This window comes from Myodes glareolus, chromosome 16, assembly GCF_982192425.1.
Source record: "Myodes glareolus chromosome 16, mMyoGla1.1, whole genome shotgun sequence".
NCBI classification, from domain to species: Eukaryota; Metazoa; Chordata; class Mammalia; order Rodentia; family Cricetidae; genus Myodes; species Myodes glareolus.
Window position 1 is genome coordinate 3,603,267 of NC_142041.1, and position 208,176 is coordinate 3,811,442.

General features: G+C 40.8%; 2 protein-coding genes across 5 annotated transcripts; one reads left to right on the forward strand and one right to left on the reverse strand.

The window, feature by feature from the left end:
- Positions 1-26,985: 26,985 nt before the first annotated feature.
- Necab1 (N-terminal EF-hand calcium binding protein 1) lies at positions 26,986-178,587 on the forward strand. The gene is made up of 13 exons (XM_085676983.2): positions 26,986-27,202; positions 34,730-34,754; positions 66,989-67,097; positions 100,369-100,394; positions 105,105-105,202; positions 142,803-142,939; positions 152,519-152,640; positions 155,728-155,804; positions 159,338-159,391; positions 166,268-166,380; positions 170,990-171,067; positions 172,539-172,630; positions 175,897-178,587. Exons 1-13 carry the CDS (start codon positions 27,104-27,106, stop codon positions 175,923-175,925), a joined length of 1,059 nt encoding a protein of 352 aa, XP_085533109.2. The 5' UTR covers positions 26,986-27,103; the 3' UTR covers positions 175,926-178,587.
- C16H8orf88 (chromosome 16 C8orf88 homolog) lies at positions 177,809-199,785 on the reverse strand. Of its 4 annotated transcripts, XM_048420397.3 has the most exons (6): positions 198,896-198,999; positions 192,692-192,790; positions 188,523-188,596; positions 184,936-185,011; positions 182,036-182,142; positions 177,809-178,209 (listed from the first exon to the last, which is right to left on the reverse strand). In XM_048420397.3, exons 2-6 carry the CDS (start codon positions 192,768-192,770, stop codon positions 178,186-178,188), a joined length of 360 nt encoding a protein of 119 aa, XP_048276354.1. In that variant the 5' UTR covers positions 192,771-192,790; positions 198,896-198,999; the 3' UTR covers positions 177,809-178,185. The 4 variants fall into 4 exon arrangements, 1 of the variants encoding a protein (XP_048276354.1); XR_015735073.1 differs by lacking the exons at positions 182,036-182,142; positions 188,523-188,596 and having other exon boundaries at positions 198,896-199,785; XR_015735074.1 differs by lacking the exons at positions 184,936-185,011; positions 188,523-188,596 and having other exon boundaries at positions 178,185-178,209; positions 198,896-199,785.
- Positions 199,786-208,176: the final 8,391 nt, after the last annotated feature.

Sequence of the window (208,176 nt, forward strand, 5' to 3'; positions counted from 1 at the left end):
GTTCATTTACTTCTATTATTATACAACGGGGCTATTGATATCCAACTTCAAGGATTTATTTTCTTAGTTTAAATTCCTTAAGGGTAGAATTTATCCTGAATCTAAGACTAAATAACTTACCACACATTTTTGTGTACAACTTTCTTGCGGTGTCTCCACCAGAAGCCAGCTTCTCTCTGTGTAGATAAATGAAGGATTAGGAGTTGTCTCTGCATGATTCGGTGAGCGGAGGAGGCAGAGTAGCAGAATGCACTTCAAATACAGAAATCCTGGAAGAGCATCGGAAGTCACAAAGCAATGGGACGGTGGAAACGTGGTGGTGTTATCGGGGTGTAAATGAGAAATGTCCACAGTAAGCTTGGGTTCAACACTCTTGTTCCCCAGTGGGTCGAGCTGTCTGGAGAGGTTTGGGTGGTCCAGTCTAGCCAGAGGAAGTACATCGGTGGGAGAAGGCTCAGAGATTTAAATGGCCTCAGCCCACTCCCATTCCCTCTCCCACTTCATGCTTGCTTTTGAAGATGTAAATTCCTAGCTTGTGTGCTTGCTGCCCGCCATGCCGTGCCACACTCATCCTCCTGGAACAGTAAGCCTCCATGAACCGTTCCCTGGCCATGGTGCTTACAACACCGACACAGAAGTAATACTGAAGCAGGCACTACAAAGGAGGTTGTGACTGTAAGGAACTTGACCATGTTGGTTGCTTTGAAGGAATGTAGGAGACAAAGTTTGGTAGAAAATCAGTGACTGAATGCCATGTGCAGGGCTCAGTTGTTGGGGGCCAGCCTCACCAAAGATACCTCTCGCCACGGGAGGGGCTTGGGGATGAGAAATATGGTAGAGAATATGAAGATGTGAATGAAAATAATAAAACAGAGAAACATATAGGATAGCATCGGGAGGGAATTTCTCAGTGAGCACTGAAAATTCCACCTGCGTTTAATTTCCAACTGTGTAAAATACCCCTGACCCACACCTGTTGACAATGACCTTGAGAGAGCAGCACTCTCTATCGTATGCCTAGGTGGGACCTTTGTCTGAGGCAGAAGCACAGCAACCTTGAAGGAACTAGAAACAAGTTCCAACTCTCTGACCTTTGGCCCTTTGGGGCCTCCACACTTGCTGTCCTTGTAGAGACCTGGAGAAAAGTAATGCTGAGGGTTGGGGGTGGGGGGAACAGACTGTAGAAGGCCACCAAACAAGGTTTCAGAGGAAAGCAAGAACTTCAACAGCAACTGAGTTATAGACCATTCCTGCTATTTTAATGAAGAATCTGACTGTTTACTACCCGTTTCCTGAAATGAGATTTGAAAGTAATGGACTAATTTCTTTGCTGGAGGAAATTTGGCAGTTGAGAGATATTTGGTGTGGACTTTGGGTCCTCTGTAAAAGCACTGTGTGTTTTGAACTGCTTATCCATCTCTCCAGGCCCCAGATTTTTGTTTATTTGCTTGTGTGTTGAGACGAGCTCTCACTATGTAGCCCTGGATTTCATTGCGAAAACTTCATTATAAAAACCTCATTATGACCACCTACTCAGAGGTCTGTTTGTCTCTGCTTCCCAGAGGGATGGGATTAAAGTCCCTGGAATTTTATATTCATATTCTTAGACTTCTTCTTCCTTGAAACTTGCTCTTCATATTTGTATACCAAACCTTTCATATTTTTCACCTAAACTTCCACAGCTGCAGTATGTAGCCATCAAGTGACTAGCAGGAATATTAGCAGTCAGAGCTCTTGTCTTTTCTCAGGGCATCACGTCTTCCAGACTAACAGGGAGGTACTTTCTGAGCTTCCATGCGTGCCACATGCACAGGGTTATCACCAAAGAAGCAGGGGAATCCGGGTGTGGTATCTCATGAAACGGGATCCATTGTGGTGAGCACATGCAGGGTCAGGAGACGGAAGATCGTGGGGTGCAACAGCTCCTGAACTGGGGAGGGATGAGTCTGAAGAAGTGAAAATGCTAAGAACAAGCCACCATGAACGACCTGCCTGCCTTGCAAGGCCAAGATGATGTCTGGGCCTGAGCTATAACCATGAGCCAAGTCTTGATCTGAGGCCGTGAAGCAGTCAAAGGGGCCTGAGAGGAAATCTGTGGTCCCTGTCACCACTGAGGGATAAGTAGAGGTCTGTGGTGCCACCCATCACCTGGAGCCATATTGGCACCAAGGATCTCACCGCCCAGGGGCCATGCTGCTCTGAGTAACTTGCACTGACTGCCACCTGGGCCATGATGATATTAATATCTTGTTTCTTTTTGGGGGCTTGTCTTGATTTTGAGGTCCCACTGTTGCTTTCCTAGCTCTTTTCTGACTACCATATTTTTGTACTCCAATTTTTTTCTTCTTGTTTGAATTTTAGTTTTGTTTTTTTTTGCTTTATTATAAGTTCCCTTAACTCCCAGTGTCTGTTTTAAATGAGAATTAAAGCACTGACTAATACTGTGAGAATTTTCCAAACATGCTGCATTTTGTGAAATTATTGTATTTTTAACATCTACATGTTATAAAGTTGTATATAGCACTGTTATCGTTTATGCTTAAATAGCCTGTGTCTAAACTATCACAGGCTGCATGTTGGGGATATATGTTGTATTGCCTGCTGTTTCTTCCTGGGTTTTATAGCATTATTTTGTCTATCTGTGTACCTAATGTTTTAAATTCCATGCCAGTTGCTGCATTTGAAAAATTATTGTGGCAATTTGAGGTCTAAAACAAAGTTATCTTTTTCCAAAATAAAATTTACATTTGTGTCTGCCAGATTGCTGAGGCAAAAGCACCATCAGCTAATCTTAATCCAATCAAGCATTGAGGGGATTTAAGAAGGATCCTCAGGCCTGCTAAGGCCTAGATTTTTCTATTCACCCAGATTTTCAAGTCCAGCCATTGGGGGCTTCAGTGTAAAGCCTGGGGTAGGAGACACCTCTCCTTGGACGACTCTGTATACCAGTGTTTATCATCTTAAGCTTAGGTTGTTGCTGGGAGCTCAATTTTACTTCCTCGGCCCCTGAACCATTGCTGATTAACTAATGTTCCTAGAAGGGAAAAAATTCAGTTTGTTCCTTTGGACTTTTGTCGACAGGAACTTTGTCTAGGGAATTCTTTTGCTTCATAGTTCTCTGCTTGAATCTTTGAAACCAATAGTTTACAAAGATTTCCTAGGTGTTCTTAGCTGTAAAGTTAGCACAAATAACCTAACTGACAAAGCAGAGTATGTATTTTCATAATTTAAAATTGGCTTATATATCTCCCTAGGTTATATTTCTAATTAATTTTATATCTACCTAGACTTATAGAGTTTGGTTTAATTTTTTTTAGTTTGGAAATATGATGCATTTGTAAAAGTCATACATAGATGGTGTCCTGATGAGTTTTCTGTTTTGTTTTGTTTTTGTTTTTTTGTCAATTTGACACAACTGGAGTTACCTAGGAAGAGAAATCTCAACTGAGAAAACGCCACCATTGTACTGCCCTGTAGGCAAAGCGGTGGTGGTATTTTCTTGATTAATGAATGATGTGAGAGTGACCAGCTGCAATGGGCAGTGCCACACTTAGGGTGCATAAACAAGGTAGCTGAACATGAACAGACCTGAATGCAGCATCCCTGGGGTCTCCGCTTCAGTTCCTGCCTCCGCATTTCTGCCTGAGTTCCTTCAGCAATGAACTGTTTAGTGGAAATTAAGATGAAATATTCCACACAGTGGTGATGGTACACGCCATTAGTCTCAGCTCTTGGGAGTCAGGGGAAGGAGGACCTCAATGAGTTCAAAGTCAACCTGGTCTAGTAAAGATGAAATAAATCTTTACCTTCCAAGTCGTTTTTGGTCATGGTGTTTTATGACAGCGATAGAAAACAAAGATAAAGACTCAACAATTATTACATGTTGACTATTCAATACAATTATTAATAAGATAAAGAATTTTAAGAAAAATGTCCTTTTAAAGATTTTATTGATATTCTCAACAATGATTTTTGTTGTCCAGTGGAATACAGAACTCTTAATTTCCATAGTAGACACACAGAAACTGAGGGCTACTAGTGTTGCATACAAAGAAGTTATACAACATTTATCTCAAGAAATTTAGTGATTCCAAGTATTGTATAAATCTTTTTAAAAGACAGCAAATAAGAATATTCAGAAATTAATTAACTGATCAAAATTTAAAGTAAGCAATAGTATGAATAATTTAAAGGAATGAAAAAAATGATTATATTATTCAAAAACATGTCCCCACAAGAACTAAGATAAGATAGTTTGCATACTATAACATCAACCATTTTGAGGTATTTGAGAAGTAAATATTAATTAATAAATTCATATATGTTTTAAAAGCTTGTCATATAGGAAAGATAAATTGATTAGAATATCTGATAAAAGACAAAAAATGATGAGATTCACATATGAAATCCTTGATGTAAATTTTTGACAACTTTCTAGAGGCAGTCATGTATTAGACATGGAATTTCTTTAATGTCGAAGCAAAGAGCGAAGTAAAATCAGTTTTAAAATTCACAGTACCATAAACAATGATTTTTTTCATTCAGCAACAAACCAATGGTTTAGGAAATGCTCAAGTGGGAAAAAGTACCTGGTATGGGGCCCTATTCAGAAGTCACTTACACAGATGTAAGATACACGTGGTACAGAAAGTAGCTACTAAAATGGACCCTGCAAACAAGTGCATTGCTGCTTTGAGGTCTGTGTCAGGCAGCACGTGAAGCTAAGGATTTCTGGTCTAGTGAGACATGCACAAGTAATCTTACAGTAGTGTGACATCCTAACAGAATTCCACAGACAGAATCATGTGACAGTAAGAGGCCCAGCTCTTCTCCCTAGAAAATGTAAAAATTAAGCAGTCTTAGCATTTGAGTGACCTTTTCCAAACTGTCAGAAGGACTGAACACAAAAGAAAGGAAGTCTACCAAAAACGAGATGAGGAAACATAGATTGGAAAGGCATAGGGGATGAGACTCCAGAGAATGATCAAGACGAAACGATGTCCCACTTAGGTGTCAGCATAAGCTATTGGGAGCTGTTTGATGACTGACAGGAAGCTGGTGATAAAATTACTTGGAATTTAGGAAGATTACTGTAGGAAGTTGAATTATAAATCGTTAACCCCCAAAGTAGATTAACCATTGAAGAGGGCATTATAAAAGCACAGGAAACAAACGATGGGTATCTGTGTTAAAGTATTTGAAGAAAAAAAAAGATTAAATTTAGAAAGATTTAGGAATCCTTTGTAAAGACTTAATGATTAATTAGGTACCAAATGTGATGCATCCAAAAGTTATGAAAAACTGTCAAGAAGGATTCACTAGTCATACTGGAGGTTATGGGAACCCGTTTCCTCAACATTTGAGTGTATTTTATTAGCTGTGAATAATGTGTATGAAGACAGGACTGCCCAGTGGGTGTATAAAGGCCAGGATGCAACAAGGTGATGCATGAATTAAACAAAAAAAAAAAGGAAATAAAAGGAGGGCATGACCTCTCTTAGGGAGTTGCGGTTTTTATCGCAGATGTAAGGGAAAGCCCAGGCAGAGGCAGAGACACCCGGAAAAGTCCAGAGTGAACATGACTGGCAAACTGAGCCAGGCCATGTGAGGAGAGGCAAGAAGAGAGAGGGGATAGATAGTCAGGAGCCAAAAGCAGCATCCAAAAGGCAAAGAGGCCAAAAAGGACCAGGGTGGCCGAAATGACTGGGTTATATAGGGAGAAGAGAAGCTGGGAGAATGACAGCCCAGCCCCTGGGGTGGAGACTTCAGGGTAGGGAGGAGGGTGTGCCAGATAGGATGACTCCAACAGGCACTGAGGGATGCTTGGAGAACTTGGTGGTCAAAGTCCACTTTGATATGTTAATGGACACCTCAGGTAACCACTTGTCCCAGGTTTGAGGTCTAACAATCTGAACCAAAGAAGTTGGAACCATTGCCACGGAGTTTCACTAGTGACCAGATGAACTTGGGCTGGAAGACAGTGTAGAAGGCTAAAAATGGACTATGGTTAGTCAATATAAAACAGTCAGCTAGTGGAAGAGATATTGAAGACAAAGGCTAGGGAAATAAATTTGGTTTTTTAATAAAAAAATATGTGAATTTTTTTAATTGAAAAATGTTCCACAAAGTTAAAATATTTTCTTGATTTTTTTGATTATTTGCCAAAGGCTCCAAAAACTACAGATAGTCAAGATAAGTGTAATATATTTGACTTGTTTTGTTTCTTAAAAAAAAAAAAAAGAAATCTAGTGACCACGTATTTATCTGAGGCCAATTACGAAATAATTCTAGCCCTTTTGTAGCATGGGATAATATGCCATATTATAGTACATTTGTGAAGAAATGTATAATTAGCAGAAAATGTCAACATGGAATGCTAAGTAGAGTGCACAGAATAAACCACAGCATGTTGTGTGAATGCAAATGCTAGAACTTCCTCCCCTGCCACGTACTCCTAAGCTTTATTATGTGAGTGGAGTAATCATGAGTATGAGCAGCAACGATACTAAAGAAGCATCCAGCATTGATAGAGCTGAAGCAGAGAGAAGAGGCGGCGTCATAAGACTCAGCAAGTAAACAAGCCACCTAGTCCGCAAAAGCTGAAATAAGTTTACAAGACCCCTCCCTAAGGTAGTACAAGCAGTAGGTAAGCATTAGGAAGTCTTTCCAATCAGCCAGGCTTCAGGGAGGAGCCTCTCCAGCAGGCTGATCTGCCTGAATATTCTGCAGAAGTTTCAAGACTGGAGAGCTTCATGTTTCATGAGTAGTGACCCATCCTGGGATAATATTTTCCATTATGTACCTGCATTTGAGTTGCCCACAATCTTGTCGGAAACTACAACCCTTTAAGCAAGGCCAATTCATCGACTGACTCTTCAGGTTGTAATTCCTTGGAACATTGACTTTAATCTGTCATTGGTTCTGTGTCTGGGATGAATAAACATTTGTTCAGATTTTCCCAGGAAAGGTCTCAGACATCATTATCGTGATTGAATTTGCACACACACATTACATACACTCACACACACACAGCACACACACACAGGTCTTATTTCTTTTCCTAATTAGTTACAAGCAATATCAAAACCTCAGTTCAATTAAGTACTTTATTTCCCTATTCAGCAAATCATTAATTAACATCAATGCTGTACTTGAAATATAGATTTTTAAGGTAGTTCAAAGTTTAGTATTTAGTTTATGAAAATAAGATACAATTGGAAAATTATATTTTTAAAGAAAAACGATAGAAAGATAAATGAATAATGGGTTTACACCATTTTCCAACCAATAGTCCCAGGACTCCGAAGCACAACATAACTATTTATAGAGCTTTATGGGTTTACTTATCAACGAGTATCATTATTTTCTCTGGAATACCAGGAGAACAGCTACTATCTTGTGAATCTTTTGAATTTTTTCAATGCTGATGGAGTTCATATTTGGAACAATCAACCTAGAGCTATGCACTGTTAACAAGGTAAAAACGCAAGTTGATTGGAGCTGATGGGTGTATGTAGTACCCTGAGGGATGGTCAGTACAGAGCTGAAGCAGGGAGGGTCCACCAGACATTAGAAACGGGAGGAAGCAGCTTTGAAGCTTAGGAGCAAAATGGAAAAGAGTGAGGAAGAAAACATCTAGCAGAAGAGGAGGGGATAAAATAGGCCATAATGAATTCATACTGATTCAATTAGGCATCAAAGAATGAGGTAAATAACACATTTTAAAATTTTTTATTTACTCTGTGCCCTCTCCTCGAACATCGCTAGGACATCCACAGCTGGAGAAGCCTACTTTTCCAATATCCCGAATTAAACGTTCACAACTGGAGTGCCAGAAAAACTAAAGGACACTGACTTTCTCCACCAGGAAGAACAATATTTATTAAGTGCTAACAATGTGCCTGGAACTACTTTAAAGATGATGAATCAGGAGAACGGGGTCCTACGCAGAAGAGTAAGAATCTTGCTGGTAGTGAATGGAAGCAAGCGAGCGCGGGCAATCTTTCTTCTGAGCCCATGTGATCCACGGACCTGTGTTTCGTGCCACCTTCTACCTGGTACAGATGAGAATCTCTCCCAGATCACCTTTCCCATAAACATGAAGGTTAAGTGTGATCATCCTTACATACTTTCTTATATAAAGTTCTCTATAGCTTTTTTTCTCAGAGGAGGCAGAATAGAGATCACAAATTAAACCTTTTCTGATCGTTGAGTGCTCTCATCATGACTGGAGGTCCTGGCTCTTATCTTCTCTGCCAGAGCTGAAACAGAATATTGGTGACTGTGTTATCAATGGGCATTATAGGTGTACAGTATTTTTATTAAATTTTGAGCATGTTATTTTGATAAGGATATATTTCTCTGATGTTTGAAAGAGAAAGGAATGGTATGCTTATGCAGCATTACTTTTTAAGCATACATGTATGGAACACAGTGGTGATAAGAAAAAATATTTGGAACATAATTTTTCAGGGCGACAGTGTTATATTTGTTAAATACTGCCTGTGTTTTAATCTTCCCCTATGAAGAACGTTTGGATTTTGTTTAAAAAGAGGATTTCTAATTTTTTGTAACAAAAGAAGAGCAACAAGACATTCGTAGTATAGAGGAGCCTAGGGATAAAATGTAGGGGCCCTTTGCCTTGGCTGCTGCTATGGCTTGCCCATGATCTGAGTATATCCTCCGAGTGCTCATGCATGGGGGCATCACAGCTTGCTCCCAGGCCTCGTAGTAGGGTAAAATGTGAGATAGCAATATTGATTTCTCCCATCTGCGTTTCCTTTCGTCCATGTAATCTCTTCATCACACTCTAAGATGCTGTTTTCCAAGAAAGAACGCGCCTAAGCTGCTTTTTAGGACTTGAAGTCTCCAGAACAATGAACTAATTAAATCTCGTCTATCTAAGCACTCCATCTTGATATTAGATATGACAACTAAAATGGGTTTAGACTGTTGTTTCACTCAAATCTACGTAACCTCTGTTTCTCTTCACTCTTTATGTGTATTACGTCACCCAGTCAAACTGTTAGTTGAGGGCATTGCCTGTTACATGCACTGAGGTAGCTTCTGGATCCTCACCAAAATTTGGAGTCTGCTTTGATACTAAGGAGAGCTGATGGTGTTTAAGCTGGTGATAAAATATTAATCTATTGAAAAATACATTTTGAAATTAGTGTCGGATCACCACTATGTCATCGGCTAGTCACAGGTGTAAACTACTTCATCATTTCTGGGAGTCAGGATCTGGGTACCAAGGGAGATGAATGACTGAGCAAGTTTCTAGGTTTTGAGGAGCAGAAATGAAGCGATGAGGAGCTGCCTGTGTGTGAATAAGCTTTGATTTTTTTAAAAAAGAACTTTCACCAGGAAACAGCACCCTTTATTTTGATGATCAGAAAATCTAACCTTCAGTATTGTGCCTTCTTAAACTCTCGCACAGTCTGGCCACTTCCAAAGCACTGTGCTGCCTTCCCATGTGCGCTGGATAAGACGCTGTTGCTGGGCTAATTCTCATCCTGCGTGTCACAGTGTGTGTAGAGAAGTCATATGTTTTGTTTAAAATATTGCAGAATATGGACTTTAAATTATCAAAGGACTCCAAACAGCTATTTTATTTTCTTTTTTAGAAAGAATATAAGCTTATCTTATCCTCAACTGAAATATTTCCTCATACCCTTCGCGCGTGGCCCGTGATACATGACAATGTAAGATTTTAGAAGTTCAAAAAAGGAGAGGAGAGAGTTTGGCGGTAGCTAATAAAGGCGGAAGTCCTACTTTTCATTGAGTAGAGATAATAAAGGTGAATGAGAAGATAAATTGGCTAGGGAAGACCACAGAGTGAGTTAGCCACTGATCTGGCGTTCAAATTGAGACTTCGATTCCCAGTCCTTTGCCTTTCTAAGTCAGTATTTAAAACTACATTAATATTATCTGTTAGATTTATGTCTTGTTCATTAAAGGATTTTCTCCACCATTCCATTTTGGAAGATTTGCCAGTGCCCTATCTTATTGAGTTATAGTTGTTTTTACATGACCATAAACTGTGTGTTTCCAGTTTATGTTTCACACTGCATTTGATATGCAAAGAAGCCCTGGGGTCCCAGAAAGAGAGATGAAGCTGGCTGAAATAGCTGCAAGCACACACAGGCGATGCTCGGCAGCTGCAGCTAGGTGAATTATATTTAGACCAGAAGATGGCATAAGAGTTATAGTAATGGGAGATGATTCACAATGGCCGTGAACTTCCTTAAATGATTACATTGTACACCGGGAGCTTCATTCTTAGACATAATTCTCTTTTAGTCCAAGAAAATTAAGAATGTATTGAAGAATATTAGTAAGATTTTTTTATTCATTTAAAACTGCACAATGATAGCCAAAAATGTAATAGCCTCGTACAAAGCAAAATGTTAAGCTATCCAAATTTTGAGGGATATGCACAACTGAATAAATATAATGGTGCATATAGCTCTATACTTTATCTAGTAGGATAACTATGAACTACGATATGCCAACTGCTACATGGGTGTTTCGAGTTAAAAGGGTTTCATATACCCACTAAGTGGCAGAGAAGAGCTCCATTGTAATATGTGGCATAATTTACTTCATCACTCCCTTCCTGATAGATAAGTAAACTGTGTCCAATGTTTTACTGGGCTACAGAGTTCATATATATATATGTTCACCTGCATTTGTTCATATTCCTTATCTAAATTTTCTAGGATTTATTCTAGAAACAGAGCGGTTTAAAAATTGGAGTTTTGAAATACATTTGATTTATTAGCAAATGTCCCTCCATGAAGACTTTAGTTTCTTTCATTAGTACACAAAGGCCCCACCCTCTCAACCTCTGTATAACCTTACATTTTATATTTTACCCTGGATATTAGCCCATTTTTTAATTAGTGTAATAAAAACTAACTCTGGAAGGGAAAGTGGATTCATTAGCTCATAATCTGGGAGATTCAAATGCAATGGCTCAGTGTCATCTTGACTCTGATGAGGGCCTCTTGGCTGATGGCCAGAGCGCCGATGAGGAGCCACAGCACACCACCCAGCAGGAAGCAGGAGAGTCAGGAGTCGGTTTCACGTCCATGACAACTTGCTCTTGACTGAATTAACGACTGTTTTGAACTTTGGGGCAGCACTTTTAGTGAGCTGAGGACCAACAAGCAGCCTCCTCCAGCACCCTGATAACAATTTCTAAAATATAATCTGCTAAGACATTCACTACACAATTCTTACCTTTATGGGTAGACACAAAATTGACAAAGAAAATTCTTATTAAAGGTCATTAGAAGTTTGTTTAGAACAGCTGATGAGGGTTTGTGTGAAATAAAACAGCAAATATGTGTTAGTATTCTGACCACATGTAATAAATTCATCAGTGATAACAGCTCATCATTCATACTTTCTAAGTGATTATCCTAAACCAGACTTGTTCCAAAGGCATAATAAAAATTAACTTAATTCAAGTTTCTACTTTAAAACTCTTCATTTTAAAGTGATCGTGCAAAGTGGTGACCTTCCTTATTACATTTGCATACATGTATGTCTACTACATTTTGCTCCTAGTCACAAGACTAGAGCAGTTTTCTAAAAATTCTCACATAATTTTGCCTACTTATGCTTACTGATTTATTGATCTCTCTGAGAATGTACCTCTACAGAAAGAAATTTTTCATGCATTATAGTTTGGGTGTAAAGTGTATCTTCCCACAAACACGAATGTTTTAACATTTAGTCCCAACCTTGTGTTGCTGCCTTGGGAAGTCTTCAGGATAAGGGGTCTAGCTGGAAAAGGAGGCTCACCGGAGAATGGGGTTACAGTTCAGCCCCTGTACAAGAGGAATCTCTCTTGTGCATTGATCTCTTTGTATTCCTGTAGCCACGGAGACACCTGCTACCCTGCCTTCCTGCCACAATGGATTGAGTGTCCTCAAACTGTAAAAGCCAATATTATTGCTTTTCGTCAGGAATTTTGTCATGGCGATGAGAAATGCAGTTAATACATCATGTATTTAAGTTTTGCTTTTGTGCTATCAGGGTCAGCCATCTTTAAGACCACGCTTACACTTGGCTTAGTATCCAGTCCTATGTGATCTTTTCATGGTTCAAGGCATATATGCCATGGAATCCCTACTTGGTCAGTTTTATATCTGGAAAAGCCGACTTTATGACTTGAATAAATGCTTGGAGATTTCTTAGAATTCTTACATGACATATTAGTCAGCAAAGATCAAGTTCAAGGCAACCCTGAACTAGGTAGGGGACCTTGTCTCAAAGAGAAAAGCTCTGAAAATGGAGCTCATGGTAGAACAATTGTGTAATGCACTCCTGACTCTAGATTTTATTCCTACTACTGTGAGAAGGGGAGAAAGCACCTTAAATCCTGAATTTACTAGTACCTTTATGTTGGACTTTTGGACTGGAACTATGAAAAAATTAATTTCTCTTTCTTGTGATATTATACAGCAGATCATGGCAGTCTTTGCAGACTAAGTCAATGTCAGAAAAAACAGATTTTGTGTTCGATGGGCCAGGTTCCATTTCTTTAGAGTAGTGTTCCATATCTGCAGTTGAAATTCCTTATTCACAGAATCAAGATCTGTGGGGCCAGCTTTCCTGTCTAATGAGGGAGAGTTCACTTAATGCCTCCAGGGTCAGATTCCATGACTCAAAAACCAGTTTCCTATGAATGGAAACCCCTTTCCAAACCTGAGGGTAGCTGAAGGCCAGGTTGTCTTGTTTTATAAAATAAAGTCTACTCTCCAGAAGCAAGAAGAGCAACTACACCTATGCTTGAGGTGAGACAAATGATTTATCTCCAAGTACATTGCTGAAATTTGCAGATCAGTTCGAGTCACCGCATTGTGATGACATTGTGATCAAAATGACGTGAGAGCAGATGAAAAGTTCTGAGACTTGTTAGGAGTTTTGTGCAGGTCAGGAAGGCATGCTTCCAGTGAATAAAATAGAGTGGAATAGTTGGAGACAAATATAAACTATTTTAGTCTCAAGTTTCTGATCATTCTTGTTCCACTCAGGTATGTAAACAAGTACTGAGTGCCAGCAGGAAGGAAGGTGCTTTGCGAAGCCTACTTGTGCAGTATATGATTTGATTTCATGAGCTGTGTCCTGTTATTTGGTAAATGAGATTTTTGCAAAGATTCCTAGCAGGTATATAAACAAGGATATTAACTTCTACATTCAATATGTTTTAGAAGATAATAGACTATGTCTGAGTTGTTGAATGGGCCCCAAGTGAGACGTTTGTGCAAATTGTCTGTCTGTATAACCAGACTCAAATCACCTCAATGATCTAACATCCTCCACAAGCCGACATTTTGAACTGCAAAGTAATCTTAGTGCACAAAATAGTAATGACATATCTAAGTAGTTCTTATATAAATAAAAAACAAGTTCTATTTAACTTCAGAGGTATGACTTTATAGCACGAACACATTGTGATACGTATAATTAGATAGAGCAAAGAATTTCATCCCTGAAGCTTTTTGAGAAATTAGCTAATTAATCTTCACCATATCCGTTAGAGAGAGATAAGGGTATCCTTTCTGCAGAGAACCTCTGTCAAGGGATTCTAAATGTTTTATGAATATTATATATGGTGATAAGCAGGCTCCAGGCACTTCAGATACTAGCTGACGTTGGGGATATTAAAATTCACTCATGCATTGTGCAAATGTTCATTTAGTGTCATTACTGAAAATCTATAATCATGGAGCTGATGCCCCAGGAGAGGAGATGGCCTCTTCCTGATTGAGGCAGTGGAGTGGATAAGTCTTTAGGAAAGACTCCTAATCCTTCTTGACTCCTTTATCCAAACATGCAATTTATCTTATGAGGCTGTTTCTCCAAGTGCAAGGAGACACTCGGCTGCCTTGAAGTTGTGTAGCCCTCGGTGTTTGCAGTCCTGTGGTCTTCAGAACTTCTGACGCTGCCCATTGTACAGCTCCCGTTCACCTCAGTCCTGTTCCAGTCTCAGCAAAGAACGAAGCCTCTCACCTAGACTCTGAAAAGTTTTCGGGTACCAGAGTACTAATGATTTGTTGAAAACTATGCTTGTGCCTTATCTTTACTGACATTCCCTAGGCACAGAGTCCGCAAGGGAACCTTTGTGTCAATGACTTACAAAGGGAATGCTCTGGTGATTTCAGTCTATGGTCATCTGGTTCTGGTGCTAGGCAGAAGAGCAAGGCAGAGGCAGAACAAAGTGACTTAATTCATGGTAATCACTAAGCAAAAACAGACACAGGAAGGGTCTGGGAACAAGACATATGCCCAATGGACACGCATCAGTGGTGTACTTCCTCCAAATAAGCCCCACCTCCAATTTTCTTTCTTATTTTTAGATGTTCTACCTTAGGTTTTTACTACTAACTTTTGATTTATTTTAGAATTTAAAGAGTATGATAATATTATTTCACATTTAGTAATTTAGCCAACAGTAATATTAAAACCTGAATTTTAGTACCTCTATTTTGATCTCACCACAAACTAAATCAACAACAGCAAGAAGCTAAGACTGGGGAAGACCTCCTAGATCATAAGTTCATGGTCCCCAGTTAATGCTGACTGTTTCCTGTCGATTAATGAAAGGAAGGAAGCTGTAAAGTCAGACTAAATCTGAAAACCTTCCAGTCACATATAAAGATAAAAAAAATTACCTCACATCTAGACAAAATTTGTATTTTACGTTTAAAAATTGTATTTCTGAAATCCTGACCCTAAATCTTTTTATTCACCTCCAATTTTCTATCACCAAACCATAATCCCATAAAATTATGAGTCTATTGGTAGATTATCCATTGGTAGCATTAAAGCTATCATGATCTCATCACTCCTCAGCGATTAAATTTACTATCTAGGAACCAAAATTGCAGCATACTAGGTTTTATTGGAGAGCTTTATATACCACCTATAGCATAGATGTTACCTATTATGTGTCCACATATGTCAATTGTTGGACTTGCCTTCTTTCCAGTGAGAGACCATGTCCACAACAAGGCATCTACCAATGTAGGTTTCTGCCATTGGCAGAGTTTATCAGCAGCCAGCTTGATTCCTCCAAGTCCTACGTCCCAAGTGTTTGAGCAGTAGAGTGTTACCTTTGGCGTCTGGGTGAAAACCAAGGGCAGTAACAACAGCCTATATTATTTTTGAAGTCTTTGATTTCCGTGACCAACAACTCAAAACAATATTCTCTGTGTCTAACAGTGGGATTTGTTAGATACTGTATGGTTTGGAGCGTGGGGGTGGCACATAATTACCCAAGTGATGTGTTTTGAATCTAAGAGGAAAGTGGTCAGGAATTCCATATAGCCTTTCCTGTCCTAGTAACACTTCTTCCCCAGGCAAAGAAGAAAATATGTGAAGATTCTTTCAGCCACGAAATACGCCTCTGCTTAGTTTATTGTCCAGAATTGGAAAGATGAGCAGTGTGTGAGTCTGTAAAGCCACTGGCTCAACCGTATGACTGCAAGACAGTTCTCTGGTTATTTTCTGACCACCATTCATTGCTTGTTCAGGGTCAGTGGAGGGAACCTGGGTATGTGTAGAGTCTCCCTGTGGCAAAACTCTTTCTTATTTTGTTTTGTTTTGTTTTGTTTAACAAGACAAGGTTTCTCTGTGTAACAGTCCTAGGAACTAGCTCTTGTAGACCAGGCTGGCCTCAAATTCAGAGATCTGCCTGCCTCTGCCTCCCGAGTGCTGGGATTAAAGGCGTGTGCCACCACCGTCCAGCTTGAGCTCTCTCCTTTATGACGTAAGTATCTGCTGGTCTCCTTGGGGGAAGGATTGGAAACTATTTTCTATGGTGCCGCGCATTGCGTGCCCCCCTCCCCGCCCCCGTCTGCGCTCTGTGCTACAATTCAGTTTGCAAGCTTAAGGCAAGGGGCTGGAGGTTGAGAAACACACAGAGAGACAGACAGACACACAGACCTCCAATCACCGGTACAAAGCACTTCTTTAAAAGCACCGTGGAGGCTTAAATACCCAGCAGCCAATGGCCAACAGGTGAAAATCCCATCCTCTGATCCTCTACGGAAGGCACAGCTTTTAGTAACTCCAATTAGAAGGCTCTAGCAGGGAAGAGCAGCTGAAGGCCAGGACTCCAATTGGTCCTAACATAGCATATGGTATAGATGAAATCTTTATTCTAGAGGATTTATCCTCTCTTTTAATTAATGGGTGTGAGAATCGTATCAGGTGTGGTAACTGGGCTTGTTTTCCATTTGTGGTTCTCTCTCTGTGTGTGCACGTGTGTGTGTGTGTGTGTGTGTGTGTCCTGTTGGTTACACAGACGACATACTCTTACTCTGAATCTTCTGCAGTCTGATTGATCTGGTAGCCTTTAGTGCTTTATCATCTCACCCCCTCAGGAAGCAGCATTCAAGCCACGCATTGGCTTTCAGTGTGGCAGAGCTCTATTACGTGCTGTGTAACATCCTGATTTCCTTGGGCAGGTTATTAAACTCGGACTCACATCCATCTACACACAGTACTGGAAGCAGGAGATTGGCTCTGGGACATCAGGTCCCTTTGACCAGGCTGAGTTACACATCCCCAGCTGCAGTGAGAGTTGGTGCTGGCTTTCTTTCCTCTCAGAGGATTACCAGAGTCACAGGAAAGCACGGGACTGTATTTCCTGTCCTCTGGCCCCATAATCAATGACTGGCTGATACTGCAGCAGATTTTATGAGTCAATCTCTGTAGAGCTGCCTGAGAAGGCCACACAGGAGGGATGTGGGTGCACTGAACAGAAGTTTTAGGTGTGGAAGAAAACTGTCTGGAAGAAAACTGACAAACTGAATGCAGGAGAATTTGTCAGTTCTTCCAATAGGCACATGCCATGCCCTGGCAATGGTCCTTAGGGTCAGACTATTTATTTTGTTTCTGAGATGATGTAGACACCTAGGAAGAGCAACAACCTCCACTGACTCCATAGACAGAATCACGTGGCTGGGGTCATATGGCTGAGATCAAGCCTTTTACACATTGCACAGATTGGGAGGTCTTTCCAAAGACTAGGTCTAGCAGAGAAACTCCAACACAGGGAGCATGTCCTGGAGGGAATCTCTGGGGGAGGGAACGACCCTGGCCTCTTCTTCCTCTCACTGTGCTTCTCGGCTGTCAGGAGGCGATCCTTCCACTCACAGACCGGCCACAGTGCGCTGTGCAGCCAGAGGGAACCGAATCTCTGACCCTGTGAGTCAGCAGGTTCTCTCTATGTTTGCTCACAGTAACAGAAGAGTAACCCCAAATGGCATCTGCATCTGTCTTCAAAACCTCTGTCCTTTTATTTCTTTAATTCTGATGCTTTGGGGTCTACTTTTATTGTATAACTATCTTTATCCACAAATAAGTATCATTTTAAACATGATTTATTCCTGTCATAGAAAATGATAAGTTTGAAGATTTCAAACTGCAAATATAGTTGTTGAGGTTTTGTGTAGGCACATAAAATTTTCTTTAGGATTACTGACAATATTTAATGATATGAATTTTTTTGAGATATTGACAAGGCATAGGAATTTTAAGAATCATACACAGAAAGTTGCAAAATGGGTTCCTAGGTCTGGCAAGGCTTTCTGGGAGGACTGATGTGTGAGCCGGAGCCGCGATGATGATGATGATGATGCAAACCCTGAGTGGATACGGAGAGGGAGGGAGCGTTAGACACGCGGGTGAACGGATGCAGGGAGAAGAGCCAGAGAGGGAGAGGGCAGGGATGATGTGAGGGGTCCCTACTAACTGACCTGGAACATAGACAAAGGTCTGGCTCTGTAGGTAATGGTGGGCACGTCTACAGATGTGCCTCAGCCTGTCGGGCATGCCTACAGATGTGACTCAGCTGGTCGGGCATGCCTACAGATGTGCCTCAGCTGGTCGGGCATGCCTACAGATGTGATTCAGCTGGTCGGGCATGTCTACAGATGTGCCTCAGCTGGTCGGGCATGCCTACAGATGTGACTCAGCTGGTCGGGCATGCCTACAGATGTGCCTCAGCTGGTCAGGCATGCCTACTCATGTACCTCAGCTTGTGTACATACCTACAGACGTGTTTCAGCTTGTTGCTTCAGAGTAGTTCTTTTTCCCTCTCTCAGTCTCTCTCTATATATACATAGACATATATTTAATGTATATCTTATATATGATTGTATATGATATATATATATATTCTTTTGATATGGGATGTACCTACCGAAGCACAGCACACCCAGAAAGGAAAATTATCTTTTCTTATATATGATGAATACATTGCATTATTATTTAAACATCCCTACTCATGTGAAATAAGTTTCTAATATTTCAGATAATGAATAGTATACAGTCATTACATCTTTTATAAATAAGAAAATGTTTAGCTGTTGGTAGTGCACACCCTTCATCCCAGCACTCAGGAGGCAGAGGCAGGCAGATCTCTGTGAGTTTGAAGCCAGCCTGGTCTACAAATCAAGTTTCAGGACAGCCAGGGCTGTTGCACAGAGAAACCCTGTCTCAAAACAAACAAACTGCTGGGAACCTTGTGTGATTATAGAAGACGGCCAGTGTAGGCTCCGTATCCCTGATTACTAGAAGAGATTCTAGGGAGTTTTCCTGCATTAGTTTTCCACATTGACTCCCAAATGCCCCCCAATTTCAGTCTTTTCCTCCACCATCACCCCTGCCTGATCCCTCCTGTTCTGATCCCAACCTACCCAAATATTGTCGTCCTTCCTAATTTGTTCAAAGGAGGAAGCCAGGACTAATCTTACACTTTTTCCTTACCCTTCCTCTGCCCCATTTTTACCCTCACCCAATCAGTTCCAAGCATTTTCTTTGGAATCCACTTTCTTCTTTCTACCCAATATTTGGGCCCCTCCTTATTCCTCCTGTGTGCCCCTCTAGCTTCCTCTGAGTATGTCAGGGAACTCTATGGTCCACTCCAGCCAGCTTAGTGTGGACTCTGTCCTGGGAACCAGGGCCCGACGCCACTCACAGTCTCTGAGTGGCAACACAAATAAATCTCCTTCAACAGGAAAACTATGCTATTTCCAGATGTTCTCAACTCAAAATGTGTAAGAAATGTTCACAAGCAGATGTGTAGCAGACAGATGAAAATAAAAATCTATAGTCCTCAGCCTACGGACCTGTAGAAATTGTAGCATTAGATAATGCCACATATGGATAATATTAGCATAGGGAAGAGAGTGACGGTGAGAGGTGAACCAGGGTCACCATTCAGAGAACAGCATTTAGAAGGCAAGAATAACTAGATAATTCCATGCAGAACGCTGAGAAAAAACAGAATTGTATATTTTTTTTTTAAAAAAAGGCAGGCTCAGGGTTCAAGAACCAGGGAGCAACCAGTAGTGTCTAGAACAACAAACAACCTTGTCACACTAGCAGTGACCATCACTGATTCCTCATCCCAATACGCAAACACTGCACTGCTAATTTTGTGTGAAGATTCATTGTCCTTTAAAGGTCGTTGGGGCTGGCAATGACGATCTTTGTTGAGCACATTCCTCTTGTCTGAACCTTTTACACATAATACCTCATTATCATTTTTACAAACAAGGAAGCTTGCCCACTCTATTGCTACCTCCTCACCCCTGTAACAGAACACCTCACAGCATAACATAGGGAAAGGTTTGTTTTGACTTCAGAAGTTTCTCCATGTGGCAGTTCTGTGGCACGTCAGAGCAACTCAGTTCATGCGGGAGCAAGTGGATGGCAGCAGATGCCCACATGGTGGTGAAAACCAGGGGAGCGGGATAGAATCAGGGACCAGTTTAACAGTCAAAGTCTGCTTCTGGTGACCTACTTCTGCCAGCCAGACCTCCTTCCTAAAGGTTCCAAGACCACCAGAATAGCCGCACCAGCTGGGAGATGACCATTCAGAGCAACAAGACTTGACGGGGGCATTTCAGGCTCAAACTGCAATAACCATAGATGAGCAGAATGAAGACAGAGTCAATGCTTAGGGTCCCATGATTTTACTAAAGTAGAAGCCCATACCATATAAACCAATAAAATGAGAGCTTAATTTGTGCACAAAGTGACAGAAAAAGAAAAATTGTATCCCCAGGACAAAATGACTTATAACAAAGTAGCCATCAGTGGTTAATGGTTTAAAAGCCGCAGCACTTGTAGCTCCCTAGTCCTACCTACTCCTGCTGCTTGCAGCCGCATGGATGTCTGCACACACGATGGGAGGAAGTGCCTTCTCTGATCTTCTCTCTCCCCTCCCACAGCCCTCCAGCAGTACTCCTGTATAGTGCATTGCAACTGTCTACTCCAAGGTGTCTCCCTAACTTGTGGGCTTTGATAAGGATCATTTTTCACCATTCTTTCCTCCATAGCTGTCAGCTGTCTGGAAGGAAATGGGCATCAGTGTGTATTCAGAAAGTACTCATTTCCCAAAGCTTTTTTTTTTCAATTTGTAGTTTAAACTGTGGCTCACTTGAGCAGGAAAAATTGAAACAGAGTTCATTATTCAGAGTTTAAAAGCAAAAATACTAAATGACCAATTAAATATCCCCAAAGCATGTATGAAAAATATCACAATGAAACTTCTAATTATATTCATCCATTTTGTGTACACGTACATGTTCACATAAGGGTGTGCATGTGTCTATATGTGTGTAAAGATCAGAGGTTAATTTTATGCGTCTTCCTTATTCACTCTCTGCCTTGGTTTTATTTGAGGTGAGTTCTCTCACTGAACCTGGAGTCCATGCATTTGGCTAAGCTGGTTAGCAGTCAGTGAACTCCAGGGATCTCCTATCTCTGTTCCTCCTTGAAGCTGGAATCACAGACATGCTGCTGTGTGCAGCTTCATTATGTGAATTCTGGGGATCTGAGCAAGGTCCTCCTGCTTGTGTGACGGGCACCTTACTGAGTCATTTCTATAGCTCAGAAATATTTCGTTTTGCAGAATTAATGTGCTACAGTAAAAAGGTTGCAAAAAGAATACCTGAGGGGTTCGAGAGAGGACTCAGAGTTGAAGAGCATAGACTGTTTTTTGCAGAGGAGTAAAATATGATTTCCAACATCCATGTCAAGAGACTCAAAATCAAATGTAACTCCAGATCCAGGGAGTCAGCACTTTCCATGGTCTCCACAGGCATTGTGCTCATGTGTACCCTACATACATGTACATGCAACTGAATTATTTTTTTACATTTTTTATTGATTTTTATTGAGCTCTACATTTTTCTCTGCTCCCCTCCCTGCCTCTCCCCCCCCTTCAATCCTCCCACAAGGTCCCCTGCTCCCAATTTACTCAGGAGATCTTGTCTTTTTATACTTTCTACTTCCCATGTAGATTAGATCTATGTAAGTCTCTCTTAGTGTCCGCATTGTTGCCTAAGTTCTCTGGGATTGTGGTTTGTAGGCTGGTTTTCTTTATGTTTAAAACCCACCTATGAGTGAGTACATGTGATAATTGTCTTTCTGTGTCTGGGTTACCTCACTCAAAATGATGTTTTCTAGCTCCATCCCCTGCAAAATTTAAGCTGTCGTTATTTTTTAAAAAACTGAGGGACAAAAGTCAAATGAAAAGAAAGTTTCGGAAAGAGCTTAGGTTTGTCAGGAAGGCTGTAGGAAGGACTGCTTAGAGAACGGGCTGCTGGCTTCACCATTCCTACTCTCTCTTTATAACTTACACAAACAACTTCTTTGGGTTATATTTTAGGTTAGAATATAAAGCACTGGGCTTCGCCATGCATTTTCTTGCATATGTGTCATTATCCTTTGTTGTAATTTGTACTCCTCTCCCTTGCAGTCCTCCAGGCACTCTGCCTTTCTGTTAGAGATCCTCCTCCCATGTACGTGGTCCTCCTTCCCTGTACATGATCCTCCTCCCCTGTATGTAGTGCTCCTCGCCCATATGTGGTCCTCCCCCTAAATGTGGTGCTCCTCCCCAGTACGTGGTCCTCCCCCTGTATGCGGTCCTCCCCCTGTATGCTGTATGTGGTCCTCTCCCTGTACATGATCCTCCTCCCCTGTATGTGATGTTTCCCCCTGTATGTGGTGCTCCTCCCCTGTATGTGGTGCTCCTCCCCAGCACGTGATCCTCCCCCCTGTACATGATCCTCCTCCCCTGTACGTGATGCTTCCCCCTGTATGTGGTGCTCCTCCCCTGTACATGGTGCTCCTCCCCAGCACGTGATCCTCCCCCCTGTACGTGTTCCTCCTCCCCTGTACATGGTGCTCCTCCCCGGTACTTGGTGCTCCTCCCCTGTACGTGGTCCTCCTCCCTTGTATGTGGTCCTCTTTTCTCCATCCATGCCGCATATAGTCCATTACTCTCTGTTTTCCTCTTCCCATCTCCCTTAAGATAGAACTCTGCCTTCCTTCTCATATTTCTGACAATATTCACATTCATGTGTGTGCACATACACACACACCATATACACTCACACACCACACATACCACATACACAGCACACACATACACACACTCACACACCACACATACCACACACACAACACCCATACACACACTCACACACCACACACAATCACACACCACACACACACTCACACACACCACACATACAAACATCATACATACCACATACACTCACACACCGCACACACACAAATCCAGACTTGTAGAGAGAAAGAATGTAGCATTAGCATTTCAGAGTCTGCTTTATTTTGCTCCACAAATGATCTCCAGTTACATCCATTCTGCTGCAAATATCATGATTCAATTTTTCTTCACAGCTGAATTAAATTCCATTGCGTTTTTGTATGCACCATATTTTCTTTATCCTATTATCAATTGATGAAAATCCTGTTTCTTAGTTATTTGAATAGTGCATCAATAAGCTTGAGTGTGCAAGTATCTCCCTGGCCTGTTGGCTCAGAGTTTTTCAGATACGTACTAAAGATACGTACTGGGTTCACATTTCAAATGCAAGGATGACCAAAAAAAGGTTCAGCACGTTCAAGTCAATAAATATAGCATATACACAGGCTCAGGGACAGACATGACATGGTCATCTCAATAGGTGTAGAAAAGATCTTTATCAGAGTAGAAAAACCCTTCAAGATAAAAGCTCTGAAGAAACTAGGAATATATGGCTGTATATGAGAAGCTATAGACCACATTATCTGAATTGTCTAAAACACTGAGAACATTTTCCCTAACATTAGGAACAAACTAGAGTGCTTGAAGTCTTAGATAGAGCATTAACACAGAGGAAGAAAATAAAGGGATATAAGTAGGAAAGGAAGAAGTCAATTTATCTCTATTTGTAGATGACGTGTTCATATATTCATAAGATCCTGATTCTTTTGCCAGAAAACTCTTAGGTCTTATAAATAACTTAAGTAGCAGGATACTAAATCAGTACAGTAAGATCTGTGGGTTTTCTAAATACCAGTAATTCAATTTCCAGGAAAGAAGTCAGGGGAAAATATCATTCATAAAATTCCTTCTTTAAATTGATTGTTGATAGAGTTCTTCCAGCATTATGGCCCCTCCACACACGCTACTGTGTACCCATTGCAATCAACAATTATCTCTCGCTATATTATATAAGGATTTAAGCACCCTGTCAGCCAAGCCTACGTTTCAATCTCTGCTCTAGATTATATCAGTGGAATCGCCTTCCATTATGCAGAAGATGTGAGCCCTGCCTGTTTTTGGAACACACACCCTGGGCTTAGGTCTCCAGATAAAACGTGGGTTTGGATCTGAGGTTGCCAAAGCAACAGAATGTCCATTAACCAGACTGGAAGGATCCTGAGTCATTGCTCTGAAGGATCGCATTTAACGTATAAATAAAATAGATCCCTGGCATTCTAAAATGGTTTAGATAATAGTTCCTTGGTAAGGCAGAGATGGATTGAAATTCAATACGCTTGCGTGTGGCCATCAGCTATTGAGATGCTCCAAATACCTTCATGTCAGTCTTGCAGCAAGTCTGAGCGCCAGCATCTAAAATTACATTTCTTTCCCTTTGCTTTCTCTCTTCCTGGCCTTTGCTGCAGGTGAGTTGGAAGGAAGAAGCATCTCCTCCCTCCCTTCAGCTGTCTGAAACTCGACACTATGCATAGCGGTACAGAGCCTGTGTTGCAGGAATACGATGTGGGAAGCACTTTTTAAAATGCTCGCTGTCTAGATAAAAAGAAAACTAAAAATGTGTTTGGTTACTACTTTGTAAAGCCTATTGAATTTGGCTGTGAATGAGACCCTATAATTGTCATCCGTTTCTAGTGGAGCCTTCCTTGAACATTACACCTGGCATGAAAATAAGTCATTGATAGCATAACATAATTCATGTGGAAATCATTAAAAGAAACATTGACCAGAAGCTTGTTTGATAATTTACATGTCTTATTTTAAAATTATGTGTGTGCAAATGTGTGTGTGGTTTATGTTCAGGCACGTGTGCTGTGTACTCCCTGTAGATGTCAGAGGCCAATTGTGGAATCCATTCTTTCCTCCACCTTTACATGGGTTTGGGGATTAAACTCAGCCAGGATTTCATGCAGTCCTTTACTGGATGAACCACATCACCAGCCCTACATTTCCTATACTTTTTATTTATTTTTATTCTATGTGTATGAGTGTTCTGTCTGAACGCATACATGGGCATCATGTAGGGGACTGGAGTTATGTACAGTTGTGAGTCATCTTGTGGATGCTGGAAACTGAACCCAGGTCCTCTCCAGAGCAGTCAGGGCTCTTAGCCACTCAGTCATCACTCCAGCCTGCCTATGTTCCTTCTTGCTAGCCCCTTAGAAGAAATACGGAGAGCCGCTTGTACATAAAATGCCATGTCTCGTTAGTAAAGGAACCAGGGATGCTTTTACTCAAGTAATACAAATAGTTCTCTAGTTTCCAACAATAGTGTTAGATTACTTTCCTGTTTTTCATTTATAATCGAAAGAAATTCTTTATCACCCGTACTTGTTCCCATGGGATCAGCATAAGCCTATTATACTCACAGGGCTGAATATGAGGGCAGAGAGACCCACAGGAGAGAGCCCAGACTCAGGCTCTACTTAATGCCAAAAGAATATATATTCCTCAGTTAATATGGAGTACAAATAGGACAATTTTTTTGTAAACTCAGTAATATTCATTTTCAGCACCTCGCTTGCTGCTGTGTGATTTCAAAGACCAGGATTTCTTTGAAGGGTTGGCTAAACTTTCTAATGATTTTCAATTTCTTTTTGCTATGCAACTGTCAAAGGAAAGAATCTATTCCAGTTGTTCAGATAAGGAAATTCTCAGTTCATAAGGTATAAATACAGAAAGATGCAAGATTAACAGTCCACAAAGCACAGCTCCGATCAATACCTCCCCTAATCAAGTCTTATGCTTCTGGCTTTAGACTTAATGAAGTTCAGTGCTCAATCCTTGGATGTCACAGGTCTGAGTTCACTGCATCTGCCTGGTTTCTACAGCTCTTCTGTCTTTAGGTGTTTATTAATTTGGAACTCATCAGGATTACATGAGAGGCTTTAAAGCTCTCTCTCTCTCTCTCTCGAGCTCTTTGAGATTGCATGAGAGGCTTTAAATCTCTCTCTGTCTTTGTCTCTCTTTTTCTCTACACACACACACACACACACACACACACACATAACCACATGCTAGCTGAACTTGAGTCTGAACATGAAGTATAGGCCTTAATATACATTTTAATTTTGTGTGTGTGGGGGGGGGGTACTTTATTATTTGTGCTACCTGCTCCAGACCAATGTCCAAAACTTATTTGCACAATGTAGTAAATAGTCTATTGTGCTTCTAAGTTTTGTGGGGAACAGCACTTACTGTCTTGGAATTCTTCTGGATATCCATGATATCTGTGATTTGAGCTGAGACTCTAGGGGTATCTCAAGGAACTGGGGGCTGGAGTCATCTGGTGGAGTTCTTCCTGACCATTTTGATATTAATAATTAGACTTGGTTGATGTCAGGTCCCTGCTCAACTGGACCTCACTCAGACGCCTATTTGCTCATTCCCCTATTTGCTCATTCCTTTCGGTATAACTTGGACTTTCTTAGAGAATGGTAGCCCAAGACCACCAAGCTTCTTCTGTAGAAGTTTCTAACTCCAGAACAAATAAACTCCGTTGGAAAGGCGCCGCTTTCTGCACTGTTCCTAAGGAAGCACAATCTTTGAGGTCCAGGAATAAAGAGAACCTGAAAGAAAAATGACAATTCACTCGTGATGGCATTTTGAAGTTGACATATACTCTGATTCCAGTGTGCAGCCAGAGCTGAGACCAGCCAGACTCATTCTTTGCAAACACTAGAAGCAGAGCGGGATTGGAGTGGGGCTATCTCCCTACATTTTGTCTGTGACGTGCCTGGCTTGCCTCCCCCCCCCCCCACCCCGCACATCTGATAGTGCCACCGTGTGTAAGTCTCAGAACTATGAGCTAAGTACCACCAAGAGGATCATTTTACCGCTTAGGAAAACTGACATTTAAAGGCTTAGCCACTCGCTAGGTCACAAGATAACAAAGTAACTAAGCAGTCTTGGGCAGATCGCCAAACCCCGTGCTTTAATTTCAAACTCTACTATTCATCCCTTCCTATGAGGAATTCAGGAACTGGGGTGGCAGGTGGGGATTGGGGGATGTTCAAGCAGAATTCTGCTTCCACCACTAAAGATTCCTTCTTTCTACTTGTACCACCCCCCGCCCCAGCTTCTTGCCTCGCCCCATGCCCGTACAGGACAAAGCCTTGTCTGGTCTGTCCTGTAAGGTGTCTTCTGGTGGCCAGGGTCCCAGAGGTTTACCTTTGGCATGAGGCTAAGGGCGTGCCAGGGCCAGGAAATGCTCCCAGGCAAGGGGAGCTGCATCGTTGCTAAGTGCAGGGATGAGTCGGATCCCCAGTGAGGCGCAGTCAGCCGTGGGAAGGGGGCGGCGAGAGCCAGTGTGCTGAAGCCGAGGGGCGGGAGAGGGAGGAGAGTCCACGCTGAGCGGAGGGCGGCGCGCTGAGCGAACACCCACTCGCATCCGAGCGCGGGGAGGCAGCAGCAGAGACAGCAGAGCCAGGTCGGAGCCGCTTCATCCCGCCCAGTCGGTCTCCGCCCGTAGGTCTCCGCCCGTCCACTTCGGAGCTCCAGAGGATGGAGGATTCCAGGGAGACCTCGCCGTCCTCCAACAACTCCTCCGAAGAGCTCAGCTCTGCCCTGCAGCTGTCCAAGGGCATGTCCATCTTCCTAGACGTAAGTATAGATGAAGCAGTTAGGTGGGCGCCTTGGGCATCATCAGTGGGAGAGAGGAAGGGTCTGGCGCAGCGGCTGGCTGCTGGTGTTAGGAGCTCAGACCTCCACCCAAACTATCTCCTGTCCTTTGTCCCCCAGGGGAACCTAGTCAAATGGCAGAGAAAAGACTGCCGCCCAACTTGCAAAAAGAGCTGTCCCAGGTTTGCGGTTTTGATTACAAGCATTCAGGAGACCAAAAAGTTCGAGGTCCCAGCAGCCTGGGCTTCTGCCAGGGATGGAGTGAGAACAGGAATCTCCATTGGTCGGTATCGGACTTGATTCCTGGCTCATCCTCCTTTGCTTATAGGTACCCCGTTTGTGCTAGGGAGTGCTGATGGAAGCATTAGAAATTGGGTTGTACTCACCCCGCCTCTCCCAGCTGCCTCCAAAAACAAACATATTTGTTTTTCATTTTACAACAGTAGCCAAGGTCTCTTTTATGTGATGATTGTTTTCCTTCTGGTGCCCCTCCCTTCCCCATCATTCTCCTCCCCTGAGGCTAAATTTTAATGGTTCTCAATCCTTCTCTTCTGGCTTTGGACTGTTTCCCCTTTGGTCCCACTCCTTGCTTGGGACTTGACTCCCTTCTTCCGCGTCTCTAACATGACCGTTCTTTTCTTTCTGTGCTGTTTTTCTACCCCTGCGCTGTGATTTCTCTCTCTATGACAGTTTTAGATTTCATTTGCTCCTGAATTCTGCTCCGATGTGTCCTCTGCTGGTTCAGTTCTCTGTGTTTCTCACCCTGCTGCCTTGTTAACTTCCCTGGCTCTCCTGTCCCCGGGTCACAAGCCTTCTGGGCTCTGGCTCTCCCCCAAGGCAGCTAGCTCACTTGTCAGATTCACTCAGTTCCAGCAGGTAGTGGTGTCAGGCTCAGTGGGGGCAGATCTAGCTGGAAAAGGGGCATAGCACGCAGCCCAGGAGCCCTGTTGGTCCCTGCCCGTCCCCTCTCCAAACCATCATTTCTTATTACAGTCCAAGCAAGTAGGAGATGGGCCAGAAGCCAAATGCATTTGATTGTGAAAAAATGAAAATATGAGGAAATCAAATACTAGTATCATAACGGGCAGGCAGAGATTTTGATGATAATGGGGGGGGGCAGGGAAGCAAGGAGTCTCACTTTATCTTGGATGATTTAGACATACATAACAATAATTAAATCTTGTGTAAGACACTTGATTGAAGGTTCAGTCCCAGTTCCTGGAAACCTCCCTTCATCACCATGCAGTTCAAACCCAAGATTTGGGGTATGGGGGCCAGCCATTTTCTTCCCTCGAAAACACAAATCTCTGATTTCCACTTTTGGCAGCACGAAATTGTTATAGCTTATTTTTCTTGTTGGGGAGGGAAGGAAAACGGTCTTTACACAGGTTCAGTCAGTGCTTTCATTAGATAGTATTTCTTCATGCCCTGCTATTCAGGACATAGCCCTTGAGGAACTAAGCAGGGTGAGTGTGTAAAGACAAGACATGGGAAGCCAATCACTGTCACCCCCCACTCCACCCCTCATTAACCTCCATACCTGGAGGAAGTCAGGGCCTTTGCTCATCCAGAGTGGTTAGGAAGGAAACTTATGTAAGGCATTCTGAGGTCAAGCGGGACCTCCACCAGTTTGGGCCTGACTTCTGCTCCGCCTCCGAGGATACTGAGTGCTACCTTGTGATTTTTATCCTATGCATCTAACAAGTCCTGGTGACACTCTGCTCTGGTGAGGGACATATCGAAACTGTGTAAGGAGAGAGGCAGGCAGACAGACCAGACCATTCTCAGCTGAAGTTAACTTCAGTTCTCTAAAATAAAAATCTAAATCTCATTTATTATATATGCACGGTTGCTCCCAAGTTCTACAAACAGTGTAAGGGCTCTGTCCTGAAGAAATTTTCATCTTTGGACAGATCACCTCTGGCTTCTTAAGTCCATTTCTAGAATTGAAGAAAAAAAACAAAATAAAAGCCCCACCTGATTCCACAGGAGACATGTGAACAAGCTTGTTTTTCAGTGAAATGTAGTCTCAAAAAAAAAAAAAAAAGTTTAACTGCAGTTGAATTTTTTTCTTGGATAGAAAATATGTTGTTTACACATTTCTGAGTTATTCTGTGAGAAAATCTAACACTCTGGTGAATGGTGTGACATGAAAAAGGATTGGTTATTTAGGGATCTCTGAATTATTCATCTCTGGATCGTGTTGCTTTTAGCAAAAACAAAATGTGAAACATAAATACATCACTTGATTTGATTAGATTTAGTGTATTCCAGTAGCATTGCTAGGCATGGTTGCTGTCTGCATTCTATTACGATCACAAGGGAAATGTGGGGACGCTACCTGTGCTAGGGCGGCAAAGGCAGGAAGCCGTCAAGGGGCTTTTGCACCTCGCAGACTAATTTCCAAAATTGGGGAGAACCGAATCCTAGCCTTTACACTCAAGTGTCAGTGAAACAGTCTCTAGACTTCTTCGAGAAGTTACTTACACGTCATCTGAGGATCCTGCTGATGGCATGGTTAGACTCGGCGAGCTGGTTAGATCCGAGAGATAAATGGTTCACGTGAATATGAAAATCAGATTTCGTAAGTCATTGCCTTTCATTTAATTTTCTTATCTCATACACAGAAGTAGCCATGAGTCTGACACTTTCTACTTAAGATTGTTGTCATTACGGGTATGGTCTAGAAAACAAAGGGTAAAGAGGACACATGGAACACACCTTTGAAGTACTGTGAGATGTCAAGGTTTCTTGTTAAATTCATAAACAGCTATAGCTAAATGCACAAACTAATACATGAACTGCATAAGTATAATCCACATTGTTTCCCCCATTGTGGCAGAATTACAGATCATTGTATCATAACTACTTGGGAATACCTACTGAAGGTGAAACTTAGAAGTGCCGGCACCCAGACAGGCTGGCTCACTATGGCTGGGCACACTGACACAGTGCACACCTGCCAGTCACGGGACAGGACCAGAACTGATTCCAGTATACAAAAACACAGGAGAATCAGAAGGATGACAATCACTTTTCTACTGCTGTACTGTACGTCCCCAAGTTTCCTCATTCCAGATAACGGAGAACAAAGTCCCATTTAAGATGTGAGTCCCTGAAGCAGGGAGGTGCTCTTTTGGTTAATCTACTCCACTTCTGTGCAGTGGGAGAACCGCCAGTGCTGCTCCTGACACAGGAGAAATTCCAAGAGAAACGAGCTGCATCTCCACTTCTCAAACGGCGTTGTCCTCTTCAAATAGATGGATTCCCCTTGACTCTTCTTCTGTCCAGAGCAGGGCGTCTGACCCAGGGATGAGTGTACTAGGCAAGTGTTCTACCTCTGAAGCACAACTCCAGCCTTTCCTTACTTTCAATTGAGAAGTAAGAGGGCCTTCTCCATTTTCCTGTCAAAGTGGGATTGAAGCTAGAAGGTCAGAAAAGAATTACAGCTTTACAGTTTGACACCCATTTCCCCCCCCCCCCATCCTGGTGTATAAATTCATGCAAGGGACATGGCCTGGAAGGTCAGAACTTGGTGAGAAATGAGTAACAGCTTCCCCTTCTAAACATTGTTTTATCTGATGCCTGGCAGGTACTCGTTTGTGTGAGAGGTGAGATGGGGGGGGTGGTCAGAGCAGTCAAGGCTTTCTGATGATGCTAGGACTGAAATCTCCTAGACCCACGCATCTCCTGTCTTGCCAAGTGACCCCTGCACACCGGATGACTTGAACGAGATTATCCATTTTGGAAAATGCCGAAAATGAAAGGCTAGACAATACCGGCTTTTGCCATATTTTTTCCACTCAGCCGTGGCAAAGCTGAGAAGACTGGAATAGGATGTACTAATTTCATTTTAGACCTGTTTTCCCACGTCAACTTCCCTGCAGCCTGAGGGCAACCAGTGGCGTAGTACCGAGCACCGACTGAGTGCCCAGGCCTGTGCATAGCTACTCACCCTTAGCTCCCACCTTCTATGCATCCGTCTGTGCTCTGTATGAGCTCTGTTCTCCTGCTGAGCATCCCAGTTGCTTGCAAGATAACATTTATGTTTAAAGTCTGCCCCCAATAACTTAAAGTGAGAAATAGGGAATTCCATGTAGAGGTGCCAAAGAGTATCTTCGAAGGTTAAATAAAAAGAAGACTCTGTATAACAATCCTTAAATAGCAAAGTTTAGTATCCCTTGTAATTAAGCCTGTATTCATCCCTTGTATTCAAGCCTGAGCATATTTAAATTTCTTTACCATGTCTTTAGTGTGGGCAGCTGTTAAGAGTGGCCGACTGAACTCTGTTCTCATCAGCAGAGCATTTTTTTACTTATTACTTTGTGAGCTCTGAGGCAAAATTTGCAGAAGAGGCGGTTCTATCCATACTTAATTACAAGAATTTAATAACATGAGCTACTGTCTTAATTTCATCTCGCCTAAGTGCTACCTCTGGTTGTTATTTATGCAATGAAATGATGGAATTCCCAAGTCCAACTCCTTGGCATACGGTGATTCTATTTCCATCATTTCCCATTCTTGAGGACTCAATAAGATTCAGAAGTCAAATCAATCTAAGATAAGAGACAGAACGTGCTTCCTGCTTCCCTGGCTTGGCTGTAGCTTTTCAATTTTGGAAGACAGGAAGAAGCTGATCACTAAAGTCTCCACCAGCAACTACTCCAAGCAGTAAAAAGAACGTGCGTCGGTCTTACTTCTTCCCATGAAGTCATCTTCTTTTGGTCGTGAAGTGTATTAAATGGAGGAGCAGTTTATGCCTGACGGGTAGAATGGCATCTGACCATCTGTTGCTAGGAGAGTTTCATGGGAGAGACTCGTGAGAAGTAACATTGGCATTTTATAGTAGAGACCATCTTAGTGAAGATGAGGTTTAGCCACACCTCACTTCTGTGAGGTGGGAAGAATGAAGGGCGGATGCTTTTCCTATGACAGGATGAAGGAAAGTTTAAATGTGGGAATACAGCAGTCGTAAACGGGAGCTTGTGTTTTTAAACTGTTCGCTAAGAAGAGCCCATCTAAAAGTAAGGGTAGCTCTGGTCATTTAACAATCATTTAAGCTTACTCGGGAAAAACAAGATCCTCTAGGGCTCTTTGCATATAATTAAACCTTGCATTTGCAATGCCGTAGATGGTCACTTTCTGCAGCAGTGTGTGAAATAAATTATGTCTTCCAGTTAGTTTTCTGCAGGTCCCTACATCACATGGGGCTCATTCAACTGCTCCTAACAGAGGGAAACAACACCTGTTTAGGGTTTGAATGTATAATAGTGTGTTGATCTCTCACAATAAACAGCTGGGATTGTCTCCTTTGGGTCTAGCCAGGGGCACAGAGAGTGCCATTGGTTTTTCTGAACCTCACAACACAACTTTCTGGAATGTTGATTCATTTCAAGTTACAAATTATATTCATTTCAAAAGGGGGCCATAGCAACTCCCACAGATGGGGTGGCTCGCACGTAAGAACTCCTAAGACCTCAGAGTTGTGAGGCCCAGTAGGGTGTAAAGAAGGTGCAGGAGGGAGTGGCTCCTCCCAAGGCTGCAGAGTATAGATCTTCTGTGCCACTCTGTTGGCTTTTGGTAGTAGCTGTGGTCCATCATTCAGAATCCAGGACCTCGCTGTCGCGAGCCCTCTTCTGCATCTGTTTCTGAATCTCTGTCTCTTTATAAGGTCATCCAACAGGGCCCATACCTCATGAAGGACCCAATTCCAAATAAGGTCACATTCACAAGCACTAAGAAGCTAGAACTTCAACACCTGTTTTCAGAAAAAGACAGTTCAACCCACAGCATATTTGATGACTCAGAGTTCAAGGGCAGCACCTTGCCTATATCTTTCCAGGTTTAAATCCAAAAGCAATTAAAGAATGTTTTTCTCCTAACTGCCCATGCATGGACTATTGTTTAGCCCTAAGGTGTTCCACACCCATCAAATGGCATTGGCAGAGAGATATTCAGGCCTGCACACTCTACCCATCCCTTAAACATAGAAACCAAGAGTAGAGGAAAGACTAGTTTCTCAGGGAATAATTAGAAATCTTTACCATTGAGTATTGGATACAGTTGGCCAAACAATTGCAGTGCATCAAAACACTTTAGAGAGGGTATAAGATAACACTATCACTATATCCAAGTAAGACACAGTATAGATATGTGGGGCTCCTATTTGACAACCATTTGTTACTTTTCTGTTTTTATTTCCCATTTTATTGAGATAACAATTAACTGATATTAAAGTGTATACATTTAAAATATAAATGTATTGAGCTTTAACAAATGAAATCTGTGAGTCCCTGTGAGTCCCTGCAAGCATCACGGTTGGCAGAAAAATGTTCTGCAGAGAGGCAAGAATGAAAACTCGGTTCAGTGTGACTTAGCCAAGCTGGTTTGAACTTCCTGAGTTCGTCAGGGCAGTTTATTTTAGACATATTTCAGTGCAGTACAATTTTGGATAAACGTTCCCTGGTAACAATATTCCAATTCCACGTACACAATAAAGCTTAAGATGTGACTACGTGAAGACTCTTTTGCAAAGCACTTGTGACCTCTACCTTGAAGACCTATAGCCTAAGGGCTTAGGATCTGGTGTGGTCTCTGACATACGTAGCATTAGAGGTGAGCAACCTGTGAAGAACAGGTGATATCTCCCCTAACTATGGATTCGCTTGACTGAGAAACAACGCTAAATATACAGATCTAGGGAGGGAGAGCCTGGGATAAACAATCTGGGGATTTGGGTGAGGTCTGGCTCTACAGAGAGCAAAGGTCACCAGGTTATTAACGATATCCACTCCCAACCTTCTGGGTAGAAAACAGGTTGATCTTTCCTTCGTTGAGGAAACAACCTGATTAACATTCCTGGTTCCTCTAGTGCCTGTCTGTGAGGACTCATGCTCTCTACAATGAAACAGTCACATTGGAGATAATTTAATATTTGTCTCCTCAATGGTTTTCTTACATACTTTTATAATCCATAGCTCTCGGTCTTGACTACTGTTAGACAGCTTTTGATCTACTTTATGTCGCTAAGTAATATCATTCATTTAAAAACTGGACTTATACTCAGGCATTTTTGTGTGTGTGTCTCGGTTTTCTATTCAACGCAATTTCTTTGAGATTCATCCAAATTTTTACATGCAAGGTATTTTTTGATAGCGGATTCTTTTTAAATTGTCTACTCGCTCCTTCTTTGTACTGATCATACATTTTGGTTCATCAGTTTACCTACGGATGGACATTTGAGCTGCTTCCAGGTAGGAGAATATTTAAAAATGAAGATCTCAGTTGGAAAACATTCATTTAACATGAGAGTTTCATTTGCTTAATGATAGATTAATTGTATGTGAATACAGCATTCATTGCAATATTTAGGAACCAAAGATGTCCTTTCTTCCCCCTGCCAGTCCTGAACCTAAGGCCTCACATACGCTAGACAAGTACTTTACCACTGAGTTAGAGCCCCAGTTCAGGGGGAAAAAGATGATAAATGTTTTCTTCTTTTCTTTCCAGATACTGAGGAGAGCAGACAAAAATGGTAAGACCAAAATTCTACAATTTCTATTTATTAATTCATTATGTTTTAGACTATTTTGTAAAGAAGAACAAAGATGTGGAAAGTTCTTGAAATTGACCTATAAAATATAATTCATCAATTGCTATCATTTTCACCAAGTTATGCCTCCAGATACTCATGAGAAGAGGCAGGTGAATTCAAATTTGACAGCAAGATGGAATTTATGCTTTTGAAGTAAGGAGTCCTGTCATATATGGGCTGTGATTTTTTTTTCCTCTGTAATGCTTGGGGGAAAAAATAGAGCAATAATAGCTTCAATTGACTGAGTGTACTGAGCTGTGCATTTTGTCTGTTGTGTCTTAAGAGTTCTAAGCTAGAAGGTGCCTTGAACATAAATCTGTTTGGTCCCAGCATCTAGGCACACTAATCTCACAGTGGCCTAAGGCGTTCCAAGGGCACTGTGGGACGGCTGCCTGGAAACAGTAGGGCTTACTCCTGTACCTGAGGCATGGGAAACTCACATCCACAGAGACAGAAAAGGAAAAGATGGCAAGCGGAGTATAAAAGTCTGCCCTGAAAATCTAGAGGCGGCTCTGCTAAGTCCAACTATGAGCTCATAGGTAGATTTTACTCCTTGATTTCACTAGAAGTCTCCTTCCACAGAAGCAGAGCTTGTTAAGTTTGTCCTAGGAAAGTGCTTCACTGGAGTTACATTACTGGTAAGAGTGGCTTGATGGTTTTAGGGTACAAAAGCTTCCTTCGCTTTCTGGGAATCTCATTTCTTATCTCCAAGAAAAGACATGACCATTACTAAGAGATCTAGATATCTCTTGAGTATCCAGACCCAGAAGAGCTTTTCTGACACTGTACACCTTAGTCCCCAGCACCTATTGGTCCATCCAGGGACCTCTGGGAAAGCACCCCGAGTCTGAGACCATAAATCCCTTTCTTCAGGCAATGTTGCAGAGACCATTATATTGCCAGTTCAGGGCATCTTTATTCACTTGTGTGGTCTCATTACTCTTGAACATGGAAGTAAAGAGGCTTTCATATCTGACCTTTAATTCTCTGCTTAGTACCTAGCCCCAGGGGTGCCAGGGTCGCGTAGTATACTCGTCTATGCAGCTGCTGTGTTTTCCAGCACCGGCCTGCCTGGCCCCTCTCACTTGAAGCCCCTTCTTCAAAAAAGGATTTGCCTTTGTTTTCTTGGATTTCCAGATTCTGGTAAGGCCTGATAATTTTACCTTTGTATCCATCTTTCCACTACCTATCAAAACTATCATACTCCACAATCATGGTAAAACCCAGTTACCACAACCCATATTCATGACATAAACCATCCAACAAATCAGTTCCCATGAATGAATTTAGAGGCTGATAGTGACCCCATATTTTATGGTACACAGAGAAGTCACCTTTTCCCCCATCCCTTATTCCCACCAGCCCCTCTCCCTAACGTGATTCCTTTCTGTTCCCTCCTCCTTTCTCATGTATGTTTTACCACGTGATCAAACCTCCTTTTTCCTGCTCTTGCCTCTCTCAGTCTTTGTCTACATTTATCCTGCAGTCCTCTGAAGTATACAGTTTCCTGAGTGTTTCTCTTTTCTCTCACCTCCGTGGCACAGGCCTGAATAATCATGGTTATTACGGCTTTCCACTCTTGGGATCTTGAGAATGTCCACATCTTGCATATCGTTTTGCACAAAAGGCCTCCTATCTAAGTCTTCTCTATGCTGCAGGGACCCACCCTCTCTCTGAGTTCCTAAGTCTTCCCTACACTGCAGGACCCCACCCTCTCCCTGAGTTCCTAGCTTTTCACTATGCTACAGGGCCTCACCCTCTCTCTGAGTTCCTAACTTTTCACTATGCTGCAGGGACCCCACCCTTTCTCTGAGTTCTTCACTCTTCTGCATATATAGATCATTGTAGTGGAGGGCTAAAGTTGATCTAGATTCCAGTTTGCTTAGCCAAACTTGCTTCTCTAGGTCAAAACTCTGTCTTCTGTATCAACACTATGCCTAGCATGCACCTTTACACTAGTTGGTATTTGTTTAATAGGTTACTGGTGAAGATACTCTGCCAGGATACACTGCTTTGATCCGTTCACTCCTCTCTGCCTTCTCTCTACCTTGTTCTTCACGCTGACTCTTGGTATAAAATTGGGGCATGCTTGAAGTCTAACAGTTCTGGGCCTAAATCACAGTTATCCTGCCTTGTGACCCCATGTATGCTAGGCATCATTGTCAACAGCACATGAGAAAACGTAAAACCTCTGGGGTGGTGCCTCATACCCAGTAGCAACTCAGTTTCCAAGCTGTGTGCTCTTTTATTTCGCAATGCTTGGGCAGTATGAAGCCACTGGTGACATTGCAGTAGTGTCTCCTGTAGCAGGACTTGGTGGGGCGGAAACAAGGCTCTTTACCAGACATGCTGATTTGAAAAAGGAAAGTAAAGGGGTGGGGTGATCTGGTGTAAATAAGAAGATAAAAAAAAATAGCCATCTTTTTGTATCATACGATCTCTGTGTCATAAGATCTCTCGTTGGAAATCAGCAGCTATTCTGTGTATTTACTCTCTTGGTAACAGACTCTCATGTGATGGAGACCCTTGTGGACAGCTTAATTGGTGCTGAGATAATGAAAGGAATGAGAAGCAATAAGCAGAATGAGTCAGCTGCCAGAGGACAGAATTAGCATTTGGACGCCTTCTGACATAAAAGAGAAGCTGCTGGGTAGATGGGAGAAAGGACTTGATTAGGGATTAGCGGCAATGGTGGTGTCTCGGAGAGAGAGTTTTTGGTCTGGTTGTTGTTTTTAAATCACAGGCTAGGACCCTAAGCAGAGGGATAGACTTGAAAGTAGTGTTGCTTAGGGAAGACACCAGGGCTTTGATCTCCAAAGCCCAAAATTAAGCTCGGAAATGCGGAACTCTGGAGGAGCTTCCTCGCCCACGGCTGGAGTGAAAATGGAAAAAATAGTACACGGACATTTTTCAATCTTGTAAAAAATATTTTACATGTAATTTTTACTTAAGGATATTTAATCGACAAAATAGTTGATCGTGTGTATTCATGGTATATAACATGATGTTGGGCTGTATGCATTCATTGTGCAATAGTTATTGCAAATTGATTAACACATTCGTCACACAGCAGGTCCCCAGAACTTGCTGGTTTTATGACGGGAAGTGTGTATCCTTCTAAGAACGTCGCCCCATTTCTCCTACACCCAGCAGCTGGCAACTGCCACTCTACTCTCTGTTTTTATGGGTTTGACATTTTTCAGATTCTACATATAACTAAGATCATACGGTGTTTACTGCTCTGTATCTGGGCCAAGAGATTTTCTTTAGCTTAGTAAAAGGCAAAGCGAAAAGGCGCGTAGTGGTGAGGGGTGACATCCAGTTCCTCTTTTGTGGACAGGCACTTGCTCAGATCCACGAATGTGCCAGTCAGCTAATAGGGTAGATGAATAGCGTTTGTGACCCCATGTGATGTTTGCCTCTGACTGAACAGCTCTGTCATTCTCTGTCTTTTAGTTATTCCAGTCTGTGAGGGCAGAGATGTCTGAGGTCCGAGAGTCTGAGCAAAATGCCTGCCGTGACATAGGTGCTCAATAAACTTATAAATAGTTGTGAGAAGAGTGTCATCAACAATTTGATCTTGAAGCTTAAAGAAATGGAACCAGATGGATTTATTTAATCAAGATTCACCCTGCTTGTAGCCATTTTTACCAGTCATTAATAGTGACTAAAATGTATGGTTGACTATTATGGCCTAGGACCAGCCCTGTGTTTTTCATATGCATTGTCTTGAATCAGTCTGGGAGTCCACACATAGGCTGTTTAAAGCCATAGGAAAGCTAGAATTTGGAAAAAAAGAGATTCAGTGCCTTGCCTTCTGCTCTAGCCTCAAAATATTGAACAAGCCATTCACGGTCTCTGTGTTTCCTCGTCTGTGAAATGGGTTGATAACATCATTCTCTCACCAAGATGCCTTGAGAATTAAACTAGATTATACTTTTGAAGCATTTTACTTTTATTATTACGTATTATGTATACACTGTAATGGATTGCATTATATTTCATAGTGAATTTCGTATTCACACACACACAACCTCGCCTCCCTCATTCGCCCTTTCCCTACCTCTTCCCAGTTTCCCCCTCTTCTTCTTTTGCGCCTTTTTCTTTACCTTTGGTGACATAATGAGTTTCATTAGTATTGCTCACAAGAGCATTCATAAAGAAAATGCTTTTCCTCCATCAATTATTAACTGCCTACACATTCTCAAGGAAACATGAAGCCCCACCCTTCCCAGTTCCACAGCAAGATATTGGCAGGTCCAATCTTGTGCGGACCTGTGGGTATCGCCACTCAGCTGTGAGGTCAGGAGTAGAGTAGACATGCAACTCTCAAAAGTCAGAGTTCAATGTTGCCCCCCCCATCTTCTAATTCTTCTCATTCTTTGTTCTTTCCTCTTCCTCACTAATGTTCCGAGCCTTGGGGAGGAGCAAAGTGGAGGAGGAGCGTAATATAGATGTCTCACTTAGGAGTGGGCCTCAGAAGTCATTTATTCTCCATACTTTGACCTCTTCAGAGTCACTGCTGACAAAAAACAAAGATGCTTCCTTGACCAAAGTTGATGTCAGAACTCTTCTATGTGTCCGACATTGCTATTTTAGAAGGCAATTTGATAGACATACCACGTCCAGTAAGCAAACCAGCAGCAGTAGCTCCCCTACTGTGGTCTGTGACTCCTTGTCCCAGCCATGGGCTACCTATATATCTGTAGTGCCATGTGTGAAACCCCTCATGTAAAGCTGGCATCAAATCCAATCAGAAAGTGATAGGTGACCTCCATGATAGACTTGCCACTGTTTGACCAGTCAGCTCATTTTGCCTGCCTCGGTACTGTTGCAAGCAAGGTCCATAGCTTAGTAAGGATGCTGCTATTATTGATGACAATTCTCCCCCAGCAGTGCAGCATTAATTTCAGTCTAGGTAATAATAGCTCATATTTGTAGCCCTTGTTTCATTTTTTAATGGACCAAATGAACCTAGAAGGGGTGGGTAACTGTCTTTGAGTTGCATCTTATGCTAATAGCAGAACTAGCATAGTAAATCAAGACTTTTCTTACTCTAAATTGACTTCTCCTGGTCTCTATACATATGTGTTTGTATATATTGTAGTGTGCCAATACATGACTCTTAGTTGTAGTTGTAAAACCACTCTACAAAGGTCTGGTGTTCTGTTTTTGCAATACATGATTGTTACATTTATTTACTGTGTTAAATGTGTTATTGGAAAGCTGAAAAAGGTATAAATGTATGGCTAGCAAATCTCCAGAAAACAGCATCAGCTAAGAAAATCCTGGGCAACAATTCACATACTATTTGTATATTTTGATGACTACATTGAGTTGTAGTCAGTAAATATGGAATTAATTGTACGAGAATTGATAAAAAAAATACAGCCTTTCAAGTTTACCCTCCAAAGCTTGGTTCATTTGATTCTCTCATAAAAATAAGCTAGGTGTTCTGTAGGTAGGGCATCTTTACAGAGAGGCGAGGTGTTCACATATCGCCCCCAGAACCTTTGAGAGGTCTATGTCTTCAGAAAGGTGTGAGCTTCCCAGACAGTTATCCTTCAACCCTAAGGAGCCTGCGAACCCTTCCTACTTGTAATCAAGGATGTGGCCCCAATTAAATGGAAAGATTGAGTTGTGTGCCCAGAAATTGATATTATTGGTACAAGGTTGATATCTATTTCATAATTTCTCACTTGTTTCTTAAAATGGATATGAAACAGAGTAAGACAATTTGAAGAAGGACTCTCAAGGACCATGATTTTTCTTAGGTTTGATGGAAAGTCAGCTAGACACCTGCCACCCTGGAAGTCAAAGCCACATCTATTAGCAATGAGTCATTTAGTCTGTGCCTGAAGAAGGACCCTTTTAGGAGCGGCTCACCACCCAGAGAGGATAAGAAGAACTCTAGTGCAGATTCTGACTCTAATGACTTATTTTTAACAAAACAAGGGAAAATACATTTTCTATTTGGTTAGTACTTTTTTCTGATATGTAAAGCAGTTTCACACTCACAAATGTGTTACTTTTCTTGCAGAAGTAGAAAATCATGGAAGTTCTGATTTTTACATAGCAGGGCTTAATGGTTATCACTGAAGGAAATTTAGATTTAAACTTCTGACACAATAATTGGCCACTAAATGCTCAGAAGTCACGCCTGGCTATGACATCAGACCCTGGAGTACACCGGGCATAGCATTTACCCCCAAACCTGAACCCAACTTATATGCACATGAAATTCACATTTAGCTATTGGATCTGTTCATTCTAGAGTTCAGAGGAAGGCGGCATGGAGTTAAGCTCATGACCTGCAGTCAAATGAACTGAATTCTGATCTTTGTTCCACTGTCTTATGTGACCTGGATAGCTTGCTTAGCTTCTTTATCCATAAAATGAAGCGAAGGTTGTGACTGTGCTACATGCCCGTGAAAGACTGAGGTAACGCATGGAAGCTTGTCAGGATGGTGGCTGACCCTCGGGAAGTCCTTAGTAAATATTGTCAAATTTTAGTCTTCATCCTAAACCCTATTCTTAGTCTTGAGCCTGTCCCTCTCAACACCTTACCCACCTCTCCATCTGATGGGGGCCGTTACCAGCACAGCACCCAGAGGTCTGTCCAAGATGACCTTATAACAACCCTAATTTAAGTTCTGCATGCTTGGCACTGGTGCTTCACACATAAAAAAGCAGTCTTTCAGATTTTGCGTTACTGGTGCCGCTCCATGTTGAAAACAAAAGAAATTGAATTGACCTTTATTTGTAGCTTTTGAAATAATAAAGGGATATGGTATGTGTCATATGTCTAAGACTTTTCATTAAAAATTTATGCCATGCAAATTTTATTTTATTTTGCTTTTTGCTTTTTGAGACAAGGTTTCTCTGTGTAACAGCCCTGGCAGTCCTGGAACTTGCTCTGTAGACCAGGATGCCCTCGAACTAGCTAAGATCTTCCTGCCTCTGCCTCCTAAGTGCTGGGATTAAAGGCTTGCATCACCACCAGGTTGCCATGCAATTTCTTAAATGATATAAAAATGTCCTGTGATAAATATACTTCTTTAAATATGATGATAACATTGCACAATATGGTTCTACACAGCCTAAAAGCAGGTCTTTTAAAAACAGTTATTGAGCTGATGAGAACTATGTGTAGCTAGGGTCGGAGTGGAGGTTTTTTTATATAAAAGTTTATTAATTTATAAAAGTTTCCATTTCCGCCCCTCCTCTCAACACCCTCCCACTCCCCCCACTCCCTCTCCTTCTCCCTCTCCATCCCTAAGAGCAGTCAGGGTTTCCTGCCCGGTGGGAAGTTCAAGTTCCTCCCCCCTCCCTCCACGTCCAGGAAGGTGAGCATCCAAACAGACTGGATCCCAAAAATCCAGTATATGCAGAGGAAACCAGTCCCAGTGTCATTGTCAATGGCTTTTCAGAAAGACCCCATGCCAGCCACATTCAGAGAATCCGGCCACATTCAGAGAATCTGGTTGGATCACGTGCTTGTTCAGTCCCAGTCCAATTGGCCTTGGCAAACTCTCATTAGATCAGTCCCCTTGTATCAGTGAGTGAACGCACTCCTCACAGTCCTGCCTTTCTTGTTCATGTTCTCCCTCCTTCTGCTCCTCATTTAGACCTTGGGGGCTCAGTCCAGTGCTCCAATGTGGGTCTCTGTCTCAATCTCCATCCATCAACTGGTGAAGGTTCCCTCTGGTCTTGCCTTCTTTGCTCACGTTCTCTTTCCTTCTGCTTCTCGTTTGGACCAAGGGAGTTAAGTCCAGTGTTCCAATGTGGGTCTCTGTCTCTCTCTCCATCCATCGCCAGATGAAGGTTCTATGGTGATATACAAAATATTCATCAGTATGGTTATGGGCCAAGGCCGGTTCAGGCACCCTCTCCTCTGTCCAGAGAACAATCTGGGGATCTCTCCTTGGACCTGGGATCCCCTTTATAATCAAGTCTCTTGTAAACCCTAAAATGACTCCCTTAGTTGAGATATATACTTCCCTGATCCCATATCCATCCTTCCTCCCTCCCCCCATCCCAAACCCCTGAGCTTTCCCCATTCCTCCCCTACTCCCTTCTCTCTAACCCTCTCCCCTTCCAACAACCCCCCCCCCCATGCACCCGAAGTTGCCTGACACTCTTGTCTACTTCCAATCTCCAGGAGGATAACTACATGATTTTCTTCAGGTTCACTTCTTATTTAGCTTCTCTAGGATCACGAATAATAGGCTCAAAGACCTTTAATTATGGCTAGAATCCACATATGAGTGAATACATACCATATTCCTCTTTTTGGGTCTGGGTTACCTCACTCAATAAAGCAGTTTCTATTTCCATCCATTTGCATGCAAAATTCAAGATGTCATTATTTTTTACCGCTGGGTAAAACTCTAATGTTTATATGTTCCACACCTTTTTTAACCATTCTTCTATTGAGGGGCACCTAGGTTGTTTCCAGGTTCTGGCTATTACAAATAGTGCTGCTATGAACATAGTTGAACAAATGCTTTTGTGGTATGATAGAGCATCTCTTGGGTATATTCCCAAGAGTGGAATTGCTGGGTCTTGAGGGAGGTTGACTCCCAGTTTCCTGAGAAACAGCCACACTGATTTCCACAGTGGCTGCACAAGTTTGCATTCCCACCAACAATGGATGAGAGTTCCCCTCTCTCCACATCCTCTCCAGCATAGGCTATCATTGATGTTTTTGACTTTAGCTAATGTGACCGGTATAAAATGATATCTCATAGTTGTTTTGATTTGCATTTCCCTGATCGCTAAGGAGGTTGAGCATGACCTTAAGTGTCTTTTAGCCATTCGAAGTTCTTCTGTTGAGAATTCTCTGTTCAGATCAGCACCCCATTTTTTATTTGGGTTAATTAGAGTTTTACTGTCTAGTTTCTTGAGTTCTTTGTATATTTTGGAGATCAGGCCTTTGTCTGATGAGGGGTTGGTGAAGATCTTCTCCCAGTCAGAAGGTAGCCCTTTTGTCTTACTGACGGTGTCCTTTGCTTTACAGAAGCTTCTCAGTTTCAGCAGGTCCCATTTATTCATTGATTCTCTTATTGTCTGTGCTACTGGGGTTCTACCTAGGAAGTGGTCTCCTGTGCCTATGTCTTGTAGACTACTTCCCACTTTCTCTTCTATCTGGTTCAAAGTGGTCAGATTAATGTTGAGGTCTTTAATCCATTTGGACTTGAGTTTTGTGCATGGTGATAGATATGGATCTACTTTCATTCTTTCACAGGTTGACCTCCAGTTATGCCAGCACCATTTGTTAAAGATGCTTTCCTTCTTCCATTGCACACCTTTACCTCCCTTGTCGAAGATCAAGTGTTCATAGGTTTGTGGGTTAATATCTGCGTCTTTTATTTGATTCCATAGGTTGACTTCTCTGTTCTTATGCCAGTACCAAGCTGTTTTCAACACTGTAGCTGTGTAATAAAGTTTGAAGTCAGGGATGGTTATACCTCCAGAAGTTCTTTTATTATATAAGATTGTTTTGGCTATCCTGGGTTTTTTGTTTTTCCTTATAAAATTGATTATTATTCTCTCAAGGTCTGAGAAGAAGTTTGATGGGATTTTGATGGGGATTGCATTGAATCTATAGATTGCTTTTGGTAGATTTGCCATTTTTACTATGTTGATCCTCCCAATCCAAGAGCATGGGCGATCTTTCCATTTTCTAGTATCCTCCTGAATTTCTTTCTTCAAAGACTTAAAGTTCTTGTCAAATAGGTCTTTCACTTCCTTGGTCAGAGTTATCCCAAGATATTTTATGCTATTTGTGGCTATCGTGAAAGGTGAAATTTCTCTGATTTCCCTCCCTGCTTCTTTATCCTTTGTGTATAGGAGGGCCACTGATTTTTTGGAGTTGATCTTGTATCCTGCCACATTACTAAAGGTGTTTATCAGCTGTAGGAGTTCTTTGGTAGAGTTTTTGTGGTTGCTCATGTACACTATCATATCGTCTGCAAATAACGCGAGTTTAACTTCTTCCTTTTCAATTCGAATCCCCTTGATCCCCTTATGTTGTCGTATTGTTATTGCTAGAACTTCAAGCACTATATTGAAGAGGTATGGGGAGAGTGGACAGTCTTGTCGTGTTCCTGATTTCAATGGAATGGCTTTGAGTTTCTCTCCATTCAGTTTGATGTTAGCTGTCGGTTTGCTGTAAATAGCTTTTATTATATTTAGGTATGATCCTTGTATCCCCAATCTCTTCAACACCTTTATCATAAAGGGATGTTGAATTTTGTCAAATGCTTTTTCAGCATCTAATGAAATGATTGTATGGTTTTTTTTCTTTCAGTTTATTTATATGATGGATTACATTGATAGATTTGCATATGTTGAACCAGCCCTGCATCTCTGGGATGAAGCCTACTTGATCATGATGGATAATTTTTATAATGTGTTTTTGGATTTGGTTTGCCAAGATTTTGTTGAGAATTTTTGCGTCAATGTTCATGAGTGAGATTGGCCTGTAATTCTCTTTCTTGGTTGTGTCTATGTGTGGTTTTGGTATCAGGGTAACTGTAGCTTCATAAAAAGAGTTTGGCAATGACTCTTCTGTTTCTATATTGTGAAATACCTTAAGGATATAGGTATCAGCTCTTCTTGGAAGTTCTTGTAGAATGCTGCATTGAAACCATCTGGCCCTGGGCTTTTTTTGGTCGGGAGGTTTTTGATAACAACTTCTAATTCTTTGCGACTAACAGGTCTATTTAGATTGTTCACCTGGTCTTGATTTAACTTTGGTAAATGGTATTTATCTAAAAACCAATCCATTTCTTGTACATTTTCCAACTTTGTGGCATATACGCTTTCATAGTAAGATCTAATGATTCTCTGAATTTCCTCTGTGTCTGTTGTTATGTCCCCCTTTTCATTTCTGATCTTATTAATTTGAGTGTTCTCTCTCTGCCGTTTGATTAATTTGGCTAGGGGTTTGTCAATCTTGTTGATTTTCTCCAAGAACCAACTTTTTGTTTTGTTGATTCTTTGGATTGTTTTCTGTGCTTCTATTTTGTTGATTTCAGCCCTCAGTTTGATTATTTCCAGTCTTCTACTCCTCCTGGGTGAGTCTGCTTTTTTTCCCCAGAGCTTTCAGGTGTGCTGTTAAGTCTCCAATGTGTGTTTTCTCCATTTTCTTTAATTGGGCACTTAGTGCTATGAACTTTCCTCTTAGCACTGCTTTCATTGTGTTCCATAGGTTTGAGTATGTTGTGTCTTTATTTTCATTAAATTCAAGGAAGATTTTAATTTCTTTCTTTATTTCTTCCTTGACCCAGGGATGATTCAGTAGTTGACTGTTTAACTTCCACGCGTTTGTAGGCTTTCTGGTGTTCGAATTGTTATTGAATTCTAACTTTATTCCATGGTGATCCGACAAGACACAGGTGGTTACTAATATTTTTTTGTATCTATGGAAGTTTGCTTTGTTACTGAGTATGTGGTCAATTTTTGAGAAGGTTCCATGAGCTGCTGAGAAGAAGGTATATTCTTTCCTTTTTGGGTGGAATGGTCTATAGATATCTGTTAAGTCCATTTGATTCATTACCTCTAGTAATTCTCTTATTTCTCTGTTGAGTTTCTGTCTGATTGACCTGTCCATTGGTGAGAGAGGTGTGTTGAAGTGTCCTACTATTAGTGTGTGTGGTTTGATGACTACCTTGAGTTCTAAGAGTTTTTCTTTTACATAAGTGGGTGCTTTTATATTAGGGGCATAGAAATTCAGGATTGAGAGTTCCTCATGATGAATTGTTCCTGTTATGAGTATGAAATGTCCATCTCCATCTCTTCTGATTGATTTCAGTTTGAAGTCAAATTTGTTAGATATTAGAATGGCCACACCCACTTGTTTCTTAGGTCCATTTGCTTGGAAAACCTTTTCCCAACCCTTTACTCTGAGTAGATGTCTATCTTTGTGGTTGAGGTGTGTTTCTTGTAAACAACAGAATGTTGGATCCTGTTTTCATATCCAATCTCTTAGTCTGTGCCTTTTTATAGGTGAGTTGAGTCCATTAATATTAAGTGATATTAATGACCAGTGGTTGTTGATTCCGGTTATTATTTGTGCGTGTGTGTGTGTGTGTGTGTGTGTGTAGTAGAGTTTGTGTGTTTCTCTTCTTTCAGTTGTGGTTGTGAAGGGTCGCTACATGTCTGGGTTATTGTAGGCAGTGTTGGCAATGTTGGATTCCTTGGGTTGCGATTTTCCTTCTATTACTTTTTGTAAGGCTGGATTTGTGGCTATGAATTGTTTAAATTTATTTTTATCCTGGAATATTTTGTTTTCTCCGTTGAAGGTGAACGATAGCTTGGCTGGGTGTAGTAGTCTGGGTTTGCATCCATGGTCTCTTAGTTTCTGCAGTACCTCTATCCAGGACCTTCTGGCTTTCATGGTTTCCATAGAGAAGTCCGGTGTAAGCCTGATAGGTTTACCTTTATAAGTTACTTGACCTTTTTCCTTCGCAGCTCTTAATATTCTTTCTTTAATCTGTGTGTTTTGTGTTTTGATTATTATATGGCGAGGGGATTTTTTTTTTGATCCAGTCTATTCGGTGTTCTGTATGCTTCTTGAACCTTCATAGGAATATCGTTCTTTAGGTTGGGAAAGTTTTCTTCTATAATTTTGTTGAATATATTTTCTGGGCCTTTGATCTGCAATTCTTCTCCTTCTTCAATCCCTATTATTCTTAGATTTGGTTTTTTTATTGTGTCCCAGATTTCTTGAATGTTTTGTGAAGAGAATTTGTTGGATTTGCCATTTTCTTTGATCAGAGCGTTTATTTTCTCTATGGTATCTTCAGAATCTTAGATTCATTCTTCGATCTCTTGTATTCTATTGGTTATGCTTGCTTCTGTAGTCTCCGTTCATTTACCTAGGTTTTCCATATCCAGCCGGCTCTCGGTTTGTCTTTTCTTCATTGCCTCCATTTCAGTTTTCAATTCTTGAACTGTTTCCTTTACCTGTTTGATTGTTTTTTCTTGGTTCCCCAGGGTATCATTCACGGATTTACTTATTTATTCAAACTTTTTGTTATACTTCTCATCCATTTCTTTACTCATTTCTTCAATCTTTTTGTTGTACTTCTCATCCAATTCTTTAAGGGAGTTATTCATATCTTGTTTAAGGGACTCTATTGCTTTCATAATGGCACTTTTTTCACTTCTTCTGGATTAAGGTGTTCAAGTCCTTCTATTGTAGGGTCGTTGGGATCTGGTGTTTTCATGTTGTTTTTCAGATTGTTGGAGGAGGTCTGGCCTTGGCGTCTGCCCATCTCTTCCTTCAAATGCTCTCTATTGGATCTTCTGGTACCGGGTCAGGTTCCCTTGTTGGGCAGGGACTTCACTGACAGAAGGGCCTACCTTTCCTCAGGCAGGCTATTGAAACACAGGCACTCCCTCCTTCCAGGTTGCGCCTACAGCCCAGGCCCAGTGTGCAAGGCAGCTGAGCTGGGGAAATTTTATGGCCCCCCTCCAATGGCTGTCTGCTAGAAGTCGGTGCCCCTTGCTGGTCAGGAATGTCGCTGAGCTGACACAGGGCCCACCTGTCCTCAGGCAGGCTTTTAAAACACAGGAACTGCCTCCTGCAGGGATACGCCTACAGCCCAGGCCCAGCGCACAAGGCAGCTGAGCTGGGGAAATTTTATGGCCCCAGGGGGAAGGGAGAAATATAGGAAGGTGTACCTGGATGGAAGTTGGGATGGCAGGCGGGAGAGCTTAGCAGGGTGGATCCACCACTGCAGGGTGACTTGGGAGTCTAGGGAGTCGGGGAAAGTCTGAACTCTTCCTCACTGGGCTCCTTCCGTGGGCCAGAAGCAAACTCACCCTTCTGATGGCTGTCTGCTAAAAGTCGGTGCCCCTTGCTGGTCAGGAATGTCCTGGAGTGGAGGTTTTAAATGCTAGTCTTAGGTCTCCATCTCTTCTTCCTGTTTACAGGCATTCATTCATTTATTCATTCATTCATTCATCTGCTACTGTGCATTGATCTTGTGTGCCTCCCTATAAAGGCATAAAATTCAAGTCAATCTCTCCCTTTCTCTCTCTCTCTCTCTCTCTCTCTCTCTCTCTCTCTCACTCTCTCTCTCTCTCTCTCACACACACACACACACACACACATTCGCATGCACGCAAAAAGAGAGAGACAGAGACAGAGACAGTGAGAAATACCAGGGAACAGAGCAGAAGTTAGTTAAAATAAAGGATTTTTGTTTTGTTCTATTTCATTTTGTTTTTTTGTTTTGCCAGTAAAGACAGAATTTATTAAGACTGAGGAGACACACACATACAGCAGGTAAACCGAAAGAAAGGAAAGAAAAGACTTTCTGCAGAGCAGATGCCTGTCAGGAAACACTTGGGGAGCTGTGCTCAACTTCTCCTTGGGGTCGGGAGCTTTTAAAGTCTCTTAAAAAGTCGGGGTGGTTCTTCCCTAATTTGGGGTTGGCTACTTTTGGAGAAAGAAAGGATGACTGCCAACTGTTATGTAAACATGCGAATTGAAACAGGATCCAGACTTAAACTTGCTGAGCCATTCCTCAGGCAGGAGCCACATAAACGCTTTCCTCAGCTCGATGTTGGTCCTGGTGTCTTACGACAGCAATGGTAACCCTAAGACAGCAGAGGAATTTATAAATAAGAGTCAGTTTGTCAATTCTTTTGACACCTACAAACTTACCCATACGCTTGCCTCATGGGACTGTTGAAGTTGAAATCACATGAAGATGTCACAAGTAAGAAATGCAAACTTAAAATAATATGCTCTACCCAACGATCTCACATTCTTCTATCTATGGTATCGTTTATCCCATATACTTACCACATTGTCCAGCTAATCTATGGGTGTGTGCCCTTGGTCTGTATGAAGTTATATAATTATATAAATGTTTTTGATATATATATACATATTATATATGTGCATATAAAGTTATATAAATATAAATATTTGTATCTAAGGTTATATATAAAGTTATATGTGTATATAAATTGTATAAATCTGTATATAAAGTCATTTATATGTGTATATATATATACATAAATATTCTCTTTTCGAGCAGGGCCTTTACATCTCATTATGTCTAGCACCATGTGTAACCCCTAGTCTGTGGTAGGTATGACATAAACATTACTCAATAGCTGTGATGCTATGAAGGCAAACAAGGCTAGCTTTATCTGGGATGCTGAGGAAAAGTGCAAGTCATGATTTTGAGGGTTTAGGGGACAAAGTAATTCCAGAGAAGTGAAGAAGCCAGAGCTGAGTCATCAAAGCGGAGAATAAGGAAGAAAGGTTCTCAAGTTGAAAAGTATATATTGAACTGTAGCTGGTACCTAGATATGGATATAACCAGGCTAGCTTAAAGATAGACAAATATATTTTATTTATTATAAGGGGAAAACTCATGCCACAGGCGTGGAAAATCCAGGCTCTGCTTGACCAGGGGGGAAACTACACAAAGAGCGCACCACATGGTGCACAGGATTTTAGCTCCCAGTCCCAGAAAGCCACGCCTAAACTAGGTTCCACCTCTTAAAGATTATTGGGAAACAAGGCTTTCCCCATCATTGAACAGTTCCCACACTGATTTCTGGAACTTAACATCTGATCCTAGCCCCCTGCCCTGCATCTCAGAAGCCTCTCCTTGCTGAGGACGGGGCCACCAATGAGCAACGACTCCAGTCGAAAGCTTCCATCACCTCCGTGTTCCCTGTCTTCTAATAACTATGCATGCAATTCAATAGCAGGCCTTCAGTTCCACTATCAAATGCCTGTTAGTTCTCAGTGTACCTGTCCCACGGGAGCCTCTGATCTTCTGCTTAGCACACTGTGAAACCCACCAGAGTAAAGGCCTCAGTAGATCCGTGGTAAAAGAGCAGTGTCGACGACAAAGTGAACTTGACATTTTTAAATTATAATTAGCAAAAGATTATGAATAATTAGTTGAAGAGTTAGTGAGGAAGATGAAGGAGTTCATCAGCACGGACTTGTGCTTGGCAGCTGGAACAGGAAGCACATCTCTGTTCTCTGACTTAGGTACCCAGATAGGTGATGCGAAAGCCTAGCAAAAAGCAAACAAAAAATAACCTAGCAACAGCCTCATAGTAAGAGCTTCATTCTTTGCAGTGTTTGTATCACTTTTATTTATGTAAGCTGCTACAAACGTCAGTGATGTTTCCGTGTTTCTTATGACATTCTACCTCACACATGAATGGTTTTATAAACCTCTGAAATATGATAATCTGCAAAGTACCGAGTTTTATATAATCTTGAAGATATTAGTTTATGCATGGAATAAAATTGTCATGTTGACTGAGGTTTCTGTCTCACCCAGTCCCACAGTCATTCAGTCCCAAAGAAACACACAGAGGTCTATATTAATTATAAACTGATTGGCCTCTTAGTTCAGGCTTTCTCATTAACTAATTATTACATCTTATATTAGTCCATAATTCTTGTCTGTGTTAGCCACGTGGCTCGGGGACCTTTATCAGCAAGGCATTCTCATCTGTGTCTTCTGTGTCTGGGTGACGACTGTAGACTGAGTCTTTCCTCTTCCCAGAATTCTCCTGCCTGGTCGTCCCACCTGTACTTCCTGCGTGGCTGCTGGCCAGTCAGCATTTTATTAAAACAATACAAGTGACAAATCTTTACAGGGTACAAGACCATTGTCCCACAGCATTGTTGTACTAATAGGACTAACTAGCTTAGTAAAACATTTCTTCCTACCACATGCTAGACAGTCTTCCTGAGATTCCAGCGAGAGGATGGCATCATTGTTCCAGTCTTACCCTTGAGTAAAGTAAGACAAAACTCAAGAACACAGAGGTTGTAAACAGAGCGTGTATCTAGAGTCCCTTCTAACTAAGGGGCTTAGCACCTAACTAGGGCACCTTATTTGGTACAGCTCTGCAGAGTGTTGCTCTGTTCAGAGTGGAAATATTGATCTTCTGTAATAAAAATATAACACTGAGTTACTAAAGCAATTTGAGAACAAAAGACAGAAAATGCGGAATTATCCTATGATCATGTTTGAAGATGCACGGTATAATGGAGATCTGGAACCACAGGGGTCAGATGCTAACCTTGGGTTTTCTGGTTTTTCATTTTCTTATACACCAGATATTTTGATCCATCCTTTGTGTGTCAGAGCACATCCTAGTGTTTGAGGATACAAAGAGAAAAAAATATATAAATTTTAGGACTCATTTATTAGGCTGTGATGTTGTTGGAGAATTAATCTCTCTGAGCTTATTTCCCTGCTTTTAAGTAAGGGTAGAAAATTTGCGGTTATTGGGAAGAATAAGAAAGATAAATCCCCATGAATGGTACTTAATATTTTGAATAATCAAAGTATGTCAGCTTCCTTCATTAATTCCCTGTAGTTAGGTCCTAAAGATATGATTCTTCAGCTATAGATTAACCATAAAAGGTGGATTGCACCAATACAGAACTTCTATTAGACTTCATATTCATAGGGCACACTCTGTATTTGTGCAGTGCAATGGATTCCTCTTTAATTTTTTGCATAAATTTGAGAAAATGGAGCTAATCAATAATAAATCTTTAGTGATGTGAGAAGGGCTGACTGAGGGTTGATGTGCCCTGTGGGAACTCAGTGTCTCATCGGTGAGTGAGTCATAAGCCTGCAGAAGACTGAAGAACTTTGTCTTCAATGATGCAAAGATATCCAGAACCAAGTGAGTAATAAGCCTGTGGCTGTAGAAAACCTCAGAGAAGAAAGGTCCCCAGGCACAGAGTGGCCTAAGAAGGCTTATGTAGTAATTGTTCTGCGTTAATTCTCTGAGGAAGGGTAGAGGTTAGGAAAACAAGAGTGGATATTCAGTTAGGACCAATTCAGTTTAAAAAAATAGTTTAACTAAAGTTGGGAAATTGCCAATTTTTAACATGGAAGCACCCAGGGGCTGGTATACTTCAGGGTCAGCCATATCCACGTGTTCAGAAACTATTCAGTATTTTTATCTCTGCTTCACAGTTGTGGTTTTCCTCTTGCTGGTCTTCTGGTAGGCAGGCTTTCTTACAAGCGGTGGCAAGCTAGCTCCTGAACCGTGTGCCACCAGCTCAGTAGGATGAGAAGGAGAGGACTTTCCCCCAGGATGATCTTGTAAAAATCTGGAAATTTTCTCTGATTGACCAACTAGTCACAAGTCCACATGTGCCACCACCACCACCTTGGGGGGAGAGACGAAGAGAGATGAAGAGAGAGAGAGAGAGAGACAGAGACAGAGACAGAGACAGACAGAGAGAGACAGAGACAGAGACAGACAGAGAGAGATAGACAGAGGGACAGAGAGAGATAGACAGAGAGACAGAGAGAGAGGGAGAGAGAGACAGATACCAACAGAGAGAGACAGAGACAGAGAGACAGAGACAGAGAGAGAGAGAATGGAGTGAGATGTATAAAGCTACATTCTAGTGAGAGAGAGACTATTGATCTCCCAGGAGAATGACTTCTATTGAACCCAAACGAACAGCTTTACTTCTCTTGGAGAAAAAGCAGAGACGATCAACTAGGGATGCTGGTGAGGAGGAGGAGAAAGGAAAGCAAGCCAACTGGGAGTTGAACTCTCCTCTCTTATGGCTATATTAAATTTATTTTTCACTTGTGAAATCTGTCGATAAATGGAGTATGCTTTATGCTGTTAATTTTGAATCTATGTCCTGTACGAATGATTAACTCTTCCTCTAACAAAGCTTTATTTGTCATTATCTGAAAGCCTCAGTGACTGGGGGTGTATTTGGTTTCTTTAACTTCCAATCCCACATAAAATGTTATTGTTAGTTCTCAACAGAAACGACATTAAAAGTCTTCTTAATTTTTTCAGTAATATGCACTCATTCTCTCAGTTTTTTAAAAATATTCCCAGCACAATCCCAGCATAATGAACATATTCTTATATAACAGATCCATTTCCTGGTAAGTGTCTAAATATTTGGTAGCTTTCCTAATTTGCTTTCTGTTACTATGATAAACACCAAAAGCAACTTGGGAAGGAAAGAGTTGATTTTATCTCACACTTCCAGTTATAGTCTGTCTTTGAGGAAAGTCAGAACCATGGAGGAAGAACCATGGAGGAATTCTGCTGACGAGCTCACTTCCTTTCTTGGTCTCTGCTACTTTCTCATACAGCCCAGGCCTACATGCTTAGGGTCGGTGTCACCCACAGTGTACTAGTCCTTCCTACTTCGGTCATCCATCAAGACATTTCCCACAGACACACCCACAGGCTAATCTGATGGAAGCAACTTCTCGGCTGAGGTTCCCTCAGCTCAGAGGACACACAAGTGGTCAATAAAAACCAGCCAGTGTATTGGCCATTCAGGGAAGAAGCAGGGTCTGTCTACAGAGGTATGCAGGCCCTCAGAAGATCTGACTCGGCGGCTTTAAAGACTAGCCTCCAGGAAGGTATCCCAGATATGTCCTGTCCGCATGTCAGCCATTTTACCTCCTTATGTTTCCTGGGTTCTTTTTCCTCTTCCTGAAAAGAAAACATTAGAAACAAACTAAAGAAGTCAGAAAGAAGTGCAGCCTTTAGTTAAAAATAATGTATTAACCCTGGCTCATTAATTGCAACAAATATAGTAATGTAAGATATTAATAGCATGAGAAGTTGGGTGTTGGGTACATGGAAATTTTCTACATAGTATTGGTACCTTGAAATATAATATATAAATATAATAGCATTAACTGGCTATGATATAAAGAATCTTGTGGAGGGGAGTAGGGTCCGCATGTGTTGGGCCTCATGTTTACAGTGTTAGCCATATTTATTTTTGATATGGCATTTCTCCCTGGCCTGGAACTCAACAATTAGGCTAGGCTGGGTGATTGTTAAGATCCAAGAAACTATGTCTTCCTCTGCCTCCCCATTGGTGGAATTATAAGCATAAGTCACCATGCCCAGATTTTTTTACATGGGTTCTGAGAATTGAACTTGGATGTGTGAAAGATGTCCTGTTCCACTTAACTTTAAGTGACTAGAGTCACTTGAGAAGGGAGTATTAATTAGGGGATTGCCTTGATCTGGTCAGCCTGTGGGTATGTGTGTGAATATTATCTGGGTTGCTAATTGCTTTACGAGAGCCCAGCTCACTGTGGACTGCACTATTCCCTGGGAAGATGGTCCTAGGCTGCATAGGAATGGTAGCTAGGTGTGAGCAAGGGAGTGAGTCAAAGAACCATCTGGTAAGCAATATATTTCCATGGTTTCTGCTTCAGCAATAGGAAAGAAGCTGAGACACAAGACACACACATCTGAGACCATCAGAAAACACAGATATTTACATTGTGATTCGTAACAGTAGCAAAATTACAATAATGAAGCAGCAACAAAATTAACTTTATGGTTGGGGTCACCGCAACATGAGGAACTGTCTTAAAGGGTCACAGCATTAGGAAGGTTGAAAATCATTGAGCTAGAGTTCCTTGGAAGAGGAACCTTGACTGAGAAAACGCCTCCCTCTCATTACCTAAGAGCTTGTCTGTTGGGCATTTTCTTGATTAGTGATTGATATGGGAGTCTCAGATCAGATGCTCCCCAGATTTAGAGAGAAGCAGACTGAGCGAACTGTGAGGAGCAAGTCGATAAGAAGTATTCCTTCCATAGCCTCTGCTTCACTTCCTGTCTCTGTGTTCTCGCCTGGAGTTCCTGACTTGGCTTCTGCTGATGATGGAACTGTAAGATTTTTCCCTCCCTAAATTGCAAAAGCAATTGTATTTTATTACAACAATAGAGAACCTACTAAAATAAATCTCCATCTACTGCATAAAGAGGCCTCCCTGATGAGGATGGGGAGACGCGCTAATCTATGGGCATAACAATAGGTTATTAGGGGTCAGGTTCAACTTAGCCCATTTTGGAAAGTACTAGTGATTGGTCGGTTCTGCCCTATAGTGTTTGGCTAGTTTAACCACAGATTCTTGGTCCCAATTATGATGTCAGGTATGGGTTTCATCTTGTGGAGCAGGTCTTAAATCCAGTCAGAAAGTGGATTATTTACACATGCACAGAATGTGTTTTGACTAACTCCACCCCATGTCCCCCACTATTCCCTCCTTTGTCCCACGTACTACTTTTGTTCTCTCTCTCTCTCTCTCTCTCTCTCTCTCTCTCTCTCTCTCTCTCTCTCTCTCTTCTCTTCTCTTGTCTTATATTTTAAAATGATGTATCTACCTTGAAATAACACTGAATAGGGGTGTCTTAACCAACATGCCCAATTCTTCATGATGTTCTTTATCAAACTGATACAATTCATTTTACTTACCAATCTGCTGTGATCATGGACATGCTTTTGGTATTATTGCTTCATATGGTCATCCCTCAGAGTCATTCAGTTTCCGTAGCTTCTTTCTCTGATGCTGTCTTACATGACTCTAAATTCATTACCAATTTTTCTTTCCTTCTTCCTAAAGAACATTTTCTAACATGTCTCTAATGGAAGCTACAATGGCAGCAAATTATTTTGTTTGGCTTGCCTATGGAGATCTTGATTTCACTTTCACTGCTGAAGCATAGTGCCCTGGATATAGAATCCTATGTTGTGATGCTTTCCTGACACACTTTGAGTATTTCCATCCATACCCTTTTACAGCTTGCCTGGTTTCCACTCTGCCCATTACTCTGTACTCTCACCCATGGTCCTCAGTCAGTGTTTACCTTGCTGTGCTCTCCATAATAAACTTCCTCCTTGTCCTTGGCATGTCTGTTATGTTTAAATATGAATTCCATATTAGTCGGATGCTCTCTGATCTTCTCAGAGTCCCCTCAAAGCAGAACCAGTCCTTTTGGTGAGACTTGGCAATCCTCCCAAGATGTTCTCTTGGTACTACATATTCGACTATTGTTGTTGACGGGTGATCATGTTGTGTTGGTTTGGTTTTGATAAACTACAATATTTAAAGCTTTCAAAAATGTTCAAGAAACACATGGATGAAGGTCCATAAAAACTTAGAGAATTGCTTTCCATCATCAGAAAAACTAGACTTAAATTTCCATGGAGGAGATCCAAGACTGAGTTTAGGCTCTGTTTGTTGCTGTTTGTGGCTGTGATCTGGGGAGACACTGGACAACTATTTGAACAGCTACTTTGTTTCTTTCCTTCTTTCTTCGTCCTCTTCTCCCCAACTCTCTCTTTCTTCTTATCTTTGGGAAAAAATACCAGATTTTGTTATTTAGGAAAGTAAATTAAAATATCATTAAATAATCATTTGCAAGTGCTTCCATCTCTGGCGGGTAGGGAGAGAGTAATCAAGTGGAATGCCAACCCCTGCCACCTTTTGTTTTTATACAGTAACTACTTTATTTTCACATTTTTGAAACATCTCACCACTGAAAATTTATTCGTCTTACCCTTATATATAATTGTAAAATTCTGCACAGAATTCATGCTATAAGTAATTTTCCTCCTCAAAACTTGATAACACTATTACATTGTCTTCTTGATTCGGATAATGCTTTTGAATTGATTTACATTCTGGACCTAATGTTTATTATCTTACCTCCACACCCCAAAATGTTTTAGAATTTTCCATAAGTACTTTTTGAGAAAAAACGGGAAATAAGAACTAAGAAATTGCAAGAATGGTCTGTTTGCTGTTCAATGTCAAATTCTCCTTTTCCATTACTGAGAGCTTGTGTGTGCTAGGTCCTGTATGAAGAATTCTTTCCTGACCTTACAGTTAATTGTCATAATTGTCCAACATTTATGAAATTTACAATTTGAAAATTCCCCTTTCTGAAGTCTGTTCTGGGCTCTTTGAATTTCCACTGCTATCATTCTCCCTGGGGTGACAGATTCAATTCTGGAACCCCAATTATTTTGTGTTGGTAACTCCTAAACACACATCTCAAGCCTCTATCTCTGTAAAAGGAGACTGTTCGTTTATTTCCCCACTGTCCAAACTGAAATAATCACACAGAAACTATATTAATTATTATACTACTTGGCCAAAGGTTTAGGTGTCTTGCTAGCTAGCTTTTACATCTTAAATTAACCCACTTATATTAATCCATGTATCCCCATGAGGTTGTGGCTTACACATATAACAAAGCAGATGTCAAGTAGGAATTGCAGTTACAATATTTATTCTGTATCTGAAAAAGTTAAAGAAAATATTTGATCATCTGTTTTATCTTTGTGAGTCTAAAGTTTTATATCTAATTTATCTTTTATCATAACTATGGAAAACTATAACTATCTGTCTTCAACTCCAAAGACCTCAGAAGGATATAATATTACCTAAGTAAACAGGGAGTGCATTGTAAGCAACTTCCAAAACTCTGGAATTGATAGAGACATCTCACTGTCTGGACAGTCACCTAAAGTTCTTTTGTACCATTGGGGTATCCATCTTCAGTCTATAGGTCCATAATATCTGCCAGACTTTTTTATGAAGCAGGAAATTTGAAAGACTGTTTTCCCTACACTGGCAGTTTGCCAGTCCCTTTCTTCTGTGTCCTGCACAATGTCTGGTAGACTCTTTCATGAAGCAGGAACCCTGAATGGCAGTCTTACCTTCTTTGGGCAAGTTTAGCAGTCATTTTTCTGTGGGTCTTGCATGTCCAATTCATACAGCATACCATCAAGCAGTCCAGGCAAGAGCAGTTTCTTGCCCAAATGACTAGCCTTGTCACATTGAAAGCAAATTGCATTTGCTTGTTTCTTCAATGCCTATCAACCTCTCTAAAGGAACTGGTACTGCCAGAACCAGACATATCTCACCATCAAGAAAAAAGTCTAAGCTTTTCTATTTTGATTTTTGTTTTTGTTTGTTTTTGTTTTTGACACAGGGTTTCTCTGTAGCTTTGGAGCCTATCCTGGAACTAGCTCTTGTAGAGCAGGCTGGCCTTGAACTCACGGAGATCTGCTTGCTTCTGCCTTCTGAGTGCTGGGATTAAAGGTATATGCTATCACTGCCCAGCTAAATCTAAGTTCTTAAAACCCTTTAAATGGTGTATTCTGTAGGTCTTTGAAAGGTTTCAAGAATACCTATTCATTTGATCTATTTCTGTCCATCTAGAAAACCTAACTAACATGACTGTTGTTTAACTATTATTAATAACTATTAATCTGTAATTTTTAAATGAGCTGTAAACAAGAGTAGAAATATACATATAACCAAATTGACCTTAAATTTCTATCAATAGATCAAGATCCATACCAATGGATGTATTCATTTCTATACCTTTTAAATGAAAACATTTATAAACAATTATTTTGGGAATTTGGGTATTGTTTTCTCCAAACTACTTACTGCTAGTTTGGGGCATAGTATTTTCAGGGTTCATGGAAATCTTTTGGGGATCTTGCTCCATCAAGCCACATTAGCCTGAAAGGAATGCACAGGTTCTCTTCTTCTGTGGAAGCAAAAGCAGGGCCTGTTTTGCAAAGTAACATATCCTTAGACTCAGGCTTTAAAGTCAAAATACCTTTACAATATGTATGTTTGTTTAGCTTAGCAGCACTCAGAATCAAATGTCTCTTTAGTCAAAAAATTCAAAGAAAACACAATAATATACATAATCCAGACTCTCTGTATATATTTAATTTTTCTGTGACTTTTTTTACTCTATTACTTTTTTAGTATTTATTATCTTTACTCCTTTAATCTATGTCTGTCTCTACTCTTTTATATTACTTTTACTGTCTCTTTAAAGACTTTGTTTTATTTTTAACTGTACTCCTTTTCTTCTCTCTCTTAAACCTATGCACATTCTTAAAACACAATATGACCTATTCAGAGGTTTATTTCTGTTTGAATCTGTCTTTACTGCGTATCTATAATCATTTTCTGGCCAGAACCCACCCCCCTTTTTAAAATGTTAAGCAGGCATGGATATAACCAACTTCATGGCTCTGCTTCTTTGCTCTACCCAGTCCCATATGATAGAGGTATATTTAGCAACTCTGTAAACCATGCTCACAAACCAGCTCCAGAGACACAGTGGGTCTATGCCACCATTAAGCAATTAGTAGCATGCTGCTCACAAACCCCATTTACGTGCAGGTCCTCCTGAAAGAGTTAGAGCTATTTGTGCTGACAGCATGAAACAGAAAAGCTGGCTCTTAAAGAAGCCATTCAGTTTTTGCTGCCAAGGCTGAGTCAGGAAACCTTCTCTTAAGGAGGATGCTCTTAAATCTAGGAAACAGAACCAATCTGAGAAAAAGGTGATATCAAAAAAAACCATGCTTAACTCAGTTCTTTTGTGTCTGGAATTCCTTCCCAAGCTCTAGCAGGTTTTTTTAATCGGTGTAGTTGGCCCCATGCTGGGTGCCATTATGTAAACAGAGACTGCTTGTTTGTTTTCCAGCCACCAGACCCAAATAATCACACAGAAACTGTACTAATTACAACACTTGGCCAATGACCTGGGTGTCTTCCTAGCTAGCTCTTACATCTTCAGTTAACTCATTTCTATTAATTTGTGTATTACCATGAGGCTCTAGCTTACTGGGTAAGGTTCTGAGCATCTTTCTCCTTCGGCAGCTACATGGCATCTCCCTGATTCTGAGCTCTCTCTCTCTCTCTCTCTCTCTCTCTCTCTCTCTCTCTCTGTTCTTATGTCCCACCTGGCTTTACTCTGCTAAGCCATTGGCCCAAACAGCTTTATTCATCAACCAGTAAAAACAACACATATACAGAAAGACATCCCACATCATAGAATCATATGAGCCTTTCACTGACTAGATGCCTCTACTCTGTCCATGGGTATCTCTAATTTCAAGGCAGAAGGTAGCTTTTGGCTTTGCCTACTCTTTTTGTCAATTTTCTACCTTTATCTCTTTTTCAATGACTGGCATTGTGACATTCATCTCTTTCTCTGTTCTAGAAATTACATATCACCAGGTGCACCTTTAGCTTTATTCTCTTTACTGCAAGTTTTCCCAGATATGGAAGTGACTCTCTACTGCTCTCTGGCACGCTCAAAAGCATTTGCCATGATTTTTATAACATCTCATATGTTAAAATATGCGTTTTTTTATTGTGCTATACTTGCATGTGTATCTGTGTGAGAGTATCAGATCTCCTGGAACTAGAGTTACAGACAGTTGTGAGCCCCCCGTATGGGTGCTGGGATTGAACTCAGGTCCTCTGGAAGATAAGCCAGTGCTTTTTAAGTACTGAGCCATCTCCCCAGTCCCAACATCTCCTATTTTCCCCTCTCTATATCTAATTCTGCTTTTTCTTCCTTTCAGCTAGATCCTCTCTGACTGAGAATTCTGGTTTATCTTAGCAGGTCCTAGTCCGTATCCTCTCTGGCTTGCTAGCTATGCTGCTTGTATTTCCTCTGCTTAGAAGACTCTTTCTCTGTAGAGACCTTTCACTATCCTTTAGCTTCCATTTGTGTCTAACGGAAGTGTCATTTGAAAATATTCCTTGGCCCTTCATCAGAGTAGTTTCCTTTCTAAATGCCCTCACATCCCTCTCCCTCCCTGGGATTGTCCCTGTCACACAGTGACTGCTAGTTCCTTCTTATACCCCCTGTCATAGGATCCATAGGGCTTGTTCTTAGCACAAAACACTGTGTTTAGCACACAGTAGAATCTTGATAAATAGTGAGTCAGTGCATGGATGAATGCGCTCTACTAGTAAATAGCAATTCAAGCTTAGAACTCAAGATTTCCTTTAGGACTGTTCTCTCTCAGTACAGCAATTTATCCAGGCAATGGTGCTATTAACTGTTGGATTAAAAGCTGTGGGCAAAAGTAAATGTGCCCGATGTTAAACCTTGGAAATCCAGGTGAGATATCAGGTTAACTTTAACATTCCCTTCAGTTTTCTCTGTATTTTTAAAAAAAAAATCTGCAAAATAAAGACCGAACAGTGACTATTTAAATACCATAACGTTTTCTTTAAAACAAATAAAACCATGTACTTGGGGTATTTCTTTCATAATAGAAATGAAGAGATATAAGAATATTTATTTTTTTCCCAAAGAAATCATAGACACAAAAATTTTTAGATCAAACAAAATATTTTAAATAGGAAGAAAATAGAGAACGGGGAATTCACAGTGTATACATTTTATTCTTTTTAAAATATTTATTTGCTTCTTTAGATGTGAGAATGTATTATCTACTTAATGACACAAAACTATGTTTAAATGTAATAATGTATAAAAGTAGTAACATTCTTTTAAAAAGTCCATGTTCTTAGACGCAACACTCTACTGTCTTCCACTCGAAGTGTTGTTCGAATTTGAAGTATGAGGCCAAAGTAACTATAGACAAAGGCAGAAAATCCTCCCTCTACATAAGGGTTTAACAGAGAGTGGGCTAAGGAGGTGAGGGGTAAAAGAGTTAACCAAAATCAAGGGTGGGAAAGAAAGACCATGTGCCCAGTGTATGAAGGAAGATGTCCGGTATGTGTAAGTAAAGCTGCTTCTTGAAACAAGAATCCCAGTGCCAGATTGGGGCGGGGGTACCTCCATTGGAGTTGTTGGTCAGGATAGCCCCCAGAGCCCTGAGAATACAAGTTTGTGCTTTTTTTTTTGCCTGGCCAAACACTAAAACTAGATGATAATATCTTATTGTTGGAGATAACACATATCATGATTGCAAGGAATTGAGGAAATTATGTAGAATTGAGTTGCTGGCTAGCTTTCAAAATATCAGAAAGTGCTATACAGGCTTCTAGGGGAGACAAGGCATCAATAGTCTTACTCAGGAATGAACTCTGTAAACTACAACACAATCCTGTCAGGCAAAATGTGCTTACATGTGTAGTGTGGACAACCATCATAGGGGTAACCAGCTACTCTTGACTTAGATACAAGCCTTGCTCTACAGAAGGGTCCTATGCCTGGTACTATAAGCCAGTATTGCATACTTCTACTCCCATAGATCAGCTCGTTGCTTGTCTATCATCAGAGGAGGTTCTTACAGGTGATGGGCGTTACCATGGAGACCCACAACTGGACAATGTGCACAGAGTGAGAGACTCTGGAGATCTCAGTTCTAACGGACATGGCTCCATCAACCATTCGGAAGCTGTGGGGAAGAGGAGGCAAAGACTGTAACTGTCAGAGCTGATGGGTGGCTCCAGTGAGTCAGAGTATTCCAGAACAAGGCTGCACGTCTGAGCTCACAGCATCGTGGTAGCATACACAAGAATGGCACGGACACAAGTCAGACGGGGGAAAATGAGTTTTCTCCAATGGAGTGTCACTGACATGGTCCCCAACAGTTGGTCAAAACACACACACACATACACACACACACACCACCATCATCATCATCATCATCAACAACAACAACAACAACACCGAACAAACAACAAAAACCTCTACATTTTTGAGAACTTTTTGTTTTGTTTGGCATTTTTGTTTGTTTTAAATTTTCACTTTTTGGGGGGTTATTGAGAGAGCGAGCACAAAGTCATGCGGGTAGGTAGGGGTAGGGAGGATCTGAGAGGAGTTGGGGGAGGAGAAAGTATGATCAAAATAGATTGTATGAAACATGTTAATAAATAAGGAAATCCCATGTCTTAGAAATTCATAGACCACATGAGGGAAAGTACTACTGATGGTTTGAAGCCGCAAAACAATTCCACACCAGTTAAGAATTAGGGATAATAAAAAGGGTTATTTATTTGAGGGGAAAATCTTACAGATCACTGTCCCAAACAACAGTCCTTTCATCACAAACAGGAAACAGACAATCTAGTCGCTGGAAAGGGAGCCGGAAGCAAGAGAGAGGGTGCCCAGTTCCCGCTGCTTTTTAAAGTATAAGAGACCATGCCTTAATGGGCTGGTATCTTAAAGGCTATTGACTGAAGGAGCGGAAGGAGCCTCCGCAGCACTGGTTAATTAAATAGACAAAAAGGCAATGCGTTGTCTAAATATTTGTTTATACTCCTAGATTAAGGCTACTCACAAGTCTAATAAGAGAAGCTTTTATTTGCAGGGAATGACAGTGAATGCTTAGACTCATGACTGCCCAAGATGCTGAGAATAGAAAGCAGGTTTGGCCCTAAACGTTTCATTTATCCTAATTCCTGCAAGATTCCTGGAACCGGGCAGAAGAGGGGATGAAAAGAACGTAAGAGCTGAAAAATAGAGGGAGGGCAGCAAAATCCCATCCTCTATATACAGTGCTCACAGTGTGGTGCTAACTTCCAGCAGTTGAGATGACCTGCTCCGGGCTTGTACAAGGCAATTCTCAGCTGTCAGTCATGTACTGGGGAGGGGCTTCCGGAGCCCGTACTCCTTACTGCTGAATTGTGGGCCCCCGATAGCCACTGTCTTCTGTACTCGCCAGACTCCATTGGATAGTTCCAATCCCAAAATTACACAGATGGCCCTGGCAAAACCCAGAGGGACACGAACAAAATGAGAAGCCATAAATGCGGGAAAAAAAAGTACCCAGGAAGAGGGAGTTTGGTAGGGAAGAGTGAAGACAGGAGACGGTAGGAATGAGAACAATCAGAATTCATTATGTGCACGTGTGAAGATACCAAAGAACAAACTCAATTAAAAATTAAAATAAATGAAGCCGAGACGGTCAAAATGTTCAGAACAAACTGAGATGAAGAACATCATTCTAAAAGCAAAGTTGAGAAGCCTGTGTATCCTGGTGGTAAAGGTGAAGCCTTGTCACTGGAGGAAAGTGGCCTCTGAAGGTGTGCCTATTTCGTGAGCCAAGCCAATTGAAGCCAAGTTCTTACTGTTTTGTTCCACTTCAAAAGAAGATTTCAGAAGGAATACTGAAGTTGAAATAAAATATATTAATAAAAATATAATTGCCTTATTAATATTGAATCACACAAGGGGATTTTCACCCTTTCTATTAAGCTTTTGTTTAACATTTTAGTACTAGTCTAGACCTACTCAGAAGGAATTCTTTGCAATTGCTGTTTTACAGTGTGGCAGCCTGTCATGGAGACTTTCAAGAATCCTGCATGTGATAAAAACAGCTTTCAACACATACTTTCCACTCTTCAAGAAAGGACTGCAATTTTATGCTTACATTCTCTTATTCTATATGTTTTTTTTTTGCCAACAGGAGATTTTTTTGTTTTTTTTTTTTTGTTTCTTTCTTTCTTTTTTTAATAAGGGCACTTGCTAGCCAAAGCTTTTATTTCATAGAACGTGCATTACTGCTTGAATCTTTCCCCCTAATTCTAAAGCAGCATACCTCAGAGGCCGACCTCACCCATGGGAAGCACAGGAAACCCCAGTTCTAATTGAACTGATTCACCTAACTCAACCTGTCTGAGAACAATTAAAGGGTCACCATAGGAAATATCCCACAGTTTACAAGATCATATTTCTGCACAGCACAACAACAACAGAGAAAATGACATGTTCATTCTAGTTTTTTCTTCTTAACTAATTAGTTTGTTTGTTTATTGGCAGGGTCTTACTTTGTAGCACTGGGAATCTAGGTTTCCTTTGTCAAAATAAAAGGATGCACATCCAGGAATACAATAGGCTGTATGGAACTAAATTTCCATAACTCGCTTAGAAACAAGCATGGATTGGACAATAGGGAAGCCAGTGCACTGATCTCACTTCACTGGGCTACTCTGGGGCTGCATGGGGCTGACTGGCCCAGGAGGTCACTTGGCTCAAGGATGCTTTGTAAGCTTGATCCAGACCTAGATTCTCATCAGTGGGATGACCACATCTGCTCTGCTAAATATTAGCAAGAGTGACGCAGAAGCTTGGTATGTTGTGTCTGTTAAATGAAAAAGAAAAATGCAATTAAAATATCTGAAGTATCTGTGTCTCACAAACCAGGATCTTAAAAATATCCCAGCCGATAAGTCTTTACTGGAGAATTAAGTAATTCTGGCTGCTGTTTCCTTTAGAGTAATACCTCCTGGGTGTGATGCAAGAAGAGCTGTCCAGGCGGATACAGACCATCCATCTTGCTGACCAACACTGAGTTCTTAGGGAGATTCTGTTGCTTGAACAGCACCCAGGAACCAGCATTTAAATAGTACTTCAGGCAGTCGGGGCCATCTGTTAGGAAAGTGCTCCAAATAAGCTTGATGGTCTGGTCCTGTGAAATCATACTTTTTATTTAATGATAGGACTCTATTTTGTTCATTGCAGTATTGTTGGTTCGTCTCGGTGAGGAGTTTTGTGATTCTGGGCAACTTCTTTCTCTGGTCTGAGTTCTTGTTATAAATGCAAAGGCATATTCCATTGTTTAGAGTCGTTTGGCAGCCTCTCTGAAAAATCTGAGAAATGACTGCACAGAAAGGATGCTCCCCCTCCCTTGGGTATCCTTTATCCCTTCAGTTGCTTCTGTGCCCTGCACAGATATTTTGCATGTTGGTAATGTGGGTTTTTCCATCTATGCTTGTGCAGAGGTTTTATTCAAAGTCCAGTGTAAATGGTACTAACCCTGCCCCCTCATTCTTAGAAGTGAAAGGTACCCATTACCTGAATTCCCGTATATTTAAAGTGTGTCTGTCTCTTATTGAGTTTACTATTTCCAGCTGTGCAGAAATACTTATGTTTATGTCTGTACATTTTATCTTCCTTTAGACTTTGAGACTTTGATTGTGTTTTGCTGTTGTGTCCCAAATAAGAAATATGTGCTTGGCTTTAAAAGCACTCTCTAGTTTAATGAGCAGAGCAATGAACAGAGTTTGTTAAATTGTAGTAACTCATATCCTTTGCAAATATTCAATCAAAAACATACTTGTTAAGCATCTAGTATTTAACCTGTGGTCTGCTAGATTCTGTGTAGGCTTGGTGTCATGAAAGTGAAACGTCTGCTTGGCCCTTCATGCTGTTGTATGATGTCATTATTTATGGTTAGGTAAATGTCTCCTTAAAGGTTAAATATTTGTGATGACAATAAACAAACAAAGAAGACTCAAAAATCAGAAAGACATACATCAGTGCATTCATTGGTGAGCTTTGTCCAGTGAAGAGATGTTCAATTTTTTTCTTTTTAATACTTAGAGCTATTTTTTCTTTCATCATGTTTCCTTCCTTCCCCCTTCTTTCCTTCCTTCCTTCCTTTCTGGGTGAGCATATATGTCTGTGTGTATATATGTATGTGTGCATGTATGTATGTGTATTATTGTGCCATACATAGATAAACAAGAATGGACACTTGGGCTAAGTTTGAAATCCTCGAGTAGACCAGCACATGAGGTTGAAGTGATTTGCTTCTTTTCTGTGTGTTCTTATTTCAGATGATGGAAAACTGTCCTTTGAGGAATTTAAAGCATATTTTGCAGACGGAGTTCTCAGTGGAGAAGAACTGCATGAGCTCTTCCACACCATCGACACGCACAACACCAAGTAAGGAATATTTCCTATCAGCGGACTCCGTGAGTGGGGTGGAGAGGGTGTGAGTCACTCAGAGACATGTCAAGAGTACATTCTGTAGTGTTCAGTTCTGAGATAGCCTTTCCTTAAAATGCAGATGCTCTAAAAACCCTTCAGAACCTTTCAAATAATTCTTCTGTATTAATTTTAGATTGCATCCTCTTTATAAAATATAAAACAAAGAGGACATGATAAATATAGTCCATCATTAATAGATAAGTAAAATCCATCTCTCCATCTTTGTATAATCTAAACTTCCTTTGTCTGAAAATTGTCTTCTGGGCATTACATTGGTATGCTAAGAAGAAATTACTGCAGTTTTAACCTGAAATTACTGTTACTTGAGAGCTATAGGTAATGTCGGGCACAGGAGAGCTCTGGAGAATTGATTCTTGGGGGGTCATGTGGACCCTTCTTTTGGAGTAAGAAGATTCTGTTTGTGCCCCGCCCCCCCGCCAGGCTGAAATCATAAGATAATGAGGACTTTAGGAATATAGCAGCAGAAATGTACTGCTTGTTTAAGATTACTGAACCAAATCATATTATTTTTCACAGTAACAATTAAACAAGTCTAATAGGAAAGAACATGGACTCACATGTGCCTGAAGACCCACCACAATGCCTACTGCCTGAACAACCATGCTTTGCTGTAGGCAAAGCCCTGACTTGGTCCCAGGCAGTAAGCCAGTCTGCTGAGACAATGCTCCGGAACTCTTTGCTATGAACAGACATTTTCTTGAGGCAAACAATCTAAAATTTAAAAAATTAAATTCACTTTATTCAAGTGGTTGAGTATTTTTAAAACAATAAGTATCTAGAATCCAAGGCGATTTTAATTTCAATTGGCTATGCCTTAAGCCTTTTGTTGTCAGAAATAAGATTAGGCTTAGTAGCTGACAATTTCAGTATACTATTGAAACTTCTGTGATTGATGTATTTGCAGGACACTTGAGAATCCCAAAGAAGGAACAGGTCAGTGTGGCTCAGAAACTGAGATAAGAAAAGAAAGTAGAAACCGCTTAGGTATAGAAGTACAGGAAACCAGGGAGAACATTCCAGTCAAGAAATGGGAAATACATAATGGGCTTGGTGATTTTTTTTTGGTCAGGGGAAGGAAAGGCACAAGAGTTGATGGAGTGGGCCTGGGAGGACTGGGAAGCTGTTGAGTTTCAAATGAAATTCCCAAATAATCAATAAAAATACAAAAAAAAAACCCCAAGTAATTCCATTGTGTGAAATTCCTAAATAACAAATAATAATAATATGTTAGAAATAAAATAGATGTTCAAGAATTAAAAAAAAATCAAAAGAAAGGGCACAAAGAAAGTTCTGGGCGCATGGGATGAGGAAGAGTTACTTCTGATTCCCAAAGTGTCACCTAGAGATCTAAATGGGAAGGAACAGAGTAAAGAATGAGTTGGGTGAGAAATAATGTATGTCCTGAGTTTTTAAAAGCACTTCAACTTTATGCAAGTCAAAGGCGACCTAGTCAAGAACTCTAGCAACATCTTATAGGTCACTGTGGTTCCAGTGAGGGACTAGCTAAAATGCCAAGATGGAAGAAGACAATAGCTCTTAGATAAATGTTAGATGGCTACTGAGGAAACAGAACGTTCGTGCATGGAAGGAAGCCATTGGGAGAAAGGGATGCAGAGGAGGCAGAGACTCGGCTTGTGTCTTGGGTATCCGTATCCTGTTGGAAGTTGGTGCACTCACACTCCATCAGGCATGCTGTTGATTTCCTCCCTTAATAGGTCAAGTTTTAAAAGTATCTGGATTTGGAACATTTATTGAGATTTCTGTCTTTAGAATTTGGTGTTATGTATATTTTTCAATGCATATTTACTCAAGTTAAGGAGAAAGTTTTCACTTGGTTTTGTTTGTTCGATTTTGCCTTTTTTTATTTATATTTTTAATAGTTTGTGTTACTTTGCATGCTTATAAGATGACTGAGTACCAAAAACTGAGATGTGTAATAGTTTATACAAAGCCTAAAGAAGTGTACATTTCTATTGCTTGTTCTTATATGCATTAGTAACAACTGTGTTTTCTAGCATAATTTAATCAATTTAAAACTTAAAATATTAGTTGGGGACCTCTGAATTATATTCATGAAATTCATCCTTAGAACGGGTTGTCAGTGCCAAGCTTTGATCTCTTACAAAGATCAATTCAGTCTTCAACATAGAAATCCCAGTGCTTCATTTTAAGCTAAAAAAAAAAAAAACAAACAAACAACTTTCATCTTTCTTGATCCACGTTTGTGCTCTATATGCCAATTATTTCTCTTTTTCTACTAACTTTCTCAGGACATATGCTATCCTCCCAAATACTGATGCTCCCCAACCACCAAACTGCTCTAATGTAACCATGAGCACAGCCTGGCCCCCCAGAAGCCAATTAACTTTGGTGAGGTGGAACCGCACCAGTTAACTCTCTTTCCACTTTTCGCAACTCCCTGGTCCTTGTCCCTCTCAATGTCTGGTGGTTGAATATTTTTTATTATTTTTTTTTATTTATTAAAAATTTCCACCTCCTCCCCTCCTCCCATTTTCTTCCCCCTCCCCCCATCCCCTCTTCCCCCTCCTTCTCCAGTTCTAAGAGAAGTCAGGGTGCCCTGCCCTGTGGGTCATCCAAGGCCCTCCCCACTCCATCCAGGTCTAGGAAGGTGTGCATCCAAACAGACTAGGCTCCCACAAAGCCAGTACATGCAGTAGAATCAAAACCCAGTGCCTTTATCATTGGCTTCTCAGTCTGCCCTTATTGTCAGCCACATTTTGCTTGGCCATAAAACCAGTCTTTTAGAAGAGTTTAATTATGGCTTGTATCTACAATGCAGTAAATTAGTGCACATTAAGTGTGCAAGCTAGGCACATTACTTCTTACAAAAAGGATGCCTGAGTTGAGATAACTTTTTCATTCATTTCCAAGTCAGCCTATGAACACTGTATTCACATTCACCGTCCACGATACAGCAGGAACTTGAGCTCAGTGCTTAGAAAAATCTCTTCCTAAGGTGAATCCCATGCAGCGTCTGTTGTTTGATGCTGTGCTACGCTTTGAGTATATGGTAAATGGTTTCTCAAAAGTTGCATTCCCCACACATCTAACCCCGACATTTTGCTCAACGCAGAGTTTTTTTTTTTCAACACAGAGTTTTTAAAAATGAAAAGAATCCTTAGTGGAAGGAGAAAAACGCGAAGGCTTCATCTGTTCAACTCTCTATCACCTGTTGAAATTAATAGTTTAAATTGATAGGGGTTTTATTCATTAGGCATGAGCACTCAGAAAATTCTTGTGGATTATCGTTACATAGAGTGATTCATGGAATATGTAACAATATGATACTTGAATTAGATGGTCTGATGAAGACAAGATTGTGAAATTAAAGATATTGCTAACAAAGAATGGCATTATTAAAGACTAACTTCTTAAATTTAGTAACTGTGAACAAGCTAATATTTCAAATTAAATTGAAAATTTCTCGTTCATTTCATTAACACTTTATAGTTTCAATATCTGTATTAATTGTCTTCTTTCTAGCGAAATATTCCTAATCTTCCCTTTTTCTAAAGAGAAAAAAAATTAATCTCCCAACAATTTAAGTTAGCTTTCTTTATTACAATCCTCCCAGACATAGAGTATGTCTCCTAGACACACATTTGTCTTCCCAACAAAGAAAATAAAATTTATTCAGAAAAGAATACTCACAATGCTATGAATATATAAGTTTGGGGAAAATAATACTAGCAAAAACTAAATTTATAGCTAGATGCTCATAAATGAGAGCCACCACCCTGGGAAAAAACAAGAATAGAGGTAAAATTGTTAGGTCAGGGAGAAACTTTCATAGCACACAGAAGGTACTCTCTCTCCCTAGAAAGTCAGCATTGCTACATTTTGCAACCAGATAGATAAAAATGAGAAAATTTAGAAAAATCCTTATGGTATTAGTCATAGCAGAAGCAGGGGAGAATCTCCCTAGAGACCTAAAGCAATTTTGCCAGTGAGCTGCACTTAGGAGCTCCAGATTGTCAGGGAAGACCAAATGGTAGACCAGATGGAAGTTTTGCTCATGATGCAGAAAGTGAACATAAAGAAAAGTATCCCAAGACTCTCAGAGAGGGGCTCATGACTAGAGACTCATACGTTCAAATAGAAGATTCTTTGTTCCAGACTAAAATAGTTTTTTGGATGCTGAGCACTGATATTTCAACCCTGTGCTTGTTAACTCACTGACGCTCACCAAAGTGACAGAAATATCACTGACTACTAAACCAAGTTAGCTCTGGAATTGAAAATATTTTTTCTTATACTAAACTGACTCTCTCTCTCTCTCTCTCTCTCTCTCTCTCTGTCTGTCTGTGTGTGTGTGTGTGTGTGTGTGTGTGTGTGTCTAATTTCCACTTAGTCTGCTCATTTGAGTTATCCAGAATGTGAATATTTTATTTCATGTCTCTTCAACATTTCAAAACAGTTTTATGCACCAATGATGAGATTAAAATCCCATAATAATTAGAGAGTAATTATATCAAAGGGTTTGTTTCAGATGACAAAGAAATGCTTTATCTGAAGTAGAAAAAGTTATTTAGCCTACATATATGCATGACCGTTAATTCCTAAAGTATGATGAGTTGGTTGATAATGCTACTATCTTTCTTAATTCATCACACTGCTTAAGGAGAGACATAAACACTGGGGCTCTCTGAGAGGGTGTGCAGTATAGTTGTGCATGGCATTGTGATTAGAAAGGTCATTGCCATTCTAACCATGAGTGAGACAGATCTCCTTGGTGGTGTAGCCTAGCCTTCTTCAACTGGCACTGAGGATGTGGGAAGTAAAGCCATAAACTGAGTACCCGGAAAAGTAGAGTAGTCCTCAATCCCCGATATTAATTACAAGTATGGGGTGGCTAAAAGTGCATAAGCAAGAAACCAGAGAGTGAGAAGTGATAGAGCTTAGGAACAAATGACCATAAAAGTTCATAATAGAGTGGTCAGCCTGGGTAAGCCAGGGTTGAGTTTTAATAGTTAAGGTGCGGAGCCCTGGCAGAAAGGTACTTGCAACCCAAACTGGCCAACAGAAGTCAGCATCAAACACAGTCTGTTTCTACGCATGACAAAAGTTTACCTGTAGAAATTGGGTAAAGGGTTGGTTGGTCGTTTGTTCAACCCCAAAGCTTCCAGTTTTGAGACAGCCACATATGGAAACTGCTTCTTAAGAGACATGGTATTTAGAATGCTTTAGATGAAGGATGGAATCAAAGGATTCCCAATGCTGCAGAGCCTGAGAAAATCAGTTTTTGAGCAGATATTCCTCATTCTCTCCCTTGCTCAACTTGGTAAAAGGTCACAATAAGGAAAATGATACTATAAAAAGAAGGACTTCTTTGTGAGTGGCAGAAGCCTGTGTTAAAGACAACTTAAAGAAATTATAACCTTGATCACGTGTTAAATGAACCCAGAGGAGACTTGTAAGTGTGTGAGCACAGCAGGTGCTGGAAGGCTGGTGCTCAGACTCTTCCCTGTTTTTGTTTACCTGTTCCTTAAGCTCTATCAGATCTTATCTCAGAGGGACTGAGAGGTCAGGATGGCTGGAAGACAGCCCGGAACGCTATCAGAGAGACTGCTGTTCTTTACCAGCACTAAAGCAGATGCCTGGCTTCGAATCATTATCCTACCTTGGTATTATGAGCACATGAGAACAACTTATCCCTATTCCAGGGGAAAGAGAATGTGAACTGAAACCAGGATGCTGCATCTGAACAGAGAAGTATAGATTCTGGGCAGACATAACTTGAATTTCTCACAGTTTAAAGAATTTCTTACTTGGCCTCAAAAATCTTTATTATCTCATAATTTAGGGAAATATAGCCATCCCCTTTTGAAAAACAAAAGAGGCCCAGGGAAGCTAAAATTCTAATAATTTAGAATTATTAGATCAGCAGAAAAACCTGAAGTTACTTATAGTGGGAAATCCTGAAATCAGGAAAATCTCTGTGCTCTAACGGACACCCTGGTCTTGCTAAGGTATCATGGTCCTCCACTTCCCAGTAGCCCCTTTATCCTTGCCTTGCCCATCCATTTGTCTGACCAGTTCCATCCTCTCTAGAATCTTCTAGAACCATGCTTGTGACACCACTCCTTTGAGCCTTGGGGTCCATCCTGTCCATTGTGTATTTAGAAAGATTGCCAACATTTGGATGAAGCAACATCTGGTATTTATTCACTTACTCCTTCATAATCCCACCTCCTATAGATATTGAAATGTTGAATTTCACACCAGTTTAACTCCTTGAGAATTTAGAGACTAGAAAGACTTGTGTCAGCTGGGCAGTGGTGACGTACACCTTTAATCCCAGCACTCAGGAGCCAGAGCAGGAAGACTTCTGTGAGTTTGAGGCCAGCCTGGTCTACAGAGAGAGTGCCAGGACAGACACCAAAGCTACACAGAGGAATCCTGTCTCAAAAAAAGAAAGAAAGGAAGGGAGGGAGGGAGGGAGGGAGAGAGAGAGAGAGAAAGAAAAAAAGAAAGAAAGACAGACTCATGTGCATGGCTGAAAGAAATACTTCCTCATCACATCCTTTGTCCTTTGCAGGTATAGTTTTGCCCACAGAAGCTGAAAAGCCCTGACTCACTTTAATTTGCTAGCAAATCTCCAGTTATTTGTACTATTTGTCCTAGAGCTAACCCAGGACCACAGATTTTTTTTATTATTCATCTATTTTTAAGATGTGTTTTCACTTCAGTAATTAGATAAGCCTAATTACTATCTTGGAACATCATTTTCTCTAGCAAAGAAATGAGGAAAAATAAATGTATGCATTTTTGAGTATTGGTTTAATTGAGTAAAAGGTAGCCCTTTTACTCAAAAAAGTAAAAGGTAGAAAAGCTCTGTTCTTTCTTATGAAGGAATTTTGTCAACAGCATCTTGAATTCTTCCTAAATCAAGTCGCTCCACAACCTCTAGTATGGATGGGGACAGAGGTATCCTCAACCCACATGGAAGAGTAGGAAATTAATAAGCCAAATTCAACTTTACAATCAAAACGATTATCATACCTTGGGAGATACAGAGATAATTGTACAACAGAGATAATTCTAAGAAAATTTTGTGGGGAAATGATTTATCCTTAGTTATAATTTAAGAAATAAATTGGCTCTAATTTTCTCTGATAAAGATAGCAGTGAAGCAAAAATTTTGCATCACATATTTCCAAAAGCATTAGTTTCTAAGGGAAATGTGCAATTAATAACTGAATAGGGAGACTCGGTGATTAGACAGCTACAGTCTGGGCATTTATTTGTATGACTTTGTAAGAATGCATTACAGCCTGCAGTTCATCACTGTCAGTCAATCGGTGTACCCAAGTTGCTCGCATAGCTTGTACAGAGGCAGAGGATTTCCCAAGGTCTAGTTAAAAACAACATTTAAACGTCTTTCATTGTCGTGCCATCTCAAGAAAGTTTCATATTTTTAGCTGTTTTATACACCAAAAATCAAAATATTTCAAGGCCCTTCTTAAAAGCCACTTTCAAGTGTCTTATTGTGAGGAAAAGATGGCTAGCTCCCCAGCCATAGAATATATTTGGATGTACAGTATAGAGGTAATTATTTTAATTGCTGCCTTTATCTCCTCTCTTTTTAAGTCTATTGTGTTGGGTTCTTAAAGTGGGAGTTGCTACATTGTGGAAAAGTTATTCTTTTTTTTCTGTGGACATTAATTCCACTCTTCTCCCATTCTCCTCCTTCATACCTGGAAGCCAGCTTCTACTTTTAGCCCTCTCACCGCCCGCCTTCGCTCATTTTACTTTAGTTTCTCACTGTTCTTTGGAAGGCTCCAAGCTTCACTGTCTTCTTAAATCATGTATATTACAGGCTGCAGTTTCAAACGTTTTCAGTATTTTGATGCTACCTTTTGGCTGCAGTCCATCTGTCCCCATGAAGAACGTGAACTTTCCCCTTAGCCTTAAGTGAACTCGCTCACTGAAAGCACGAGAAGCCATGGGCATTGATAATGGTGTAGTGCAGTCAATTACTACTCAAAATAAAATTTCATCGGGTAAATTATTTATGCATAAGTATTATCTTCTTTCTAACTTTACTATTATTGACAAAATGAATGAAATAAATCAGTAAAAGTAGAACAGCCATCTCTCTAAAGCACATGGTACTCACCTCTCAGACTGTTTCTTCCCGCACACCCAACGCACCAGCAAAATCTGCTCTTAGAAAATTACCACCACAACCATCTCAGTACAAAGTTTCTATCTTTAAAACCACATTATTCTTAAAATATTGTTATTAAGGCGGGACTTATTTCAAAAGCCTGAAATCATTATTTTTGACGTGAAGGGTTTTCAAAAACAACTTCTCTGAAAACAGTTCCCCAGCCATCTGTCTCCTGCGTCCAAATCTCCGAGAAGATCCTGAGGCAGTGAGGGTCTGGAGAGGTGGCTTGGTCCGGAGTCCTCTTCAGTGGGATGAGGAGGTTTATAAAATATACCCTCGGGAGCTTGTTACTCCTTCCAACCCACTGGCATATTGATCTTGAACATCAAAGCCTCAAGAAATAGGATAATAAAATTTCTGTCATTTATTAATTACTCAGCCAAAAATATTCTTTTAGATCACTCAGAAAGATTAAGCCTCCCATGAATAAGAGAATAAAAATAGCATGGTTGTTGTAAAATGAACTGAACTAATACAGAAAATCCCAGGTCAGAGCATAGAACACCTGGATCCCTGTCACTTTGACATAATCACAGGAGTGTCTGCTTAAAATGGCTTCTAATTATATATTCTAGTTTTATCGTGGAAAACTGTTTTCTTTTGTCTTTCTTTTCTTCTACTATTTGCCCTTATTCTACCTTGTAGCCAATCTTTACCACCTAAAATATGGCTTTATGTGTATTGCTCAACAATGTATGTTATGTGTTTATTACATATGCCTGTTTCTAAGTTTCATTATTAGATTGCATTTTCTGCATTTTCATGGGAACATAAACTTTTCTATGTAGTAACTATATCAATTGTAATTGTAGATCTATTGTACTCATTGTTTAAAGCTCTCCTCCCCAAGTCTGAACTTCATGCAGGCAGACATCGTGATTATTTTGTTTTTCATTGATTTTTTTTCCTACCATTATATCCAGCACATATTGTGAGCTTAATAAATATTTGAGATGAGATGCCGTACTCTTTGCTTAGATACCCTTGCTTCTCTGTGTGGTAAAGTTGCCAGTCATAAAAGTTTATCAAACTCACTATGCAGCACTACTGCAATGTGTAAAAGACTCACAAATTTGGCAGCCTCGGGCTTGAATCCTTTCATAGTCTAGTGTTGGAACATTGAGATTATTCTCTGCATTGGAACTTCATTTCTTTGCAAAAAGAAGGAAACCAATATAATAACCCATTTTTACAAAACTAATCAACAGTATATAAATAACTTCCCCAAACAAGAACAAAACAAAGATGATTAAGATGTATTCATTAACCTTTCCAACTTCTCTGGATCATCTTTCTTTTAAGTTTTATAATTATAATCTATGCCTTCTTAAAGCACCATCTAATTATATAATGTCATTTTAGATAGTTGCTTTATTATCTTGTTAATCTTGTCTCCAGATCTAATTATAATTTCTGATACAAGAACCACTATTTACTTGAAATCACTGTACTAAACTTTAAATAGTTAACTGATTGGTTGACACACAGACATAGTATATTGATTAGGTGCAAGTTATTTTTGCAGAGGTGTATTTATAACAACATAAGACCCTATAGGTTGTATAGAAGAAGTAAGCCATTGACATTTTATTTATCATGTAAATTCTTTAATTCGCTCTTTTATTGTAACCCAGTAGATGCTTCATTTGGCTTAAGACTGAATGAAAATTAGTATCAAAGGATATTTCTCTTAAAATAGTACTTTATTCTTGTGAATCAAAACCTGTAAAATGAAATTTAAAGTATAAATGTGAATTAATTCCCAATTTTAACAGACACAGATAGGTACAAATGAGTAATTTATTTTTCCCAATATTAATAATTCTTCATTTATATGTAAAATGGTTTCTATTGCTTAGGAAGAAGTGCTAACTACATAGAATATTATGCTCTTCTCTGGCCTTAAAAGGTTTCTCAGTAAGAAGAAGAAAGACTAAATAACAAGAGCATTTAACACTTATCCCAAAATCTAATAGGATGGAGGCTGAGCCCCAGCCTCGAGTAAACATTAGTGTTCTTGTCTCATTCAGTAACGGCTTTAGGGGTTTCATTTTGTTTTTATGATTTTCAAGGATTCTATTTTTAAACAACTTCAGATTAAACATAGTGATTCACCATGATTAGAAACCTACCTCAATTGGACCATAGGGCTGAGAATTTGCACAACTAATTTTCTCTATCTTTCCATCCTGGTTGCATGGGGTTGAAAAACATAAAGACTCACTTGAAACCACAATGACGAATTTATTTTTGCTGAGTTTTTTTTCTTTTCACTGTGAAAATTCAGACAGTCAAATTTGATAACAATTATTCTGGCTGAGTTTGCAGATCCCATGAAATCAGTCATTTATTCCCTACATATCCGGTTATTTATCCACTAAGTGCTCATTCATCACCTGCAACAGATATAACATGTGCCGTGTATTATATATGATTAGTTACTTCCTATTTAAGGGAAGCTGACATATTCATGGATGGGAAACTGTTTTCCAAATAACTTATAGAAACAAACTTTTGTTCCAATAAATGTGATGTCTTCTACTCCCCATGACTGAGAAGTGAGGCAAGACCCTCGTCCCTTGATATTCCCATCCGTATTTGACTGTAACCCACAATCTTCACAGTGTTTAATTTTGATGATAAAATATAATTTAGCATAGCTATGAATTACTTTATTATAAATAATTGCTAGGTTCAAATAACCTTTCCTTTAAAAAAAAAACTTTATGTCTGGAAGTTATTTACAGGCAGCTAACTGTTAAGGAATATTTCTAGGCAGCCAGAGATGCTTGTATAATGCATTGATCTCAGGGAGGTCTGCTATGTTACTATGTCCAAAGGTAATTTCTTTAAGGAAAGACTAGGGACAGGGAAATAGAATCCCATTACTTGAAAAATTATCAAACCCTTTTCTATGTACTAGGAAATAAACAAAGAGAATTAATATTTATTATCATTTTATATTTTTTAAAGCTATAAATAATAATCTTAACTGTATCTGGTATATCTAATTATCTTTTGTAACACATCTAACCATTTCCAATTTCATGGCAAGAAATTTTGTGTGTCCTGGATTTGTTTAAATGAGAGAAACTGAAAAGCAGTATCCAAAATCAAATTTATTGCTTGTTATCTTATCTGATTACTATGGCTTCCTACCTGTATTCTGCATTCTCCATATTGGATTTTAGGCCAATATATTGTAAGTTTCGCTGTTTTCTATTGTCTATTAATTGTATCTATACCTTGGATGGTTAATGAAAACACATAGAAATAATGTATTTAAAAATATATCTCCAATGAGATATATTCCGATGAAAAAAACCTAGGGTATGCTGCCCCACCTTCCCTGAAGAAACACGAGCCCACTTGTCATCCCCCATATTTGCAGGGATGTAGGACCATCTACTGGAGCATGGATAGATTCTCAGGAGAAAATTGACCCTCCCTCTCCTGTCAGTCATCAATTGTCTGTAGCTCATCAGAGAGCTTTGGGACTTTGAACTCTTTTCTCTCCTCTAGCATTTTGTCTGGCTTGATCTTTCCCTGGTCTTGTGCATGCTGGCACAGTCCCTGAGAACTCCTATGTGCAGACTCCACGCTGTGTCTCGGAAACACTGTGCCACTACAGTCTTTATCTTCCGTGGTGGTTTCTGGGCCTCAGGAGGAGCTGTTACTCAGATATCAGGTTATGCTTTTAAGTTATTTTTGCGGGATTCATCTTCATTGAATTGTAATTTTTTTTCCTGTGAAGTAAAAAGAGCTATCTTAGTTTTAAAGCTGTGACAGGAATATCCTTTCCACAGGAACAGACCACACAGGAAATGTTTGCCCAGTTTATTATTTAACATCATTAAGACAAACAAAATAAACAAAAATCTTAACCTAAGCAACATTGATCCTTGAAATCTAAGATAAAATATAATAAATATTGCAGTTTTCATTTGAAGGGAGCTGAAAAAAGAATGGTTAAATTGTTGTATGAGACACAATCATGAAATCAGTTCTGTCTTGCCCATCCAAACATCTTTCAGCAAGGAGTTACTGAGTGTTTATTAAGTGCTAGATATTTTGTTTGGTCCTGGGGTGTAGCTGTGAACTAGAATTTTATCCTTTAGTAGAGAAAGTAGGCACACAGCGTGATTTCTCCAAGCATGGAGAAGGGGAAGTGGGCACAAAGTACCATTGCCAACCTAGAAACTATTGGTGATCAGTTTTAGTTTATCAACCACACTTCAGGGAAAGCCCCGTGACAAGGAACACTTGACCAACACAAAGTGGACTCCATGGTTTCTTTTTTTTTTTTGCATTGCTTGTTTTGGTTTGATTTAGTATTTTTGTTTTATTAGCTTTTGTTTGTTTGAGAAAGAGAGAGGGAGGGAGAACTTGAAGTTGGGTGGATAGAAAGGTAGGGGTGTGTGGGAGGAGTTGGAGATGGCAAAGAATATGACCAGAATACATTGTATGAAAATATTTTTATTAAAACAAAGCAAAAATAGTTTCTTATAACAGGGAACAGCAGTGTTTTGGAGGGAGTTGGCACAGTGACCTGATCTAAAGAGGTCCTCGAAATCTCAGCCTGATGGTTGAGTTTTCATAGTATATTAAGAATGCAGTGGGAAAGGAAAAGAGTAGGGGAGGGGAGGAAAGTGGAGAAGAGGAAGAGAGAAGAGGAGAGGCCAATCAGATAGAAGGGCATGTGTGAAAACCGTTAGGTGAGAGAACGAAGTGTGTTGGAGTCAGATATACAGCCTGCCTGAAGCCTCAAACTGAAACCAAGAGGAGATGTTTGCCAGGCAAGCCTTGGCTGTGGAAGAGCTTAGGAACCAGCAGGGCACTGGGAGTTCTACCCTTGGTCCAGTGCAGAGACAGGCGAGAGTCTCAAACCTGATACAGGCTGGAGTGAAGAGCAGACACACAAACTGAAGAGAATTGACGACAGGTGCCAAGTCCAGGGGTAGCGTGCCAATAACGAGGCTCCTGCAGCTGTTCCGGACCAAACACCGTCCATAGCACCCTCCTGTAGGATCTGTACCCCTTGTCTTCCTGAGTCAGTTTAAACACTTCTGATGTAGAAAGATCTTGATAATTACCCCGAGAAGTAGAAAACTACTAATGGTCAACATTTATGAACTGTCGACTATGTTCAGGTCTGAGCATATATTAGTCGTTAATTTGTTTAATCTTGAAAGCCAGGTATGGTGTGATTCATTCACACCTTTCATCTCAGCACAAGCGAGGCAGATGCAGGCAGATCTCTGTGAGTTCAAGGCCATTCTGCTCTACACATGGACCTTCAGGCCAGCCAGAGAAAGGTGGCGAAAACCTGTACCAAAATAAATAAATAAATAAATAAATAAATAAATAAATAAATAAAATTTAATTCATTCTTGAAAGCACACTCCAGGTAGATTCCACTTCGCACACGAGGAAACTGAGTCACAATGACGTGGAGAACTGTCCCAAAGTCTCATCACAGTCTGCCCCACTGCTCAGCGATCTTGCCTTTGTACACTGCTGTGTTGTCTGGAAGAGCAATCTTGGTTCTGTTTCTGGCCAAGAAAACTTTGCGATGCTTGACTGTCTGTGAATATTAAGTGGAGCTGATAACATGTGCTGGAAGGGAAACTGTGAAAGCTCAGGAACAATGTGAAGCAGTTTGTTCTACCAGTCGAGAAGGTGCCGCATAAACAGATGAAGTCTGTTTAACTAGAGTCAGTAGTACTCGTGAATACAGAGCCACGTGGTACAAGGATTAATTAATTGCTTGGTGCCGTCTCTTGAGGTCGGCCGGGGAAAGTGTGGTGGCTGTGAAGTCAAGCCCTTGACTCAGTTCTGCACGCTAGCTCCCCGTTTAGGAATATGCATGATACTTGGGAGTTCTCAACTATGCCCAACCAATAGAAATCTTTTGTTTCAATAAAAAGAGACCAACAGCCTAACTTAGGCAGAGAGTCCTGTAGGATTAATCTCTTCTTTTCTAAAGACCTTTACGAATGAGAGGCTGTTGACAGAAACTGACTCCACCACCACCCCGCATTATGTCATCTAGATGCACAACACCTTGTAAAATGGGCTTTCTTCGAGGACATAGATTTGCACAGTAGAGAGGGAGGTGTCGGAGAACACTAAAACTATCTTATAGAACTCATCTGATAGGGGAGCTAAGAGCTGGCTTTCCTGTTTGAGATTCCCTGTCTACTAGTATTTGGTTGGGCAACAGAGACAGCAGCCTGAGACTTATTTCCAAGGTCATCAAGGAAGGAAAGTAGCTGAGCAAGTTGACTTTCAGGCCTGGGAGAAAAGATCCTTCCTGTTTGGTAGTGGGGAGAGGGAAGGTCTGAATCCAGGTGGTGGAGACCTGCTGTCCTGGGCAGAAAGCTGTCGAACTGTGCAGCCAGCAGTGCCTGTGGCTTTCTTAGAGCTACACTGGGCATTCTACAAGCTGATTCCAACCCATTAGGAGGTTCATTTATCTCCAACTTCAAAGGATAACTTTGTCCTGGGGCTTGAAGTTGTATCTAAGACAAAATCTATACATGTAACAAATAAATGTGATAATGATTCTTTCTGAACATTTTCTTGCTTCTCATCCCTAAGAGGCAAGTATAGGAGAGAAGGTGGCTTGGTTTAGCTACACCTTAACATCATGGAAAATAGAGGAAAGCTCTCAGCAGGCCTCAAGAGACTGTGTGGGAGGGCTTATTGGTGGCTGCTCCCTGTTTGTTTTCTGGGGGCTGGAACGGCTTGTCTTTTAGAGCTTTTTGCTCATCAATTAAGTTCTAGGCTTTCTCTTCTCTGTGGACTGTCGCTATTTTTTAACCGTACCCAGAGGCTTTTCTGACACATACATAACACCAAACCGTGCAAAGACAAGGCTGCCATTTAGACGGCCAGAGGACTTTTCATTGTCTTTCTTGATAGAACTCAGGACATTATCCATTGGTTTTTCTTTTTTTTTTATGAAGTTTTTCCTGAGTGAGTTTTATTAAAGTTGGTATAGATGGCAGAAACAGAAAAGTAACCTTGGCTGTGGGGAACAGGGGTCAGCACTCGCCAAAAGTGTGCCCTAATGTTCAATATCTCTCCAGTAGCATTTCTTTGATGGGTGGGATTATTAATCCCTTTCCTTTTGATATGCAAGAGGGGTCTCTTCATACTTTCTCCATCTGTCCTCTTTAAGTCCCAAAACTACTGTGATGAGCAAGACCACAAACAAGAGATTTTCAATATCGCTTAGCATGTAGCATAGAAATGTGTTGGATGAGTTCTCACAGGCTCTGCTATATGTGTTAGAAAACAGGCTGTTTCATGCATCCACACTATGTTTGGGCGTGGCGAGATGGCCCGGGCACAGGGACAGTGTCCACACTGAACTCTGGAATTGGTTTCATTTCACTTCAGCAAGTGTCTGTTTAACCCTGACATTAGCTTTGAGCTAGGAAGGATCAGATGTTCATCGCAGCATCAGAGAAGTAGACCAGGGCACTGACAGAGGTCACTAAGGAAAGAGCCCTGCTTGGGAAGGGGATTTCCGCTCTGGCTCTTCTCCGCCATATTAAATAAACCGAGTTTGAAGGGGTTAGGTGATTTCTGACGATCATGACTGACGGAGCGTTGGCGAGAAACTATGTCTTCTGACTCTGCCGTCGGCTCTCCTCAACACTGTATTGCCTTACAGCAGAGTATAGAGCAGGCTACAGCGCTCGGGTGTAAATGGAACATTTTCCTTCTACAATTTATCTTGTTTTCTGTCTTGAGCTTTCATTCTACTAGAGAGTGCAAATTTATTACCAGTCAGTTCAGGATCACTCTCATTCTCCCTTGGGGGTTTTGTATAAATCTGGGGTATATAAATCATACTTTTCAACTACTTCCTATATACAGTGTAGTTGTGTGTGTGTCCTCAAGAAGGCATTGGTTCATGTTCCATAGATTGCATTATTCTGTACAATTAGACCACACATTCTTGTAATTGAAAAGGTTGGTTGTTAGACCAGAAGACACAGCACTACATATCTAAGTCAAAGCCATAGAACCTGAAAGGAGGGTTTGACACTTAGTTTTATTTCCTGTTTTCTGTGGCAGAAAACCCTGAAAAGCCACTGGGGAAGAGAAATGGTTTATTTCAGATCACAGTTCCAGATGATAGTCTATTGTGTCAGGAAGTCACCATAGCAGAACCTTGGAAGAACTGGTCACATGATGTGGCTGTCAAGAGCAGAGAGTAGGGAATTAACAAATTCATGCATTCTACAGTCAGGATTCTCTGCCCAGGAAATAATGCCACCCAGGGGGTCCTCCCTCTCCAGTCAATGCAATCCAGAGAATCCCCAGCAGACAAACAAATCCACAGGTCCCTCTGGTCTAGACAATCATTCACTGTGGCTCTTCATAGGTGATTCTAGATTGCTTCTAGTTGGCAATGAAAGCTAACCATCACATGCCAAGAAGACATTGGTCACTAAGTAATCACACCATAGCTATATTCAGAGAACTGGATTTTCAAAAAATTGCTTTGTATAATATGATTACATAATTTCTGTCTTCTCTTCATTCCCTCCAAGCCTCAAAATATACCCCACCAGCTCTCTTTCAAATCCAGGACCTCTCTTTTTATTAATGGTTCTTACAAACATTAAAAAACTTTTTTTCTTGAAATTTTTGTCTTTGTACAAAATTAACAGTTCCTTAATCTGGTGAAAAGTTTCGTAAGTGAGCGATGGGATTTCTCTGAACAGCTGGATGCTTCTGTTTCCTGAGTATCATCTGTTTTCTTCATTTTTGACGTGGGTTTTTCTTTAAGTAGTTTTTGCAAGCAAGCAAAGCAACACTTGCATTTCTTTGAGTTGCTGCGATACCACAGGGCTTTCCAGAATGGATTGCCACCTGGTACATCCTAAATTCTGTGAAGCAGAGAGCAAGCTGGGCTAAGTGAATAAAAGTGGCATATCCTTAATTACCACAGAATGGAGCCTAATTGCTTTCCTGCCAGCTTTACCGTACCACAGACCAGAGAGATTGCGTTTGATTTTCAAGTGGGTTACATAAGCCAACTTTTCAGCACTGGGATGACTGACTGTTCCAACATTGCCAGCCTGCATTCTGATGGAGATCTTTCGGGCTCGTGGGCTCCCAGTGTAGCCGTCTGTGTTTTGGCCGCTGCATGCAGTGTCTTCCCTGGCCTGATGTTCCAACACAGCTGCTCTTAATACTGCAGTGGCAGGAGCCACCGTTCCCCAGGGACTGCCCTTAAACTCAATCCTTCAGGAGGAGACAAAAGGCACCAGACTTGGCAATGTCATCAAAACGGAAAGTGAAGCACTTATGTCATAATAGTTTCAATCTGTGAACTTAACTTGATCTCTGGTTTTATTAAAATTCAATAGTTCTACCGGCCTAAAAAACTGCCTCAGTAGGGATTTGAAATTCACTCTTTGTCAAGAAAAGGAGTTTAGTTTTAAATGATTTGGAACTAGGACTGCACTGTGGGAAAGAAACAAGCTATCGGGGTTTTGTTTTGTTTTGTTAGTTTTTGCAGTTATTACTCATTTTTCCCTCATTATGGAGTGTTTTCTCTATGCCAGACTGTAGAGTAAATGACAGACCAAGAGTCTGAAGGTATAGCACTATTTAAATTATTTCTCTAATTTAGCATTGAAATAATAGAAGATTTTAAAATACATGTATTTTTATCTTGAAAAATCTCCAGAATTATTTCTAGCAGGACTACTAAGGAAATCACTATGGTTGATGATTATATTGAGTTATCTTTTCTGTTTCAGTACTGCATCAATTTGCTTTTGTTCCTGGACTCTCCAAGTTAGAAAGGGAAGGCCGATGAAACAGCATTAACTTAATGTGCCAAAATTATCAGAGAAAAGAATAGCTAAATATTACCTGTCAGAATGGTTGCTGATTAACTTGTGAAAACACTTAAACTTCTAGTTTTCCTAATGAAACAAAGGGAAGAAAATAAAGATAGAGATGTGCTAAATGAAATTAGGTAGAGTCTCTCTCTCTCTCTCTCTCTCTCTCTCTCTCTCTTTCTCTCTTTCGTGTGTGTGCATATGTGTGTGTACGTGTTCACTGGAAAAGACAATGGCTTGATTTTAATGTATTATTCTCTTAAATACCCAGTAATTCAATAGGATCAGTGAAGCTGCTCTACATGAAGGGAAAAAATTGCCTTCTTGGTAGGAATTCCCCTTAATGACCATTTCCAGCTTAGAAATGGTCATAGGCACTGTATTTTTTTTTCACTGGCATTTTGTATAAAGAAACAGTAAAATTAATGGTGAACAGAAAGGTTTTGGCATAGAAGAGCTATGACATAGTAGAAAGAGACCCGAGGAACAAGCAATCTGGAACAGATAGTAAATCCTGGAGAGAAGCAGGTGAATCACGGGAGCTGTTCCGCCTGTGTAGAACCTGACAGAGATGAGAGACATCACCCAGGGATCCACAAAAAGTATGCTCTGCTAACAGCTGGAAACACTGCACTAGGAAGAGGAAGGGGGAAACTTGGCCTCTTTCTAATTAGTGGGTTCAAATCTCCTCTCTGTGTGTCCACTGAACTCATGTGATATTGTAGAAAAACAAGAAATCTGTATGTGTTCATCATCCATGGTTCCTGGCCCAGAGTTCCAATGTCCTGAGAGGTGGTGTCCAGATGCCTGTTTTTTGTTATTCATAATAAGCCCCTTCCAACCATACTAATTTTTATGCAAAAGAATAATTCTCAGAAAATGGGGAGTAGATAGCAAAGGAATCATTCTGTGATGAGATTAGAACTTTGAACTCTGAGACTCTTCATCCTGGTAGGGAGAAAGAATTGGATATTGGATTAATCACTAATGATCAATGACATCAACTGTCATGACTGTCTGGGTCCAACATCAGTGAGTTTGTATGTTCCTGGGTAGGAGCGTGTGGATTAGAAACGTTTGGCAGGAAAAAACAGAGATCCAAAAGAAAAGACAGAGACACAGGATAGAGTCAGGAGGGTAACCCAGTGAATACTGAATTCACTCACGATCATTTCTCATAAGTGTTAAATACCCTAGTTCAAAGAGGAAGGGAGAGACATCAAGTAACCACGCCCTAAGTCAAAACATCCTTTTAGTAGCCACACCCTGGGTCAAACTTTCTGTCACTAACCCTGAAGGAACAAGACTAGCCCTGGACTCTCTGACCTTTAGTCAAGGTCTGTGGGCACCAACACATGCCTAAAGGTGAAGCCCCGCTAAAAACCATAGATAGCTGAATACATGGGTTTTTTCCACAGAGACAGACACCTGCTTAGAAATTCACTAGTTATACTGGCACCTGAAGTGAAGACATTCATTAGCATTGTGTCTTTGTTTCATGGATTCACACTAGCTTCTCCTGGTGTCATAGCTGAACTGCAGAAGTCCTGGTGTATCCAGACAGTTGGAGAATTACTATGTGGGAGAAAAATTCCTGGGAATCAGTGAAGAGGAGAGAGGGCCAGAGTAGAATAGGAGCTAAGTTTTGGGGGTCAGAAGTAACCCAACTAGTATAAAAAAAAAAGTTTAGCTCTGAGGAAGGCTGTCTTGTTATTTTAAGAAAGGGACTCGCATAGTCTACTCCGGCCTCAGACTTATGATGTTGCTGGAATGGGTTTAAACTCTTGATGACCGACTCTCCTGCAGACCTCTGCAAATGCAGGGAATATAGGGAGGTACCATAGAGCTGGCTTCCTTGGAAAACACTCTTTCACTGACCATCAGGGGTAAACGTTTCTTCCTTCCCAGTCTCAGACTAATTAATACATTGCTCTTACAAGCTAACAGGTGCTATGTTCGGTATTCTTAGAAAATGTCGCTCGTCCATCTGAAAGTTTCTCCAGATTCCTTCAGTTTGGTTTAGGTTATAACATTCAATAGGAGTCAAACTTCATTTCTATCATCCTCCTAGATTTGGGGGATATAAAGTTTTAGTCAGAGCTGTTTCTGAAGTCAGAAACACTCACCATGAAGAGCTTCGCTAGTCTAGGGAGGGAAAGCATGGCAAAGTCACTCTACTGGGACGCTCTGTAAACAGCGTAAACCCCTGGCCCTTTAGGTAAGCAACCTTGGTGAACACAGTGACATACAACTCCATCTTCTACTTGAGCTCCATGGAAAGGGGAAGGCTTGGAGAATTTTTGAGAGGCGGGATAAAGATATAATGACTATAATCAGCTCATACTTTTATCCTCTTTCCTGTCATATGTATAAATTATCTGTTAGAAATAGAATGGCGTAGGCCCTACTATCCCAACCCCTCCTGATGAGAGGTAGCTGTTCCATGAGATTAAGAGTGAAGACAAGGCTGCCACGTGACAATTGACCGAGAGGTCTCACCTTCTATGACTGTTAAGGTGTAACTTTCTAAGTAGCCTTTGGAAAAGAGCTACCACCCAGGGTAGAGAAAGTGGAGAAGCTTGCTTTCCACAGAAGGTGCCTTCGTTCCGCGGATATCAGGCCACGCACACCTACTATCTGCTCTGACTGTCAGGCCAACTGCACAATGAACAGAGACAGGAGTGGCGCTCGAGAACAGAAATGTCAAGTGATAGTCTTGGAAACCTCCCTAACGTAGGACATTTTGAGGGCAAACCAGTGAGTCAGATTCCTCATGAGTTAATAGTGCATAGGTTGTTGAAGGAACATGTTGCTTAGCATATGTATGCAGACATAATTACTTCTGTTTTTCTTTGAGGAAGAACTTTAAATATAAAATTACAATTCAAAGGTATCTCAAGTAAATATATTAATTGGTAAAGTAAAATTCTATTTAGTATTATAAAGATATATGTAAAGTCTCAATGTAGAATTTTGTTCAGCCCTTTCTCTCATCCCACGTTATCTGAAAATTTGCTAATTAGCCATGAGAAAGCAGAAGCAAGCAACATATCTTGGTTCCCTGTGATAACATCCCTCCCATTAATTTATAATTAACTTTGTGCTTTTTAGCTTAACTTTGTGTTTTAAATTCATCACTTTGACCTTGCCTAATAACATCAAAGTTTATATAAAATTTCAACCCCCTTGTGTCTTTCTCAAAATCTTGAATGAAATTTGATACCCACTTGTTACCAGTTTTATGAGATTGAAAGGGAGAATCCATTTCTTACTCCTTGTTCTGTCTTTCTCAGTCGTGCTAAACAGTTTTTTTCCTGGAACATTTCTACTTGACTTTCTTGTCCTGTCTGCCTGATGACAAAGAATGAATACTCAAAAGGGAAACTGGTATTTTATAATAAGCCCAGAAAATTAGATTTTTGAAATATTAGGAACAATAAAAAATCAAGCGTTTTATGAGGTATGCCAGGCTCGGAATTATGTAGTTCATTTTATGTTTTGAAAAGGTTTGAGCATTGCCAGTGACAGCAAATGAGGACAATTTTCTCAAGCTCTGTGTAAATTCACAGAGCTGTGTATGAGTTTCCTGACATTTAATTCTTAGACAACTCACCCATTTTGTTGAATCTTCTTATTAGTGCGACATTTCATGATATCAATACTGATGATATTGTGCAATAATTTATGGATGGTAAAAAGAAACAAAAATTATTAATACAATAAATACTTTCCTGATGTTGTTTCTTTGGTCTTTAAGACCTAGGGTTATATGCTTTTCGTTTTGTTAAAATTGGACATCTTAAGTATTTATTTGGTTTAGGAAATTAAGCAGGGGAGACGTGACTTATTCATGACAGCACCCCTAACAGGAACAGGTTTATATTCCACAGTGTGCTAATACAAAGCACCTTCTTAAACATAATTTAGAGTAGAATTAAAATCCAGCTGAACTGCTGCAGCTACTCATGTGGGAGCCACCCAAGGCGGAAGCCATAGGCTAATGCCAATTCGCAGACTGTTATTTGTCCACAAGCAGACAGTCTAGAGTTCTGCCGGCATCTTGTAGCAGTTTGTCACTCTCATGTCCAAGTGCATGATCTAGTCATTTATTTTTATAGTTTTCTACAAAGACGTCAGTCTGGCAGGAACTGGAAACGTGAGCCTCCCACACCTCACCAGAGAGCACGGGCAGCTCTTCTCTGGTGCTGTGTGTGGCTGCTGAAGACTCCAGGGTGGGAGGGTGCTAGAAGATGCTCTGGTCGAGGGTAGTGAAGAAAGAAAGAAGGGAGACAGACAGAACTTAAGCACGAAGCCGCAGATAAAGCTAAACAAACAGAAGACCTCAAACTCATATTCCTAGGAAAGATTAACTTACCTTCTTGTTGTCCCCAGTGGTTAAGAATTTTCAGTTGTAGTCTTCTTTTAGATACAGATGACAGAAGCCCAACTCAGAATAGCTTGGACAGGACAGAGAGGTGTTAGTGAGGGATGGTGGGAAATGACTCCCTGGACTCAGCACCTTTAATGTGAAGCTAATCATGGAGAGTCAATGAATTCAGAGTCACCATGTCGCCTTTCCTTATGTATCCACTTATACTGGGCCACTCCTTATCTCAGCTCTCACATGGCCTTAGGATCACTATACTCAACCACAAAGAGGACTGGACCATGTGGGGCAGAGGAAGACTGGCTTTATTCAGTGTGGAGTTATATCCTCCCTTAGCTACTTTAATGATTCTCCTCTGACAGTCATACATAAAATACTAAAGGAGTAGTCAGTGGGCTAGTACTGTGCAGTCTGGTCTCATTTATCACAACCAGGGAGATAGAGGACTTTGGTGCATGTGCCTATGACTAGAGTGTGTTGGGTTGGAATGGGTAAAAATGAAGTTTGTGATGGTATAGATTATTTCTTAATTGAAAGGGATTGAGAAATGTCTAGCAGAAGATAAAGTTTATTTTATCTTTAAAGTTTGTTGGTAGAGTACTTCCCTAGCAAGCTTAAGCCCTGGATTCAATCCCCAGAACCAAGAAACTAGACATGGTACACTCTACCATCTAAGCCCTCCAAAGGTCTCCAATCGCAGATCTCTCAGGAGAAGTAGATGGTCGTGTCAGCTGCACAGTATTCGCTCCGGGCTAGTCCGGCACACGGGTAACACTGTCTTTGGTGATGCATGCCTTTAATCGCAGCACTCTGGAGGCAGGTGGATCTTGTAAATTCAAAGGCCAGACTGGTCTCCAGAGTGAGTTCCAGGACAGCCAGAGCTGCACAGAAAAATTCTGTCTCAAAACAAAAGAGCAAGACCAGTATACTTAAGTGATTAGACATATCCCTGAGTGTTTCAGTGGGGGAGTTTCAAAAGAACATTAGTTAGATCTTTCATGACTGGGCGTGGGATCGTCTCTTGTGCCAGTAGCCAGGATGAAAGACAAGTTGGTAAACTGCAATGTTTTGCTCTTTGCTCCCACCTGCCATGGTATGAGTTTGTACACTTTACCTTGCTATTGTGGTCTGAATATGGAATGCCCCTGCGGGTTTATATACTGAACACTTGCTCCCCAGCTAACAGTGGAGTGTGAAGGACTAGTACAAGGTGGGTTTTCATGAAAGAAGTAGGAATACTGGGAACACATCCTTAGTTTTTAACACACAGCCCACATTCTTCTTCACTCCCGGCTTCCTGGCTGTAGATGGACAATGACCGGTCCACCCCTCACTCTCATTCCCATGTTTTTCTCTGTACCTTCAAGTATTGATGCTGGGGTGGACGGGATCCTTCTGCCCTGTATTGAGACAGAGATGGACTGTATTTTTCCACACTGTAAGACAAAGTAAGCCTTTCCTCCTTTAAGTTATTTATTGCCAGGTATTTGTTTTTATTTTTCAACAAGCAAAGTGACTAAGACACACTCTGTCCCCCGGTAATGGGTTGAAATCTCTGAGTAATACAAATCTTCCCTCTTTTTTCTTCTTTTCATTTTATTTTTAAAAGAATCTTATTTTCCATACCAATCCCAGTTTCCTCTCCCTCCCATCCTTCCTTTTCCTCTATCTTCTTCCCACCCAACTCCTCATCCACTCCTCAGAGAGGGTGAGGCCTCCCATAGGTAGTCAACAAAGTCTGTCACATCACTTGAGGCAGGACCAAGATCCTCCACCTGTATCTAGGCTGAGCAAGGTATCCATCCAGGGTGAATGGGATCCAAAAGGCCAGGTCATGCACTAGGGATAAATACTGCTTCCACTGTCAGTGACCCCACAAACTGCCCAAGCCACACAATTATCACCCACATTCAGAGGGCCTAGCTTTATCTTATGCAGGTTCCCCACTGTCAGTCCCAATAGCTCGGGTCAGCTGTTTCTATGTGTTTCCCCATCAAGGTCTTGGCCGCTTTGCTTGTAATATCACTTTACTATTAATATCACTCCTCGCTCTCTATGACCAGATTGATAATTAGCTTAATTGTCATCATAGAGCCTTCGTCTAGTGTCTGATGGAAACAGATGCAGAGATCCACAGCTAAACACTGGGCAGAACTCCTGGAGTCCAGCCGTAGAAAGGGAGGAGTACTATTATGAGCAATGAAGTCAAGATATTCCTTTTTTTTTTCCCCAAGTTGCTTATATCAGACATCCTGCCTGTCATAGTAGGAAAAAGTTAGCTAAGTCAGGGCACTAAGACCAGCAGCCCCTTCATGAATATACAGGTGAATACAAGTCTCCCCCCTCTCCCAACAAAGTCAGGGAAAATATGTTTCAGAATAAATGGGGGAAAGTAGAAGTAGTAAGAGATGTTTGCTGCAGCTTACAGATGGATCTTTCGCACTGAAAACAATGACGTATTGGAAGTGGCAGGAGGTGGAAGAGATGATAAAGGAGACAGTCAGAAAATGGAAAGCGGAGCCGAGGTCCCCGGAGAGTCTGGAAGCTGATGCAGGGTGGATGTGGGAGGCGGTGAGCACCATCGGGAAAGCAGTGAAACAAAACAGAAAGAAGTGGAGAGTGGGCGGGGAGCTGCGAGTTCTGTGTGCTCTGAAGACATCAGCCGGGGACAGCTTTGTCAGCCTGCGAGGTGATAACTGTCAATCAGCCAATTAGGGCTCAAGCCTCCTCCAGCCCTTAAGAGTCCAGTGGGGAGCCCTTCCTTGTCAGTTAGTGTATGTTTTGGCACTTGGACAGCACATTTTAGTAAAAATAATGCTTGGCAATTTTTTTCTTGTCTCTTTCTCTTGGCTTCCTCTCCATTTTTGTTAACTTATTGTACAACTGAAAAATTCAGACTGTTTTCCATATGGCTTTCTGATTGTGGGCTAATATTACAGAAGAAATTATTAATTTCCAGGCCCATTATACGATACCCATCCACAACTTTTAAATTACAGTCGAGACGCAGCTTTTTAACACTGTGCCTAGGAGGCTGTTCATAGTCTTAAAGAAAAGCGTCTTGAGTTCTTTGCTGATGTTTTAGAGGTAGGGTCTAAAGTCAGTCTGTTTGTGAACAATTGAATAAGTTGAGAATACTTGCTCATATGCTGAGAATAAGTTACTGACACAGAGATCGTACAGTCTGAGAGGTGGCACTTGTGGTTCGGAGTCCCTGACTTTTTAGAGCATCCCACTTGGACCAAAGGAAGGAGATGCTGATCTCAAACACACCTATTGACATCAATCACTGCTGCTTAAATTGTGACCCCAGGATCAGCAGCACGATTGTGGGAAGCTTGAGATCAGCTTCCCAGTGGAGAAGTTCTGGGCATTGAGCTCAGGGGCTTACGTTTTAACAAGCTCTTTGAGTGACAAACATTCACTGAAGGCTGAGAAGCAGCGGCATGTGTAGCAGTAGAATATTCAAGTGGAAAGGCCCAGAAGGTAGCTAGCTACACAAACAAAGCCAGAGTCCAAGTGAGAAAACAGAATTCCAGGTCAAGGAAGTAAGTTATTACTAGCAATGACACCTGAAGAAATGAAGATAATAAGCCCTACATAAAAAAAGATACGGAGGGAGGGACCATAATGTCCTCGGTCCTCCAAAGATTACCCAGGAAAGCCAGGTTTCTCTGTTAGGCACAGACATCAGTTTAAGAGAAGCAATGCCCAATGGCCTGTTGACACTTAGGGCGACCTTTAAAACAAGCTTGACATAATTGAGTTCTCCGTGGCGCCAAACAAAGGACTGACAGACTGTATTGCTGTGTCTATAATTATTGGACTTAGAGTAACGGAGTATATAATTATCATAAACTTAAGCCCTGCCTGCAGAGCAAGGAACTGAAGAAGGATGCTTAAAAGAAATCCCACACTAGCTCAGAATTGAAAATATTAGAAGGTTATTTATTTAGGGGTAGACTCACAAATCAGAATCCTCTCCTTGAATGGGAGAGCAACCGAATCCTGCAGCCAGAAAGGAGGGCCTGGGTGCGGGCTTTTTATCGGCATAGATAGTATAAGAGACCATGCCCAAGTGGTCAGGTAACTTAAAGACTACCTGCTGTAGGATTTCCTACAGCTAGGAGTATTCCTTGTAGATTATTTTCCAAGGTTGGTGAGTGCATCATTTACTTTTTGAGAATTTTGAGAGATGAAGACTGGTGCTAAAACATTACTTTGACAGGCTGCGTACCTGTGCATAAGTCCCCAAAGCCCATTGTCTGGGGGCCTGGTCTGGAAATCTGTATTTCTGAAAATTCCTCGGGCAGTTCCTCAGTTCAGTCAGATTGAGACTGGAGCATAAACCAATTAGATATCTGCCCTAAGAAAAACAAAGTCAGAAAGAAAAATGCCCCCAACTCTCTCAAGCCAGATCTCTGTCTCTTCTCCTCCCTTTCTTTGATCTCTGTTGTGGCTTCTCCCCTCCAGTTGCCTCATCTTTCCTCATTTTTCAGGTTATAATTCCAGGCTTTTGCAAATATCAGTCCTGTCTTTCCTGTGCCCCCTCCTCCTCCTCCAGTCTCCTTTGAAAGGCCGGCACCTTTCAGGGCAAACTTTATTAGAGTGACTGCGAAGTACCCTTCTCCTTATTTTCAGATGAACTTTATGTTACAAGCTGAGTGTACCCGAAGACATACCTGTCCAGTATGTGGATCTTTGCAAAATGAATTTCATGAATAGCCATGAACTAATTGTGCCCCCAATTGTGGCTACTATCTCTCTTTCTTAAATGATGACTTTAAACTGAAGAATCGTAATGCCTACATGAGTGAGAATAACAAATCCTTGTGTTCCCTTTGTTTGGAGAGAAGCCTGGAACTCATCTTTCTCCACTCCCCTCTTTTGTGTTTTCTACGTGCTTGTGTGGGCTCTGTGCTCACTTGGACACAAAGACACTGTGTTCATTGGTAACACTTTCATGCCTCACTTCTCAGGGTTATAGTTCTGTTAATTCTAAGGCTCCAGATTTCAGAGTAGGACTAAAACTTTTGTTCTGACCATTACCAAAAGTCCTAAATGTGAACTGAGAACTGGTCCTCTCCAGACCTTCCTGTACTTTTTCTTTTGTGTCAGAGTTTAGTGACTCTCCACTCCTTGTCTTCTGAACCATTGGTTCCTCCTGGCTGTTCTTTCGACCACCCTGTTCTTTTGCAATCCCTCTCCCTCCATTTGTGCCTGAAATGATGAACTCCATCCAGAAACCATCATTTAGATCTCTGTAGAGTTTTACAGAGCAACAAGAGTCTCTGCATAGTGGAAGTTACTCTGTTCAGTATTTGCATATTCAGTGAATGATGCCCAGTCCTTACTGTGGAGTAGCAAAGAGTCCCACAAGGAAGATAAAAGTGGGGGGCTCCCCAGTCTCTCATTGAGAAGTCTGAAAGCTGCTACATTTGCATGGAACATCCCAGAGAATATTCTCAAAGAGCTCCTGGGATCCTCATCTTTTTTCCTTCCTGTAGCTGACTATTCTATATGCAACTGACTCCTGATGCCTAATCTGGAGTCTAGATTCCTGCATGAGAAGAGAAAAACTCTCGAGTTAGATGTGTTAGGGTTTGAAGGCTGGGCCCCACCACTAACTCAATGAATAGGATGGGTATTTGTACAATGAGAAAGTGATAGGTAAGTCGTAGAGTCCTTACGTGGAGTGGAATGCTTCAGGAGATGCTCAGTGGGTATACAGCTCATGTTCAATACTCCATGCATGTTAGCCGTGGTTTACCAGCTCTGTCTGTTTGCACCTTTCATCACAATACAGTGTGGTAATTTCTAACTTTGAACCTAGCTCTTGAGTTCGGGAAGTGACACAGAGACCAAACCATGATGCTATTTGACGTGTATGTCTACTTGAGCCCCACACAGGATGTTAGAGCAGGTTTAACAGTTTCCCAGAACTACCCTGGAAAATGTCATAAACCGAGTGACTGAAAGCAACAGGAATTTATTTATTTTCTCACAGTTCTGAAGACTGGAAGTCCAATATACAGGCTCAGCAAGACCTTACTCTCTCGAGTCTTAAGTGGGGAACCTTTCTTCATTTCCTCCAGCTTCCCAAGGAAGCTGGCAAATTCTAGTATTTCTTGGATTGTAGAAGAAGAGTTCCAATTTCTGCCTACACTTCCCTAGTCTTCTGTCTGTGTCTCAATACCCAAAATTTCCTTCCTTTTCTCATCTAAAAGGGAAATCATTTAGCATACACACTAATGCAACATTACCTCCATTTTAATTTCCTTATACCTACAAAGACATTATTTTTCATGCAGAGTCCAAGACATGAATATTTTGAGTACACAAAACAGCTCACTGCAAGGCCCAGAGGAAATAATTAGCATATCATGGTTGAGTAAATCAATAACTTGTAGCTCAAGAAAAATGTGATTTTCTAACTCTAGCTGATCTCCCATATATGAAGCTTGTTTATGTGTGAAAAACAATCTGATTTTAATTGGCCTCAATATTAGGAGAGTTCAGATTCTTACATGAACCTGGGGTTTAATAATTGCAACAAAGATACCTAGGATATGGAAATTGTAGTTTTGGGAAGAAGATGAAATGAATATAATGAGACGCAGCAAAGGAAGAGTTTAGAGTGGTGATCTTTCAGTGCAAAAGTCACAACCCTTTGTTAGTATTTTTGAGCTGAAATTCAGGTAAATCTGTAGGAAAATACCTAAGAGAGATAATAGAAAGGTTGAATATAAAATTGTTCTGATGTGCAAGCTAAGCTGACAGCTGGGGATCCTGAGCTCCCAGACCACAGCGCTCTGGTATTCTCTCTTGGGTTGAATAGCAAACATACTTCTCAAGACAGAAACTTGATTTCTTCAAAGTTTAGGGAGCCCAACACAACACAGTAGAATACAACTTCCAATACCTTCGTGGTTGAATGTGAATGCTGTTTAGTATTGCTTACTACGTCACTCTTTCTTATACACAGAATGTCAAATGGTGGAGTTTGTAAAATGGAGTGTCAGGTTCAAATGGACAGACTGAATGCAACCTCTACTAAACAAACTCACGGGCCATTGCACAGTGTGTGCAGAGAAACCATTAGCCTCTCCTGTTAACCTTAACTCCTTGCTTTTACTGATTTCTGTCAGTCCAACTACAAAATTCTTTCTTTCCGTTAATGGGGCAATGTAATGATCACAGACAGATATGTTTTAGAAAAGAAGAAGCAAACCTCCCTTACATGCTGCCACCCAGGAGCAGTGTGGGCTCACTAGTGCCGTATTCATGCACTTCTTCCAGACCTTTGACCAATACAAATGTGTCCAGCCCATCTACCTCTGGTTTGACATTTGTGGTAGTTTTGAATATGCATTTCTTCCATGATAGCGAGAACTCTTCAGGTGCATTCAGTGGTCCATGACAGCACACAGTTTACACAGCAACCCGTCTACTTCATGTTTGTCTTCTTCGTCTTTATGTCCATTATTGCCATTCAGGTGGCTATGAATAGCTTTGTGTTTGGTTGCTACCCCTTTCTGGCAGCAAGATGAGACAGAATTCTTCTATTTACACCCCTCCCGTTCTGTCTTTGTAGGAATGTGAGCTGTTTAATCAGCATTCGTTCTTTTCATTTGACTTTCTCTCCCTTCCCCTTCCCCTTCCCCTTTCTTTCCTCATTTTAATATGCTGCTATTGGTAAAATACCTTTGGGCTTTTTGCTATAAACATGGGAAAAAGTAGGAAAATCCTACGTTATCAGATACACTCTAGTCTCTTCTGTGGTTTATGTGCCCTGTAAAATCTTGCACTGCTACAGGATGTGATAGATCACAGCGTGAAATGAGTCCTGCTGTAACTTATCCAGGGAAGCCTTCTGCATGGAGACCTGTGGCTTCCGCCCACTACCAACGGCACAAAAACAACTGAACACAGAGCCACAAACACTGCAGCTCCTGACAGGCATCATTTGCAGTAGTGAACAAGCAGGGCTCCTGTGTCCGTTATTCCTAACTGCTCTACTTTCTGCTAGATTCCAAGTCATTTCACTTCCAATAGCAGACTGGCGCTGTTTGTTCATTTGGAAATACAGAGTAAATCTCATTATGAACTGTGAACCATTGCAGAAAATAAGTACATAACCTGTACCCGTTAATGTCCCTTTCAAGTCTGAAGTTCTGTAAACACAGTAAGACTCGGGGGAAAAAATGTTATATCTTACAGTGGTAAAAAAAAAAAAAAAAAAAAAAAAATCCCTGAGCTAGCTAACCCGGAACCCTATATGTTTAAAAACATTGTTTCTCCTCAAAACTTTTCACAAGTCAGTATCTTCCTACCCATCTCCTCCTCTCTGTCTCTCACAAGGAACTGAATTACTGATGACCACACTCACTTATTAGTTAATGTAGGAAAAGTGGAGGACTGGAGAGTGGTATTGAGAAATGGATCTTACAGAATACTGTATTACTAGATTATAAAGTAAATGTAGATTTATAGAATACTTGTTTATATGTTAAACAAGCATATACAAAGTAAAGGTTAGTATTAAATGTGAAAACAAGGCTATCCTCTTGCCCCACCCCATGAAGAAGATCGCATACCCACTGGGTGGTGCTCCACCCAGATCCACGAGCCCCGGTTACTTCAGTAGCCTGGAAATGTGGCTCTGTGCCTCGCTTTCCTCCCACCACTGTCAATCTCATCGAGTCAAGCTACTGACCTTCAGATTTTTCTGTGATTCCAAACTGATAAGAGAGCGAGTAGGAACTTCTTACTTTGTTGGGTTAGTTTTATCAGCCCCATTTCCTCAATGATGACGCACATTTCAGTCAAAGGAATAGCCTTGTTCCCTGAAACAGAATGAATTCCTAGTCACACTTTTAATTTTTATTGCAAAAAAAATATTTTTAATAAGAATATCCCTTGTTCATCTACTTTTTCTATTTGTGTTTAATCTTTGGACTTTAGCTTAACTGTATTTCCCTGAGACACACTCTTAGACACCTCAGAAAAGCTCACCAGTTCTCCTACATCAACTGGCTTATTGTCATTTATTTGCTATACGAGTCTTTTTCTGTGTGTTTGAGACAAGGTATTACTGTGTAGCTCTGACTCTGCTGGGACTCTCTATGTAGATCAGGCTGCTGACATTGAATGCACAGAGATCTGCCTCCCTGTGCCTCTGAGTGCTGGAGTTAAGGGTATGTGCCACCATGTCTGGCCTCTGAGTCTACTTTTGAACTAAGCTCCAACAGATAGAAATCTCATATATTCATTTTGATATCTATTGCAGCCTCGGGTATCAATGGCAGTTTGAATCATGTCTAATATGTAGCAATACATGTCTGTGGAATAAACAAATGAATACTGAGGAGCACATTTCAAAACCAAGACAACAGACCTTACATATTCTGTCTAGTGACAAAACCGTGCATTGAGTATCGAAATATTCAGATACAAGATAGAATATCCAGTGTCATACAATGACATCTCGAGTTTGATTGCATAAGAGAGACTGACAGGGCTGGTGATGGAAGGCTGCAGCAGTGTCTCTCCTGTCTGGCAAAGCTTCCCGTGACTTAAAGGAAGACTTGTCTAGGAAGGTGTCATTGAACTCTGGCATGTGACAAGTGCATGTTCTAAGATTTTTCAAACTCATGTTCCTAGTAGATCCTCATATACTTTATATCTTTAGGGGGTATGTTTTCCAGTCTTTGTATTTGAACTTTGAAAAGTAGGAATTATAATGAAATTATTGTTAAATTCTTATTTACCTTTACTAATATTTTATGCTTCTTCTTTCTGTCATAATGTGATTAGTTATAATGATTTATTGACTAGTACTTAAGTCTATTTTCATTCCTATACCATACCCTTCTGGGAACACACCATGGCATTATTCTTCTGATAAAAACATATACTATTAGCATTTCACCCCAGTATTTTGAATTTATCTTCATAATTGTAATGATTTTCTATTGTTTACCCCTGAATTTTGAGCCAAGTAACAATAACATTTGGAGATCACTTGAAATAAGCATCGAATTAAATTTGTCTCACGTATGTCAGCTCTAGTTTTGCTAAGTCAGCAGTCATGATGCTTTGTTAAATGACCTCTTTGCACTAGTGACCCAAAGTTCTCTGTGCCAGCCACTCATTTAACACTGAAACGGTGTTGAGACAGAGCCGCTAAGACTCGGGGAGGCAAAGTATCCAAGGTCACAGAGACAGTAAGTTGTGGAGTTAAGAGCTGGACTCAGCATTCTGGCCCCAGAACTCATGCCCTTTGCTACTGTGTGTTATTTTTCTAGTAGGTTGAAAGGAAAAACACCAATACGGAATTATTTGTTCGCAATGGACTCTGATACAATAATTGTTGCCAATATGCAAGCAATCAACAGTGTAGAATGGCTGAAGAACTATCCTAACCACACACATTTATTAAACAGTTACATGGATTGGAGAGTAACTGTATTTAAATGTTTAGAAACTTAAATGAAGGGCTACGGATGTAACCACGGAAGAACATTTGCATAATGTGTGAGGTTAATTGACTAATACTGAAGTATCTTTTCATTTCTGTCCCACGGGGTCCTTGGTCCTCGGCCAGGGCATTATTCTTCTAACAGTAATGTATTATATTCATTAACGTTTTATCCCAATATTTTAAATTTACCAGTCCTCAGCCCTGGAAGAATAAAAGATAAACAAAAAGGAAAACATTACCAAAGAAATAACATCTTTCTTTCTCTCTTTCAGCAATCTTGACACAGAAGAACTGTGTGGTGAGTATCTTTCAAGACCAACCAAACCGCTGTTACTTTGATTCAGAAAAGGGAGGCCGTAAGATGATAAACTTCTCACACGATGGGGTTAAAAGCCCAGAAGGAAAGCAAACCACTGGGCAGAATGGTCTGGGGTTTTCTTGTCCTAGAATTTGACCCCAGTTTAAGTAACACTTGGACCTGGTTCGTTTGCTCAGTACAAGAGAACTGTGCTGTACAGCGGTTTCAGAGAAACAAATTCTGTACGAGCCGGTTGCAGCCTCTGTTTGCCTCCTAGTCACCACGCAGCCCCTCCAACGCTGTGCCCCTGACATATAAAAATAGCTTTGGTCTATATCTCTGCAGCTATTCTAGAAACTTAAATGCCTTTATGAAGAATGTACAAGTGGGGAGAGAGAAGTATTTTCAAATGCATAGTCTACCAGCTTCTTCATTTATTTCTGTTGTCTTTGTGGCTGGGAACTAAGATCAGAGATTAAAAATGGGAAAAGTAAATAATCTGAAATTTATACTTTGTTACAAAAATGGAACATTATGAAATGACCGGACTTGAAACAGATATATGTGCAGGAATGCTTTATACTTTTCATTTGAAGACAAATGTGTCAAATAACGCTTTTGCTCAAGTATGATTTTACTGTCTAGGCAGCCTGAAACATTCAAGTAGCTAGAAGAAATGTTTTGGGGACTTCTCATTGAAATCACAAATATTTCCTAGATACTCTCGACATTTTACAATTTTAGCGCTCACCACAATCATCCAAATGGACACTTTCTGTCATTAAAGATTGGTAACCATTCAGAAATCTGACAGGTCATCACGGAGAGGCCTCACCAGGATAATGAGTCGCAGTGCAGTTTCAAGGCAGCAACTGAAACAAACAAATGATAATCACTGACTGGAGCTTTCAGGTATTTCAGTGGCCGTTAGACTCTAGGCTTCCTGCATAACACCCGCACAATTTCCCTCCTGGTTCAGGGACAAGAATCCAGCTGAAGAAACAAGATCTGGTGCCGAAGCCAGGCACTCTGGTAGCACAGGGAGCTAGGTTTTTACAGTTATGGGGAAACCCTACACAATCACGGTAGCTTCAGCTACACATGAGAATTATTGTGCAAAACAGACAAAAGGGTTCACCAAACCATGACACCAAGACATGTGATGAGCAGCAAAGCCCATGAAGGTCATGTTGCTGTCCATGCTCATGGATACACAACCCCTGCCAGAGAGGAAGGAGAAAGGGAAGGAGTGAGACTTTGGAGACCCACTTCTCTCAGACGTCTAGGTACGGCAGGCCAACCAACGATTCTCTCCAGTTGTTCAGAAAATTTCTTTTATGTTCAACTAACTTATCTGGGTAAGAAGAGCTCATTGAAAAATGAAATTATTAATATCTTTAAGACTGAAAACACTTAGTGGCTATTGTGTGTCTGCTCTGTTGTCTGTCTATCCTTAAGTAGTATCTCGCAAATCTGTCTTCTCCTAAAACTACTACATGTTAAAGCATAACTATGATTCTCCCCTCAATCACCCACATGGACTTTTGTTTACCTTCCCCTATAATACTGAAACGTGATTAATCATCTACTCTGTATATGCGGGAGGATTTGAACACTTCCTCCTCCTCCAGAGTTTCAGCAAGAAAACTGATTGGACTTTAATTCAACAGAATTTCTTCCTATTTTTGAAATACAGTGATTATATTCACAATCTTCTTCTAATCCTTTTCTCTGCTGTAGAATACGCACTTTATTTCTAGATTGCAGCTTCATTTCACATTACTTTTTGAATTTAAAATAAATATTTAAGTTGAATTTTAATCAGAGCCAGGGTTTCAGTGCCAGCAAGAGAATTATGAGGAGTCACATCTCATACAAGCTCCCTGTGGGCGTTGGAGGGGTGGGGTTTGATTGACATAGAACAGAGATTTCGTGCACTTTCTCCTAGAAACCATTTGCAGATTCTAGGCATCTAGATCTCAGCTGCATTAAACATTTGCTTAATACATCAGTTAATTCAATTATCAACCTAAACTCAAAATCTATTAAAATATTACTTTAAAATATCTCTGCAATCTAACTCATGAGAGTAAAATATAAATATTTTTTTAATTAATAACATTTTATTGTCTGAGGATATAAGCTGAAGCAGGATTGGAGAATGTGGGTAGTTCCACCAAGATGGACAAGCAAATTTTGACTATGCATGGTTCTTCATGGTGTATTTTTCCTGTTAAGGTTTTCTGGGCTGATCACCCACACATATCAACCCCCTTAGAATAATCTTCACCAGAAATTTCTATCTGACATAATCATACAGAGAATAAAGCTCTGTCTTTCATCTCACTCAGTTTTGCTTTCTGTCTTGTTTACATGTTGAGGAAATCATGTAGATTTATGAGAATACTTCCTGGGATTATTTCCTATCTGGCTGTGAATTCTTTTGTTCTGACTTGATCTTCTTAAGCCAGACCTGAAAGTTCAACTTGGAAGACTGACTTAGGGAATAAAATACCAAGCCCAACACTATTAATTCTGTGCAGCGGGGAAGAGAGAAACCAGCCCCTTGTTGGCATTGTGCTAGCGAAGGTGTTGTAAATATGAACAGGAAGACACCATGCTTCTTGGAAGCATGGTGCATGTCATTGTGGCTACTGGGATTAAAGGTACGTGTTTCCATAACCTGGTCTGTAAGGCTGACCAGAGGGACTGTTTTACTCTCAGATCTTCAGGCGGTCTTTATTTATTAAAATATAATTGAAATGCCACTACACTGAACCATAACCAAGACTCTGCTTTAGCATATGAGGCTTTAATAACAATCTGAAGTTGTAGCAAGTTCCCTAAATTGATGCTTCCCAAACTCAAATGTACCCGTAAATCACCTGGTGTCCTATTTAAAGCATATTTGTGAATCAGCAGTCCCAAGGGCCTGAGCTGATGTGTTCTAACAAGTTCCAATGGCTGGTCCACGGAGAAGCAAAACCAGTGAGGCTCTAGCAGACTCCGACACAGTCAAGTACACTAACCTAAACTTCACGATGGAAGGCAGAACACTGCGTGAGGGATGTTTACGGCTTGCCCAGCTTCCTCTCTTACCAATGGTCTTAGTACACTGAACTTCACCACCTCACTTAGCTCGAGCTGTTCTTCGGGGACGGTGTTATAGTTCCCTCTGTTCTCAGAATTAGTCAACAACCGAGTGGTTGTTCCGTCTCTATGTGGGGAGCTAAGATGAACAAATGCATAAATGAGGAAAATGCATAACCAAGACATAAAGATATACTCCTTTGTTATTTCTCTGATCCTTCCCTAAAGGGATTTCTATAGAGGATGTGTCCCAGTGTGTTGGAGACTGTGAAATCAATAAGTATTTTGCTTTTAGGAAAAATATTTGATTTGTTTATCTATGTATGTATAGGCTGCATTTTGGCAAGAATCAAGAATGTTTATAGTTCATTGTTTTTTTTATTCTCAGAAAAACTTATACGTTGGGTATGAAATCAGTCAACTGTCCAGTATTTTTGAACAAATTCACATGTAATCCAGGCATGACTTGGACTTCCAGTGTACTTGGAGATGACCTTGACTATCTAATCCTACTGTTTCCAACTCCAGAGTGCTGGGATTACAGACATGCACCACGACACAGGGCTTATGTGGTACTGTGAATGAAACCCAGGGCTTTGTGCATTTTGAACACGTGTAGTAACCAACTGATGAACATCTCCAGCCTCCACTTTTGTTAATACCAATGTCAACAAATGTTCTATCTGTAGTATTAAATATATTAACAAAATCAGTTTTTATCAAACATATTACAATGTAACAAAGAATTAAGTCTGCATGTGAGTTTATAACACTTTACTGTAATTTTTAAATATGATACATTACAGAAATAAAGTAACAAATAGTAGTTTGTCAATAGATGGTTAGCAGGGAAGGTAAGGGTTATTAGTTTTCTAGCGCATAGCATGCAAACGCTCTGCTATTTCTAATGTATGAATGTTTATTATGATTGGATGTCTCTGATTTTGGAGATATAATAGAGTTCTGTAAATAAAGTTTCCCTTTATCTGTATTACATTTCAACTCATTTGATATTATTTCCTGTTCCATGTTTTCAGTTTAATCATAGTTTTTGAGGCATTACTTATTCCTAGCAATGGAAAAATATGATAAACATGACTTTTGCTCCACTGAAATAAATGACTAAAATTATCAAAAACCACTGCTGGCAGAAGTGTATCCTTGAGTAGAGCTACATCAGACCTCCCTGTGATTTGCAGAACCAAGCATTTAGGGAAAGCTGTCCTTCAGAAACATTTCCTAGAAGGAGCAATAACGTTTTTACATTTTTTCTTAAATTGCTATCCTATTGTGATCTATAATAATATACTATTGAGAATAGCTTTTTACTGGATCAACCTTGTCATCACGCCCAGATTCACACTTTCCTGAGATTTTTTTATGTGAGAAAGAACACTTTTGTGGATAATTGTGATCAGCTAGGCTATTTTTCTTTTTCTGTTTTACTTTTCTAATGAAATTAGTATGCTGCTACCGTAATCTCGTTTGAAAGATTTCGGTTTTTCATTTATAGCCAACATTTTGTTTGCTGAATTTATGAAGTAGATTATCAACTTAGACTTTTGTCTTATGATTACCTATATTCCAACATAAATTGATTTTAATGCTTTTACTTTACAGAATATTTTTCTCAACACCTGGGGGAATACGAGAATGTACTGGCTGCACTTGAAGACCTGAATCTCTCCATCCTGAAGGCAATGGGCAAAACCAAGAAAGTAAGGATGTGTCAATGATTGCTCTCCAGAACAATATCTTCCTTGAAAAATATTTTTAAATCATATGTATTTCTCAGTGTATAATGAATATACAGATTGCTTTTATCAGTGATGATTTTTTTTATGTTGATTGTATTATTAGCTCACGGGACAATTGCTAGCATGGAACTAGGAACTAGAGACTAGTTTGTACTGAGAATACAAAGATACCCTAAGCTATTCCAGCAGTTCTTAATATGTGGGAGTACAAGCTGTGTAGACAAATGCATTGTTGTGTAGCGGAGAGGATCCCAAGGTGGAATGCTTAATTCTCACTGAAGGAAGTAACACCTGAACATATAGCAATTAAGATAATAGTCATTAGACAAAGGAGAGGAAACATCACCTACAGAAATTCTGTATCAGGAAGGACTCAGGGCACTCAAGGACATAAAATGAATAGCAAGACTAATGTTCGGGAACAGGAGGGATTGGTACAACATGAGATGAAGCCAAATTAGGGAAGGTTTGCATCTTTCATGATTGCCACCAAAGCTAAGAATGTAAGCTGACACACAAAATACAAATAAAACAGTATTTCAAGTAGAGATAGGCAATCTTTCAGGAAGAGCCATGAGAAACGAGGCCATGGTTGAGGTAAGCATAGAAGAGAATAGAATCAGGAAGATGGATAAGTAGGTTAGTTAACCAGTTCTGGTGAGAGATAATGGTATGACGAGAACCAATTGGTGGGAACTCCAGAGAAAATAAAATGAAGTGCACTTGGGTTTGGCACAGCGACTGTGGAATTTGGAGAAGTGTGAATCCAGGGGATAAAAATGAGACTGTTGTCGGGATAAATCTAATCTTTGGCTTGAATACTTGGGTAGTGACTTCACCTAGACAAACTATTGAAAGAGGACCGGGTGTGAGGATGTAAGAACATAAGCTTTTATTGACTCTAAACTGCTTTAGTAGTGTCTAGGAGGAGACAATTGAACACTGGAGAAAGAAATCTATTTCTCCTAAATGCCATCTAGAGCTGGGGTGGCAATAAAGAACCTGAGTGATGTCATCAAGACAGAGAGAAATAACTAAAGTGAGGTGAGAATCCAGCACTGTTCAGTCAGACATTACAGCTCCTGATAGTGTTAGGAAGAGAATGACCCAGGATTGGGGACTGGGTAGGAGCAGACAGTGCCCACAAGTTAAAAAGAGTATTTGAAGGTATAGAGAGAAGTTCATTGTTGATTGTTATGTAGAAGTTCAGAGGCTAGAATTAAATTTTTCATTCAGTGAATCAACATTTAAGATGCTTGACAGGTAAAATGTTTTTGAAGCACATATGGAATTCCTGGACAAAGACAACAAATCCACACCAAATCTATACCAACAAATCTATAGTGGATCCTGATGTCCCATGAACAACACTGAAATGAGAGCCTTTAAAATGGCAATGTTTACAGCTTTGGAAACAGCAAAGTGGATGGGCGTGAGGACAAGGTGCTGGCAGCACAGACACTGCTCTACTTGACCCACTGGGGAAGGCAGCCTTGGGTTTACGTAGGAAAAGGAGACTAAAGGACCTGCTGTAGTAGTTGCCACCACAAAGGGGAGGGTGATTCGTGGCAAGGCTGAGGCAGCCATCCATAGGAAATGTATGTGAGAAGCACGTGTCTCCTCAGACCACATCCTCTGCTCAGCAATGACTTCTTGGCTACAGAGGCTGAAAAGTGTAGTTATTTCAAGGGTAGGTTACTATCTCTGGTCTGAGGCAGAATTAGACATAAGTGAGAGATTAAGTAAATGTTTGCATCGTAAGTGAAAGGCATCCAGTTTTCTTCTGACTAAACTCGGGGAGTTTTGACAATATGCCCTGAAGGGCAGATAGGGAGACTCTTCTTTTGAAAATCCTGACAGTACAAAATGACAAAACTGAAGACTCATGAGGAGGTATAGTCTGGCAAGACCTCCTCTTCTCTAATACTGGTCAACATGTCCCTAACCCACCTACTGCTGGACACTAAATATGCATTCTGTCAAGAAGAATTTCTAGGTTTCTTATAGAGAATGTAGAGATGCACATAGGAGAGAAAGAAAAAAAGAGCAGATGGAGACAGAAAAGAGTTAACATGGAAATTAAGTAGGAAAATGAAATTTCAAAAATGTTTTTAAACTCCTTACAAAAGAGGAGATGATTCTATTCTTTTGAAGAAATAATAGACAACCCAAAGCAAGAAAGTGAAAAAAGAGAGCAACAATAATACTAGCAGATTTTTTTAAGAAAAAGTTTAGAAAGTCTCCCCAAATGCAAAGCAAAATAGAAATTTGAAGTATCGCCCAATGATGTTTTTTTTTTACCTATAACAAACGGTACAGAAGGAGAACAGCACAAAGAGGCAGAACCTAGAGCATTTTAACTTGCCTTCCTTGGGAGACTGAGAGCTGCAGCCAACCTTAGCTATTGGTCATTTCTCTCCAGAAGTGGTCATTTAAAAAGCTATGCTGAGCCTCGTAGTGTGGGCTACTTGAAAGGTAGTAACAAGCGATTGGCAATTTTGGCGCTTGCCTGGGGTACACACTATACCAGTTTGAGCAACATAGCAAGACTCTGTCTCGTGAAAACTAAAACAAGAAAGAACAAAAGAGCAATAGTTAGGGTATATCTCTAGAGCACTTCCTTAGTATTCAAGTTCAATTCCCAGTATTACCGTTAAATGGATAAAAATCGGCTTGTGCGTTGACTTTGATGTGAAATGTACCCTACAGAGTTATGTGTTTTAACATGTCATTCGCAGCTGGCTTCACTGCTTTGGGAAGTTGTTGAACTTTCAGGAGGTAAAGCCTCCTGGAGATGTTGGTCACCAGGTGAGGAACTTGAGGTTTTATAGCTTTGTTCCTCTTCCTACCTGCTCTTTATGTCCTGTTCTGCCAAGAGCCAAGGGTCCCTCAGCCCACTTCAGTCACCATGAGGTCAGCCACCACTGTGCCTTCTCCTGCATGGCAGACTGTGTCACTTCAAACTGTGAGCCAAGACAGATCCATTCCCTCTTACGCTGCTCCATGTTAGGTGGGTGGAAACAGCAACAAGAAAATCAGCTAGCACAACATGGCTCTCCTCTTCATTCTTTAGGTCTTATCTTTGGTAGCCTCACACAGAGCTTGTCCTGTTGCTCTGTCTACAAAATCTCAACTGTTACAAAATCACATGCTTGTTGCTATTGACTAACTCAATGAGTAGTTATGAGAAACTATGTAATGAAAAAAATGTTTCTGCAGGAAATAAAAGCAATGCATTTATTATTTATTTATTTATTTATTTATTTATTTTGCCTGTCACACTTATCCGAAGCCATGAACAGATCCCTATGATTTAAATTTTATTTCTGTATTAAATAAATGTTTTGGTTAAATGAGCATTCATACACTAAAAATGAAAAAAATTAATTCCTTTGAGAAAAAAATTCTTCTAAATTCTAGAAGCTTTCAAGTTTCATTGGCTAGAAAGGTAAACCATAATATTTTGTATGTTCATACAAATATACACTAGAATCCTGTTTTTCCCTTGTGCCAATACAATGAAACTTTGTGACATTTAAACCATGACCAATCTTTTATTTTTACTAAGTTGCATTTTTTCTTGGCATTGACCCTTAAAATGTGTTAGATTTATATAATAAGACTTAATCTATAAAAGCATTTTTTATAAAAGAAAAGGTGAAACAGTAGAAAATAAATTTAGAGCTATATCTTAGTATGACAGCTTAAAGACAGGAAATTCAGGGTCCCGACACCTTTTAAGCCGCTGGTGACCTGTTATCCTCCCTGTGCTGCCAGTGTGAGGAAGCCTACTGACAGGCAGCCAGCATTTCTCTCTGAGAAACTTGGTATATTTTTATCCAGATGAAAAGTACTGTCTCAGTCGGAAGGGCTGACATTCCAGGCTATGTGTGATATCTTGACTGGCAGCATATCTGTTTCCCATATCAGAGTGAGATAAAGTGGATTCTGTTTAACTCAGACCCCAGAAAGTGACTCTGGACAGTTGCAGTGTAGTGTGGACAGTGCCCTTTTGCTCTCCTTTCCCCGTCTTCACATGGGTCCTGGGGGGGGGGCGCATTAATTGACTGTACTTTCTTATCTGGGACAGAACAAAGAAGCTGAAACCCTACATGGCCATTGACAGGTATCAAGATTGGGAAAAATGAGAACCCTCATCTTTTGTCAAACTTTTTCAATCCTTTTTTCTCCTTTTGATAGGGCAAGTGATAAGCTACCTTGTAACATCAGTTTGCAGTGTGATTGTAACTCTAAAATGGAAATGTAGAATTCTGATGCAGCCAAAGCTTATTATATGTTGTTCTGCAAACATGTGATATTCCTGCTTGCTGAATATTAAAGCGTAGAAGGTTATTATAAACCAAAATGAAGAATAGTGTTTTTGAAATGATATTTGGGATGTGGTAGTTACCATATTGAATGGGTCTATGAGAATTCCCAAATTTAAAATATGCTTATATAGTATTTAATCTAGAATTCAACTTTAAGCAAGAACATCTTATGTATATCTTCAGTATTTAGGAAAAATAGTCAATTTCTAGAGCAGTTGGACATCTGTCTTCTTAGTTCTTATCTGCCTTTGGGGTCACTGCTGCCTTTTCTATGGCAACTCTAGACCCCTTCGTCTCAAACTTTCCGTATCTCAGTTTCTCCATTTTTCTAGTATTTAGCATCTAAGCTTCTGAGGCCTGTATTTCTTATACTATTTTAATAATACAGTGGTTTCTAAGTTTTATTATTAATACAAAATGAATAAATATTCATGATTCTTTTTCAGTGTGAGGAATATATGATAATTACTACAATGGTGCTAGGATTTCTCATGAAAAAAAAAAACGTCTTTCACTCAAAGCATGAGCAGCGAAGTGATGTGTCAGATACTGAAGTGCCCGTCTAGGCTCACAGAAGACAGGCATTTCCATCCTTCTTCTTTCATAATTATCCTTTATGTGTTCTCTAAAATAAAATGGAAATCAACTCAATATCATTTTTTCCGGATAGCTTATTTGCTATTCTATTTGTTCCATGGCATTTTGTAAGTGGGTATGTGTAGTGTAGGAGCCACAGATAGCACAGACCAGGGAAATGTGTGTAGTGAGAAGGCCACAGATAGCACAGACCAGGGAAATGTGTGTAGTGAGAAGGCCACAGATAGCACACACATGGGAAATGTGTGTATTGAGGGAACCACAGATAGCACACACATGGGAAGTGTGTGTATTGAGGGGGAGACAGCACACACATGGGAAATGTGTGTAGTGAGAAGGCCACAGATAGCACACACCTGGGAAATGTGTGTAGTGAGAAGGCCACAGATAGCACAGACCAGGGAAATGTGTGTAGTGAGAAGGCCACAGATAGTACACACATGGGAAATGTGTGTATTGAGGGAGCCACAGATAGCACATACATGGGAAATGTGTGTAGTGAGAAGGCCACAGATAGCACACACATGGGAAATGTGTGTATTGAGGGAACCACAGATAGCACACACATGGGAAGTGTGTGTATTGAGGGGGAGACAGATAGCACACACATGGGAAATGTGTGTATTGAGGGGCCACAGATAGCACACATATTTTTTTGTTGTTGTTGCTTAATCTTATCTCCACTTCTATCCATTATAGCACAAAAATCTTATTGGTCTTAATTGTAAAACCCTGGAGTCAGATATAGGGGTAATGCTGAAAGGTCAGAAAAGTAGAGTGGCCAGTCACTGAAGTTCTTACCTCTACCAATGCTCAGACTAAAGGGGTAATGCTGTCCCTATGAATCCTCACACTGCATGCTCAGACTGAATCCTCAGACTGCATCTGAACTCCTGTCTCCTCCTGCCTTATATTCCTCTCTCTGCCCAGCCATATCACTCCTGTCTCCACCTCCCTAGTGCTGGGATTAAAGGCATGGGATCCCAAGTGCGAGATCACCATTGTGTGAGCTCTGTTTCTCTTTTAGACAGATTCAATCTCCTGTAGCCCAGGGTGGCCTTGAACTCACAGAGATCTGTCTGCCTCCTAACATTAAGAACAGCTTTCTCACTTCCAGATACGTAGTGCATTCTGAAAGTAGATTGAGGATCCTACTCTGCTTTTTTATTCCTAAGATTTTCCCCTCTGCTTTGCCATTTTTATATAAATTTTCCATTTTTTTACTCTCTACAAATATATTTCATTAATGTTGTTATATATTTTAATGAATTTTGAGAGAACTATGTAGAGTTTATTCCTTTTCTCTTTAAGGTACATGCATTGTTTTTTATTTAGTCAATAAAAACATCTCTTAGTAAATTTTTTATCTCTTAGTAAATTTTTTATAATACTTAATACAGGTTCAGACATTTTCTCTTCAATCAAGCCAGTGATTTTATGTTTTGGTGTCTGTTATGAATGGTATTTTTCTCCATCTTTACAGTTTAGCACTGCTGTGATATTGGGAAGTGACTGATTGCAACAGATGTGCCTAGCTCCACCAGCCACTCTGTGCAGTAGCTAGGATGTGGGCTTTAGCCCTGACATCTGTTGCCTTTATAAGTCTTGTGCGTCTTTCAGGAAAACCGACAAATCTTCCATAAATTATGGTCTTCACTTCTCATGTCGTCCCCCCATGTTTCTAATCAGAAACTTGCAAGTTTATATCATTGTTATTCTGTAAGGTCTCTCTCTCTCTCTCTCTCTCTCTCTCTCTCTCTCTCTCTCTCTTAGAATGTTGTACAAGCCAGGTACAGTTTTAAGTTAAGCTACAAAATATTACATATCCACACATGTTTAAAAGTTCAGTGGATCCTTTATGTACTTTAACTCAAAAGATGCAAAATAAGAAAACATGAACAAAATTAAAATGTGAATTAAACTAATTAGTAATGCATCTACACAAACAATAAATATAGTTGCTGTTAAATAAAAGGAGAGGTCAGAGACACCTGAGTGGTCACGAATGAGTAAGCCTGGCATGAGAACCTAAGAAGGTGTAGAATTTTAATCCAGAAAGAATAGAAGAGCCAGTAAGTGGTGACATTTCTTTGACCTTTTGAAGAGACACTTCTCAAGGTTGGTTCTGCTAGAAGCACTCTCTCATGAACAGAAAAGTTGTCCCTTTGAGTGGATGGAATCAAAGCACACAAAGGTGCAATTTACAAAGCTCGGTTCTATTTACTGTTTCTTTAATGAGTATATAAAGGGCAAGCGGTGAGCTAGCAAGTCACCCTGAGTCGAAATGATTTAGAATAATTCAAGAGTCCTCGCAGTACATATAGCTCAGCGGCAGAGCTTTCTAGCATTCAGAATTTGATCCTTAGCCTGTAAAGGACAAAGAGAAACAAATGGTTAACCAATTGCTAAAACTGTGAGAGAAACCCCACTGGCCTCCCCCCACGCAGGGGACCCCATTAATTATCCCGTTTTGTGATTGCACTCTATTTGTTCATAGTCTCCCCAGTTTTTCCAACCCTTTACTTCCTCCCTCCACCTCAGTCAGTAGCAAGAAACTAAAGGAAATTTTTATTTTATATCATGTACTTACAGTTTTTGAATAATGATTTCCTTTATGTGGATTTTTAAGACTGCATCTATCTTAAACCACTAACTAAAACGCATGCTATTAATAGACAGCGAGTTAATCTGTTGCTCGGTAAGGTGATGTGTGCAAAGGACGTGGTTTTATTATAAAATCTGGCTGATTTCGCCTAAGGCTATAGTTTGGACCTACAGTTACTGGAGTGAATTCATTTTTCTAAAGAACTCATCTTTGAATAAAAAGTGAACAGAACTGTCATGGGGCTACACAACAAAACATATCATTCCTCTGTCACAATAGTCACATTTAATGTGACTCATTTATTTTGCCTGAAGAGGAAAAGTACAGAGAGAGACTCAACATTGCTCAGCTCTGTATTTCTCAGACTTGACAGGTGTCAATTATTATTATAAGAAAGATATGCTTTATTAATTTTAGAAAATTGTATTTATTTACTTAGTGTGTGTGTTTGTACATAAGGAGGCACATTTCTGTGCCTCTCACAGGTCCTTATTTGTTTCCTGTCATATCTAAAAACAAGGGTGTTGACATCAGCCGTAATACTTTTCTTCTCAGGAAGACTTATTAGGCATGATATAGCATATTCTTTTGTTTATGGATGTGTTAGTCTAGGTGTTCCTATGAATACTAGAGAGGTATGTAGAAAAACTTTAATGAAAACTATTACTCTTGATATGATTTGTTTCAGGTTATTAGAACTCTGAGTAAATCAAGAAGCATGCAGCCAAGGCCGCGAGACTGTTTCCCTCGTAGAGTATGTTTTCTCATGACCCAGGCTCAGTGTGTAGATAAAGCCCAAGAACGTTTGCTGTATACACACAGAAGCAATTTCGTGCTTAGAGAATGTTTGTGGAAAGATCTTTCTTTGTTTATCCAGGAATATCAGCTTAAATATTTTCTCTCTCCTTTTTCTCACATCATAATGTGCTCTTCTGTATTATTTTGGCTGCTGATATTTCAACTGCAGGGAATTTAGCTGGGTGGGAGGGTTAACGCACATGTGTTTTCTCTGCTGTTGTAGAGAAACATGCTACCTTCTGCTGTGATTTGACTCTGAAATATTCCTAAGGGCTCATAGCCCCCACTGGTGTTGCTATGTCGACAAATTCTAGAATCTTTGAATATAGAATCTAGAGGGTGAAGGTCAGTGGGTCTTTGGTGGTATCACTTCCTTCTTGTGACATTCTTTAAGCTTCCGTCCTGGTCTGGCAGTGATGTGAACTGCTCTCCTTGGCCATGCCATCACCACCATGATACACTGAAACTTGTGAGCCCTTTTCTCCCTCAGAGCAGTGCACAAGCTAACTAATATACAGAATTAGCGGCAGAGAAGTGACGTCACTGCTGTGGCTGACCCTGGCTGTGTGATTCTTAGGACTTTAGAATTTTGTTAGGGAGGAAACCTGACGGAGTTTGGAGATGTAAGTCAAAGAAGCCCTAGAATTCTGTAAGCTCAGCTTAATAGACGATTTTGATGGGCGCTCCAAAGACTGGAATACTGGTAGTAATGCATGCTTTGAGGTCTCTGATGGGAATAAGTACTGTGTTTAAAATAGGTTCTGGGTCATTCACCTTACATTCTGTCAAACAGACTATCTGCCTCTTCCCTATGGCCTGAATATTTAAACGAGGTTGAATTAGAAAGCACTGGGCTAATTCAGAAGGTTGAGCATGTTTCAAGGCGATGTAGCATTGAGGCTGTGTGTGGTGATTGCTGAAATGGCCTTTATCTAGGTTTGCAGTGAACACTGAAAGGAGCAAGGATCACAGGAGAAGGGCATGAAAACTATGCGGTGAGTGAATGGTAAGGTAAAAGAGCTTGTGGTTGTTAAATAAACGAACTCCATTAAAAAAAAAAAACCTAGCACTTTGCACTGAAATAATAGGGAAACCGCCTTTCCAGACCCCTCCCCTTACAGGCTACAGGGTGAAAAGCATTTTAAATACTTCTTTAATACTTTAAATATGTTAAAAATATTAAAGATATTTTTAAATGTTCTAAATATATTTTAAAATAGAGAATTTTTAAGAATTTTCCTTGAGAAAAGAATGCTTCATAGGTATCTTGCTTTCAAGGACCTCTAGACGTAGTTTCAGTTCGTTCACCGGGGTCCTGGGAAACGAGGAAGCTCTGGTCCGAGATCCGTCGCTTCGCAAGCTGGCGGCAGAGTGGGAAGCCCTTCATGCTGCGCTGTATTTTATTTTTAATTTTAAAAAAAAAAAATTCATTTTACATACCTTTATTTTCTTTTTTCTTTTCGTGTGTGTGTGTGTGTGTGTGTGTGTGTGTGTGTGTGTGTGTGTGTGTGTGTAGTTTTTCGAGACAGAGTTTCTTTGTAGCTCTGGAGCCTGTCCTGGAACTTGCTCTTGTAGACCAGGCTGGTCTCGAACTCACAGAGATCCACACCCCTCTGCCTCCCGAGTGCTGGGATTAAAGGCGTGCACCACCACTGCCCCCAGTTTCACCTCCCTACCCTTCTCCTGCCCCTCCCACAGCCTCCTGCCTTCCAGCCCACTATCCGCTCCTCAAAGGGAGTAGGCCCTCCCTGGGGAGTCAACAAAGTCTGATGTACCAAATGGAGGCAGGACCAAGCCCTTGCCCCTCGGTCAAGGGTGAGCAAGGTATCTCACCTTAAGGGAATTGGCTCCAGAAAAGCCAGTTCATGCACCTGGGATAGGTGTGATGCGACTGCCAGTGGTTCCCTCAACAGGTCAAGCCACATAACTGTCACCCATATTCAGAGGGCCTAGTTCAGGCTCATGCAGGCTCTCCAGCTGTCAGTCCAGAGTCCCTGAGCTCCCCCTAGCTCGGGTCAGCTGTCTCTGTGGGTTTGATACCCACCCCCTCTTGTTCATGTAATCCCTCCACCCTCTCTTCAGTTGAACTCCAGGAGCTCAGCCCAGTGCTTGGCTGTGGGTCTCTGCATCTGCTTGCAGCGGTTACAGGACATAAATTCTGTTATCATTTTCATCACACCCAAGGTCCCCAAGGCGGTCACCCTTCGGGCGAATGCTTAGACACCCCCAGGCGTTAGCATTTCCCAGTCCCACAGCTGCAAGCACATCATCAGCATTCAGGCAAAACTTCCTAATCACCCTTCCGCCCTATGTAATCTACGAGCAGAGTGGCCACATAATCTATGCATGAGTTGGCTATGTAAACCCCTATGCGCATGTGCTGAATAGCCTTTGGAAAGCAGACCTGCCTGCTCTAACCTCTCTGGCCACGTTGCTTTCAGACAGGCCTGTGCACCCGTACTTCTCCCTTTTCCTTTTCTTTATTAATAAAACTCTTGAAGTGGGTGTTTTGTGTATCTAGTGGTTCGTTCTCACGCGCAGCAATATCAGGTTCTATGACGACAGTTACGGTAGTCACTAAACAATTACAGGAGACGGACAGTTCAGACACCCTCTCTGCTGTTGCTCGGACTCTTAGCTGGGGTCATCACTGTGGATTTCTGGGAGTTTCCCTAGCACCAGGTTTCTCCCTAGCCCCATAATGGCTCCCTCTATCAAGATATCTCTTTCATTGCTCTCCCTCTGTGTCCCTCCCCCAACTTGGTGTTCTGGATTCCTCATGTTCCCATCCCCATCACCTCCCTCCTACGCCCCCTCGCAGTTAACCCAGGAAATCTTAACTATTTTCCCTTCCTGGGGCCCTCTATGTGTGTCCCTCTTAGAATTTCCCTTTTACCTAGCTTCTCTGGGGTTGTGGATTGTAGCCTGGCTATCCTTTGCTTGACATCTAATATTTACTTGGGAGTGAATCCATACGGTGTTTGTCTTTCTGGGTCTGAGTTACCTCACTCAGGATGATTTTTTTTTCTGGTTCTATTCACTTTCCTGCAATTCAAGAGGTCATTGGTTTTTTTCTGCTGTGTAGTACTCCATTGTGTAAATGTATCACATATTCTTTATCCATTCTTCAGATGAGGGGCATCTAGGTTGTCTCCAGATTCTGGCTATTACAAATAATGCTGTTATAAACATAGTCAAGCAACAGTCCTTGTGGTCTAATTGTGCATCCTTTGGTATATCCCCAAGAGTGGTATTGCTGGGTCCTGAGGCAGGTTGATTCGCAGTGTTCTGAGAAACCACCATAATGATTTCCAAGGTAACTGTACAAGTCTGCATTCGTACCAACAATGAAGGGGTGTTCCCCTTATTCAACATCCTTTCCAGCATGAACTGTCAACAGTGTTTTTATTTTAGCAATTCTCACAGGTGTAGGATGGTATCTCAGAGTAGTTTTGATTTGCATTTCTCTGATGACTAAGGATGCTGAGCAATTCCTTGAATGTCGTTCAGCTATTTGAGTTTCTTCTGTAGAGAATTCTCTGTTTAGATCTGCATACCATTCTTTTAATTGAATTATTTGATATTTTGGTGTCTGAATAACCAAAGTTCCTCCATTTTGTTTTCCACCTCCATCTTGTGTCTTATGTAAATTATTTCCCATAAAACATTCCAGTCCTCAGAAATGACTAGGGGCAAAAGTAACAGGGTAGCCACCTGGAGAGCACAGATAACTGAAGAATGTCCCTACCTGAAGGTCAGCCTATAAGAAAACTTGACAAGCAACAGGTGAGGATTGAAAATAAAATTTCTGAATCAGGATTGAACATGTCACCCCACACCCTACTAATGTACCTTTTCTGGTTTTTTTCTTTAAATAATGCCCTCTAAAAGGGCGGGGTATCTCCTCTTGCCACTGCTGCATCAGTTGCTTTGAAGGGTCCTTACTGGCTTGTATTGCACACACAATAAACCTTGCTTTTGAATTTCAGTGAGTTGGTCTCTCTGATGATCTTTTGGGGTCCCCACAGACTGGGCATAACAGTGTCTAGTTTCTTGAGGTCTTTATATATTTTGGAGATCAGCTGTCAGATGTGGGGTTAATGAAAATCTTTTCCCATTCTGTAGGCTGTTGTTTTATCTTATTGACTTACAGAAGCTTCTTTGTTTCAGGAGGTTCTATTTATTAATTGTTGCCCTCAGTATCTACACTACTGGTGTTATATTTAGGAAGTGGTCATCTGAGATAATGCATTTAAGACTACTTCCCACTTTCTCTTTTACCAGGTTCAGTATAACTGGATTTATGTTGAGATCTTTGTTTGATTCACTTGGACTTGAGTTCTGTTCATAGGAATAAATATGGATCTATTTGCATTCTTTTACATGCCAACATCTAGTTATGCCAGCACCATTTTTTGAAGATGATTTCTTTTTTCCACTGTACAATTTTGGCTTCTTTGTCAAAAGTCAGGTGTTCATAGGTGTGTGAATTGGTATTAGGGTCTTCAATTTGATTCCATTCATCCACATGTCTGTTTTTATGCCAATACAAAACTGTTTTTATTACTATAGCTCTATAGTAGAGCTTGAAGTCAGGAATGATGATGCTTCCAGAGGTTTCTTTATTGTACAAAATTGTATTGGTTATCTATATAAATATCTATATTTTTCCACATGAAGTTGAATATTGTTCTTTCAAGGTCTGTTTAGAATTGTGAAGCAACATTAATAAAAACTCGAGGAGAGAAGTTGGGGTCCAACCTGAAGATCTGAAAAGCAAATGAGCCAGCTACTGACTCTTACCTCAACCTCTGTCTGAAATGGCGATCCTGCCTCCAGGAATCTCAGGATGAAACTGTGTGTTGAGAACTGTTTTCTCCCGTTTTTATAAACCTTTTTAGAACTGGAATTAAAGGTGTGTACCACCCAAGTTATATGGCAATTAGTGTAGCTACTAGGATTAAAGATGTGTGTCATTGTGGTTACTGGGTTTAAAGGTGTGTGTTACTATAACCTGATCTGTAAGGCTGACCAGAGGGACTGTTTAACTCTCAGGTCTTCAGGCAGTCTTTATTTATTAAAATACAGTTGAAATGCCACTGCAGAATTGTGTTGCTATTTTCATAAGGATTGTATCGAATGTGTAGATTGCTTTTGGTAAGATTACCATTTTTACTATGTTGGTTTTATCTATCCAAGAGCATGGGAGATCTTTCCATTTTCTGATATCTTCTTCAGTTTCTTTTTTCAAAGACTTAAAGTTCTTGTCATACAGGTCTTTCACTAGTTTGGTTAGAGTTACTCCAAAACATTTCATGTTGTTTGTGGATATTGTAAAGGGTGATGTTTCTCTGATTTCTTTCTCAACCCATTTATCATTTGTATATAGGAGGGCTACCGATTTTTTTTTAGTTAATCCTTTATCCCACCACATTACTGAAGGTATTTATCAAATGTAGGAGCACTCAGATAGAATTTGGGGGGTTACTTATGTATGCTATCATAGCATCTGCAAATAACGAAAGTTTGACTTCTTCCCTTCCAATTTGTATCCCCTTGATCTCCTTTTGCTATCTTATTGCTCTAGCTAGAACCTTGAGTACTACATTGAATGAACACAGAGAGAGTCAACAGCCTTTTCTTGTTCCTGATTTTGATGGAATCGCTTTGAGTTTCTCTCCACTTAGTTTGATGTTGGCTATTGGTTTGCTGTATATTGTTTTTATTATGTTTAGGTATATTCCTTGTATCCCTGATCTAAGACCTTTTTCATGAAGGGTTGTTGGATTTTTGTCAAAAGCTTTTTCAGCATTTAGTGAGACAATCATGTGGATTTTTTTCTTTCACTTTATTTATATGGTGGATTACATTGATCAATTTTAATATGTTGAACTTACCCTGCATCTCTGGGATGACATCTACTTGATCAAGGTAGATGATTTTTTTTGATATGTTCTTGGATTCAGTTTGCCAGTATTTTATTGAGTATTTTTACATCAATGTCCATGAGGGAGTTTGGTCTATAATTCTCTTTCTTAGTTTCATCTTTGTGTGTTTTTGATGTGGGATTTCCCTCTGTATGCTATGATTACCATTAATGAATAAAGGACTGCTTTGAGCCCATAGCAGAACAGGACATAAAGAGTTATGTGGAGAAAATTAAAGTAAATGCTGGGAGGAAGAAGGGCAGAGTCAGAGAGATGCCATGGAGCCACCGCCGGAGATAGATGTGCTGAAACTTTGCTGGTAGGCCATGACCTCATGCTCTTATACAGATTAATAAAAATGGGTTAAATTAATATGTAAGAGTTATCCAATAAGAAGCTAGAGTTAATGGGCTAAGCAGTGATTTAAATAATAAAGTTTCTGTGTGATTATTTTGGGTCTAAGTTAGCCGGACAACAAGTGGCTCCTTGCAACATGTTTTGTGTATCAGGGTAACTATAGCCTTGTTGCTTAGCAATGTTCCTTCTGTTTATTGTATGGAAACATTTGGCAAGGATTGGTATTAGCTCTTCTTTCAAATTCTGGCAGAATTCTGCCCTAAAACTGTCTGGGCTTTTTATCATTGGGAAGCTTTTGAGGACTGCTTCTATTTCCATGGGGGGTCATAGTTCTACTTAGCTTGTTTATTTGGTCTTGATTTAATTTTGATATGTGGTGCCTATCCAAAAAATTGTTCATTTCTTTTAAATTTTCTAATTTTGGGAGTACAGATTTTTGAAGTATGACCTAATATTTTTCTGGATTTCATCAATGTCCTTCTTTTCATTTCTGATTTTGGTAATTTGGATATTCTCTCTCTGCCTTTTAGTTAGTTTGGATAATGGTTTGTCTATCTTGTTGATTTTTTTCAAAGAACAAACTCTTTGTTTAATTGATTCTTTGTATTGTTCTCTTTGTTTCTATTTTATTGATTTCAAGTCCCCAATTTCGTTATTTACTGTCATCTACTCCTCTTGGGTGAGTTTGCTTCTTTTTGTTCTAGACCCTTCAGGTGTGCCATTAACGTGAGATTTCTCCACACTCTTTATATAGGTTCTTAGTGCTATGACCTTTACTCTTAGTACTACTTTCAAGGTGTCCCAGAAGTCTAGGTATGTTGTGCTTTCATTTTCATTGAATTCTGGGTAGTCTTTAATTTCTTTCTTTATTTCTTCCTTGTCTCAGTGAAGGTTCAGTTGAACAATGTTCAATTTCCATGAGTTTGTAGACTTTCTACAATTAGTGCTGTTATTGAATTCTAACTCTAAGCCATGGTGATCTGATAAGATACAGGGGGTTACTCCAGTTTTTTTGTATCTGTTGAAATTTGCTTTGTTACCAAGTATGTGGTTAATTTTAGAGAAGGTTGTGTGAGGTGCTGAGAAGAAAGTGTATTCTTTTGTGTTGGGTGGAATGTTCTATAGATGTCTGTTAAGTCCATTTGAGTCATAACATGCTGGTTCCCTTATTTCTCTGTTAAATTTCTGTCTGGCAGACCTGCCCATTGGAGAGAATGGGGTGTTGAAGTCTCCCACTATTAGTGTGTTGGGTTTGATATGTGATTTAAACTTCAGTAATGCTTCTTTTACAAATATGGGTGCCCTTGTCTTGGGGGCATAGATGTTTACAACTGAAACTTCCTTTTAATGGTTTTTTTCCTGTGATGAATATGAAATGTCATTCTCTGTCTCTTTTGATCAATTTTGATTTGAAGTCTACTTTGCTAGATATTAGGAAAGCTACACCCACTTATTTCTTAGGTCCATTCAATTGGAAAATATGTTCCCAGCCCTGACTTTCCCAATGTCTGTCTTTGAAGTTGAGGTGTATTACTTGTATGCAGCAAAAGGATGGGTCCTGTTTATGTATCCATTGCGATAGCCTATCTCTTTATATAGACGAGTTGAAACTATTGATATTAAGAGATATTAATGACCAGAGATTGTTAATTCCTAGTATTTTTTTTGTTTTGGTGGTGGTGGTGGTAGTGTTTGTATGTTTCCTTTCTTTGGGACTTGCTGGCATGAGGTTATCTACTGCCTGTGTTTTTGTGGATGCAGCTAACTTCCTTGGGTTGGAGTTTTACTTCTATTACTTTTTGTAGAGATGGATTTGAGCATAGGAATTGTTTAAATCAGTTTTTTTATGGAATATCTTGTCTTCTCTGCCTGTGGTAACTGAAAGCTTTGCTGTGTATAGTAATTTGACCTGGTGTCCGTGTTCTCTTAGTTTCTGCAGAACACCTGTCCTGGACCTTCTGGCTTTCAGAGTTTCTATTGAGAATCCAGATGTAATTCTTACAGGTCTACCTTTATCTGTTACTTGGTCTTTTTCCTTTGCAGCTCTTAGTATTTTTTCTTTATTTTGTATGCTTAGTGTTTTGATTATTATACAGAGAGGAAACTTTATTGGGGGTTTAGTCTATTTGGTGTTCTGTAAGCATCTTGTACCTTAATAGGCATACCGTTTTTTAGTTTGGGAATGTTTTCTTCTATGATTTTGTTGAATATATTTTCTGTGCCTTCCAGCTGGAATTCTCCTTCTTCTATCCCTATTATTCTTATGTTTGATCTTTAATGGTGTCCCATATTTAACATGTTTTGTGTTAAGACTTTGTTGGACTTAACATTTTCTTTTATTGATGGATTTTCTCTATTGCATTTTCAACCCCTGAGATTCTCTCTTCCATCTCTTGCATTCTGTTGGTTATGCTTGCCTCTGGAGTTCCTGTTCATTTACCCAGATTTTTCGTTTCTAGAATTCCCTCAGTTTGTATTTTCTTTATTGCCTCTATTTGAATTTTCAAGTCTTGGACTGTTTTTTTTCTCATTTTTGATTTTTTTCTTGGTTTTCTTGGCTTTCTTTAAGGGGTTTATTAATTTCTTCAATTTTTTTATCTTTTCATCTATTTATTTAAGAATTTTTTTTATTTCCCCTTTAAAGTTTCCCAGTATCTTCATAAAGTTATTTTTAAGGTCATTTTCTTCTGCTTCATCTATGTTGGGATGTTCAGGTCTTGTTGCTGTGGAATCATTCGTTTTTGGTATTGCCATGTTGTTCTTTATGTTGTTGGATGTATTCTTAGACTGTTGTCTACCCATCTCTTCCTTTGATGGCGGAAGTGGAGACTGTGCCTCTGTGGGTCTCTCTGCCTCCAACTGTTGCAGGTGGGGCCTGTGGCTCTGGCAGCCGCTCTTCTTCCAGATGTAAGTGGGGTGTGTGGCTCCCTTGTTTGCTCTTCCTCCATGTAGAGATGGAATGTATAGCTGCCTTGGTGTAGGTGAGGCGTGTGGCTCCCTTGGTCATTGATGCAGTGGGGGATGGTTGGGGATGTGGAGGATGCTGCTGCCTGGTCACTAGGGCTGCAGTAGGTGTGTTGGGGCACAGGACATGCCCTCATGAACTTGGGCCTATAGAGCAGGATTGACCAGCTGAGAGTTCACACACTCACCTTTTCCTTCAGGTATAGGTGGATCATGTAACTCCCTTGGTCACTAGTACAGTGGGGCTATGTTTGGGTGGGGGCGGGAGAATGCTACTGCCTTGTTACTGGGGCTGCAGTAGATGGAATGGGCAAGGGATGTGCCCCTACAGATTGGGGCCTAGAGAGCAGGTTAACACCTAGAGAGCTGGGCTGTCTAGCCTAGAGCTCAGACAATCACCACAGGGCTGGTTTTGCAGGCATGCAGAATGCAAGTGTTAGGATATTCTAGAGGCCACCATCAGATCTTTGATAGATCTTGTGAGCCTTGGCAGTGTGTATCAGGATGGAGTCCCTCTGGGTAATTCCCAGTGTGACGTATGAAACAGTGAACTCTCAGCTGGAACCAAGACTTCAAGTGTTGTAGGTAATAAGAATATGGAATTTTTGCCAAGGAAAGTTCCAGGCAATAAACAGAGTCTCTTAAGAGAGAGGCTGTGTCGTAAAGCCATGGGTTCAGGGTTGTCTAAACACAGAAGTCACACTATACCACTGCAAGCTCTGGGCATCGGGATGGAGCTGCACAATTCGGTGTTTGTTGCTCTCAGGTCAATTTATCTTTTATTATGCTTCTCCTTTATTTGCCTCCATTCCTCACTTTTGCAATATATGTGCCATTATACCTTGGAAATATGTAACTATTTCTGTTCATTTCATTGTGCTTCCATCAAAGAGCTTACCTTGAGTCTCGGATGAAACTGTGAATTTAGTAGTTTAAATGGTGTTGAAACTAATAAGACTTTGAGGGACTTTTGAAGGTTAACTAGGTTAAGGATCTCTGGGGCTAGGGCAGACTATGACGATCTAAGTATGAGTGTCCACCACAGGCACCAATCTGAGTGCTTAGTTCCCAGCTGGAAAAAACTATTTAAGGCGGTTCTGGAAAATGGAAGTGCAACAGAGCTGGAGAAAGTAAGTCACTGCGGGGAATGGAATATATAGTCTGTCTCTCTCTTTCTCTCTCTCTCTCTCTTCCTCTCTCTCTCTCCCTTCCTCCCTCCCTCTATTCCACCCATCCTCCTTTCTGGTCCACTGTGATATAGACTGTATATTATGCATATTATGTATATTATGACCTTCCCTTTCATGATGAACTGATACTCTTTCTCTCTTTGGCTGTTTGTCTTGGGGATTTTGGTCATGCCAATGCAAAAATCTAACTAAGCACCTTTGGATTCAACTATGGGCAGTAATAACTATCGAGAATAAATATTTGGGATTATAATTTCTATCATTTCAGAAACATTCAGGTATAGCCCACCTACCAATTTTTTCTCCATAATCTATTATGCATTATTTTATAATACAGAATTACTTTGATTCTAGAAATACTCATGAACAGCACTCTAATAAAAGGGCCGTTTTCACTTCGGGTCTTTGTCATATTTGTTTCTTTTTTGAGGTTGAATCAACCATTTAGAACTAATGGGTCAATCTTTTTAAAAATTACTCCCCTCCATCCTCTGTCCTCTTAACCTACTACACAGGCTGCGTTTCACAGAACCAGCCCAAATGCCATTAGATTCCTTGCAGCAGACATTAATATGTTACTTTTCTTCCAGTGTTGTGCATATACCATTAGAGCAAGAAATCCTTCCAAGAGTAGGGTTTATGTTCATCTGTCTCAGACCTGCAACGGTTCTCCAATACTCTCGGGAAAGATTCTTTTCTTAGAGCACACAAGGAACACTCAGTCCTGAGCATTGACATCTGACCCCCTGTGTACATGTCGGTCCCACTCTGGCCAATCCGTTCCATGTTATTTCAGCTTCAGTTCCTTTGTAACTCAATGATCCGTCTTTGTGGATGGCACGCCTCTGCCTTCCTCAGAACCTTCCTCACGATTTCACTTGCTTCTCTTCCACCTGGTCCTGTAATAGTCTTGGCAATACTATGAAATAATATAAATATTGATTCCCCTGGTGCATTATTCAGTGTTCTATAAAGAAGGAGAATCGATAGAATGGAAGATGCATGCATGCATGCATACATACATACATACATACATGCAAGCATGCATACGTGTGTGTGTGTGTGTGTGTGTGTGTGTGTGTGTGTGTGTGTGTGTGTGTGCATCTTATTCATTACAGTGGTTTACAGGCTGTGATCCAGTTAGTTCAACAATGGCTGTCTACCAAGGGAAAGTGCAAGAATTCAGTAGTTGTTCAGTCCTTGAGGCTGGCTGTCTCAGCTGGTGATCAGAATATGCAGGGATCCCAAAGAAGTAGGCTCTAATGCTAGGGAAGGAAGAAACTTGGCAGTGACAGTCAGAACAAGCTGGCAAGGAGCTAAAACTTTCTCCTCCCATGTTCTTTATATAGGCTACCACCAGAAGGTGTGATGCAGATTAAAGGTGGCTCTTCTCAGCTCCAAAGATCCAGGTTAAAAGTAGGTCTTCTCACTTCCAATAACTTAATGAAGAAAGCATCCCTCCCGGTAATATCCAGCCACTTAGGTTTTAGCTGGTTCCAGCTGCAGTCGAATTGACAACCAGGAATATCCAGCACATCTGAGAAATATTTCTTACGTTCTGAAAGAAGACTGTTTATTCTTGAAGTTCCTCATGTTTTCATTATTATTTCTTAATCTTTGTGCTTTCAATTGAAGTGTACTATAATTTAGACTTGGAATGACCTCCTAATGGCCTAGATAGTAAAGATTTGGTACCCAGCCTACTAGATTGTAGTGAACCTTATGAAAGGTCTTTGGGGGTACGACTCTCAGGGAACAGTGGGATCCCAGCCCCTCTCCCCTTCTGTCTTATGTCTCCCATCACCAGTGTGCTGGCTTTGTTCTCCAGGGTGCTCCTGCCATGAAATCCCCTCCCCTAGAGAGAGATCTGAAGGAATTTGCCCAATCAAACATGGGCTCTAAAATTGTAAAGCAAAATTAACTTTTTCTACTTGTTGGCTGATTATCTCGGGTGTGTATTATGTCACTAACACAAAGTGTTGCATCTCATTGTATCATCAACAGTTACTGCTAGGGCTAGTAAGGTGTTCTGGAATCTTAAACACATGTATTGGCTTCTACAAGCACAAAGAATACGTTGCAGCTCACCGCTGGTTATGAGTAAGTTGGAAGGAAAAAGAGGGGTTCCGTGATCATATTCGAACTCTGGGAAGTCTGAGGAGCCAGAGGGGTATGGATTCCAAGAAACTGGGGAAATGATGCAAAGGGAACAAAGTCAAAATTTTTCATCCATGACTGCTTGAAATCTTTGGAGTGATTGTTCCACTGAAGCAACAAATTACTCTTTCTGAATTTAACAATCCAAGAAATAAAAACTGGGTTCACTGCCATCTGTCTGGATTCCACTGGGGCAGGGCACAGTCAGCACACCTGCAAGGAAGGAACGAGGTGCATTTTGCAGAGAGCTTCAAGGATCTGGGAAACAAATCTGGCTTCACAATTTTAATCATAGTGCTCAGACAATTTAGTTTTTTTCTAAAGGACACTATTTTTAAAAATTGTAGGTCACCATCAGGTTTCCTCACAGTTGGATTTTTTCCCTTAGTCCATTATGTTGAACTTGACTTTGAGCAGATTTTGACTCTGACAGTTTATGATCTTCTGTTCTGACATTTTGAGAGCTGTAACTAAGATTGTAATGTGGCAGATTATGGTAGGTGCAGGTGAACAATATTTTTAGATTCCTCATTCTCATGCTGATCATCCAAAGAGCGAAAATAAAACAAGAGAAGCATGTGCAGCACAAAATCGTGTGGCGTGTCTAGTTATGTATTCTTAAACGTTTTGTCTTTTTTTTCCCCAATGAAGTTTTTAATAACGATGATGCTAAACAGAACCCAGTTCTTTTTGTGTATGAGGAAACGTGTGTCATTATTCAGGATGAGACCTCCTTCTCAGGCCTCTGTTCATCCTTCGAATTCTACATAGCTTCCTATCCCTGTACAGCAACATATGGAAAAATATTACCAAACCATCTATATAAATAGTATACAGGACACACGTGTAGTAATGCCTCCGGGAAATATTCCACATTTAAAAAAAAAAACTTGATTTGATTCTTAGGTCCAACACTTGTTAATCTACACCTATGTTAAATTCCTAGCCTCCATTTCTTCCTTTACTGTATCTGGACAAGTCTACTTCCTTCTCAAAGATACTGGGAAAATAAAAGGAGACAGTGTATGTAACATCAATGACTGCATGCGTCCCATATTAGACCCAACACAGGTTATCTTTTTACTGTTAAGATAATTTCCAGCTTCCAAGCTTCGCTACTGAAAACAGTTGAGAAACATAAGGATTGGTGTTTTATAAAGATGGTGTTATTTCTTTTTTATTTACTGAGCATTTCATACAGGTTTATAATATGCCTCAGTCAAGTCCGCCCCTCATTCCCTCCCTTCCAGTTCTTCCTCCATCCCCACCACCACTACTCTGTCCCCTTTCAGTCTTCTCTTCATCTTAAAGCTCATGGAACCCATTTGGTGCCACTGGCATGGGCATGGTGCAGGATGAATTAGTAGCTTCTCAGGACCCTCGTCCAGGAAGAAAACTGCCTTCCCCTCCTCCTCAGCCATCATTTGTCCTGTCCCTCAACTGGGAGTTGGATTTCCTGCCCCCCACCCTTGTAGTAAAAAGAAGATGCTTGTTCGTCCTGGCCACCCAGAACCGAAATAACTACACAGAAACTATATTAATTAAAACACTGCTTGGCCCATTAGCTCCAGATTCTTATTGGCTAACTCTTACATCTTAATTTAACCCATTTCTATTATTCTGTATATCATCATGAGGTTGTGACATACCAGCAAAGTTTTGGCATGTCTATCTCCAGTGGTGGCTCCATGGCATCTCTCTCACTCCACTCGGCCTTCTTCCTCCCAGTATTCAGTTTAGTCTTCCCCGCCTACCTAAGTTCTACCCTACCAGGCCAAGGCAGTTAATTTATTCATTAACCAATAAAAGAAACACATAGACAGAAGGACCTCCCACATAATCCCCCCTTCCATGCTAGAATTCTGTCCAGCTTGACCATGTACCAGTCTGTACATTCAGCCACAGCCCCTGCCAAGTCATGTGCGACCCTGCTGTGTCTAAGGGAGACTGTTGTTATAGTCACCCACACCTCTGACTCTTAAAACCTTCCAACCCCTTCTTCTGCAATGAGCCCTGAGTCTTGAGAGGAAAAGGTGCGGCGCCAGAAGGAACACCCTGCAGTCCCTTATTCTCGGCACTTTGACCAGTTGTGGGTCTCTGTATTAATCACCGTCTAATACAAACGGAAGCATCTCTGATAAAGACTGAGAATTTTCCCTAAATGATGGACCAAGCCATTATCTCCAGGCAGAGATAAAAGAATTGTGTGGAGGCACAGATGTCTATCAATAACAAAATTATCAAACTCAACAGAAATGAATTCACGAAAATATAGAGAAATTTTGATGAAAGCACAACTGCTCGTCAGCCACTTTCTTATTAAGGGGATCAAAACAGATCATCTGAATGGCAGAACATGCACTCCCACAGTGCGCTCGGAAGCACAAAGGCAGTAGGTGGGACCCAGATACCCAAGCTATAAATAGTTCCTTAAGCAGTACCCTATGCCTCCAAATTCCAAAAAGCAAACAGCCAAACCAGACTCAACTCAGAGGAAGCACAGATGTCTTCTGAAGAGCAATAATCAAACAACTGACTATTTTGTGTGTGGTGACTGAATACTTCCTTAACCCAAACTGTTTAGCTCACAAGGGGAAATCTTCATGTTCTAGACGGTGCCTGATGCTAGCCATCAATGTAACGGTAAATGAACCTATTTTCTAATCAAGAGTCTATGATAACAAATGTATCTTGAATACCCCTGTCTTCATCATTTGTGGCAAGATTCATTCAGCTGATATAACAATCAATTACCGATTTGATAAAAAAAAATTTGAGTAGGAGCTTACGGGGTCCTCAGCAGCCCAACAAGATCTGATGCAATATCGCCCTTTTAAAGTGCTGTTCTGTGAGAAATAAGGATGTAGCGTGATCAAAAGGAGCTGTTTTCTTCCTCTAATTCACATTCTCCACTCCAGGTGTATTTGGCTCCTTCAAATCAGACATGCAATTAGATCTCTGTGAACTAATTGCTCTCTAGTAGGAGGGTGATTCCTCTGCTGCTCATTTTAGACAAAGCTCTCTGCGTTCTAGTGTTTCTAGAGCTTGAGAGATACTTTGTAGATGCTTTCACATTTCTAGAACTTGAGAGATACTTTGTAGATGGTTTCATCCACATATGTAACAGACAGAAAGCCAAGGCCGCACCCCGCTGCAATTCCATGTTGCATTGTCTGCTTCTCCCTCCCCCTCCTTATCTTAGTAGGGGGTCCCCAAGAGGGTACTTAGAATAGCATTCACACCAGTCCCACCACTCCCTTTCCAGGACTGCTAAAAACAGAAGGCTTTAATTTGGCTGATGCTTGATAAACATAGACTCCAAAACCATCTGGAGGCAAAACCTATATTAAAGTAGAGAATTTTGGTGGGGAAAATATCTATATTGTACTTACATGGTGAGTCTCCACATCTTGTATCACAGAACACATGATAAGCTTTAGGTATTGCCTCTGTAGAATATGAAAGGTTCTGAAATTTGACAAACACTTGTACCCAGTGGGGTTTTGTTAATGGCCATCTCATTATATATGGTGCAGTAATAGGTCTTCTAATAAAATATTTAGCTATCAGATTATGTTACTCGGTGGTATAGAAAGGCATACTGTCTGATGTTTAAAAAGTAAACAAATAAAATTATTGATTCTTTGGGAATTGTATTGCATTTCAAAGAGCATCAGAATTATATTATGTACAGTCAAGAAAAAAAATTAACCCCTAGGGCTCTGGGAAAAATGTGGATGGGTTCACTAACCTTTCAAAAATGGCACCTTTAGGAGACAACTAATTATGTTTCTGCTAGATGTACTGACACACTGGCAGGTGATGGATTAGGAATGCTTCCATTGGCTGACCTAGTGCACCAAGAGAAACCAGTAGGTGTTTCCCATAAGGTATGGGCGAAGATCATTCAGACGGCTTTGGAGATAACCAGATAGTTTAAATAATAATTTATTTTACGTTTGCTGTTGTTGTTGGGTAAGATTAGTTATCATCCCATTACAGTTTTGGGGAGTCTTTTGTTTGGTTTAGTTTGATTTGATTTGTTTTGGTTTTTCAAGACAGGATTTCTCTGTGTACCCATGGCTGTCCTAGAACTCACTCTGTAGTCCAGACTGGCCTTGAACTCAGATATATCTGCCTCTATCTCCCAAGTGCTGGAATTAGAGGCAAGCAACCCACTCCCAGCTTTTCATCTCATAACATTAAATTCTTGGTCCTCTGTAAATTTCCTAGTTCTAGCCTGTTTCTTCTTGGCAGGTAAACTATGTGTCCTCTGTACAGATAGTTTCTAATCTAATGAAGGGACGCTCACAATCACGACTCACTACATGGGAAAGCTAACTGCCTAGTCGATTTTTTCCCTGTGAGAATAGCTTTAAATTGAAAGGAACTCAAGGTACCACTCCACAAGATACAGTCCTGGTGACTCTTGCCACACATCTTAATCCGCCCTCACTTGGGCCCCATACACAAGTGAAAAGCAGAGCTTTTATAATTATCATATAATTATCAATATTCTTCCATTTCACTGAAATTATATTAACCACTTAAATATCTGTAAAATCACAGAGCCTAAAAAGATAATCAAATTCAACATTTGACACCACGTAGGAGTGAAAGTCCACAGAAGTCCTATAACTTCAGAAGATATGGCAGCTCCCAGAGAGTTCCTGACTGAGCGGGATGAGTGGACTACGCCCCCTGGTCCAAAACTCCTGATCTCTCTTCTTGCCTTATTCTTTGTCTGTGCTGTGACCTTCCATACCTCATGCCTCAATACACATAATCAAATGTACTCAATAAAATAGCTGTTATTTACTGAGTGTTTAACACATGCCAACCCAACCCTGCCAAGTCACTTCCTCAGTCAAGGACTGGGTACAGTCTAGATTCCTCAGCTCTCTCTGGTCACCTTCCACAGTATTTCATTCCTCTCATCCTAACTGTGATCTCTTCACAAACGTACATGGAGTACCCAGTCTGCCCCAGTCTTATGGGAAGGTGAATCCAAGATAGAATTATGAATGTGTGAGATTTGTAGACAGAAATGCCTGAACTCCTATGGGAAGGAAAGAGGGGAGGAACCGGGAACCGTGGGCAGGGCAGAGCTTGTGGATGGGCTGTGCAGGAAGGAAGAGCCTCAGGGAAATCCAGCCAGACCACAAGAGGATTGCAAGCCAGTGACCTTAGGCGGGAGCCTCTACCGCGTCTCGGCTACTGGGAAGAGCTAGCTGAGAACGCTTCTGACGTCTCTTGAAGTACGTGGACGGCTACGCAGTGCCTGTGACGTACCAGAACGTGGTTTGAGAGAATTAGTTAGTTAACTTGTTGCTGTGATAAAACACCTTACAAAAGTAACTTAAGAAAAAAAAAAAAACAAGTTGATTTTGGCTCGTGACTTGAGAGTACAATCCATTAAGCCAGGAGGAAGTTGAGGCAGCAGCTCGCATGAAATACACGATTGAGGAGCAGAGAGTGAGAGACGCTGGAACTCAGGTCTCTCATTCTCTCCTTTTGATTCAGTACAGGACCATGGACAGGTGATGCTCACGTTCAGGATGGTTCTTCCCAACCTTGCTGACCCAGTCAAGAATTTCCTGGGAGTCTAAACCAGATCAAACTGACAGTCAAGGTTAATCATCACAGGGAGCATGGGAACTCGCCTTTATAGATTCATTTCTTTTCCTCTAAAGATTTTTTTTAGACTCTAATACTCTCTTCTTCAAGTCCTTTAGGAAATAAATAACCCACAAAAGAAAAAGAACTGAAGTACTGGTTATCGAATAATTTGTCATATTCTCTCTTTGTTTTATATGACAATGCATGCACATCTGAATAACTTTTAAGAACGAAAGATTGTTTGGCATGTTCTGAAGACCAGGGCAGACAAGAGCATGGTGCCCCATGCCTGACAAGGAAGGGCCTTCTGACTGTACCATAACATCGAAGAGGGAACCAAATACATGGCAGAATGCATGCTTGAATTTCCTCTAAAAGTCACTAATGTCGTCATGAAGGTCTGACCCCTGTAATCCCTTTAATCCTGTTCTTTCCAAAGTCCACACCTCCAAGTCCACTGACATAGGGGTCTGGAAATAAAATTCCCAACATATGATCCTCTAGGGAAATCACTGCTAGCATCACAGGAGGTGGATGGAAGCTTGCTAAGTGTGGGAGCATGGGATTAATCTGAATTGGAGAAGGTAAGAAATACTGAGACAGAAAGGGGCACAGAAAGGGACAGACCCAAACCAACACCAAGATGTGGGCCTGTGTGGCCGGAGAGTCTCAACTCTTATCCTTGATGTTTCTAATCTTATTGAAATGTTTGACTGTTACATAGGTGCCTTGTGCCCTGCTATGATCCAGAAGGTCCCCCTTCCTCATCAAGTAAACCCACAATTCAAGTCGGTTTTTATGCTCAGTACCAATATTGTGATAAAGCTAAATGTGAGTGCCCTCAAAAAGTTCTAGAAGTATTCTTGAGCCAATGATGGAAAACATATAATTCAGATACACCCCGAGTATGACGACATGGAAGTCAGATACACCCCAGTATGACAACATGCAAGTCAGATATACCCAGAGTATGACAGCAAGCATTGCTAATGCCTGGGGAGATAGGCCAGTCAGTATTGCCACAGAGGCACAAAGACATGGATGGGTCAGAGTCCTAACATCCACAAAGAAAGCTGAATGCAAAGGCCTATGCTTGTTATTCCGGCTCAGGGGCAGCAGAGGCAGAAGGATCCCTAGGGCTTCCTGACTATCCAGTTTAGCTAAATCAGCAAGCTATAGGCTTAGTGAAAGACCTCTCCCTACCCTAAAAAGAAATAGGAAAGCAATTGAGGAAGACACTCAACATCACCCTCTGATCCTCACATTCAAGCGTATCTACACACATACATACATGTACATGTATGACTGCACACAGACATGTACATATATACACTTGTGAACATACAAGCACACACATACACAAAGTGTTGCTAAAAATACACTGAAGAGTCAGGGAAGTTCAGTGGTGTTTACCATGATGTTCTGAAGCCATCTTCCTCTCTGAGCACCTTAATTAAACCTTTTACCTGTCTTTCTCTAGGAGTTTGTTTGGCGTTGTACATTTTCATTATTAGAATTATTATCTTCATTTCATTAAGCAAATGAGTAGTTCCTCAAACAGGGAAATAAGATGATTCGACTCATGTAAAATGAGGTGTGCCACAACCTATTGGATACATACCCTTTGGACCACAATAGAATGACCACACCCTGTGAGACACATGCCCTTTTGCCAATCTGTTGAGGGCTTATAACAAGAGAAAACAGACTGGACAAAGATAAGTGCATTGTGGTGTGGGATGAAAAGAGAAATAATTCCTGTTTTCCTACTCAGATTTAGGGGAACTCGTACTGGTTAAAAAATAAATAAATAACCAAACCAGACATTCCCATTTCATAGATTTGAGAAACCGATGATCAAGTGTGTTACTCGGCTTGACATTCTATCCCCCATTAAAGTCAGAAAATGTTATTCAGGGCTGAGTAAAAAACACGCAAATTAGTTCATTGCAGCCCAATCACTAAGGTGGATCAGGGCCTCTTCTGCGCATAATGAAGATTATACTGTAACCTTCTGGGTACAGGTTCTCTACCTGTTGCCATGGTAAAAGAGCCAGATGTAAGCCTCTCATTAAAATGAGTAATTTTGCGAGAAACAGGCAAGCTACCCATGAGGTTTCCTCATTGTCTCACAATCTTTCCTTTCCTTTATTCTTCTCTGAGCCTGGACCTCAATGTACAAACTTCAAATGTGGTTTTTGTTGTTTGTATAATAACTGAATTAATTGTGTGTCATCGGTATCTTGAATTTTTTCAATAGTACAAGTGTGCTTTAATAATTCTCAGTAATCTTGAAGTTTGATTTCGGTGAGGGAAAACATACTTGGAGGCAATTGTGGCATGCATTGCATTTCCCCTTTAGAGTCTGGGGTTTGCCTTTAGCAACAAGGTTTTTGGTTGCTTGCTTCAACACAGAAAGCCTGCATCAAATATGAAACTAGGAAGCCAAATTATTAAACAAATGCATGAAGGCCTGGAAACACTTATTATAGGACAGACTTTGATAAACCTTTACCTAAATCTGTGATTTCTGAGAAAAGGAAAAAAAAAAAAAAGAAAACTCAAGACTACTATGACTTGAGTCTCCCTATAGAAGAGCAGTGTGTTTGGAAAATGAGGCTGCCTTCTTGCGCCCCTCTGCTTAAATCAAAGTTCCACTGCAGTCTAGAAAATGCTGCCCTTCCATTTTATTGCTTGCTTACAGCCCTCAAAAGCTTTCCTTGCAGGGATGCCCTTGCTGGTGGTGTGGTAATCAAGACCCTTTGGCTTGCATTGGCTCCTGAGACTGGAGTCTGAGAAATGGTCACTAAGCTGCTGTGTTTTAAAAGCCCTGTGAAAGTAGGCAACAGAAAGCTTGCCCATGCTCTCCTGTCCCGAGCGAGCGCCTTCCATCTGTGTGCACGTCACCCGGGAAATGAAGGGTTTGCATGCAGTTCCCTCAGGCTGGTTACCAGTGAAATACAAAGACTTCCACTTTCTGATTTGAAATCTTGTCTTCCATTTCAACAGACTGTACACTACTACTATCTAAGCAGACCAAAGTAACACTGCATCTTAGAACTCAGGTTGTTTTGTATTTAAGGTACTGCAGCACTTTGTTTTCCACAGAGTTCCCCTGGACCAAATTCTTTTCTCATTTGAAGAAGCTAATCGTTCTTGGGGTTGTTATTTCTGCGACTAAAAACATAGTGGAATTCATGAGTATTGTATCCAGAGATGTGACACAGGGGCACATGGATTTCAAAACTTGGCAGGTGCTCACATGATCAAATGTATCCACTCTTCCCCATACACCATGGTGTTGGAGAATGTCCACACTGTTTTACTATTCAACTATTTGTTCTGTCTCAGAACTTGTTCAAATCAAAGAGAAGGATAATTTATGTCCAAGGCAAAAAGATTAAATATGGTGTTTTGAAAACGCATTTCTGTCTGGGAATTCAGTGACTTGGAGATGCTAACTGGAGACATTGTAGCAGCATGATTAAAATAGCAGGATCCGTCTGACAGAGTGCCGATTAGCAGGCGTCAAATAAGAGGTTGTCGCCCTTGGGGTTGTGTTTGCTTCAGCACTGTCTCAATCTTGTTCTGTGAGCTTAAAAGGATACAAAAAAAATATATGTGTGAGCAGTAAGGTAGAAAGTACTGTATTTACCAGAAAACAATGGTAATATTTTATAATCAACAACTGTAAGTTGAGCATAATTTATGTATGAATGTAGGCCAGCAGTCTTCGCACTGAAAAATGCACCATTTGGTACTGTGTTACACTTCAAAGCAGTGCAGGCTAGCGTTGAAGGGATAGCAATTGAGGGTGATAGAAATTACCCGTTGGCAAGTGTTTACCCTTTTTCTGGCCCGACTGCCTGCCAAGGAGTTCCATGTTTTACAGCCTATATCTGTCTATTCCCACAGCTGTTCAAATATATGAAGATAGCTTATCTCTACCAGACTGGTTCTTACGCACATCTTGACCTTTTTATTGTGGAATGAAGCAACAAGAGGGAGACAGCACTAATAAGTGGAGAGCATGGTGATTTCAACACAAACACTCCAAAAATCACCCCTCCCTTCCCCGGATCAATAAACGAAAAGCAACCAGGGACCCCGGCACCTTTCGAATTGCGGGCTCTGGCGGAGCCGCGGTCCCGCCTTCGCTGAGCATAACCAACAGCGGCTGGCTCGCCACAGTCGTCTCTACCTTGTCTTTTTCCTGTGGCTTTATCACGCCGGTGTTCAGTCCGAGAACCCAGAACTGTGCTGAATTTTCTATCTGTTACCTCACTTTTACATTGCAGGTTGCCTGAGTCCTGCTTTCTTTACTTACTTTTCAATGTATCTGTATGAGAGCAGCTAAACTGTGCCCGCAGCTCAGACATTGCGGTTTCCCTACCTGTGGTGGCAAGATCCTCGGAACTAACTTGGTGTTTGCTTCAAATTCTCAGCCGAGTTCAGCGTCAACTTGATAAGACTGACTGGGCTTTCAAGCACCTTTTTCATTGACACAGATGGAGTCCTATGTTTTAGTAGTGACAGCCTTTGACGCCAAATCAGGGTGAGCAAGGTCCAGGCCTGGCCAGATTCTGCCAACTACTGATTTTATGTGGTCTATGAACACAGCCAGACTTCTCATCTGAAAAGGTCTTATGAAGCTTGCATATTCCAGTGGCAGGAAACATGACCCCTTGTTCCCGGAGTCTAAACTCCACACTGCCTAAAACCTGTGTTTACGGCTACACCCAGTTTGCCTAGACTTCGAACCCAAGAGTGACCACTGTTTGGAGATCTCTGTTCATTCTGGCTGTCTATAGGTGTGATCTAGGGATTCCTCAGAAAGGTTCACAGCAATGTCCTTATACCACAGCTCTCAAACGTTGTCAATTTGTTGGGCCATGGGACACAGGAAGACTTTCATGATAGAAGTCAAATTTTTCTGAAATTCTTCGATCATTTTATTTTAAAAACAAATTTTTGGCTATATTGTTCTAACATAGAGAAGTATGGCTTTTTGAAAGCCATGATGTTTTTGTTTGATACCCAGTTTACCTCTTAAGCTGCATCTGTGTCCACAAAGAAATTTTACTCCTCTTTGGGGCAGAGTACAGGCTCTTGCTAAGTGGCCCAGTCTGTCTTAGAACTCACTATCCTCCTGCCTCAGCCTCAATGGTACGCACCACCACACCTGGTTTTTGCTTTGTCCTTTCAAGTCAAATACTGTGTTGTTCTAAATTGATAGCCCTTACTTGCAGCACGCAGGTATTTAATGGGAAATCTCTTTTATTTCAAGGACGCATTCTTAAATACTGGATCCTGGTGCTCCATTCCTCTGGAAGATTCAGACTTTCTTCTTCTGAGCTACGTTGTCAGTAGGGCTGACTATGCTCTGCCGTCCTTATAAGTCTCTTCCGCTCCTAACCCTTTCTTCCTTTTCTTGGCTGCTTTTCATTGTTCAAGTATTTCTCTTTTCCTCTTTCATCTCAAGTATTACATATCATTATTTGTTTTTATTTCTTCTAACTTAGATTCCCTTTCGTCCCCAATTCTCACAGCCGTTTGCTCTGCTTTCTATACTCCTGTGATCCTGAGCAGGTTACTGAGCCTAGACTGTGAGCGTTAGGCCCACACAGGATTAACAAGACAAAAAAAAAAAAAGTTTAACTGCACATCTAACAATCTGGAAAGAAATGAAGAAAACAGTAAATTCAGAGACAGAGAGGAATTGTGGAAAGATCCTGGATGATGAGGCATTCATTGGAAGAAAGTAAGACGATGTTCAGAGGAAGCAAAAGAAAATACTAGGAGGATGGCTAGATTGATCAGTTGTGTCCCATCCTTAGTGAGAAGCAAATCAAGGGTATAAAGACTTTGACCCTGTTTCAGGAAGCTACATTTTAAGGTTCATATACTCCTCAAAGACAATTACATGAATCATAACTTAAACACAGCAGCACAACTGTACCTGAAATGCCTGTATCTTAGAGAAAGTACGGTAGCATACACACAGTAAAGAAATACATGTGTGCCGTCCTGAAAACATACGTGCAAGTAATAGGAAACTAATACTATACAAACTAAATAGGCTTTATTTAACGTGTGTGTGCATGCATGTGTGTGCAACAACAATCAACTGAACAAAGGTCATGAATTTGAAAGAAAGCAAGAGGGATAAATGCAAGGTTTGTGAAGGAGGAAAGGGGAGGAGGAGATGAAATAATTATATCTCAAAAGATTTTTGAAAATAAAACTTTTTAAATGAAAATATGGGCATAAATAATTCTAAAAATGTAATTTATGTAGGGAACCCACTGCACATCAAATGCCGACTGTGCATTTATCTTGGGTAAACATATTCTGGTATATTCTATTATTGTGGCAGATAAATTTAGGTCTTTTTTATTTTGAGATACTGATTATAATTCATGACATCCTCCCTCATGACATTCCTAGAGGTAATAAACATTTATCAAAATCTCTGAGTTAGAAAACACACTATGCATTCATATGACTTTCTTCATTTGACCCTTGAGGTAACCCGGTGATAACTCTCCTTAATAGTTATAAGAATTTTGTAAGTTCTCACAGCTGAGAAATAGTGTCAGCTTTCATTTCTTCATAACCTTTCTAATAGACAGGAAGATTGAATAATATTTGGAATGATGTCTCACACCAGAGAAAGTACCAGGCAGACAGAGCAGTAGCCCTGCCCACTGTGACAGTGTCTGATGTCCCCAGCAAGGAGACGTTGTGACTGGGTTTCACTGACTTGATTACATTTCCCACACGGCAAATACAAACAAGCAAGCCTGATGCTCTAACGTCCTGATTAACTGAGATGACTCATATTGGGTTAATAGCCACGTTCTCTACTCTTCCATCATGCAGATGTGCTGTGCTCACTTGCTGAGAAATGGTCTTGCAATTAAGATGTACAGACAGTCCCCTAAGAAGCACAATTTTCAAGTTAGCATCAAGTGCTCGGACTTTTTTTACTTGAATGAATGCAAGCCCTGTTGCAGATTCACTAAATAAATAAATAAATAAGAAAGAAAAAATACCTAGAGTTGAGACTGAGATACTGGCATTTTGCTTTCCAAAGTAAAAAAAAATGAAAATATTAAGGGCAGATGGCTAATAATTTGCACCTAATGGTTCGATTACCAATGAGTTGAGTAAACATCATTTGGATCTGAGAAATAGTGCCAGCTCTCGCTTCTCCAGAACCTTTCTAATAGACAGGAAGACTGAACAATGTCTGAAAAAGAAGAATCTAAACACCCAGCACCATCCCTGCATCTGCTATCCAGTGCTTTATAGATTCTTGGAAGTTCTTCCCTCCTTTATTCCTAAGCACTGGGCTTGGCTCAAATGAGCATGTGTCAGATACCAACACAGCAGTGTTCCGGGGAGACAGGAGCGCAAGATCGCTCTTTGTACTTCTCCATCAATTCATTTGTTGAGGATAAAAGGTCCAGGTTTTGACATTTCCCAGCTTGCTGTCTATTTAATTTTCCATCTGCTTCTCTGCCACTGCCTTCCAAAGGAACATCTGCGTGTGTTGGGGAGCAGGGAAGGACGCTGGATCTGTGCCACCTGGGTCCGCAATCTCAGAGCATGGATCCAGTGGGAAGAAAGGAGAGAAGACTAACAAATGGTCCAAGAAAATGAAATGAGGATAAACAGTCTGCCGAGAGCAAAGCTGTGCTCCCCAGGCAAAGCAGGCAGTGGCACACACAGACAGGAAGAGCTACACACAGGGGGCAGCGGGTGACTGCAAGCATCGTGAGCACCCAGGGCTCAGACTCCTGGCTCCCATGTCTTTATGTAGTGTCCTGTTCCTCTCACACTCTTTAATCCTTTTGAGGGCAGGCTGGTGTGGGCCAGGAGCTATTCTGAACACTCAGGAAACAGAGATGAAAAAGATCCAATCTTGACAACTACGGATGTGACCCAAGATTACAGTGTAAAATGCCGAATCCTCTTCTCCAAGTAGAAAAAAAGATGTTCCAGGAACACAGAGAAGGAAAAGGGGCTGTGTGGAAATAAATGATGATTTCAGGTCAGTAAAGATTATGAAGACAGTGCCCTGAAGTCAGCCTGGGAGAATAAACGGGAATGTGAGAAATCCAGTCTTCTTTCCTGTGTAGTAATGACAGGAATCTGTAATTTCATTTATTTCTTGTGGCTGTATGAAATCCCATTGTGTGTGTATATTGCATTCTCTACCCATTCATCTTTTGATGAGCAGCTCAGCCCGTTCTGTTTTCCGACTATTGTCAATAGCGCAGCATTGTGTCAGGAATCAGGATCATTTGGGTATAAGCCCAGGAGTGGTCACAGGTAGTCTTATTTTAAGTTACTGCATTTCTTACCCCCCCCCATGCAGAGCATATGGGATTTAAGGGTGTGTGTGTGTGTGTGTGTGTGTGTGTGTGTGTGTGTGTGTACTAGAAAGGGAACCATGGAAGGGAGGGCAGAATATCAAGCAAATGAGAAGGTGGAAATTCTATCCTTCTCATTAGAGGATAACAGAATTCTATGTGACATGAAATCAGAAGGGAGGGTACTGAGGGAGATAGCAGTGGGAGACAGAGTCTGAAAATGCCATCATGAAATGCATGACTTTGTACGCTAACAAAAAATAGTTTAATTTTTTTAAAAGAAGAAAAGTTATGTATTCTCCTCATCCCTATGAGCAGCACTTGACAGCAACCCTTTGGAACTGATTAAAAAATCTTCGATCCCAAAGCCTCATCTCCCTTCCCATCCTTCGCTCTTCTTCAGTGTCAAGCTCTCAGCATTTCTGTCCAATATTCTCTCCCAGCTGGGCAGAGCATTTCATCAACGTTCTCACAGACCCTCCAGAATGCCTAAAAGAGTGAGCATTAGATAACACCTGTGTTGCTATGGGGGAGCAACAACAGAAGAACCAGACTGATTTTAATTTTCCTTGAATGTCTCACTTCATAGTCAGCATTAGACAGGGCATCCATATGGCACTGTCTCTCCAAGGGTCAGGGAACATCATGGAAGACGGGGCAGAAAGACTGTAAGAGCTGGGCAATAGGGAGAATGTCTCTGGAACTTTATCTTCTCTTCACAACATGGCCATTGTGTTCATGATTCATCATCACTGCAGGTGCCTGTGTGAGACCCAGTGTGTCTGCATTCTGCTTGGTGGGGGAGAAACATGCAAGGCCCCATCCCTAGTAGAAGAGACAGCATGTTAGCAGCTAACATTTGGTAGAGGAGGGAAGTCACTTTTCTTCATAGGGCGTAGCCACCGGCAAGTTGACCGTGATCCAACAATAACCCCACACCTACACACACAAAAGCTACCTCAGTTAAACTCAATGGAGCGTTGTAAAAGCATGAGAGTAGAAAACAGGTACGTTGGTCCAAATGGGGTGTCGGGTGGATAAGTGAGAGAAGTTGGAACTGACAAAGATACATCATAGCTGTATGAAATTATAAAGAAAATTAATCATTTTTAAAGTATCTAAGTTCGCTAAAGTCTTTACATATAGAAACCCAATACCAACATAATAAAATGTTTAGGATAGACATTTATCTGTAAAACAAGGCACTTAAATATCAAATGAATATTTAACTTGGTCATATACATTTACATATATGTATGTGTAATGTGTCATTCCCTGTATCTGAGAAGTTATTGTCAAAAAAGCAAAGGAAAATATTTACCATTGAAATAAGAAAAACCTAAGCCAACACTGCAGTCACTGCTCACTGGGTGCATTGTCTGCTCGCTGTTCAGTGCTTCTGCAAATGGGCAGAGGAGTTGCCATCCTGTTTGGGATTAGTCATAGTTTATCCTGAGATGCAGATGAGCTGGCAAAGTCTCTGGCTGTGCAATTGTGCCTTGTGTTCATCTTAATAAATTTCATTTTTAAAATGTGTTGGTAAAATGGGAACAACTGCAGGGTAAGAATCAAACGCAGCCTTTGTTCCATCAACACACTCGGTGAAAACTGTCTTTGGTTGTAAAGAAAATACTGAGAAATAATTCTGTGAAGCCTTGGCTGCCAGAAATTATGAACCTCTGAGATCAAGCAAGGGATTTTGTATGTTTTAACTCGGTTCAATATATCCAAGATTCTTATATCTACCGTAAGCATGGGACTTTGTATTTTATGGTTAATATTTTTAAGTAGAATTTAAGGACAGTTTTGAATTCTTAGGTAAAGTTGCTGGGCTCGTGGATAAGAAAATTTCCCGGGTTTTCAACTCTAAGGAATGAACTTTTCTAAAGGCCAATGACTGAAAATTTTGCTCAGTAAAATTTTCTATGATGTTTTTCTGTGGACAGGAAAAGAACACTCTATCAGAAGGACACCGGCAAATTCTTTATAATTTAGAATTGATAGAAGCACAGAGTTTCTTAGTTTGCAGTGTGTGCCGGAGTTACTCAGCCTGATTTGCTCGTGAGAAGAGTGAGGTTCCCAAAGGTTAAATAGCTGTATTTCATCGCTTGGATTTGCAGCAAAACGTCTTCTCGTTTTCCAGAGTGCTATGGTTCATGGCAGCTTCTCAGCAACGTCATTTTTTTCTGGTTCTGTATTTACCATCACGGAAATACCATTTTATTGAGGGATAGAAACAAATAAATCTTTTCATTGACTGAACTGAGCTAGACCCTTCCTGCCCGAGTCAGTCACTTCTGTGCCACCATGACCGACCTGTCTGACAGAGACAATTAAAGGGGGGGATTTATTTTGTCTCATGACAGAGTAGGGAGACAGCCAAGCAAGTCCGTGGCACTGTGAGTGTCCGGCAGGAGCGTCTCATGCCATTGTGGCGCGCGCAATGAGAATTGATATAGTGGAGTTCGTAATCAAATTCCATCTCCGGTCAGTGGACTGAATTCTACCACACAATACCTCTTTTCTCCGTCTGCTCCTCTTCCAAGGATTAGTCTCAAAGTGGGTACTTGGGGGAAAAATCTGTTCCTAGCATCTATCGCTACTGAATTTCTAATTACATGTGTTTTGTAACCCATAGGACTACCAAGAAGCCTCCAACTTGGAACAGTTTGTCACCCGGTTTTTGCTGAAGGAGACCCTGAACCAGCTGCAGTCTCTCCAGAACTCTCTGGAATGCGCCATGGAAACGACTGAGGAGCAAACCCGTCGAGAAAGGCAACTAGGGTTTTCTTTATGTCTGATTATGCTATACTTTATTATTATTACTAGTCTCTCATCTATTACATATTGACTGCAGCCTCCCCTCCATTCACTCCTCCCAGTTTTCCTCCCCCTCCCACAAGTTCACTCCTTTCTCCCGGCCGCCCAGTTAGCTTAGCCCTGAAATAACCTCACAGAAACTGTATTAATGAAATCACTACCTGGCCTATTAGCTCTAGCTTCTTATTGGCCAACTCTTACATCTTAATTTAACCCATTTCTCTTAATCTATATATCACCATGCAGTCATGGCCTACCAGCAAAGTTCTAGCATGTCTGACTCTGACAGTTCCATAATGTCTCTCTGACTCTGCCCTTCTTTCTCCCAGCATTCAGTTCTGTCTTCCCTGCCTATCTAAGTTCTCCCCTATCAACAGGCCAAGGCAGTTTCTTTATTCATTAATGGTAATCACAGCACACAGAGGGGACTCCCATATCATAACTTCAGAATACAGTGAGTCTGCGCCCGATAGATGAAAGACTTGGGGTGAAGCAGATGAACATCAGAATGCATCCTTCGCTGGATCTCTCTTCACACTCACACTTTCTTTTCACTGTGTTGACTGATTCCACACCAAATAGCAAGGCATAGAAATTCACTTCAGGAAGTCAGCTCACCGCCCCCTCCAGTGCGAGAAGATAAAGGAATGTACTAAGACACAATGAAGCTGATTCCATGTTCTTGGTGAGAAAATGATGATCCTTATTGTTTCTTCGGTTTGGATCGTGTGGATTCAAAGTCATTCCTCTTAGAACCAATCATTTGCCACCTGAAGAGACTTAGAAAGGCCTCAGCACGGCCTCTTCGCCTCCATTCTTTGGGTTCTATTCCTACCCCCTCCGACAGTTATTGCCTACAAACACAGGGCACACATAGCAACACACACACACACAGCAAATGTTTAACGAACAATTGTGTGGTGTTAGGCTGGCTTTCAACTTGTGCTTGCAACCAGAAGTTGCAAAGCAGCTGTGTTTAATGAGAAGGAACAAAGTCATTCGGAGTTTAAGGAAAAAATAGGAGACAGCAAAGATTAATGAACCTTTTACTTCTAGATGTACAGCGCCCAAAACGGCTTGAATAATGGGAACTACCACGGGTCTTTTGTTGTTGCGGAGAAGGCTGTGATATGGAATGTGACTAAACCATACTCTCAGGGGTTTCTGAATACATTAATTTTTAAAATAAGTAGAAAATTACACCACTATGGGCTTGTGTCCGCTATACCCATTATGAAGTTTCTAGTGACTCAGAAGGAAGCATTTATTAGCCCTAACCTGGAAGGTTGTGTCTTCTTTCCTACCTGTTACTACAAAGGCCAGCATGAACAGGACCAGGACCAGGACCAGTGACTGACAGTAAGACAAAAGCCATCCTGTTCCAAAATATCAATCAAAATAGCCTTGGGAAAGCTTTCTAGGTTGAGCATCCTTGAACTGGATCATTGGAAGGACTTCAAGAGGCAGGTTGATATTCTCTCCTGTGCTCTGACCCACCCCACGTTGGATAACCTGTCATCTGGCTAGCTTTCCTAAGTTTGTTTTCTCCCTCCACAATTCTCTTTCCATAAAGCCTCATGCCGAACAGACTTTCCCATCTCCACATCCCATACTAAGCACTGTAGTTGTGCGGCGTTTTCTCACTTAACTCAGCCTTGTACATACTCATCCTCTCCATCCATCTTTGTGTTTCCAGAGGGTGGGGTCTTTGCATTTCGCCCACCTACAAATTGAGTGAGTGGGAACTGAATGAACGAGAGTGAACCTTTGAGAAGAGCAGTGGGGACAGCGAGGAGGGCAACCCATCTGCTATCTGGAAGACCTTAAAAGCTAGACAGATGCATAGGGAGTTAATTCTGTCATAGGTTGCTGTTAGTGATTATAAAAGAGCAATCTAAAGAAACCACAGAGAGGAAAATTCATCCTGCAACTGTGTCTAGTACATGTCTGATAGAGAGAAGAAAAAAGTGAGGAGAAGCAAAAAAGGATTTATAAAACTCCTCAGACTTAATATCGCAAATGAGGGTTCTATGATGCCTACAAAGTCAAGGGTTGTATGCTTTAGGTTTCATTAACATTCCCTGGGTCATAACAATTTTCTTCCCCTTCAGCATCAACATTACTTTAGGATTTAATAGTTGCAAAATCGAGGGACACAGACTTGTTGGGAAGGAGGAAATCCAGAGAGAACATCTCCTCCTGGCAGCCCCAGGCAGAATCACACAGCACCGCTCAACCCGCAATAATGAGTCAGATGTGCTGGGCTGGGCACAATGTCTGTGCCCATTCATGTGAAAATGGCAGTTTCAGAGAAGGGAATAGGCACAGCTGGAATGTCACAGAGGTGAGATGCTCAGACGGCATTTCATGCCATCTTTGTGTCTGCTCTGGCAAACTGGCAAAGTGGAAGTCACTTTAATTCCCTGTCTGTTGAAAGAACCTCATAGCCAGTGGCAAGAATAATCATTATGTGATGTGGAAGCTTCCCTCGAGGGGACCCCTGTTCTATGGCATAAACCCTCCTCTTCACAAGCTACATTTCCAGAACACAGTTCAATTAAACGTGGATTTCCTTTTGTATAACAGGATCTCTAAGTTTGATCTGTTTCCCAAGTTTCTTCCATAGGCAGGGACACGAATGAGTCTCCCTGGGTTTGGAAGTCATTTTTTTTTTTTTTTTGCCTTTTGAAAGTTGTCTTTTAGAGAAGAAAGAAAAGGCTTGAATTTCACTGACAAGTGATTACAAATCCTCCCGTGGCTTTTGATTGCCTGTGTCACCAAAGCACGGGGCTCGTGCTGTGTGGAGATCCATAGGGGAAACGAGACTTACACTATGTGGAGCTCCATAGGGGAAATGGGACTTATGCTGTGTGGAGATCCGTAGAGAAAACGGGGCTCATGCTGTGTGGAGAACCATAGGGGAAATGGGGCTTACACTGTGTGGAGATCCATAGGGGAAATGGGGCTTACACTGTGTGGAGATCCATAGGGGAAATGGGGCTCATGCAGTGTGGAGATCTGTAGGGGAAATGGGGCTCATGCTGTGAGATCCATAGGGTAAATGGGGCTTACACTGTGTGGAGATTCATAGGGGAAATTCAAGACTAGCTATATGTGAATTTTTTTGTTGTTCTTTGCCTAAACTTTCAAAATTGACATTAAAAATGCCTAGATAAAATAGCCATTAACACAGAAACAATAAAAAAGAAAGAGTACACCCTAAAACCAAGCCCCAAACTAGAAACTGGAAATCTGAAAAGAAGAATGTCGAATGATTTAAAGACTCCAGGAGAGCAGCTCACACAGGCTGTGTGAGAAGAAGATGTATTCACAACAATGAACCTTGGAGTGCTAAAGAGTTGACTGAGCTGTGTAGAACTGACGGTGGGGTCAAAGTCTGGTGCGTCGTGGAAAACCCCACCACGACTTTTAGGGTCTGACTCTTCCCAGTCTGGAGAATCTTGGAAGTACAATGGGGGCAGGGCACAAAGCTGAAGATAAGACGCCAGGCGGGGGCCTTCATCCTGACCGGCACAACCAAGGCCCCTTTTGTATCCCGTGTTTCCAGATCACTGACCGCAGGGCTCAAAGTTAGGGGACACTGGAGTGAAAGATCTGGTTAACCTAAGAGAGAGTCCTCGTCAAACCTAAGAATAGGCTTAAAGCCTCCGATGGGAAGATGTGACTTGGCTGATGTGCAGAGCACACACACAAAAAATGCCAACCTGCCTTGTAAGTCCTCTGGTTGAATTGGAAAGGCAGGGGTGGGGTGACAGAAAGAGCAAAGCAAACACGATACAAAAGCAGAAGAAGCAAGGACTGTTGTGGATGCGAGAGCCCCGGAGAAAGACCTTCAATTCAATTCAGATTACAACGAGCCAGGCTTATGAAAATGGCTAGCAGGGCTGCTCAATCTCTAATCCAAATCAGCGAGAAACAAGCGGTGCAGAGGCTGGAGACGGAAGGACCTCAAAAGAGGGTTTACTCTGTGACTCACTGTCCTGGAACTCACTCTGTAGGCCAGCCTGGCCTGGAATTTGGAGAACCACCTGCCTCTGCCTGCTGAGTGCTGAGATTAAAGGTGTGCGCCATCACCTCCTGATGTAAAGGCAGGAGTTTGAAAGGCAAAAACACAAGAACTGCTTTGCTCTGAACGGTTAGATGTTGAAGGTGGCCTCAAAATAGTCCTTGAGAAACCACATAAGCTAAATTACAGAATCCAAAGCCAGCAGTCATTTCATAGCAAGCAGGTCGTCACGACCTTACATTTCTGAGTGGGGGTCAAGGAGTCAGAGCTGTCAGAAACTTATCTTGAGTCAGAGACAAACAGCTCTTAGTATCAAGATGAATCCCTAACACAAAATGGGTTTGGTTTTTTGTTGTTTTTTTCTTGCTATCACAAAATGATTCAGAGAGCAGAAAAAATAAATCTAAAGAATCAAAACCATCAGATGGTAAAGATGATGCTGAAGGAAAAAGAATCCACAGCCGACAAGAGAGCTCTTGTCTCATATGCCCAAATATGTTATTATAAAAGTGAAATTTATTGAGGAATATTTTAATACAAAATTACAGAAAAATCTCTACAAAGTAGCAAGAAAGGAAAAACATAAGAAGAAAACTAAAGAACAAGCCTAAACAATCATCTTTTGTGAAGTAGAAATCCCAGAAAAAGAACAAGGGAGAATAAATATCAAAAGAATAATTCAAGAAAAGCTTTCAGAAGAGTATGAGTTCTCAGCCTGAGAGCTTAGATGAAGCACTCACTATAATTTTTTTAATCTAACACTAAGGCATGCATTTATGACATGGAAGAAACCAGGACATCTGGAAAGGACAAAGAAATTTACTCTGGGAACTGGGAAAAAAAAGAAATCTCTTGGCCCCCCTTGTCTCTCTTTCTCTCTCTGTCTCTCTGTCTGTCTGTCTTTCTCTCTCATACACACACACTAAAATAAAATAAAACAAAAACTAACACATTGGAATTGGACAAAACAAACAAAAGGAAAGAGCCCATCAGAAGGCACTAGAAGCCGAGACCACTTCTTTGTACCTTCAGGAAGCCCATAAAAACACTAAACTGGAAGCCACAATATATTCCTATTAAGAAAATTATCAACTTCTTTCAGATTTTTCAATTTTGTGGAGCACAGGTTTTAAAGTATGTCCTTATGGTTCTCTGGCTTTCCCTGGTGTCTGTTTTTATGTCCCCCTTTTCATTTTTGATTTTGTTAATTTGGATATTCTCTCTTTACCTCTCAGTTAATTTTGGATGAGGATTTGCCAGCCTGTTGGGGGAATATTATCTTCGGGTGTGTGACTTTTGTTTACACTGCATTTGTTTAACTCTGGGAAGCTGTGTTACTGTGCCTGTCTAAAACACCTGATGGTCCTAATGAAGAGCTGAACGGCCAATAGCGAGGCAGGAGCAAAGATAGGTGGGGCTGGCAGTCAGAGAGGATAATCAGAAGGAGAAATCTGGGAGGAAAGAGAAAAAGGAGCAAAAGAAGAAGGAGAGGGGGACGATGGGGCCTAACCACCCAGCTACACAGCCTGCCGAGGAGTAAGAAGGAAAGTAAGACATACAGAAGTAAAAAAGACAACAGCCCAGAGGGAAAAGGTAGGTGGGATAATATAAGTTAAGAAAAGCTGGCCAGAAACAAGCCGAGCTGAAGGAGCAAGTCCACAGCTAAGAGTAAGCCTCCGTGTGTGATGTATCTGGGAGTTGGGTGGTGGCCCCCAAATGACAAAAGCGAAAACAACACACAATGCCAATCTTACTGATTTTCTCAGAGAACCAACTCTGTTTCACTGATTCTTTGTGTTGCTTTTCTGTCTGTGGCTGGCTTCCAGTTTATTTTAGTCCTGAATTTTATTATTTCTTTCCATCTACTCCTTTTGGTTGTGATTTCTTGCTCTTGTTCATAGCTTCCGGGTGTGCTGCTGCATTACTATAAGTCAGGTGCTATCCTAATACATCTGCCTTTATATGTTACATGGTCCTTTCCCTTTCAGCTTTTAATTTTTTCTTTGTTTTGTGTATTTAGTGTTTTGATTATTATGTGTCATGTGGACTGTCCTTTCTGGTTCAGTCTATTTGGTGTTCTGTATGTGTCTTGTACCTTGATGGGTTCCTTTGTTTAGGAAAAAAAATAAGATTTTGTTGAAAATAATTTCTGGGCCTATAACCTTGTTTTTTTTCTTTCTCTATTCCAATTATTCTTAGATTGTTCTTTTCATAGTGTCCAAGATTTTCTGTAGGTTTTCTGCCAGAAGTATTTTAGATTTAACATTTTATTTGTCATACATATCCATTTCTTCCTTTGTGTTTTCAGTGCCTGAGAATCTCTCTTCCATCTCTTGTATTCTGTTGCAGAGGCTTGTCTCTGAGGTTCCTGTTTGAGTTCCTAAATTCTTCTCTTCCATATTTCCTTCCATTTGAAATTTCTTTATTGATTCTGTTTCCACTTTCAGGTTTTCAATTGTTTTATTCATTTCCTTCCACTGTTTGCTTGTGATTTCGTAGATTTCTTTGGGGGATTTATTCATTTCTTCTTTACGGACTTCTATCATATTCATAAAGGTGATTTTAAGGTCTTTTCCTTGTGTTTAAGCGATGCTGCAAAGCTCGGAGTCTGCTGTGGTGAGATTGCTGGATTGTGTAGAGACAGTGTCCCGGCTGTTACTGATTTCTGTGCTGGTGTCATGGCTCTGGGATTGGGAAGGTTGTAATTCTTGGTGCTGATATCTGGTCTGGTCTTTGTTAGATAAGTGTTTTGTTCCTTTGTTTTGATTGTTCTCTCTGGTTCTTTGGAGAGTCTTGTGGGATCCTCTTCATCTGGGATTCTGATAGATGTGACCCCTGAGGATTCCATGTAAGATATGTTTCTAAGCATTGAGAGCTGACTCTCAGGAACAGGGTTGGGATAGGACGGGGAGCTGAGGGTGTCTACAGGAAGGAGCAGGGAAAGCAGGTTTCTCCCCCAGGATCTCCTTCGTCCCCCTGGCAGTAGGCCAGAGAGGGAGGACAGGCTGCCTCAGGTGGTTTGCTATAGAACTGGGGGTGAGACTGGGAGACTGGACTTAGAGAAAGGGAGGGAGACGCGAACTTAGCAATTAGCCTGACAGTTTGGATGGCCTGAGTGGCCTGCAGGTTCCCCAGGGAGGGCCTGATGGCGCTAAAGCCATCAGGAGGAGTAGATCCCATGTGAGCCACCAGTGATGGGGGCAGAAACAGAAGGGAGACTACAGCAGGCCTCTGCTATGGAACTGTAAATGAGACTGAAGGATTGATCTGGAGGAGAGGAGGGAGGGAGGGAGCTGCAGTTAGCCAGAGTATGGGGATGATGCTCGCTTTAAGATGACCGGTTGCCTTAAAGCCTCCGTGTCATAAAAACTAATGCCATGGGAAGTGTTTCACACAGAAATGTGTGAGCAATCCACTTTAGGAAATAATTTGGGGCATATTGATCACCAAACAAAGGAAGCAACACTTTTGGAACCCAGTAACTCAGGATAAAAGCTAAAGGAGTCTTTGCTGGTGAGAGATCGTGGAAGCCTGATTCTCAGGAGGCGAATGAGTGCTGTAGTTGACGGCCTGTAGTGGAAAACACAGGCAGTGGCTCAGATGCTTAATGAACTTCTCTAGCTAGAGACGTCTATGGCCGGCGCAGTTCTCTAGACTCTGATGAGTCTTTCTCGCCTCTGAAGCACCTGTCTCCCTTTCTCAAGTTAGCCACAGCTGAAGACAGTGGAAAATTCCAGCTATCATGTTCTGTGTGCCAGCCAAGAAGCCAGAAAAACAAACTTGCCTTTTGCTAAATCCACCATTCTAATTAAGCTTCTTGCCTGGAAGTTTCTGACATCCTTCCCATTTCTTTGTCTCTAGCTCGAGTGTGTCCCGCTGGGCAGTCAGTAGGAAAGCGTAAAGATGCAGACACAGTGTGCATCTTTACACACTCACAGACACAGTGATTTCAGTGTGCCAAGCTCTGCTAGGACGGTAAAGAACACAAGGAGCACTTGGTCAGAAATGTCTGCTGTTCGAACCCTAGCTCCAGACCTGTTCAGGGAGCTGGGAAGGATGTGGGAATCCAGCACAAGAAGGAAATTGTGACCACCTGTTGCTCAAACAAGTGGCTCCAGATAGCATGGGCTATTTTTATTTCTGCAGTTTCGATGGTTTGCATGAACAATTTTACAATCAGTTCTTCCTAAGTTTCTAAACATGATCATAATAATTACCAGCTTGTTTTTACTTTTCCCTCTTCCATCCCCCAGCTTTCCCACCGGTAGCCATCACCTCTTTGGTCTCTGTCTCTACTGTTAAACGCATCAGCAGCCTTGCACGCTACAAAGAAAGCTTTCTAACTAGCACACCTACAGGTAGCTCAGGGAGCCCTGTGGGCAGCATTTATGGTCACAGCATCATGAAGGATGAGAGAGAGTCTTGTCTCTAGTGGTTAATACTTATATCTGGTAGGGCCTGGGTTCTCACAATCAACTCACCAGCCAAAGCTGGATCAATCTATTCTCCATTCTGTATTACTGTCTCCTCTGGAGATGTACCAAGTTTATCCTTTTTACTCTATAGGCAACATAACTTGGAAACTTACTCTTAATAGTTGTTCTCATGTCCTTCTCTCTTCTTAAGGTGTTGGTACCATTATTAGAGATGAGGGAACCGTGATTTCTATAATTCTCCTTCATTCCTTGTCTCTAGGTTGTTCTCATTAACTCTTGATATCTCTATTTATTAGCATTCTTCCAAGACTCTTGGGGTTAAAATCCTTCTTTTCAGAACAGTTATGTCAGCATGTAATGTTAAACGTCATGGCCTACTGTGACTCATACAGGTCGGCGGTATGGCTGGCATAGGGAAACCACATGGCACACATGCTCCCGGGGTCATGCCCGGAATTACACAGTGAACTGTCCATAGGTCTTTGCCACGTGAGTCAGGGTCTCCAAAGCCTTGCCACAAGGAAAGCCATTCATGCTATTCTTGGGCCTTGTTCCCGAAAGAAATCTCATGGCTCCCACCAGTCTGAGAAGAGGGAACAGAGGCAGATTGGGCATGGGAGGGGGAACTTCAGGTTATTGAAGTAAGAATTGTAGGATTACTTGGACTTTTAAAATATATGAAATTTTGGTAGATTGGGACAAAAATTAAAGACATTAAGCAAAGAAAACTCCATAGTTGTTCTCAAATTAAGCAAAACGCAACACATCACACACATGAATTTTGTTTCTATTAAAGACTTGGCCAAAGATGGAAAGAAGGATTAGGTTACAAATTAAATTTTACTTGGTCTTAATTTTGAGAATAATGAAAGTCTGAAACATTCCACCCTTGCATCTGTACAGAGTAGTAACAATCAGATCAACTCTCCAGAGCATGTTTGTACGCATTATTTCCCCTGCGTCTCCACTAAATACCCCAGAAGCCCCTGGTGGCTGAGACCTTCACATCTGATCCTAGAAGCAACATACCAGAGGTCTGACCAGAAAGTTCCATGTTGGCTCTTGTTCCAGGCAAGGCCCCACCAAACCAGAGGTTCTGTCTATCCAGTGGCCCGGGAAGCGATCTAGCCGCCGAGTCCAGAGGCACAACAGCTTCTCCCCCAACAGCCCACAGTTCAATGTCAGCAGTCCAGGTAAGGCAGACTTCAATGCTCTGCTTCATCACGTGGAGGATTTAAAAATAGCAGCCTGTGCCAGGCAGTGGTGGCTCACACCTTTAATCCCAGCACTCGAGAGGCAGAGGCAGGTGGAGCTCTGTGAGTTCGAGACCAGCTTGGTCTACAAAAGCTAGTTCCAGGACAGCTAGGGCTACACAGGAATTCACCCAGGAAATTCGTACACAGTGGACACAAGTTTCCCCATTATTCCAGCTCACTCAGAATATGAAATAATTTGTGTAAGATCATCTGAACTACTGGTCCGTTTCAAGGAAACCCAAAATTTCTATAATTACAACTACAAATCATTGTTTGTGGTTGGTGGAGGTTTGGACAGTGTCAGCCAGATGTGGCTCTGGGCTATCGAATGCGTTCACTGCTCCTGGTAGCTTCCTCCAGAATAAATGACAGCCAGAACATTTTTGCCTCCTGTTAAAGTGTCAGAAGCATAAGCAGCCAGGCCAAAATCATATAAATAGAACGAAACTATAATGTTATTCTTACCACCTAACTTTCATTTGCCAAATAAATCACATGTCAAGCCTACCAGTCTGGGAGGAAGAAATTGTGCCCCTCACTATAGCGAGAGGCATACAAAGTCGTCTGCTGCTGCCCTGGGGCTTCCAAGAGAACTATGCCGAAGCAAGAGCAAGGAATCAGCAAGCAAAGTACAAACTGCTCTCATGGCTGAAAAACAGCACTGTGGGTTCCCAAGGTCAAGCATAGATTTCCGTTTTAACCATTTAGAAAACACAGAGCCAAGGGGATAACCCCACAAGTAAAGGAACTTGCTGCCAAGCCTGGCAACCCAAACTCGACCCCCAGAACCCACACAGTAGAAAAATCAGACCCTTGACTGAGCCAATTCCCACAGGCTGTCAGCTGAGTGTTACACACATGCCTTGGAATGTGTGCATGCACACACATGCACAAACATATGCATGTGCACATATAATAAATAAAATATAAATGTGATGCAATTTGGAGGGAAATATAGAAAATATTCAGTTATGGTCATGCTACCCTGAGTGTATCCATCAGACTTAACCTTAAAAATGAAGTACAAGGAGGCCTGGCTAGTACTTTGATGGGAAGACATAATCAAAACTACAGTTCCCAAGGACTTTGATTTTTCTAAAATCCTTGTAGAGAACAACCCAGTTTATAAATGACATTAAAAATGAATATTGTTTTCTACATTTAAAGCATTTTCTTTGAACACTCATTTCCCATGGCACTTATTTGCTGCAGTGTTAATGTTTGTGTTGACTTTATAATTTGCTGTTACATTTCTTCCTCCAAAAGACGGGTTACAGAAGTACATTTTGATACAAATCACTATGCTTTGTTTTTTGCAGTCCTAAAGATGAACATGTTTACTGTGCTGTTCCTGTACATGAACAGCTCCTCTTTACAGTTGAGATCTTGATTCCCTTTTGTTCTACAGTAAAGCAAGATTTATAGTTGTGCATTCAATTATGGCCTTATTTCAAGAAAAATTAACTAATATAACTTCAACAAGCACTTGCAAGTTATTTTAAGTGAGTTGTCGTCAGAACACTAAAAGTTTAGAATGATCATTCCAGGTCTCAGACCCTCTCTTCCACCTTTCCATAGCAACTGTTCCATAATAACACCAGTCACGCTCATGTGGTGTTTAAGGTGATGGTTTCTGTACAGTCCGAGAATGATCTATCACAGCCACAGTTTAGATTTTGAATGAGTGTGCTTATCGGTTAGATAACAAGCCAAAGGGGAGGGAGGGAGAGAGAGAGAGAGAGAGAGAGAGAGACAGAGAGAGAGAGACAGAGAGAGAGAGAGAGGAGGAGGAGGAGGAGGAGGAGGAGGAGGAGAAGGAAGGAGGGGAGGGAGGGGAGGGAGGATGGTATCCAAACAAGCTCTGAAGACCTCCCCAAGAAACTTACTGAGGAAGCCCTGCCAAGGCAGTCAGCTGGAGCTCTTCATGGCTAGTCCCAGAAGAGTACCCTCCCCCCTTTGCCAAGGCATCCAAATAAAGGAATAAATAGCAACACCTAAAGAAGGTGTCATCAAATTGGGAAGCTGTGGCAGTCAAATGGAGTTTACAGTTGTGCTTTCTCTTCATGGATAAGCTCCCTGGGTCTGAAATCTGGCTTCTCCCCCCAACTATGGATACTCTTATTTCATGGGAAAACAGTAGTAACATTTGTAACACTTGTTGCAAATAGTTTACCTGCTCCCTCCTCTAGGGGGCCTAATGTGTTGACTCTTGAGTTGTTCTGCTGGTCTACCCCCTCCCTGCTGTAGAGTTAGAGAGTGAGCTCATCCCTAGATAAGGGGTCTTGGAGGACACTTGAAAACAAACATGCTTGGGCCTCAAATGAGGGAGGGCAGTCCTTCTTTTAAAGTCAGCCTCCACGGAGCTAAAACAACACAAGGCATTTGTGCTGATGTACAAATTACATGGTACCAGATATGCAGATAAATACTCAATATGTGTGTGCATAACTGCACACATTTACACATGTATCCCTATGGAGTATCTATTACATCCACATACATCCGTGAGTATATTTCATATGTGTAGATACAGCGCAGCAGGCTCCAGTTTGCATGCTGTACCTCTCAGCCATGACTAAGGAGTTCATAGTCCCAAGTTGGTCCCCGGGAAAGGCAACAGCAGCTACCTTATCTTACACTCGTCCCTATCGCAGCTCCAGACCGAGGATCTGGTTTTATCCATCCCGGCCCCTGCCTCATATGTGAGCTAAGAATCAGTGCTTTCCTTTTTCAAAAGAAAACTATCTTATAGGAAAGAAAAACTGGCTCAGCAGAATCTGTTCTCTTGAGCTTCATAGGCCAGTACAGAAAATAATATTGAGAAGGAGAAGGAGAAGAAAACAGGCTTGTGGAAAAAAAGTCAGTGGCGCAGACATCTCTGTGAATCCAATACTTAGAAACATTTTTAGGAATCTGTTTAAAAGCCAGGGACACTGGATTCTACTTTCAGGGTGGAAGGAGAGATATCCGAGCATTCTGCCTTGTTAAAAATCTAACATTCTGTCTCTGTGGTTTCCTCCCAAGCATTATTAGAAGAAGACAGCCAGTGGATGACCCAGATAAACAGACTCCAGAAATTAATTGATAGACTGGAAAAGAAGGTAAGTACTCCCTTTTCTTTTCTCTCCCTCCTTCTTTGCAAGGCCTTCTGCCTCAGCTTCCTCACTGCCTGGATGTCCATCCATGGCTGCCCCGTGAACAGAATAATGTTCAACATCCAAGTGGCTCTCTGAATGGCAGGTGGGTAGCTACAAGGGCTTGTTTTCTGATTGCTTGTTGTTTATTAATGCATATATGAAAGCTCAGAGTTACATTTAAAATAAGCTCCATGGCTGAGAATGAAAGGGACTCATAGTGTGTGCTTGAATGAGGCTAATGGCATCTCACAGAGAGATACAAGTGAGGTCTTCTGAATCTTCCAGTTTAATTAGGATAAAGGGTTATCCTATGCTCAACTTCTAGAAATTGACATATTAACTGATAATTGTAGTGTTAAACCTGCCTAGTAAGTGGACAAGAAGGAATATGAAGAAGACTTTTTTGGAGCTACATTATATGTTCTTAATTGCCATATCTTTTAGAAGCGATTCAGCTTGTCTCAAGTGTCCTAACAATATACTGGCATTATGCTTATACAGCTTTGATGGTAAAGGTGACCTTTGTCAATCAGTAAGAAAGTTTGTTTTCTGTGACTTCTGGACAATAAGAATGAATATTTTTTCCTGACAGAAAACCTGAGAACTCATGTATAATTGTACAAATAAACAAAGAGGGGTAGGGGAGGGGTTGTTTGTTGTTTAAATGATTGGCAGTCAGACCTGGACTCATAGCTGATGCTCATTAGGTCCGGACATGTGCCCAAAGGTTGGACTATGCAGACATTTCCCTGAAGGAATGGTCTCCATGAGCTGGGTACTTGGAAACATTTCACATTCAGAAAGTGTGTAAGTCATATTAAAACTGATGCCAACTCAATTAAGAATTTGATTACAAGCAATAGAAATCATCTTGCTAATTTAATAAAACTGAGAAATTTCTGGAAGGGTATGGCAACGCTCATGAAATCAACAGATATTTCTTCTAAAACATGAATTCAGGAACTCGGGAGATACATTCACTCCAGATATCTAGCTAGCACGAGCCGTCGTCTCTTGGGCTATGTGCACGAGAATTAACGAGTTCGAACCATTTCCAGTCTATTTATGTGCTATTAATCATTCTGTTCCCAGGCGGGAAGACAGGAGGGGTGTTGTGAGGGTCGCATGCTAGCATCGTAGAGTAGGGGAACCGTCTAACAGTCTGAGTCCATCACATGCTAGCATCATAGAGTAGGGGACCATCTAAGGGTCTCAGACTATCGCATGCTAGATTTTTAGAGTGGGGGACCCATCTAACAGTCTGAGACTATCGCATGCTAGATTCTTAGAGAGAATGGGGGACCGTCTAATAGTCTCAAATCATCACATGCTAGCTTCATAGAGTGGGGGACCCATCTAACAGTCTGAGATCATCGCAGTACAACAAGAAGCACAATTCATGGAAAAGGAAACCTGTTGGCGTGAAAGTTGGAGTCAATGCTGACCAGTGAACACACTGAAGAAGTAAAGCTTTAGAAAACAAAAAGAAGTTGATTGGAGAGGAGAGTGAAGGTCTGGAAGTGGAGTGGCTTCATCTTTCATTTAGGAAAACACCAAGGACTAAGCTTACTTGGTGAATTGCTGCCTGATCACAAGGCCCTTTATAACAGACTAAGGAATTTGGACTTGGTTCTAAGAACAATCATACACGTTTATTATTTTTCTAAGCAGGCAATTAAAAGCATAAAATGTTTTGGTAGAAAATCAGGTGGTACGATACAAATTACATTAAATCAAGATCAAAATAGATTAAAATAAGAAAATACTAGGCTGAGAGCTGAAGAAGTCAGCTCCAATGATAGTATCAATTTCCAGTTTGTGTACCAGAGCCCAAGGTTGGTGTACCAGAGCCAAAAGATGGGTCCATCCTAAGTGAGTGGAAATGAAAAGGCTCCCGAGATTAGAAGTAGAACTAACAGCACCACCAGATGAGTATGCTAAGAACCCACAAACAGGCTGAGGATTTCAGCCTATCAGAGTCCATAGCTACTGTCTCAGAGAAGTGGGAGAGACAAGTGGTAGCCTACTTTGAGGTGCAGTGGAAAAAAAAGGTTTTCAAGGTTCATCAATTTCAGGGTACAATAGGCAAAGGTACCCCTTTAAATGTCAGAAATGAGGTCAGACTGGCAAGCCGGGTCTTACACTTCTCCCGACCTACGTGAAGCCTGGAGGCCTGAAGGTGGGCAAGGATGCCGAAGGCAGACTCCTGCTGTGCCAGCAGAGCCAAGTCGGAGGGAAGCAACCCGGGATAGCTCCAGCCCTGTAGCCAGGGCATCTTCTTTGAAGTCTGCTCCTCCTGGAGCACACTCATGAACTGTAAGATTGTTGCAAATTAACTTTCCCTCTTTCATTCCCTGAGACCTGAATTTCAGCTGGAACTAAAGGAAAAACAGTGTCTATAAAAACTAGCTTTCTGATGTTGAAAGGCGGGGGAATCTGAGACCCTGTTTTGAAGAGAAAACCCAAATGGAAACATAAGGGTTCCTGTGATAAATAGATTTAGATTCTTATAAAGAACAAAATATCTCTTTGTGAAGGGATTGTGACATTCCCAGGGAAAATGTCTCCTCTTGGTGTATAAAATGCGTACAGTTTTTTTTTCTTTTTCTGGAATGGCTTAAACTTTAGTAACATCTCTCTAACCTGTTTTAAATCAAAGTATTGTCACATCCCTTTCTCTCTGGACTTTTGTCTCCCTCCCTTCCTATGAAATGGTTTTACTGTGAAAGCAGCATCAGAGAGGCCTGCCGAAAGCACAGCTGATGGCGTTCAGCCTGGGCTCCAGCTGCGAGGTGCTCAGCATGAGCTGTCTGATAAGCGTGCAGCAGTGTGGGCTAAGGTTTTCTTGTCTGGCATATTCTGTGTCGTGCTGAATTAGGTTTCCAGAGGAAAACGACACAATGGCCAAGCAGTGGCTCGGTGCATGTCGTTTCCCTGCTGACTCCCTTGTTCCCTATGGGCATTATTATCAGATTTGATCACCCTGTTGAAAGAAAGTATACTTGAGGCAGAACATAGATTGTTTTTTTTGACTATTGAATATTTATGATAATCCTTCCTAGACAGTAAACTAAACATGACTCCGTTCAGGAGGTTGGTGGTTAAGAACATTCAGAATTCCAATGAGTTTTTCGGGTTCTGTTCTTTCCAGTCTCCATGAGTAGTAATGAGGGGAGGGGTTGTACTGAAGTTATAACCATGCTATAGTGAGTTTGTACAAAACACCTTCAGGGCTGGGGAGATGGCTCCAAGTATGAAATGTTTGCCATGCAAGCAGGAGAACCTCAGTTCAAATACCCAGAACCATGGAAAAGCCGGGTGCAATGGCACCCATCTACAACCTTGTGCTTCTCTGGGGAGACACATGGGAGGTAGAGACCAGAGGATTCCTAGAAGCTCACAGCCGTCTATCCTGTTGTGTGAAGCAGGATATGTTGACTAGTTATGTAACTTGGCATCTTTTTCTTTTTCTCTGCCTTTACTTCCTCTGACTGAAGGATCTGAAACTTGAACCCCTGGAAGAAGAAGTTATTGAGGAGAGCACTAAACCGGTGAGTGATTTCCATATGAAAATGTCATAGATGCACACTCTGAATGCCCAATGATAAGTCAAACATGTAAGTAATGAATGGACTTATCTTATTTAGATTTACCATGGCATTTGTTATCATATGTATTATTTCTTACTTTCAATAGCAATAAAAATTTCATGGCATGCAAAAAACAAGATAAGTCCCTCATATGAGTTGTTAGTTAATAAGTCCAGGAACACAGTATATAAAGAGATTTTCAGAAAAAAAAATCACAATTTCATCAATTGTCTAATTATTTTGTTCTTTGTTTAAAACACTTATACTCATTTTGCTTGGCTAACATGGATTTGTGAGGACCTAATGCTTCCCACTAGGCACTTGTGTGAATGAACTTGCCATCCACAAGGTGCAAAGTGAATTCTTCATACACTTATGAGACGATGAGTTATTGCCTCATGACGGGCAGAGAAAGACGCCATTCAGTTGTTATCTTAAAGGCTTTAGTGAAGACCACTAGGCTGGGTTTTGTAAAGGCCTAAGCTGAAACAGGATAGATAGTCCTGTCTATCACTATATTGCTAGCATTTAGCTTAAATACTAAGAGATGAAGTCATTAGTCTTCAAGATAGTCAAATGGAGGTGTAGTAGCCTTAGCCCCATTTCATAAAAGAAGAAAATAAGGTGCAGAGAACTTTAAGTTTACAGCCGGACTCCAATGCTGACCTTACACTTACACTCAACTTTCTGATGACGCTATCAACGCAGTGTCTTGTGGGTTCTCAGCACTGCAGAGAGCTGCTTGTTGCTAGCATCGTTGTGGACTTATTAAAAACATAGCAAATCTAGACATTATTGCATCTAACAACTTTCTGAGCACTGAACCATTACATCATGATGAACCCCAGATATGATTTATTTTCCTAAAATCCACTTCCTCCATCAGTCCAAAGTAAGGGAAGTAAGATGGCGACAGACAGGATTTTTATAAGATATTTTCCACTTTAGTTGTCAGCGTGACCCTGGGGGTCTCAGCAAGGCCTAAAACTGAGCAGACTGAAGTCTCAGGTAATATCCAACTTCTTTCAGAGAATCAACTTTATTCAAGAAATTTATACTCTGAAGATCAGTAAAAGTCACAAGAGTAAAGTGTACAATGCCAAGGACAAGGACAAGCCATAGGGCAAAAACATTTCCCGGCAGAGCTGTGTGAATAACAACACCTGAAAAAAAAAACTCACTCCTCTTTGCCTCACCTGGGAAATGTGCAGGGAAGCACATTCCAAGAACAGTCTGTTTTGAAGAAACTGAGGTCACAAGACTCTTGTCCTGTTTCCTTGGAGTTTTCTTACAAGCACTGAGAATTCCACATGACAATAAGACTGTAGTCACCCTCAATTTTGTGATACAAGGATCACTATTTCAGTTTTATGTGTCCAAACTTAATTAAAAAAGAAGTACCTTGTTTAAGGCCTCAGAGCCGGAAAGAGTGAAGCCAATTCATCTGCATGTATGCTCCTCGCTCTTGACAACGGAGAAGGAACAAGAGAGGAAGTGGAAGAAGCAGATAGAAGAAAACACCCCAACTTTCCAGTACTGCAGAGCTCACAGGGTGCTTCAAACGCGCGACTGATAAATACACGGAATGTGTTAAAGGAAATGCACTAATAGTCACTTGATAAAAGAAAAAGCATCTTTCATTTTAATCTCACCAAAAATAAAAACATGAAGGACCATCCATGTATTAGCTGATGAAATGATCCAGAGATAAGTTTGTGATTACTATTTAACAGAAAACAGATGAGAAGGAAACCAAGTTAAACTAGAATCAGTAATAAAATGTGATAAAGAATATTGTAGACAAATATACATTTTCACAGGGGGACGTGATCTAATATAGGGGAACAGGGAATGCATCCAGAATAATTAAGACAAAACCACAAAGAAGGGCGTGTAAGAGCCAGAGAGAGATGGAAGACACCAAGGAAGCAAGGTCCTCTATATCAACTTGAACCAAGCCCATCTGGACTTACAGAGATGGAGGCAGCAAGCACAGGGCCTGCACGGGTCTGCACCAGGTCCTCTGAGCTTATATTATGGCTTCCAGTTTAATGTTTTTTATAGGATTCCTGAGTGAGGGAATGAGTGGGTCTGATTCTTGTGCCTTCCTTTGGGTGTTTTTTTTTTTTCCTTCTTTGTTTGCCTTTTCCAGTTCCTATGTAATAGTTTTTGTTTCACCTTATTATGTTTTATGTTATTATATTTTATTATTCTCTCTTAGAAGCCTGTTTGTTTTCTAAGGAGAGACAGGAAGCGAGTAGATACAGATAGGGAAGGAGGTAGGGTGCAACTGGAAGGAGTATAGGTAGGGATGGGATATATAATCAGGATATATTGGGTGATTTTAAAGAAATCTATTTTCAGTAGAAGGACAAAAGGAAGGTGGAAATAAAGATTTAGTTACAATGTACAAGAAAAGAAACCTTGCTCCTGAGGTCATACACAGGATACAATTGTACTAAGCAGAACATGTAATAAATAGAACAAGGCAATAGTAGATATTTATTCTGGATACAGTCTAAGTAAGCATGCATGCTGCACTAGTTTGCTGCTTAGCAACCCAACCCCAAACTTCAGGGACTTGGGAAAAATAGCCACAACTTTATGGGTAGGAAAATTAGATGGGGATCAGTGATGTGGCTCCTGTGACCCTCCGGTGGATCCCTGGCGTGGCTCCTGTGACCCTCCGGTGGATCCCTCTAGGTGTGTATGCCCAGCTCTGAATCAGCTTTGCTGGTGTTGGCCAAGCCTGTCATACATATTAGAAGCTCAGAATTGCTCTTGGTGGGATTAATTCACACTCTATCACCTATTTTTTTGCATAAAGTTGTATTGAAAAAGGGTACTCCCCATTTGTTTATGCAGTGCCTGGGGTCACTCAATAACAGTGCTGAGGAACTGCTGCAGGAACCAAGTAACACACAAAGCCTGAACTATCTGCTGTCTGTTTACAGAAACCCGTTGTTGACCCTGCTCCATCAGGTCTTGTTCACATGACAATCTCGGGGACCTGAGTGGGGTTGGGGGTGAGGACTAACAGTCCCTCAGGCCCTTATTGGAAATACACACGGTCCCTTCTGCAGCATTCAGAAATTCGAAGCTGGTTAGAAATCTAACCCAGGTCCCAAGTGAGGGAAACAGAAATGGGGACTTTGTAGGAGGAACTGTGTTGTCGGAGTTTCTGTCCTGCCCGGTTCTTGCAATCATTAAGTCTTAAAGAAATCACACAGAGGTCTACATAAGTTATAAACTGATTGGCCCATTAGCTCAGGCATCTTATTAACTCTTATAACTTATATTAGCCCATTATTCTTATCTGTGTTATAAGTGGCTCAGTACCTTATTCAGTGAGGCAGTCACATCTTGCTTCTTCTCTAGCTGGGACAGGACAGCCCAATAAGCTTTCCTCTTCCCAGAATTCTCCTGTTCTTGTTGCCCCGCCTTTACTTCCTGCCTAGTTGTTCCACCTATACTTCCTGCCTGGCTACTAGCCAATCAGCATTTATTTAAAATATAATTGACAGGATACAGACCATCGTCCCACAGCAGAACAGAAAAGGTAAATTCCAAGAGACCTGTCACTTGTGGGGTCGTGAAGGCCTCTGGCCATTTTCAGTATTCATCCTCCTGAATCATGTAACGATTGCTTTCAAACAGAGAATTATAGAGAAACAGGTACATGGCAGTCTAGGGTTCACATCTAGGCCTAAGATCTCCCCTGAGAAACTCCTCGCAGATATCTGTGAGAGGACATGGCTGTCATCATGCTGTAGGAAATCAGTTCTGTTTGGCTTTCAGTACTGCACCAAGTCCCTGAGAGAATCCCGCGAAGACCTGATTGATCACACAGAGCCTTGGGAGCTCGTCCCAGGTTTGCATCATCTGATTCTTGGTCTCTGACCCTGAGAGGAAATAAAGCAAGAATCAATTGGATTGTTGAACTTGAGGTAGCTGTTTATGGAAATAAATGGGTCAAATTTATAGAATGCTTCCAATACAATTTTTAAATGTTATTTTTTTTTCCAGTAAAAAGCCCACACAGTGATTCAGGGGGGCCCATCGTCCTCTCTTTTTGAATCTCTCTCATTCCCAAGATAGGCTTTCTCCTACCAACAGAAAGGAAGTAAACAGAAAGATGTGATGGCTCATCCTTCATAACTTTAGGCTCAAATGTGTTATCTAGAACTCCTGCTTGAATATTTTGGTTTAAAAAAAAGATGAAGAGATTGTGCCTAAATGCAATGGAAGAGAGTCCCAAGTGTACCTGGGAAAGTGAGTAATGAACATTGTGAGGTCTGACCATCTATTTAATCCCCACAGGAACCCCCTGTAGAACACACACAGACCCCTCTACAAGGGACCACCCAAAACTCTCCATAATGACTGCTTTAGCTCAAAATCTGGGATCTATAGATATTACTAAATTCTACTTGTTAGGATTTGGTCTCTGGAGGTCTGAAAAACATGAATTTTAGATAAACTGATAGACACACAAAGAGAGGGAAAGAGAACACGGTGATCAAGCTAGGCTGTAAGGCATAAATGGGGTGAGTAGATGAGAAACACGCAGCCCTCACTGCTTGATTGCAACAATGAATTCAAGCTGAGAGACATTTTTCAGCTAGGAAATTCTATGATTAGACACTGGGTCTCAATTCTTGGAAGAGCCTTGCCACCCAATTGTTTTTGTGAAAATTTTTTTCCTGGTCCATTAACCTCTGTGATCATCTGTAAAAGCCAACTGAAGAGTGTCTCCTTCTGGGGCGTGGGGGAAGATCATACACTATTCATAGCCCACTGAGTGCTCGTGTGTACATGTGGACACAAACATGGTTCTGACAGCTGAAGAATTTTATATATGTGGCAATGCAATACTGTTTCCTCAGAAAACTGATCCTTATGATCAGCTTACATAGAGTCAAGTTCATAATCATTGCCTGGACACAGATTTTAGCCTTATTATTTTGCTAAGCCCTTTGAAAACAAAGAATCTGTGTGTTGTGCGTGCATGTATTACTAGGAATTGAGCTAAGATTCATGCATGGTAGGCAGGTGTTCTGCCATTGTAATCAATCCCCAGCCCTAGAGATCTGTCTTTGTCTATCACTGCCCAGACCCCTGCATGTGGTATTTACTGTGACAAAATAAAAAGGCATTTATTGGCATCCTGGTCACTGGTCTACTGCTAAGAATAGACATTATGACTGAGCCAACTTTTATAAAGGAAAGCACTTAATGGGGGAGGGGGCTTGCTTACCGTTTTAGAGTCCTAGTCTATTATGACAATGAGCCCGGGCACATGCGTGGTGGCACAAATGGCATTGGAGCAGTGAAATCTATATCCTCATCTGCAGGCAGAGAGAGGCAGGGTAGAGAGGGAGAGAGGACGGGAGTGTGAGACAGACTGGGTCTGACTTGGGCCTTTGAACCTTCAAAGCCTACCACCAGTGACACACTTCTACCAACAAAGTCACACCTACTTCAACAGAGACAGACTTCCTAATCCTATTCCTCTCAAATAGTGCCACTCCCTTGGCGACTCCACATGAGCCTACAGGGGCAATGCTTATCCAAAGCACCACAGCTGCATGTGCTTAGTGCCTCTCGTGGTTCCTGTAATGCAATCGGTGTTTGACAGTAAGAGCTATTTAACAAGCACCGAGAAACTGGGCAGCACAGGGAACAGAAGCTCAGGGGTTAATTGTAGCCTCTGTGCTACCTGGCAAGCACTCCTGGGCAAGTTTTGTTTGTATTCCATACAATCCCTGTGAGTGCATTTTTATGAGCCTCATTTTCATACTTTTAAAGTTTTCCCTCAATCCTTGCAGAAGAAGATAGGCTTAATATTGAGACTACACAGGCAGATCTCTAGGCAATTCTCTGGGGAGTAGAAATGACAATTGTTATAATTGTAATAATATTTTTTAGGAAAAGCAGTTAGTAGCCAACCCACTGTGAGCCACTAAATCAGGGTGTAGTAGCAACTTTTCTTGTTGCTATGGCAAAATATTGTACAAAAGCAACTTAAAGAAGGCCTTACTATTTATTTGGCCTTAATGTTTTGAGGGTACACTCCATCATGACAGAAGTTAACAGGAGGCAGCTGGTTCTATTATGTCTACAGTCTGGAAGCAAACACAGATGAAGGCTGGTGCCCAGCTTGCACTCTCCTTACTCAGTCCAGAACCCCAGCTCAGGGGATGGAGCACCCCAGTTAAGCTGAATCTTACCAGCTAAACTAGCCCAATAATAGAACCTCCCTCACAGACTATACCCAGAGATTTGTCCCTTAGATGATTCTAGATCTGTCCAAATTGGCAGTATGGAACATCACAAGGGGTTAGGGCATTCTGAATAGCACATGTTGCAAATGGGTGATCCATGATCGCCCTTTGATCACCAGAGTATTGGAAATGCATCAGTAAGCCCATGTTTTTAAAAGCAAGCTTGATTATAATGATTGTCTGATATCAGAAAATAGCCAAGAAACTGAAGCGATGCAGATTCCGATAGAACTTCTCTTTAAATCTTGGTATTTCTAGGGTGGTTGCCATGACTCAGCGGCACATCAGAGGCACTTCGGGAAGTTTTTAAGGTGCCGGTGCCTGGGTCAGCCACCTCCGCCCAGCTGAGACTTTCTGTGGAAAGCTCCTCCATGATTCTAACTGCATCTCTTGCTTAATTTTAAAGAGGAAACGTCTCGGTGCAGAGGGCACTTTCTTTAGCTTCTGCTGCTATAAATTTTTGGGCTTTTGGGTTACTCGCATGATGTGCTTTTCCCGGCCGGTTTCTGGCTGGCAGTCGTGTGTGTGACGGCACGTTCCCATGCTTCCACAGCACATCATGCTTGTGCAGCGCCAGATGTCGGTGTCAGAAGACGATCTGGAAGAGTTCCAGCTCGCTCTGAAACACTACGTGGAGAGCGCCTCAGCCCAAAGCGGGTGCCTGCGGTAAGTGCTTGCGGACCAGCCCCCACCAGCTCAACACAGATGGTGAACGTGGGCGTTTAGGTGAGGGCGCAGGGGGTGCCAGAGCACAGGCATCTCCAGATCCTCATGTTCAGTTCTGCAGAGTTGTCCACCCCTCTGGGGTATGGCGTTTGCAGAATTTAGCAGGGATATTTTCTGTTTGATCTCTGAACCGGAGTTGATTTAATCGTTAGGAATATAGAGAAACAAGGTGGAGAGTCATCAGAATAAGAAGGTTTTCAAATAGATTGCAATTTCCCCTTTTGCACACAGGCAGCCAGGACCCAATAAAAATCATCTGTGTAGACAAGACTCCCACTCGTGGATGTCTTACCTCAATTACCCTGTGGACTAATGACCATTTCCACTATTGTGAGAATAGCAGGGCTCTCCAAAATGAAGATTTCAGACCTTGATTGTTTCCTAAAAGCAGTGGCAGCCTCTCTTTTCTCCCTAAATTCCATGGCCTCCTCTCCACTATGTAAAGACTCATAAAACATGCTATACCTCATCTGTAGTTTTCAGAACAACCCATACAATAAGCCAGTACTAGAACAGTTGTTCATGAACTGGCAGGATTCCAAACATCCAAGGACTCTGGTGCCTCTCCAGGAGCATACTGTCAAATGCTGGGCATGAGCCGAGACTTTGAGTATGCAGGCTTCAGACCCAGAAACCTATAGGCACAGCCATCTACAAGGAGTACTGTCTGTTCCTTCTTACCGTGCCTCAGACCTGACCATAAATACATACCCAGGCAGTCTCTCATGCCAGCCCAGAAGTTCACAGCACAGACAAACTTACCTGCGTTCAGAAAACGTCCACAGCCATGTTCATCTACCTGTGAGCTTGTTTTACTGCATACCCTAATGCTCTTTCAACATTCAGGGAAAGAGCTTTAGCAGATGGGTGTCTGTGGGATGTGTGTGTGTGTAAGTGTGCGTAAGCATGTGCATGTATGAGTCTTTGTTTTGCTCTTCTGTCTGGTGGTTAATTCATTTTTATTTATGTTCGAGCCTACCTTTCAGGTCTTTGATGTAAACCAGGATTAAACTTGGGTTAGAGCTAGGAGTGCATAGCTTTGTGTCTTAGGGATTCTCATTGGCTATAAACCTCACTTTTCACCATCAAGAACTCATGGAGACAGCCCTGCTCACACAGGCCTGAGATCCCAGTGACTTTGAGGTAGGAAGATAACTAGTTCAGGGATTCCTAGGTGACAAAACGAGTTTACGTTCAACCTGGCAACTGTAGTGAGACCTTGTGCCAAACACAGAAAAGTATTAAGGATGTCCTTCAGAAGTAGAACAATTGCCCAGCATGTATAAGGTCCTGGGTTCAATCCCTAGTCTCTCTCTCTCTCTCTCTCTCTCTCTCTCTCTCTCTCTCTCCCTCTCCCTCTCCCTCTCCCTCTCCCTCTCCCTCTCCCTCTCTCCCTTTCTCACACGCACACGCACACAATCTCATGGAATGTTTATGTGTGAACTGAAGACCCTGAAACCTGAGCTAGACTCACCAGTTCCTTCTTCTTGGCTGACCTGGCATCTCTGCAGTATGAGTATCTCAGCAGCTCCTCACCTCCCAGCGCAGCCTTTGTAAGAGACACTAGGAAATGTTGCACTTCCATGGCTACCGTTCTACTTCATATCAGGATCAGAAGAGCACAGATTAAAGCAGTTTCACCCTTGGAAGAATTAGAGATTTTCCGAGGCAGGGACGTATGTAGTTTCTAAAAGCCCACTCATTTAAAAATAAAACTACTCAGAAAACACAAAAGAAACCCATGCAACTGCAGGACACTGAACTCAGTAAACTTTTAGAAATAGCAAGGACAGAAAGAAGAAAAGTCTGTGCCGAACTCCCGGGGATTTGTTAGATGTTTTATATTTCTTAAAAGGGCACAAAAGTTTTTAAATTTCTGAAACCACTCTGGGCACCAGAATAGCCCCAGAGAGGAGGGCCATGCTGTGGGCAGGTCAGAGAGGCAATAAGTGTGATGCTGCAAACCATGCAGAATCATGAAGAACGGTCCCCAGTGGGAGCAGAGGTGAGGAGAGGACCGTTTGCTGGAGGAAACTCCCAGTCTTGCCTTATCCTCTGCAGCACTGGTCTGTTTCTGCAGCTCATTTCCAGGGCAGGAATTGTCAGAATGTAGATCTTACCAGATGTAAGGAGCATCAGAAAATGACCACACAGGTGGAACACCCTCTGCAAGAGACATCCCCGGTCTAAATTCAATGTTTCAGATGTGTTAATCAGCCCTGGCTCTCTCCTTGTTGACAAATCATCCAATGCCACTCACTCAGTCGCTGTGATCCTGGGTACCTTCCACAGCTGCCTAGTGCTGGCTGATGAAGCTATGAATTATCAAAGTTTTAGATTTGTTTCCCATGATGCTTAGCTAGCCTCCCCATGCAAGACACAGAGTGCTGCCATGGGTGATATCTTACAAGACTAACAACTTTCATCCATTTTCTTATTTAGTTTTCATGGGAATTGCTGCAGGCATATATTACATCCAGCTTAGAACAAAAGCAGACTCCGGTGTGTTAAAAACTTGTCCATGTTTAATCTTCCTTGTCTGGACTTAATTACAGTTGAATTTCCTGAACTTTTTGTGGCTAAGTAGGGGTGGAACTGAATTAGAACTTTTGCTCTGAGTATTCCCTGAGACATTTGGAAGTTTGAGGACTGACAGAGGTTTGGTTATAGAATTCTGTCAATGGTGTTCAAAGACTTTGCGGAGGGCTGACAAGATGTCTGAGGAGCTAACAGTGCTTGCCACCAGGCCCAATGATCTGAGTTTGATCTTTGAGAGAACTGGCTTCTACTGCTTATCCCTGACCTCCATATACCCAACCTGGTGTGCACACTTCACACACACACACACACACACACACACACACACACACACACTTTGTATATTTAATTTGGAGAAAAACTCAAGTAGATCGTTCATGTGAGTGGATATATCATGATATATTATATGCAGCTCACTTTCTCTGCCTTTATGAATGCCCGGTTCCTGTGAGAGAATCATCATACACAGTGTGCTCGTAGAATCAGCCTTGACACCAGACAGGAAATAGCTTCTGCCTTCGATGATTTTGTGATCTTACTTTGTAAATAGGATCCTTACTCATAAAGGTAGAAAGCAATTCCAATCATATCCTTGTTCCAAAATTCTACATTTTTAAATAGAACTAAGTTATCTCTGAGGCTACTTACTCTCAGCTACAAAACTCTAGAAATTGATATATTCATATTTCCAATGTCAAGGGCCCAGGAAATGTGACTGTCAATTATATTGCAAAAATCGCTCTTGAGACACCCTTAAGAATGAATGGGTTTGTGGAGAAAGTCGCAGAGCTTACCCAGGAATTTCTGGGGTAGGAAACACAAGACCCTTATTGTATTATGATCATGCAGCTAATACCTACTCAGAAGAATCTTAAGTTGAGCTAGTACATTAGTACACCACACCTAATGAATCAAACTATACTTTAAAACCTATGAAAAATACCATGTTACAAAAATAAACAAAGTGTCCTTTATTCTTGCTCCACACTGCTATGAGCAGGATCTTTTAAAACAAAAATGTATTAAAATTTCTTTGTGTAGTTACTGCCACCTGCTGGTCACCAATAGATAAAACCTAAATATTTCACTGATAAATCCTTAATTTTTGATCCTTCATTTTGCTTCTTAATTTAAATATATTATGAAACATTAGACTAAAAAGATATTCTTTAAGAATTCAATTTTTAGCTGTATCACACCTTCTTTTCTTGGACAAACTGTGAGCTTCACGAGTGTGAGCGTGCCCCGCTGTTCCGTCTCAGTGTTGGTTGGCTCTTCCTCATTTGCTCTGTTATTGTTCAACTTTCCCCTCTGTTTTAGACAACTGTTCCCCACTATGCTCCACACTGCTGTGAGCAGGACATTTTAAAACAATTTTTAATACATTTTGGTATAAAAGATGCTTAATAAAACTTGTGAATGGGGACTGGGGAGACGACTCAGTGGTTAAGAGCACTGGCTGGTCTTCCAGAGGACCCAGGTTTGACTCACAACTGCAGCCCATTTCAGCAGACCACGATACCCTTTTCTGGCCTCCATGGCACAAGACATTTAAGTGTACACAGACATACATACAAGCAAAACACAAATAATAAGCTAAGAACTTTAATAAAAGTGTGCAAAGATAATATTAACCTAAAAATTATATAACAAAATAGATGCAGTGAGCTACTCAGTTATTGATAAATCCACTTGATACTCTGCCCGGCTTAAGTTACTTTGTTTCCTGTACATACAGGTAACATTGCTGCATGCTACATACAGAGATTAGAAAACTTGGTTCACTTTTGTCTGTGTGTGCACTTAGAGTGGTTATGGGTATGTGTGTCAATGTGTATGCACAGTACACAGGTGGAAACTCAAGGCTGTTAGGAGTCTTCCTCGGCTGCTCTCCACCTTCCTTGTTGAGGACTGTGCACGTTGTCATTTTTGCTTTTCCCGGGCCATTTCTCCCACCCATCCTTTTTGCTTCTTTAATTTCCAGAGCACAATCATGCCTTTTCTATTTCAGTATTTCTATACAGAAGCTTGCAAATGAATCTCGCTACATGATTTATGAGTTCTGGGAGAACAGCAGCGTGTGGAACCGGTAAGTTGCAAGGAAAAATTACTTGTTTCATTAAATGTGGGTGTGGCAATGTACATGAAGACACTTTCGGACTGTTGTTAAACGTGGATGTGGCGGTGCATGTGAAGACACTTACACTGTTGACAAAGTTGTGCTTTTACTTACTTTTGTGGTGCTGTAGATTGAACAACTGAACCCAAGGGCTCTGAGCACGCGAGGCAAGCACTCTGTCACTGGTACATTCCAGTTTCCCTTTTAAGTTTATGCTGTGAAATCAGGGTGGATACGTTGTCCAGAATGATCTTGCACTTACTCTGTGGCCCAGGCAGGCCTTGAATTTGAAACACTTTTGCTTTAGCCTTGATGAGCATCTGGGTTTCAGGCCAGGTATTTACCTCCTCTTCAAACGTGCCTGCCCTAGTCCACTGAATTCTACACTCTTTGGAATTTATGTCATAGCTTTGCATGATGATCCCACTCTGAGTTTTTGCATTTTACTAATTCTCTTGGTAAAGCAGAATTAGACAGGGTCACGGGTATCTCAGGAAGAAGTGATGAGTAGGTATTAGATTTTATAAAATATGAGTTCTGTGGACATGATTTTGTTTACATTTAAAACTATACAGTGGCTAATACAACTTTTCAAATGTCCTTAAAGATTACAAGATTACAAATATAAGAATAAAGGACATTGGAAAAGCTTACAGGTCAACTTTGAAAGTAAAAATGATTACCACACTGTCAATGGAGCTTGCTTTACTGTTTATTTAAAATTTGGGGAGGGGGAAGAAATATACAATTTTAAAATGTGATGAAGGAACTTTTGTTCTTCTATCACATAAATAGTTCCTGATGGTTTTAGGTAGCACAAAAAATATTGCTCTCTGATAACCAGTATTTTAGAGTGATAAATATGGAAACAAAAGAGAATGCTGGGAAATGGAATTGATTCATATTTCATCTCAAATTGTTATTTTTGTGGCTTCAAGAAGCAGTCTTGGTGGGCAGCTCAATGGCAGAGTGCTTGTCCAGTAATAAATAATTGAAGCGCTTTGTGCTACAATGAAGACACAATGGCAACAATATTATTTCAGGCAGAGTCTGGAAGGCAACTTAGATCCAAGCACATTGGCTATTTTAAGAATGAGAATTGTATTCTCTGTTAGAAAATTTGCAGTTCCTATTCTTCGATAGCCTATTCTTCAAGCATGCAAATATTAAAATTCTGTCATTTCTCCTGGAACTCAGCCTACCTCCTGTTGTTGTGTAATTTGTATGCTTATCTTAAATGGCCCTTTCTTCCAAATTTCTGATAATTATTACTCTTCAGGTTGTATTAAAGTTAAGTAAGCATTAAGAGCTTATGTATCTGACCATTTAGTTCAAATCACCCCCAAATCTTGACATCTTGGTTGAATTTGGTCTCTGCTGTCCTCTACTTGGGAAGGCTTTTAACAAAAATGCACAGCTTTAACCTACAATCATTTCACAGCCACCTCCAGACGAATTACAGCAAGACCTTCCAAAGGAGCAACGTGGATTTCCTGGAAACCCCGGAACTCACGTCTACGATGCTAGTTCCTGGTAACCACTTACGCATGTCCTACTTCTCTGTGCTTCTCTACCATGCCTTCCTTTAAGGCAGCATGGTCTTCCGCACTATCAGTGGAGTGTTCTTTACTGCTTATTTAAAGTTTGGGGGAGGGGGAGAGTGGAATAAATATTGTCTTTTGTCCTTAATGACTATTTGTTTCTAGCTGCATTAAACCTAGTACTGGTAGTTGCTTGGTTACCACAATTTTAGGAAAATTTAAGTATAAGTCAACTCATATACTTTAAAAAATTATTCATGTTCTTTACTATTTTACAACTAGTACACTGAATGCAATTTTAAATAAGTGATCACAAAATAGTTGTTAGAATGTTAGGAACGTTCATTATAATCATTTCTAAAGTTCTTATAGCTGGGAGAAAGAACAGGAGGAGAGAGATTTGGAATTGTCTAAGAAGTCTGAAGAAAGCTTAATATTACTGAGAAAATTCACTTGCTGTCTATCCGCATACTCAGTTATCACTGGTGCATGTATTTACTGAGTAATAATGTATGCTTGGCACTGGAGTTCTGGGATACTTTTAGCCTTCACTGGTTGGGAGTCTTTTCTGACCAAGTATTTTGCTAGGAGCTAATTGATGTATAAACTAAGAACAATCTCTAAGTAAGGGTAAAGTGCTGTCTATCCAGTGTGACATGACAAGAGGCTGTTTACAAAGGGCACATTTACACTTACACAAAACCGAAGCACAAAGTACTTATTCCTGGAGACCATACACGCATTGTAGACTACGGAAATGATCTTACTCAAAGTATGGATGACAACATGGTCCAATCAGTGATAACTGACAGGGCGGACAAGAGGGGTCAGCATGAGCGCAGACAACACCTACACCAGGAGCCTGCTGGGATTCCAGCTGCCAAGGAGCAGTGAGATCAATTCCGAGTGCGGACATGTGCAGACAGACGGGAACGTCTTTCTGTGAAAGGTCTGGAGAGAAAGGAGAGCCTCGTTTACTCTGGAGAACGGGGTGGGGGCACCATTGAGGGGAGAACCAGGACAGGCAGGAAGGGATAAGATAGTATCAGAGTAGAATGCATGGAGGCCAAGCACCTTGGGGGCAATTCGTGGTGAAGTGATTGGGAAAAATGACACAGGAAACTGAATTTGACAAGACCACTGCTAAAGAGAAGTCTGAATGGAGTGGTGGGGATCTGATGCACTGAGGACCAGGTGGGAGACGGTACTGCAGCTGGTGGGGGAGACAAGTGGCTGGGGGAGATAGCTTTCAGTTTAACTGACCCCCACAGTCTAAGACAGAGCTTGGTGTGCCAGTAGAGCATCTGGGGACACGAGTACAAGATCTCTCACTGCATAGCTGGTTTAATCCTCAAAAAAAAAAAGCCATAAACATGGCTGAGCTCCTGGGGTTTGCAGTCTGACTCAGTTTGTATGTCAAGGTGCCAGAAAAGTGTGCTGACAAGCTATGGAGGAAGAGACTGAGGAGGCCACATTCTATTTATCTAGCAAGGTTTTAGCTTCAGTATTATGAGCTGAAACTTGCTATTCTAATAGGTTCAGCCTATAACACAAATGATGTACATATGACTGACTAGAGCCTTTGTCACTAGAATGTACAAACACAGGGCTAGCATTTGTCTGTTCATCCTTAAGACTGTACTGGTGCTATATGACACAAAACAGTGGAACACTGGTATTAGACATGCAGATCTCCAAGGCCTAATATTAATATTTTTGTGTTTGTCATCAGATCTATTTTCAATTCTCCCCAAACTAAACTTGTTGGTTCAAAAGGGTAAATGTACTGTTTGTTCTTATTGGAGTCTATCCAGGTCAGAAAACTTGGGTGGAAGCTCATGAGCTAGCAAGAAGGGTGAGAGGAATGGTATAGTAAGCACTGTAAATATAAAATAACCTAATGAGTTTTCTGATCCAGCATCACCATTATTTTGGATAAGCCTGTGATGTGATGAACTCCTCCACCACTGATACATGCATTAGTTCACTCCACTGTCTCGGGGGTCCCTAATTCAGAGAAAATTGGGCACAAATAAAACTGGATCAACTCTCATCCTCAGAGGCTCAAGTTCATGCAATCTATGTCCAACTTTGCCTTCATTTTTATATCACACCTAATCTCGACAATGATAAATGGAACTTAACAGAACATAAGGAAAAAGTTAGTCTTGGGCTTCTAACACAAATGGGAACTCCTTTAATCTCAGCACTCAGATCTCTGAGTTCGAAGCCAGCCTGCTCTACAGAGTGAGTTCCTGAACAGGCTTCAAAGCTACATAGAGAAACCCTATCTCAATAGAGACAGAGAGCCCAATCTATTTCAATGTTTTCCAGGTGTGACTGCAGGAACACAACACCCTGAACAGCAATCTGGGACCTAGACATTGAGTTTTAACAGCCATACAACTTCTAATACCAATTTTAAGGACCAGATTTGTGCATTTTGCATGTTATGCCATAATGAAGGTTAAAAATGAGAACAAAACCATAGACACTGCACAAATTTAAGTCTAGAAACTGAAAGCAGCACCTGTGATGCTTACAAACACAGAAGATGATGTATCCCAAATAAGCTGAACACCATCTAAACATAAGTATACAAAGCATATCCCTATAAGTGATCAAATACAAAAGTCAACTGAGGCATACTGAAATACAGTGATGCAGACCCACTAACCATCATAAACCATGCAGACACCAGGAGCTGGGTACTCAGCTCAGGAGCCAGAGTATCCTTACCACAAAAAGAAGACAGCACAAGAAAGTAAGGTCTGAGGGCAAACGAGACAATAGCTTTAAACGGAGCCTACCCCGTCCATCTGCCTTTACCAGGCTGCGTCAGCAGTCGTAGGTTCTGTGCCATAGGTTGTGTTTAGGGGTTTATATTCATTGGGGAACACATTAGTGCTGGAATATAAACACATTAAAAACATTATTTATATTACATCTATTCAAACTGAAACTGACTGAAGCATGTATGTAGGAGTACCTTATGTACTAACAGCTGCTAGTGTTAATACAGTTAACACGAAATGATGTGCAACACAGCTCATCAGGGTGTTGGTAACCTTTCTATGACAAGTGTTACTCAGAAAGTCTTCAGCGACAAGGTACAAAAACCTACAGTATAATTACACAGGAATAAGTCAATATCCCAGAGTCTAGGATTGAAAACTAGAAAAGCAATTATGCAGACTGAGGATGAAGGGAATGATCTCTTTACAGTTTGGACTTACTTAATTTTTTTTCTTCTTTCAGCTTCATGGTGGATCCTGAACAACAATTAGATTATCTCCACATTATTGTTCCAAGTACAAGTGTTCTTATCTAAAATGCAAACTGGAAAGCTCTCTGTGGCTGCCAACTGGCTGTACTTTTGTTCATTGTGTTCACTGTGAGTGCGCTATTCTGAAGTGTATTCTGGAACTATTTACATTGTGTTCACTGTGAGTGCGCTATTCTGAAGTATATTCTGGAACTATTTACATTGTGTTCACTGTGAGTGCGCTATTCTGATGTGTATTCTGGAACTATTTCAAAGTCTATTGTTACTCTTGATAATTGATGCTAATTGATCTGCTACATTGTCATCGATCATTATAGAAAAATCCTAATAGATAAAAATGATATATAGATAAAGCCATGAAACTGCGAGAGCTATGGTAAAATCTAGCTGAGACCTTCTGGAGCATCATACCACGTGCCAGGTTTGTACACTGCAGCATCATGTGGCCGGTGTGTAAAGTGGAACATATCACGTGCCAGGTTTGTACACTGCCACATGCTCTAAAGGATCACATCCGTGCTTCATGACTTTTTCAGTAACACATTGTTCTGTGAGAGAGACATTCTTCAGTAAGATTCACATGTCTATCACATGGTCCTCCAAATATTCCCTTTAATATTAACATAAAAAACAGACACTGCTGTAGCCTGTAGAAGCTCTGTCTACGTGCCATCTTGTGCACTGGCTGTAGCCTGTAGAAGCTCTACCCATGTATCATGTTGTAAACTTGTGTTTTGCGAGTGAACATTCCATAGTAACTTAGGGCATTTACTAATGTGACACCTTTGTTAGTATCATGATTCTTATATATAAGCTAAACATTATTGAGCAAACTTTAGGGAAATTAAAGTTTATGGCAGAAGGCTTTGGTATATAATCAAAACAGCTGATTATTACGAAAAATGGACACTTGCATTTAGGTGATTTTTAAAATCCATACTTTAAATCAAATTTCAACTCAACAGAGTAAAGAAATTTAAAACAAGCACAAAACTTTAGTACTGAATATACTTATTTTATAGACTTTCCTAGATGTGTGTGTGAGAGAGAGAATATGTGTGAAAATGCATACATACACATACTGAATCCTATGACAAAAAGGAAACTCGTAGGCAACACGCAACAATGATGCCGTAGCATAAACATCTCATTCTCAAAAAGCAATACATTTATGCTTAATGAACGAGTTTTGTTTGTTTTTGTCTATTTTTTTAAAAAAAAAATCCTTTCTCTGTGGTGCAAAGCAATGAAAACATAGCTACTTTTGTCCCCAGACCAAGCTGGGAAATCTACTGTGGCAGAAGCCGGTTTAGTCCTTCACGCTCAGGAGAAACAAGGCTGCGCTCCTCCTGGAGCGGGTTCATGTGCACCTTTCTCTCTGCACTTCTGACACATCACATGCACTTCGGTGCATTAAATTCCTAGGAATCAAAAGCTTGATCCTCAGTTCTTTATCCATATATATTCTTACTATGAGAAATTACAGAGCTGAAACGTAATGGACTGCAGTTATCTGCTAACGCCTGAATTTGTCCTTTGGAAACACTCGATTTTCCTCTTCGGCTGTGACTCTAGGTTACACAGTCTGATGAGCGACGTTCAGTATCAGCTACTTTTCCACTTGGGTTTCACTACCACTGTTTAAGATGTTTATCTCTGCTCGTAGTTATGGGTCTAAGACGATGTTATTAGCAACCTAGACACAATCAATCACGTGTTTTAAATGTCTATCAGGAAAGTCTCCCCTGCCGGGGACAACCATGCTTTGCACACCTGGATCATTGCCGGAGACGCCACAGTGACCTGTCCAAGTGCTGTGGGAGACCAGCGGGAGAGAGAACAAGTGACACAGGCTTTAAGGGCAACAAAGTTATGCACCATGAATACACTGTAGCAAATAGTTTATATCTGAGAATCTTTACAGCTTACATTTCCATTCCATTATTACAAGTGGTGAAAAACAAGAGCTGCAAGTAGCATGCAGATTACAGTCGTCTCCCACCTCGCCCACAGCACCCCACCTTCCAGGGCCACCTCCCAATTTCTGCAGGAACTGCCTGCAAAGCTGAAACTGATTAGAAAAATTATAGTTTACAATATCTCTTCCTCATTTTATGAGAAGCCAAATAGCCAACCATCAAAAGTAAAAATAAATTGAATCGTCAGTCCATCAGTTATTGTTACTAGGTTCACTTCATTTGCAGGTGTCCAAAATATAATATGAATAATTCTTTATCTTCAAATTCATCTGTTCTTAAAAGCTACTTAAAACTTTGGTTGTTTTCCTGTAATACAGAAGAAAGATAATTTATCAATTAGACTAACTAAATACAGTTTTTACAAATTAGCTTATCAACCAAATACTATGAATCTACTTCCATGTAAATGCATGTTACTATTGAAACTTTTAAAGAAATGAGCTATCGAATACATTTGTTTCAGTAAACCTATGTAATCCATTTTTAAATATAATGAATTGTATTCTAAATCTGTAATGTTTCTGTGGTACCTAGTTTTATAAATGTTGCTAATGCATAAAACAAAAGTATATAATTCTAATGTATATTTATCCAAAATAAGCTTGTCAGGCTTTTATTAACAAATTAAAGTGTTAATGAATCATTTAAGCCTGGAAATAAAAAGTGGTTGTGTTTTACATAGAACTGAAATTTATATTTATTCTTACAAAGAAATTCTTCAAACGGGGAGAAAATTCAAGTATTTAATACTTTTACATCAAATATTTCTTTCTTAAAACTTATTAAAATTTACTTCCTGATTTAATTTGAAAAAGAAACAGCTACCAAGCTAGTGAGGTGGCCAAGTGAGTACACGGGCTGCCGCTAACCTTAACGACCTGGTGACCCCTGGGTCCTCCGTGGTGGGAGAACAGTGACTCCTGCAGAGTTACTGTGACTTCTGAACATATGCAGTGTCGGGCACGTGCGCGCGCGCGCGCACACACACACCAGCCAAAGTAAAAACCTAATAAAGGTGTGTGACTGATGAAGGCAACTAAGTTATTAGGAAGCTTCAATTGTGGAGTGTATTTATAAACAATTTTAACTTATGGGCAAGGAAATATATTTTATTTATAATGTATGTGTGCGCCAACTGAAGCACAGATACATGCATGGAGGCCAAGTGGGGATGTCACATTTCTTGCTCTATGACTTTCACATACCCTCTTGAGATAGGGTGTATCATTGAACTTGGAACTCAGATGACAGTCAGAAAGCCATAGTGACCTCCTGTTTCCATTAGGTACCCACAACCAACTTTTTATGTGGATTCTGGGGATTCAAACTCAGGTCCTTATAACCTGTGTGCCAAGTGCTTCTGCCCAGTGAAACATTATCCCAGCCCCATGACTGTGAAAATTGTATAGATTTTTAAGACGTAAAATTCCAAAAAGAGGAAAAGGAGATTGTATTCTATATCCATAGTGGAGCTTTGCTCAGCAAACTTAGAGTGCTGAGTCTCATCTTAAAATTAGAAGATATCTGAAGGAAATTAAAATGATACAAATTAGAAAGTAAGAAGTCAATGGATCGCTATCTGAAGATGACATGATAGTGTACATAAGTGATCCCAAAAACTCTACCAGGGAACTCCTACAGCTGATAAACACTTTTCGTGAATGGGTTGGATACAAATTTTCTTACAAAATCAGTAGCCCTCCTATATACCAATGACAAAAGGCTGAGAAAAATCAGAGAAACACCACCCTTCACAAAAGCCACAAATAATAAACTACCTTGGGGTAGCTCTACCCATGGAAGTGAAAGGCTTGTATGACAAAAACTTAAAGTCTTTGATGAAAGAAATTGAAAATATCAGATCTTCCATGTTCATGGATCAGTAGGATTAACATGGTAAAAATGACCATCTTACCAAAAGCAACCTACAGATTCAATACAAACCCAATTAAAATTTCAACACAATTCTTTACAGACCTTGGAAGGACAATACTTATCTTAATATGGAAAAAAAAACCCAAGATAGCTAAAAAAAAATCCTGTACAATAATAGAACTTACAGAGGTATCACCAGCCCTGATTGATTGCAAGTTATACTACAGAGCTTTAGTAATAAAAAACCACATGGCATTGGCATAAAATATTCAAAAACAACCCAGACAAAAGTCTATACACCCAAGATACTTTTTATAAAGAAGCCATAAATACAAAATGGGAAAAAAAACATCTTCAACAAATGGTGCTGTCTAACTGGATGCCAGCACATAGAACAATGAAACTAGATCCTTATCTATCACCCTGCATAAATTTGAAGTCCAAGTAGATCAAAGACCTCAACATAAAACCAGATACACTGAACCTAATAAAAGAGAAAGTGGGAACAGCCCTGAATGTGCACAGGAGACAACTTCCTGAACATAACACCAACCGTGCAGGCACTAAGACCGACAATCATGAAACTGAAAAGCTCCGGTAAGGCAACGAACAACAACCGGACAAAATGGCAGCCTATACAGTGGGAAAGTATTCCAGCAACCGCACATCTGACAGAAGCTAATATCCAAAATACATAAAGAACTCAGGAAACTAGACATCCTGACTAGACTAAAAAGTAGGGTGCAGATCTAAATAAAGAATTCTCAACAGAAGTATCTCAAATGGCTGAGAAATGCATTTTTACAAAGCGCTCAACATCCTTATCCATCAGGAAAATGCAAATCAAAACCACACTGAGATTCCATCTTACACCAGTCAGAAAGACTAAGATCAAAAGCACAAGTGACAGCTCATACTGGTGAAGATGTGGTTTAAGGGGAACACTCCTCCATTGCTGGTGGGAGTACAGACTTGTAAAACCACTATGGAAATCAATTTGGTGGTACCTAAGAAAATTGAGAATCCATCCACCTCAAGACCCAGATATCCATACACCAAAAGGACACTCCATCCTCCCAGGACACTTGCCTGTGTTCCAGTGGGCCAGCTGAGGGGGGTGTCCGACTCTTTTACCTGCACATGGGATCCTTCTCTTCCTATTTAGTTGCCTCATCCAGTCTTGATCTGAGGGTTTGTACCTAATCTTATTGTAAATTTTTATGCCATGTTTGGTTGGTATCCCTGGGAGCCTGCTCTATTTTTTGTAAGGGAAGTGGAGGAGGGGAAGAGTGTGCTGGGGTCTATCAGGAGTGGGTGGAGGGAAACTGTAGGTGGGTTGTAATGTATGGAGGAAAAAATTTTAAAAAATGAAAAAAGAAATACTTTTACCCAAATAAAATAGTGGTTTGAGAATAAACAAAAAAAAGTCAAGTAGAGACCAAAAAGAACAGAAAAAGGTGAATGCAAAAATGACTGATTGGAAGGCACATTGCTTGTATTTTTATGTTATCTCATCCTACCCACACAGAAGTGCTCATCTTCAATGCAAAACTGGGGTTCAAGGTAAGTTTAGTGCCCAAGTTTGAACTAGCAATATACACAGAGAAGCAATTTAAGTGTGCCTATCGCAGGAGTAATAGGAAAACCATGTCCTTTCTTGTCAGCATCCAGCAGGGTGCATCATACACTACTGTGTATGCTTTGATACATTTGGTGGTTTGGTATGGAAATGTAAGGGGCTAAGTAGCAAAGTAAAGATTAATATGAGTGGTCTATAAAAGAAGACACTGGACAGAATAGAAGCCTACAAATAAGCCAGGCACACGTTATCACAAGGTGTCAGGGCACTGTCCGTTCTTTGAATGTTGCTAGGATATTGCTAGATATCCACACAAGGAAAAGGAAAGAAAGTCACTCCCACTTCACTGCTGTAAAGTAAACTTCAGGCAGATGATGGAGAATAACTGGAAACTAAGCTAGAACTTGCAGGCTGCGAGGTGAAGTGTGTTTTCATAATCTTTCGGCTGAAGGGTTTTAGCTTACAGCAAACCGGAATTACTTTGTTATACCTCTTAAGTAAAATAACGATCATTTTATGATTGCTTATATGGGTACATTTAGAAATTTGTGCTCTTTGTACCACCATTACCTTATGATACAGGATGTTAAAAATTATTAATCTATAATAATCAAATGAAAATGTTAAAAACAAACACCTGAATACAACTGTGCAATAAAAGATCAGCAAATGACTCACTGGGTTTTGAAGTACAATAGGATGATCAGGCAGAAAGTCTGGTTTTTTTCTGCAGATGGAAACACTTGAAAGCTTCAACAAGAAATCTCTGCTGTATTTAATTCTCTCTGTAGACAGTAAGATTTAAACATAATTATAAAAATACTATCCTAGATAACTTTTTGATTCTACTTTGGAGGTCTTTAAATTGCCCACTGTTTTTTTGAATGGAGGGAAGCTCATCAAATCTTCCTTTCACATGGAAAGAAAGCCAAGAAATGAAAAAAGATCTGTATGAAAAAACGGGTAATACAGTGCTCACTCAGGTACAGCAAAACGACCTAACATTATAAACTACAACAGAAACAATACATATTGACTATGCCAACAGATATTAATACCTATTGTAATATTCAGACCATGACAAAATGGAACCACTGTGGGCCTATCTAATCTCAGTACTGTAATTTTAATATAATCAAATGAATTCCAAAATATTATATGCCTGTTGTTTATCAAGAACTACGCGAATTGACTGTAAGGAGTTCTGAAACGGGGTCCCTATCTTCAGGCAACCACCTATTCATATATCTGCCAATTTCTCATCAGAAATCATCCAGAAACTATCATCAATACTGACCATATGCTGATATTGATAGCAATGGCCATAGTATTCTAAAAGAACTAAAAGAAAGTAACTGACAAATTTCTTATCAGTGTAGGGAGAAAATCCCATGCGAATTCTACTTATACTCTCTCAAAGGAAAGCTAAAAAAAAAAAACACTATCAGACCTAATGAACAAGAAATTCTAAAAGGAGGTCATTCAAGTGAATGAAACTTTCCTCTTCAAAATCAAAGAGCAAAAGAAATGATAAGCTGGCCAGGAATCGCGACTTCCAGTCTTTCCTCTAAATTGTATTAAAACGTGTGTCACTGCTAAAAGCTAAAGTTCCAATGTGGTCTGGTGTGTTTCTAGGGTATAGATGTACAGAGTAGCCTGCAAATATGCCCAGAAATATATCATGACCATAGCCTTGAAATAGTACAATACTAGGAACCCTGGAAAACAGACTGCTTCAGTACTGAGGGGAACTGGGACCTCCAGTGGGACAAAGCCCAGGGCCCCGCCCCAACCCCCTCAGCTTTTCTAGCCACCCAGTAGGGAGTACTCCTTTCCCACTTGCCTAGCTTTAGAGTGAACCATGCTGTCACAGGAAAAATAGATAGATGAGAGAGAGAGAGAGAGAGAGAGAGAGAGAGAGAGAGAGAGAGAACAAGAAAAGCTATTAGCAAGATGAGCCCGTGCACAGAAGAGTGAGGGGCTGTTTAGAGGATAAAGAATGACTATGGAAATATAAAAAACACCAGTGGGCCAATGTTTTTAATAACAGACTCAAATAGTGGCTTTAGAAAAAGGAACAGAGAGAAAAATAAAGTAGAGAAAACTACCATCGAAATGCACAAATGCTTTCCACATGGAAGGCCCTACAGCTCCGTGCTGAGAAAGCTCAGTGTCATCTGATCTACAGCCTGTCTTTTCTAGTTGTTTCGTGGACATGAGAACTTGAAATAGCTCAGGCTTTGTGTCTTCCTTATTTAAAGCATGCATGTTTGAAAGCTCATTTCAGCTGAAATTTTCTGTCTGGCCAGACTATCAATCAAGTGTGAATGTGGAAGAAAGCCATTTTCAAACAGATAGACTTGAAAAAGTCACTGATTCAACATGCTTCCTCCTAAGTTTCTGAGCACAGAGAGGCACTGAGCGAGGACACTGTGACATCTGGAGGAGCCTGAGTGACATTGTGGGAAAAAGCCAAGTTGGGACCTGGAAATTTTTCCCCCATCAGAATGACAAGCTGGTGAACAACTGGAAGAATCAACGTACTTTGAACTCTGTAATTTCATGCAAGCTTAATCTGTTTGACAAACACTCCCAAGACAAGAGCAAGCACCTGGAACAAGCATGTGCCTGTTCACTGATTAGAAGACATGATATTTCAACATGGTAATATTCCTCCCAAATGATCCATAGATTCAATGCCATAACTGTCAAAATTTTAATATTCTCTATTACATAAATGGAAAATCTGATCCTAAAAAATATGAAATTTTAATGAACCCCAAATATCTTAAACGATCTTGAAAAAGAATAGCATTAGAGAGTTTATGCTTCCAAATATCAAAACTTTCTACAATCTACAATTCTCAGTGTGATACCAGCATAAAGGGTTAGAACTCAGTGTTCATAAATACCAGTGTCCACATCACCTAACTCCCAAGAAATGTTCCAAAAACCTTCAATGAGGAAAAGGTGTCTTTCTTTAACAATAGCTGTTATGAATGTACAGAATGAAGCTGTACTATAAATTTAAAAATATATCCATAAATTAACTCAAAGTGCATCAAAAGACCAAAACTTATAAAAGTATGAAACCCTGAAGGGAACAAGAGCAAATACTCAGAAAAGCTGACACTCATTTTTACATCTAATCCTAAAATACAGCCACAAAAGGGAAACACAACATTCTAGAGTCATCCAATGCTGAGCACTGAAAGAATAAACTAGGAAAATATGTTCCAGCACTGGGGAAAACAATTGGAAATCAGATATCTAGTATCTGATAGGGGTCAAATATTCAAAATAAAAATGTGGGGGAAGGGGAGGAAGGAGACAGAGGGAGGGAAAGAGAATGAGTATGTAGTATGTATGTACGTATGATGTATGTATGTGTATATGTATATTACAAGTCAGTCAAACAACCCAATGAAAAATTTGATAAAATGTGCAACCTTCCATCTCACTGAAATCCTTATTCTTCTGGTGTCTGCACGAGAGCAGAGAAACCAGCACAGTGCCTGACACAAACAACAAGAGCTGCCCTTCCGTGAGTGCTGGGCTACGCTGATGACGCTGAGTACCTTTCTTAACTGGAGACTGGTGCTGCTGCTGCTCGTTCAGACCTTGAGAAAAGGCTTGCATTCCATTCGTCTTGCACTGTTGAGTAAGGAAACAAACTTTTAAACCTGGACCCGAAACATCCATGTAACTGTTTTTTACCACTGGGAAGTATGTTTGTAAGGTCTGAAATATTAATCAAGGAATACTTGGAGCTAACTAATAAACCCTGACTAGAAGTCTGCTTCTTAAAATGATCAGCAGAAAGCTGGTATTCTGCTGTATTATAGCCCAGCACTCAGGCAGCAGGGGTAGGGAGGGCTGTGAATTCAAGATCAGCCTGGGTTACACAGGGAGACAGCATTCCAAGTCAACCTCCTCCCTATGAGCTGTTGCATGGGGGCCGAGGGGGCAGAATTCCCCAAAACCAAATAGTTATTGCCATTGCCCTTGGTTACGCAACACGACTAGTAGGTAAGACTCTAATTCTGAAACCACACATTTGGTTGTAGGATACCAAGACATCAAACTGAAACTAACCTGAAAACTTCCTCCCTCTGGCTGGTTTTTATAGTGCCAAATGGTGCTATATAGGCCACCATAGAGCAAAGCATCAACGATCTTACCCATTGATAAACCCTGTAGGCTGTGCAATAGTACTTGCCACTCAAGGTGTGACCTGCAATGACTCAGTGCATGCATGCCACACAGCTAAGTAACCACATTCTATTGAGAATTCAAGCCCATTTCACAGAATGGAATTCCGGCCTGGTGCTGTAAATCTGGTCAAAAGCCCATGGCTTGTGAGGTAATATATTCTAAGAATGATTTACTACTGTTGCCTTGCCAAATGGATATGTCTACGTGCTTTCTAAATATGTATGCCTACACTCCATCCTTGGTCACAGAGGTGTTGCTTCCATCCTGGTGATACAATGAAAAACCCTGTGTGCTGTGTGATACTAACTTACCAATCAAGGTGTGACCAGTAGTGAAACAGAGACATATATGTCATGCAGTTAATTAGCCACATTCTGTTAGTATTGGGGGTAGTTAATTCAAAGGTTCACAATGGTCAAAGTGAATGTTGACTTCTCAGCCCTAAATGGAACACCAATATCTCTCTCACCCCTCTGCACTCAGGGACTAGCCCCAAAGTAGGGGTGAAAATATAAGGTAAAAAGGATTACTCTGAAATACTTTCTTCTGGATACGGCATGGACACTGTACACACGAACTCACAGAGGCTAAGGTAACCAGCCCGAGACCTGCGTACCACTGAGCCCTTCAACATTCTAACATGGGTGGCAGAGGGGCATGAGATCAGATGAAAGATGAGGACAATTGGCATTAATAGCAGCTGGAAGAGGAGTTCTTTTCCTTCAGAGGTGCAGACACTGATGCGGTGTTCATGACCCACTAAGGAACCTCACATGCACACACATGAAAGCAACGCTCACTACACTCAGGGTGTTGTAAAACACACTTTGCACAAATAAATACATGTAAAAAGTGTATTTCTCTCACATCTAAAATTGTAGTAGATGGGTAACTTGAAAACTGCTAGTTCAAAGCAAGGCCTAACATCAAAGGTAAAGTTATACTTTTCATACCTTTTTATATTAAAATAACCATTATCTAAAATATTTCATACATGCAAAAATTACCCTGAGGAGTGAGGTGGGGTAAGGGAAATGTGGAGGGAGCAGGAGGAAGAGAGGGAATGGGAACTGGGATTGGTATGTAAAATGAGAAAAGATTGTTTTTAAATAAAAATAAAATGATAATGACAGAAAAATATGCTAAAAGTTTTGCAAAGTGATTATATGTTCTATGATGTTCTGTGACTTAACTGTCATAATCATACAAAGGTAAGTGTGATCGTCATGTTTACAGTCAGAGAACAGATGAGTTCTGTGAATAACCCAACTGTGCAGAGCAGAGCCGGCTGAGGTGCGTCTGAGCTTTGCTGCTGCTACACTAGCTATGAAGGGTGTGTACCTAGCAGAAAACCCTTCACCATACTGATGTCAACTCTTAATGAATAGGAACAAAATATGACAAACCTGTAATTTTTCAATAGTATTTTTGGTTTTCTTCTAACAAAGATACTAGCTGGTTAGCAGTGGCCCTAATGAACACGGCCACTTAAGGAACACAGGTACCCATAAAACAGGAGTCCTGTGGTGTGAATTGGAAATACAAAGAAAAACATATTTCTTCTTGGAAACTTGCAAATTCCCAAATATGAAGCAACTCTCATAGACCATATTCTTAAAATATTTGCTGTGTATATAAGAAAACCAAAACCCAAAATATATTTTAAAGGAACATTTTTTTAAAAGAGAGCAACGTAAGAGAAAATGGGCAATGATATGTATTGGTAATTCTCTCTATACATATAAAACCACAAACACATGAAAGATACCAATTCTCAAGCCACAGAGAACAAAAACTAAAAGCAACACAAGAATTTACAACCACTTACCAAGAAACTAATGTGACGCCTGATAATAACAAGGTAAAAGAAGGCCTTGGTGGGGCACAGAGTCCCATGCTCTACTCAGAGAGCTCATCTCAGTGCATAACCTGAGCAGCAACAGAGCTGAGGGGGAGAACATTGCTTTCGGCTTTGTTTTGATTTGTTTTTTGTTTTTTGTTTTTTGTTTTATGGAAAGGGTTTCTTTCCATAGCCCTGGCTGTCCTGGAACTTGCTCTGTGGACCAGGCTGACCTCAAACACATAGAAATTTACCTGTCTCTGCCTCCCAGGTGCTGGGATTAAAGGTGTGCACCACCACCGCCTGTAAGAACATTGTTGTTCACAGCAGTTCCTGTCCTGGTGTCGTTTGTTTGTTGTTTTTTTTTATCACAAAAAGCCTTTCCATCTTGAAAAAGTGAAAAATGCCCTGGACAGTCATGGCTGCATTGTTATAAAATTGGAATAAAATTGTATGAGGTATGTCACGACAACTGATGTGCTGTCTCCATCGGCACCCACAGGGCTGCTCCGTTTGTTAAGCAGTTGCCTCGTATTCCAGTCATATTAATCCTTGTGTCTCACAGCTTGATTCTGGAAGATCTGACCAGAATATCTGCTTACATTACTAGGAAAGGGGCCAGCAGGGAAACGACTCAGGCCAGAAGGAAACCTTCACTAAGTATTTTTTAACATCAACATTAATGTGAAAGAAAATTTTAAAAATAAAGTAATTAAAATAATTCTATTATATCAAAAATTCAAAATACATTCAAGGAAAAAATAACAACCAGGATAGTTAGTTCTTGGAAGGGCAGCAAGAAAAGAGAAATAATTTCAGAAAGATATACACAGGTTTTGAATTGTCAGGCTTTTAACTTTAAATTTTTTAAACAAATATAGAAAAAAATTACACTTGAAAATGCTGAGTGAGAATACAGGTGTCATGCAGTCTTTACCTTAACATTTTAAAGAATAAAGCATACAGCCACTTAGCAATGTCATTTTACAGTCTATAATGTGTATATACATCTTACATAGAAATACACACAAGCAAACAGAAACCCTGGATAAGAATGCGCTGTGTGTGCCATTGAGCTACTCCCCAGCCCAATCTATTATTATGACTTACTCTGCCAACTCCACTTTGTAAGCACTGAGTGTTACATGGATATTCATTCTGAAAGTTAAAAGGGAACACTGGTCCTGTAAGAAGAGGGAAAAACTATTCTAAATATTCACATGTTCAATAAATGATATACCACAGTCTAAAAAGCAAGCATGTCTGTGACATCTTTGGCATTATTACAAAGCATTTGTGATAGTTCATTATCCAACAAATATTTACTCTACCCTCTGACACCATATGTTGTTAGGAGATGGGTAGGTAACGAGAATCGAGAAGATGTCACAGTCTAAAAACAAGCTCATAAGTCGTAGTATAATTTCATATACAGTAAACTACTCTCACTGTGAGCTTTAGAGAAATCATGGGGGTGCCATAGTTGATTGAAGATGCCAGGAAGGCTTCACAAAAGAAGTAATTTAATAATCATTTGAAGGAAAAGAAAATTCTTCTGAGGACCTTGAGCTGGCAAAAAATGGAAATGTGTTGAGAAAGCCCCAGACTGATTTTTATTTTAATTTGGCGTTCTAACAAGCCTCTACTTCACTGTATCTTAAATTATTATACTTCAGTAAGACCAGGATCACCCACATTCCTTCCACCTCCCTATGTCACGGCTGTAAAGGGAAGGCCTGCAGAATCGTAATGGGAAAGAGTGCTGGCAAAAGCCAATCACAGGGACAAGGTCAATGCATGCGAATCGAAGACCCAGACCTAAACACATACACCTATGGACATCTGATAGTTGACAAAGAAACCAAAATTATACAACGGTAAAAAGAAAACATCTTCAACAAGTAATGCTGGCATAGCTGAATGTTGGCATACAGAAGGATAAAAATAGATCCATATCTATCATCCTGCATAAAACTCAAGACCAAGTCTGTCAACAATCTCAACATAAATCCAGTTACACTGAACCTGATAAGACAGAAAGTGGGGAAACAGCCCTGACTGCATGGGCACAGGAGACAACTTCCTGAACACAACACCAGTGGCACAGATACTGAAAGCAACAACTGATAAACTGCACCTCATGAAACTGAAAAGTTTATGTAAGGCAAAGGACACAGTTAATAGGACAAAACAGCAGCCTACAGAATGGGAAAAGATGTGGGGGAAAAGCCCCACATCTAACAGAAGGATGATCTCCAAAATATATAAAGAATTCAAGAAACTAGACATCAAAAATAAAAAAACAAGAATATTTAAAAATGGAATGCTTATTCAAATGCCAGAAGAATCTCAAATAATGGATTAATCACTTAAAGAAATGTTTGACATCTTTTGCCATCAGGGAAATGTAAACCAAAACAACTGTAAGATTTCATCTTACACCTATCAGCATGGCTGAGATCAAAAATACAGGTAACATCTCATGGCGGAGAGGATTTGAAGCAAAGGGATCACTCCTCCATTGCTGGTGGGAGTGCAAACTTGTACAGTCACTTTGGAAATCAATATGGCAGCTCCTAAGAAAATTAGGAATCAATCTACCTCAAGACCCATCTATACCACTTTTGGGTATATACCTAAAGGATGGTCAATCATACCACAAGCACACTTGTTCATCTATGCTCATAGCAGCTTTATTTGTAATAGTCAGAACCTGAATCAATCAAAGAATTGACAAAGAAAATGGAGTGTTACTCAGCTGTTGAAAACAATGATATCAGGAAATCGGAAGACAAATGGATAGAACTAGAAAAAAATCATGCTGAGCCAGATAACTCAGACTAGAAAGACAAATGTACTCAATTATAAGTAATATATATTACTTATATATTATATATATTATAATACATACCATATTTATGTATCATATACAATGTATATTTATCACATATATATATGATTATATCATATAGCTGATATTAGCCTTAAAGTAAAAGATAACTATGCTAAAATCCACAGACCTGGAGAGAGGCTAGGTAATAAAGAATGGTCAAGGGGTAGGGGGGAACACATGGACTTCCCTGGGAAGGAGAAATTGAAGAAATCTCCTGGGTGGACTGGGCACAGGTGGGAACAGGAACTTGAAGGGTCAGGTTGACGGGTGGATGCGGGGGCAGAATACTAAAAGAGATGTCTTGATGGAAGGGGGGATATTGTGGGATCAAGTAGAAACTTGACGCAAGGGAAACTCCCAGGAATCTACAAAAATGACCCCAGCTAAGACTCCTAGCAATAATGGATACATAGCCTAAACTGGCCATCTTCTATGACCAGGCTGGTCAGTACCCCAATAGTCATCAGACAATTTTCATCCAGGAACTGGCGGAAACAGGTGTAGAGACCCACAGACAAGCATTAGGCCAAGCTTGGGGAATCCAGCAGAAGAGAGAGAGGAAGGATTATAGCAGCCAGAGGGGTTCAAGAACATCACAAGAAAACCCACAGCGACGAGTCTGGCTCATGGGAACTCACAGAGTCTGAACCAACAGTCAGGGAGCCTGCAAGAGAGAAATCTAAACCCTCTACCTGTATGTGACAGTTGTGTAGCTTGGTCTATCTGTAAGATCCCTAACAATGGGAGCAGGGGGCTGTCCCTAACGTGTTGGCCGGCTGTTGGGAACCAGACCTCATACTGGGTTGCCTTACACAGCCTTAATACAAGTGCTTAGTTTTACTCCAACTTGATACACCATGCTTTGTTAACATCGATGGGAGGCCTGCTCCTTTCTGAACAGAAACAGAAGAGGATGGAGGAGGACGGGGCAGGGGACGGGAGAAGAGGCGGGAAGGGAAACTGCAGTTGGGATGTAAAATAAATAATAATAAAAAGCTGATCACAGAGAGGAAGAGCAGTCACTCACTCTCTGATGAACTGAACGTCTACTCTCTTCAACAGGTTCCAGCACAGAGAACACGGGACCCACACTCTGGTGCTACGTTCCAGGAGACCCTCTCAGTTACCTGTCTGTGCTAAGGCACTGCTCTCTTGAAAGGAAGCATGACTTAACCCAAAGATGGGAGCAGTCTGGTTGCATGTCTACATCTCCTGATTCACTTTTATATAAATAAAAGGGATATTCTTTCCTTTATTAAACAGTCCATGGAGTCAGTGGGACAAATTCGACTAAAGAAATGTTGGAGTGCTTGATACATGTGCCACTTAATTTAGACCACAGAAGTCAATCTAGCAGCAAGGAGTCACAGATTTCAAAGCTGTGTCCAAAGAAAATTTTTATGGACAGAAAGAAAAATATTTAAGATTGGGTGGGGGAGTTACCAAGGATTAACCAGGAAAGCACTCTATGAATGAGTTGTATCTCTAGCCAGTTTTGTATTTTTATTAAATGCACTTATTTATTCCGTGTGTTCACGCACACACACATGCCATAGTTCACATGTATAGTCAGAACAACTTGCAGAAGCCACTTTTCCCTTCTGCCACGTTGGTCCCGAGACCAAAGCTGGGCGGTTGGGCTTGGGGGCAGCACCTCGACCTTTGCACCATTTGGCCAGTCCCATGTTTTTATTTTGAAATAGGTTATCACTATGCTGTCCAGTCAGACCTGTATTGTCTCTGTGGCCCAAATAAGCCTTGGCTTTGCTGTCTTATTGCCTTTACCACTCGGATAGTTGGAGTACATGCCTGAGCCACAAGGCCTGGCTTACTTTGACATCTTTGCTATTGTCTGACTTCTAAACTTAGATACGTGACAGCTCAAGCATGTCCCCAGTTCCTGTTGGCGTCACACGCACAGGGTAACTTCAGCCTCTTTACACTGTTTGCTACAATGGTCATTCTCTCTCATGTGTTTATAAAAGACATCCTACAACTTGACTACTCTGCACTGACAATCATCACAAGGACAAATAATATATATGGAGGGTGTCTTTCTGACCAGAGACCAATTAACTATACAATGAGGCATTTAAAAAACAAAAAAAAATAAACAAAAATAGAACAACTACTTTCGAGGAAATGGCATATTCTCCCTTCCCTGACTGATATGGAAGACTCAGAGAAGACTCAGGGCCAGTAGATCGTGGAAGTCTCTTTACCTTTAGATAGCATTTGTAAACTCTTCCAACAGAAGGGATCATTATTTTTATTACTTCATTTAAATTCACCTCAAGTAATTACTTTATAAATGAATTAATCTTCCAAGTACTAATTATCCATGAATAAATTAATACTTAAAAGAATTAAATACTCCATTACTTACCTGGAGGAGAAGAGAGATGACGAACAGGTCTTGCTGGTTGAAGCGGTTTGCCAATCAACTTTTTGGTTTCCATTGTCATAAAGACCTTGAGGTTCCATACTTTAATGGGGGAAAAACACATTTTCATCTTTTAGACAAAATAATAAAGACCATTTATACCCTTTCTATGCATGCAAACAACCACAATACTCATTTGAAAACATTAAAGTGAAGACGCACATGAAACCCATTTAAAATATTCAACAACTGGGTCTCTATTAGCCTTCACCACAGTTACACAATCCTTCTTTAAGATATTTCCCTCCTTCAGTTTATGTGGCTCATCATTGTGTATTGTTTCCTGTGTCTTTGGCTGCCTCTTCTAACTACATTAACTGATCCCTCTTCTGCTCTTCAGTTATAAATTTCAGGATGAATAATTTTAGCTTTGGTCCTTTCAGCTGGCACATCGATGTTCTTATCTACAGCACCCACATACACATGAAGATGTGATGGAATATGTGCTTAGCCTTGGTACTAACTGCTAGCCCCACTTTTCTTATTCTCTACTGTCATTTCCAGTTCTGTGTTATCATTGGGATGTCAAGTAAACATCTCAAAAATGGAATTAAGTGCTGTTATATCAAAAAATGTTCGTCCCCTGAATTCTTTAATTACCAACTCTCTGAGAACTCCCCTTTACTAACACACCTTTAATTCGGTGACTTTAGTCACCCTGGTTGCTGTCCATTTTTCTTCCAAAAGACACCCATGTGTTTTCATCAGCTGTCCCATTACTCTCTTAACTTCATAGCTCTGGCTATCCTTGAACTCACTCTCTCTCTCTCTCTCTCTCTCTCTCTCTCTCTCTCTGTGTGTGTGTGTGTGTGTGTGTGTGTGTGTGTGTGTGTGTGTGTGAACCAGGCTAACCTCAAATGGTCTCTGCTTTCTGAGTGCTGGGACTCAAAGGTGTGCACCACCACTATTCGGCCATAGAAGATCTTAATTTCTCTCTCTGACCACCTTTTAAACAGATGTAAATGATCCCTACATCTGACCTTGTAATGCAAAGAATATGTCCACATTGTGACATTTAGAGAACATTATACTTTTTTCTATACTAGATAAAAGTGGAAATCAGGTTCTTCTTAATGAAGACTCTTTATTTGGTGCGGGAGAATTATCTGTATTCTGTCAATCATATTTTAATAAAACGCTGATTGGCCAGGCAGGCAGTATAGGCGGGAAAGCCAGACAGGAAGTAGGGGTGGAGCAAAGAGACTGGGAGAATTCTGGGAAGCAGAGAGGTTCCTCTGCCATTCCTGTGCAGACCACGGAAGAAGCAACATGTAAGCTGTCACACTGAGAAAGGTAATGAGCCCATGTGGCTAATGTAGATAAGAATAATGGGGTAACATAAGTTATAAGAGCTAATAAGTAGCCTGACCTAATGAGCCAATCAGTTTATAACCTTATGGAGTCCTATGTGTAATTTCTCTTTGGGATTTGCTGGCTTGTTGGGGTACTGGGTGGGACAGAAACCCCAACAAGCCAGCCCTCATGTTACATTTATTCACCTGATATCTCCTGAAAAATATAAAATATGCATAAAGCAAGCCACTCCTTGAACAACTGGATAAATACTGTCATCTTTTGACCCCTGCTCCTTTTGTATACACCTAAACTTTAAACATGTGACTAGCAGTACAGGCCCACAAACTGTAACCACTACTGCTTGCATGGTAAGATAGGAGAATTGCAAGGCCAGCTGAAGCTACTTATTTATTTTTTTTTGTTTTATTTATATAAATAAAATTTATTTATTTTTGTCTGAAAAATAAAAACATTAGAAATACCTTGGAATATATCTCAAGGCAAGACATTGCCTACCATGTGCAAGGATCTAGATTAATTCCCCAACACTACCAAAACAAAACAAAAATACCGCCCACCAGTTCAAAATCTTCTGCACTAATCATAATAGAAGCAGGTTATACCCATGGCATAACAAATCACTTGTGTATGTATTATTATTATAAATAACTCTTTACCATTCATAGAACTCAGGTGCACCCTGCAATACCACCACTCAGAAACCTGAGGCAGGAGGATTGTAAGCTAGAGGTCACACTGGGTCACCTAGTTAAATCCAAAGCCATCTGGGGCTACTTGGCCATGTCTCAAAACTAATCAGTTTTATGTAAGCATGCTTGGGTTCATATCAGGCCTCCAACACCTACCTACATGACAGTGGATAAGTCATCTTACTCCCAGGGCTTGATGCAAACACAAAATCGTATAACTTACATAAACCGTTTAGGAACACTGCTGTTACACAAGTCAGTAGAAGTTAATGTGTGTTCTCCTTTTATAGTTCAGGTATAGAAAGATAATATTCACCCAAGGTCAGCTGACCAGGAAGTGATGGCTAGACTTTGCCCATGAAGGGGACAACCTTGTATCCCTCCCACACTTAGGCTAAACTGCTCCAGTTATTACTAAGAAGCCTTTTACTGTTTTTACAAAATACTTCTTCAACCTCTTCCAATCCAGTACTTATTACACACATTGCAATTACCTACTAATCAGTGTTTAAATTTGAAATTTCCACAGACATCGTCAATGTCTTTGATCATATCAACCCTCTACTCTCTTTCCACTCCCAGACCCCCACCAGCTACTAGATTCCAGTTCCCCTTTCAAAAGCACCTCTGCTGTGAGCAGCCCCTCTGTGACAGTGAATATCCATCAAGCTGTTGAATGAACAGCTACTGTTTCACATGAGAGAAATCCTGTTACGTCTCAGACTTTCCATACTACCCGCTACTCTTCAACCAAATGGTTATTCATCTTTCTGGACCAAAGGCAAGGTACTGCTATTTTCTTACAGAATATCTTGAAGTCTTAGCTCATAGCTTAAAGCAAAGCAGTTTTCATTCAGTAGTCAAAAGTAAAATCATAACAATCCCCTTTCCTTGCCTTCTCCATTGGTTTCCATTGATTTCATCTACACGTTTTTATAAAAATATAGCATGTAAATATATTATTGCATGCTTGTTTTGAATGTACCATTAATTGGCTGAGGTCACAGAAACTACAATTCAATAATCTTTTCATCCTATTATCTACAGCATAATTAGTTATAGTAAGTAGCCAAAAAGGCTTCCTCATTGCAACTGAAGTCTCCTGACATCTTCATGGTGCACGACTCCTAAATCTGGTGTGCATTCCTTGCTTAGCTTTACACCAGTCACCAAAAGGTAACTATGATCATAAGTAAACGGTAAGCCCTACTTATATTTCCTCAGTAGAAGGTATGATTACCAGTCACTCTTTTGTTCTATATAAAACACTCTTTTCTCTTATATAAAATCTGGAGATACTTCAAAATTACAGTAATAAGTACACTTCCTCTGTGTTAGCCATGCTAACTCACCCTAGAGTTAATTTACCAGCACCCGTGTCGGTGACCGCTTGCTTCCTTATGTTAGCTGGTGCTGTCTTAACATAGCAAGTAGCTTTCTAAACAAGCCAACGCTACATTTGTTCATGACACAACACTGATTACACCAGGAAGCAAAAAAAAATCTCAACTATGTATTGACTGTTTTCTATTCGGAATATTTAAAACAAAGGTAAAAGGTCATCTAATGTCTAATGTGAATTATTAGCCATATTACTTGTTTCTTTACTTAATGCTTACCCTAACAATTTTTGATGACAACTCTAATACCACACAGCAACTGTCCTCCCTGTTTCCATATGAAACCAGCGAATCAGAACACAAAAGAATAGGCGACCTTGGCACCCAGCTCCTTGTTTTCCATAGCTCAGCTGAAACTGAGCTGTAGATTGGACAGTCTCCTGCAGCTGCTGAGCAAGGCAAATCCCCAGTATTCACACTGGGCAGTTTCAAGAGTTGGGAGTTACATTTGCAAAACAATAAACAGAAGACGAAAGTTCTTTTGGTGCCACCTACCTTCCAGTGGGCAGCAGAAGAGATGCCCAGGACTTCCCATATATAAGTCAAGAAATTAGAAAATGCAGCTGCCCACACACTTTTTAATGTTTTCTTTTGAAGCCAAACTCTGCTTGCACAGAAACCCTGACACAACAGCGGGCGAGTTAGAAATCAGGGTGCACAGTCCCCACCACCATCATTTATGAACTGAAGGATTGCGTCTTTACACAATAGCACACACCTGAGCTCCAGATGCTAATCAAGGGAGACCACCACAAACCATAATCCAAATCTCCATTTAGTTAAGAGTTTAGCTGAACTACTAAGTTGTTGTATTAAATAACCGCAGTTTTTTACGCCTGTTTCATCCGAGAGCCTGACCGCCTCCCTGGTGCTGCCGGTGCTGCCCAGAGCAGGCGTTTCTCATCAACTTTCACCAAGGACAGAAGTTGCAAAAGAAACAGCCTCACTGCTATCACTGAGGAGCACAGGGCAGGCCCATGGGAGAGCTCTCTCTTAAAACACAGACATGCAGTTTGTAACCTAGATCTTTGTGTTTTGTTTTGTTTTGTTTTGTTTTAAAAAAAAAAAAGGTCACTTGGCATAATACCTAAAAATATTCATTCTATTAACACAGTCCTCAGAAAGTTTGCTAAACAAAGTTTCAAGTTTTGAAATGTATCATTCTGAAGGACAAGTGCCTGTGAGTGAAATTGGTGGGTTACTCTCAGGGCCTTCTGTCAGGAGCCTGGAGGGGCTATCCCACTACTCCACGTGTGCCGAGACTAACTACATCCTTGGTTTGTTTTGCGGAAGCTGTTCTCATTCTGAAATTACAAATTAACTAGAATTTTCTAAAATATAATAGGCACATAAACTGATAAATGTGGATGCAATGTGTATTGAGTATAGATTTTTAAATTAGAACACCATTTCTTCAGATGTTATGACGTCCTAAACACCTTGCAAATGTTACTTCATTTAACATTGAGCTATACACTAACTGTTGAAATGATTAGTCCCGCCTTACTAATCATGAGAAATCATGTTACTAAGGTGAGAAACATGAGGTTTAGAAACCCCATTTACATTATGGAAATTTGACTACAAAGTTCATCCGTCTCTAAACTTTCTTACTTGTTCAGACATCTGACTCCACTATTATAAGTATTCTATGTGTTGATGAAAACCTTAATTAACGGGAGAAGGCACATTTATGTATAATGCCTTGGTGAATAAATTGTATACACTAACTTTCCATTTCCTCAATTTACAATTTTTCTCTTAGAATATTTAATGATAACATGTTTCTTCATAGTAATAATAATTCAGTATTTAAGATATATAGGGCTCGGTAGGTAGCGTCATCACGTAGGAAACACTGGGTTTGGTTCCCAGCCCTGCATAAAACCGTGTATGATGGCTCACACCTGTAATCCCAGCACTGGTGGTCAGGTATTTGAACCCATCCTCGGCTTCTAAGTGAATTAGAAGTCAGCCGGGGCTAGACAAGCTAAGTACTAAAATGAAAATCTCCCTTTTAAATTCTGGGCTTCTTGGGGCTAAGGATGTAACCCAGTGGAAAAGCGCTGCCCTAGGATGAGTGAGGTCTTGGGTTCTATTCTCAGCACGGACAAAATACAGATGCAGAGTTCTAGTATAATTTTAAAAACATCACTTTTATTTACTTTCCGTATACTTCCCACGTGAAAACTCGTTAATATTTAAACTCAGTTTCCTGCTTCAAAATTCTACACTTCAAAGTATTCCTTAAAACCAAGCGCTGCTTGTTAAGAAGACAACCAGTCCTGATAAATATAATAAACGAAAAGTAACAAAATAAATACGAACGGGAGATAGAGTCTATTACTAGGTAGTCAAAAGAATTTCACATTCCACACATCTACTTGGCCTATTCTGTTTTTCAAAACTCAAAACGTATCCAACAGCGTCAACACTTAGCATCATATTTTTCTCACCTTCTCTAAAAATCCCGGGGAGGGGGGGTGTCTAGAAAGGATACTTTTTAAGTTTTGTCCGTTTTAGCATCTTTCGATAAAAGAACAGTTTAAGGATTCGCTGAGACAAGCTGCCCAGGCAACAGGTGGGTGGCCAGCAGTCTGAACCTTCTCCCTCGATGACCCCAGCGGGTGAGCGGACGAGCGGGGAGCGCGGAGCCCCAGGGGTTTCGGTGCCTTCGCTCGCCCTGCCCGCTCTCTCCGCGGTGCCCGCCGCCCTCCCGGCGCCGGCCGCCCCTCACCTACCGCCTCAAGACCCGGGAGGGTTTCCGGCGCGGCGTCGCGGCGCTCAGCCCAGACACGGCGGCCACGGCCGAGCGCCCGGCTGCCGTCGGGGAACGGCTCCAGCCGCGCGTCACCTCGCGGCCTAAGTCGCCGGCGCAGCGGGCGAGGGGCGGGGCGGGGGCGGGGCCGGGCCCCGGGGCCGGGACCGTTAAACCGGCGGCGCGCGGCGGACCAGGGCCTGGGTGCGGCGCGCGAAGCGATGCGCGCAGGGCTAGCGGCGACTCCCGGCAGATGCTGGCCCCCGACGGGGCGCGCCCGGGCACGCGGTCTGCGCTGCGCGGAGCCCCAGGGTGGGAGCCAGGCCGCCCCTGCGAGCAAAGCTGGCTGTGACCCGAGCTCTGCAGCCGGCGCCCAAAGCCTTTTTTTTCTGACCTGGTTGGTCTTCTGAATTCCAGCTTTCGACCAGGATGGTGGCGGAGAACTGGTGTCCTTCCAGCCGGAATACAAATGCTCACCGTATTCCTTTTCTGTAGTTGTGACTCCCCCCCTCCCAAAAAAGTGGCAAAAACTGAAGGGTGGGCCTCTTTGGACTCCCAGTTTGAGGGTATAGCCTGTCATGGTGAAGATGGTGTGACAGGAGCATGAGGTAGCTGCTCGTATTCCATCTATTTTCAAAAGCAGAGGTGACTTTCGGTGCCCAGCGCTCTTCGCTCCACCCATTCAGTCCTACAAGCTCAAAGCACTTACAGCTCTTTTTTCCACCTCAACCCAGTCCAGAAACTCCCACACAGTGGGCCGTGAGGTTTGTTGCCTAGCCGATTCTATATCTAATGGAATTGACAATATCACCCTCAGCAGATTGCAGTCCTGATAAGAGCAAGATTAGTTCACTCCAAGTGGGTTATTTCCCACCTTCGTTTTCATTCTCTTGAGAAATATTTCTCACTGTCGTCTCAGGCTGTCCATAGGCCTGTGCTGATGGACGCAGTGTGGTGTGTGTGTGTGTGCCCTCACAGGGCTTGACACAAAGCAACACCTGAGAGGAGCCAGGTAAGTACTGAAATAGTTAGGTCAGGAGTATAGTAGAGCAATGCCTGAGTTCTACAGTGATATATGGTTTACCATTTGAAAAGATAAATTCTGTGACACTTCTGTTTTGGCAATTACTTTTTTCCTACCTCTTTTTACTTTATTTTTAAAACAAGCTTTTTTGATTTTACATGACAATCCCAGTTCCCTCTCCCTCCTCTTCTCCCACTCCCCATTTCCCCCTACTGTGCCCCACATCCACTCCTCAGGGTAAGGCTTTCCATGGGGAGTTAGTAAAGTCTAGCATATTGCTTCGAGGAAGGACCAAGGCCCTCCCTATTATATCTAGGCTGAGCAAGGTATCCCTTCATAGGGAATGGGCTCTAAAAAGCCTGCTCAAGCACTAGGTGTAGGGGAAAGGGCCTGATAAAGAAACCCACCCTGGCTCTGAAACCGCAACCAGTGAAAAATATTTTAGCCCCAAACCCACTTTGGCCCTAGAATTAGAGCCAGTGAAAGAAATATGCCCTGGTCCCAAAACTGTAGTCAAAAAGGTAAAATGGCCCAGTGAAAGAAACACACTTTGGCCCTGCAATCAGCCATCTCTGACCCTGACCAACTAAACTAGCCTCTTCTCCAAGGAAAAACTCTGCCGCTTAGAAGCCCTGTATAAGTCCTGTGCCTGTTTGCTGCCGTCTTCCACCATGAAAGAGGCATGCACTCTTCTGGATTCTTCCCTCCCAATAAATCTCTCTCGAATGAGGTTTGGGTGAAGACCTCCTTTCGCCTGAACAGAATAGAGCCAGGCAGCGCTGTAAACACTTCCTCTGGGGAAATCTAGCCTTGCCGAGTTGTTACAACTTTGGTGGAGAAGTCAGAGATAGAGGATTGGAGTGCAGCAGGGCTGTAACTTTGGCTGGTGAAATCTTCCCCTAGCCGAGTGGAATTGTTACACTACTGGGGCCCCAGAGCCAAATTGTAACAACTTTGCTAGGGAACGAAGCAGAGCTGTTACTTTGAGGGCTGTAAGCTGCTGCGCTTACTGTGACCTGTGCTGTTCACTGCCTCCCAACTGCCAAAATACTCCACCCAAGCTGTAACACTCAGTATTCCCTGGCCCCCAACTGCCAGAATACTTTCCCATCTGTACTGCAATGCTTATACTAGGGATAAATCCTGGTCCCACTGCCAGTGGGCCCACAGACTGCCCCGGCCACACACACAACTGTGACCCACATTTAGAGGGACTAGTTTGGGCCTATGAACGCTCTCCCGCTGTCAAACCAGAGTCAGTGAGCGCCCACTAGCACAGGTTAGGTGTTTCTGTAGATTTCCCCATCATGTTCTTGATCCCTTTGCTCATTTTGTCACGCCTCTGTTTTGGAAATTACTTTAACTGTGTAAAGATGTGTTGCATTTGTTTATGCTGTGGAATGTTACTTTAACTGTGTAAAGATGTGTTATATTTGTTTATACTGTGGAATGTTACTTTAACTGTGTGAAGATGTGTTGCATTGGTTTATGCTGTGGAATATTACTTTAACTATGTAAACATGTGCTACATTTTTATGCTGCACTTGTTAAATGTTGAAAAGATGTGTTGCGGTTTTTCCTTGCCTGCCTAAGACACCAGATTGGTCTAATAAATAGCTGAATGGCCACTGGTTAGGCAGAGAAAAAATAGGCAGGGCTGGCATGCAGAGAGAATAAGTAGGAGAAATCTAGACTCAAGGGAATAAGAGGAAGAAGAGAACAAGGTAGAAATGAAGATGACCACGGCCAGCCAGGCAGCTGTAGAGACAGACATCTACAGACAGATGTAGAGACAGCAGGAAAGTAAGACATAAAGAAAGAAAGGTAAAAAGTCCTGAGGAAAAACGTAAATAAGGAGAAACCAGTTAAGTTATAAGAGCTAACAAGAAATGACATGAAGATAAGGCTAAGCTTTTATAACTAATACCAAGTCTCCCTATCATGATTTGGGAGCTGGTTGAGGGCCCAAAAAGAAAAGGTCTGGTACACACTTCTATGTAGAACCAATGTATCACTAGTTATCTTTCTGTAGAAATAGCTTTGAGGAACACTCTTTACCATCCACTGACATAACTCACTTGACATCAGAGGTCAAAGTTCAGGTCAGGTGATGGATTTACCATGGTAAAAGTGTGTCTTGTGACAGACAGCACTAGATGCTGTGGGCGGGGCGGTCAGAATATCCTCCAAGCCCCATGTAGAAATCTAGGTTGTCAACTTTCAGCATCCGCCCAAAACATGTTTTCATAAATACAGTGAACAATGTATAACTATATGCATTTTACACTAAAATTATTTTAATTATACTACATAAAATCCATAGAAATTATTATGACAAAAATGTTAATTGGAAGCCATTTTTATGTAAAATTAAGATCAGTAACTTATGGAAAGGTTAATTTTAAATGCCTCTAAGAGACTCCTGAATTTTTTATAATTAATAAATATGAGCCATGCAATGCTGTTGACCCTAAAAAATCCTTATTGCTGTAGCACAAGAGATAAACATCTATAGCCTAACATTCAAATATCCACCATGAAACCTCGGCAATAAACAGATGGTTCCAACTAAGCAAGCAAGGGTTAGTTTTGTCTTGAATGTGAATGAGCCAGGCATGGAGGTCCAGACCTAGAACCTGAACATTTAGGAGACTGAAGCAAGACGACCCTGAGTTTGAGCCCTACTGGGGCTGTAAAATGAGATTCTGTCTCCATTAGAAACCATAGAATTGCATTGCACTGGAATCTCAGAGCTCAAAAAAACTCATGACAGGTTTCACCAAATGTAGCAGTAGTAAAAATTAAATTACAGTAAACAACTGTAAAACTGAAATAAAATTTCAATAATTTAAAAAATGTTTGCAAGAAATATCAAATTTTGTTCATACTAAAATAATGTTACCAGAATATTGTTGCAAATGATAGATATGCATACACACATATGATAAAGGGTAAAGCATTGTGGGAGTCAATATTATTCTGAATATTTTTCTCTAGTATCTTCTATCCTTTAACCAAGAAGCTATTTACAATGAATAGTTGCTGGGAAACGGAAAATCTTTTTTCCTTAGTGGAGTGTAGCACAGCACAGGGTATTCCAGGGTGCACTGTTGTGGGTTTGCGTTTTTTTGTGGGGTGGTAGGTTTTTTGTTTTGTTTTTGTGTTGTTTATTTTGGTTTGATTTTGGCTTGGGTATTTCTTAAGAGGCAAAAGAATGTGAACTTACATGGGTAGAGAGTTGAGAGGACTTGGGAGAGGAAAGAATTTGATCAAAATATATAGTACTAAAAGTTTTAAATACAAAAATTAATTTTTAAAAATAAATAAAAGGTATTGCCCAGACTATTCCAGAAATCATTTAAGAGGTTTAAATTGTATATTCTGGATAATTTGATGAATTCTCACACTGCTGAATCATTCCTTTGTCCACTGTATTTATCTAGTATATATCAGATGCCCTTTAACTATCTCAGTTGCCAAATTGAGGAGATTTAGGTGCCTTATTTTTCAAGGCACCTAATATTATTGCCAATAATATTCCCAAAATCCAAGTACAGTGATTCTGGAATTTTTATAACGGTATGTCCTTCCATTCTGTTTTCTAAATAGTTGTCACTAGTAATCTCTTACTGTGTATGTTACTGTCATAGGTATTTATTCATAAGAAAGGCACAGTGTATACATAAGAGTTCAGTGAGATCCACAGTTTCAAGCATCCACAGGGATTCTAGGACAGACCCTTCACAGATATGGGGTGTTATTGTATCAATGTATTAAATGTTTGACACCATCAACCATCAACTTAGGTGAAAGGTTTTGAGGCTGATGAATTTTCAGTGCTAGGAATTAAGAATAGAAACTGAGTGGGTGGGGGCATGAATTGTTAAGGCACATTCAACAAGAAGAGAAATGGTAGCCATTAGTAAGAGTGTCCATGGACCAACACAGTAGAGTGTGGTAGGTGTAGTGGAAGTGTTCACATGGAATCAAAGTAGTACAAAGAAAGGCATTGCTGAAGGGTCAGAGAAATAAAAGGCCCAGGGAAGGGCTGATAGGGCCAATAAGGCCTAAGGAGACTTTTCAAGCATATTATATTAGATTATTTCAAGCATATTATATTAATATTATAGTAGATTATTAGATATTATTACATATTAATGATATATATGATATATATTTAATGATTAAACATATATATGTTACTTATGCACACACATATATAAATGAAACAAGAATCAATACAAATAACAATTCCATCCTACAGAAGCATAAAATCAAAGTGATTTTCTTGTAGTGACGCATTAAGCTAAATAAAGACGAAAGATCTTCTATTCCTTTGTGAAGATTCCAAAAGGCAAAACTTTAGGTGCAATGTGAGAGTTCGGAAAGTGGCAATGTGGGAAAGAAATTGGGAAAATGGCAGGATGGACACAGAGTAAGAGAGATAGACGTTTTTATAGTCACCCAAGTAACATATGAAAGAGCGTTGCATAAGCAGTAGAGTTCCTGAAGAAAGCAGTGGGTGTGGCTGACAGGAGAAGCGTTGCCAGGCTGCAGACGGTCTGCGATGAGGCACAGACAGGTGGTAAGGTTCACCACTGACGTGGACACTCTGGTGAATGCAGAAATCGAGTTTTGTGCTTTCTCTCGGGAGGCACAGGAATTGGCTATAAAGGGAAAAACCTAGACAGGAAGGGAATAGGATTGCTGTTCCAACAGAAGCAAAGACCTGTGGGTCTAGAGCCCAGAGGCCCAAGCCATGGGCTGGGGACCCACACAGTCTCACACGGGCTTGAAAACAAGTGACAGCAACAAGTCTATGCACAAACACATACACATAAAAGTAATATTAAAGTTTTCTGTTCTTGTGTAAACAATAGTTAGGCTGCAGGAAAAAAAGGCTTTTAATATTTTCCTAATGCCATTCCTCAACATGTACCATATTCATATAATCTGCATTATAATATCTGATTTTCAGTTTTAGGTTGTTGAGTTGAGTTTCACAGATTATTCGCAGACTAGGGAAATGACTTAGTAGACAAAAGCTCATGTTTGGTAAACATGACAGTCACATAGAAGCCAGGAGTTGCCAAGGGCTCTTGAACCTCTGCACGAAGTGGTGGTGGGGTAGAAGACACCTGGCACTTGCTGGCTCTTAGCCAGAAAATACAAATTCCATATTCCGTCAGAAGCCCTGTCTCAAAGGGATAAGGTGGGGAAGGAGAGAGCAAGACACCTGACACCATTCTCTATCTTGTGGGTACCAGGGTGCACACACCTGTATTCATGTGCACCACTCATACAAATCAATATTTTGTCTTCATATTAGGACAAAATTGACAATTTTTGAGATGACTCTAAACATACTTCCACCCATGCTGGAGCATATATTTGGGAAAGCAGCATTCTGCTATCAGTATTGACAATTATAGACAATTATAGAGTCAAATGCAATGAGCTGAAAATGCTGAGGATGTTCTGTGCCATTCACTAATATCCAAGCTTTAATTTTTAATGTAGAAATAAGCACATCAACCTCATTATTATGTAAATTCGCTTTATTAATTCATTAATACACGGTAAGTTTTTATCTGCACCAAAATCAAATTCTTCACGTTTATTGTCAGTAGACATTCTATTTGTATGTCTATTTTATATGCCTATATATTGTGCATTGAAAGCCTCTCAGGAGAAAAGGATTCACGAATGGAAAAAGTGTGAGAGGCGCCAGTCTAGACCACAATACTACTAGAGCACCCACAGATAACATGGTGCCATGTGACAAGAGTGAAAGCCACATTCGAACTCTCTACTAACTATGGCAATGTGAACAGACTTGCGGATGGCAAGTGCTTGGCAGAGAGGAAGCGGGTATAGCGGGAAGAGACCAGAAGGAAAACCTTACATAGCCTCCAGAGTTCTCCACACGTGTGCTGTTACAAGGCTTAAGTCTCAAAAATCTCCGGATTGCTCAAATGCCCAATACCTTACTCCAAAGACATCCCAAGGTTTGAAAAAAATTTTATTGATACACTAGGAAACTTTGAATAGTTTTAAGACTTTTTAAAATTTGTGTGTGTGTGTGTGTGTGTTAACTAGCACATGCATGCTCACACAGACATATGGGTGTTCTCAGAAGGCAGAAAAGGGTGCTGGATTCCTTTTCACTGTAACCACAGGTACTTATGAGTTGCTCAACCTGGGTGAGCTAGCAATAATGAGCGCTGGAAAATGAACACCAGGTCATTAAGAGTTAATGCTCTTCGGGTGTGGTGGCATACACCTTTAATCCCAGCACTCAGGAGGCAGAGGCAGATGGAGATCTGAGTTCAACGCCAGCCTGGTTTAGAGTGAATTCCAGGAGAGCCAGGAAAGTTAAACAGAGAAACCCTGTCTCAAAAACACAAAACAATTAACAAGACCCTCAGGAGTTCCTGATGGCAGGGGAATGGTTTCTGGTGCGTTTGGCTGGGGCGTGGCTATCCCTATATAAACTGCTCCTGGACACAATAAAGGGGGCATACTTGGGGCATCCTGACTTCAAGGATGACCCGTGTCTCTGTCTGTGTGTTTCGATCTCCAGCCCCTTGCCCTGTTCACGAACTGTGTGGTGGCGCACAGAGCACAGCCGGGCGTCGTGCGCCGCACCTTCCAATTCCTTTCTATAGTTTAAATCCAAACACACAAATAGCAATAGACCTCTAGGAAGTGCCCAAAAATCCAACATACGCAGATTCTGTTAGAAATCTCCCTAGCAAACCTTGACAAATCAAGGCTCCAGGAGATGACACCGCTGACCTGCAGGGGGCGAGCTGCCCGACCTTCATGGTCTTTAGATGCAGCTGACACAGTACAGACTTGGTTTTGTTTTGTTTTTGCACTTTTTTAAGAGTATTTCATTTCAAGTCATTCACATTTAGCAAAACATAAAGGATAAAATGTAAATTGAAAACCTTTTACAGACTCAATTTTAAACATTTTGTACTAGTCTATAACCATTTTAGCTAGCATTACAAGAATTAAGGCTCGATCCACACCAGTTTTCTCAGTTCCTACTCAGTCTTTCCATTATTTATGTTAATTATTAAAATGAAAATATATTATAAATTAAGTAATTTTCAATTGATGTTGTATATTTCAAATCCATAGATTTTTAACTGCTATTCTGTAATAACGACTTCCATTAGACACGCCTATTAATTGTGATAAAAAGGGACACAGCCCAAACATCTTTAGCTGCAAAGGGAAACACAGTAAAATCTCATACAGTAACTGGGCGGTGGTGGAGCATGCCTTTAATGCCAGCACTTGGGATGAGGTAGGCAGATGTCTGAGTTTGAAGCCAGCCTGGTCTAATGAGAGAGATCCAGGACAGATAAGGCTCTACAGAGTAATCATGTCTTGAAGCCCACCGACCTCCCCCAGCAAAGAAATCTCCTACAGTAGAAAACAGGTGCGCTTTGAAAGCAGCCTGACCGGTGCCAGCTGGGATTATCACTTCTCTGTCTTCAACAACTCAACCCCTTCAGAATCATGGGTATGGTGGGCATTTAATGTGTGTATACATACACGGACATACACGCATGCATATGTAACACTCAACATTAGGGCTTTCTTCATTGCTTCTTACACATAAAGCTATGTGCATGCCAGAGCTTACATACAGTAACTGAAAATGTCGACTTTTTTTTAGAGCAATTATGTGGATTATGGTTATGAAAATGGCCATAGCATTTCATGATGGCCTAGGCAGTCAAGAACAGCTATGCCAAAACTAAGGATATTATATTAGTTACTCAAATGCAATTAGACGTTTTTACTTAGCAGGAAATTGGGAGGGCGTTAAATCTGATGTGTGGTATTTTAAACAGTAATCTGGAAACAGACCAGAATTACCTAGCAAAGATGCTTTTGAATGCAGATTGTCTGACAAAATCAGCCTCTGAAGGACTCTGGAAAAGCACGCCCCTGTTCTGTGTAAACCAGAAGCGCAGTCCCCTCCTTGCGCCTGTAAACACACAACATGCTATGTAACAGTAGCACAGCACCTGGCCCGACTCGTTGTTAGATTCCTTTATTTCAGAATAACAGAGACAGTCACAAATGATGGTCAGGAATACCCAGTCACGGCTGGTGAGATGGCTCGGTGGGTAGAAACGCTTGCTGCACAAACCAGATCACCGGACACCATCCACACAGAATAATGAAGGCAAAAAATTGACTCCCAAAAGTTGTCCTCT

Coding starts and splice junctions, on each gene's coding strand:
- C16H8orf88 (XM_048420397.3), bottom strand. CDS start 192,770: ATGACAATGGAAACCAAAAAGTTGATTGGCAAACCGCTTCAACCAGCA. Junction 182,143..184,935: donor CCAGTCTCCAGTTAAGAAAG/GTACTCAGCGTC, acceptor TACTGTCTACAG/AGAGAATTAAATACAGCAGA. Junction 178,210..182,035: donor CTATTGTACTTCAAAACCCA/GTGAGTCATTTG, acceptor TCTGTATTACAG/GAAAACAACCAAAGTTTTAA.
- Necab1 (XM_085676983.2), top strand. CDS start 27,104: ATGGAGGATTCCAGGGAGACCTCGCCGTCCTCCAACAACTCCTCCGAA. Junction 34,755..66,988: donor GAGGAGAGCAGACAAAAATG/GTAAGACCAAAA, acceptor TTCTTATTTCAG/ATGATGGAAAACTGTCCTTT. Junction 166,381..170,989: donor GCCCAAAGCGGGTGCCTGCG/GTAAGTGCTTGC, acceptor TTTCTATTTCAG/TATTTCTATACAGAAGCTTG.